We start from the raw sequence: 216308 nt of genomic DNA, 5'->3' as shown, positions 1-216308 counted from the left end.
GGCATCTGCTGTAACTATTACAGTGGATGCCAGGTCTGTAGTCGCACTGTGAAGGCTACACTGGTCTCACTATCTATGAGCGTGCACGCAGGGCCAGCGGCATCTCGCCGCTGGCTTTGCATATGTAACCCCGCCCACCAATGACGCAACAAAGCCGGAAGAAAGAAGAATTTACAGCAACTAAGACTGGTGAGTATGCGGCGTGGGAATACCCCTTTAAGGACAAGAAAACCCCTTTAAGAACAAAGGATGGGGCATACTGAAATTCAACATGCCTGATCCTTTATTCTACATATAGGCTTAGTTAGCCAGCATTTGATATATATTAGATGATTGGCCAGTTCCTCTAAATCTGTGTGTTTGGCCAACCCAGCTCTGTGTATGGACCACATAAAAAATTCACTTGAAAGGGCTGAGCTGCTCACGGATCATGTGACAAACAGTGATGTCACATGGTCTGCCTAATCAGCTTATTGGCAGGGTCCTGGTGTTGGACCACCACTGATCTACCTCATTGTAGCATTCTTTGCATATTAACAAAAATTGCAATATATTGGCAATGTTGACAGCAATTCACAAAGGGAAAGCACCACTTGATTTAGGTGATGACATGCAATGAACACACAATTCACAAGTTGTCGATGTCCAATGTTTTCGAGTATTAGGTGCCGTCTACTGTGGTCACTTACATCACAAAAAATATAGCGGGCAAAACAATTTGTCAAATCTTCACTTAACGTAACATGTCCGTAATATTAGCATCCTTTTTGTCTTCAACATGTTTGTTCTAACCAATGTCCCTCCGAATATTCTAGGTTATTTTTCTACATCATAAACCACAGACTCTTAAATAAATCTGTAATATCTTTCTTGCCTGCGATGTCTGCCATACATTCATTCCTGTTCATATGAAGAGATTCCTCTGGAGTTTTGTGGTTTCAGTGCATTCAAGAAAATATCTCCAATCTTCCCCCACCCTTTTCCATGTAAATAGACTATAAACAGGATGTTCTCATAATGTCCAGGGGCCACGGGTCAGTGAAGGTGAACGTCTGTACTTGTACATTGCTGCTTCTTTTGGAGTATACAATTTTGTGTAGAGGAGAATGTATTCATACAAGGGGTGGTGGATGAGTTATATATGAAAGGATGATCTCTGTATATGGTGGTGATGATGGACCTTCCTACTACCATGCAAAGTTTTGGGCCAAGTAGTTTAAAGAGGACCTTTCATGTCCTCGGGCACATGTGGTTTTATATACCACTAGAAAGCCAATAGGCTTTCCCGTTATGTGCTTGGGGCTGGAGATATCGGTGCCGTTACCGATGTTCACCCACTTTCAGGGCACTCCTGACAGTCTAGATGGGCTGTGAGAAACGCCCCCTGACAGTTCTTGTCCATAGCCCTGTACTGGCAGACAAGGCATTACTTACCACCCATTGATAATGCTGAGCTGTGAAGAACGCCCCCCCCCCCAGTACTAGTCTATGGATGAGTGCAGTCATGGGGGACGTTCCTCACAGCCCAGCTATACTGTCAGGAACGCCCTTCTGACAGTGGGCAGAGATCGGTAACGACAGCAGTATCTCCAGCCCAGGGTCACATATCTGGAAAGCCGACCGTGTGCAAAATTCTAGCGGTATGTTAAATCGCATGTGCCTGAAAACATTGAAGGTCCTCTTTAGTTTGGGGTTGGGAATCAATTGAAGATGATCCCACCCCTCACACCCCAAGAGGACAACCTGTTAAAGCATCTTCAATGGAAATGTGCAGTAAAGTGGAGGCTATGATTTTGAAAGATTACACTGATATGCAAGGTTTTGTTGTTTTGAAATGAATAGGTGTATCGGAATGGTTTTTTTGCCCAGATTCCAAAAATGACCTTCAAAATTCCGTATCACGTCAGGTTTTTTCACAATTGATGGAAATGTGAAAGTTAAAAAAACATAATTTTTTAATCACATTGATATATGACAACGTTTGTATCTTGTGAAAATCCTATCTGGAGGGACGGAATGATTGAGTAAGGGATAGATAAACATAAATACATACTCAAACAAGATATTAAGCACTATATACAAAAAAATTATTTTTGGTATATAGTGTATATAAAACTTAATGAAAGACAATTACACGTCATCTGACAGACTTTATTCAGAATATTGTAAATATATTTTTTTATGTAAAAAAAATAATGTAAAATATTCTGAATAAGGTCTGTCAGAAGACGCGAAATTGTCTTTTATTAAGTTTTATATATTATTATTTTTTGGTATATAGTGCTTAATATCTTGTTTGAGTCGATCAAGACTTTGTCGGCACTGTGTGAACTTTTGATTGTATAAGTTTCCGCAAAACGTGTTTGAATAAATACAACAATGGAAATGCAACTTATTTATCTGTATGACGTCATGATTTGCTGCACTAACAAAAGCGGAGAATGAGAGAATGTTATCTTGGCACGGCAGTATGACTCATACCTCACGCCATCACTCCCTCCTTTCCATTGGTCACGTGGCGCCATTCTGGGGAGATATAGTCAGTGCGAAGAGGGGACTGGTCGTGTTCGGTTGTTTCTTTGTGGTGTGTGCAATGGCTTCACGTGGTTGTGTTAGTCATCCTGATGTATTCTGCTACATACAGTCCTATGAAAAAGTTTGGGCACCCCTATTGATCTTAATCATTTTTAGTTCTAAATATTTTGGTGTTTGCAACAGCCATGTCAGTTTGATATATCTAATAACTGATGGACACAGTAATATTTCAGGATTGAAATGAGGTTTATTGTACTAACAGAAAATGCGCAATATGCATTAAACCAAAATTTGACCGGTGCAAAAGTATGGGCACCCTTATCATTTTATTGATTTGAATACTCCTAACTACTTTTTACTGACTTACTGAAGCACAAAATTGGTTTTGTAACCTCAGTGAGCTTTGAACTTCATAGCCAGGTGTATCCAATCATGAGAAAAGGTATTTAAGGTGGCCAATTGCAAGTTGTTCTACTATTTGAATCTCCTCTGAAGAGTGGCATCATGGGCTACTCAAAACAACTCTCAAATGATCTGAAAACAAAGATTGTTCAACATAGTTGTTCAGCGGAAGGATACAAAAAGCTGTCTCAGAGATTTAACCTGTCAGTTTCCACTGTGAGGAACATAGTAAGGAAATGGAAGACCACAGGGACAGTTCTTGTTAAGCCCAGAAGTGGCAGGCCAAGAAAAATATCAGAAAGGCAGAGAAGAAGAATGGTGAGAACAGTCAAGGACAATCCACAGACCACCTCCAAAGAGCTGCAGCATCATCTTGCTGCAGATGGTGTCACTGTGCATTGGTCAACAATACAGCGCACTTTGCACAAATAGAAGCTGTATGGGAGAGTGATGAGAAAGAAGCCGTTTCTGCACGTACGCCACAAATAGAGTTGCCTGAGGTATGAAAAAGCACATTTGGACAAGGCAGCTTCATTTTGGAAACAAAAATTTAGTTGTTTGGTTATAAAAAAAGGCGTTATGCATGGCGTCCAAAAAGAAACAGCATTCCAAGAAAAACACATGCTACCCACTGTAAAATTTGGTGGAGGTTCCATCATGCTTTGGGGCTGTGTGGCCAATGCCGGCATCGGGAATCTTGTTAAAGTTGAGGGTCGCATGGATTCCACTCAGTATCAGCAGATTCTTGAGAATAATGTTCAAGAATCAGTGACGAAGTTGAAGTTACGCCGGGGATGGATATTTCAGCAAGACAATGATCCAAAACACCGCTCCAAATCCTCAGGCATTCATGCAGAGGAACAATTACAATGTTCTGGAATGGCCATCCCAGTCCCCAGACCTGAATATCATTGAACATCTGTGGGATGATTTGAAGCGGGCTGTCCATGCTCGGCGACCATCTAACTTAACTGAACTTGAATTGTTTGTCCAAAATACCTTTATCCAGGATCCAGGAACTGATTAAAAGCTACAGGAAGCGACTAGAGGCTGTTATCTTTGCAAAAGGAGGATCTACTTAATATTAATGTCACTTTTCTGTTGAGGTGCCCATACTTTTGCACCGGTCAAATTTTGGTTTAATGCATATTGCGCATTTTCTGTTAGTACAATAAACCTCATTTCAATCCTGAAATATTACTGTGTCCATCAGTTATTAGATATATCAAACTGAAATGGCTGTTGCAAATACCAAAATATTTAGAACTAAAAATGTTTAAGATTAATAGGGGTGCCCAAACTTTTTCATAGGACTGTATGTGGCTGTTATACGACAGGAAAAAAACGAAGGCAAAATATTACGCCTTTCGTGAAAAATGCTTATTTCCAATACTTCGGGAATAAACTAGCAGATCCGGACAAAGTTTGGTCGCCTCACAAAGTGTACCGTGCATGTGTGGAGGGGTTGAGGAACTGGAAAAGTGGAAAAAGGGCATCAATGCCATTCGGTGTACCCATGGTGTGGCGTGAGCCAAAAAATCACAGTGACGACTGCTATTTCTGCACAGTGAAAATCGTGGGCCATACCAGAACCAGTAAGTGTAACATTATGTATCCCAATATCCCATCTGCCATAATACCAGTGCCCCATAGCGAATACATCCCTGTGCCATCCCCTTCCAATGTCAAGCCCTCAACAGACACCAATTCAGACGGTGATACAAGTGATGGGACGTACCAACCGGACAGTATGTTAGGTATGTTTGGTATGTTTGCTTTTAAATACGTATTTATGTTTATCTATTCCTTACACAATCATTCCATCCCTCCGGAGAACATTTTCACACTTTACAAACGTCATATAGCAATGTCATTAAAAAATGATGTTGTTTTCAATTTTCACATTTCCATCATTTTTGAAAAAACCTGATGTGATACGGAAATTTGAAGATCATTTTCAGAATCTGCGGAAAAAATCCATTCAGATACACCTGTTCATTTGAAAACAACAGAAAAAAGTTGAAAAATTGTGTATCAGTGTTATCGGATCAAAGTTCTTGTTATAGCTTATGAATTTGGCGTTCCGATTGGCACTGTTTCCACTATCATTCATGATGATTTGATGATGTCAACGGTAAATTCCTGGTCAATGCCACAGATGTTATAAATAGAAAAGATAGCGAGGAGTCGTACCTCTTGGAGAGGTAAAAAGAAGATAAATGATTGCTCACCTTGTTTGGTTGCGAGGTAGTCACAACAACCAAAATCGCATATGGGTAATAACCACCTGGAATGCTGTCTCCAGGACATCAGAATGCAAGAAGACCAGAAAGAAAGATTATGAATGATAATCTGTTTTCCCTTAGCCCAAACAGCAGCACAACTGGGGTATTCCTGCCCCTATGAGCTGTTAGGACAGGTGGAATTTTTAATTACCTAACAGCTTTTGACCTCTATAAGAGGCCGGAAGACCTGCTCCTCCCTTGTGTTAGTAACAAGTATGATATACAGAGCAATCTATGCCAAGAGCTACACACACATACACAAAATCTGTACAATAGCACCTCTTAGGGAGGGAGCCTTGTGCTGCTGTTTGGGCTAAGGGAAAACAGATTATCATTCATAATCTTTCTTTCCCCCTACGCCCAACAGCAGCACAACTGGGGATTTAGCAAGTATTATCTCCCCTAGGGCGGGACCTCCTGGCAGGCTGATGCCAAGACGGAGTGCCCAAATGCTGTAGCATCGGCCGCACGCCAGTCCAATCTGTAGTGTTTGGCAAAAGTCAGCTGTGAGCTCCAAGAGGCTGCAGCACATATCTGCTCTAGAGAGAGGAACCGTGTCTCTGCCCATGATGTCGCCACTTATCGGGTGGCATGGGCTCATAGGAAATCTGGAACAGGAAGATTCTGAGCCCGTAGGGAACAGCTGATAGCTTCTCTGATCCATCTAGACAGGGTTACCTTTGATGCTTTAGCGCCTCTATTGTGGCCAAACACATTAACCAGAAGATTCTCTGATCTTCAGAACGGTGCTGTACGATCCAGGTAGATACGTAGTGCTCTTACCAGATCCAGGGTGTGTAGCTTCTCCTCCTGCTCAGTGGCAGGGGAGGGAAAGAACCCCGGTAGGGTGATCACTTGATTGGTGTTCTGAAGTGTGGGTACCTTCGGCAAGAATCCTTAGCTGTACTCTGTCAGGAAAGAAAGTTATGAAAGGTTCAGAGGCTGCTAGAGCCTGCAATTCGCCAACCCTCTTGGCGGAGGTTATTGCCAACAGAAAGGTCACTTTAAATGACAGGTACTTCCAGTCCACTTCAGATAATGATTCGAAGGGGGGCGCACATAGCCCTTGTAGAACCGCGGCCAGGTCCCACCTGGGGACAGGGGGCCGTACCTGGGGGCGGAGCCTGGCAGCCCCCCTAAGGAACTGTTTGACAAGAGGATCTTGTGATAACCGTGTCTCCAGGAGAGCAGATAGAGCTGACACTTGAACCTTGAGGGTGGCAGGTGCTAGTCCTCTCTCTAAGCCGTTCTGTAAGAACTCTAGGACTGCATCTCTGTCTGGATCGCGGTGGCTGCCTGTACACCAATCTCTGAATATCCGGGCGATCCTTTGGTAGCTCTGATTGGTTGCCTCTGCTCTTGAATGGGCTAAGGTACTTAGCACTCCCTGGGACAATCCTCTGTCTGCGCGTATGGCGCGGTTAGCCTCCAGGCAGTGAGGTTGAATTTGTCTAGGCCCAGGCACGGCCGACTGTTCTCCAGCACATAAATTGACCAGGGAGCTTCACCAACTGATGTGCTTGCAACTGGAGCGACAAGCACTAACTGAAGCTCTAAGGGGACTTAAATAGGCCAGGGGGCGGGGTTTTGCCCGGCGCCCCGCCCAAGGGGTAGGGGCTACAATGGAGCCAGAATCTCATGAAAAAAAGGGGAGGGGAGAAGACAGGGGGAGGGGGATCTGACCCAGGTATGGTCCCCAGGACCGGGGGACCCCCCTCCCGAACTACCGTGCAATGCTCGTGTCTAGGGGTTGTTCTCTTCCCGTCCGCCGCGAGACCCGCGCACTGCACATGTGCGGCGGACCTTGTTAGACGGCGGACCGGAGGAACCTGAGAAAGGTTCCTAGGTCTAGCGTTCCTAGGAGAAAGCCCCGACCCGGCGCGCCAGCCGGACAGGAGCGTGCACGAGCCGGCAGGGTCCCCGCCGGGAGAAGGGGACCTCTGCTGAAAAAAGAGGATGTCCAGAAAAAGATCTTCTGCTGTCAGGTACCGGTGGGGGAGAGTAGTGGACCCCTATAGGAGGTCAGAACATCTGCTCCCCCCCTGACCACCTGTCCTGTCCCACAGGACAGAAAAAAACACAAGGGAGGAGCAGGTCTTCCGGCCTCTTATAGAGGTCAAAAGCTGTTAGGTAATTAAAAATTCCACCTGTCCTAACAGCTCATAGGGGCAGAAATACCCCAGTTGTGCTGCTGTTGGGCGTAGGGGGAAAGGACCAAGTCCAACCCAGATGGTGGAATGATGGAATGATCAGCGCTTACCCAGTAGTTATAAAAACGATGATTCCTTATTGTCAAAACACAACGCGTTTTGAGGCTTTTAGTGCCTCTTTTTCAAGTAGAAAATCAGACATAAACATAGCATGCTTATGGTTGCCAACTGGAGACACCTAGGCTTCAACAGTGAGACAATCCATGAGAAATGCCACGAGAAGTTGTAGGCAGATAAGTCGCTGCTTCACCACAATGCACCAGCTCACATGTCTTGTAAATCGTAAGTTGCTATAATCAAGCAAGTCCCAATATAGGCAGATTTCCATAGATAATAGTGAAAACTATGTTTTATTGCACCATACCTAAAACGCACTTGAGCTGAAGCATTGCTTTTTTGCATGGGGCAATAAACCCGTAATTTTCACTGTTATCTGCGGAGTGCTGCCTAATTTTTGCTCATATATATATATATATATATATATATATATATATATATATATATATACAGTATATATATTATATATATATATTTTTTTTTTGCTTTCCTTTTACCCTGCATCGCTATTGTTCATTGTTGGCTAAGTGACCCATTAAATGATTCTGGTGTATCCGGAGCTCACAACACAGCCCCAGACACATTGCAGACCTAGAACTGGCTCATGGATTTTTCATGTTAAGTGATAATGGGAAAACCAGAGCTCCCCGGCTTCCTGCTTGACTCATGTTCTGTGACTAGTTAGCATAGCTTGGCTGTATGGCCAGTCCTGCTTTGCAGCTTGTTTACATGAGAGTGACTTTATGTGCAGTAAATAATACCAGATTTTTTATTTTTTTGCTGTGACCTCGGAGTGAGGTGTCATAAATAAAACAATGCTCACTCTATGAAGCCGCTTCATCAGAATCCTGAAAAGCTGTACAGAAAAAGCCGGGAGCTAAATCACAATATACAAAGCAAATTGTTAACATATGAAAGGGCTTTTTGTCAATTCCAAATATATTAGAGATTTTTTTTTTTTTAAGGCAAGAATTATCTATAATTTAATCATTTCTCTCCATTCCAAAGATCTCTTTGTGCACCATATCACATATTGTTGTAAAGGAAACTGGAATTTTATGAAAAAATGTAAATCTTTATCCATAGAAGAATAAACTTATCATATTATCCAAAATAAATATACCGTAGCTTACACATAATATAAAATGTCATAAATCCTCTTTCAGGGCATATGGATGGAAAACCCCACGCTGGAACCCAATCTGTACACATCAGCCTAGAGCTAATAGACTTGTGCAGATTCCGGACAGCCATTTTGAATGGTCAGCATCTAATACTCCATGCTTTATACCACAGCTTTCACCCCAGCGATCAAGTAAAAGGGATTGTCTTCATGAGACCAACATTTTTTAATTTGTTAAAGGGAAGTGAAGCATACATTAGAAAACAGTTCCTATAACTTCCTATATAAGCTACAAATATAAAAAATACCACTATATAATGCCTAAATAATACCCTCATACACTATATGTGTAAATTTACCATATATTACCCAAACAGTTAGTGTCCAACTAATACCATCATCTTGTAACGTCTCTGCCTGTTCTGGTCACTGCACCACCCTCTGCTCACATGCTGCGGTGCAGGAGGTATGTGCAGTTTTATTCCTTGCTTAGAGTTGTTGATTGCACTGTGTGAACACGACTCTAGTTCTGTAATTGAATTTCCATTTCTATTTCATTCAGTGGTTAAGTTTAGCCTTGCACTGTGATTCACAACCTATCCACCTATCAGCTCCAGGGTAGGTTCTTCCTCCCTATTTATTCTTGGCTCAGATTCACATTGGTGCTTGCTATTGCCTTGTGCGTGCTGGCTTTTCTCTTGCTGTTTATTCTTGTACTCTAATTCTTGACCTCTGGCTTTCCCTATTGACTACTTTTTTGGATATCAATTTTGACACTGCATTGCTCGACTGTTACCGCACCCTTGGCTTGCTGACTTCCCTTTGTTGCTTGTCTTGTCCACGCCTATTACCTAGGATAGGACTGGCAAGCAGAAAGGGACAGGGGGGGGGGGGGGGTTCAGACCAGGGCTCACTGTCTCTTGTGCCCCTTCCTCCAGGGTTCATCTACAGTACTGGGGAACTGCTGTCTGGCACTTCCCTTACACATATACTACTATATCGTACGATATCCTTGTAATACCCTATACATGCCATATAGAGCAGTGCAGAGCTGGAGACAGTGCAAACTATGCAGCTGTGGTTGAATAACTGCACAGTTCTCTCTGTTGTTCGGCAGAGCTTTCAAATCACTGAATGTGATATCCGAGTAGAAACCGACAGTCTTCCGCATCTTTGTGTTCATTCTGATGGATCTGAATAAGACCTGCTCTAAAATAACACAATGGAAGCCCGGAAGACAGTCGGATAGTGCACACTGTCCTGTCCATAAAGCTCTAAAGAGAGTTCTTTACATCTTATTATAACTGATGGTGAAGTGAAATGTTTTTCTTAGAGGGGAAAGGAGGACTTTCTTGGCAGTCATGTGCCAACTGGCCCTGAAACCTAAAATAGCAATAGCATTATCGCAACTTCTGTATTTTGCTGTGGAGAAAAAAATTGCACTCAATGGCTTGTATCGGTAATAGGTAGATAATATGAGCTTAGGCGGTCAGAAAATGCTCCGGATTTATCACAATGGCTGATGCTGGATGTTACATCTGGCATATATTTAGATTGTCTAATCTAATTTTATAACACTTTGTGGTTGGTTTACTTTTAGCCTTGGCTCATTTTTGGCACTAGCCCTACTACTGGCATCATGGCTCCCATGACTGTGTGGTAAAGCCTGTAGTATGATAGCACATGACCACTGCGCCCACTTTTTTCCTTTAACACCATTTGTAAGTGTTTTTGCAAACAGACTGAGGGGACAATGGGAACGCCAGCACTGGATCGCTGGGGGAAGTGAGAGGTTAGTAGTCTTTTTTTTTTTTTTTTTTTACAAGTATTTTTTTTAAACAGCCCTGACCTGTCCTTTGGGGCTATGGATTCAATCATGTAGATGATGCAACGCAATGGGATACTTGTTACTATCTAGATACTAACATGCACTATTTGTGTATGAGTTTTGGAACTGCCTGCAAATTGGAATTTACGTAATATAGTAAGTTACGATCTTGTAAGAAAATAAGGATTTGCACAATGTGAACAGAATCGCTGAGCCCATTCCCTATCCCATTATTCTGAGTAGAACATATTTGACCTCCTGTAAATGAGTCATTGACCTATAGCCCTCAACCAATGAAGCTTCAGTGTAAAGTTTCTCTAGGTCTATTTTAAAGGTCTCATAAACTATTTATTACTGAGTAGCAGAAGAATGTCAGGGCTGTTGGGTTTTCACTCTTATAACTGGCTGACTACACATATTTCCCAGTGACAATCATAATATGAAGGGAAATAAAGAGCAATAGATACATTACACATAGGATACATGATGAAGTCAGGCCGTAAAAAAAAGTCAGTGGAAATCTTATTCTATCTTTACAGAATTGCTAAAGAGATTGATATTTCTAGGGTGGATTAAAGAAGGAACAAAAAATGTGGTTGTGGCCTCCACACCACATCTGGAACTCAGATTCAATTTATATGTCAGGCACATACACTGTCTACTAATAAGTATTTGGACACCCATGCACATGAAGATACCTATGGTTGTGATGAACGTCACGCCTTCCGCCATTAAATAGGAAACCGCATTGGCATTAGTTGCATGCAAGATGCCACGAAGTGCAGAGTTGTCCGATTTCGAGAGAGGAATGACTCATATAATGCTGTAGACAACCTCATATCTGTCTGTCTCCTCCTCTCTTCTCCATAGACTTGATTATAAATTAATCTGCTTTTGTACGGAGTACAGACTAAAATTACAAAAGAAATAAAAATAAAGATAAAAGGAATAAATACACGGGCACTTTTTTACCTGCACTATTGATTTATGAAAAATAAAAAGTTTACTTACACTTTAAAGCATTACAAATATTCTCTAGAGAAAATAATTGGGAGAAATAGTCAGAACTAGACTATAGGGAGGACATATGAGGTACATGTTCCAGCTCTACCACCACCCTAATGGGAATGTGTGACAACCTGTCTTATACACTGTCTACCAATAAGTATTTGGACCCTGTGGTAGAATAGAGAAACAACATTTATTCCTATACAATAGTTGGTAGAACCCAGCAGATGCTTCCTTACGAGCGGTATTGATACTTCCAGATGCCTGGTGAGACTCCTGGTGTATGTGAGCCATCGGTTGGGAGCGGTTTCTCTGACCAGCACTCGTCGGTCACTATCTCCCAGTTTCGGGGATCTGCCGACTCTGGGCACATCCTGACAATCACCGTTCACCTTCCACTACGTAAACACATAGGCCATTGTCGATTTTGGGTAATTCAGTTCGCTTGCTATGTCCCTTAAGGATCGACCATTTCTGTGATACCTGACAATTACCCCTTTCTCAAAATCGGATATCTCTGCACTTCGTGGCATCTTGCATGTGACTAATGCCAATGCACTAATGCCAATGCTGTTTCCTATTTAACGGCGGAAGGTATGACGTACATAACGACTGCAGATATCTTCATTTGCATGAGTGTCCAAATACTTATTGGTAGACAGTGTATACTGAGAGAGTACAGGAAACACACCTTTATATTACACAAGCATTGTGCTGTAACAGGGTTTCACGACTAGCACTCCTTATATTCCTACACTGTTTATATCTATTCAGATGAAGTATTTGCCACAGTGTAACCGATTCCAAGGTAGTTAGGTGTGTCATCACACCCTACAGAGATCCACACAGGACAAAAAGGCTCTTCAATGAAGGAGTGGAGAACGTGGATGTCTACGTATAAAGGTACGTGATCTTACTTTGGTGGTACTCTATCACTAAATGGCAAAAACCATTCCTCTAATTTTAGGAAAAGAAAAGTGGAATCCAAAAAGTGGAGATCCTCATAATACATAGTAAATAATTCTATATTATTCTGACTGTGGACTAAAAGCACAGTAATAGAAAACAAAAGAATCAGATGAAGTTTATGTGGACTCTCTGGATAGATTTCATCTGGCTCTTATGATTTACACACTAGACTTGTAATGCATTTCCAGTCGCCCACTCACCAGGCCTAAAGAAGTAATACATGGCTTTACAAGATGAGCTGCTAATCTCATTCTGTATCTAACATACGGCTTAAGTTTTGTAAAACGTATTTATCCTAAGCAAGCTAAAGATTCTCATAAAACAATCAATTATGGCAGCCATGGGATATCTGACATTCATAGATCATTGCTGCTTGCTGAAATTATTCCATTATGACAATTTCATTTGGATTTGCGGTCTATGCAGCTTCTAAATCATTTATTTCAAGTGCTCAGAATGCTAAGGTAAGGCTTCTTTATGGTATTCCTCATACATCCCATCAATATCTTATCCACAATGATACTTAACTGGAGTCTACCACCTAGCCCCAGGCATATTGACTTGTCACCGCCATGTCATACAACACATTACAGGGCGGCAACATGGTGGCTCAGTGGTTAGCACTGTAGCCTTGCAGCGCTGGAGTCCTGGATTCAAATCCTGCCAGAGACAACATCTGCAAGGAGTTTGTATGTTCTCCCCGTGTTTGAGTTGACTTCCTCCCATACTCCAAAGACATACGGATATGGAAAAAAAATTACTTTATTAGCCCTATATGGGGCTCACAATCTACAAAAAAAAAAGAACACATTACCTGCTGCTCAGATACGACGGGTGATGTCATAGCAGTGCAAAGATCAACTCTCACTGCACAGGAGATGGTAGGGGACTGAGTAAAAAGAGCAGTGCTCAATGGAGCTGAAGGCCTTTTGGGGGTCACTTTAAATGGTGGTGTCTCCTGTTTTATACAACCTAGAAAAATGGTCTCTGGTGAGAACTGAAGCTTAGATATAAGCTCCTCCTGACACAGTAGTGAATAGAAATAAAATGAGTTACACTTTAAGAAATGAATACCTAAGTAAAATAATTCTGGCTGAACCATATACGATACGTTGCAAAAGCTTTAAGCAGAGATGAAAACAATGCTTCAAAGTAAGAATGTTTACTTAAAAAAATAGAAGTGTTAGTAGATTTTTTGGGCAATTACCAAAATGAAGCAAAAAAAGAAAAATCAAATTCACTTTTTTATTTAGCGACAGCACCCCTTTCCTTCAAAACAGAATAAACTCTGGTACAGCTGAGAAATAGAGATGAGCAAACCGGCTTGGGAACATATCGGATTAGTCCTGAATTTTCCGAAAGTTTCATGTTCATCTTAAAATGAAACTTTTGGAAATTGTCACCCAGGCCCCAGAGTACTGTATAATAGGTGGAGGCCTAGGGAAGGTGTGAAAAAATAACTTTATACACCCTTTCCATCACTTCTTCATGTCACCTAGTGCTGTCTCTTGGCCTACTGGGCATTTCGGGATATCTTCATGTCATCTAGTGCTCTCTCTCGGCCTACTGGGCTTCTGGGGACATCTTCATGTCATCTAGTGTTCTCTCGCCCTACTGAGCATCTCAGGACATCTTCATGTCTTCTAGTGCTCTCTCTCTCGGTCCTACTGGGCATCTCGGGACATCTTCATGTTATCCAGCACACTCTCTTGGCCTACTGGGCATCTCGGGACATCTTCATGTCATCCAGCGCACTCTCTTGGCCTACTGGGCATCTTAGGACATTTTCTTGTCATCTAGTGCTCTCTCTCGGCCTACTGGGCATCTTGGGACATCTTCATGTCATCCAGCGCTCTCTCGTCCTACTGGGCATCTCGTGACAGTTGTGGTCCAATTACAGGCCTCTGCAGTGACCCCGAATGCATGATGTCACCCAGAAGGCCAAGAGGAGGCCCAAAAGAGTTAGGTAAAGGTGAGTATAAATGTTTGACATATTTTTGCTATTCCGCTGAAAAGAACCCAGAGTATAATAACTTCACTTCCAGTTACATGCAAACAAGTTCGGACCGAAATGAACTGGAATATCTCTTCATCGGAACTAGAGATGAGCGAGTAGTGTTCGATCGAGTAGGTGTTCGATCGAATACTACGGTATTCGAAATACTCGTACTCGATAGAACACTACTAGCTGTTCGAAGTTTAAGGTTCAATGCAGAACTAGCGTTGATTGGCAGAATGCTATACATTCTGCCAATCAACGCTGGTTCTTCTCTTACCTTTAGAAATCTTCTCCGTGCAGCGTCCCTGCTGCGTCTTCCGGCTGGAATTCACTCTGCCTAGGCATCCGGCCTAGGCAGAGCCGCCCTCGCATGCGCAGTCGGCTCTGCTCAGGTGTCGGGCCGGGCAGAGCCGACCGCGCATGCGCAGTCGGCTCTGCCTAGGCCCCGATGCCTAGGCAGAGTGAATTCCAGCCGGAAGACACCGCTGGGACACTGCGCTGGGAGAAGACTTCAAGGGCAATCCAGCCCGACCGTCACTCGTGGACTTGGTAAGTATAATGTTATCGAATTTTGCGTACCCCTGAAACGAGCATTTCCCACCATACACTATAATGGGGTTCGAAATCCGTTCGAACAGCCGAACAGTGTGTGGCTGTTCGAATCGGATTTTGAACCTCGGACATTTTAGTGTTCGCTCATCTCTAATTGGAACCTGAGCTGAAACGAATCTCCAGAGGTTTGTCCATCTCTTCTGAGGACCAGAAGAGAGCAGATAACTCACAAATACAACCAACTATGGAAAGGTCTCATTCACTACGTTCTACATCATGTATCAGAGAATACATTTTTGTTGGATTGCTTCTTTAAGTAAAATCTTGAACAAATACATTGTGCGGATGAATCTCTCCCACATGTAGATGGCTGTTCTCTGTGTGTGGACATGTCAATCAGAATGGTAATTTCCCCGGTATACAATGCTGAGGCAGCTGTGCCGTTCTGACAGCGCTTGTTTATTCTCTATGTAATTATAGATGAAGCGTGACTTGTACAATGTGATAACATTCCACGGACTGAACTCATATGCCTTCACGTCTCCCACAGGCCTCAGCCATGATGGATCTGAACTTACACAAACTCTTCTATTACAGGAAAATAAGTAGCTCTGAGTAGTGGAAATCATCCGTTTACCCTTCTAGACCGTGTCAAGTGTTAGTTGGGTTGTACATATATAATCAAGAAATTAGAATGAAGATATTTGTCCTACTGGATATAGACAGTTAGCGCTGATGCCTTGTAGTGCTGGAGTCCTAGTTCAGATCCAGACAAGGACAACATCTGCAAGGAGTTTGTATGTTCTCCCTGTACTTGCGTGGGTTTCCTCCCACACTACAAAGACAGGGAATGTAGATTGTGAGCCCTACTCTGGAAAGTGTTGCAGAATATGATGTCGCTATGTAAGTAAACACTTAAAGGGATCCTATCATTAAAACTCAATTTTTTTGTCCCTAACACATAGGGATAGCCTTAAGAAAGGTCATTCGTCTCCTACCTTTAGATGTTTTTTTCCTGGCCGTTGTTTGGTATAAATACAGATTTTTGTCAGTATGGAAATGAGTTCTCTCGCAGCACTGGGGGTGGGCCCTAGGTCTCAAACAGCACTGGGGGGCGTCCCTGTGAAGCATGGGATTTTTCAAAAAAACAATCGGACCTTGATTGATGAAAAGAATCCAAGGAGTTTATTTCAGGAAGTCCAGTTTTAACAAAAAAAAATAATTCTTCAGAAAATTTCCATAATGCATACAACAAACACCTTGTACCTCAGGCTGCTGTAGTCTCACAAACAATTCATCATGTGAACTTCACCAACACACCCCAGCTTTCTGGGAATTGGAATCATTTTATACCTTAGACATTTCCCATAATCCTCTGCAGTTTTCCCTATAAAACCCTGGAGTTGCTGCAGACTTGCCTCTTATAAGATCAGGGGAGACACACCCAGTGCAACTCCACTCATGCAGGTAAATATGCAAAAACACTTTATAAATCCATGTTAATGTGAACAGTTCCTTAGTGTTAGTATATGGTTCCCAGATGGTAAGACAAGAAATAGTAGGAAAATAGAGCATTAGGTGGCCAGCCTAATGAGGAAAGAAAGAAATAAGAAGCAGTAATAGAACATTCACACAGAGATATTACCAGATCTGGGGTCTTATGTACCACCACTAAGGTTACAAAGAAGAAATCACATGGAAACACAACACAAAATAGTTTACCTCTTCACATTCCTCCCCCCTTAAGAAGAAGCTTGTCCTTCTTCAGACAGCTTTCACTTCAGCACCATACCTGGACAAATGATCGGCATTTTGGTGCTTGGACCCTGACCGATGTTGTATCTCAAATTTAAATGGCTGTAATGCTAAATACCATCTAGTTATTCTGGCATTTTTGTCCTTCATGGTATGAATCCAAGTGAGGGGATGATGATCCGTCACTAAAGTAAACTCTCTTCCTAATAAATAATAGCGTAATGCCTCCAATGCCCACTTTATCGCCAGCCCTTCCTTCTCGATTGTAGAATACTTTTGTTCACGGGGAAAAAGTTTCCTACTTAAATAAAGAATAGGGTGTTCCTCACCATTAATCTCTTGACTCAGGACTGCCCCAAGTCCCACCTCAGATGCATCAGTCTGTACAATAAATGGTTTGTCATAGTTTGGACTTTGTAAGACTGGTTCTTTACACAAAATTTCTTTTATTTGTTCAAAAGCTAAATCACATTCTGTTGTCCATATCACGTCCTCTCTACTGTTCTTTTTAGTTAGGTCGGTTAAGGGAGCAACGATAGTAGCAAAGTTTGGAATAAAACGTCTATAATAGCCAACAAGACCTAAAAAGGATCTGACCTCTTTCTTTGTGGCTGGAATAGTCGCAGATTGAATGGCTTGTACTTTGGATATCTCTGGCCTTACTTTACCACTACCCACAATAAACCCAAGGTACTTTGTTTCTTGGAATCCCAAAGCACATTTACGTGGATTAATTGTAAATCCTGCTTTCCCAATTTCAGTTATCACCTTTTCCAAGTGATACAAGTGCTCTTCCCATGATTTGCTAAAGATTACCACATCATCTAAATAAGCAGCACTGTACTCCGTATGATCCTTCAAGAGTAAGTCCATGGCTCTTTGAAACGTGGCTGGAGCACCATGAAGACCAAATGGCATGTTTCTGAACTGATACAAACCATTAGGCATCACAAAGGCAGTTTTTTCTTTTGATTTCTCATCAAGTGGAATTTGCCAATAGCCCTTACATAAATCTAGGGTAGAAATATATTCTGCACACCCCAATCTATCTATGAGCTCATCAATACGTGGCATTGGGTAATTGTCAAAACTAGATATAGCATTAATTTTACGAAAATCTATGCAAAATCTTATTGTCCCATCTTTTTTCCCAACCATCACTACAGGTGATGACCAAGGACTTTTAGAGGGTTCAATAACGCCCAATTTAAGCATTTCCTGAACCTCATTTTCAGCCTTACCCTTTAATTTTTCAGGTATACGATAAGGTCTCTGTCTGATAGGTGGATGATCTCCAGTATTTATTGTATGAGAAACTAACGATACACGGCCAGGCTTACTTCCAAAAATATGTGAACTGGACCCTATAATCTTCCTCAAGTCACAATGTTGCTCTTTAGATAACTTTGGATTCCATGTTACCTCTGACCAGTGAGCACAATGTTTCAACAAATCATAAATTTCTTCAGACACATCTTGTGAAGACTCTGCTACAATAGTACACGTAGTGTTATCTTTAGGACCAACCTCTGGTTCAATCCAACGTTTTAATAAATTTACATGGTAAACCTTATTTTTTTGTTTTTTATCTGGGGTTTCAATTTCAAAGTCAACAGGACCTGTTTGTCTAACCACTTTATATGGCCCTTGCCATCTGGCCAACAACTTATTCTCACTGCTGGGAAGCAAGAGAAGAACCTTATCCCCAACTTTAATCGATTTATTTTTGGCATGTTGATCATACCATTTCTTTTGGTAAACTTTTGCCTTGTGGACATTATCATGAGCTACCTTAATCAATTTCATTAATCTCTCTCTCATTTCCAATACATGTTCCACCACATTTTTCTGATGACCATCTTTACCGTCCCATACCTCTTTAATAACATCCAAGAGTCCCCTGGGTCGTCTCCCATATAATAATTCAAAAGGGCTAAACCCTGTAGACTCTTGTGGAACCTCACGATAGGCAAATAACAGAAAGGGCAACCATTTGTCCCACAGTTTTGGATCATTATGTGCAAATTTCCTAAGCATGTTTTTCAAGGTTTGGTTATACCGTTCAGTCACCCCATCAGTTTGTGGATGATAAGGGGTAGTCCTGAGAGGCTGTATACCAAGAAGCTTATAAACTTCTAACAGAAAGGAAGATGTAAAGTTACTCCCCTGATCAGTAAGGATTTGCTTAGGTAATCCAACCCTGCTAAACACCTTCAAAATTTCCTCTGCAACTCTTTTAGCAGTAACTGTGCGCATAGGTATGGCTTCAGGATACTTGGTACAGTAATCAACAATTGTAAGAATGAAACGGTTACCTTTGGAACTTCTTTCTAGTGGACCGATAATATCCATACCCACAGTATTAAATGGTTCATCAATTATTGGTAAGGGTATAAGCTCTGCTTTGGGAGGAGCTGAAGCAGTGTACTGACATATTGGGCAACTACGACAGTAAGTAGTGATCTCATCATAAACTCCAGGCCAATAGAACCGATAGAGTACTCTGGCCAAAGTTCTTTTATAACCCAAATGTCCAGCAACAGGAATATCATGCGCTAATTTCAAAATTTCTGGTCTAAACTTTTTTGGCACAACTAACTGTTGCACTTGTTCTCCTGTTTTTGGGTGACTACACACTCTATATAAAATATTGTTTTCCACCAGATAATAGGGTGTAACAAGCTGCTTACCACTTTCTGCAACCACTTTACTGTTAGTTAAACCTTGTTCATACAAAGCATATAAGTCAATGTCCTGTTTTTGTTCAAATGTAATATCAGTGTCCCACAAGTCAGCATTTTTATACTTGCCATCCAGGGAAACTCTTCTCCTAGAGACATCCTGCTGTCCTGGAACTCTCAGAGGCTTTGATGATGGCGGCTCCATGATGTCCTCATGGAATGGGAAAATGTCCTCCAAAGTCTCACCTCTCTTGTGTGCCTTTGCTTTAGCTCTGGTAGTCACAGCAGACAGCTGGCTTTTCCCCATTAGCAAATCTTTGAATCCGGGTGTGGTTCTTCCAAGGATCACTGGTACTTGTAGTTCTGGAACAACAACTACTGGCATGGTAAAACATTTTTCATCCAACTGCAGGTCAATATTTGATGTGGAGTATTTTTTTGTATCTCCATGAACACAAGTAATTGGCACTTTGGGAGAGTCCATCTTCTGAGTTATTAGGTTCTCCTTTACCAAGCTTAATTTACTGCCAGAATCAAGCAAAGCATCCACGTTCTGTCCATTAACTTGGATTGGCAGCATGAAGTCACTGCTAGCAAAAAACAATCCAGACTTTGTGCCTTTAGAGCTTTTCCTGGGGCAAAATTTAGCTATGTGTCCCTTTTCTTGGCAAATATAGCACATTTTTTCACTGGTGACAGTTTTTAATGGACTTCTGGCTTCTTGACCTCTCCCTCCAGAGAAAGTTCTGAATGGTTTGGCTGGGCCAGTTGCAGACCTGCTTAAGTCTCTCTTTGCTAGGATAAAGTCCTCTGCCAAAGAAATAGCTTTGTCAGCATTTTTGGGCCGATGTTTTTTAACCCAAGCAAGAACATCAGCTGGAAGAATTTGTAGAAACTGTTCAAGTATGATCGCTTCACTAATCTGCTCAGTCGTCTTGTTGTCTGGTTTCATCCATTTCATGTATAAGTCTTGCAGGCGAGTAAAGACTTCCCTTGGACCATCAGTGTAGCTGTACTTGAGTTCTCTGAACCTCTGTCTATAGGTTTCCTCACTGATGTCATATCGCCTTAGAATAGTCTCTTTAACCAAGTCATAGTTATTTGCATCATTCATGTTCATGTGGCTATATGCCAGTTGGGCTTGTCCAGTAAGATATGACGCCAGTCTTACCACCCACTGTTCCTTAGGCCACTGACAGGTATGTGCAATTCTTTCAAATGTGGTTAAATATGCTTCAATATCATCTTCTGGAGAAAGTTTAGTCATGCGAGGGTCTTTCCAAGCAACAGGCGGTCTCAGGGTTTGAAACAGCTCCCTCCAGCGTTCATCCTGACGTCGCAATTCCTCGCAATTTCTCCTGGCTTCCTCCATTTGCCTTTTTTCTGCATTGATCTGCTGCACAGTTAACCATTTCATAAGGTCAGCAATGCTCTCTGGTAAAGTCTTTTCAGAAGGCTCAGCAACACTTGGAGTTAATGGAGCAGCTGTGGCTCCTTGCACTTCTGCATCCTCCTCTAGCAGTGCTCTCTGTCTGACACCTTGACTTTCCATATTCACCAGTTTCCTTGCAACAGTTCGCTTTGCAGACTTAGTTGGCGGCTTTGCATTAATACGCCAGGAACGTGTCTTGTACATAACTCCCTTGTTTCTTTAGGCTTGAGTACTTACAGCAATACTCCAAAAATCATCCCGTTTCTGACACCATATGTGAAGCATGGGATTTTTCAAAAAAACAATCGGACCTTGATTGATGAAAAGAATCCAAGGAGTTTATTTCAGGAAGTCCAGTTTTAACAAAAAAAAAAATAATTCTTCAGAAAATTTCCATAATGCATACAACAAACACCTTGTACCTCAGGCTGCTGTAGTCTCACAAACAATTCATCATGTGAACTTCACCAACACACCCCAGCTTTCTGGGAATTGGAATCATTTTATACCTTAGACATTTCCCATAATCCTCTGCAGTTTTCCCTATAAAACCCTGGAGTTGCTGCAGACTTGCCTCTTATAAGATCAGGGGAGACACACCCAGTGCAACTCCACTCATGCAGGTAAATATGCAAAAACACTTTATAAATCCATGTTAATGTGAACAGTTCCTTAGTGTTAGTATATGGTTCCCAGATGGTAAGACAAGAAATAGTAGGAAAATAGAGCATTAGGTGGCCAGCCTAATGAGGAAAGAAAGAAATAAGAAGCAGTAATAAAACATTCACACAGAGATATTACCAGATCTGGGGTCTTATGTACCACCACTAAGGTTACAAAGAAGAAATCACATGGAAACACAACACAAAATAGTTTACCTCTTCACAGTCCCCAATGCTGCGATTGATCTCTCCAGCTCCACCTCCATCTTCCTCAGGTACGGCCTCTTCATGTGTCTTCTTCTGGTGCTGGCTTCAAACTTCTAGGCCTCGGGCCTAGGGCAAAGCCGACTGCGCATGCCTGCTGGCCACAAGAAAATGGCTGCTTACATAGTATGTTCTGTCACCTCTCCTGGGCCTCCGATCATTATACTCTGGGTTTGTGTGGTCCATGGCATCACTTACTGATCCCGGCCTCTGCCAGGATCGGTAAGTAAATAGGGCCCGTTAACAACTGTAGTAACTTTAGTCGGTAACGGCCTATTAAGAAAAAAAAAACGCAGCGGTAGCAGCTTTCGCTGGGTCACTAATGTTCCGGGCTCTATGGCAGCAACTACCGCTGCGTGTATGGAGCTCTGTACACTGTATACAACTTGCTATTCATACAGCAGTGGTGACATCTGGAACTGAAGCTATGCTCTCATTTATTTGAATAGGAGCAAAGCTATTTCTGGCCATATACAGTCCTATGAAAAAGTTTGGGCACCCCTATTAATCTTAATCATTTTTTGTTCTAAATATTTTGGTGTTTGCAACAGCCATTTCAGTTTGATATATCTAATAACTGATGGACACAGTAATATTTCAGGATTGAAATGAGGTTTATTGTACTAACAGAAAATGTGCAATATGCATTAAACCAAAATTTGACCGGTGCAAAAGTATGGGCACCCTTATCATTTTATTGATTTGAATTCCCCTAACTACTTTTTACTGACTTACTGAAGCACAAAATTGGTTTTGTAACCTCAGTGAGCTTTGAACTTCATAGCCAGGTGTATCCAATCATAAGAAAAGGTATTTAAGGTGGCCAATTGCAAGTTGATCTCCTATTTGAATCTCCTCTGAAGAGTGGCATCATGGGCTACTCAAAACAACTCTCAAATGATCTGAAAACAAAGATTGTTCAACATAGTTGTTCAGGGGAAGGATACAAAAAGTTGTCTCAGAGATTTAACCTGTCAGTTTCCACTGTGAGGAACATAGTAAGGAAATGGAAGACCACAGGGACAGTTCTTGTTAAGCCCAGAAGTGGCAGGCCAAGAAAAATATCAGAAAGACAGAGAAGAAGAATGGTGAGAACAGTCAAGGACAATCCACAGACCACCTCCAAAGAGCTGCAGCATCATCTTGCTGCAGATGGTGTCACTGTGCATCGGTCAACTATACAGCGCACTTTGCACAAATAGAAGCTGTATGGGAGAGTGATGAGAAAGAAGCCGTTTCTGCACGTACGCCACAAATAGAGTTGCCTGAGGTATGAAAAAGCACATTTGGAGAAGCCAACTTCATTTTGGAAACAAAAATTGAGTTGTTTGGTTATAAAAAAAGGCGTTATGCATGGCGTCCAAAAAGAAACAGCATTCCAAGAAAAACACATGCTACCCACTGTAAAATTTGGTGGAGGTTCCATCATGCTTTGGGGCTGTGTGGCCAATGCCGGCATGGGGAATCTTGTTAAAGTTGAGGGTCGCATGGATTCCACTCAGTATCAGCAGATTCTTGAGAATAATGTTCAAGAATCAGTGACGAAGTTGAAGTTACGCCGGGGATGGATATTTCAGCAAGACAATGATCCAAAACACCGCTCCAAATCCTCAGGCATTCATGCAGAGGAACAATTACAATGTTCTGGAATGGCCATCCCAGTCCCCAGACCTGAATATCATTGAACATCTGTGGGATGATTTGAAGCGGGCTGTCCATGCTCGGCGACCATCTAACTTAACTGAACTTGAATTGTTTGTCCAAAATACCTTTATCCAGGATCCAGGAACTGATTAAAAGCTACAGGAAGCGACTAGAGGCTGTTATCTTTGCAAAAGGAGGATCTACTAAATATTAATGTCACTTTTCTGTTGAGGTGCCCATACTTTTGCACCGGTCAAATTTTGGTTTAATGCATATTGCACATTTTCTGTTAGTACAATAAACCTCATTTCAATCCTGAAATATTACTGTGTCCATCAGTTATTAGATATATCAAACTGAAATGGCTGTTGCAAACACCAAAATATTTAGAACTAAAAATGATTAAGATTAATAGGGGTGCCCAAACTTTTTCATAGGACTGTATGATTTCCGGCAGCGGAAACAGCTGATTGTTACAGTTTCCAAATGTTGTGCCCTGCCTGATGTGGTACCGATGTGGATCTGTCCTGGGAGTTTCAGGTGAGGTGCATAAATATAACAGTCATACTCACCTCTCTTGGACTCTATGGTGCAGGTCTCTATCTTCTTTGGGCCTCTTCTGGCCTCCTTAACAATATCGGTGGCCCAATCACAGATGTCTGCAGTTACGTCGGATGCGCTGATATCATGATGCTTGAATCTAAGCATCTTTATTTCGGCATGCCCTATGAGAATGATAGGACCTAATCATAAGATTTAGTGGCCCCCATGGCCACTGAAGTCATTCCATAGGTCAGAAGGTTTGAGTAGGACAGGTGACCCTAAAAACCCCAGGGTATAATAGCGATTTCTGTGATTTGAACCCAGGTAAACCTGAAATTTGCAGAAACATTTGTAGCAAACCCGGCTTGTTATGACCATGTTTGCTCATCCAATACTGCTTAGGAGTAGAGATGAGCGAACAGTAAAATGTTTGATATTCGATATTTGTTTCGAGTACCCCCTCAATATTCGACTACTCGAATCGAATATCGAACCCTATTGTAGTCTATGGGGGGAAAATGCTCGTTTCAGGGGTAGGCAACATATGATCAAATAGAACTTACCAAGTCCACGAGTGAGGGTTGGGCTGGATTCTCCGAGAAGTCTTCTCCGTGCAGCGTCCCCGCGGTGTCTTCTGGCTCTGAAGTCACTCTTGGGACGCTGCGGGGAGAAGACTTCTAAAGGGAGGAGAAGAACCAGCGTTGATTGGCCGACTGTATAGCATTCGACCAATCAACGCTGGTTCTGCATCGAATTTTTCCATTCGAATAGCAGCAGTAGTACTCGATCGAATACTACTCGCTCATCTCTACTTAGGAGTACCTGTTGCTAGATACTAAAAGCTTTTAACTGGATACCTTTTTTTTTTTTTTTTTTTTCTACAGCCAGTTCTTGACAATAAAAATAAAGTCCAATTTCAGTGGGTTTGGCCTATGATGTAATGTGTATGGGGTTCTGTTGACTGTCTGTGACAGCGGATATTGGGGGAGATAAGGATTGAGCCGCTGGATTTCTTACTTATCCTATCCTTTTGTTCTTAGGGAGTATAACCTCCACTACCATGGCCATCAAAATACATCAGGGGACTCCTCATGGTGTACAAAAGCAAAGCAAATTTTTATAGCCATTTAAAATTTCTTTACTGCAACTAAAATGAAGTAATCTTCCAAATACCCACATGTTGTGTATGCAGCTCCCATGCACATCTATGTGTCTCCATAGTTACAGACTACAGACAAACCCTGTGTGTAGTCAGGTCTTGGATTCCTCTCCTGCCTCTATTGTCTATGCAAAAGCAAGACTAACCGTACCACAAAGCCCATCTTCCCGAGGCCCCCCAACTAACATATATAAAGAAACACGCATACACAAATCTGGGATAAATTGTGGGGTCGGCCACAGCTTTATTAAATAAATGTGAACGTATAAGCAGAACCCTGCAACCCAGCGCCGCACCTCCCATGAGGCGACCTGAAGCGAGCGCTTCAGGCGGCGCTATGGCAGGGCCCCAGGGAGGGCGGCATTTTTTCTTACCTAAGCCATTCCAGGACAAGCTGTCCTGGACTGGCTTATCATGGAGCGGTGGATTGGGGAGGCCGCTGAAGCAGCGCTGCTCCGGCAGCCTCCCCTCACGCTCAGGCAGAGAGCAGGTCTTCTCCGTGCCTGCTCTCTGCCTGCGAACGGTGCTAAGCCCCGCCCCCTTCGATAAGCCCCACCCCCAATTCCGCCCCCTACTCCGGGGGGGGGGGGGCGGCTTTCTGTCGTTCGCTTCAGGCGGCGAGAGAGGCAGGTTCACTCCTGCTGCTACCCTATGATGATCTGTATGACACGTCAGCAGAATGCCCCGTCACCGCTTGCGGTGTGCATGTGTCAGATGTTCAACAGGTGATGATGTGTCTATCCTCTTTATCTCCCGATGAAAAGGGGGGAGGGACAAGGTTCTGCCGATATGCCAACTGTGACACCTAGGAACAATAAAATAGAAATAAATATCAACATTAACTCAAAAAACAAGTAACAAGAAAACACCCACAATCACAACAAAAACAATAAAAAAGAGAGAAGGGGTTGGGTGGGAGGGAACTTCTAATGAAGTCAGCGCTGACGGGAATCCAAGAGGAAGTCCCCGCCCAGCGTCTATATCTATATAGGCCCTGGAAGCCAACAGAGATGCCAGCTGCCGGGAGGGAGGCCCGCGCCCGTTAACACGGCCAGTCAGGAGCTGGCCGGCTCATGGTGCAAGGTGAAGAGATGGACTAGGAAACACAACCGGTGCATCAGACTGCTCTCAGGCTTTATACTCTGTAACCAAGGGGACACATAGGTCAGATATATTGGAGCATCAGAGCACGATTGCAGAAGTATACATACCCTTAATTATGAAATGCTATATATTACATCAGTAAACCAATCCAAGAAAGCAGCATGAGAACCTTAGAGTGTCAGTCAGGTGTGAACAGTCCTTCAGATATAAAAAGAAAATCCCTGTCTGTATAAGCCTCGGTGCAGGCGTAGCTGGAGGCACAATGGACTGTCAGATAAGCTAAATCCACAACCAGAGATTTAATTACATTCAATAGTTCTCTGCCAAGAGTTATTCCCAGACATCAGGAGAGGAGCAGGAAATCCCACAGCTGGTAAGGTATTTCCCATTGTTTGCTTTAAAGAGTCGCCATCCGCTTGCAATTAGAAATGATGTTTGCATGTGGTGAACACACCAAGCCCTTAGATATAGACAAGATCCTGAATGGTCCCTGCACGGACTAAGGGAGGACCCTGTACTGGATACAAATGGGGATAATGTCACTCCTTAGGGAGAGACCACCTTTTCAAGTGTGTGGAGACTTATACAGCCATAGTCGCTCCACTGCAAGGGAACATGGGAAGAATATGCAAATCTGTCTCCTAAAATGTAAACAGGGAGACAGTGCCTCTGTTATGCTGCCCTCTATTGGGAAGCACCCTGAACATCATGCCCGACTTTCCCAGAAGTCTTTACCGCATAATGCGGGGTTATAACCAAATTATGCAGTAAAGACTTCCACCGTGACGCTCCATCTCTAACTTTCACAGCTCATACAAAGTGCATTGGTCAGCAGAATCCATTTATTAGTATATCTCCAGGGTTCTTCTTAGGAATGTTTTTGTAGCATTGATGTTAATACCGTCTGTGACTTAGATTAGTCTCTAGCCACTTATTAATGTGATACTTGAGATATTTTATATAGGTTTCCTAAAGAGAAGGATGACTCAGTATATAAGTTATCTTTAGGGCATCTCCATAAAAACAGTCCATTGTTCAATAACAGTTCGTGTTTAACGTACATGGAATTTCCTGTGTCTCAACGACCATACTAAAATTGCATCGACATCATGTATTTCAGCTATTAGCTTATGGACCCTATGAGTATGTACTGGGAAAAACAAACATCTCGGGAAACAGAAGACGCCAGCGTCAAACAGGAGAACTTCACTTGGCTTTGTACAGCCAATATTATTATATCAAATGGGTTATCACATGCAAATGAGCAAAATAGAGTGAATATGCAGAAAATACAAATCTATCCCTGTGAGAATGGAATAAAGTCAAGTGTTCCAACTCTCTCCCCATGTCAGATGAATGAGGGTCGGGCATGTCAAATTTCAATGCACTCAATTATTTTGTTCTCAGGAATATAAATTGCTGGCAGCCATACGTTCCTCTCTCCCTATTGAGAACACATGCGGAGTTGGTCAAGCCAAGTGTGAGTGTGTATCGGTGGAATCAGTAAAGAACGGCAGCATTCACGGGGGCTATTCACAAGACTGTTATTTTATGGTCGGTTGTCTTGGGTGGAAAGTTTGCTTTTTTCATGGCTGTTTTGCACCTATTTTGTGTGAATCTAGCCTTAGTGTAGTTGCCGACAATTTGGTAGGACAGTCACTAATTTTCAGAACCAGTCCTGGCAAATTTGGCATATCCCGGCCAGGAAACTAAACTAGGTTGACCTGAAGAAAATGTAATACCACTTTAAAGGGATTGTCTGGGATTTATAAGTACATGCAGTCAAGAGGGGAGGGTTATAAAATAAAAATGTATTTATATTTACATGGATTCTTCCCTCCGTTCCTGGGCTGGGCTAGGTATAACCTCCGATGATCTGTATACAGAGCGGCCAGAGAGGTTTCGTTCATATCTGTGTTGGAGACTGCGTCGCAGATTTTGGCAAAAATCGGTGGAGAGAAAATTCCCGCATGGAGGGCTTTTAGTTCATGGGGGTCCGTGAGTAACCAGTATTTTAGAGCCTGGGCTCTCTGTCGTTTCTACGAAGGATGGAGAACATGGCACAAGTGTGAACCTAGCCTTAGTGCTTAGACTTTTTGTTGTATATGTATCTCTCTGACCTATGCTATGACCAAAGCTAACATAGGCTTGAGCATCTATGCATCAACTGTACTGTGCCTAACCAGATTTTATGGGATGTCCAAGTGATACTACTGGATACTACTGATCTAGTGGTAGGATTCATAGTTATTAGAGATGAGCGAGTAGTATTCGATCGAGTAGGTATTCGATAGAATACTATGGTATTCGAAATACTCGTACTCGTTCGGATACTACTTGCTATTCGCAGTAAAAATTTGATTCAGAACCAGTGTATAGCATTCAGCAAATCAATGCTGGTTCTACAGCAGGCTCGTCTTTTCTACTCGGGAGAGCTGGCAACTTGTGGTTATGCGGGAGCTGACTTTTTCTCATAGGAATTGACCAGCGTTGATTGGCTGAATGCTATACAGTGTACAACATTCGGTCAATCAACGCTGGTTCTGCCGGAGGCTCATCTGTGAGGAGGCGGAGTCTAAGATCGGACCACAGCAGTCTCCATTGTGGTCCGAGCTTAGACTCTGCCTCGTCTATGGGGTCCGTGTGCTTTAACTGCACAGTGCTCCTCCTAAACACTCTGCTCCTGCTACTCGTGGACTTGGTGACTCTCCTTTAGTCGAATAGTGGTTTCCCCTGAAACAAGCATTTTTTCCCATAGACTATAATGGGATTCGATATTCGATCGAGTAGTCGAATATTGAAGCTCTACTCGAAACGAATCTCGAATCTCGAATATTTCACTACTCGCTCATCTCTAATAGTTATACATCAGTTGGAAAGTCACAGATTGAACCCGTTCTTATTTATTGTTGATCTACCTGTCCTGTTTGGCTTATATTGTGTATGTTTCTGTACCATTATATGTGCTGTACAACAATATTACAGTATTACTACTTTTTATTTCTGTAAAAGGTCTATAATAACCTGGTAAAGCCAGAGCTGATGACTATATCTGAGGAGTTGGGAGGTTTATGACTCAATAAAGACCTGGAAGTGGCTCTGAGATGACTGATAGTTACAGTCTAGACCTTTATACACACTATTCATTATCTATATTGCATCACACACCCTGACGCCATGTTTCCGATATATTCATCCTACAATATAAATGATATACCCCTATCATATAATATATCAGTATATTATATACCTGTCATACTCTATACCTAACTTGTATTGCGATTTATTACTGTGGCTTTTTTGCCTTGACTTTTTTTATGGCTCCTCGGTTTGTAGGATTTATTGAGCCTATCTTGGATTGCTAGGGTTTTCCCAGAATCCTATACATTGGTCTGGATCTAAGAAATCAATTGTAGATCTCTTCTACTTTACATAACGTTTCTACAGTAAGTGCTCGTTCACATCTGCGCCTGGTCTCCGTTCTGCAGGTTTCCGTTTCCTGCACAAAACAGAGGTACGATATGGAAACCTGCAGGACTCTTTCTCACCCATTCATTTGAATGGGTTTGAAAGATGTCCGGCCTTGAGCGGCGGTGAGCGTTTTATGCTCTCCGCCGCAAAACCGTTTTTTTTTAAATTGGACACAGAGTCGGACATGCAGTACTCTGTGTCCGGTTTTAAAAAACCCGTTTATCGGCAGAGAGCATAAAACGCTCACCGCCGCTCACGGCCGGACCCGCTCTGACAGCTTTCCGTCTTCTGCCGGCAGAAGACGGAAAGCTGAGAATGGAGACCCGAACGCTGGTGTGAACCTAGCGTAAGTGACGTCTGCAAATGGCACAGAAAAAGATGGTTGGAGGAGTAAGTCTGTGGGGACTATAGGTTAGAACAATTCTGGACATCACCAATTTGACTAGCCGGGATGTCAGCTCACCCTATTTCGCATGGAGTCTTTGAAGCCTCCCCTCCTGGTCCTCCTATCATGGGGGTCTCCCAGGTTGACATCCCTGCACTAGGCCTGAGTAGACAATGAGGACTGGTTAGGAAGGATCTCCAGTATGATGAATTTCTGGCTCCCGAAAGACTATTATCTGTCCGTTCCTGCTATATCCATTCACTTTACTAATAGAGAGGCATTTTTACTATATCTATGCTATATTGTTTAACACTTCAAAGGATGGACCAAAACTGAAGATGCCAAAAATAATAAATTTGATGATAAAAGTAAGCGGATGACTGCAGGTTTCCCGTCACTCTTCCAGCATGTACCTGCCCCCTCTGTTTTCATTTCCCGCCTTACGTCTTTTCTTTCATACTTTGCTGACCTGCTCGTATCGTGAATGTTTTTCTGTTAGATCTTTGGAAATATCCATGTTTATGTGAAGGGAAGTACTGTATATACAGTCGACTTTGTAAATCATATATTTCTACATGGTTCCAAAGCATAGATGAAGGGATGTTCTGACCGTATACACTGTTCTTTTATGGTTCTGCTTTCAGCCATTGCTTGCCTTGTTATAAATGTAAGCAAAAATATAGTCTAGCCTGTAAAAAAATACATTATATATGGAGGATATTCTCTATTTGTTTTACTTTTCTTGGTAATCTCAGCCTCTTCTTCGTAAATGTCCTTCTTGTCATACATCACCACATCCTCATATCCCTAATCCTTCATACTAAGACTTTAAGCCTGTTGTATACTATGAATGTCCAGGATATTGAAGGCTTTATCATCTTTATTTGATATATAACCAGAGAAGGAGCAAGTAGAATTATATGAAAAATAATGTCAGTCCTAGCTCCTTACAATGAAGACAATGTAGACGGACAGGATTGTCCACAGCAATGATCTCAGACACCACTTGCTGTTAAAAATTGTTCCTTGAATAAGCCCTTTAACCCAAGCCTCAAAATGTGTCCATAGCCCATAGTTCAGACCCCAATAGTCAGACCTCAATTCATACCCTAATAGTCAGACGCATAATCCACCATTCGTATAAAGTGGAGGTCACCTGATTTCAGCCGCCAATTACTTTTTCAGATTTTTTTTTTATACCTCCGTTGTCGTAGTTCCTGTCCCACCTCCTCTGCGCAGTTATTGGTGCAAAAAAAGCGCCAGGGAAGGTGGGAGGGGATACGAATTTTTAGTGCGTTTGCCTCGTGGTATTCAATTGGAATCAAATACCTCGAACAGCCTGATATTCGATGGAATAGCTATTCAATCGAACAGTGTTCGCTCATCTCTAATACCTATGTCTTGAATTTGGAAAAAATAAATCATATTTGATTTATCACTAAAGAAGGGTTCGGTGAATGTGCATATGAAACTGGTGGGTTCGGTACCTCAAACAAGGTTAAGAACCACTGCCCTAGAACAAACGCTTTTAAGTATTCACAACTACTTTTTCCTGGCTCCTCATGGGCGGAGTGAGGAGAGTTGAGAAATATTTTCTATCACCTATTGAATTAATCCAACAGATAACAGCTGATTCAAACAAATGTCCCTGTTATTTGTGGACTGTATAATGGACAATATATTTGTTGGGATTTCCCTTTCAAAATTAGAGACAATCCTGGTAAATTCAGGACAGTTGGCAGCTATGTCTTTTTTTTCACCTCAGTCTACCCCACAGGTGTACATTTCTTAGTGCAGGGCCACCATACCACCTATAGGGTAGTAGGTTCCACCAACTCCTTTGACTCATCCTCTAGTCACAACTCTCACCTCACTTGTATATTATATATTCAGTACATATTCAGTATATATTCAGTACATTGCGGTCTGAACCTTCCTATCTGACATACCTGACCTATATTACAGCTGGAAAATTCCCAGGAATCAATTAAAACATAATTATTAACCATTAGTCACAAGATAAATGTCTAGACCTTTTTAAATTCTATCTTTGCATTTGCTGTGACTACTTTTAGAACATACTACACTGTCTGTACTCTAATCCTATTCAATATACATTATTAAACTGTATTTCTTCATATGTAAAGCATGTGCCCACGTCTTTTGGATAGTGATCCTTTTAATAGTAAGGAAAAAGAACCAAGCAGCAAACAGTGGCGAGACTACCACAGAAGCAGCCACAATGACTATTACAAGGCCCATGACACTAGGGGGGCCTGGCAGATTCAATCATATCACAGCCCACTGCTATAGGGCCCCAGGGATCAAAGGGGGACTGCATTATATATATATATATATATATATATATATATATATATATATATATATATAGGTACCTACTACCTACCGCATTATTCCAGCAAGTATAATACTCCCCCATTCCCACTCCTGCCCAGTCCTGCCTACACTTCAGCCCCTGATGCTATACAATATGCAGGTTTTGTATCTTGATATAGTATGCAGCAACACATCAGAGCCAAAGAAAGGGAAGGCCTGTGCAGGAGCGGGATTAGTGAATATTGGCCACTAACTGTTAAAATAATCTAGTAGGTAACAAGATAATGTGTCACTCTATGGGGGCTAGTAAAGTATTTGTCACTTATAGAGGAGAATAAAGGGAGCAGTTACTGTATGGGGGGTAATAAAAAGGGTAGTATAATGTGTGTGGGCCAATAAAGATGGCAGTAACTGTATGGGGGCGAAGAAGGATGGCAGTATACAGTTTGAGAACCAGTAAAGAGGACATTAAACTGTGTGGGGGCAGTAAGGTGGATAGTATACTGTATGGGGGCCATGGAGGTATGCTGTGTAAGGGCCAGTAAAGAGGGTGAGGGGGCATTATAATGTGTGTGGGCCAGTAAAGGGTGTGTTACACTGTGTGTTGGTGAGTAAAGGGGTTGAGGTGCATGTGATCGTGTGGGAGCCCTCTTTTTTGCATTTTCTGATATTGAGAGAGGTGGAAGGGTAGGTGAGTGTTAGAGGTACGCGGGAAAGCGGGGGCAGTCAACATTTTGCTATGAGGCCTAGTCTTTCCTAGTTATGTCCTTGGCTGCAAGTGTGTGACTACAGATGAAAATGGCGCCATGCAAAGTTAAAAGCTAAATCGTCTACAGCAACCCATTTGTCCTTATGGCGCTGGTGTCCAGTACTTGACACACGGTTGCCATATACTAATGGTATAGTATCAATCACTTTTAGGACCCGTTCACACACAGAGGGGTGGATTATTATGTGTAATCCATGCTCCCGCTCACTGAAAATAGAAGTGAGCTGCCCTCTCTCCAGGCGGAGTCCACGGCTCAGTGAGCTGCAGCATCCGTCTGGTGGCAGAAACCTCCGGAGTCAGCCCATTCATTTGAGCCGACTCGGGGGTGGGGGGGATGGGGGCAGGGGCGTGAAGGCGCAACCGCGACAGTCGTGGCAGGCGCATTTTGACCCAAAAGTGATGCGGCTCCTCGCGTCACTCTTGGTGCCAAAATCCGCCCCCCCCCGTGTGAACTTAGCCTTAGTATTAATAGTAGTAGTTTAAGGAAGAGTAAAACATTGCACACAACGTTTAGTAGTAAATCTCTGAAGCCCTTTGTTCTCGATGGTATGACAGATCCAGCCTGTAAAGCATGCCCATTCATGATCCTTCCGAGGACAGAACCTTCTATTACTCTCTGTTGACATTTTTCATTACATCTGATTAAAGAGAAAGCCTTGTTAAGCAATTGTGAGAATATGCAATTCAGCAAAACACAAGGGGCTTGCTCCATAGACACTCACACGGTTGGGACTTTTTGGCTGACCCCCTCTACTCACTGTAAAAGGTATTTAAGTTTCATAAATAATGGAAAATGTTAGGAGTAACCGGGTCACATATCCAAGATTACAGAAAATGCTGAAGAAAAAATATTGTTTATTACCCTGAAATATCCTGTTGCTTTTATAGAAAAATCTTGCACAGATGTTTGTGTTTTGTTTATGGAATATCCAGTTCTTGCTCAATTTCTCGACCGATAGAAGAATTTTTTTTTTTTCTGATATACAGTATATTCCTGTTATGTTTATAAAGTTTCTTGCAGAGACGTGACCCTGGGTGCACTACTAAAACTCCGGACTTGTTCAATTTATAATTTATATTATTATTATGTATTTATTCATTTATATAGCACCATTAATCCCATGATGTTGTATATTTGGGAAGGGGTTTACATACATAGTGCAAATAACAAGTATCACATGATACTACGAGCGCTCCCATTGAAGTGAATGGGAAGTGTTTAGAAGCGCTCGCGTGTACGGCTCGGAATGAGCCGAGCGCTTACGCCGAGTGAAGGGGCCCTTACAATGGGGTTCATCTGTTGCCTAATACATAGCAGAAATCTGAGTTTTAGCTCCCCATCGTATAAATGGAAGCCCAGACCTGGCCACAGTTCACACAGAGATTGATCAGCTCTTTGGTCTGAATTATAATACCTTTCATGAAAAGTTGAACTATGTGCAGGTACATGCTGTGCAGTCTTTTCTATGACTGTATAATCATGCTGTCCTATTAGTTTTTCTGCTGCTAATAGTCACATTATGGCTGAAGCATATTTTACATTTGTCTCCGAGACTGGACGTGACCAATAAGTCTACCACTCCCCTATCCATTATTACTGCCTGTTCATTTATGCATAATTCTGCCAAGAGTAACTGTACAATAGCAAACAAATAGCTGAAAAACCCAAATAACCATAATATAGGAGCCACTGAACCGCATATACAGGGCAAATACATGTAAGCAAGCAGCTAAAACGCAATAAAAAAAGCAATCTATGAGCAGTGAGTAAAGATGCTTGCTGTCTGTTACTAATATCTCACCTGTAACCACAAAAGCAGCCAGAAGTAGATACAAGTGCATAGAAGATTTTTCTTACATATTGAAATTTGCAATTTTTGAACATTTAACTTATGAAATCTGAGATCCCCAATATATGGCCAGCTTTAGGCCACGTATAATATATCCTCAATTAAACATGTCAAGTACAATTCTAGTCGTAATAGAGGCCCTGCACCAAATACCAGAGGATTAAGAATAAGGAAAGTCTCATTTGTTTGGCACTTGCTCCCCTTTGATCTTACATTACGTGTGATTTCATCAATTGTCCCTTAACCCAGCAAATTTGCCCCAATCCTAAACAAAGATGGTCCTTTGATGTGAGATTTCGCAGTCTGAAGAGATGACGGCAATTACGGCGTCCTCTGCTCTTTCATTTGCTTTTGCTGAGCCTAAAATCTTTTGTGTTTCTATAATAATATAGCGAGTTTATGGTACAAGTTGTGTCCTCTGTAATATACACCTTCTACTGGATCCCTATACAAGGAAAGGCGGATAGTATAAGATTGTGGTGAGGATCTGGAAGAGTCTGAGAGCTCACAAGTAGCACTGAAGCACAGTAAGACCTTCTTAAGGAGACCCCTGACCAGGTCTGAAAAGCACAATGACATCCACCATCTGATCGGCGCTGTCACCCTGACCATTTTGGTGTTTATCCAAATCTGTTCAGCCATTCCAAAGATATAAGCCCTACAAAGTAGAGTATAATAGCCAAGTGGGCGGTAACAATGCATGACATACAGCCCGCACACAGAGAAACCACAGTGTTACCGCCCACTTGACTAGTATATCCCAATTAGCAGCAACACTAACAGGGAATGGCTGAATGGAATCGGTCGATCATTTACCTGACCATTTGATTTGCTGGTCTGATTTTTAAGCAAGCATACAGGCGCTCACTTGTCAGTAACATATCTAGCATGTAAGCAGGGGATTCGCTACCTATCGTAATGGAAACAAATGGCCACAGACTGTAAATGTTCCTGCTAACTAGTGTTGAGCGACCACATAATTTTTAAAAGTTTTATAAAACAGCTGCAGACATTTTGATAAATCTGACGCCATTTAAGACTGGTGGTTCTTAACCGGGGTTCGAACCCTAGGCCCTATGCACGGTTCATTTTGTGTACCAGTAAAAAAAACATATACCTATGTCTTGAATTTGGAAAAAAATCATATTTGATTTATCACTAAAGAAGAGTTCGGTGAATGTGCATATGAAACTGGTGGGTTCGGTACCTCAAACAAGGTTAAGACTCTAGTTTAAACTCGCACCTTCTAATCCTTAGACACTATTAGTAAATCTGTCCCTTAGTACTGACCGTTGCCATATTGCACCCAATGTTTTACTTACTGAGCATCTCAATGTGCGCGGGTCAGTGATGTCACTTAGGGCTCATGGACACAGCCACTTATTCCAGCCTGCATGCAGCTGTCTTCTTGTCTATGGCTATGAATCCATCAGACATGTGATATATGTGATGACATTCAGCTACCTTCTGTCTTACAGAGGATTTTATACTCAGAGATATTGATGACTTATATAATGTCATATCACTTGGGGGTCTCATGGATTGAGGATTTGGACATCGGTGCCTGCCACTTTTTTTCTTACATATGCCTCCAGGATTTTGCAGAGGGTGGGGATCACTAAGGACCTCCCACCCCATAGTATAATGCTTTGGTTAGGGCCTGCACACCCTATATTTAGCCCTCAGTGACCACTACACATTATAATGTCCTTCCCATGGTATGATGTCTCCTTTTGGCTCCCACAAAGTGGTGTAAATGGAGGCTCCTGGACCCCAATGTAAAATCTGTAATTAGTCCCTCACTTTTCAAGTGCTATATTCAATATAAGTGTTTTGTTATGTTGTATACAAGACTTTGGGCTCCCTCAGGCTCCGCAGATCAAAACCATTACTCATTACTTTAAGGAATCTGTAGGTTATACCCACATATATCATTAACCCTGCACAATCCAGTGTAATCCAGAAAGAGTATTTCCTATGCAGATTCCTGCACACCTCCCAACTGTTCTGGATTTCGCGGGACATTCACGAATTTGGTGTCCTGTCCCGCAGTCCCGGTTGGCGGGAGGTATGTCCTGGGTTCAACTCAGATCTGCGTCCGGAGGGCAGAGATGGGGGTCATGAAGATGTGAGCAGAGATGGGGGACATGAAACTGGGGGCAGAGATGGGGGGGCATGAAGATGTGGGCAGAGATGGGGGACATGAAGATGTGGGCAGAGATGGGGGGACATGAAACTGGGGGCAGAGATGGGGGGACATGAAGATGTGGGCAGAGATGGGGGACATGAAACTGGGGGCAGAGATGGGAGGACATGAAGATGAGGACAGAGATGGGAGGACATGAAGATGAGGACAGAGATGGGAGGACATGAAGATGAGGACAGAGATGGGGGACATGAAACTGGGGGCAGAGATGGGGGGATATGAAACTGGCGCAGAGATGGGGGGACCTGAAGCTGTGGGCAGAGATGGGGGACATGAAACTGGGGGCAGATGGAAGGGTGACATGAAACTGGGGCAGAGATGGAGGGGACATAATTTACAGGTGACTGTAGGAGGATTATACTGTGTGGGGGCACATGAAAAATGAATGAGAATGGGCGGAGTCAACATAAAAGTGGGTGGAGCTAAACTTGCCACAGCATGCTGCGCACACCGCACATTTTCTACCTCTTTTGTTTCTTCTAAAGTTGGGAAGTATGGATTCCTGGGCAGCTTGTGTTAGGGGTGCAGGGGCAGAAGTGCCCTTGCACTTCACCAGTACCATACATGACAACTGGTAGGTGGTGGGCCCTGTTATACATTTTACACTAGGGTTCAGAAGTTGTGATTTTGGTTTATAAAACACTATTTTACTTGCATTGGATGTATCCTAGTGGTGAAACACCAGGTGGGTAAAACAAAGGCCTAAATATAAGAAGTAAGCTAAAAAAAAAAAAGTGAAAAAAGGACACTAATAGAGTATCAATATTGATTCTGGGCTAATAGATTGGGAAGTGATCTGATTACTTTTATATTTTATTATTATGTACTGTAGAGGGACGGCTCATAAAATGATAAATTATAATTGGTATCTTGCCTAAAAATATCTAATTGCATGCAGTTCCCCTGCTGAAGTTCCCACATTAATTTCCTTTGTTCGGGGGAATCGGCTGGTTTAAGATGGAAAACTATTGACACCTAGTGGCCAGAATTAGCAATTGCTAGATGTTATACAGTATGATCACTACAGATAAATGTACTTATTGTTCTTGTATCTTAAATGACAGCCATAGGACAGCGCAATTACATATGGAGTAAAACTTGATTTTCTCGACAACAATATTGCATTTTGATTCCCTGTGTCACTACCCACTCCTACAATAGCACACACGTGGTTTACACAGATTTTAGTTGTGGTAGATTCCCTATAATCTACTTTATAGATCTTGAACTTTGGGGATTCTACGTCGCTTTTTACAGTCACTGCAAGGTGGATGAGATTCTAGCGCATCCCATCCACACCTTATAAAAAAATACGCTCAACAGACACGCAGCGATTTCCAATTGGTCGGGGTCCTATCAGTCAGACCTCACTGATCAGCAAGTTACCAGCTATCTTGTGTATAGAGGGTAACAATCAGGGATAAACCTGTCTCTCCAGCGCCATCTATAGGACAGGCTAAGACTGCATAGGGGACGGCTTCCCAGTGGTCAGTTTTAGAACCTATTCATTTGAATGGATTTTTAAAGCAAACCACCAGTGTCCGTATGCAGCCTCTCCACTGAGAAACCGTTTTCTTTGGCCAGGCACAAAGTCGGACATGCAGGATATGCAGGACTTTGTGTCCAGCCAAACCCAGTCGGACTCGGGCACAAGTGTGAACGCCCCCTAATTTGATGGTCTGTCCTTACAGGGTGCCACAACTGCAACTTCTAGTCACAGAAAAGTTAAACACTGTTTAACACTTCGATTAACTTTAGGTTGCAAGCAACTCTATTTGCTAACATGCGTGAAGGAGTCACAAAGCGAAGTGGCCATGTTTGGTTGTTACCACCAAAGCCGCCATGTGGCCCTAGCCTTATACAGGGGTATTATTGGCAATGAACGCTCCTAGCATTGCTTGTTGCTAATAATAACCCTGTCTAATAGAGATGAGCGGACAGTAAAATATTCGATATTCGTTTCGAATAGTCACTCAATATTCGACTATTCGAACGAATATCGAACCCCATTATAGTCTATGGGGAAAAATGCTTTGTTTCAGGGGATCCCACCATTCGACTCAGGAGAGTCACCAAGTCCACTATGACACCCCAGGAAATGATGCCAACACCCTGGAAAGCAACTGGGACAGCAGGGGAAGCATGTCTGGGGGCATCTAACATGTCCAAGTCACTGTATTATGTCGGGATCACTGTCAGCTTGCGATATGCGGGAGCTGACTTTTTCCCATAGGAATGCATTGACCAGCGTTGATTGGCCGAATGCCATACAGTGTACAGCATTCGGCCAATCAACGCTGGTTCTGCCGGAGGCTCTTCTGTGAGGAGGCGGAGTCTAATATCGAACCAGAATGGAGACTGCTGTGGACCGATCTTATACTCCGCCTCCACTGACAGAACCAGCGTTGATTGGCCGAATGCTATACTCTGTACTCCGTGCGCCGAACTCGGATACTCTGGAGATGCAGCAGAGCTGAGCGCATGGCCAGCACTGCTACATCGGAGATGCAACAGAGCTGAGTGTGCGTTGAACCCCGCTGCACACTCAGCTCTGCTGCATCTCAGATGTAGCAGTGCTGAGTGTGTTGAACCCTGAATTACTACCTCTATCTTCGTCTGGAACAGCTTCTCTCCGAGTCTTCTTCCAGCGCTGAGTTCAAACTTCTACGCATGTGCAGTCGGTTCTGCCATTTTTTTGTGGCCGCTTACACAGTAAGCTGGTGTGGGTGGCAACAAGAAGATAGTCGCGGGCATGCGCAGTTGGCTCTGCCTGAGACCAGTGGAGATCTGACCCTCACTAATCAGGAGAATGCTGAATGGAGCGATGGTTGGCAGTATGCGCACTGCTCCTTTCATTTCAATGAGTGTGCTGGTGATAGCTGAATTACAGTACTATCTTTGGTACTCCCATTGAAATGAATGAAGCCACATGTGCTGCCTAGAATCATTGCTCCATTCAGTGATCCCCACTGACCTGCAAGTTATCCCCTATTCTATGTATAAGGGATAACTTGTTTTAGGGGGAAAACCCTTTTATCTGTTGCTGACTACTAGACATGAGCGAATGGCATTCGATTGAATTGATATTCGATCAAATGTCAGGCCATTCGAGGTGTTCGATTCCAATCGAACACCAGGTGGCAAATTCACTAAAATTCACTAAAATTTGTATGCCCTCCCACCTTCCCTGTTGCATTTTTTGCACCAATAACTGTGCAGGGGCAGTGGGACAGGAACTACGACAACAGAGGCAGTTAAACTATATGAATGTGAGACAGGGACAGATGTACAGGCAGGGTTAGCTAGGGATTACCTCTATTTAGGGGGGGGGATGTTACTCACCCAGCTGTTTGGGGATCTATCTTGTCGGGATCCCTGTCAGCTTGCGATATTCGCGAGCTGACTTTTTCCCATAGGAATGCATTGACCAGCGTTGATTGGCCGAATGCCCGTACACTGGCCAATCAACACTGGTCAATGCATTCCTATGGGAATAGTCAAGCTGAGTGTGCAGTATGGGACACTACTGTGGGAGATTAAGCAGAGCTGGGATTTTAAAGAGCCTATTCACTACACAGCATGTACCCCACGCTGTGTAGTGATTAACCCCCCTCCCTCCCTCCCTCCCGCTTACCTGCAGCTCCCTGTTCTTGGTCCGGTTCGGTCCATGGTCCGGGTTTCAGAGCGCCCTGCCCCCCTCTTCCCCGACTAGTATTATAGAGAAGACGGGGCTTAGGAGAGTGTTGGCGGGTACTGAGCGGGGAGACTTCTTCCGATACTACGCACTCAGCACGGCTATTCCGATAAGCTGAGTGTGTAGTGTCCGATACTACACACTAAGCTCGGCTATTCCGATAAGCTGAGCGCACAGCCCGATGTAGGTGAGTTGAGTGTGTAGGAGATGTAGATGTAAGAGAGCTGGCAGATATGCAGCAGACTAACAACTCAGCTCAGCTATTCCGGTGTAATTAAGCTGAGCGCACGGCTGGCACTGCTTCATTTCTCCATAGGTATGCATTGACCAGCATTGATTGGCCAGTCTACTGCAATCGGGCAATTAACACTGGTTCTGCCGAAGGAGGCAGAGTCTAAAATCAGACCAGAATGGAAACTGCTGTGGATGGCTATTAGACTCCACCTCCTCCAGCAGAACCAGCGTTGATTGGCCGAATGCTTGTAGACTGGCCAATCAACGCTGGTCAATGCTTTCCTATGGGAAAAAGTCCGCTCCGGCATATCGCAAGCTGACAGGGGATCCCGACATAATAAAGGTACTTGATGCCCCCAGACATGCTTCCCCTGCTGTCCCAGTTGCTTTCCAGGGTGTTGGCATCATTTCCTGGGGTGTCTTAGTGGACTTGGTGACTCTCCTGAGTTGAATGGTAGGATCCCCTGTAGCGAAGCATTTTCTCGCATAGACTATAATGGAGTTTGATATTCGTTTGAATAGTCGAATATTGAGCAGCTATTCGTAACGAATCTCGAACATTTTACTGTTCACTCATCTCTACTGACTACACCTGGCTGGCTTAGCTTAGGTACAGCTGACCAACACCAGCAGGCAGGGCCTAGTTAGCTGTCGTAGTGCTAGAGACATCTTTCCTACTCCATTCTCTTAGAGGTGCAAGCAGCATTCAGTTGCTCGGGCATTGGCGCAACAGTGACAGTAAAACCGGCTTAAAAAATCCATCTGTCTGTTGTATCATGGCATCCAGTGGCGTAACTACCACCATAGCAGCGGTAGCAGCTGCCACAGGGCCCGGGACATTAGGGGCCCGGTGACAGCTACTACCGCTGCTATCATTATTCTCGGAGGTCTTTTCGGACCCCCGAGTATAATGATCGGGGCCCCTGTTGGTGGAATACTTTCCACCAACAGGGGGCCCCGAAACTGCAGCAACGGCTGACACACAGGAGCTGCAGGTCTGGCTCCTGTCAGCGCTTCAGGATGATCCCCCTCTCTCCCCCCTCCCTTTCTCTGCTGTCCTCTGCCCACCAATGAGAGGAGGGGGCGGGGCTTATCCCTGCCGAGCTCCTGCCATCCTTCACTGGAGGAAGAAAGGAAGAAGGAAAGTGAAACTAAAGCTACACAGGTACGTACTGGGGTTACTTATTAATATCAGGCATATGGGGTGATTACTTGTGTTTTAGTAACTCCATGTGCCTCATAGTAATAGCAGTTAACCCCATCATCTCCCTCACATTAACCCCTGTGTGCCTCACCATAACAGTTACTGATATGTGAGACATATGGGGGTAATAGTAATGAAGATACTTTATTATTACCTCCATGTGTCTCACATATCAGTAACTCTTATGGTGAGGAACAGGGGTAATGTCAGGGAGATGATGGGGTTAACTGCTATTAATATGAAGCACATGGAGTTACTAAATTGTAATGCACATGACCAGATTTTTTATCCACAATTTGTCCTGGTATAGCGGTCAGCGGGTGACGTGACAGTATTTAGTCCTGTAGGGGCCACTATTGGGTATAATACTGTGTGCAGGAGCCACTATGGGACATAATACTGTGTGCAGGGGCCACTATGGGGTATAATACTGTGTGCAGGGGCCACTATTGGGTATAATACTGTGTGCAGGGGCCACTATAGGGGATAATACTGTGTGCAGGGGCCACTATGGGGTATAATACTGTGTGCAGGGGCCACTATTGGGTATAATACTGTGTGCAGGGGCCACTATTGGGTATAATACTGTGTGCAGGGGCCACTATGGGGTATAATACTGTGTGCAGAGGCCACTATGGAACATAATAGAGCGCGCAGGAATGCGTAGGAGGGACTCGGTCGAGATCTTCGGTGTCGGGGGGGCCCCATGTCAAAAGTTCGCCACGGGGCCCCGCCATTCCTAGTTACGCCACTGATGGCATCCATTGAAGATCTGGTGAGACCGATGCAGAGACTAACTGTGAAAGTCGTCGAGTTTGACAAGTGTATGGAATCCATACCAGTAGTCGTTACACAGACAACGAACCCTAAGGTGGGCCCACCGGAACCTTTTACCGGGGACCAGCAGGATTTTTTTCGTTAAGAGCATGCATGTAAATTGTATTTCAGGCCTCAGTCCTCTGGTGATGCATCACAACAGGTTGGCATTATCATGTCTCTGCTTAGGGGTTCCCCACAGACTTGGGCATTCTCGTTGCCAGCCTCTTCTCCTTGCCTACAGTCTTTGGAGGAATTTTTCAGGGCTCTTAGCCTTTTATATGAGGACCCTGATCAGGAGTCTACAGCAGAATCTATGCTGTTGGCTTTGCGTCAAGGAAAGATGGACGCTGAGACCTATTGTTCTGAATTCCGTAGGTGGTCAGCGGATACCACTTGGAATTCTTCAGCTCTAAAAAGTTTTTTTCTGACTGGTTTGAATGACAAAATTAAGGATCTTATGGTCGCTTTCCCCAAGCCTAAATCTCTCGAGGACGCCATGCTGTCGGCGATAAGGGCTGACAGGCGTCTTAGGGAGAGGCAGGCTGAGGATACTGACTGGCGTGTCAGAGCAACAGAACCTTCTCGCCCGGCTGAATTTTCTGATGAGCCCATGCAGCTGGGTGGTATGGTCAATCGCAGAGGGGAGCGAGAAAGGCGCCGTCAGACTGGTCGGTATTTTTATTGTGGAGAACTGGGCCACTTTATTGAGCATTGTGGTAGACGTCCTAATTGCAGACCTGGTGGGGATGTTAAAAAGAAAAAACTTCCCTCTCCCAATGATTCTTCTGTATCTAGTCCGGTTAGATTGGCGTTTATAAAGTCTTCTAGAGTTCTGTTTGATGGCAAATCTTCTCTGTGCAGTAACAGGGAAGAGATTGATGTCCTTATTGATTGTGGTTCCGCTCTGAACCTTATTGATGCTAAGTTTGTGCAAGACAGATCTTTGGCGTTAAGAGTTGCCTCACCCTATCCCAGTGTCTGCAATTGACAATTCTCCATTAGGTCTTAATGCCATTACCATTCGGTTGATGATTTCGATTTATGTTTAAAGCCTGATCATGCACCATAATGGTGCAAGCAGCATTCAGTGCAACAGTTACTCGGGCATTGGCGCAACCGTGACAGTATCCTTTTTTCCTCACTATATATGACCTCGTTTTCTTAACCCCCACACACTATATGGCCTCTTTTTTTGCCCCCCAGTATATGAACCCCCATTTTTATGGCTCTAAAACAGTATATGATCCCTTTTTTTAGCTGTCCCGCTAAGTATATGACTAGGGGGCCTCATAGTAGGTGCGCCCCATCTCCCACTATACTTTTATTAACAATTACAGATCTAAAATCTTCAGAGGCCACTGCGTTTGGCATTCTCTTCTGAACCCTGTTCTGTAAGAGGACCGTCTCTAGGGGTTTCTACTTCTTAATGGGGTATTCCCACGTCGCATACTCACCAATCTTCACTGCTGTAAAATCTTCTTTCTTCCTGGTTTCTTGCATCATTTGGTGGGCGGGGTATCACATGCAACCTGCCGTTTAGCCCCACCCCCAAATTAGTGTGTAGCTCCTCCCACCGCATAGCGTGATCCTATGGGATGGCTGAAGGGCCTGTGATGTCATCAAAGGTCCTTAAACACTATATGCACAATTTTGGACTATGAAGTACAGGCAGGAGCAACTCTATTCTGTGTTACATACAGAGACTGCCTGTCTCTGCCATAATGAACACAATTGAATTAGCTAGCCTGATAACTGGGAGAACAGAAGACGAGTTCAGAAATGAAAGCAGCTCCTCTCCCCTATCTGAGAGCAGGGACCTAGGTCACGTGGTGTAGACACAGGAATAGCTAGAAACACAGGCTCGCTCCCTGCACTTAGCCCCTCCTCCCTCCCCCCTGAGAGCAGCAGATACATCACTTGACTTTTGAGCAGATAAGTCAAGGGCTGTGTCAACAATAAATTGAATAAAGTAAGATAGTGGACAAACAAAGCAGCTTTGCTGAAGCAGTGTATTTAGGAAAAGTCTTACATCCACATTAACAAGCAGTATAGATAGGATCCTTGTGATGGGACAACCCCTTTAAATCCCCATTATTGTGCTGCTGGTAGGGAAGCATTAATTATGTTGTTAATCCAGGGGTGAACCATGGCTTTCTGCTGCCTGAGGCGGACGTCAGAAAGCCCCCCCCCCCAGGAGGGGGCGGGGTCGAGCGGAGCGAGCGTCTTTAGCAGGCAGAGGACCTGCTCTCTGCCTGAGTGTGAGGGGCGGTGACCCTAAGCCAGTCCAGGACAGCTTGTCCTGGACTGGCTTAGGTCAGCAAAAATGCCGCCCTCCCTGTGGCCCTGTGGCGGTCGCTTCAGGTTGCCTCATGGGAGGTGCGGCACTTTTTCTTTTAAACAGCAGCAGCAGCTTTCCTTACATACATCTTTATAATTGACACATGTCTCTCTTTACTAAATATAGGAAAGGGTTGGGTCTATTTATTTATTTAATAATTCCACCTGTCCTACCAGCACATTGCAGTACCCTATTATTGTGCTGCTGTTAGGATGAAGATAAAACAGATTAACAACATAATCAATAGAGATGAGCGAACAGTGAAATATTTGAGATTCGATATTCGTTTCGAGTAGAGCCTCAATATTCGACTACTCGATCAAATATCGAATCCCATTATAGTCTATGGGAAAAAAATGCTTGTTTCAGGGGAAACCACTATTCGACTAAAGGAGAGTCACCAAGTCCACGAGTAGCAGGAGGAGAGTGTTTAGGAGGAGCGCAGTGCAGTTAAAGCGCTCGGACCCCATTATAGTCTATGGGGTCCGTGTGCTTTAACTGCACAGCGCTTGCAGTTGCGCTAATAAAAAGTAAGTTCCCTCGTAACTGCAAGCTGCCAGCTCTCCTGACTAGCAAGGACGAGCCTGCGGCAAATCAACGCTGGTTCTGCAACAGTCTTGTCCTTGCTAGTCGAGAGAGCTGGCAGCTTGCTGTTACGAGGGAGCAGACTTTTCCTCATAGGAATGCATTGACCAGTGAATCGGCATCCAGTCACGGCATTCTGCTCCAGATTAGGCCCTAATGAATGGGCCTAGTTGTTTAGGGAGGTGTCGTGTAGCAGAATCCGTGGCAAGAAAGGCCAGGTTGCTTCTTTTTTATGCTAGCGGCACAAAACCACTAGCGGAAAAAAGAAGTGAACGGCTCCCATTGAACTCAATGGGAGGTGTTTTTTGAACCGAATTCTGAGGCGACAAAATCCGGTCCAATAAACTCTGTGTGAAACCAGCCTTAAGGAGAGGGAAAAAATGAAAAATAGACGTTTCCTTTCTTTTTTGTTCACATCTTCTGTGATATTAAAATGCCGAACAAAATATGCAAAAATAAAAACAACATAAAAAGAAAGCCCTATGTAATAAGAACATAATGATGTGTGTAGTTTGTATGGCAGGACTGGAGATACTCCTTGCAGCAGCTTACCAATACAATGGCATACAACAACAGAATGTAATGTAAGTATAGCCTTGGTTTTAACTAATGCGGCTCTGAATAGTGACACATGTCGGAATAACCTTGGTCTTTCATGGAAGTTAATTTGTATTTGCCTTCATACCAATGCACTGTAAAGTCTCCATATGTGAAGATAATGTGTGCATAAGTACATGCGCCTCATATTGGCAGGGAAGCTTATAGGGATTCTTCATTAAAATCCAGGGCCATTCCATTGTATTCCAGGCTAGTCACAGGACAGATAGGCTTTGTGCAGTCTCTTCAAGGGTTCGAGGTAGCGCCATATAGTTTCCGCTATTCTTCGCGAATTGAAGGTCACCTGCTATAAACAATATTCCGAGACTCATCAATAGCTTTCACTACACAATGAGATAACTTTGCTTACATGGACTAGAAATATAACTCAAGCCTGAAAAGTTGTAAAGAGTTTGAGATGAGCCCAGAAAATACGAGAGAGGGATCTGCGTCGCGTCAAGAAGAAATATTACACCGCTCAAATAGCTGTAAAGATGCCGATATGTTGAAATTGCTGTGTACTGGGCTGATGTCACAATACAAATATATATTTATATTGTGCGCTCTCAAGTTAATTTCAGATTTGCAAACTGTAAAAGATGGCGGCTCGACACATAAATCCTGCTTCCGTGTTCTGACATACAGTCGTGTCACTATTTGCAGACGCCTCGGCTTGTTTTACTAATCTTAAGATTTTGACCTGAGATTTATTTCGCTGGGAGATGGTTCACAAGATGTCTTGACAAGTGGCTGTCAGAACGGAGAATGGACAGCGGCCATTTGTTATTTTATTATACCTACCTCATATCACCCAACTTCATCATCCAGCTGAACGCACTGTATGCAAGCACAGACAAGGCGCGGAAGTAACGAGGGTTAACTTGACATTTTTACCATAACGGTTACTAGTAGCAGGATTAACCCTTTCCTACTCAGAGCATGCTATTACATTGTGCTGAGCACATAGTTAAAGGGATTCTACCATTAAAAACTTTTTTTTTTCGTTCACACGTCAGAACAGAAAAGAAAAGCTATTCTTCTCCTACCTTTAGATGTCTTCTTTGCCCCATCGTTCGGTTAAAATTCCATTTTCCGTCGGTATGCAAATGAGTTCTCTCGCAGCACTCACAGTCTGCTCTGCCATGGGGTCGCAGGCAGAGCCGAATGCACATGCCGGCGGCCATGTTTTTGTGGCCGCTTACGCCAGCATGTGCAGTACACTCTGTACTCCGTTGAACTGCAGGAGCGTACTGAGCATGCTCGTGTATGGCCGCCAGCATGTGCGTTCAGCTATGCCTGCGGCCCGATGGCAGAGCTGACTGCGCAGGCGTACAAGTATGACCCCAGTGCCGGAAGGACATGCATGAAGAGGACGTTCCAGAAAAAGATGGAGGCGGTGCTGGAGAGTTCCATTAATTGGACAATACAAATACCAAAAATGTAATCTGTGTGATACCCTAAAAACCATGGAGCCCATGACCACATTGTAAAGTAGGGTCAATTTACAGAAAATGTATGTTGTTGCGCGGTACTTGGCTACACATCTCACTACCAGTACATGTGAACCAATCCTTAGGCTAATACTATAAACAGCGTATATGGAAGAAAAAAGAAAGGGGGGCACTCACCCATTCAAAGAGTTTTTCTTTAAAAACTTATTTCTGTATTTGAAAATGAAAAAGTAAAACAAACCAGGAGGGAGGATTAACATGCAAGGCGTGGGCAGTAGCCGTTTCAAGCCGGCACGGGCACTTTCTCAAGCCAGGTATGCATCAAAGAACGAGTAGAATTACATATATATATATATATATATATATATATATATATATATATATATATATATATATAGTCCCAAAGTAACAAGGGTTAAGCATTAACACCGGGGTGGTGTTACGTAAAACGACAAAGACATTTTTGAACCTGAAAACTTCACAGTGAAACAAAGGATTCTTCTGAAACGTCTACTATCATATATTTTCAAACTGAATAAAGAGATATTTGATTTAAACATCTTAACTGTGTCTTTGTTTTACTATATAATAAGTTTTATATCAAAAAACAAATAGAGAGCGTTTAAAAGAGCAAAAACCTAAATGCGCATGTGCATACATAGGCGGACCAGAAAGAAAACCGGGTAGATTTGTTTCGGCCAATCAGAATACTGCCGACGCTTGCCTAAGCAAAAAGAGTAGAAGAGAGCACTAGAGATGAGCGAGCAGTAAAATGTTCGAGATTCGATATTCGTTTCGAATAGCCGCTCAATATTCGACTATTCGACCGAATATCGAACCCCATTATAGTCTATGGGAGAAAATGCTTCGCTACAGGGGATCCCACCATTCGACTCAGGAGAGTCACCAAGTCCACTAAGACACCCCAGGAAATTATGCCAACACCCTGGAAAGCAACTGGGACAGCAGGAGAAGCATGTCTGGGGGCATCAAGTATCTTTATTATGTCGGGATCCCCTGTTGGCTTGCGATATGCCGGAGCTGACTTTTTCCCATAGGAATGCATTGACCAGCGTTGATTGGCCAGTCTACGGGATTCGGCCAATCAACGCTGGTTCTGTCTGAGGAGGCGGAGTCTAAAATAGGTCCACAGCAGTTTCCATTCTGGTCCGATTTTAGACTCCGCCTCCTCAGGCAGAACCAGCGTTGATTGGCCGAATCCCGTAGACTGGCCAATCAATGCTGGTCAATGCATTTCTATAGCGAGATATAGCAGAGCTGGCCGTGTGGTTAGCCCGGGTACTCCGAACGGATGAAAGAACTCTGTACTACACCCAACCATCCCTCCAGCTACTCCTCCTGTACTAACACGACTAGCTCAGCTTGGCTATTCCTTAGTACTACTAACACGCTCAGCTCGGCTATTCCTTAGTGTAATAGTCCAGCTGAGCGTGTTAGTAGTACTAAGGAATAGCCCAGCTGAGCGTGTTCGTACTACTACTAACTAGTACTACATGTTAGTGAGAAAAAATATCATTTTAATGATAGAATTCCTTAAAAGGGATTCTACCATTAAAGCAACTTTTTTTCTAATTACCACGTCGGAATAGCCTTAAGAAAGGCTATTCGTCTCCTACCTTTAGATGTGGTCTCTGTCGCGCCGTTCCTTAGAAATACTGGTTCTTACCAGTATGCTAATGAGGTCTGGGCAGGAATGGGGGCGTCCTTCTTCTTCATCTGCCTCCTCCCCTTGATTGTCGTCTTCTTTCTTCGTCATGTCTGACGCCTGCGCAGTCGGCTGCAATTGCGCGCATGCGCAGTACGCTCCGCACATCTTCACCTAACAGAGTGTACTGTGCATGCTCAGTAAGGTCCGTACAGTCCTCCGACGCCTGGATGATTCGGAGGGCTGTACGGACCTTACTGAGGGTACCTCAGTGGGTTTCTGACATTGGGACTCACACCGATTGGCTGTTTCAGCTGCCTGAAGCTGGATACAAGGTATACATCTAATAGCAACTAGGCTCCTAGTCAAGTGAATCTGAGCAAAGCTGCAGTTCCCAGGAGCCATCAATTCTGTGTATGGACCCGCAACCTGTATACATCTTACGACTCCATACATTGTAATGGTGGCTCTGGAGAACTGCAGCTCCTGTTCACTTGAATAAGAGCCGAGCTGCCTCCAACCATATACGTCTATATACAGCTTCAGGCAGCTGAATCAGTTGATCGGAGTGAGACATTAGTAAGCATTATCTTCAGGTCCTGGTTCCTTGGGAAACCTGGATGATGGTGATCCCGGTGCAGATGTGAACCTAACCTTACTCTCGCTCCATATTCTGCTACTCAGAGTCTTCCCATTACTTTGCAGCACACATTATTCCTTGTAATCTGTGTGTTCTGGATTTCATAGCGTTAAACATTTCCCACTTGGGAGACTGATAAAACTGTTAGGTTAGATTTCCAAGCTGCAGCAACCATAGGAGTCCTACACCCCGACCAGCCATGGTGGCCATTGGGCACACAAATTTGCAAATTCATGTAACCAATTTGCAACCTTCTCTATGTCAGAAAACCACCAGAGGTTGCACATAGCAGCCTCTGCTTCTCCCCTATAAATCTAGGGAGAAAAATCCAATACTTCTTCTATTTCAGGTAAAATGAGTGCATGTACGTTTTTGCAAGCGCATCTTTTCTGCAGTGTTTTTGTCCGTAATGTTTGGAGGAGAACAAAATCTTATCCACTCCGCTAGGACTGTGAAACAGATCTTTTTTTTTTTCCTGCTGCATTTCAGCAACGTGTTAATAGTTAAACCAATATTTTTCCCACCACGGACCAGCTATTTATGTATAATGTGGCTTTGCTACGCACTAAAGTGTTTTTTCACACTTATAATCCATTTTGCAGTTTATATATAGATAAAGTCTGCATTTAAGGATATGTAAAGCTGTAAATACGTTTCATTACTTATCTCTGAAGCGACAATCCGATAACAGCTCATCACCAGGGATTTCAATAGATAGAACCTGCTGAGATCTATGGGTGGATTTACTCATAAAATGGGCCAGTTTTTAATGTTTTTTCATGTAGATTGTGAGCCCCATATAGGGATCACAATGTATTTTTTTCTTATTCTTTTCCTATCAGTATGTCTTTGTAGAATGGGAGGAAATCCACGCAAACACGGGGAGAAGATACAAACTCCTTGCAGATGTTGTTCCTGGCAGGATTCAAGCCCAGGACTCCAGCGCTGCAAGGCTGCAGTGCTATCCACTGAGCCACAGTGTTGCCCCTGTCCAGAAATTTTGGCACAAAAACGTGAGCATATGCACTACACCGCATGAATTAAAGGGCTTGTCCAGGGAGTTTTATTTTACTTACTTCCTCCGGGTTTTTTATGGTGGACCTATTTTTTTTTCCTGGTCATGTGATCAAAACAAGTACTTGAACCCTGGGTTGCAGCCTACTCCCTCCTCTCCTGTTTTTACAGATTTTTATCAGTCCTATGGGAGCTAGCAGACTATGATAATGTCAGATCCCATAGCACATGTAGCAGCGGGGAAGAGGAGCAACCAGAGAACTGGGTGCTGGTTCCAATCACGTGATCAGGCCCTAGGTCCTGCATGAAAGAATCCCAGAGCAAGTAGGTAAAATATCGACACTCCCTTTAATAAGTGTGGTGTAAGGCATATTGTTGGTGTATTGCACATTTTCATTACTAAGGCCCCTTCCCACGATGTTACGCGCCGCTCATTCTGACACGTAAACACATGTTAGAGTGAGCGCTTCAAAACAGATCCCATTGATTTCAATGGGTGCCGTCTTACGCACGCTACACGTTGAAATCAATGGGAGGCTTTTTAACCAATTGATTTCAATGTGTAGCGCGCGTAAGACGGCACCATTGAAGTCAATGGGATCTGTTTTGAAGCGCTCACTCTGACATGACATGTGTTTTTCAGGTCATTAACCTCAGCTGTGATGCTCTGTTTACAAGCTCATTACCCCTCCCTGTGAGAAGTTCAGCCAGCAAACGAAGCATCCCAGCATCAGGTGACCTTGGATGTGAGAGTGCTTTTCTTACACAGAGAGGCAGATAAATCAGGGGAAATGTAGTTCATCCGCATTTTCACTGCATGTAAATAACAGTGATACAAGGAGCAGCAAGTAAAATAAATCCAAACAAAGGGTGCACAAGGAAACAGGGAGTATTTAGCATGGTTGTGGATTTACAGTATTTGTAGATAATTTTTGGAAGCTGGATAACCTCTTTAAGTTATTTTAGATACTTTTCAGCAAACCCTTCTCCAAAAAATGTATCTTAAGGTATCAAACTGTGAGCCAAAAATTGTGCCCAAATTTTGTCTAGAGATGAATGTATCAATTACCTTTGAAAATTATTGGATCAGTACTGTAGACTGGGTGAATAAACTGTTGGATTTAATTCCAAGCGCCGCTGCCTCCCTGAATTTTTGCTGCACCCTTACAAGGTTGACCTTCAAAGGCTTGCACCTCCATCAGTCTGGCTTTGACTATGCCACTCCTTTTCTTATTTTGTTGGACCTCACAAATATACACATGGGCTAAGGTTTGTCATTAGTATGTTAGTTATACTGCTGTCACATGACATTAACGTTACAAAAGAGTTATGGTGAGTGCACGTCTTAAAGGGATTCTACCATTTAAACCCTTTTTTTGTCGTTGATACGTCAGAATAGCCTTAAGAAAGGCTATTCATCTCCTACCTTTATAAGTCGTCTCCAGCCCGCCGTTCGGTGAAAAATCCGGGTTTGCTTCGGTATGCAAATGAGTTCTTTTGCAGCACTGAGGGCGGGCCTCAGGGCTCAAATAGTACTGGGGGTGTCCCCAATGCTGCCAGAGAATTCTCCAGCGCCGTCTCCATCTTCTTCAGGATCGTCCTCTTCACCGTGTCTTCTTCCGGTGGTGTCTTCTAACTTCTAGGCCTCGGGCCTAGGGCAAGCTGACTGCGCATGCCCGCGGGCCACAAGAAAAATGGCCGCTTAAACAGTATTAGAAGCGGCCATTTTCTCATGTACAACTCTCCGTGCAGCCCCAGACTTCTTTCCCCCTCCCAAAAGTGAGTCATCGCTTACATCGTACTGTGTGGGGACAGAGAGAAGTCTGCTGCTGCAATGCTTCACAAATGTGAGTGAGTTCATTTTTTTGTAAACTGTAATATTTAATACATATATGTGTATATTTGTTTAACCCTTAAGTACTATCATGGTGTCTATCATACACCACTACCATACACATATTATTGATAAATAGGCAATATGATAGTAGTTAAGAGCTAAAGCATGTGTCTTGCATATTGTGTGAGTACTGTATGTTTGTATACAGATATGTATGAGTATATACAGTATGCTATAATAATGTGTGAGTGTATGTATATATGGGGGTATATACAGTCCTATGAAAAAGTTTGGGCACCCCTATTAATCTTAATCATTTTTAGTTCTAAATATTTTGGTGTTTGCAGCAGCCATTTCAGTTTGATATATCTAATAACTGATGGACACAGTAATATTTCAGGATTGAAATGAGGTTTATTGTACTAACAGAAAATGTGCAATATGCATTAAACCAAAATTTGACCGGTGCAAAAGTATGGGCACCTCAACAGAAAAGTGACATTAATATTTAGTAGATCTTCCTTTTGCAAATATAACAGCCTCTAGTCGCTTCCTGTAGCTTTTAATCAGTTCCTGGATCCTGGATAAAGGTATTTTGGACAAACAATTCAAGTTCAGTTAAGTTAGATGGTCGCCGAGCATGGACAGCCCGCTTCAAATCATCCCACAGATGTTCAATGATATTCAGGTCTGGGGACTGGGATGGCCATTCCAGAACATTGTAATTGTTCCTCTGCATGAATGCCTGAGGATTTGGAGCGGTGTTTTGGATCATTGTCTTGCTGAAATATCCATCCCCGGCGTAACTTCAACTTCGTCACTGATTCTTGAACATTATTCTCAAGAATCTGCTGATACTGAGTGGAATCCATGCGACCCTCAACTTTAACAAGATTCCCGATGCCGGCATTGGCCACACAGCCCCAAAGCATGATGGAACCTCCACCAAATTTTACAGTGGGTAGCATGTGTTTTTCTTGGAATGCTGTTTCTTTTTGGACGCCATGCATAACGCCTTTTTTTATAACCAAACAACTCAATTTTTGTTTCCAAAATGAAGCTGCCTTGTCCAAATGTGCTTTTTCATACCTCAGGCAACTCTATTTGTGGCGTACGTGCAGAAACGGCTTCTTTCTCATCACTCTCCCATACAGCTTCTATTTGTGCAAAGTGCGCTGTATAGTTGACCGATGCACAGTGACACCATCTGCAGCAAGATGATGCTGCAGCTCTTTGGAGGTGGTCTGTGGATTGTCCTTGACTGTTCTCACCATTCTTCTTCTCTGCCTTTCTGATATTTTTCTTGGCCTGCCACTTCTGGGCTTAACAAGAACTGTCCCTGTGGTCTTCCATTTCCTTACTATGTTCCTCACAGTGGAAACTGACAGGTTAAATCTCTGAGACAACGTTTTGTATCCTTCCCCTGAACAACTATGTTGAACAATCTTTGTTTTCAGATCATTTGAGAGCGGGCTGTCCATGTTCGGCGACCATCAAACTTAACTGAACTTGAATTGTTTTGTAGAAAGAAATGGTCCAAAATACCTTCATCCAGGATCCAGGAACTGATTAAAAGCTACAGGAAGCGACTAGAGGCTGTTATCTTTGCAAAAGGAGGATGTACTAAATATTAATGTCACTTTTCTGTTGAGGTGCCCATATTTTTGCACCGGTCAAATTTTGGTTTAATGCATATTGCGCATTTTCTGTTAGTACAATAAACCTCATTTCAATCCTGAAATATTACTGTGTCCATCAGTTATTAGATATATCAAACTGAAATGGCTGTTGCAAACACCAAAATATTTAGAACTAAAAATGATTAAGATTAATAGGGGTGCCCAAACTTTTTCATAGGACTGTATAGTATTCATACATTGATATATGCGTATATATTTGACTTATATATAGTATATGAATGTATATATGCTATTATATGCTATATATATATATACATGTGAGTATATATGAATGTATGTCTATGAGCCACAGCATGTCACTTATACCTACAGAAACATATACAGTGTCCCTATAGGTATAAGGGCTAGTTCACACGGGGCTAATGACCGCGCATTTTGGTCCTTATTTTGATATGGGAAGCTGCGTCAGAATAGGACTAAAATGCGCCTGCCGTGACTGTCGTAGCTTCCGACTGTCACAGCTTCCTGCTCCAGAGTGGGCCCAAATGAATGGGCCTAGTCCGGAGTGTGCTGTTGTGAGGCAGACGTCGAGGCTGAATCAGCCACGGAATCCGCCTGAAGAAAGGGCAGCTCGCTTCATTTTTCCGTGAACCGGAATATACCGCTCACGGAAAAAAGGAAGCTAGCAGTCTACATAGATCTCTATTGTGAGGTGGGCGGATTCTGAGGTGGTTTGGGCGTCAAAATCCGCCCCCTTCTTCCCCGTGTGAACAAGCCCTAATGGAAGCAGAAAGTCCTGACCGCCGACTGAGATGGAAGCTTAGACCTGCAGCTCCCGCTCTAAGACCTGGCTAAACACCTCTCTCGCGGATCTTTTTTAGCCTGAAATGATCAAAATAGGTAGGGGAACCGATAGTGCCCCTACCCAGCACCAGAAACCTGCTCAACTAGCGGACCAACACAAGCGACAGATGAAGAAAACCCCTCCGGGACTCCCGGCCTTTCCCTCCAAGATGGCGACGGCGAGTAGTGAGGGAGCGCGCTCCACGGACATAGATGCTTCCCGGATTGACCAGCTTTCGGAGGTATCTAAGACTTTTTTCAAAACTGCACTTTCTGAAGCAATAGCGCCTGTAATGGCTGAACTAGCCGAACTAAAGGCAAGTATGCTTAAAATTGGGAACAGGGTCGATGCCCTAGAAGAAGCTCAGAGGGAACACAAAGCTACACAAGATGGCTTCTCTAAAGATTTAGCACAGCATGCAGACCACCTTAACCGCACATATCTGATGCTGGAAGACCTTGAAAATAGGAATCGCAGACGTAATATACGAATTAAGGGGCTTCCAGAATCTTGTGGTTCAGACACTTTACGCCAGGTGGTTAACTCTATCTTTACCAACCTACTTGGAGAAGAGGAAGGAGGTGAAATTCAGATGGAACGTGTGCATCGGGCCTTACGGCCAAAACCCCCTGACTCAGACCCTCCTCGAGACGTCATATGCGGCCTCCTATCCTCCATAGACACTACCAAAATCCGCCAGAGATAAAGCAGGTTTAACCTATGAGGGAATAGATATCCAACTTTACCAAGATCTTGCCCCATCCACATTACAAAAACGCAGAACTCTGAAACCTCTACTTGATATCCTAAGGGCCAACCGCATACCTTACGCCTGGCTCTTTCCGTTCGGCCTATCGATCCAGAAGAATGGCCGTCGTATTCAAATACATACGCCACAAGACCTAGACGCAGCTTGGCATCTCCTGGACATTCCTCCCGTCCACATCCCTTCCTGGCTCCCAGTGACGGTAGATACCGACCCGACCTCACCGAACCCGCGGAATATCACACCAAAGAGACTTGCTCGATATAAATCTCCACGGAATAGGAGACCGATGAGACAACTTGAATATACCCCGAACTCTCACCGCGAGTATTAATGTCTTACAAATCTAAGTTTGTAATGTTATAGACTTTGCATTCTCTGATCACACTGCCCTTGGTGTCAGGGTGTGGGGGCTTATGGTTTATAGTCCTGCCCCCCCATCATGGCTCTGATGGTAAGAGATCTTACTCTACACCGCTAACAGGGCATGTATGCTTCATTAATGTTTTCTGCAATCCTCTTACTCCTCTGGAGATATGCCTCCATTTTGGTCTGATCTCACAATTTACTTTTCTCTATTACTTCTTTTTATTGATATAGTACGTTTTGTGTAGGCATTGTTTTTAGAATTGTGTATTCGAAGATCACACTGCCCTTGGTTATGCGTTTGGGAGGCTTGACTATTAGTTCCGCCTCCCTCGCCATTCCTGAAGGTAAGAGATCGGCTCCTATCCTAATCCCCCTCCCCTCCCTCCCCCCCTTCCCCCTTTTTCTTTAGGCCTACTAGACTATTTTTCTACGTTATTGACATGACCATTACCGTACTCTCAATGTAGCTTTGATCCAAATATTTCTTGTCCTATAAGACAGATACTTCTATTTAGCTACCAGAGGTGTTGGCTAGAGTCCAGACCCGATCAGGAACTCCTCCGTTACCCCAACTCTCTATTGGTTTTGTGGCTCCTCGTGGCATAGCAGGTTACTGCCACTGAGCCTTTAATAGTTTACTTGTTGTTTCTCTCATTGAGAATTTATCCCCACCTGGTTATCCCTAACCCTGATTTTACATCCTTCTCTTCCTACTAACTCATAAACTTCCTCCTACCCCTACCCCTATATCTTCTACCCCCCCACCCCCCCTCCCCAAGGTCGCATTATTCCATTCTTACCTTGCTATTAAGCTTTATATTAGATTCCCACCCCGATTACACGGTAAGCAGTTGAAATGTCCGATTTAATATGCACATCCTTTAATGTCAAAGGAATGAACACTCCTAACAAACGTCATCATATTCTACATCTACTACATAAGATGCGAACTGGAATAGCATTTATACAAGAAACCCACTTTAAGAGTTCTAAAATCCCTGTTCTCCCAGCTAAACAATTTGACCAATGGTATCACTCTACCAACCCTACTTCGAAATCAGGGGGAGTTTCAATTTTAATACATAAATCTATACCCTTCATTCTCCAGAAGCAATACCAGGATTCTACTGGGAGGGCTCTATTCGTAACTGGCACTATAGCTTCAGTTAAATATACATTAGCAAATCTATATGCTCCTAATAGAAACCAGGTCACTTGGATAATTGAAACACTACAACTCCTCAGATCGTTTGCTGAAGGTCTCATTGTCATTGGAGGTGATCTTAACATTGCTTTTAATCCCTTCCTAGACACTACTTCTTCTAACATCCCTCATTCACAGAAATCTCTTTCCAGACTTGCTTCGGAATTGAGAGAACTCGCTCTTATTGATACCTGGCGAACCCTGCACCCGAATTCGAAGGACTATTCCTTTTATTCAACAACTGGTAAGACTTTCCATAGATTGGACTATATTTTATGCTCCACCTCCCTTATTGACAACCTACAAGACGCCAAAATTGACGTAATATCAATTTCAGACCACGCACCAGTTACAACAGTGTTTAAGCTGAGACAATTGCCGGTGAAAGTTTGGAACTGGAGACTTAATGAATCCTTACTAGACTCAGACTCACATACCAAGTCTCTACAAACTCACCTTGAAGAATATTTCGAGATAAATCAGACTCCAGACATGTGCCCAACGATAGTGTGGGAAGCACATAAATCCTTTATTAGAGGACACTTAATAGCGCTAGGCACCAAAGTAAGAAGGGAGAGACAGAAACAGATAGACGAGCTTATAAAAAACATTGCCGATTTGGAAAGAACGCAAAAACGCTCACAAGCAGCTGAAACACAGACAGCACTTGTCTCTCTCAGACAAAAGCTAGTCACACTACTGGAGGCTAAGGCAGCGAAAAAATATTTGAGATATCAGCATCTATTATATGCCCATGGCAATAAGGGCAGCTGTTTAATGACCAACATGATCAAAAAGGCTAAAGCTAAATCTTATATCAATAGAATACAACTAGCATCTGGTACCACAGTTTCTGATACTAAAAGTATTGCTTCAGCCTTTGTTGACTACTACTCAAATCTTTACAACATCCCCCAAGATGCTGAAGGAGCCATTGACTGTGTCAAACAATTTCTGGACAAACTCTCCTTACCCACTGTCCCAAAAACGTTAGAAACGACTCTTGTCGCCCCAGTCAATCTATCCGAACTAAAAGAGATTATAAACAGCTTTCACCCAGGGAAGAGCCCAGGGCCAGACGGCCTTTCCTTACTCTATTACAGAAAATTTATTGATGTCCTTGCCCCGCAATTAGCAAGTATGTGTAATGCTTTACTAGAAGGAGCCCATTTACCTAGACAGGCGCTAGAGGCCCATATCTCTATCATCCCCAAAGAAGGGAAAAATCCGCTACAGTGCTCGAGTTACCGCCCAATATCTTTACTAAATGTTGACATAAAAATATGGGCTAAACTCTTGGCTAGACGAATTGGCCAAATAATTCCAACCCTTATACATCACGAACAATCTGGTTTCATCCCAGAACGTGAAGGGAGAGATAATACTGCCAAACTTCTACCTATCCTGGCTCATATTAAACGTACCAAACAAAAGTTGGTTTTCCTCGGCATCGACGCCAAAAAGGCGTTCGACCGCCTTAATTGGAACTTCCTGAGAGCAACTCTAGAAAAATTCCAATTCCCTACACACCTTATTCATGCAATATTTACCCTCTACTCCTCCCCACATGCCTCTATTAAAGTTAACGGCACATTTTCTCCCACCTTTAATATAAGTAATGGTACATGCCAGGGCTGTCCCCTCTCCCCATCCTTATTCGTACTAGCGCTTGAACCATTCCTCCAGGCGGTAAGAACCCACCCCCGAATTCATGGAGTAACCATCAATGACCAGACAATTCACGCCACGGCCTTCGCAGACGATATCCTCTTTACGCTGACCACCCCCAACGTCAGTCTACCAGAATTAATCTCCTTGATAGAAACCTATGGCAACTTGTCCAATTACAAAATTAATTATGATAAATCAGAGATTCTCCCAATAAACCTGAACAACAAGGACATCTCTCACCTGAAACAATCTACCCTTTTCGCCTGGGCCTCCACCTACATAAAATACCTTGGGATCCTTCTCACGAAAGACACGAACGATATTTATAACCTTAACTTCCCGCCCCTTTTAAAAAGCATAAAATCCCTCCTACTATCTTACACCTCCTTACCCATCTCATGGCTTGGGAGGAAAAACTTGATACTCTCTTATGTACTTCCCAAATTACTCTATAGAATGACAATGCTCCCTGTCTGCCTTCCCCCGCAATTCTTTAAGTCCATCCGTACTATATTCTCTAAATTCATCTGGAGAAATGGAAGACCTAGGATAGCATGGACCCAATTAACTCGACATAAGCAACTTGGAGGTATTGGCTTACCAGATCTCAAAAACTACTACAAAGCAATCCAACTTGCCTGGTGGATTAAGCTTACCTCAACCTACTCTAGACCTGGCAGGCTTATCCCACCACTGACGAAACTGGCACTTTGGTCACCTACATTGCCAGCTTTCCGACCTTTGTTACGTGACCCAATCCTCAAAGGATGTGCGACTTTATGGCAAGACATGCCGGAGGAACTAGCTCCTTTCCCCTCTCCCCTAATGCCAGCGAGTCTACCTCCCCATCTCATTAATCTCAAACACCCACCACCAAGATATATTTGGTCACCTCTAGATGGTCTAACACTGAGAGATATTTCTCTCCCAGACGCACCCAAACAACCTAAAGATATAATGGAACTTGCACCTGCTCTTGACTCTAACCCACTTCATCTACATCACCTTCAATTTTGTCTAACGAAATTTTGGAACTCAACTGTGGTCAGACGCCAACTCACTGACTTTGAAAAACACTGTTTAACTGTCAACACCAAGAAACTGTTCAGTACATCAGTTCTCAAGAAATTTATTATGCCTTTAGATGTAGAAAAAACTAAAGCTATAGCTGCCTGGGAAAAAGAACTACAATACTCTTTCACTGAACCAGACATCTCTAACATATTGAGATACAGTCACGGATTCTCTACTTGTATTAGGATACAAGAAAATCACTTCAAATTGGTATCTAGATGGTACCATACGCCAGACTGGCTCTTTGATAAAAACCTAGCAACCAATAATTTATGCTGGAGGTGCAAACAAGAAGCGGGCACTTACTCCCATATCTGGTGGTCATGCACATTGATAAGACCTCTCTGGACACACGTTGAAAAATGAATTCAGCAAATTTGTAATGCAGCCTTCAAACTGACTCCCGAGATTATATTTTTTGCAAAATCTACCTCATATTACAAGCCACAGAGGGATGTTCTGATTAACCACTTGATTGCTTCTGCAAAACTCTTAATTCCACAACACTGGCTGCAAACTTCACCTCCCTCCACCCAGGAATGGGAAAACAAAACGCACCAGATAAGTCGCTTCGAAGAACTGTTGAGTTGGTCTAGGAGAACCCACAGCCATTTTCTCAAAGTCTGGTCCCCCTGGATCGAATCATCTGATTCATCTGTATAACTTATGTATTGCGGATTTCCTCAACTGCAAAACCCCTCCACTCACAAAGCATACGACCTTTTCTAATTCCTTCCCGCTCACCCCTCCCCCCCTCTTTTTTTTTTCCATCCCCCCCCCCCTTTTCTCTTAACTTGTGTACTTATTGTATTGATTAAAGCTTTGTGTTATTTTAGAATGAGATTATCATATCCATAAGTAACGAAGCCACGGTGAGATGCTGTTATTTACAAGACGTTTTGTATTTCAAGAGATCATCTTGCAAACTTTGTAGATACTTCATACAATGTATCTTTTGCTCTTTCTGTATCTCTATTTGATAATTCATTGTATCCTGGATTACATGTTCATTTTTTCTTTTCACCATTTGTTACATTGTTACTGTACAAAAAACTCTAATAAAAAATGTTAAACAAAAAAAAAAAAAAAAAAGTCCACAGAGGAAACCTCTGTGGAGTTTCTGCAAAAAGTGCTGCAGGAAAAATTGATGTGTTGCCGCTGGGGTTTTTATTTTTGCTGCGGGACGCTGTGTTATGCCTTATCCTTATAGTGTGATGTACGGTATTTTGAGATGTTAAAGAGGAACTTTCATCTCCTGGGTCACATGCGGTTTAATACACCGCTAGAATTCAGTACATTATCGGCTTTCCCTCTCTGTGCCCCCGGTGAAGAGCCATCGGTGCCGGTACCTTAGCTCTTCACTGTCAGAAGGGAGTTTCTGACAGTCAGTCAGTAACGCCCTTCTTCACAGCAGCACCTATAGCGCTGTACTATGAGAGATTCTCAGCGCCATTGCTAGACAGTAAGTAACGCCCCCTCTCTAGCAGTACAGCGCAATAGACACTTCTGTGAAGAAGGACGTTCCTGACTGAGTGTCAGGAACGCCCTTCTGACAGTGAAGAGCTACAGTACCGGTACCAATAGCTCTTCACCGGGGGCACAGAACTGGAAAGCCGATATTGCGCTGAATTCAGCGCATTGTCGGCTTTCTAGCGGTGTATTAAACCGCATGTGCCCCATTTGGTGAAAGGTCCTCGTTAAGGATTAAGCGCAACAGGGAAATGCAGGTAAAAAACACTGCATTTATTTTACACCTCCCTCCCAGCACATGGATTGCTCCAATTCCTGGACAAATCTTTAAAGGGTTTATCCATCTTTGTAATATTTATGGTCTGTCCTTAGGATAGGCCATCAATATTACATCTGTGATGATACAACAGCCAGGACCAGCAGATCAGCTCTTCCAGGACAGTGTGGCTACAGGTAATGGTAACATTTCTAGGAGCCACACTGTTCACTTTCCATACAGTATGTAGCAGTAGGTTTAGATAGTGTGTTGTTGCACATCGTATGGCGGGTGAGCAGTATGGCTCCCGCCTTTAGCCGCCCTGTCTTGGTATCGCTGATCTGCGGGGGTCCTGATAGTGGGCCCCTAGAAACAATTTCACTGGTGGCCCTAGACACCCCAGTCCGACACTGTATGCAATAGTTAAAGGGGATTATAGGAAACTTAGGGATGGGTGCAAAGCATAAAAAGTCATACTCTCCTATTTCCTATGCTTTCCCTCTCAGATCGGGATTCTCTGGGCTGGTAGAGGAAGAGCTCACATGACTGCTGAGCCCAATCACTGACCTCATTGGGACCGATGATGTCACTTGTATACGTCATTGCTTCCTTCCGAATTGTGAGTCACTGCACCTGTCCAAGTGAGTCCTGGCATATTAGGGAAAGTGGATCAGAACTGTACAATGGAGTACTGGAGATAGGTGTGCATGACTTCTATGTTTGTTTTTCCTCACCCCAGCCAGAGTTTCCTCTAAAACAGTGATATATATATATATATATATATATATATATATATATATATATATTTATATTTAGGGTTTGTGTCCTTTGTAGGAGGATGGCAGGTCCATATCCCCCCCGCTGCGGTGTTGTGGCCGTACATTCTAATTTGTATGAGCATCTGACATATCTGTATCTGACATCTGACATTTCTGACAAAGTTAAGGATAACTAACACCCCATCCTTTTAGACGCAATCCGTCATTGATCATGGTGTCCCACGGATACTGCAAACAGTTCTATTCTCTGTGTGTTTGCTGATTAGTTCCCATTCAAGTTAATGGGAGGTGACCTGCAGTAACCATATCTGATCACTACACAAAGAACGGCGCTATCTGCTTCCTACTGCATTCTCTGTGTCTGCTGCTCAGTTCAGCAGATGGGGTACAGCGGGGTCAGATCCCCATTGATCTGATATTAATAACCTATACTTGGCATAGGTCATCAATATTTTTAGTCCTTTGACACCACAATAGAAATATTTAAACTGCAGGTTTGTTAGGTTAGAATAAAATAATTGATTGCAATCCCATGACTGAAATCCATTGCTATATCCAGCAGATGGCGCTGCTCACTCACAGCAAGTACTGCTCAACTCGCCGGCTGTATTGCGAGAGTTAAACCATCTATGTATAGAGCATGCGGTGAAGACTTTTTATTAAAGATGATGCGTCAATGCTAATACATGCCAGGGAAGAAGAGCACATTTTTATTTGAATGGAAGTGATCTTTTCTCTCCTTTAATGGTAAAATTAATTGTAGTGCAAGATGCTGAGACTTCTCTTTCACACCGGGCTGATGCCATTTTACGATGCTGTACTATCGGATCTGTCACTATCATTTTTAGAAAATATTATAGCGCCAAAGGTTTAAAAGTTAAAAGCTAATTATGTTCAAAGGGATATTGGCGGAATCACTTAAGCAGCTATTTACTAGAGCAGAATTTTCCTTGCTCGCTGAATATGTGGTAATTGTTAGTGACCTCCATCTACGCGGTATTGTAAATGGAGAGCGGTATTGAAGAACAGGAGCAGATAAGAAAATTATGAAAGAAGACTTACATGAAGAATACTGGATTAGTCTATTTAATGCATTGCTAGATATTAAAGAGGTCAAAAGTTATAGCCATGTTGGTGTACCTACCGTATAAACTGACCACTCAGCTGCTATGGGGCCCGTAGGTGAAGGGGGCCTTGCACTGATCTTCTCCTGCGCCCTGAAACTAACTCACTGCATTTGCCTGCAGTCACCACTAGAGGGAGCACAGTGTAAGGCTACGTTCAGTGTGAGGACTCCATTGCAGTGTCCACCAAAACTTGGTGGAGGAAAAAGTCCTGCTTGGAGGGGCTTTTTCTTCCACCAGTTCTGTCTAACAATCACCCCATTATACTCATTGGGGCCCGCAGTGTTCTATGTGTAACCTCTGTTATGGCTGTCCGCCTCTACTTTTTCAGGTCCCCTGACGGAACTGAACAACGGAGCAATAATGCTTGTGCAAATCTAACGTCGGGAGATTTTTTTTATAGTTTTCATGAAACTTTAGGGGCTTGTTTGACGCCAAATAGATTTTTCATACGGGTGACTTGTCCCCAGGTATCATTTGGGGGCCAGAAGCTTCTAGAGGACGGGGTGAGCGTGCAGCACATAGGAACATTGCTGCAGTTCAACCACAGCTTGACCTATTATGATTTGGAATCAGGAAAGAATTTCTCTCCAAATCTGGGGCAATTGGCACCTGCCTCATGGGCTTTTACCTTCCTAAATCAACATAGTAAAGTTATAGATTACATTTCACAGATCGTCTGCCCAGTATGAAGCACTTATAAGGATCTTCCACCTTTTGTGACTTGTCTGTTTTTGTAAATATATTCCCCTTCTTATAATTCCCCATATCATATCTGAAAAATCTTTTCTTAGAATTCTTCATCCTGTTCCTCTGTTATTCCTCCTAGAAATGTATGAATTCATTGACATTTGAGTATTAGCAATTGAGGGAGGCTTCTTGGCACACTCTAATATTGTCAATAGGGCCAAATTGTGGACTATGTAGGAAAAGCCAAAACCAAAAAATCCTGACCACTATATCATAAAACAATTTAATTTGATAAATCACATATAGAGACAGAGGGATAAATATTGGACATACTACATGATTAGTAACCGAGACAGAGTCAGACTGAGGTGTTCCCTTGACAAAGCTACTAGGCGAAACGTGCGTTGGATGGAGTGCTTGACCAGGTGAGATCGCTATGGTGGCTCGTCTATGTAAGATACATATTACTATGCATTAACTTGTTAGGGTTTACCACTTTTCCATTTTATACGAATTACATGGAGCTTTGGTACTTGGTGTCTACTGATCACTGAGTACAGATTTTCCCTAGCGACAGCTTGCTGCCAGGTGCGAAAGGAGTTTGAATAAAATGATCAATTTTATAGCAAAAATTCATAAAATCAACTGCAATACATATTTTTTTTAAACTTATTAAACAGTTAAGCAGACTATAATTCACTTTTCTTTAATAATAGACAAGCCTGGAGTGATTTGGAGATTAATTTTATTAACAGATGGTAGGGGACAAATCCTCTTTAAGGAGGGTTACGTGGTGTCACAAGACAAAAAGTCATGCAGCTAAGTATTCTCTAGGGCATAAGTGTTCCTCTATGATGTTGTATCGTGACATGCAGCATAATGTAGCTGCAATGCGACAGTCGCAGAAACTCCAAATCTGTTGGATTTTGGTTGCAAGACACATGCAACTTTTGCACATAGACTTCAATGGAATTTGCATGCGACATATTTACGACTGACAATCACAACTCCAAAAAGTCATGGTACAGTAAATCACCCTTGACAAAGCCTCGTATTAAGGCGAAACGTGCGTCGGGTGTTTGCGCTGGTTCTCTCCTCTTTGGTCTGGTAATGTAGAACATCCTAATGCATTTTTCTGCTTATATGGTCTTTTTCTGTTTATTTACTACCGTGTCTTGTGTAGCTAATATATCACTGCATGGTTTTATGCATGGCTGGAATCCTTTACTTTTGCCTAGTTGTTATCTACCACCTGCAATACATTGCCTTTTACCTTCTGTACTCAAATCCAGTATTGAACTCTATTTATGTTCCCCCCTTTTCTTTCTTTTTTTGTTCATTTTGTTATCCAATATGTGTTTTACATATTTAATAATAAATTATGGATTTTTTACCCTAGTGGAATTTTCTTTGCTATTTCTCATTTGGTAATTCCATAGTTTATATGATAATTGAATACATAGACACTATAATGTCAAAATGTGGTCCCCAGACAGTATAATGTCCTACCGTGGGCCCTGCACACACTATTATGTCCCATAGTGGCCCCTGCACACAGAATTATGCCCCATAGTGGCCCCTGCACACAGTATTAAGCTCCATAGCGGCTCCTGCACACACTATTATGTCCCATAGTGGCCCCTGCACACAGTATTATACCCCATAGTGGCCCCTGACACAGTATGATCTCCCATAGTGACCCCTGCACACAGTATTATGCCCCATAGTGACCCCTGCACACAGTATTATACCCCATAGTGGCCCCTGAATACAGTATTATGCCCCATAGTGGCCCCTGCACACAGTATTATGTCTCATTGTGGCCCCAATGGTGTTCATTGCAAATATTGAAACATGAAAACCAATGTTACTTACCTCTCCTGAGTTCCGTAATGGTCCTTTTCAATGACATCACAGACATGGGTTACGCCAGTGTAATTATGTGTTGCAACGCTGGCCTGACCCCTGTGACGTCACTACAGAGTCCGAAGACTTCATGGAGTCACGCTGGAGAGGTGAGAAACACTGGTTTATATGTTCCCTCTCCCTCCCTGAGCCTCCAATTATTATAGTGAAGGGACCCCCCGAGTATAATAATAGTAGTATTTGTTGGGGTTCACACAACAAATACCCTTGCTGCGGGCCTGCGGCCTAACTTACTGATCCCCGCTCCTGCTCACGGCCACCTCTGCTTTTGCTTCTTCCCCTTCAGGGGGGCCCAGGGACGTTATATATGAGACGCACGATACCCCCTGGAGGGCAGAAGTGGAAGTGGCTGTGAGCGGAAGCGGGGATCAGTTAGGGAGCGTTCACACTACCGTTGGTGTCTGACAGGTAGTGTCCGCTGCTAATGTCCGTTCTTGCACGGACATTAGGAGCGGACACTAGCTGTGTCCGTGACATTTTTCATTCATTTAAATGGAGATCGGGTGCGTTCTTTTGCACTCCGTGCCTGTCCTTAAGTGTCCGTTCCTAAAGATGTCCGACTTTTCGAACGGACAGAAAAACCTGACCTTACAAGTATGGAGTACAGTTCACAGGAATGATTATAGTCTATCACCTGCTTCTCTATACTGTGTATTGTGTTACTAGGTGTGAATACTGCTCTATGTATTACTGCAGATACTCAGCTGGCAGCCATCTTTATTATTGCATCGTCTTCTCTGACGCCAACTGTCAATATCACCTCTAATGTTTAACAACCAACTTTATAGGGAAACTAACAACACAATTCCCACTGCCAAAAGAGACATATTAGGCCTTATTTATCAAGACTAACAGGGAGACTGTCTTTCTTATATATAGCACAGTCAGATCTCGGCCCATAGGAGGGCCAGTCATGGCACACATTTCCATTGACCTAATCACACAGGCCGATGTAAACTGAATGGGGTGTGGAGCGATGACGAGCTATCATTCCTCCCACATTCAGTTGCATGGATTATCTGCAGCCTTGTCCTGAATACACCAAGTGATGTGCTGGTGATAATCTGTACGTTTTATCCTACCAACTAGCACTATTAGACAGGGTTATTATTGGCAACAAGCAATGCTAGGAGCATTCATTGCCAATAATACCCCTGTATAAGGCTAGGGCCACATGGCGGCTTTGGCTGTTACAACCAAACATGGCCACTTCGCTTTGCGACTCCTTCACACATGTTAGCAAATAGAGTAGCTTGCAACCTAAAGTTAAGCAAAAATTTAAACAATGTTCAACTTTTCTGTGACTAGAAGTCGCAGTTGTGGCACCCTGTAAGGACAGACCATCAATATTAGGGGCGTTCACACTTGTGCCCATGTACGCCATTTTTTTTTGGCTGGACACAAAGTCCTGCATATCCTGCATGTCCCACTTTGTGCCTGGCCAAAGAAAACGGTTTCTCAGCGGAGAGGCTGCATACGGACACGCGTAGGGTTTGTGCTATCAGGTTATTTAGATACATGTCCTGTGTGTATCTATCTGGCGTGGTTCACTGGCTGGCCTGTGGGGGTGCATGTAGGGTCCAATCCCTGTTGGCGTGGCACTAGGCCAGTAGCCTCAAGGTAGGGCTCTATATACGCCTCATTGTTGTGCAATAAGGCCACTTGATTTATTTTGGGTCCACTCCAGAAGATTTCGAGGCATACCATTTATGGTGAGGGAGTTGAGGTGTTAAGTGCATTGAGGGAGAGAGTGAGCCATCTGTGAGGAGGTATAGCTGGGCCCTGTCTTTTTTCTCCCTCTCCTCCCCTTTGTAATATACCCACACTAGCATATCTGATTGTATCATATGCTACGCAGTTCTTTTTGGGTGGGTGTGCATGTCCACAGGCAAGTGTGCATGCTAAGTTGCGGTCTGTTGCTAGCAGTATTTTGTCAGTGTGAATTGTAGGCAAAAGCCCCAATTTTTAGGTGTCAATACACCGGTTTTTATTAAGAGATTCTAATAAAAGCGATGTTTTATTTCTATTAGTTTCCATTTTGTGGCATTCTGTGAATTCAATATATCTCCCGCTAACTGGAACCGCGGGACAGGACCCAGAATCTGTGACTTTCCCGCTGAATCCAGGCGTTTGGGAGGTATGTAGTTAAGATGCTGTACCATGAGTATTTGGCTGAAGTACTGTACAATGAGTGTACTGAGCCATACCAAAGTGATCTGGGGGCCCACCTAGCTCAGGGGTCCAGTGGGGGATTCATTGAAAGCCTGTCTGACATGTGGCAGACCATACTAACCCTTGATAAACTGACCTGTGGTTACCCCTGCTACACTGACCTGTAGGCAGCACTTTCTCTTTTGCTGCAGGCAGATGTGACTTCCCGTTTCCTCCCAACTAGGCAATAGCAATCCGGTGCCATTTTTGTGTAGTTCTCATGGGATTTAGTTGAAAACCGCCGGAAGAAAGGAAGATGGAGGTGGAAGATCGCAAAAGAAGGAGGACATCTCACCGAGGAGAAACCAGAGGAGGGCGTCGACGATGGATGATGTGGAGGGGTGCATGAAATACCCATCGTGCATGGTAAGTATGATTTACATATATATTTTTTAGGTTAAACTTAACAACAGGCTGCTCTTTTATAAAATGATGAGTGGGGCCGGAATAGCTTTTTTAAAGGTTATTCAGCAATATGTCTATCTCATATTGCTGAAATTAGGTGATAGAGCCCCTTTAACGAAATAGCTTTGAGTGTGAAGAAGGGATGTCCTATAGTGGTCCCTGCACACAGTATTATGCCCCATACTGGCCCCTCCATATACTTTTGTGCCCCATAGTGGCCCCTGCACACACTATTATACCCCACAGTGGCCCCTGCACACACTATTATACCCCACAGTGACCCCTGCACATGCCATTATGCCCCATAGAGGCCCCTGAACACACTATTGTTCCCCATAGAGGACCACCCATGAACAATTATTATACTCTGGGGTCTTTCAGACTACAGAGTATAATAATCAGAGACCTGGGGAGGTGACAAACATAAAAAACACTGTTATTTAACTCTCCCAGTCTCCGGGGTACTCCCCAGTTTTTTCGGCTGTCTTCAATGTTGGCAAAGATGTCATGCGAGCCAGGCTGGCGTCACTACACAAAATGACTTAGGCCTGGCTCACGTGACGTCTGGGATGACACCAAATAGGCCAGAAGACTGGCAGAGCACAGGTGAGGTAAGTAACAGTGTTTTTTATATTCTCCCACCTCCCCTGGGCCTCCGGTGATTTTAATGATAGCAGTGTTTGTTGGGATTCGCAGGCCACGGCCTCATTTACCGATCAGGGATTGGTAAAGAAGTAGGGCCCGTTACCTTCTGGTAAAAAAACAAAATGCATCAGGGGCCCGCCATGCCCTGTGGCAGCCACAACCACCACTACCCCGTATTTACGCCACTGGCTCCAGCATGAGAACATAAAATATTAAAAAGAATGGCTTTACTAAAAAGTTTTTTCTCGGTAACTTGTACAGGAGTGACTGTAACTAGTTCCCAGTGTCATAGTAAGACAAATGTGTTTTTTGCTAAGTTAAGATTTCCTACACTTTACAGACTGTATTCTGCACCCTGTTATTTGTAGGGCTGTGTAGACATATTTTTAGATCATTACATGTAAATTGGATCCTCGACTTTGAAGATGTAAGGGAGTGGGATTGATTCGGGGAGGCTGTGTACTGCTAATTTAACACAAATATAAAAGTAAAAAAGATGAAAGTTTAGAGAGCAGCTTCAGCGGTGTCACAACATGGAAGGAAATAACATCGCTGCCGCTTCGCCCAGGAAGTCTCCTTATGGATTGGCATAAAGGACGCAAATTACAAGTCAATGCTTAGTATTAAATTGTAAGTTTTAATTTTGATTATAATTGAAAATTTGTTATTTTCCAAAATGCAGGTCACTTTTGAAGCAATAATGGAAATTACATACTGGAAATTGAATGCTATGGGGGAAAGTATGCCTGGCTCTGGTTGGAAATTATTAATGCCGTGTCCTATTGAAGGATGCTGGAAGGGATTAACCAGAGAAAGACAGAGGATGAAAGAGAGTGTGAAATAATTGTTACATCGCCGGCTTTGACCTGCACAGAGAAGCTGAATAAATAATAGCCTTCATTCATGGGATGCTTTGTAGCCATGATATTGTCATAGACTCTGATCATTTTATTTCTAGGTGTTTGTGTTTAATTGTCGACACTTCAGGTGGTGAACTTGTCATGTTAGGGTGACTTCCGATGCGGCCCTTGACTCCCGTGCCACATCTCATGTTCACGATGCATTCTAGATCTTGAGCGAGGCAAACTGGAATCATTCATTTTCATTTCTCTGTCTTCTATGACGAAGCCGTAGAGAAAAACTAAATATATCTGCCTTGATCTGATCTTGTGTTCTGCAAGATCAATTCCACATAACCTCGCCTGCCATAGTACCAAATAACAGTGCCCCATATTAGTGACCTTATAGGAAGGTACTGCTGGGCCAGTCTGAAGGCTTCTATACAAGGTATACAAAGAACCAATTGGCTGCAGATCTGGACGAGTTTCTTCTTCTTTCTTGCACACCCTATTTCATCAGATGGAATGATAAGGGGTATCTGTAGATGTATCCACCTTTAATAGATCTCTAGTGTGGTTAAAGGACAGGACAGGAACCTGGAGATGTTGTAATATGAAAAAAAAATTAAGTTGCCTTAACTTCCCCCCACTGTCCAGTCCAGAGGGTGCCGGGGCATCTGCTATTCAGAAGTCCTCACTGTACATGACCGCTAAGGCCAATCAGTGGCCTCAGTGGTCACCGCAAAGCAACCAGTGATGTCACTCACATACATCAGCAGTTGCTTTCTTGGGTTTTTCATGTGGATCCGCACATAAATGAGCTGTTCATGAGGGCTAATTAGACAGGTAGGAGGAGTCTATAAATGATAATGTTCCCTGTCTTGGGAAGAACCAGGCTGTGCTTCTGGAATCTAGAACTATATGAGTTGGTATGAGCTGCTGTGTTTGTGAAGATATTGGGTAGTAGGTCCAGGGTCTCATACCCATCATGTGGGTAGCCAGATGGCTTAGGATTTGTTTTGTACTGTAATCTCCATGTTGTTTGCTGTGAAACGAGAAGCTGGCTGCGGCCAGTTTTGAACGTAATCTACTGTGTTGGAGTAAGAATTGCCCATTAAAAAAAGAAAAAAAAAATCTTTCCCAAATCCAAATATGGCACTTAGATGAAATCGCTGGATCAAAATCCTAACCCAAAAAAATCTAGTTCCCATAACCTGTGATATTTTTGCTATGACAGGGCTGCCTGTAGTGAGCGAGGGACAGAAGGGGTTAAATGTTGTAGCCATTAGAGTACTGAGAGGGGGAGGGAGTTAGTGAGAGGGAGTATATAAGGGAAGAGCGGGAAAGACAGGGAGAGAGTGACAACCCCCACCTTCCCTCCCTTTAATTTTGGGTTTGTTTGGTTGAATATTTTGGGAATATTGTCACAGTAGCTGGGCGGGGGGGGGTCCTCAAAGTTGGCGGTGTATGGAAAATGGTTGGAAGGGGGGGGCCCGTGGGAGGGGTTGGACTCCCCATCAGGGCCGCCGATAGGCCAGTACTACTGCTACTGGCGTCAGGGGCCCGGCCAAATTTAAAAATGGGGGGGGCCCGGTTTTGGCCTGCCACCGTGTGCCGGCCCCCTGGCGCCCGCAGCAGTCATTGTATGTCCTGTTTCAACTCAGATCTGCGTCCAGAGGACGCAGATCTGAGTTGAACACATACGCGGCTGAAGCGAGGAGCTGACCTGTGTCAGCTCCTCGCTTCGCCGCTGCCACCTCTCTCACTGACACATATGCGGCTGAGCCGAACCCAGCTATGACATATGTGTCAGTGTCAGCGAGAGAGGCGGCAGCGGCGAAGCGAGGAGCTGACACAGGTCAGCTCGCTTCAGCCGCTGAAGCGAGGAGCTGACCTGTGTCAGCTCCTCACTTCGCCGCTGCTGCCGGCTACCCGGCAGTGTAGACGCGATGTGATGACGTCACATCGCGTCTACAACTGTGCGCCAGTAAGAGAGAGAGAGGCGCGCAGAGAGCAGCGGGGGAACGAAGGAGAAGGTAAGTGTAATGTGGAACATGAAACTGGGGCAGATGAAGGAGAGGACGGCATGACACTGGGGGCAGAGATGGAGGGACATGAAACTGGGGGCAGAGATGTGAGGACATGAATCTGGGGGCAGAGATGGGGGGACGTGAATCTGGGGGCAGAGATGGAGGGGACATGAATCTGGGGGCAGAGATGTGGAGACATGAATCTGGGGGCAGAGATGTGAGGACATGAATCTGTGGGCAGAAATGGAGGGGACATGGATCTGGGGGCAGAGATGGAGGGGACATTAATCTGGGGGCAGAGATGGGGGGACATGAATCTGGGGGCAGAGATGGAGGGACATGAATCTGGGGGCAGAGATGGGGGACATGAATCTGGGGGCAGAGATGGAGGGGACATGAATCTGGGGGCAGAGATGGAGGGACATGAAACTGGGGGCAGAGATGTGAGGACATGAATCTGGGGGAAGAGATGGGGGGACGTGAATCTGGGGGCAGAGATGGAGGGGACATGAATCTGGGGGCAGAGATGTGGAGACATGAATCTGGGGGCAGAGATGTGAGGACATGAATCTGTGGGCAGAAATGGAGGGGACATGGATCTGGGGGCAGAAATGGAGGGGACATTAATCTGGGGGCAGAGATGGGGGGACATTAATCTGGGGGCAGAGATGGGGGGACATGAATCTGGGGGCAGAGATGGGGGGACATGAATCTGGGGGCAGAAATGGAGGGGACATGAATCTGGGGGCAGAGATGGGGGGACATGAATCTGGGGGCAGAGATGGAGGGGACATGGATCTGGGGGCAGAGATGGAGGGGACATTAATCTGGGGGCAGAGATGGGGGGACATGAATCTGGGGGCAGAGATGGAGGGACATGAATCTGGGGGCAGAGATGGGGGACATGAATCTGGGGGCAGAGATGGAGGGGACATGAATCTGGGGGCAGAGATGGAGGGACATGAAACTGGGGGCAGAGATGTGAGGACATGAATCTGGGGGCAGAGATGTGAGGACATGAATCTGGGGGCAGAGATGGGGGGACGTGAATCTGGGGGCAGAGATGGAGGGGACATGAATCTGGGGGCAGAGATGTGGAGACATGAATCTGGGGGCAGAGATGTGAGGACATGAATCTGTGGGCAGAAATGGAGGGGACATGGATCTGGGGGCAGAGATGGAGGGGACATTAATCTGGGGGCAGAGATGGGGGGGACATGAATCTGGGGGCAGAGATGGAGGGGACATGAATCTGGGGGCAGAGATGGAGGGACATGAAACTGGGGGCAGAGATGTGAGGACATGAATCTGGGGGCAGAGATGTGAGGACATGAATCTGGGGGCAGAGATGGGGGGACGTGAATCTGGGGGCAGAGATGGAGGGGACATGAATCTGGGGGCAGAGATGTGGAGACATGAATCGGGGGCAGAGATGGAGGGGACATGGATCTGGGGGCAGAAATGGAGGGGACATGGATCTGGGGGCAGAGATGGAGGGGACATTAATCTGGGGGCAGAGATGGGGGGGACATGAATCTGGGGGCAGAGATGGAGGGACATGAATCTGGGGGCAGAGATGGGGGGACATGAATCTGGGGGCAGAAATGGAGGGGACATGAATCTGGGGGCAGAGATGGGGGGACATGAATCTGGGGGCAGAGATGGAGGGGACATTAATCTGGGGGCAGAGATGAGGGGACTTGAATCTGGGGGCAGAGATGGAGGGACATGAATCTGGGGGCAGAGATGGGGGGACATGAATCTGGGGGCAGAAATGGAGGGGACATGAATCTGGGGGCAGAGATGGAGGGGACATGAATCTGGGGGCAGAGATGGAGGGACATGAATCTGGGGGCAGAGATGTGGGGACATGAATCTGGGGGCAGAGATGGGGGACATGAATCTGGGGGCAGATGAAGGGTGTATATGAAGCTGGGGCAGAGACGGAGGGGGGACATATAATTTACGGGTGACTGTAGGAGGATTATACTGTGTGCGGGCAAATGGAAAATTAATGAGTGGGCAGAGTCAACATAACAGTGGGTGGGGCTAAATTTCCCATGGCGCGCAAAGCGCGCCGCACATTTTGTCCCTCTTTTGGTTCTTCAAAAGTTGAGAGGTATGGGTACAGGGGGCAATGGAAAGATGTTAGAAGGTGGACGGGGAGGATTGTTGGGACATCGGGTGTGCGGCACTGCGGAGAGGGAACTGGGGCAATAATATATAATATATAAGTTTTTAGCTGGAGAATAATAATGATGTAGGCTATGCTACTAGCATAGCAGCCTGTTTGGGGGTGGGATTTTCACTTTAAAGGAGTGTTCACATTGCGTTTTTGGCCTCCCTTGCTGGGATACGTTGGTAACCAGTCACAATCAGCTCCCCACTTATCCCTGCATGGAGAACTGCAGGCCCCCCTTTTTTTTAATGGCCAGTTCTTCGTGCAGGGATAAGTTGACAGCTGATTCTGACTGGTTACCAACGGATCCCGGCAAGGGAGGCCAAAAACGCAATGTGAATAAACCCTGAGGATTTATTAGGAGGGCTCTTATAAATGGTGTTGGCTCTCTATAGGCGCTGTTACACGTAACAGATTTTACCTGCAAATAGAATCTGATTAAGCCTTGTAAAGCTGCTAAATAAAGGGAAATTTAATACATAATTGGTATGACGCAAAATAGGGTAGTTTTAAAATGGGGAGGGGGGGGCAGACACTTAGGCTGTATGGGGCCCCAAAATTCCTGATGGCGGCCCTGCTCCCCATGGCCATTAGGAAATTTGGACAGATTTGGTATTTGGATGGAGGCTGAGCACCAGGGAGATATAACAGCTGGTGCCCTCAAGCTAGTGGAATGGCTGGGGTTTAATACTCAATTGTGCTATGGGATATGGTGTTGGTCATTGAGACCACAAGGTTTTAGGCTTCGAGGACCTTCTGCATCAGTTAGGTTTACCGGGTATACTGTTGAAGGGTAGACGCATGTGGCGTCTAAGGGAATTTTATATTGTTGGTTATTTTGAATATGTTGGCGCTTTAAAAAAGGTTATTTAATAATATTTATTTTATTAAAAACGGCTGATTTAATCCACTTTTGTGTCCTGTCTTCATTTGAAAGTGAATGACTGGACATTGCCCTTGTCACAAGCTTGTACCTGTTATCAACCAACTCCACATCCTGTGGCAGCGAGTTCCATAGTCTCTCTGCTCTTACTGTAAAGAAGCCTCACCTATGACTATGGTAAAATCTGTTTCCTCTCAATTTGTGACTCAAGGTCACTAAAAATATTATTCTAGCGATCCAGTGACATTAGGGTTGAATTAGAATTAGGCATCTTGGATTGTCCACCATTGGTGATCACATTTTCATTACCCTTTTGGGTAATCCTGGTTTCTTGGATGTTTGCATACCCGACAGGCTACAAACGTTGATCAAGTGCTACTCTGAAGACAACAGAGCATTCCTCTAAGCACTTATAGGAGTTGTACCTTATTACGACCCTGCAAAAGGGCCACTTACATTGTCCCCATAACAATCCTATCTCCAATAGAAAACCATGTCCATCTTAATTTCTCTCCTCCCTGTGACATTGTGTAATTTTTTTGCTGTGGGCACTCGTTGCAAATTCTATCAGTTGTGCCCAATAATAGCACAGAAGGATTCAGCTCTGTACGTCTTCTGTGACCCCTGAAGAGTAATAGATGGCACACATGCGGCTACTGATCTGCACACATAAATGAAAAATTGTATTAAAGATGAGCAGAGCGCGTAATATTCCTCAAAATGTTTTACTATCTTGTTTATTTGTAGAGAACCTCTGCAATAGGTTCCTATTTAATCAGGTATTTTATATTCCTTCAATGATTATTTATTAGTGAATGTACTTTCAGGTTCATGTAAATGCACCAACAACTGCATAAGATTGGGGATTTTATATTCCGAAAGGGTTAGAAAAAGCTGCAATGTAAATGCCATTCTGATTTCTGTGTAGGTGATTATACAGACTCGGCAATGCTCAGCGTTACAAGGTTATTTAGCCAGAAAAACAAAATGGACACTGGTCTAACAAATACCCATAGGTCCTCATGTTCTCATCGTCAGGAGATAGTGAGTCCACAAAGTGTAAAGGTTCTACTCATCATGTTTATCATTATCATTCACCTCCTGTGATGGTTGACTCCTGTGACATCACAACCATGGTAGTTATGCCTTTAAATAGAGAAGTACATGTAACATTTAGCCAGTAATGAGCTGTATCTTACTTCTAATACCCAGTGACTGAGGTTCCTTGGGCCCACCTGTTAGAATGATCCTGAGCGTCTACCTTGCAATAACATATACGAAATGGACCACACTATCTTCCGAATTTGGTAGTCTTCTGCTGGTCCATTATTATATTAGAGCATAGACCCCCTCAGATTATCCTTAGGGACACCAGTGGGGCAATCTGACACATGTAATACCCTCTATTTGTATTTGCCAAACGTGCGTCTTAACCCCTTAGAGCAGATCTGGGCAATGTGCGGCCCGTGGGCCACATCCGGCCCTCTGACTACTTCTATCCGGCCCGCATAGCTAGTGGAAGGTTTTTGAAGGACCTGTGATGATGTCATCACAGCCTATCACCAGGATAGGCTATGACTCGTTAGTGGGTGGAGCCACATGGGACTGTGTGCTTTCTGCAAGCTGCCGGCAGTGGAGGCAGCAGAGAAGAGACAGCATGTGTGAGCAAGAGGGGGGACTAGGGGCAGATGTAGGGGGGCAGTTAAACTGAATGCACATGGAGGGGGGGCATTAAACTAGGGGGCAGATGTTCAAGGACCTGTGATGATGTCATCACAGCCTATCACCAGGATAGGCTATGACTTGTTAGTGGGCGGAGCCACACGGGACTTTGTGCTTCCTGCAAGCTGGCGGTTATGGGGGCTGCTGGATGATAAAGAGAGAAGAGACAGCATGTGTGAGTAAGAGGGGGGGACTAGGGGCAGATGTAGGGGGCAGTTAAACTTAATAAACATGTAGGGGGGGCATTAAACTAGGGGGCAGCTGGAGGGTGACATTAAACTGGGGCAGCTGGAGGAGGATATTAAACCATGGGGGGTAGCTGGAGGGGGACATGTCTGCCTCTAGTTGCCACCAGTTTAATGTCACCCTCCAGCTGCCCCAGTTTAATGTCCCCTCTAGTTTCTGCTGGTTTATACTGGGGCACCAGGAGAGGGACTTAATACTGTGGGACATTTGGAGGGAAACGTTATAATGTGGGGGTGTTTAATGTTAGGGTGACTGTAGGAGGATTTTACTTTGTGGGGCACATGGAAAAATGATTGAGAATGGGCAGAGTCAGCAGAGAAGTGGGTGGAGCTAAATTTGCCGCATGGGAAAATTAATTGCCCACCCCTGCCTTAGAGACAGAGCCCAAAATTGCCTTAAGGACCAGGCTTCTTTTTTCAAATCTGACGTGTCACTTTAAATGGCAATAACTTTGAGACACTATAACTTACACAAGTGATTTTGAGACTGTTTTCTCGTAACACATTATACTTCATGATAATGGTAAACACTAATCAATATTTTTGTATTTATTTATAAAAAAATAGGAAATTTGATGGAAATTTGAAAAAAATTGCAAGTTTCAAAATGTGAAATGCTCTGCTTTTCAGGCAGATAGTCATACCACCCAAATACATGAATACATATTATCTCCCATATCTCTGCTTTATATCGGCATCATCTTTTGATTGTATTTTAATTTATTTTGGACGTTACAAGGCTTACAAGTGTAACAGAGATTTTCCAGATTTACAAGAAAATTCCCCAAACTAATTTTTTAGGGAAAACTTCAGTTCTGAAAGGAATTATAAAGGCCTGTATAATAGAAACCCCCATAAATCCCCCCATTTTCAAAACTTCACCCCTCACATTATTCAAAACAGCATTTGGGATGTTTTTTTTTAACCCTTTAAGCATTTCATAACAATAAAAATAATATGCAGGTGAAATTGGGGTTTGTAGTATTAACACGCTCAGCTTGGCTATTCCTTAGTACTACTAACATGCTCAGCTGGGCTATTACACTAAGGAATAGCCGAGCTGAGCGTGTTAGTAGTACTAAGGAATAGCCAAGCTGAGCTAGTCGTGTTAGTACAGGAGGAGCTAGCTGGAGGGATGGTTGGGTGTAGTGCAGAGCTCTTTCATCTGTCCAGAGTAGCCGGGCTAACCGCACGGCCAGCTCTGCTATATCTTGCTATAGAAATGCATTGACCAGCGTTGATTGGCCAGTCTACGGGGTTAGGAGAGTGTGGGCGGGTTAGGAGAGTGTGGGCGAGTACTGGGAGGGGAGACGTCACGTCTCCCCCGCCCTGTACCCGCCCACACTCTAAGCCACAAGCCCCGCCTACCTAGCGCTTTAAATGCTAACCTGGGAGGCGGGGCAGCAAGGCAAGAAGAAGGAGGGCACCGGAGCAGCCATCTCTAGAGGTAAGTAGCTGCTAGAGATGTTTAGTTTAGCCTCCCATTCGAATGAAAGGAAGCAGCCGGCGCGCAGGGGGTTAAGGCTGTGTGTCGGCTGCTTCCATTCATTCCTATGGAACTGCAGTAGAGCCTTCACACTGAATATACAGCGTATACTCAGTGTGAAGGCTAAGCAATGCATTGTGGGAAAAATCACCGATCTCGATCCCACATAAAAAGATTGTGTTCAGAATTCCGACGGCGATCGTGAAATTTTCTCGATCGCCGATCGGAATCCGATCTTTTCCGAACACGATCGCTCAACTCTACATGTGACCTTTATTCTGCGGGTCAGTACGGTTACGGCGATACCTCATTTATATTATTTTTTTATGCGATACTAATTCTGCAGAATAAAAACACATTTAGGGTGCATGCACACTACGTAACGCCGGGCGTGTATGAGAGCCGTACACGCCGGCATTACAGCAGACTGCCGAACACTTCCCATTCACTTCAATGGGAGCGCTCGTAAACGCCGCTGTTACGAGCGCTCCCATTGAAGTGAATGTGAAGTGTTCGGCAGCCCTGCTGTAACGCCGGCGTGTACGGCTCTCATACACGCCCGGCGTTACGTAGTGTGCATGCACCCTTAGGGACATAAATCAATGATTTTTTGCATCGCCATCTTCTGAGAGGAGTAACATTTTTTTTTCGGTTGACAGTGTTGGTTGAGGGCTTATTTTTTTGCGGGACAACCTGTTTATAATTTAACCTTTTTATTGGCACTGTTTTGGGGTATGTATGATTTTTTTGATCACTTTTTATAGCACATTTTGTAAGGTGAGATGGCGAAAAATCATTACTTCCAGCGGGTTTTTTCCGCCATTCACCATATACATTAAATATTTTTTCAGTTTTGTTGTATAGGTTGTTAACGCGACAATACCAAATATGTATTGTTTTTATTAATTTTTAGTTTTTTTTTATATAATTCATTTTCTATAGAAAAAAGGGAGGCTTTATAACTTTAGTCATTGTTTTAAAAACACAATTTTTTTTTCCACTTTTTAAAAAAACTTTTTCATATGTCCCTATGGGGCACTTGGATCAGTGATGATTTCATCACTAATTCTGTATTATGCAATGTGAGACACAGGGGGTGCCGGGGGGTTAGAAAACAGCGCAAAACCCTTTGTTTGCAAACAAATGGTTAAAACCTCCGATAGATAAAAGCACCGACCGGTGTTTATGGAAAAGGGTGATAGCTGTCGGTAACAGCTATCACCCGGTTCTGATTCTGCCCGCTCAGCAAACTGAGCGGACGGAATTGCCTTGGCGTAGTATTACTTCATGGTGCTCTAAGTACCTAGCGCCCATGAGGTAATAGTACGTTAAAGGTCGCTAGGGTTAAGCCCTATTCCACACATCCCTGAACATTCTGCAAATGTGGTCATTGTGGGACTAGGATCATGGTGGGCCCAGGTGTGGACTCATCTGATTTACTAAAAGTTACTTCAGTTTCCTGCCATGAGTTAGAATGGAAATCTACGTCACTTCCTACCTGGTGTAGATTTCCATTCTGGCAAAGAGTTATGAAGATGCCAAAGCCTCCTTGCAAATCTCTCAATCCGGGTGCCAGTCAGATCTGGTGTACAATAGTCCAGTCTTAATAAATTGGTCCCAGTTAGAGATGAGCGAACACTAAAATGTTCGAGGTTCGAAATTCGATTCGAACAGCCGCTCACTGTTCGAGTGTTCGAATGGGTTTCGAACCCCATTATAGTCTATGGGGAACATAAACTCGTTAAGGGGGAAACCCAAATTCGTGTCTGGAGGGTCACCAAGTCCACTATGACACCCCAGGAAATGATACCAACACCCTGGAATGACACTGGGACAGCAGGGGAAGCATGTCTGGGGGCATAAAAGTCACTTTATTTCATGGAAATCCCTGTCAGTTTGCGATTTTCGCAAGCTAACTTTTCCCCATAGAAATGCATTGGCCAGTGCTGATTGGCCAGAGTACGGAACTCGACCAATCAGCGCTGGCTCTGCTGGAGGAGGCGGAGTCTAAGATAGCTCCACACCAGTCTCCATTCAGGTCCGACCTTAGACTCCGCCTCCTCCGGCAGAGCCAGCGCTGATTGGCCGAAGGCTGGCCAATGCATTCCTATGCGAATGCAGACTTAGCAGTGCTGAGTCAGTTTTACTCAACTACACATCTGATGCACACTCGGCACTGCTACATCAGATGTAGCAATCTGATGTAGCAGAGCCGAGGGTGCACTAGAACCCCTGTGCAAACTCAGTTCACGCTAATAGAATGCATTGGCCAGCGCTGATTGGCCAGAGTACGGAATTCGGCCAATCAGCGCTGGCTCTGCTGGAGGAGGCGGAGTCTAAGATCGCTCCACACCAGTCTCCATTCAGGTCCGACCTTAGACTCCGCCTCCTCCGGCAGAGCCAGCGCTGATTGGCCGAAGGCTGGCCAATGCATTCCTATGCGAATGCAGACTTAGCAGTGCTGAGTCAGTTTTGCTCAACTACACATCTGATGCACACTCGGCACTGCTACATCAGATGTAGCAATCTGATGTAGCAGAGCCGAGGGTGCACTAGAACCCCTGTGCAAACTCAGTTCACGCTAATAGAATGCATTGGCCAGCGCTGATTGGCCAATGCATTCTATTAGCCCGATGAAGTAGAGCTGAATGTGTGTGCTAAGCACACACATTCAGCACTGCTTCATCAAGCCAATACAATACATTAGCCAGTGCTGATTGGCCAGAGTACGGAATTCGGCCAATCAGCGCTGGCCAATGCATTCTATTAGCCCGATGAAGTAGAGCTGAATGTGTGTGCTAAGCACACACATTCAGCACTGCTTCATCAAGCCAATACAATGCATTAGCCAGTGCTGATTGGCCAGAGTACGGAATTCGGCCAATCAGCGCTGGCTCTGCTGGAGGAGGCGGAGTCTAAGGTCGGACCTGAATGGAGACTGGTGTGGAGCGATCTTAGACTCCGCCTCCTCCAGCAGAGCCAGCGCTGATTGGCCGAATTCCGTACTCTGGCCAATCAGCACTGGCTAATGCATTGTATTGGCGTGATGAAGCAGTGCTGAATGTGTGTGCTTAGCACACACATTCAGCTCTACTTCATCGGGCTAATAGAATGCATTGGCCAGCGCTGATTGGCCGAATTCCGTACTCTGGCCAATCAGTGCTGGCCAATGCATTCTATTAGCTTGATGAAGCAGAGTGTGCACAAGGGTTCAAGCGCACCCTCGGCTCTGATGTAGCAGAGCCGAGGCTGCACAAGGGTTCAAGCGCACCCTCGGCTCTGATGTAGGAGAGCCGAGGGTGCACTTGAACCCTTGTGCAGCCTCGGCTCTGCTACATCAGAGCCGAGGGTGCGCTTGAACCCTTGTGCACACTCTGCTTCATCAAGCTAATAGAATGCATTGGCCAGCGCTGATTGGCCAATGTATTCTATTAGCCTGATGAAGTAGAGCTGAATGTGTGTGCTAAGCACACACATTCAGCTCTACTTCATCGGGCTAATAGAATGCATTGGCCAGCGCTGATTGGCCAGAGTACGGAACTCGACCAATCAGCGCTGGCTCTGCTGGAGGAGGCGGAGTCTAAGATCGCTCCACACCAGTCTCCATTCAGGTCCGACCTTAGACTCCGCCTCCTCCAGCAGAGCCAGCGCTGATTGGCCGAATTCCGTACTCTGGCCAATCAGCACTGGCTAATGCATTGTATTGGCGTGATGAAGCAGTGCTGAATGTGTGTGCTTAGCACACACATTCAGCTCTACTTCATCGGGCTAATAGAATGCATTGGCCAATCAGCGCTGGCCAATGCATTCTATTAGCGTGAACTGAGTTTGCACAGGGGTTCTAGTGCACCCTCGGCTCTGCTACATCAGATTGCTACATCTGATGTAGCAGTGCCGAGTGTGCATCAGATGTGTAGTTGAGCAAAACTGACTCAGCACTGCTAAGTCTCTGCATTCGCATAGGAATGCATTGGCCAGCCTTCGGCCAATCAGCGCTGGCTCTGCCGGAGGAGGCGGAGTCTAAGGTCGGACCTGAATGGAGACTGGTGTGGAGCGATCTTAGACTCCGCCTCCTCCAGCAGAGCCAGCGCTGATTGGTCGAGTTCCGTACTCTGGCCAATCAGCGCTGGCCAATGCATTCTATTAGCCCGATGAAGTAGAGCTGAATGTGTGTGCTTAGCACACACATTCAGCTCTACTTCATCAGGCTAATAGAATACATTGGCCAATCAGCGCTGGCCAATGCATTCTATTAGCTTGATGAAGCAGAGTGTGCACAAGGGTTCAAGCGCACCCTCGGCTCTGATGTAGCAGAGCTGAGGGTGCACAAGGGTTCAAGTGCACCCTCGGCTCTCCTACATCAGAGCCGAGGGTGCGCTTGAACCCTTGTGCAGCCTCGGCTCTGCTACATCAGAGCCGAGGGTGCGCTTGAACCCTTGTGCACACTCTGCTTCATCAAGCTAATAGAATGCATTGGCCAGCACTGATTGGCCAGAGTACGGAATTCGGCCAATCAGCGCTGGCCAATGCATCCCTATGGGAAAAAGTTTATCTCACAAAAATCACAATTACACACCCGATAGAGCCCCAAAAAGTTATTTTTAATAACATTCCCCCCTAAATAAAGGTTATCCCTAGCTATCCCTGCCTGTACAGCTATCCCTGTCTCATAGTCACAAAGTTCACATTCTCATATGACCCGGATTTGAAATCCACTATTCGTCTAAAATGGAGGTCACCTGATTTCGGCAGCCAATGACTTTTTTCAATTTTTTTCAATGCCCCCAGTGTCGTAGTTCCTGTCCCACCTCCCCTGCGCTGTTATTGGTGCAAAAAAGGCGCCAGGGAAGGTGGGAGGGGAATCGAATTTTGGCGCACTTTACCACGTGGTGTTCGATTCGATTCGAACATGGCGAACACCCTGATATCCGATCGAACATGTGTTCGATAGAACACTGTTCGCTCATCTCTAGTCCCAGTCTATCAGTGGGACTTCTAGTGTTTCTTTAAGATATATTATATCCTAATGTGGATTAATAGCACATGCAATGTATGGGGCCTACATCTGCCCAGTATTCCCCAAGAGCAATCCCCCGCCTATGACCGAGTAACAATACAATTCACTGTGGTCCAGTGGAGAAGCGATATCTGGATTTATGTGGATCTAGGTTTTACCTCCAGCTATGCATAAAGTTTGTTTCTTCTATAACAATTTGTCTTGAAGAGCAAAGTGTTATTAGTCTGACCGGCATTTTTCAGGCATAGACAGGCAGAATAAAATACTGTTCATTAATCACTATATCAATATAGTAAGTCACCACCATCCCATTATTTGCTGTATATAAATAAACAAAATGTGACATTTGGAAAGGAAACTACCAGAAAAGGGAAAATATCACAGCACACTATTATTATAATTTGCAGGATTTCATTACCCATCATTCAACTACAGACATTAATTCACATGTCAATAGAAAATCTGTGACACGGCCATCTGTCAATTTCCATGGTAGCAAGAACAGAGCGAAAAAGGCAAAATAAATGAGAGAACCAATCAAATAGTGCTTAGTAAAGAATGTCACCGGCTGGAAACGGATGGCAAAGGATTCTTTGTGAAAGTTAAATAAGATGGCAACCACATTGTCTTTGCTAACTTCTTGAAGTCATTGTAACTAGTAGACTTGAGGCGAAAGCTCCACGTTGCGGAAACGCAGCTTTTTTTGTTGCATTTTTTTGGGCCACAGCTAAGAATGGGTATGCAGCTTTTTATAGTCACTGTCTAGTGAATCCCATCCCCACACTTCGAATGGGTTTGCAAAGTGTCTGCCCATGAGAGCCTGTGAGTGTCTTCTGGTCTCCGCAGCTAAACCGTTTTTTTTAACCAGACACAAAGTCGGACATGCAGGACTTTGTGTCCGGTTAAAAAAAAAACCTGTTTCGCCACAGAGACCAGAAGATGCTCACAGGCGCACACTGACTGCCGGGTTTCCATCACCTGTCCAGCACAAGATGGAAACTAACAAAGTGGAGACCGGGCGAAGGTGTGAACCTGCCCTCAGTGGTTAAATGGGCTTTCCAAAAATGAAAGAATAATTTATCTGTCAGATCATGCAAAACATAATTTTTTATTGGAATAGTTTTTATAAAGCACTCCAGTTTCTAGATTTTGCAATCATTCTGGAACCAAGGTCTCAATGGTCTTCTATGATTGGGCCCTCTGGTAGTCTGGTGGGCCAATTTATTTTTGTATTTGACAGGTTGGTTGGAGGAAGGGAACCCTCACAGGTTATTTTGCAATTCACAGACCGTTAAGCGGTTGACCCAATCTTAAATGCTCTCCCCTAACCGCAGGATAGGACATGACCATCTGATCTACAAGAATGGGGGTCCCATTTCACCACCTAAATGGAGCAGCAACTTGTGTGTGCACACTTCAGCTTTATCCATTCTCAATGGGACTGTCGGAGATAGCGAGCACTGTCTTCGACTTGGTTCGGCAGTCCCATGGACAATAAAGAAGGTTGCAATGACTTTATTTGGACAGTGTAATGAGACTCCTGTTCTTGTGATCAGTGGGGGGGGGGTCTCTGCAGTCTGATAGTTATAGTCAATCCAATAGGCAAAAAAAAAAAAAAAAAAATCAGGAGAGAACAGAAAAGTCTCCCATTTTGCTGAATATGAGCAGTCGAGGGGACTAAGCAGTAAGAATAGAGCTACAGATGGGATGATGTGTGGTGTGATATCTGAAGAATAACAAGGGCTATGATATTTAGTGATTATGGAGGTGGCTTAACCTTCAATTTAAAGAAGATACCTATAGGAGAGGCTCAGCTATAAAAGAATAAAGCAGTCGAAATAGAATAAGCTGCTATAGCTTATATAAGATGAGATTGTGTTGAAGGTGATGCCGAAGAGATCATTGGGTTGTTTATCTCATAACAAAGAGATGACGTTGTGAAGGACAAGTTCAGTACAACATGAGGTTAAAGACTTGTGTTTCAATTTCAGTATTGGAGTAATGCCGTTGCAGAGTTAAATGTAATTTCCCTATGAAGAGTCCTCTAAGAATTGGCTCAACTTGTATGAAGACCAGGGTTCTGGCCACAACGGGGGTGCAGGATAGAATACTATGAGGCTATGGGTCCACCGGCACGGAAGGGCATTCAATAGTCTGCAGTGCAGTCCAAGACTCTGGGGCTTGTTCTTCCAAGGCTTTCCAGATTTCAGAGGTCTTACCTTTGACCTCCTTCTCCACTAAATTGCAAGGAGGCACTTTCTAAAACTCAATGTATATATTAAGATTATCAGTGTAGCTAGAAAAAAACCCCATAAAGAACACCCCACATAGTAAAAATTTCATTTTCAGATGATACATTCCCTCGAAGTGTCAATTTTAGTCTCTTGCAAAAAAAAAATAAAGAAAAAACACTCAGATGTGACGTCCTTCAACTTCTAACACCTACTGATGAAGTAGTCTTCTTACGTGAGTCCAGGTCACAATGTGAATCTCTCTAATTCCTATGGATCTTGAGTCAGATGAGAATCATCGGCTGTAGTTCCATGGAAGCTCCTAGATCTATAATAGAAACATCTAGATTGCTTCTCTTTATTATAAGGAGTTGGTAGACAATGAAAACATGAAGTCCATCCCGACCTTCTGACGCATTTTATCTCTCTCTACTTTGTTGGCCTTTATACCGAACTATTTACCTGTGTTGTCTCTAAAGTCATTGATGGGTATGGCGAAAAACGCATTTCGTGGCACTTGCAACAATCTATTTTTAAGGAAATTTTTCTCTGGTCTTCTCGATGAAGAGAATCAGCAGATGTCTTGAAGGAGAATCTCCTGCTATAGAAAACAAAATATATTAAAAGTCTAGGAAATCACATCATATTTTCTATACAAAATTTATAGCAAAAAATTTCCAATTTTGATATAAAGATTATTTTGAGTTACTCTGCTGAGAGATGTATATGTCATGTTTGGCCCTATTACACAGGCCATTGCAAACAACATGGGGAGGAATGGCTGTTGTTCCTTCCCCTAAGATTATGTTCACATGGCAGAATTTGACAAGGATTTGGGGGGGTTTGCGCCTCCGAATCCAGGACAGATTCTTTCCAAAATCTGCCTCCCATTGTTTTCAATGGGAGGAAGAGATCACAACAGGATGTGGAAAAGAGAAGTAGGAATTCCTCTTCATTTTTCGCTGTGTGAACATACCGTATATACTCGAGTATAAGCCGACCTGAATATAAGCCGAGGCCCCTAATTTTACCACAAAAACTGGGAAAACTTATTGACTCGAGTATAAGCCTATGGGGGGGGGGGGGGGGAATGCAGCAGCTACTGGAAAATTTCAAAAATTAAAATGGTCGGAGTTTTTGGGTGCAGTAGATGCTGGGTGCTGGGGAAGGGGAGGGGGTGTTTTGGTTGTTTGTCTGCCCCTTCCCTGAGCTTGAGGACTGTTTTTTCTTCCCCCACTTGGGGCTGAATCTGCAGTGCTCCTATTAACCCCTTCCCGACGGAACAGGAGCACTGCAGATCCCCTATATTCAGTAGAGCGGGCACTTTCAAACACAGGGATATCTAATGTGTTTGTGTTTCACAGTCATTTTCTACTTCTGTATGTATTCTAGGGAAAGGAGGGATTAAGAACTTTTATTTTTTTTTAATTTTTTTTTTTTTTTTGCACTTTTTATTTTATTTTATGGTAGATTCTATTCTATACATTGATATTGTGGCTGGTCATAGACCCCCCCCCCCCCCCACCACCCTCCTTAAAATAAAAAAAAAAAAAACTCGAGTACGCTCAATGTGGCACAGGCCTCGTTCTGCTTTGTGCTGCAAAAATTACAACAGTGCTGGATCCGGTGGAGGAACGTCTATTAAAACATCCTGCTAGAGTTGGTGATAGGTCTCCTTTAACACAATGGGGGAGTTGATCAAACCTGGTTCAGGGCAATCTAGCCAGTAACCCTTACCGAAAGCACTCCGGTCCTCAAGTGTGCACATGCACGGAGGACCTATTGGGACAATGAGGCTTGTCTATGTCTAGCGGTAGGGCTCAAATGCAAAACTATATTGTAATAATTGTAAAATTTGGTCTTTAACTGTTTTAAATCAAAATTTACAGATTTTTTAGTTCTCTGAAAACTCCTGTAAAATAATGTACTGTTCTTCCAAGTACCTTGGCAGGAAACTTGTTCCATGACGCTACTTTTCTTGAATAGCACAAAAGCTAAGCAACACTTTTGTGCTATGGATTGCTCAATACAAGTCATTACTTAGCAGAAAAGGCTGAGGATACATCGAGCAGCTTCTGATGGTGTCTTGCTGGGCAATGAGGGAGTTTAATAAATGCTTGGGTGGAAGAGATGAATCAATTGATGTAAGACCTATACACTATGCTATGATTCTATCTGTAAAGGATGATATAGAAGCAATTTTCTTTTTTGTTTCTGGCACCCTGAACTTGCACAGCAGGTTCCAGAGCAGATGTACTATAGTCCTGGAACAAGGCGGTAGAACAAGTGGGGTATTTCTATAGAGCACTCATTGAAATCATTCCTGCCTTCCTGTGAAGTTAATAACCTATCATTTTAAGGATCTGTCATCTGCTTATTCCTGGCTTTTCAGAGCACGGTAAATATTAGGAGTTGACCATCAATACTGTCATTTATTTGACATATTTGACTACCTCGTGAATCTGCTAAATCTGTGATGTTCTTTATGATATGTGCGGTATTTCTTTACTGTATCAAAATGTGAATTGACAGATGTGGCAAACTTTAACTTGACACATAACACATTAACTACATGGTAGCACAGAATTTTATTTTGACTCTTTCAATGGTTTTTATTGTATGGTGAGATAATAGAGTTTTTTGCAGATGGATTTTACCTTACACGACGACTCCCATTCATTTCCATGGGAGTCAGTAGCAGATTTTTTCTTCCCTCTAGCTCATTTTTTCAACTAGAAGAAAAAAAAAAGCAACATGACCTAACTTCAGGCGGATTCTGCCTTGAAAAACCCTTTGAACTCAATGGGAGGCAGAAAAAAAAACACAACTGGGTTTTTCAAAGTGGAGTTTCCAGGTCAATACAGTGTGCTGGAGCAAAAAAAAAAAAAAAGGTGTAAAAACAAAACAAAAAAATCATCAAAAACCATCATGTAAAGAAAAAAAAAAAAAAAAAAAAAAACATACACCCGGTGTCCGGTTTGCACAATCCAGCAGGTTTCCATCTTCTGCCCTGAGAAACTGGACAAGAGACAGAAACCCGGCAGTCAGTTTTCAAACCCATTCGCTTGAACAGAGAGAACATGGAATGAGGCGGCACGGGCGCTGTCGCCTGCTAGGCCTGGTGCGCTACTCACACACTCCGAAACCTCCACAAGGCTGTGCAGAAAAGGGAGTCCTGCAGAACTACCTGTTAGATGAGGTAGAGTCCTTGTTTTCTCCCCTGGCGCACTCCTTGTGGGAGAGGGGACCTGTTGATACTGAGCCGTAGTAGATGTTTACTTTTACTTTACTTTTGGTAGAGTTGGAAGGGACCTCAAGGGCCATCGGGTCCAACCCCCTGCGAGTGCAGGTTTTCCTAAATCATCCCAGCTATATGTTTATCCAGATTCCGCTTGAAGATTTCCATTGATGGAGCGCCCACCACCTCCCGTGGCAGCCTATTCCACTCTCTCACTACCCTCACTGTCAGAAAGTTTTTCCTAATGTCTAATCTGTATCTCTTTCCCTTTAGTTTCATCCCATTGCTTCTTGTACTTCCTTGTGCTAATGAGAATAGGGTAGATCCCTCTGCACTATGACTACCTTTCAGATATTTGTAGACTGCTATTAAATCTCCCCTCAGCCTTCTCTTCTGCAAACTAAACAATCCCAGTTCTTTTAGCCGCTCCTCATAGGACATGGTTTGCAGACCTTCCACCATTTTGGTTGCTCTTCTCTGGACTTGCTCCAATATATCGATGTCTTTCTTGAATTGAGGCGCCCAGAACTGTACACAGTATTCCAGGTGTGGTCTGACCAGGGAAGAGTACAGCGGAATAATGACCTCTCTTGATCTAGATTCAATGCTTGTCTTGAATCTAGATCAAGAGAGGTCATTATTCCGCTGTACTCTTCCCTGGTCAGACCACACCTGGAATACTGTGTACAGTTCTGGGCGCCTCAATTCAAGAAAGACATCGATGTTGTTCAGGAGATGCCCTGATGGTGATGCAGGTAACCACTCAGGAGTCCAGCGGTTGAAGGGTAAACCAAATAACTTTTATTGAACAACACCAACAGATGCTCACGCAGCTTTGCTAGATGGATACAGCATACAGTTCAATGCACAATGTCCCAGACTTAAGAGTTTAGCCAAGGCAATATAGACACCGTAGTACTTGACATACTTTTCTCCTCTCCGTCTCTCGTACTACTCCCTAAATCAGTTAAGGGATGAAGCAGGGCTAAGAGTCCTACTAGGGAAACCGGATACCTGGAAGGCAGGTCTGTATACCATACTCCTGTCAGGTACCTCTGTTACTCCTATTGGCACAGAAACACAGGTGTCTCTAGGGAACCCCCAAAGTTCTCTCACGCACCCCAGGGCAGCTTCCAGTTGTATCTTGGAACAAAATGTCTTCTTTATTGATGAGTCTGAGCTGAATTCTAGTACTGTTTCTCACAGCAGGATATATGCAAGATGACTGATGCTGGAACGCTGTTCTCTGCAACTAGATCAGCTCTAGGCTAGATCTGGACTGAACTTCTAGTCCTCTGGATCTCTGAACCTCTGGACTTCTAGCCCACTGGACTAACTTTGCTACAGCTACTGGAGACTAGAATCCCTTTCCTAGAACCCCGTCCAGTTTCCTGTGATTGGTCATGAGATAGTACGCATCATTCAAACAGCAAAATGATGCAAAGATAAGTGAAAATACACAAGAAATGGCACATGTTCAAGCATTTGACATCCAACATGGAGGACAAGACAAACAAGACAATCCCGGGGTACATGTAACAAACATAAAACATATAGCAGCATGCTGTGGATGCTGCAACTATATGATCTGTAGCTCTGTACTGATAGATGGGGTGTTCTTTACCACCCAGCCATGACAATAAGCTGCAAGGAAAGTCCCCCCACCCGACAGTACTCTATAGATTAGTACAGGGGAGCGTTCTCTCTAAGCTGAGTGTCATGGCTGGACGGTAAGGAATACCCCTCTGACATTACAGAGCTATGAATGAGTCCTATCAGGAGGGATGTTCTTCAGCCCAAAAAGACTGTCAGGAACGAAGTGATATCGGTAACTGCGCCGATATCTCTTGCCCCAGGCCTCATAATGGGAAAGAGCTCTGTCGGCTTTCTAGCGGTATATAAAACCGCAGGTGCAGGAGAACATGAAAGGTCTTTAAAGAGGACTTTTCACCAACTCCATTAACTACAACCCTTTCTACCCTTCATTAGGCACTGTTACACTGATTCCTGCCTGCTGTACTTTTTTCTGCAGCACCCGCCATTCCTGAGAAATCATTTCTGTTCGTTTTAGAAAAATCACACTATGCTGTCAAGTGCAGGGCAGTCTTGGATAGAGCAGAAAAACAGGGACCGCCCACCTGACAGATGGGAGTAAAATGAAAAAAAAAAAAAAAAAATTATTGCTCAGGAATGGTGGGGGCTAGAGAATAAAATTCCAACTGCTCTGGAATCAGTGAAGTGGCGCCTTCTGAAGGATGGAAAGAGTTGGAACTGGTAAAAGTGGTGAAGGGTCTTCTTTAAATAGACAATGTCCAATCATCCTTTATAAGAAGCACAGAAAAATAAGTATTAATATACTATGAAGTGTGCAGCAGTGTTATTTTGTCACTTTCTTGACACCTTTCCTTAATAACTTTCAGAAAATTCAGCAAACATATGAGGAGTGTTACATACAACACTGGTGTCTGCAGCGCTATAGATCTGGATTAAGGACCTTGTAAGTCTCTGAATAGCAAGGCTTCTAAGAGAGAAAATCTGCATAACCTTGTAAGTGTTGCGATATGCAAATATTTTTCTTCGCAGAGATACATCTGGAATGTGTGAGGAATCATTATCAAATATAATCTATAATGAAGAACGAGGCCTTAGGGTGCAGTCACATGTCGTGCAATTGTTGTAGCCGAAACATTTGCTGTTGAAATGTATTGCATGTCATGTATTCTAATACATTAAACCTATCTGCAATACATTTATGGCTTCTATGTATACTATGCGTCTATAGAGATATTTTCTGCACCTCTATAATTGTTGTCCTTAGGATAGCCAGAAATATCAGAGCTCTTGCTGGTAGGTGGGGGTCCTGGGTGTTTACTTTATCAATCTAAGGCCCCTTGCAGACGACTGTGTGCGAGTTCAGTGTGCTATACGGGTTTTTTTTCCGGATACCACACTGATTTATTCACTTCTGTCAGCCCACGTACATGACCCTATACACTGCTCAAAAAAATAAAGGAAACACTTAGGCCTAGTTCACACTGAGTTTTTTGGTCAGGGTTTTGAGGCCGTAAACACCTCAAAACCCGGACCAAAAAGACGGCTCCCATTGAAATCAATGGGAGCTGCGCAGGAGCTTTTTCCGGAGCCTGATCCGGAGGCGGGTGCGCAGCTGGAAGCCGGTGCCGTGCACCGGCTTTCAGTTCCGCAACACGTTTTATGGATCGGAACCTGAGGCAGCCTCCGCCTCAGGTTCCGATCCAAAAAACTCCGTGTGAACTAGGCCTTAAGCAGCACAATGTAACTCCAAGCAACACTGATTGACAAACAATTTCACATGCTGTCTTGCATATGGAATAGACAACAGATGGAAATTATTGACAATTATTGAGACTCACTCAATAAAGGAGGGGTCTGCAGTTGGGGATCACAGACCACATCTCAGTACCAATGCTTTCTGGCTGATGTTTTGGTCACTTTTGAATGTTGAATACGACTCTGTCGTATTCATCATATGCTTGAATATTTTTTTCATTCTGACTTTTGAATGTTGGTTGTGCTTTCACACTCGTGGTAGCATGACGCGTGCAAAAAGACACGTGGTATACGAAAAAGCCATTAAACTCAATGGCTAACTACATTTTACACGTGTATTTTTACACGTGTAACATGTACAGAATACACAGCGCGTAGACCGTGTGAAGAAGCCCTCAAGGTGAATCGAAAATACACTCTCTCAGATGTTATTTTGTTAGCTATCTCAATTGGTTTGCTACCTATCTAATGCTAGATTCACACTAGTGTTTGGGTTTCTGTCCATTGAACTGTTTGGGGACCCTATCCGCTTAAAAATCGGATACCTGCAGACAGCGCTGCACCTCCCATGAGGCGACCTGAAGCGACCGCTTCAGGCGGCGCTATGCCAGGGCCCCAGGGAGGGCGGCATTTTTGCTTATCTAAGCCAGTCCAGGACAAGCTGTCCTGAACTGGCTTAGCACCGAGCAGTGGTTTGGGGAGGCCACTGGCCACTGGCCACAGCAGCCTCCCCTCACGCTCAGGCAGAGAGCAGGTCCTCTCCGTGCCTGCTCTCTGCCTGCGAATGGCGCTAAGCCCCGCCCCCTTTGCTTCACCACGCGCCTGAAACCTGCGGACCCTATAAATTATAGTGGAGTGCACTGAGTTTCCGCCCAAAATCGGTGTACAGAAATGTTCTGCTTGCAGGACTTTTCTCTCCGTCTATTTTAAGGAGAATGGAGGTCCCCAAATGGTCATACAACGCTGTTTACTGCCTCAATTTACTGACACTGTATTTAATGCTGTGCATGAGGTCTACTAAAAAAAAAACCAAAGCCATGAATCACTATTGTGTGAATGTAGCTTTAGGCCTTACGCACATGGCCGCGCTATTTTCACGGACCTAATTTGTGTGTCTGTGCAAGTGCATGAACAATCATTATTTATATGGCAGTTTGCAGCTTTTATGTGCAAAAAGTGTTGAAAATAGCGCAATCGCCATTAATGCATCTAATCTGGCAGGCTCTGTTACACTGTCCATGGACTGGAGTGTATTTGCGGCTATTTTGCACTTTTTAAAAAAAGGTGCAAATCATAAATACAGCGTAAAAAGGATCTCCATTTTGAACACACCCCCTTTTATCACCAAAAAGCAAAAGTGGCTAGAGCAGCATAACAAGCACTAAAAAGACACATAAATGAAGCGTAGCACAGAAAAAGACCTCAAAAAGGTGCAATTTACGCCAAAAATGCACATGTAGCTTAATACATGAATACAATGTGTCGGCAAAACGGAGGTGTAAAGGATGCTGCAAAAACGGGTTCCGTTAACTTGTATTAAATTTAAAGTTGTCATGTGACGCCTATTAAAAAAACAGAAATTCCATGTCCATTAATCACTGCTGTGTGAATGTGGCCTTAGACTATATTCTTCATACTTCAGGTTTTCGGCAGGGCATAGTTTCTCGGTGAAAAGACACCGAGGTGTTTGGAATAGGAGAACGTCTTCCTTGGGGATCAACTAGCAGCTCTAATCTCTTCTATAATTTTTGGTCTACAGTCTCGGTGCTTGGTATTTTCGGAATGTGTCCCGCGCGACTCCCTGTTGTATTCACTTATTTTCTTTACGACCTAATTATTTAGTAGCAGATGTTTCACTTAATTATTGCCTTTGGAGCAAAGCGCTGCCCTGGACATGAAGTAACATGGCGTAACATAGTGAGGGAAATCTACTACATTGTGTATGAGGGTGCGTTACATTTACACATGAGGGGTTAATGCTTTTATGTATGACATTTTTTGCTCATTTTCTTTCTTTTTTTTTCACAGCAAAATGTATTAGGTAAAACAGCATTTTCCATACTGGAGAACATCCTTCATACATGGGGCTGGGTTTACTAAGGCTGGTTTCATACTCAGGTCCACTTTAACTATAGGGTCAAAGGTGCAACCACATTGGACCCTATAATTGTGGGGGCCCAATCGAGCAGGACAGTCTCACATTTCGGATACTATTTCGACCATCAGGCAGTGATGTCAACTTTATCTGTGTCCTTCAGACACAAATAGAGGTTCTGTCAGGAATAGTATATCTGTTGTTGTTGCTTTAATTTCCCCACTGTGGGACTATTAAAGGATTATCTTATATTATCTTATCTTATCTTATCTCTTTAAGGTTGTCCTTTCAACATAAGGAAGCTTCCTGTTAGGATTGGTTGTTGTTGCTTTAAGGTTGCCATGAAAATACAGGGAAGCTTCCTGAGCAGGCCTTTATAAACCATTCCCTCGTCAACCAGCTTTGCTGGCTAATTAGTTTGCAACTTCCTTCTTGGCTCCTGATGGACTACCATTCTGTTATCTCTGTCCCAGTGAGCAGTGTGTGGTTTTGGTGTTTGGTTTCTGGTTTTAGATTCAGCGAAAGTCCATCTCTTATTGTGAGGGGCTCTGGTGAAGGCGTCTGAGGCTGGTCTTGGCTGGCAGTAGTATATTACCTTTATGTATCATTTTCTACTGCTCGCAGTTGTCAGCCCACTTCTGCTCTCTTGAAGATGAGTACATTTCTTACCTTGCATCTGAATCCTAACGGGTTGAATACAATAGTGAAGTACAGTGCGGCGGTTTTGTAAATCACAGTGTGTCAACATATTTTTCCACAATGTGTGGATGGGATTTGCAGGTTATCAGGCAGGGTGACAACACGTATGAGACGATAGGGGCTAGTTCACACGGGGTTCTGCGTGCACATATTCCGTAGTGGCTGCCACAACTAGATGCCGGTGCAATGCAACGGCATTCCGCGATGGATTAGGCCCAAATGAATGGGCCAGAGCCTCGCACTGTGGATGCCATGGCTGATTGAGACATGGAATCCAGAATAGGGCTAGCAGAAAAAAGAAGCGACCAGCTTCTTCAATGGAAGCAGCAAATTTTGAGGCAGATTCTGCATCAAAATCCTCTGCCAACTTGCCCTTTGTGAACTAACCCAAACTGGACCACAATAAGGACATCATGGCTGGGTTTCTGGCAAGTTCCAGACCATAGAAAGTTTCTGCATTCATGGTTGTATGAAATGGCAACCGGCCAAGACCCCTTTAATATGTGATATCCACCTGACAAGTTCCCTTTAAACAGAACCTTCCCTTTGTGGAAAGTAAATGCATAAAGATATATTTGAAATGGGAAAAAGATCGTCTGTGATTGACAATAATATCAAGAGAGGCAGCGCCGACAGATGGAGTTTCGCTCACACAGGTAGAGATGCACAGATACAGATGTAAAGGCTCATATACACTCACAAGGGCATTCAGATACTGGCAGGCGACTGACGTTACATTGTCAATCATTTGCACACGAGGGTTTACAAGAGTCTTGTTATCTAAATGATTGACAATAAACAAATATGCAATAAGTGGAAAACACGACAAATCTTCCTTACCCTCTGCAAACCAGAATCCAGCATGTCACAGCCCAGGAAAGGAATAAAAGTGCCACCAAAATGATGGATGCTATGGACGCTCGTGGAAGTTTTCCAGAATCTGAAGACAGGAGAGTTGCGACAAAATATTGGTTTAATAGGAAAAAAAAATCTGAAAGAGTCAAAAATTAACTATGGAAACCATTTAGCATTCGTCTAATGAAACCTACAAATTATTGCCGCTCTTATGGTGACCCATAAATATTTTATTGAATAGTCTTGGCTTTTAATCATGATAAGTGTTTACAATAGAAACATCGCATGATGGTCCTAATGCATTACAATCTCGGCGTAATTGCGGCTGTAAAACATTTGTATCTAACAAAGTAGAATGCTGTGTTCTCCCAAAAGCGAAATAATGATGAAAATCTATTGTGACATTTATGTAGTCACCGCCGCAGCGCAATTATTCTAATAGTCACCTATTTACAAAGTGAAAGGAACATTTAATCCATGACCCGGGAAATCAAAAACAAATCTTGATATATTTTGGAGTAGAACAATGTTAACCAAGCGCGCAGAGGTAATAGACTAGTCATTAACAGCCACGAAAGGGAAAGTAATGGGAAAGTTGCAAACAAAACTTCTTTAGACATGCAAGTATTCACATCATTGTTCATGCACGGATGGATTTCACGTTAAAAATGATGAGGTTAAACAAACAGATTTGCAAGAAAATGAAGAACGTCTTGCAGTTATGTAGGGCCAGATGGTGCTAGGATCCCCTGATCATTTCTATTATATGGCACAGTGGCGTAACTAGGAATGGTGGGGCCCCCCCCAACACCGAAGACCTCGACCGACCCTCTCCTCCGCATTCCTGCGCGCTCTATGTCCTGCACACAGTATTATGTCCCTTAGTGGCCCCTGCACTACACACAGTATTAAGTCCCTTAGTGGCCCCTGCACACAGTATTATGTTCCTCAGTGGCCCCTGCACACAGTATTATGTTCCTCAGTGGCCCCTGCACACAGTATTATGTCCCTTAGTAGCCCCTGCACACAGTATTATGTTCCTCAGTGGCCCCTGCACACAGTATTATGTTCCTCAGTGGCCCCTGCACTCAGCATTATGTTCCACTGTGTACACCCATAAACAATTATTATACTCTGGGGTCTTTTCAGAGACCAGAGTATAATAATCAGGGGCCACACAGTGGCTCAGTGGTTAGCACTGCAGCCTTGCAGCGCTGGAGTTCTGGTGTTCAAATCCCGCCAAGTGCAAAAAAACATCTGCAAGGAGTTTGTATGTTCTCCCCGTGTTTGCATGGATTCCCATATTCCAAAGACATACTGATAGGGAAAAATGTACATTGTGAGCTCTATGTGGGGCTTACAATCTACATTTAAAAAACAAAACAAAAAAAAAACAAAAACAGAGTATAATAATCGGAGACCCGGGGGAATAAAAACATAAAAATCTACTGTTATTTATCTGTCCCCCGGCTCCTATGCTGTCTGCCTCCGTTGTCGTCCTTCTTCAATGACGTCGGGAAGCAGGCCGGGGTCATGGGATGTCAGACAACTAGGCCGAAGCCTGCCCAGAGCCTGGAGAGGTAAGTAACACAGTTTTTTATGTTTCTTACCTCTCCCGGGCCTCCAATCATTATACTTGGGGGTCTGCAAAGACCCCCGAGTATAATAATAGTCTTTGCGGGGCCCGCAGTGTCACTTACCGATCCTGGCCAAGCCAGGATCGGTAAGTAAATAGGGCCCGTTACCGGCTGGACTCCAGCCGGTAATGGCCTATTAAGAAAAAAGAAAAAACCGCAGTGGTAGCGGCTGTCACCGGGCCCCCTAATGTCCCGGGCCCTGTGGCAGCTGCCTCCGTGGTAGTTATGCCACTGTATGGCAGACCAGTCATAGAATACTGTGCCCAGTTATAGAGAGAATTATGCAGCTCTGCACAGCTGCGCAGTCCTTGCCATTCTGTCTCTACAGTAACTTGTATGATCAATAAAGGGTAGAACGAAGAGAAAAGAGGCAGGAAGTGTTATACAATGAACATGTCATATTCTGTTTCAGAGAGAGATAGAGAGAGAGCCTGGAATGTAAGTTATCCTTCACCTCAAACCCTAGACTGTCAACAAGGGGGTATTAAAGATGTCTTTCAAATTGATGACTTAGCCTTAGGATAGACCATCAATTGAAGATTGGTGGAGGTCCACTTAACAGGCCATGTAACCTGTTCACAACTCAAGTGAATGGGCTGAGTTGGGATATCAATCAAATGTGTAAGCTCTTGCGAGCAGGGCCCTCAGTCCCATTGTGTGAAATGACTTTCTTTGTAATGTATCTATCTGTCTGTATTTGAACCCTACAAATTGTACAGCGCTGCAGAATATGTTGGCGCTATATAAATAAAATTTATTATTATTATTATTATTAAATGTGTGCTGTTGTGCTTGATAAGTACTGTAGAAGGTGCAGCACTGACACAAATGTTGCATCAACTTCAAACAGCTGATCAGCCAGAGCCCAGCCATGGGGGTCCTTGTTTATCTTTAATTGATAACCTATCCTAAGGATAGGTCATCAGTTAATAAGTCTTGGAAAATCCCTTTAAGGATAAGGCCCCACGTTGTGGAAATGCAGCTTTTTTTTTTGTTGTTGCATATTTTGCTGCAGTTTTATAAGCCAAAGCCAGGAGTGGATTGAATAGGAGGTAGATCAATAAGATCTTCTTACATATGTCCCATTCCTTATGAAGCCATTCTTGGCTTTGGTGAAAAAAAAACAAAACACAACAAAATCTGCAATAAAAAAGCTGTATTTCCACAACGTGGGTCCTCAGCCTAAAGCAGTTGTTCAGGAATGCAAAAACGTAATTGCTTTTCTCAGGACATTATAGCTAGAGATGAGCGAACACTAAAATGTTCGAGGTTCGAAATTCGATTCGAACAGCCGCTCAATGTTCGTGTGTTCGAACGGGTTTCGAACCCCATTATAGTCTATGGGGAACAGATACTCGTTAAGGGGGAAACCCAAATCCGTGTCTGGAGGGTCACCAAGTCCACTATGACACCCCAGGAAATGATGCCAACACCTCTGGAATGACACTGGGACAGCAGGGGAAGCATGTCTGGGGGCATCTAACACACCAAAGACCCTCTATTACCCCAACATCACAGCCTAACAACTACACACTTTACACACTCAATACCACCTCTCTGACAGTAGGAAAACACCTTGAAACATGTGTATTTGGCACTTGCAGTGAGGAGAGCTTGTCACCAGCAGTGAATTTGGCCCTTGTAGTAAGTTGAGGTTGGCACCAACATTTGTTTTGAAAATCAGGGTGGATTGAGCCTCTAACCAGCAGAGTTTGGGCAAATTCATGGTGGAGGGAGCCTCTAAAAACCCCAGTTTGGACCAATTCATGGTGGAGGGAGCCTCTAACCAGCCCAGTTTGGGCAAATTCATGGTGGAGGGAGCCTCTAAAAAACCCAGTTTGGACCAATTCATGGTGGAGGGAGCCTCTAACCAGCCCAGTTTGGGCAAATTCATGGTGGAGGGAGCCTCTAACCAGCCCAGTTTGGACCAATTAATGGTGGAGGGAGCCTCTAACCAGCCCAGTTTGGACCAATTAATGGTGGAGGGAGCCTCTAACCACCCCAGTTTGGACCAATTCATGGTGGAGGGAGCCTCTAACCAGCCCAGTTTGGACCAATTCATGGTGGAGGGAGCCTCTAAAAAACCCAGTTTGGACCAATTCATGGTGGAGGGAGCCTCTAAACAGCCCAGTTTGGGCAAATTCATGGTGGAGGGAGCCTCTAAAAAACCCAGTTTGGACCAATTCATGGTGGAGGGAGCCTCTAACCAGCCCAGTTTGGACCAATTAATGGTGGAGGGAGCCTCTAAACAGCCAAGTTTGGACCAATTCATGGTGGAGGGAGCCTCTAAAAAACCCAGTTTGGACCAATTCATGGTGGAGGGAGCCTCTAAACAGCCCAGTTTGGGCAAATTCATGGTGGAGGGAGCCTCTAAAAAACCCAGTTTGGACCAATTCATGGTGGAGGGAGCCTCTAACCAGCCCAGTTTGGACCAATTAATGGTGGAGGGAGCCTCTAAACAGCCAAGTTTGGACCAATTCATGGTGGAGGGAGCCTCTAAAAACCCCAGTTTGGACCAATTCATGGTGGAGGGAGCCTCTAACCAGCCCAGTTTGGACCAATTAATGGTGGAGGGAGCCTCTAACCACCCCAGTTTGGACCAATTCATGGTGGAGGGAGCCTCTAAAAACCCCAGTTTGGACCAATTCATGGTGGAGGGAGCCTCTAACCAGCCCAGTTTGGGCAAATTCATGGTGGAGGGAGCCTCTAAACAGCCCAGTTTGGGCAAATTCATGGTGGAGGGAGCCTCTAACCAGCCCAGTTTGGACCAATTAATGGTGGAGGGAGCCTCTAACCAGCCCAGTTTGGACCAATTAATGGTGGAGGGAGCCTCTAACCACCCCAGTTTGGACCAATTCATGGTGGAGGGAGCCTCTAAAAACCCCAGTTTGGACCAATTCATGGTGGAGGGAGCCTCTAAAAACCCCAGTTTGGACCAATTCATGGTGGAGGGAGCCTCTAACCAGCCCAGTTTGGGCAAATTCATGGTGGAGGGAGCCTCTAAACAGCCCAGTTTGGGCAAATTCATGGTGGAGGGAGCCTCTAACCAGCCCAGTTTGGACCAATTAATGGTGGAGGGAGCCTCTAACCAGCCCAGTTTGGACCAATTAATGGTGGAGGGAGCCTCTAACCACCCCAGTTTGGACCAATTCATGGTGGAGGGAGCCTCTAAAAACCCCAGTTTGGACCAATTCATGGTGGAGGGAGCCTCTAACCAGCCCAGTTTGGGCAAATTCATGGTGGAGGGAGCCTCTAAACAGCCCAGTTTGGGCAAATTCATGGTGGAGGGAGCCTCTAACCAGCCCAGTTTGGACCAATTAATGGTGGAGGGAGCCTCTAACCAGCCCAGTTTGGACCAATTAATGGTGGAGGGAGCCTCTAACCACCCCAGTTTGGACCAATTCATGGTGGAGGGAGCCTCTAAAAACCCCAGTTTGGACCAATTCATGGTGGAGGGAGCCTCTAACCAGCCCAGTTTGGGCAAATTCATGGTGGAGGGAGCCTCTAAACAGCCCAGTTTGGGCAAATTCATGGTGGAGGGAGCCTCTAACCAGCCCAGTTTGGACCAATTAATGGTGGAGGGAGCCTCTAACCAGCCCAGTTTGGACCAATTAATGGTGGAGGGAGCCTCTAACCACCCCAGTTTGGACCAATTCATGGTGGAGGGAGCCTCTAAACAGCCAAGTTTGGACCAATTCATGGTGGAGGGAGCCTCTAAAAACCCCAGTTTGGACCAATTCATGGTGGAGGGAGCCTCTAACCAGCCCAGTTTGGGCAAATTCATGGTGGAGGGAGCCTCTAAACAGCCCAGTTTGGGCAAATTCATGGTGGAAGGAGCCTCTAACCAGCAGAGTTGTGGGAAAGCAGGGTGGAGGGAGCCTCTAACCAGCAGAGTTGGTGGAAATCAGGGTGGAGGGAGCCTCTAACCAGCAGAGTTGGGGGAAATCATGTTGGAGGGAGCCTAGTATTAGCAGAATTGTGCAACGCTTATGGTGGATGAGTATGAGGATGCGGAGGAATTGGAGAGGTTGAGTACAGACATGGAGTTTCATGTTGGGGTGCTTTACACAGGTGGGCACAAAAATGAAGGCTCTATCCAGTGGTGGTTCATTTTTATCAAAGTGAGCCGGTCGGCACTCTCAGCTGACAGACGGGTGCGCTTGTCAGTGATGATGCCACCGGCTGCACTGAACACCCTCTCAGATAGGACGCTGGCGGCAGGACAGGACAGCACCTCCAAGGCATATAGGGCAAGTTCAAGCCACAGGTCCAACTTCGACACCCAATACGTGTAGGGCGCAGAGGGGTCGGAGAGGACAGGGCTGTGGTCGGAAAGGTATTCCCGCAACATGCGCCTATACTTCTCACGCCTGGTGACACTAGGACCCTCCGTGGCGGCACTTTGGCGAGGGGGTGCCATCAAGGTGTCCCAGACCTTAGACAGTGTGCCCCTCGTTTGTGTGGACCGGTGAGAACTTGGTTGCCTACTGGAGGAACTGCCCTCCCTGCCGCCACTGTCACATGCTGGAAACATCTCCATCATATTCTGCACCAATTGCCTGTGGCAAGCATTGATGCGATTGGCCCTCCCCTCTACCGGAATAAAAGACGAGATGTTGTTTTTATACCGGGGGTCAAGGATAGCAAAGATCCAGTACTGGTTGTCCTCCATGATTTTGACAATACGCTTGTCGGTTGTAAAGCACCCCAACATGAACTCAGCCATGTCTGCCACAGTGTTAGTTGGCATGACTCCTCTGGCCCCACCGGAAAGTTCAATCTCCATTTCCTCCTCATCCTCCATGTCTACCCATCCGCGCTGCAACAATGGGACGATTCGAAGTTGCCCGGAAGCCTCCTGTATCACCATCACATCATCGGACAACTCTTCTTCCTCCTCCTCCTCCTCCTCCTCCTCCTCCATTAAACGCAGTGAAGCGGACAGATGTGTGGACCTACTCTCCAGCTGTGACGGATCGGATGCTATCCCTAACTCCTCTGTGTGATCTGAGTTATCCCTGATGTCAATCAGGGATTCTCTCAGAACACACAAGAGCGGGATTGTAAGGCTCACCATCGCATCCTCAGAGCTCACCCTCCTTGTGGACTCCTCAAAGACCCGTAGGATGTCACAAAGGTCTCTCATCCATGGCCACTCATGGATGTGAAACTGAGGCAGCTGACTTTGTGGCACCCTAGGGTTTTGTAGCTGGTATTCCATCAAAGGTCTCTGCTGCTCAACCACTCTATTCAACATCTGAAACGTTGAGTTCCAGCGTGTGGGGACGTCGCACAAAAGCCGGTGTTGTGGCACATGCAGGCGTTGCTGGAGAGATTTTAAGCTAGCAGCGGCTACTGTCGACTTGCGAAAGTGGGCGCACATGCGCCGCACTTTCACCAGTAGCTCTGGAACATTGGGGTAGCTCTTTAGGAAACGTTGCACCACTAGGTTGAAGACGTGGGCCAGGCATGGAACATGTTGGAGTCCGGCAAGCTCCAGAGCTGCTACCAGGTTCCGGCCGTTATCACAAACGACCATGCCTGGGCCCAGGTGCAGCGGCTCAAACCATATTGCCGTCTCATCGAGGAGGGCATCCCTCACCTCGGAGGCAGTGTGCTGTCTGTCCCCCAAGCTGATCAGCTTCAGCACAGCCTGCTGACGTCTACCAACGCCAGTGCTGCAACGTTTCCAACTCGTAGCTGGGGTCAATCTAACAGCGGAGGAGGAGGCGGTGGCGGAGGAGGAGGCGGAGGAGGAGGCGGTAGAGGAGGAGGAGGAGGGGGGTGTTCTTCTCGTGTCCCTGCCAGGAATGTTAGGCGGGGAGACGAGGTACACCGGGCCAGTTTGGGAAGCAGTCCCAGCCTCAACTACATTCACCCAGTGTGCCGTCAGTGAAATGTAGCGTCCCTGTCCGCATGCACTTGTCCACGCGTCGGTGGTCAAGTGGACCTTTGTGCAAAGCGCGGAACTAAGGGCCCGCCTGATGTTGAGTGACACGTGCTGGTGCAAGGCGGGGACGGCACACCGGGAGAAGTAGTGACGGCTAGGGACGGCATAGCGAGGTGCCGCAGTTGCCATCAGGTCCAGGAAGGCGGGAGTTTCAACAAGCCGGAACGCCAACATCTCCTGGGCCAGCAGTTTAGCGATGTTGGCGTTCAAGGCTTGCGCGTGTGGGTGGTTAGCAGTGTATTTCTGCCGCCGCTCCAATGTCTGAGAGATGGTGGGTTGTTGTAAAGAAACGCCTGATGGTGCCTTTGATGGTGCAGGAGAAGGAGATAAGACAGGACCAGGGGAGGATGAGGTAGAAGTCAACAAAGTGGCGGAGGCAGATGAAGTGGTGTCCTGGCTCGTCCTCTGGAGTGCATCGCCAGCACAGTCAGCAGTGGCAGTGGCAGAGGCAGAGGCAGAGGCAGTGGCAGTGGCGTGAACGGCAGGCGGCCTTTGTCCTGCCGTTGCTGCCTGCCACTGATTCCAGTGCTTGGATTCCAAATGACGGCGCATTGAAGTGGTGGACAGGTTGCTCTTCTCAGAGCCCCTAATCAATTTCGAGAGGCAAATTGTGCAGACAACACTATATCTGTCCTCGGCGCATTCCTTGAAAAAACTCCACACCTTCGAGAAACGTGCCCTCGAGGTGGGAGTTTTTCGGGGCTGGGTACGAACTGGAACATCTTGGGAGATTCCGGGTGTGGCCTGGCTTCGCCTAAGCTGCTGACCTCTGCCTCTGCCTCTAGCTACCCTTTTTGGTGCTGCACCTGCCTCAACATCCACACTACTTTCCCCGCTTGACATCCCCCCTGTCCAGGTCGGGTCAGTGTCCTCATCATCCACCACTTCCTCTTCCAACTCCTGTCTCATCTCCTCCTCCCGCACAATGCGCCAGTCAACTGGATGCCCTGACGGCAACTGCGTCACATCATCGTCGATGAGGGTGGGTTGCTGGTCATCCACCACCAAATCGAACGGAGATGGAGGAGACTCTAGTGTTTGAGCATCTGGACACAGATGCTCCTCTGTTAGGTTCGTGGAATCGTGACGTGGAGAGGCAGGTTGAGGGACAATGAAAGGAGCGGAGAACAGCTCTGGGGAGCAGGGACAGTTTGGGTTATTGTTCTGTAAAGCTTCGGAATTTTGGGAGGAAGGAAGACAAGACTGTTGGGTAATAGGAGGAGAGGAGGCAGAGTCTGACTGGCTGCTGGACAATGTGCTGTAAGCGTTCTCTGACAGCCATTGCAAGACCTGTTCCTGGTTCTCGGGCCTACTAAGGTTTGTACCCTGCAGTTTAGTTAATGTGGCAAGCAACCCTGGCACTGTGGAGTGGCGCAATGCTTGCTGCCCCACAGGAGTAGGCACGGGACGCCCTGTGGCTTCACTGCTACCTTGCTCCCCAGAACCATTCCCCCGACCTCGCCCACGGCCTCGTCCACGTCCCTTTCCGGGAGCCTTGCGCATTTTGAATTCCTAGTTAGAAATTGGCACTGTATACCAGTAGTAAAAATTGTGGGTGCACGTAACCCCAATATATTCTTTGAATTCCCAGTCAGACACTGGCACTATATGGCAGTAGCAAGAAATGAGGGTATTTGTATTCCCAATATACTCTTTGAATTCCCAGTCAGACAATGGCACTGTATACCAGTAGTAAAAATTGTGGGTGCACGTAACCCCAATATATTCTTTGAATTACCAGTCAGAAACTGGCACTATATGGCAGTAGCAAGAAATGAGGGTATTTATAACCCCAATATATTCTTTGAATTCCCAGTCAGACAATGGCACTGTATACCAGTAGTAAAAATTGTGGGTGCACGTAACCCCAATATATTCTTTGAATTCCCAGTCAGACACTGGCACTATATGGCAGTAGCAAGAAATGAGGGTATTTGTATTCCCAATATACTCTTTGAATTCCCAGTCAGACAATGGCACTGTATACCAGTAGTAAAAATTGTGGGTGCACGTAACCCCAATATATTCTTTGAATTACCAGTCAGAAACTGGCACTATATGGCAGTAGCAAGAAATGAGGGTATTTATAACCCCAATATATTCTTTGAATTCCCAGTCAGACAATGGCACTGTATACCAGTAGTAAAAATTGTGGGTGCACGTAACCCCAATATATTCTTTGAATTCCCAGTCAGACACTGGCACTATATGGCAGTAGCAAGAAATGAGGGTATTTGTATTCCCAATATATTCTTTGAATTCCCAGTCAGACAATGGCACTGTATACCAGTAGTAAAAATTGTGGGTGCACGTAACCCCAATATATTCTTTGAATTCCCAGTCAGAAACTGGCACTATATGGCAGTAGCAAGAAATGAGGGTATTTGTATTCCCAATATATTCTTTGAATTCCCAGTCAGACAATGGCACTGTATACCAGTAGTAAAAATTGTGGGTGCACGTAACCCCAATATATTCTTTGAATTACCAGTCAGAAACTGGCACTATATGGCAGTAGCAAGAAATGAGGGTATTTATAACCCCAATATATTCTTTGAATTCCCAGTCAGACAATGGCACTGTATACCAGTAGTAAAAATTGTGGGTGCACGTAACCCCAATATATTCTTTGAATTACCAGTCAGAAACTGGCACTATATGGCAGTAGCAAGAAATGAGGGTATTTGTATTCCCAATATACTCTTTGAATTCCCAGTCAGACAATGGCACTGTATACCAGTAGTAAAAATTGTGGGTGCACGTAACCCCAATATATTCTTTGAATTCCCAGTCAGAAACTGGCACTATATGGCAGTAGCAAGAAATGAGGGTATTTGTATTCCCAATATATTCTTTGAATTCCCAGTCAGACAATGGCACTGTATACCAGTAGTAAAAATTGTGGGTGCACGTAACCCCAATATATTCTTTGAATTACCAGTCAGAAACTGGCACTATATGGCAGTAGCAAGAAATGAGGGTATTTATAACCCCAATATATTCTTTGAATTCCCAGTCAGACAATGGCACTGTATACCAGTAGTAAAAATTGTGGGTGCACGTAACCCCAATATATTCTTTGAATTCCCAGTCAGACACTGGCACTATATGGCAGTAGCAAGAAATGAGGGTATTTGTATTCCCAATATATTCTTTGAATTCCCAGTCAGACAATGGCACTGTATACCAGTAGTAAAAATTGTGGGTGCACGTAACCCCAATATATTCTTTGAATTCCCAGTCAGAAACTGGCACTATATGGCAGTAGCAAGAAATGAGGGTATTTGTATTCCCAATATATTCTTTGAATTCCCAGTCAGACAATGGCACTGTATACCAGTAGTAAAAATTGTGGGTGCACGTAACCCCAATATATTCTTTGAATTCCCAGTCAGAAACTGGCACTATATGGCAGTAGCAAGAAATGAGGGTATTTGTATTCCCAATATATTCTTTGAATTCCCAGTCAGACAATGGCACTGTATACCAGTAGTAAAAATTGTGGGTGCACGTAACCCCAATATATTCTTTGAATTCCCAGTCAGACACTGGCACTATATGGCAGTAGCAAGAAATGAGGGTATTTGTATTCCCAATATATTCTTTGAATTCCCAGTCAGACAATGGCACTGTATACCAGTAGTAAAAATTGTGGGTGCACGTAACCCCAATATATTCTTTGAATTACCAGTCAGACACTGGCACTATATGGCAGTAGCAAGAAATGAGGGTATTTGTATTCCCAATATATTCTTTGAATTCCCAGTCAGACAATGGCACTGTATACCAGTAGTAAAAATTGTGGGTGCACGTAACCCCAATATATTCTTTGAATTCCCAGTCAGAAACTGGCACTATATGGCAGTAGCAAGAAATGAGGGTATTTGTATTCCCAATATATTCTTTGAATTCCCAGTCAGACAATGGCACTGTATACCAGTAGTAAAAATTGTGGGTGCACGTAACCCCAATATATTCTTTGAATTCCCAGTCAGAAACTGGCACTATATGGCAGTAGCAAGAAATGAGGGTATTTGTATTCCCAATATATTCTTTGAATTCCCAGTCAGACAATGGCACTGTATACCAGTAGTAAAAATTGTGGGTGCACGTAACCCCAATATATTCTTTGAATTACCAGTCAGAAACTGGCACTATATGGCAGTAGCAAGAAATGAGGGTATTTATAACCCCAATATATTCTTTGAATTCCCAGTCAGACAATGGCACTGTATACCAGTAGTAAAAATTGTGGGTGCACGTAACCCCAATATATTCTTTGAATTCCAAGTCAGAAACTGGCACTATATGGCAGTAGCAAGAAATGAGGGTATTTGTATTCCCAATATATTCTTTGAATTCCCAGTCAGACAATGGCACTGTATACCAGTAGTAAAAATTGTGGGTGCACGTAACCCCAATATATTCTTTGAATTACCAGTCAGAAACTGGCACTATATGGCAGTAGCAAGAAATGAGGGTATTTGTATTCCCAATATATTCTTTGAATTCCCAGTCAGACAATGGCACTGTATACCAGTAGTAAAAATTGTGGGTGTATATAGCCCCAATTCTATTGCTAGGGGACTTGCAGGGTATTTCTGGGGTGAAGGTGGGGGGGCACACCGTTGGAACGGGTATCGGGGTATATATCGGGTATACGGGAATACACTGACAGTGTATTCCATTCAGGATCCTGGGAAAGCTGGGTTGCGGCGATTGAGCCCGTCAGTGCCACGTTACACTGACAAGCTTCTCCCTGGAATTTAGCTCTTACAAGAGCTGTTGGTTGTCTTCTCCTTCCTATCCTAGCCTGTCCCTGCCTACCCAGAATCTAAGCCCTAGCTAGCTGGACGGAAACCTCCGTCCTCGGTGAATTGCAAGCTCAGAATGACGCGAAGCTGGGCGTCGCTGTTCTTTTAAATTAGAGGTCACATGTTTTCGGCAGCCAATGGGTTTTGCCTACTTTTTTCAACGTCACCGGTGTCGTAGTTCCTGTCCCACCTACCCTGCGCTGTTATTGGAGCAAAAAAGGCGCCAGGGAAGGTGGGAGGGGAATCGAGTAATGGCGCACTTTACCACGCGGTGTTCGATTCGATTCGAACATGCCGAACAGCCTAATATCCGATCGAACATGAGTTCGATAGAACACTGTTCGCTCATCTCTAATTATAGCATGTCCGTTGGTCACATGACCATACTGCAGCTATGTCCCATTGATTTTAATGGGATGGAGATGTGGTATTGCCATGTGACCAATGGACACAGTGTCACTTCCTGAGATGAAGAAAGCAGCCATGTTTTCAAGTCCTGCACAACCCCTTTAACACTTCAATTACACTTAACTACCCATGATGAAAATATAAACTCTTCCACCAATCTAAACTAAGAATCAGTCGTCACCACCTCCTACTGACACTTCTCAAAAGTGTAAGGTGCAGGTCCCGACACAGTGTAGAAAATCCAAAGAGGAAGGGGCGGATAGATGCTGCTGCTAGTGGTGGAGGGGGGTAGTGAATTCTGATGCTACTGCAAATTTAGGAGAGGTTTGAAGATGTAAAATGCTGCTGCCAGTAGGGAGTAGAGGAGAGGTAGGTAAGGGCACACTGTTACTGCCAATTTTTATAAGGCTGGAAAACGTGTTTAAATTTTCCACTGACCTAAACTATGAGGGCTGGTGAATTCTATCCTACACCACAATGCACCATTACGAAAACAGACATTTCCTCCTCTACCAGCACTAAGAACCGCTGAAAACTTTTGTTCTTATTATTTAGTGGCGTAAACTTGAATGTATGTATACAGTGCTTCCGAGAGTCCAAAGATGCTATCTTAATAAGCTTCATTGGGTACAATAACTGGCAGAATCTTGGTATTTGTGAAGATGGATAAAAACAATATAAAATATAAAAAACCACTGCTGAATGCTCTCCTGAAATTGGGAGCTTTTTGCTGTGGCTCACTCGTAGGTTTCTCTACAGTCCTCTAGAGTTGTCTAATGTTACATCCACTGTGCCGAAACTGTGATTTGGTTTAGGCTGGGTTCACACCTGAGGCAGAGTCTCTGTTGAATACTCAGTCTTCGTGGACGGAGGATATTTTTCCCACCACTTTTAGTTTGGAAATGGCGGGCACAGGATGGATGCCGGGCAGACTCCATTATAGTCAATGGGTCCGCCATTGACCGCTGTTGTAGCTGCCCATCTTTACATTGTTCTGGTTTCTTGACGGAGCCAAATGACTAGTGTGAATCTAGAGTCAGTTGTCAGTTAACTAGCGGTCATTTTACTTAGCATTACCTTTGCCTTAATGGCTAGTTCACACGTTGGGAGCCGCGTGGGTTTTGACACAGAGAGGGACGCGGTGAGCCACGTCTCTCTCTGGTCAAAACCCGCCTGCCACGACCATCGTGGTCGCGGCTTTCCCCTCCGTAGCTGGCTCAAATGAATGAGCCAACACAGGAGGGTGCTGCTGCTAGGCGGAAGCATACTGCGGCTTCCGCCTGAAGAAAGGACATGTTGCTTCTTTTCTCCACTAGCAGCAGCCCGCCGCTAGCGGAAAAAAGAAGCCCGGCAGTCTGCATAGACCACCATTGTAAAGGGGCGGTTTTTGAAGCGAAATCCGCTGTCAAAAACTTCCCCTTCGCTCACGTGTGAACTGACCCTAAAAGGATCTCCATCCAACAAATTAATAAAAATTCACCCAGAAGGAGCATCTACCCATGAGTTTTTGGTGTCTATTTTATGAGTAATATCTTTTACACTGAGCGGTAAATCTTACATTTATAAGAATGTGAGTCTTTTAGAAAAAGAATATCTTTAACATTTTTGACATGAATGAAGCAGAAGAAAACACAAAATGTGGATTCGCAAACTGTCGGTATTTAGTAGTGATCGGCCCTATGATACATACTGTAGAGTAAATGCTGAAGACAGAATTGATGGCTCTGGAGATCTCTATCTACTGCCACGAGCTCTACGTTCTAGCTCATTGTTATACTCGGCTTCCCATCTCATTGATGTTACTAAACTTTGATTTTGTCATTCAATTTCTAGTTGGCTAAAGGCTATCTCTTCCATTGATCGGCATAAGGCAGATATTATATGCGGAGCAGAGATAATACATTTCATTATTTTATCTTCTAACAATTCCCTTCCAAGATTCCCCACTTCTAATTTAATTCTGGGCGGAGGAATTAAATGCGGTGTGTAATTTATTAACTTACCACATTAACGGTAATTGGATTGCGGGAAATATCTGTTTACAAGGGTTGATATGAAGAGTACAAAGGACTGAATGCTACATATTTTCTTAACTACTTCATTCCCTGGTAGTTCTTCTACACACTGGGGCGTACGGAACAATACAATTGAGTAAATGCTTTGCTCAATTTATTTATTTTTTTCAGTAAAAATAAACTGCTGTAAAACTGTTATGGGTGTTTAGTAGAGGGGTGTTCAAATTCCCCCCCAACCCCTAAAGGCTTAAAATAACAAAATCTGCATACGCACAACTCCGTTCAGTCAGGCGTACAGCAATGTTTGTTCCCCGATCTTTGTTGATTGATGATGGAGATAGAAAGGCAGCACTCCACTGGATGGTGAAAAAAAGTAGTGTTTTTTTGTTTGGCTATTTTTGGTCTTCTGGCTACAGATCACAGATTTGCACCCAACATATACACAGTCCAGTCATATTAATGTGACCACCGCCTACTTTTGACGTCAACGTTAAATAACCAATGGCAGAAGGCACGTGTCATCAGCCATCTGGGTGCACTCATCATTGTGAAAGGCACGATGGCCCAACACAAGTACGCATCTACCCTTACGGACCATGTTCACCCCTACATGCGAAATGTTTTTCCTCAGGTTGATGGCATCTACCAGCAGGACAATGCGATGTGTCATAAAGTTCACAGTGTACGTGCGTGGTTCGAGGAGCACCAGGATGAGTTTACCGTATTCCCTTGGCATGCAAATTCCCCATATTTGAACCCAATCGGGAATCTGTGGGACCATCTCGATCGGGTTGTTCGCGCCATGGATGCTCAACCGTGTAACCTAGCGCAGCTGGCCACAGCACTGGAGTTGGCATGGCTCAACATCCCAGTGACATCATCACAACATCCCCTCTCTTCCTGCACTTCTCGCAGGGGTCCGCTCTGCCAAAGGTGGTTATTCTGGATTTTGACAGGTGGTCACATTAATGTGACTGGACTGTGTATATATTTAGATTGTGTTGCTACAGCATCCTGAAGTGCTACTATGTTTGGGGTTTGTTGTGCCTCTAGGTTATGTTGGCATGTCCCATGTTCTGTGTTTAATGTTATGTGTGACTGTTTACAGCTTTTCCCTGTTATTTTTCCCCCTTCACAGTTCAAAACTGATGCCTTGGTTCAGCCCTGGAAACTAAGCCCTGGGGATGTAGGAAGACTATAGTCTTCCCGACAACCGTTGAAGGTGAGTCTAGTGAGAACAGTCACCCTGCACATTTCATGCTGGGCTGTGCAGGAGGAATAACAGCACTGGAGCTCAACGGCCACCAGTACGGCCTCTAGGAGGACTATTTAACACCCAAGAATCATCCAGAGACAGTCCTGGCACAGTCCTGTGTGTCTCTATTGGAACAATTGCCAGCCATGCCAGGAGGAGCAACGGGGGATCCTTAGCGGAGCAACTTATTCGGGCCTAGCATCCAGTTAACCAGATTCCTGTCAGGACTCCTTGTCCCATAGCCTCCGCCACTACTACTCCCATCCTCTGGTCTCCTTCATTAGGTTGCGCATTACTTCTCCTATCTATCTATCTATCTATCTATCTATCTATCTATCTATCTATCTATCTATCCATCCATCCATCCATCTATTTTCCACTAAGGGCACTAATAAGCTGATAAGCCAGACGTCTTCTCCTAAACACTAATCCTTAATCACCACAATGCATATTTCTGGATGACACTCAAGAAACAGATGTACCATTTGGCAAATTGTTTTCTATAAACAGAGGTCTTAATTAAAACCTGAAGATGGAACGGTTGGCACTTGGTGAGGAAGTATTTCTTAGAGACCCTGCCGCATTTGAGAATAAGGAGATGATATTTTATTTTATGAGCTCGTTGACATTTATTCTTGGCACAATCCACTATGATTAACTAGAGACTACAGAAGCTACTTAAGTGAGTATTTTTAATGGAGAGCAGAGCCGCACTAGATCCCAGTGCAAGTAAATAATGAAGAGTCAGAATGTATTACCTACACAGGTCCTTTTATCTTCAGCAAGTTCATATGGATCCGTGCATAAACATTCATAGCTGCCCAATGTGTTCCTACATGTAGCTGAGGTATGACATGGGGGAGAAGGCAGATCCTGACATTCATCAATATCTAGAAGAAAAAAATACAATAATATTATAGTAAACAAAATAAATAATTCCTAATGTTATCTCACAACATGGAAAACATGGCCCCACTTGTCTTTCTTAGGCAGAGTATTGATTTAAGTTAATTGAAAGACAGCCATAAAATCATCTCATTATTCTTGAAGGAACTCTCCGGACAAAACGGGTTCACTGTATTATGTCTATGGCATGGCACAGAAATTAAAAAACACCAAAGGGATATTAAGTCATGCAAGGATTATGGTATAGAGATATTCAAGAACAGAGAGCTGGGCTGGGGAGATATTCCATGGAGAAGATCTTAGTGGCGACATCTTTTATCTTGATCAGTTGCCAGTGAAGACAATGTGAATGCAGGAACTTGTCAGAAACCCAGCCATGATGTCCCTATTGTGGTTGAGTTATCTTCTCATACATGTAGTGCCCCTCCTGATAACCAGCCATGATGTCCTTATTGTGGTTGAGTTATTTTCTCATACATGTAGTGCCCCTCCTGATAACCAGCCATGATGTCCTTATTGTGGTTGAGTTATTTTCTCATACATGTAGTGCCCCTCCTGATAACCAGCCATGATGTCCTTATTGTGGTTGAGTTATCTTCTCATACATGTAGTGTCCTCCTGATAACCAGCCATGATGTCCTTATTATGGTCAGAGTATTCTCTCATACATGTAGTGTCCTTCTGATAACCAGCCATGATGTCCTTATTGTTGTCGGGTTATCTTCTCATATATGTAGTGTCCTCCTGATTACCAGCCATGATGTCCTTATTGTGGTTGAGTTATCTTCTCATACATGTAGTGTCCTCCTGATAACCAGCCATGAGGTCCTTATTATGGTCAGAGTATTCTCTCATACATGTAGTGTCCTTCTGATAACCAGCCATGATGTCCTTATTGTGGTCGGGTTATCTTCTCATATATGTAGTGTCCTCCTGATAACCAGCCATGATGTCCTTATTGTGGTCGGGTTATCTTCTCATACATGTAGTATCCTCCTGATAACCAGCCATGATGTCCTTATTGTGGTCAGGTTATTCTCTCATACATGTAGTGTCCTTCTGATAACCAGCCATGATGTCCTTATTGTGGTCAGGTTATCTTCTCATACTTGTAGTATCCTCCTAATAACCATCCATGATGTCCTTATTGTGGTCGGGTTATTTGCTCATACATGTAGTGTCTTCCTGATAACCAGCCATGATGTCCTTATTGTGGTCGGGTTATCTTCTCATACATGTCATGTCCTCCTGATAACCAGCCATGATATCCTTATTGTGGTTGAGTTATTCTCTCATACATGTAGTGTCCCTGCCTGATAACCAGCCATGATGCCCTTATTGTGGTCGGGTTATTTGCTCATACATGTAGTTATCTCCTGATAACCAGCCATGATGTCCTTATTGTGGTCGGGTTATCTTCTCATACTTGTAGTGTCTTCGTAATAACCAGCCATGATGTCTTTATTGCGGTTGAGTTATTCTCTCATACATGTAGTGTCCCTGCCTGATAACCAGCCATGATGCCCTTATTGTGGTTGGGTTATCTTCTCATACATGTAGTGTCCTCCTGATAACCAGTAGGGTTGAGCGATCGTGTTTGGAAAAGATCGGATTCCGATCGGCGATCGAGAAATTTTCATGATCGCCATCGGAATTCCGAACACGATCTTTTTATGTGGGATCGAGATCGGTGATTTTTCCCACAATGCATTGCTTAGCCTTCACACTGAGTATACGCTGTATATTCAGTGTGAAGGCTTCGCTGCAGTTCCATAGGAATGAATGGAAGCAGCCGACACACAGCCTTAACCCCCTGCGCGCCGGCTGCCTCCATTCATTCGAATGGAAGGCTAAACTAAATCTCTAGCAGCTACTTACCTCTAGAGATGGCTGCTCCGGTGCCCTCCTTCTTCTTGCCTCGCTGCCCTGCTTCCCAGGTTAGTGTTTAAAGCGCTAGTTAGGCGGGGCTTGTGGCTTAGAGTGTGGGCGGGTACAAGGCGGGGAGACGTGACGTCTCCCCTCCCAGTACCCGCCCACACTCTCCTAACCCACCCACACTCTCCTAACCTGGCAGGGAGGGGGCAGCGAAGGAAGAAAAGCAGCGTGGAGCAGCAGCGAGGCGAAGAATGAAGGCACGCGGCACAGGACCAGCCATCTCTGGAGGTAAGTGGACACCAGGGGGTAGGATTGCTTTTAAAATCCGATCTCCGATAAAAAAAAAAATCCCATCGACTTCATTGGGATCAGAATTGGGATCGAGATCGGGTTCAAATGAAAAATGATCGGAAATCGGATTTTAAAATCGATCCTGAAAAGTCAAGATCGGCTCAACCCTAATAACCAGCCATGATGTCCTTATTGTGATCAGGTTATTCTCTCATACATGTAGTGTCCCTGCCTGATAACCTGTTTACAGTAAGGACATGACTGTCTTTCTGACATGTCCCAGACCATAGAAAGTTCCAATTTTCATGGTCTAATCATTAGCAACTTATCAAGACAAAGACGTCACCATTAAGGGTATGTTTATATGGCAGAATCTGGTGCTGATTTTAAAGTGGGTTCTGCCTGCAGCGCCATCTTGCTATGGATTCCGAAGCTGGTATCTCAATGTTTCTGAGGTGCCATACTAAAAAAAAAGAGTTAAAAACTGGCAACAGTAAATGCAGCTTGCTATATATATGCCTGAAGCCTCTCCTCTATATACAGTCATGGCCGTAAGTGTTGGCACCACTGAAATCTTTCCAGAAAGTGAAGTATTTTTCTTGGAAAATTATGGTGATTATACATATTTCGTTATGTACGCATTTGTTTCCTTTTGTGCAGGGGTCCTCAAACTTTTTAAACAGTGGGCCGGAGGCAGAGCAGGTTGCACAAACATCGGGAGCGGTGCCCTCCAATAGGTAAAGTGAAGTGCGCTCCATGGCCTGGCCCGAGCTCCCCAGGAGCTTCATTATAAATGCACGCTTGCCTGCGTTGTCGGCGGGGCCAGACAGAAGTGCTTGGCGGGCCGCATGTGGCCCGCGGGCCGCAGTTTGAGGTCCCCTGCTTTTGTGTATTGGAACAGCACAAAAAAACTGAAAAAAGGAAAATTGGACATAATTTCACACAAAACTCCAAAAATAGGCAACAATGTTGGCACCTTTATACACCAAGGAAATAAACATGTGTATAACAAAATATGTGTAATTGTAATCATTTTCTGGAATTTGCCAGGGATGCCAACACTTAAGGCCATGACTGTATATAGAAGAGAGCCTGTATTCTGTTCTATTCTCTGTATTAAAAGGATTGTCCAGGCAAAAATGGACAATCCTTTTAGCTTTGAAATCAGCCAATACGCCGGTGTTCTGGCACGACAAGGTCCTTCTACTGAACAAGTCTCTTCTGCAGTTCCGCTGAAGATGCTGACTGTCCTCAACATTCACATGATACACTGAGGCCAATCAGCAAATGGCATGTGATGTCACTACCTGAGAAATCACGGGTCTTCCTGATGCTGCTCATGTGACCGTTGAGGCCAATCAGTGGCTTCAGCAGAACTCCAGAAGAGACCCTTGAGAAGCCACCAGAGCACAAGAACCGGGATGCACCGAATGGACACTAGAGCAATGGGGACAGGTGAGTATGCATTTTCTAAAATTTTCCTCACTGCCCTTGGCTGATTTAAAAGTTAGGCACCGTTCACACGGAGTAATGCGCCGCTCATTTAGACACATATACACGTGTTAGAGCGTGGCGCTTCAAAACAGATCCCATTGATTTCAATGTGTTAATCACATAAGCCGGCACCCACTGAAATCAAAAGGATCTGTTTTGAAGCGCCACGCTCTAACACGTGTATATGTGTCTAAATGAGCGGTGCGTTACTCCGTGAGAACGGAGCCTTAAAGGGGTTGTCCAGTTTTGGTTGGACAACTGCTTTAAAGGTATACACACAACCCTGACACTTATTTTATTAGTATGCTTCACGTGTATAAATTATACAGCTGGAATCTACATTAACAACGCATGGCAATCCTTGATTTAAAAAACATACAAAAAAACTTGCAATTTTGCTGGACTGTTCTCCACCTTCCTGCACATACTTATTTTTAGTTCCATAATTCTAATGTTTTTACTTTCTGATTATAGATTTTTATTTTGATTTCTGTATATGATTATGGGGGCAGCCATCTTTCCTGTCCTGCATTTAGAGATATGCTTTACAGCAGCCACATGGATTATAAATGCAATAGTGTGGATCCAGTTAAAGAGCTTTCTAAACATACCCTGGGAGGTCATTGTACAGTAAAAGGGAATATAAAGTTGTTAGTAGGTGGCATGGTGGCTCAGTGGTTAGCACTGCTGTCTTGTAGCATTGGAGTCCTGGGTTCAAATCTGACATGGTCTCCCCATGTGTGTATGGGTTTCCTCCAAGTTTCTATGGGCTTCCTGTAAAAACACCTAGGTATTGGGGATGAGGGTCTGAATGGCAGCCTCTATCTCTGCAACACTCACTGACTTTTGAGTCCCTTGTGTGACAAAAATACGTCACAACCGCTTTCCATTTTCTATCTCCTGCTGTAAATGGTGGATAATGTGTCCGTAGGGAATAAAATCCTGCAGAGATCCAGCGCAGATAGTGAGGTGACTGAAGCTGGTGGAAAAAATATCCTACAGCACAGGAAGAATTAGGTGTAGTGGCCAGAGTGAAAATTGCAGGATTAAAAAAAAATATTATAATAATATGGAAAATAATTTTTAAATAAATCGCCAAAAATTCTTAAAAAATATGTTTAACATACAAAAAATAGGTGATAGGGTCACCGTGCTCCAAAAAGATTAGGTAACATATTTATTCAATTGAAAAAACTCCCGAGCAGCGCTGTCCGTGCAGTGATGTACAGTCACAGATCAGTACTTTGCACCTGTTATCCTCTGCATTTCAGATTTTATGTGGTACAAAAACTAGCAGTAAAGGAGCTGACTAGGGAGCTCATCACATAATTGAAATTGAAGGAAGCTGTCAGTGTGGCAGGCCAGGCCATAAAAACTCCTCCAGAAATCAATACTCACAAACTTCTGTTAACCTGTGCATTGCTGGACGGTAGTCAGAGCGCTAAGGACCCAGCACCTGCGGCTTTGCTAAAATCAAAGAAATAATTGTTTTTCTGCATATCGTTTATCTATTATTATTCAGATTTTTTTTGCAAACGGCCTTGACTATTATTGATGGGACTTGTATGCACATAAAATATGCACATAAAATAAGACAGTTAGAACCGGTATAAGGAGTGAATTCTGCCTTAAGATGATTTATAAGAAACCGCCCAGGAGTAAGTTAAATAAGTGCACTAGAGAAATATTCTGTACTTTATATACTCTCAAATCTCTTATGTTCCCATACTTACTCTCATGTACTATCATGTGGCCTGGGGCAAATCTCCTGGATCATTAATGAAATGAATGCGTCTAGTGTAGGTCATGGACGCCACATGGATATCATCCATGTACCATCAGGGCCGTTTTCTCACTGACCCAAACATGCATTAGCCTTATTCAGATCTTTGTGTGTTTTCATTTCTGGCAATGTGCATTTTCATCAGTTTTTTCTCCACTTGTTCCTGATTTTTTAATCTATTTTTCATGGCTATTTAATCGCCTCACAGCATATCATGTCACACTACAGGTTGGGTGTATTGGGCGAGCTCACGAGCTGTCTCCTCTTCATACACAGCGGGTACCAGCTGCATAGTACAGCAGACACCTGCCACTGACAATGGTCTCTGAAATGATCCCGACTAATAACCCTTTAGAGGCTTAGGTTAATTGTGATTGAAGCATTTAGACAATGACAGCGCCTGGGAAACCTTATATCATTGCCCCATAGGGGGCATATTCTATTGTTATGACAGTTGTGAGCCTATAGAAAGCCCATATACTTGCTGCACTGAATTTCTAATGATTCTGAGGTCAGGGGATAATCATACACATTAGGGAAAGTGTGTGCTACATAGGCGTACGGAGAATTACAAATCATTCCTGCTCCGCTAGGGATTCTGGGTAAAAAAAATATTCAAATCTATTCTCCAGGATGTAATTAGGAGAACAGTGCCTCTGTACGCCGCCCTCTAGGGACAGCCCCCTTAACATCATGCATGACTCAGTTAATAAGCCTACTGACATGATGCGGGGTTTATTGCTAACTTAGTATTTCTATTCCAAAAGGAACAGATTCGCAGCTATGGACAGCGCTGTTTTGGCCTTTTGGACCTCCTCAGCATAGCGCAGGGATACTACCGTATTTTTCGGACTATAAGACGCACTGGACTATAAGACGCACCCAGGTTTTAGAGGAGAAAAATAGGGAAAAAAAATTTTCAGGCAAAAAATGGTAAAATATTTAATATATGGGAGTTGTAGTTTTGGAACAGCTGCAAGGCCACATTGACAGGTGACCCTGCAGCTGTACGGGGATGTATAGGGCGTTTTTTTTGTGGGGCCAGGTGTACTTTTTAGATATACCATTTTGGGAAATGTTTATTGCTTAGATCACCTTTTATTTAATTCAGAGGCAAAACAGAGAGAAAAACCCGGCAGTTTAGCACTTTTGATTTTGACGTTCACTGTACATAAAAATATTAGTAGACCGGGCATTTTCAGACACAGGGATACCTAATGTGTATGTTTCACAGTAATGTTATACTTTTATATGTATTCTAGGGAAAGGAGGTGAACTTTTATTTATTTTATTTTTTATTATATTTTTTTTTTCAGTGTTTTTTTTTTTTTTTTACTATTTTAATATCCCCCGCCTAGGGGGCTTGAACCTGCAGTCATTTGATTGCAAGTCCCATAGACGGCAATACAAGTGTATTGCCGTCTATGGGAGATTCTATACATTACTATCGCGGAGGGTCATAGACCAGCCGCGATAGTAATATATATCTATGACAGGCCTGGGAGCCTTCATTAGGCTCCCGGCTGTCATCGGAACAGGTCGGCTCCTGTGGCCTCGCCGTGCAGGAGCCGGCCTGCATCACTAAAGGTATGGGGCAGGTGGGGGGGGCTAACTGACTGCCGGGACCTGTGGAGGAGGTGTGGATTTGCAGCATGGCCGTGCTACTGCCACCGCTGGTTTTCTTCAGCGGCAGTAGCGCGGCAATCTGCAGGCCGCGGCAATCTGCAGTCCCCGGCATCTGCTGTAATAGACCGGCGGATGCCGGGGAGTGTCTTAGCTGCCGGGGCCTGCAGTATTGTCACGCTCCTGCCGCTGAAGAAAACCAGCGGTGGCAGTAGCGTGGCCATGCTGCAAACCCACATTCAGACTATTCAGTCTTATAGTCCGAAAAATACGGTAATTTGGCAGAGTGAGAGACTATAGACCATGGTCAGGGGATAATCATACACATTAGGGAGAGTGTGTGCCTACATAGGCGTACGGAGACTTAAAAGTCATTCCTGCTCCCTGGTCAAATTAGTATCCCTGCGCCATGCTGAGGAAGTACAAAAGACCGTATCAGCGCTGTCCATAGGTGGGAATCTGTTCCTTTTGGAATAGAAATACTAATTTGGCAATAAACCCCGCATCATGTCAGTAGGCTTATTAACTGAGTCATGCATGATGTTAGGGTGCTGTCACTAGAGAGCAGCATACAGAGACACTGTTCTCCTAATTACATCCTGGAGAATAGATTTGTATATTTTTTACCCAGAATCCCTAGCGGAGCAGGAATGACTTGTAAGTCTCCGTACGCCTATGTAGGCACACACTCTCCCTAATGTGTATGATTATCCCCTGACCCTAACTACAAATATTCAAAGACTACAATTTGTGAACAAATTAATAAAGGGGATGTCTAAAGACTAGAGATGAGCGAGTAGTATTTGATCGAGTAGGTATTCGAATGAATACTACGGTATTCAAAATACTCGTGCTTGATTGAATACTACTCCTATTCGCAGTAAGGGAGCCTTCACACGGAGTTTACGCTCGCTCATTCTGAACGTAAAACTCGTTCAGAGTGAGCGGTGTAAAAAACAGATCCCATTGACTTGAATGGGTGCCAGCATACGCGCGCTCCCCAATGAAATCAATGGGAGGCTTTTTTACCTATTGCTTTCAATGTGATACGCGCGTATGCCAGCACCCATTGAAGTCAATGGAATCGAGCATTTTTTCCCATAGACTATAATGGGATTCAATATTCAATCGAGTAGTCGAATATTGAGGCTCTACTCGAAACGAATATCGAATCTCAAATATTTCACTACTTGCTCATCTCTACTAATTGCATTAAAAGTTTTTTAGTGGTTTCCACGTATAAATTAATACAACTTACTAATATATTATAATTCTGAAAACTTTACACATGGCCCAATAATATCATGTAATACATGGAAACGTAATTTTATACTTCGTATACCTTTGATGTAAACACTTGAGCAGTGAACTTTAGCTTGTGGTATTAATTTGTCATCTTTGTTGGTACCAGATCCGTATCTCAAGTTTCCTCTACTTAACATTCAGTTCACCTCTCATAGACTTTTATTGTAATGCTCTACATTAAATGGTACCTTTACAGAATGGGGGTTGGGTAGTTTTCCATTGATTTCCTTGACAGGACAATTTTTCATGTCCTTCTAAGCGATATCCAGAGTAACAAAAATAAATTAAGACCGTCGCCGAACAATATTCAAAGTCGCCATTCTCTATCTTCTTTGGAAGACCACAGGACGCACCTACAATAAGATATTAGCTGGTTAAATCCATTTCAAGCTTTATCTTAGTTTCCTTTCTCTGATCAAAGTCTTGCCTTAGGATAAAAATGAGAAACCATTTATATATTTCTAAACAGAATGGTAAATTTTGGGAAGACAATTGGAAAAAAAGACTAAGAACAAATCTCCTTTTTCTGCTTTATCTATAGCAGCTCTCTCGGTGATCTGTCTAAGCTGAATGCGGCGTCCTGTCTCTCCTTGTAATATATGCTGAGTGCAATAATAAATGTTGTAGAGGATACATTTGCTAGGGAACATAGGTCTCGCTATGGGGTTCAGAAACAGAGGCTCACCTGGGTTGATAATATAGCATCGCCTAGCATTCGTATTAGAGGAAGAAGTTAGTTTGTGTTAGATTTAGCTCTCTAAGTTAGTTAGTGGCTGATAGGGTTAACAGGTAGTCCCAAGTCACCAAAACCTGCTGATTATTGAACACGTCCGCTGCTAAACAGTGTAGAAACTTAGGTATCCATGGTGGAGATGTGCTCTGCATTTCCCCAATAGTGGTTGTAAAGGAGGACAAAGTCCCAAAGGTCGTCCCCCAGATCGCCACGTTAGAAAGGGTCAGAGGAAGGAGTGAAGAGTATAACCACTCTTTTCTGTGCGTAAATTGCCATACATGTCAAATCTGCTGCCGTGTACACTGTGCCGCCATGTTGCCTTATACCTGAATGATACTTCCCAAGTAATCTGAGCAGTCACGTATGCCTGTTTCAATTGCTACTCTGTCTTCTGTGCCTTCATTTTTCATAACTCATCATTTTCTTTTTGTTTTATTGGTTGGTTAAACAAAAGGCCACAATATGCTTTGGTACCACTGTGTAAAAAAATATGAAAATCTATTCTCCAGGATGTAATTAGGAGAACAGTGCACTCTGTACGCCGCCCTCTAGAGGGCAGCCTCCTTAACATCATGCATGACTCAGTTAAAAAGTCTATTTAATCATGATGTGGATTTAATTGCCAAATTAGTATTTCTATCCCAAAAGAAACAGATTCCTAGCTATAGACAGCGCTGTTTCAGCCTATTGGGCCTCCTCAGCATAGCGTAGAGATACTGATTTGGCAGAGTGAGAGACTATAGACCAGGGTCAGGGGATAATAGTACACATCAGGGAGAGTGTGTGCCTACATAGGCAGTACGGAGACTTACAAGTCATTCCTGCTCTGCTAGGGATTCTGGGTAAAAAAATATGCAAATCTATTCTCCAGGATGGAATTAGGAGAACAGTGCACTCTGTACACTGGCCTCTAGACGGCAGCATCCTTAACATCATGCATGACTCAGTTAAAAAGTCTATTTAATCATGATGTGGATCATCCTCATAATGATTAAATAGACTTTTTAACTGAGTCATGGGATAGAACTGTGGAAGAGGTTGTCTACAGTGGAGTGAAAGAATGGTGCCACATGAGAGATATGTCTGCCAGGTCACTATGTACAGTGGGTCACTTTCTAAAGCGTATTGTCAGCTTTTATGGTGAGCACTGGGAATTCCAATGAGGTAGTGAAAATAGATGGCTTATCATGGAGTCATGCTTGGAATCACTGGTACTGTACTTAAATCAATAAACAAATGCAATTCGGAATTCGAGTTGTTGTTACGATAAAGTCCCTGGAGCAAAAATTAAAAAAAACCCAGCAGGTTCTGACTGAACCTGTAGTAGAACTAAAAGTTTAAACCTATACAGAGCTAAGAGATAGGATTCCAGATACCCAAATAACTTCACCAGGGCCAGCCGCGAAGCCAGATGGACATTTGTCAAATTTGAGGTCCAAGTTACCACCACAGAAACCATTCAAGAAATAAAGACTTCACAATCAAAAACCAAAATCCCCATGTTGGGGATTCAGGGTGATCTTTTTTTAGTGCATTTATGAGACATCTTTAGTGGAGGCTGGTTGCCCTGTAAGCTTGTGATGTGGTCTGGGGGTGCAGTCATGTACTAGATTGGACTGTGGGAACTTGATAATTCAAGAGCTGTATTTTGGAAGCCTTTGAGAAAGTCAGGTTTCTAGGGTTTCTTCAGATTCCTTGCTGTCTATGTGAAATAGAAAGGGAGTGAGATGAAGAAGACCTTAAGTGTGGTCTGAGTTGTCATTGGGTGACACTACCTCCTGGATGTGATTGTAAAGAGATAACTAGATGTCAGAAGGTTTGGAATACAGGGAATTGTGAGCAGGAGCTGAACCATATGAAGTAGCATTTGCTTGATGGAAATTGATACTTAATATAAAGGAATATAGTAAAGTTATACATATTTCACATATTTGCAAATACTTTGTGGAGATCTTTTTCAATCAACCTCAAATCCTCACCATTGTTTTTTTTTACTTTCCTATAGGTATGGTCACTATTGTAGCTGCTATGTTTAGGCACGTTCTACTGTAGTGTAGCCAGGTTCTTGGAAGTGCACATTGCCAGGGCATTTGCACTAGGTCCTGGCTTGGTCACCTTTCAGAGCTCTATCAGGGTGGCTTTGACTTGCACTTATCTAAGTCCTGGTTGCCATTAGCAGGGGAGCTAGGACATATAACATGTATAAAACAGTAGTTATACAATTTATTGGCATTTTTAAAGAAATTAAGGAATTTTTTTGTGCGTTCCAAGTGTCAGGAATTGTTGGATCTTATGAAATTGACAGTAACCAACAAGCTTGTACATGTCATGTTTCAATATCAAAAGGCCCATAGCCTTTAATGCAAAATAAAATTTAACTTTTTTGGTATTTCACATTTCTCAAAGTCAGTATTTCCACATACTAGATGACTTTCAAGTGATAAGATCAAGTGATAAGACGTCTGTGATGTAGTTGATACAGTAAAGAGCAGCTGCAAAATCAAGATAAATAAGAACGTAGAAAGTTTCAGAAAACATTTTGCCAACTGATCACTCATGATTTTTGTCTCTAGGCCAAGTTTACAGAAGCTCACAGGGAAATAGACACTCTTGTTACATGCAGACCTTGTTCCGGATCATCCTTCCAGGCTTCTAGATTCATGCCAGGTATAATTGCACAAGATGTAAAACCTTCCGGATAATTTGCCATCAGGAAGCTATCATGAGGTGCGTGTGTTACTCCTGTATTATCACAGATTACACGAGATAGGGAATGCTTTTCAAGTTCAAGCTTTTGTTTTTCCGTGAACACATTTGGATTTTCATACCAAAACCTAAACATATTAAAAAATAGAAGACAGATCCCTTATATAATCAAAGATCGGAAATAGATTAAAAAAATGATACTATATTTGCAGAAAAACGCTATGTATTTCCTCTGCTATATCTGTACACATGTAATAAATTTTAACTTGACTCTTAAGGGGGCGTTCACACATGCGCCCAGTGTCCACCTTGTGCCTCTCCGCGAGTTTCTGTCCTCAGCCCCAAGAAACTTGACCGGGGACGGCTTCCCGGCGGTCAGCTTTAAAACCTATTCATCTGAATGGGTTTTTAAAGGTGACTGCTGGAGTCCGCCTCTCGTCCCCGATCTAGTTTTTTTGGGCTGAGGACGGAAACCCGTGGAGAGATACAGGGCAGACACAGTGTAGAGGGATGATATTGTAGGACATAATTGGCGCAAGATCAATACGTGCACCATTACCGCTGTTCTCTGCCTGAATCGCCACATTGTGCAAATATATTTATATATATATACATATTTATTAAAACTCACATCAGTTTTCTGAAATGAGTTATTATTAAAGGGGTTGTCCCATCTCAAGGATCCTATCTATACTGGTAGCTTATGTAAATTGAAGACTTTTCCTAAATATATTGCTTTACAAATGCTGCTTTGTTTGCCTGCTATGTGAACCTATTCCTCCCGTTGTTTACACAGTATTACCATAACTACAGACCTATAGGACAAATAACTTTACCTTGTTAGTGGCTTTTCCTGTGTGACATCATAATGCATCAACATTCAAGTTGACGATTCTTTAGCGATTTCCAAATCTTTATTTAAAATTTGTAACTAAATAAGCCTTTTCTTATTCAGACCTATGATATATGGTTCCATGGTAACAGGCTACAAACAAATGGTGTGTAGTCTGATTCTACAGGCTGATGAGTGTAATCTCCAACTAATCAGGTATACATTGCTCATAATTTATTGCAGTTTGGTATGTTACATCATATTGCATTTTCTGTATATTGTTATATCGTGTTCATAGATGTCATATACACCTGGCCAGCCATGGACAGTCATGATACTACAGATTTTGGTAGGTAAGTGTTCAGGGAGTCACACAGCACGCAGCGATTCTAGAGATCTGTCCCCAGGACCAAATACATGTATGTGATAGTTCAGTATCAGAATACTCAAATAGAACGGGCAGTTTCACGTTGAAGTCCCACAATATAAAAATGACTTTTCCGTATATAATACAAAGCAATGACTATAAACTGGAGACTAAAGACTTTCACTACTAGCCTCAATCTTCTCTGCATTTGTACATAAGAACTTTTGTGAGAGCAGCTATTCTGTATGAATGGATTCTGACATTTCAATGATATCTCTATTTTTAGCAGGTGCCTTAAGCCTGTTCATGTTTTAGTTTTGGATATTGTTGGATGTGCAAAATCTCCTCCATTTTTTTTTTTCAGCTATATACGTGTGTCCCAAGATATAGGTTGACTTGTGATAAATTCATCAATGTGCCCCAGTTCAGTCATTTTAACTCTGCGGGGAGACTTCTGTTAATCTTCAGCAGGCAGTCGCATTGTAGCCATCCTAGATATTGCTATACTGAAAAGGTACAGTACTGCTTGGACTATTAGTGAGCTCAACTGAGAGTAATGCATATATATATATACATATATATATATATATATATGTATATTGTGTGTGTTTGAACACACTAAGCTATAAAAAACATACTATATTATTTTAGAAATATTTAGGCTAAACTATGTGTTAAATTAATATATAATATATAGCATAAAAATGTGCATATGAATGTTCATTCACTTAATGGAGTTTTCCAGGAAAACTCCGTCAAGGCAGAAGTGGTGTTCCCTGGGCACTGCTTCAGCTTTGCAGACCGAGTGACTCTTTAGTCACATGTCCTGATCACAGCACAGTCACTTTCAAGCTGATAGATTGAACTGGGATGCCAAGTATAGCCGCTGTAGAAATGAATGGCACTGTGCTTGGTAAGTATAGATGAGGTTGCAGCGCTCACCCAGATACTGAAGCCTCCTCAAACAGATGATCAGCTGGGCGCTCGGATGATGCACCCATGCCGATCTTTAATTGATTACCTATTCTAAGGATAGGTCATTAATTATTTAGCCTGGAAAACTCCTTTAATGTGGTAATCCCATGTTATAACACTGTGATACTGTACTGTGTATATTACTAGGACATGGATTATTCCATGCAGAGCAGAGCTCTCATCCACCACCTGTACTTGTATCTTTGACATAGCTCTATTCATGTGAAGCAGGTAGTTGATCAAAGAGCAGATAATTGGTAGCACTACTGGGCATTGAAGATCTCGGAATAAGGTAACATTTAGGTTGAGGCCCCACGTTGTGGAAACAGTTTTTTATGTTGCAGATTTTGTTGCAGTTTTTTGAGCCAAAGCCAAGAATGGCTACAAAAGGAATGGGAACTATATAGGAAGTTCTTATACTTCTACCTTCTACTCATTCCTCTCCTGGCTTTGGCTAAAAAAAACACAACAAAATCTGCCTTTCCGACGTGGGGCCTCAGCCTAAAGGCAATTATCCAGGGCTGTGGCCTCTTCACTTCTTACCATGCACAGTGCCGTATGTTCTATAGTGGTGGATCTTAGTATTGCAGTTCAGCTCTTTTCACATAAATAGGGCTAAAATGCAATAATAGATGCAGACGATGGACAAGGCATCGGTGATGTAGCTTCTTCTGATAACCCAGCTACATCCCTGTGATGTGACCATACCAAAGGTATCACAGTCTAACACTATGAGCTCTAGGAGCCCAACTTTGGTCATACACCACAGTAACTCACTTTTCTTTTTCTTACTGAATATACAATTCTTAGAAAACAGAGAACAATTTACGTAATATATAAATATAGAATTATGTTACCGGTCTCCATCTCTCAGTACTCGAAACTGCCTTCCAATGAGACAAGCAAATAAAGGTCCTGTTCTTCCTCCTGGTAAGAGGTCTTCTACAAGACCACCAAGCCATACGTCAATGTTGTCAGGATGTCCATACAACTCAATGATCGTCCTTGTGATGTTCTCATCAGAAATAGCTATTCTCATGTCCAATGTTGAATTTAGTCTTGGTAGTCCACAAAACTCCCTCCAATCATTGTATCCTAAAAACAATCAGACCTATATAACCAATGAAATATAACTTAGATAACAAGTATTCGTCCACCGTTGCATCCATTTTTCATTGCTTCAATATATCTAACATACGAAGCTAAGCAAACTTTAATAGAATTGGATTCCCATTACCCAGAACGTTCCCATCCACTGACAACAAGTGAAAATTGTGAGGATTAGAAAGTATGATAGGTAGAAAATTCTACAAGTTATATTCATTGAACATCGCAAATTTCTTTTAATTCTGAACTTTTTGAAACCCATTATATTTGTCATTTAATTTATCTACTCCAAATAAAAAAATTTTAAAAAAAATGTGAATTTTAACATCAAAAATAAAATATCTGAACTGCGATGCCATTTGTACAATAAAGGTAAATGGTCAAAGTGGATCGTATTGAAGCAATGAATAGACATAACGTATGACGGCTCTTAAGAAAATGTACAAAAGTTCTTACAACATCCCTAACTGATCTGTACTTTAGAAAGAGCGTTTTCATCGACTAAAGAGAAAGCTGACCTGGTAAGCCGTGGTCACGACCTCGCTGCAAATTAAGAGACGCCAAATCCATTGAACCATTATTGGAAAGCACAAGCAGTTTTTCAGTTAACTCTTCATTCATAATATCTCGCTGGGTTTGTAGCTTTGCAGGTTTTCCAAGAAGACCTCTTATCAAGGGGTCGAGGCCTCCTAAAAAAAATTGTAGAGGTAGTAGTGGCGTGTTATGTTACAAGAGGATTAGGTATAATAGGTCTGAAGTCTGAATGAAGGTATGAAAATTAAAATAGTAGAAAAGGTGTTTATTGATTTCTGATATGGGACTGTTTATGGGACCTACCGACTCTTCTTGGTGGAAGATGTTGAGTGAGGCAAGGATTGGGCTTTTGGATCTCAGTATGCCCAATGTTTTTGTTCTTGGGGAAATAACCCTCTGGCAGTGACTTTTTTTTCCTGTCTTCATTCAGAAGACATACTGTACAGGATGATTTGCAAATGGCAGATTGTAATTAAAGTGGTGGTGGTCTTTTCAATGGGCATGGCGTTTATAGCTAAATATTTTTAGACCCCATATAATGATATAAGAACTCAGATTGTTATTGTACATTATGTATTCAATGAGAAATACTTCTGGGGCTTTTAATCTTCATGTTAAGAAGAATCTGTGGCTCAACTGCTAGGGTGCCTGCCCACCATATAGAAGCACCTGGGTTTGAGACCTGGGACCAGTGGTGTAACTACCGGGGTAGCAGCTGCCACAGGGCCTGGGACATTAGGGGCCCAGTGACAGCCGCTACTGCTGCGTTTTTTTTTCTTATTAGGCCAGCTGGTAATGGGCCCTAATTACTTACCGATCCTGGCAGGGGATGGGATCGGTAAGTGATGCCACGGGCCCAGGGGTGAGCCTGCTCTTTCCGCCGCCCGAGGCTAACTGCAGAAAGCCGCCCCCCCCCCCGCCGGGAGGAGGGGGCGGATCGGGGCGTGTCCGGGCGGATCAGGGGCGTTGCCAAGTGAAGGGGGCGGGGCTTAGCCCTGTTCACCGGCAGAGAGTAGGCCCGGAGACTGCCTGCTCTCTGCCTGAGCGTCAGGGGAGGCTGCTGGAGCAGTGCTGCTCCAGTGGCCTCCCCAAACCACCGCTCGGTGATAAGCCAGTCCAGGACAGCTTGTCCTGGACTGGCTTAGGTTAGCAAAAATGCCGCCCTCCCTGAGGCCCTGGCATAGTGCCGCCTGAAGCGCTCGCTTCAGGTCGCCTCATGGGAGGTGCGGCACTGCACGGGCCCCACAAACACTATTATTATACTCGGAGGTCTTTTCAGAACCCTGAGTATAATGATCCTTGGCCCGGGAGAGGTAAGTTAACATAAAAAAACCTGTGTTACTTACCTTTCCGTGCTCCGGGCAGGCTTCGGGCCTAGATGTGTGACGTCCCTGACGTCACATGACCGGGGCCTGCGTCCCAGGTCATGTGATGTCTGGACGTTATTGAAGATGGCCAGCACCACCAAGGAATGCAGTGGAGCCAGGGATAGGTATGTTTTTTTGTTTTTTTTTTATGCAGATAGGGCTCACAATGTACATTTTTCCCTATCAGTGTGTTTTTTCTTCCAAAAACCACATCTATCCATAGGTTGTGCCTGGTATTGTATCTCATATATATCAAAGTGCATAAGGCTGAGTCGCAGTGTCATACACTACCCTTGGACAAGTAGGATGCTGTTTTTGGAAGAAAGCAGCCGTGTCTTACTAATCTTATTTAACCTCTTTAAAGTATACATTCTGTTTTTCTATGCAAGTACCAGATTTATAAATGACTGTGGAATGAAAAGCTATTTGTGTGTAGAAGCTGTACAAGACAGATAGCTAAGTGACCAGATTTATTAAAAGCAGCAGATTTGCAGCGTTGCTTACAGAAGTATAATGCTTTCTTGATCGAAAACACTTAACTACGCTTGTCCCGAGTTTTCTTTGTGTATCGGATAAATTGCAGCCTTATCAGTTATTTAGAAGGAATAAACTATGTTATTTGGCCTATTTTGTTAACTTTTTTCTGCTTTGGGTGATGATGAAACAATCAGGAAGGTAGGTGAGGGCAAGGAGCTGGTCGAACATCTGCAGGCTCCACGAATCAGTGGTTGGGATGTAAAAAAGTAGATACTACTGTCCGCTGCTGTAGTCACCAGTAGCCTCCTTTTATAGCTGTCGTAGTCACAACTGACCGCCATCTGCAGTTGGTGTGGTTCCCATTGGCCGCCATCTACAGTTGGTGGTTAGCAGTGGCCTCCGTCTAAAGTTGGTGCAGTCACCATTGGCCACCATCTACAGTTGGTGCAGTCACCACTGGCCACCATCTACAGTTAGTGCAGTCACCACTGGTCCCCTTCTACATCTGTTGTAGGCACCACTGGCCTCCTTCTATAGCTGTCAGTCACCACTACTCTCCTTCTATAGCTGACATAGACACCGCTGGTCCCCTTCTGTAGCATCTTTCAGTATAAGACTGGGGTTCATAGGACCCACAAGTAGAATTCATTATGGGGGCTCATTGTACAAGTAAAGTAAGATATTACTTGCCTCCCATTTCATGTAGCCTGCTGACTTACTCTTGCCTTAGACTAGCGCCCCCTTAGCTCTGTTAGCAGGATGTTTGTTGATGGGGATGGTGCCCAGATAATAAGGAGATGGGACCCAGGGAGGAGGATGGAGGATGACCTGCCTCAATGTTTAGATGTTGGTGAAATATTTGAGACTCTTCTGAAAACTTCTAACGTCTACATGTCTACATCATTTTAGCCATTTCTAGACGTTGGTAGAATATTCTAGATGTCTGCTGGACAATAGTACTTATTGTAATTGCAACTTATAGTGTGATAGTGTATAGCGATATAGTGTGAGAGCAAGTGCAGCAACTGAGAAGGACTGAGAAATCTAGCGTGTAGTTAGATGCAGAGATGGCATCCAGAGGCTGTAAGCATTCTGCTGATTCGTTTTGCTACATATGTGGCGAATTCATTAAGACAAAAGCCAAGAAATATGAGAACATCAATGAGAACAATAGTCAGGATGTGTGAGGCCTATAAGCTATACTTCGGAGTACAGGTTGGGGACCAGGACAAACCCTGGGCACCTCACTAAAGTTTTGAAAACTGCAAAAGAACACTTGATGGATGGTTCCAAGGTGAAAGTTTGCTATTCCAAGAATTTGGCAAGAGCCTACCGACCACTCAACCAACTGCTACTTTTGCATGGTCAATCCTTCCAAACATCGAAGTGGCAAGAATACTCCCCCAGTGGAGTATATCCCATCATCAATTGCTCCAGTACCACACTGCACTGAGCCCCCCATACCTGCACCTCCTGAAAGAAATCAACCATCATCAGAAGAAAGCGGCACATCAGATTTTGAACACAAAGATGTAACTGATCCAGTCTATAGTGTCAGAAGGGGAGAAACGGAGAGATACTACCCCAATCCAAAGGATCTCAATGACTTGATACGAGATATAGGACTCACAAAGTCCAATGCTGAGCTACTGACATCGAGACTGAAGCAGTGGAACCTTCTGGACAAAAGTGTTCAAGTTGCAACCAGCAGAAATGTCATCGAACATTTTCTGGGTTCTTCAGCAATCGTGACGGTTTGTGCTACTGTCACAACCTCACTGGTTTATTCCTTGCAATTGGTATTGTCTTTAACCCACAAGAGTGGCGACTTTTTATAGATAGATCATCTAGAAGGCTGTACTGCTACATAATGGGAGCTAGTATCTGTCTATTCCTTTGGCTCACTCTGTACACTTAAAGGAGGACTACAACAATGGCAAGACTTTGTTGGAGATGCTGAAATATGCTACTCATTGTTGGGATGTTATTGGAGATTTTAAGATGGTAGCATTTCTTATGGGTTTACAGGGTGGCAACACAAAATATCCCCCCTACCTTTGCCTATGGGACAGCAGGGACAAGAATGCGCATTACTACTAGAGGGACTGGCCACAACGTACTGAGCTCTCTTTAGGAAAGAGCAATGTAACATGGGAGCTTATATGTAAAATGGAAGTTTAATATCTCGACTCTTATAGTACTGTATAATGACATTATTTTTCTATGACATTTTGTTATTTTATATGAAGCTAGACAGCTTTTGTTATTTTTATTAATATCAGACATTTTTGTTGTTTTCGTTGCCCTGGTCATAAAAACAAAGTTGATTAATAATAATTTGTATTTTCTGTAATGCCAATCTATGCACGGTTAGGAAATAACATTTACAAGGACAAAAAAGATTAGCTGATTGTAGTGGATAAATAATAAACCAAAATGCTCAGGGTGTCAGATGAGGTATATCATTGGACTTCTCAGGCCTGTTGATACTAGCCGTGGGCAGATGGGTGGCACACACAAGCAAAATGGAATTAGTCACAACTAGAGGTGAGAGAGTAGTATTCAATCGAGTAGGTATTTGATAGAATATTACGGTACTCATACTTGTTCGAATACTATCGCTATTCGCAGTAAAGATTTGATTCACAACCAGCGTTGATTGGCTGAATGCTATACAGTGCATAGCATTCAGCCAATGAACGCTGGTTCTGCAGCAGGCTTGTCTTTGCTAGTTGGGAGAGCTGGCAGCTTGCAGTTATGCGGGAGCTGACTTTTTCTCATACGAATGCATTGACCATACAATGTACAGCATTCGGCCAATCAATGCTCGTTCTGCCGGAGGCTCATCTGTGAAGAGGCGGTGTCTAAGATCGGACCACAGCAGTCTCCATTGTGGTCCGATCTTAGACTCCGCCTCCTCACAGACGAGCCTCCGGCAGAACCAGCGTTGATTGGCCGAATGCTGTACACTGTATAGCATTCGGCCTATCAACACTGTTCAATGCATTCCTATGAGAAAAAGTCAGCTCCCGCTTAGCAAGGATGAGCCTGCTGCAGAACCAGTGTTGATATGTTGAATGCTATACAGTGTATAGCATTCGGCCAATCAATGCTGGTTCTGCAGGACGAGTAAGGGCCGGTTCACATTAGCGCTTGCCTCCCGTCTGGAAGGAGTCCGCAGGAAGACCCCCCCCCCCTGAACGGGATATCAGCGCAACTGCAAGCGCTGTGCAGTTAAAGCGCACGGACCCCATAGGCTATAATGGGTCTGTGTGCTTTCTGCACACTGCCTGCACCAATCATTCCTGCGGGCAGTGCGCTGCAAGCACACAGACCTGTTATAGTCTATGGGGTCCGTGCGCTTTAACTGCACAGCGCTCCTCCTAAACACTCTCCTCCTGCTATTCGGTGACTCTCCTTTAGTCGGATAGTGGTTTCTCCTGAAACGAGCATTTTTTCCATAGACTATAATGGGTTTAGATATTCAATCGAGTAGTTGAATATTGAGGCTCTACTCGAAATGAATGTCGAATCTCGAATATTTCACTACTTGCTCATCTCTAGTCACAACCCCATATATGCACAAGGTGCCAAACAAAATGTGCAGATGTAAATACAAAAAGTTGCTGCAGCACACTCCTGGCACTTGTATGTATATCGCTGGCAGACGGGCGCTCCCGATTTGATCTGAATGTAAACTAATAATTTTCTGTATTTATAGAGATTAGGCATGATAGTAATACTCGCAGGTCTAGTAGACGGGTTACAACTTTTTATGCATTAGTCCACAGTTTCTTCTCTAAATGACTGTTTACACCACCGATATCCTATTCTGGTTGGCTGTACTTTTTTAAGTTTGTAAGTTTTTATTTCGTTATTTGTCTGATAAAACTGCTGTTCTTCAGTCTATTTTATGGAACTGTGCAGTGTTATGGTCAGAAAACATAACCAAATGTGTTAATGAAGTACAGCAATTAGTGGGAATGACATCTGCCGCAGCAATATCGTGGCTCACTGCACAGATATAATATATAGCCGCAGCTCATCAATGATTCATGTGTAGCTCAGAAGAAAAACATACATTAACTAATTAGTTCATGGCTAGTTAATGATAGAGATGGAAGCGGATAAAGACGCCATTCAGAGATACATACATCTCACTTACGAGGAGAGAGTAGGATCTCTATTTCTACTGTACTATGTAACCATGTACAACACATGGACAGGTGGGGGATGTTGAGAATGATTTGTTCTAACTGTTACATAAATTCTCTAAATCGGCGTTTCTCAGCCTGCTGTAGGCTGGTAGGAGACGAATAGCCTTCCTTAAGGCTATTCCGACGTGTTACTAAGAAAAAAAAATATGTTTCTATGATAGGATCCCTTTAATGAAGTGCCAGTACATAATTTTTGTGTTTTGAAAAAAAATGTTTAAAAAGGTATACATTTAAAAAAAATAAAACAATATATATATACATAAAATGTGGTATTGCCATGATCATACTGATCCACGGAGTATAGGTAGGCTGTCCTATTTATCACAAAATGAATACTTTAAAAAATATTTGACACCACTGATTTTTTTTCTAATACCTTTAGAATTTCATAGTAGGAAGGGGTTAAAGTTTAATACATCTGTAATTGAACAAAGTAGAAGAATGTAATGTTCAATAATAGAGATAATTACCTTCTTTTATTATCCTCCAGGGGCGAAAAAATACTTCATTAAGTAGAAGGTTTGGATACTGTGGGTGTTCTCGATAGAGAGAATCCAGTCTGTGTACAATTGGAGGAATAGTGGCATGGCCAAAGCGAAAAGCTGCTGTGGAAAATATATTCGAAATTGAAGGATTGATGTTTTCGTTGTATCCTTGGTACGTTCCAACATACTTCTGAAAAGCAGAAGGACCCAGGATTTTTGGAACGTAGTCTCGCATGGTGATGATCTAAATAGAAAAACGGAATAGTATATGCTTGAAATGTTTACAATTTGATTTCTTTTGCATGCTTTTCTACAAGTTCTCTATTCTTGTTTAAGTTTTGGGAATAAACTGAGGTACGATGACCACTTCAAATGGTAAAACATATTGAAATTAGACTTCATTATTATTATTATTTGTTAGTAGACCTTAAATGGGTTGTCCTATCATGACAACCTTTGTCCTTTCTCAGGCTTAGAAGAGGTGTAGACAATCTAGGGAGCAACCTCAAAAAAATTGTGGGTACAATTGTATTCAAGTGTTCTGTAGAAATTTGTATTCTCCATGTTTTTTGCCCCAAATTGTGACAAACCACGAGGGAACTGTGAACGGCAATGATCCATATAGAACCTTTATGGTTTACAGTACATGAACTTTTTATTGTAGGCATAAGAGCAAAAGAAGAAGATTGGGGCTAGACAGATAAAAATTAGGGTCAAATAAGTCTACAATATGGATAATTTCCTATATGGGCCCATGACAGCCATATAAAATGCATCTATTCCATAGATTCTGTAGATGGGCTGGGGTGATGGGGTTGGTGGTCAAAACTGCATTTATTTTATATTTCCCGTTTGCCTAGATCACATTAAAAAAAAGAATCAATACATGTAAATGCATTAGGTATGCCAGAACTACACAAATCTAAAGAATATTTATCTCATATGGAGAAAAAAGCAAAATTACCAAATTGCCTTTTCTCCCCATTTTGTCTTCTAAAATATTGAATAAATATTGGAAGACATATATAGGAACAAATAAATAAGTCATCAAAACACCAGAAATACCCCAAAACAATATCAATAAAAACTACCATATATACTCGAGTATAAGCCGAATTTTTCAGCACAGTTTTTGTACTGAAAAAGCCCCCCTCGGCTTATACTTGAGTCAGCCACAATATCAATGTATAGAATCTCCCATAAAATAGTGCAAAAAAAAATAAAATTTAAAAAATAAAGTTCTTAATTAGAGATGAGCGAACAGTGTTCTATCGAACACATGTTCGATCGGATATCAGGGTGTTCGCCATGTTCGAATCGAATCGAACACCACGTGGTAAAGTGCGCCAAAATTCGATTCCCCTCCCACCTTCCCTGGCGCCTTTTTTGCACCAATAACAGCGCAGGGGAGGTGGGACAGGAACTACGACACTGGGGGCATTGAAAAAAATTGGAAAAAGTCATTGGCTGCCGAAATCAGGTGACCTCCATTTTAGACGAATAGTGGATTTCAAATCCGGGTCATATGAGAATGTGAACTTTGTGACTATGAGACAGGGATAGCTGTACAGGCAGGGATAGCTAGGGATAACCTTTATTTAGGGGGGAATGTTATTAAAAATAACTTTTTGGGGCTCTATCGGGTGTGTAATTGTGATTTTTGTGAGATAAACTTTTTCCCATAGGGATGCATTGGCCAGCGCTGATTGGCCGAATTCCGTACTCTGGCCAATCAGCGCTGGCCAATGCATTCTATTAGCTTGATGAAGCAGAGTGTGCACAAGGGTTCAAGCGCACCCTCGGCTCTGATGTAGCAGAGCCGAGGCTGCACAAGGGTTCAAGCGCACCCTCGGCTCTGATGTAGGAGAGCCGAGGGTGCACTTGAACCCTTGTGCACCCTCAGCTCTGCTACATCAGAGCCGAGGGTGCGCTTGAACCCTTGTGCACACTCTGCTTCATCAAGCTAATAGAATGCATTGGCCAGCGCTGATTGGCCAATGTATTCTATTAGCCTGATGAAGTAGAGCTGAATGTGTGTGCTAAGCACACACATTCAGCTCTACTTCATCGGGCTAATAGAATGCATTGGCCAGCGCTGATTGGCCAGAGTACGGAACTCGACCAATCAGCGCTGGCTCTGCTGGAGGAGGCGGAGTCTAAGATCGCTCCACACCAGTCTCCATTCAGGTCCGACCTTAGACTCCGCCTCCTCCGGCAGAGCCAGCGCTGATTGGCCGAAGGCTGGCCAATGCATTCCTATGCGAATGCAGAGACTTAGCAGTGCTGAGTCAGTTTTGCTCAACTACACATCTGATGCACACTCGGCACTGCTACATCAGATGTAGCAATCTGATGTAGCAGAGCCGAGGGTGCACTAGAACCCCTGTGCAAACTCAGTTCACACTAATAGAATGCATTGGCCAGCGCTGATTGGCCAATGCATTCTATTAGCCCGATGAAGTAGAGCTGAATGTGTGTGCTAAGCACACACATTCAGCACTGCTTCATCAAGCCAATACAATGCATTAGCCAGTGCTGATTGGCCAGAGTACGGAATTCGGCCAATCAGCGCTGGCTCTGCTGGAGGAGGCGGAGTCTAAGGTCGGACCTGAATGGAGACTGGTGTGGAGCGATCTTAGACTCCGCCTCCTCCAGCAGAGCCAGCGCTGATTGGTCGAGTTCCGTACTCTGGCCAATCAGCGCTGGCCAATGCATTCTATTAGCCCGATGAAGTAGAGCTGAATGTGTGTGCTTAGCACACACATTCAGCTCTACTTCATCAGGCTAATAGAATACATTGGCCAATCAGCGCTGGCCAATGCATTCTATTAGCTTGATGAAGCAGAGTGTGCACAAGGGTTCAAGCGCACCCTCGGCTCTGATGTAGCAGAGCCGAGGCTGCACAAGGGTTCAAGTGCACCCTCGGCTCTCCTACATCAGAGCCGAGGGTGCGCTTGAACCCTTGTGCAGCCTCGGCTCTGCTACATCAGAGCCGAGGGTGCGCTTGAACCCTTGTGCACACTCTGCTTCATCAAGCTAATAGAATGCATTGGCCAGCACTGATTGGCCAGAGTACGGAATTCGGCCAATCAGCGCTGGCCAATGCATTCTATTAGCTTGATGAAGCAGAGTGTGCACAAGGGTTCAAGCGCACCCTCGGCTCTGATGTAGCAGAGCCGAGGCTGCACAAGGGTTCAAGTGCACCCTCGGCTCTCCTACATCAGAGCCGAGGGTGCGCTTGAACCCTTGTGCAGCCTCGGCTCTGCTACATCAGAGCCGAGGGTGCGCTTGAACCCTTGTGCACACTCTGCTTCATCAAGCTAATAGAATGCATTGGCCAGCACTGATTGGCCAGAGTACGGAATTCGGCCAATCAGCGCTGGCCAATGCATTCTATTAGCCCGATGAAGTAGAGCTGAATGTGTGTGCTAAGCACACACATTCAGCACTGCTTCATCACGCCAATACAATGCATTAGCCAGTGCTGATTGGCCAGAGTACGGAATTCGGCCAATCAGCGCTGGCTCTGCTGGAGGAGGCGGAGTCTAAGATCGCTCCACACCAGTCTCCATTCAGGTCCGACCTTAGACTCCGCCTCCTCCAGCAGAGCCAGCGCTGATTGGCCGAATTCCGTACTCTGGCCAATCAGCACTGGCTAATGCATTGTATTGGCTTGATGAAGCAGTGCTGAATGTGTGTGCTTAGCACACACATTCAGCTCTACTTCATCGGGCTAATAGAATGCATTGGCCAATCAGCGCTGGCCAATGCATTCTATTAGCGTGAACTGAGTTTGCACAGGGGTTCTAGTGCACCCTCGGCTCTGCTACATCAGATTGCTACATCTGATGTAGCAGTGCCGAGTGTGCATCAGATGTGTAGTTGAGCAAAACTGACTCAGCACTGCTAAGTCTGCATTCGCATAGGAATGCATTGGCCAGCCTTCGGCCAATCAGCGCTGGCTCTGCCGGAGGAGGCGGAGTCTAAGGTCGGACCTGAATGGAGACTGGTGTGGAGCGACCTTAGACTCCGCCTCCTCCAGCAGAGCCAGCGCTGATTGGCCGAATTCCGTACTCTGGCCAATCAGCACTGGCTAATGCATTGTATTGGCTTGATGAAGCAGTGCTGAATGTGTGTGCTTAGCACACACATTCAGCTCTACTTCATCGGGCTAATAGAATGCATTGGCCAGCGCTGATTGGCCGAATTCCGTACTCTGGCCAATCAGCACTGGCTAATGCATTGTATTGGCTTGATGAAGCAGTGTTGAATGTGTGTGCTTAGCACACACATTCAGCTCTACTTCATCGGGCTAATAGAATGCATTGGCCAATCAGCGCTGGCCAATGCATTCTATTAGCGTGAACTGAGTTTGCACAGGGGTTCTAGTGCACCCTCGGCTCTGCTACATCAGATTGCTACATCTGATGTAGCAGTGCCGAGTGTGCATCAGATGTGTAGTTGAGCAAAACTGACTCAGCACTGCTAAGTCTGCATTCGCATAGGAATGCATTGGCCAGCCTTCGGCCAATCAGCGCTGGCTCTGCCGGAGGAGGCGGAGTCTAAGGTCGGACCTGAATGGAGACTGGTGTGGAGCTATCTTAGACTCCGCCTCCTCCAGCAGAGCCAGCGCTGATTGGTCGAGTTCCGTACTCTGGCCAATCAGCACTGGCCAATGCATTTCTATGGGGAAAAGTTAGCTTGCGAAAATCGCAAACTGACAGGGATTTCCATGAAATAAAGTGACTTTTATGCCCCCAGACATGCTTCCCCTGCTGTCCCAGTGTCATTCCAGGGTGTTGGTATCATTTCCTGGGGTGTCATAGTGGACTTGGTGACCCTCCAGACACGAATTTGGGTTTCCCCCTTAACGAGTTTATGTTCCCCATAGACTATAATGGGGTTCGAAACCCATTCGAACACTCGAACAGTGAGCGGCTGTTCGAATCGAATTTCGAACCTCGAACATTTTAGTGTTCGCTCATCTCTAGTCTTGATCCCTCCTTTCCCTAGAATGCATACAAAAGTAGAAAATGACTGTGAAACACATACACATTAGGTATCCCTGTGTCTGAAAGTGCCCGGTCTACTGAATATAGGGGATCTGCAGTGCTCCTGTTCCATCAGGAAGGGGTTAATAGGAGCACTGCAGATCCCCTATATTCAGCCAGGCTGAATTCCAAGTGGGGGAAGAAAAAACAGTCCTCAAGCTCAGGGAAGGGGCAGATAGACAACCAAAACACCCCCTCCTCTTTTCCAGCACCCATCATCTACTGCACCCAAAAACTCCGACCATTTTAATTTTTGAAATTTACCAGTAGCTGCTGCATTCCCCCCCTCCCCTCGGCTTATACTCGAGGCAATAAGTTTTCCCAGTTTTTTGTGGTAAAATTAGGGGACTCGGCTTATATTCGGGTCGGCTTATACTCAAGTATATACGGTACTTTTTTTGAAAAGTTCCAGTTACTACAATATACACAAATCAAGCAGACCAATGGATGAGAAAAGAACTGCGCTTGCTCCAAATCCGTTGATTAAACACGTTCTTTCGTGTTTAATCAACGGATTTGGAGCAAGCGCAGTTCTTTTCTCATCCATTGGTCTGCTTGATTTGTGTCTATTTCACCTTTGGAAGGTGCCGGATGTTTATACTGCTGCTGAAAAGCTCCTGTTTTTAAATCTACCATCCAGTTTGAATAGAAGTCTTGGTGGTTTGCTCGGTGAAATTCCTTTAGTTACTACAATATAGCACGGCAAAGAAATTTTTCTTCTGAGTTTTTAATTTTTTTATGGTATTAAAACATGAAAAAAAATTGTGTAAATGTAATAAAACTATAATCATATTACCCTGCAGAATATACATTACATGTAATTTTTGCTACACATTGAACATGGTAAAAAGGAAACAAGTAAAAAAAAAAAGGCATAATTGCAGTTTTTTCCCATTCTAACCAAATAGGATTATTTTTCAGTTTCTAGGACATTGTACAGGATGTTAGATGGTGTAATTATAAAATACATTTTGTCCCACAAAAAATAAGCCCTCATACAGCTCTGTAAACGGAAAAGAAAAAAAAAATGCTTAAGGGAATGGAGGAGCAGAAAGTCCATGATGAAAGTGGCGGTGCTAGTCAAATACGGATCATATCCTCCATCAGATTACAGGAAGACCAAGACATCATTAAGCCATCAGTTTTAGCTCTGTGTTGTTTAGAGACTCGGAAATGATCATTTCAGCAACCAGTCACTTACAGGGTATCTGACTAGTCATGAAAAGATTAAATATCTCCAGGGTTTTACTGTGCTGTGTCTGTTCTATGACTGTATAAGCCTTCATACATGATGTCCTATCAGTGTTTTTGCTGCTAAAAGTCACATTATGGCTCCAGAACATTTTAGAGCGCATGTACAATACAGAGCAGTCTGGTTCCTCATCCATTACTAATACTACTGGTTTCTCTATATGTAATTCTGCAAAGTACATGTACAGGTAACAGTACAATAGCAAGGAAATAGCTACAAAAGCCCAAGTTCATACACAATATAATAGCCAGGAACACTGAACTGTAAATACAGTTATATTATAAACTGTGAGATTTTCTGGTTCAGTCTTTAGGACAGTGTAGTTTATACATGTGTTTCTGTACGCTGTGAGGAGAGTCAACCCCTCCCCTCTTCATTTACTGTGAGAGGAAAGAACTGTCCCCTCCACTCACTGTGAATGTGTTATCTAATATATCTATAGACAGACTTTGGCTAGCAACAGGGAGTGAACTGCAAATTATTGTCTTGTCTTTAGTCTGTTTATATAGAGCTGGGTTGGGCAATTAATTTTCCCATGGGGCCGCATAAGAATTTGAAACTATGCTAGAGGGCCGCGCCACTGCAAATTTAGCTCCACCCACTTCTAAGTTGACTCCGCCCATTCCCAATCATCTTTCCATGTGCCCCCACAAAGTATAATGCTCCTACAGTCACCCGTACATTATATGCCCCCACATTATAATGTTCCCTTCCAACTGCCCCATAGTATTAAGTCCCTCTCCTGGTGCCCCAGTTTAAACTGGGGGAAACTAGAGGGGACATGAAACTGGAGCAGCTGGAGGGGGACATTAAACAGTGGGGGTAGTTGCAGGGGGGCAATAAATTAATGACAGATGGAGCGGGACATGAAACTGGGGGCAACTAGAGGGGACATTAAAATCGAGCAGCTGGAAGCAGACATTAAACCGTAGGGGTAGATGGAGGGTGACATTAAACTGGGGGCAACTAGAGGGAGACAGGTCCCCCTCCAGCTACCTCCACAGTTTAATTCCTCCCCCCCCCCAGTTTAAGTGCCCCGTTCATCTACCCCCAGTTTCATGTCCCCCCCTCCATCTGCCATCTCTGCCCTAGTATAACATTCCCCTTCCATCTCTGCCCCTAGGTTACTGAGACACACACACACAGACAGACACAGACAGACACACACACATACAGACAGACACATATAAACACACATACACTCCACCCTGCATCTCACATTCCCTCTCTCAGTACCTTATGACACACTCCACATGTCTCCATCTTCTTGTCCTGCCAACACTAAGTCACGCCTCCATGGTCACGCCTCCCTAGACAAGCTATGCGGGCCGGTCTGAATCAGAGGGCCGGATATGGCCCGGGGGCTGTGCTTTGCCCAGGTCTAATTTAGAGAGTCTGATCTGAGGCCTGTATTGTTTAGGAGGTCTGTATTTTTTAGGCCTGGTCTTGACTTTCCATTTATTCTAGGGTGCTTATTTATTATAGATCTACATCCTGTGGTGTAGTATGAGGCCTTGTTTCACTATAGGCCTCTAATGTTCTTTGCCCTTGGACGGTACTCTGAAACTAAGCCAAATCTGCATATATAGTCTGGCCCTAAAACAATTTACTAAAATTTTCTAAAAAGTATAACCAACGTTGATGCAAATCCTTCTAAATCCCATCTAGTTATTACAATACTATCCATTACTAGTTACATATGTCTTTTCCATAGCTCCAATTACTACTGTGTTTTGCTTCTTCATCCCTTTTCCTCTGTTTTATGCCCATATTGCTGTTCCACACTTGCATACCAATCAGTCAGTTCTACATAGTCCGTCTGGAGCCTTAAGATGATGCGGTTTCCTTTGCTTTCCTTTAAGCGCCATCCTTCAGATAACAATAACTATGCTTGTAAGCAATCTTTACTGTTTCTTGTCAAAAATCTAGATTTGTGATGTTAGCAAGCTACTTATTAAGACAAGCACTGTAAAAACTTGCCAACCTTACACTTTTTTAGCTCTCTATTAGCCTTGATGACCCTATCTAAAGTACTCCCTCTCTGGCCAGCTGCTACTTCTGGAAATTGAAGACACAAAAATTGGTTCATAATAGAATTCCTGACCTTATATTTATTGCCAAACAACCACACTATGACTTAACATTTCCATGTTTCAGTGTTATTAACACTGCTAACATTTTTTATCTTTGGCACCGGGTTCCTGCAGAAACCGCTATAGCCTTTAATCTAATATCCAGGCCCCTTATCTGCTTTCCTTGTGCAGACGAATATCTAATGTGTGTTCCTGTCCGCGGCCTCGATCGATGGAACAGCGTGCAGATGTTTAATCAGATTTGCACCCGCTAAAATATATTTCTGGCAGCGAAAAAGAAATCTTTGTGAACGTATGATTTTGCCTCAAAACAATATAAGGTTATTGTTAGTACACTTGTAAGCAGCGCAGGTTGAATAGAAAGGACTTCAGAGCAGTAAAGCTGCCAGAAATGCCCAGGTACTTTTTCTTAGGTCATACCTGTTGTACAGTATTAGCAAACTGCTTAAAGTGTACAGTCTATAATCCACTTAAAAGCCTCTTAGGATATGCACCACATTGTGTAAATTCAAGGTTTTATTCTGGAATTATAATTGAGCTTTCTATACTGTTTAATAACTTTATTCATTTACGCTCTGCCCACTCAATTTATTCCAATGGTAGAGTTTAATTACTATAGCCCTTTACTTCCTCCTGGCTAAAAGAAGGATACATTGCAAGACAGATAAAGAATATGTACAGTATATAGCTAAAATAACTCAAATATTTTACCTAGACATGGAAATACAAACGGTGTGTCTATAGAGATTAATCGCTGGAATTATAATCCTGTGATGACAGCAGCATCAGCACATGAAGGGAAGGGCAGCACAGTGTTGCCTGGATTATACACTGTCTAGCAATAAGTATTGGGACACCGGTGGTAGAATAGAAAAACACATTTATTCCTATACAATAGTTGGTAGACCCCAGCAGATGCTTCCTTACGGATGGTACTGATCGACACAATACTCCCGGATACCTGGTGAAACTCCTGGTGTATGTGAGCCATCGGTTGGGTGCGGTTTCTCTGACCAGCACTCGTCAGTCTCTATCTCCCAGTTTCGGGGGTCTGATGATGCGGAGCACATTCTGACAATCACTGTTCACCTTCCACTTTCCACTTCGTAATCACATAGGCCACTGTCAATTTTGGATAAGTCAGTTTGCTTGCTATGTCCCTTAAGGATCGACCATTTCTGTGGTTCCCCACAATCACCCTTTTCTCGAAATCGGACAACTCTGCACTTCGTGGCATTTTACACGCGACTAATGGCAATGCACTAATGCCAATGCTGTTTCCTATTTAACGGCGGAAGGCGTGACGTACATCACGACCGCAGATATCTTCATTTGTCCAAATACTTATTGGTAGACAGTGTAGGCTAATCCAGAGATTAATTGCTAGAATTATAATTCGGTGATTACAGCAGCATCAGCACATTAAGGGAATGGCAGCAGTTTATTTTTTTTTGTAGATTGTTAGTCCCATATAGGCCTCACAATGTACATTTTTTCTTTGGAATTTGGGAGGAAATCCACGGAAACACAGTGAGCACATACAAACTCCTTGCAGATGTTGTCCTTGGCAGGATTCAAACCCAGGCCTCCAGCACTGCAAGGCTGCAGTGCTAACCACTGAGCGACCGTGTTGCCCCTATATATTTGTTAGTAAGCATTTTTTAGACATATTACAGGGCATTCTATTCTTATTAGCACATTTACTTCTCTCTGTATGAAGTTCTGCAAGTTCTCTTGGACAGTGATATACTTAAAGCAGAGTACCAATGGCTCTGGAATGGTGGGGACTAAAGAAACAAATTACAGATGCATCGGAATTGGAGTGTTACGTATTGAGAAATGCAAACTGTTAGGGTCCATTCACAATGAGTTTTTTAGGTAAGAATTTTGGCGTGGAAAAAATCCACTTCAGAAATTAGGAAATTGTCTTTTCCTCCAGCACAGTGTATGGACCTTGAAAAAAAAATCTCTAGTGTTTTTTCCATGCTGTTTTTGCCAATTCCACATGGATTTTACCCTTCCTATTGACTGTTTTAGTTTTTATAGGCGGAATCCGCCTGAAGGAAGCCTTTTTTTAACTTTCTGCTATCAGCAAAAAAAGCTAACGGAACGCATAGAACTCTATGGGGAGGCGTTTTTTCCATGTGGATTCTGACATGGATTCAGCGCCAAAATCCTCACTAAAAAACTGTATGAACGGACCCTTAGGGTCAGTGCACACAGAGTTTTTGGTGCTGATTTTGACGCTGAATCCGCCTCAAAATCAGCCTCCAAATAAAGCCTCACAATAGAGTTTTATTGGGAGGCTTTTTTTGTAGGCTGATTTTGAGATGGATTCAGCATCAAAATCAGCACCAAAAACTGTGTGCACTGACCCTTAGGGCTAGTTCACACGGGGACATGGACGCTGATTTTGACAGCGGATTTCGCGGCCAAATCAGCGTCCATACAATGTATCCCTATGTGAACTGCTTGCTTTTTTTTTTCTGCTAGCTCGCTAGCAGAAAAAGAAGCGACATGACCTATCTTTCGGGCGGAAGCCGCTCGCGATGAGCCGCGGCTTCCGCCCAGCCGCAGCGCCCTCCATGTCGGCTCATTCATTTGAGCCGACAGCGGAGGTGAAAGCCGCGACCGCGATGGTCGCGGCGGGGGCAGTTCACATAGTGTGGACATTGTATGGACGCTGATTTGGCCGCAAAATCTGCTGTCAAAATCAGCGTCCATGTCCCCGTGTGAACTAGCCCTTAGAGTTGGTGGAGGTGGTGAAAGGTCCTCTTTAAATGCAGGGGCCTGGTGTTCCAAGTAGCTTGGATTAAAGAGAATTAGGTTAGTGCCTGTTTTTGTCTGATTTAGAAGTCTAAGATCCCATTAAAAAGTGTGGCATGGGGCCCAGCACGCTCTAGTTATGCCCTTGAGAGTAATACTTGGCATTGACCCAGTAACAAAATTCCAAGTCTCCGTTGCCAGTTATATTATTGAACCACCTTGCGCCATATTTCAGCATTGCTACAAAGTTCTTGTAGCTCCAAACAATAGGGGCCATACACAGGGGGCCCGAGAACCACCAGACACTAATGTACAGTATAAATATCTCACGTTATGTTTGGAACTGAGACTACATCAAAGCCAAAGCTTCTCATTGGGTAATCTATACAGAAGATAGGAGTTTTCCTCTTCCGACCAGACTGTAAGGCTATATATTTTGAGTGTCATTGTTATTGGCAGAGGAGTTTGTTTTATCTAATGCTTATGATGAAGAAAAGTCTTATACTCAGACAAATATACTGTCTTGCAGCTTTCTTCATTATGTCCTCAAGCTTCCATACTTTATTCCCTTTCATATAATATTCTTTTCATTGGCAAAGCATACCAGAAAAAATGTTCTTCCTCATACAAAAGGGAAAAAAAAATCTCTTTCAGAATCTGAGAGCTTCGCTTACAAAATTTACAAGCACGGCATCCTGCTGAGCCTTTGTTTAAAAGGAAAATAATTCTAATATTTTATTTTAAATAGGAAGCCTTAAAACCTAATGCCGTCCTACAATGAGTCCTTTAATCTGGTACCAGATCGCCTCGCACAAGATTAATAATTCAGCAAACTCAATGCGGAGAACTGAGTCAGTAGTGACAGTGGTAGATTTCTTTATGGCTACACCCTTAGTCGTATTCAGCGCTGTATTAAACAGAATCTATCAGAAAAAGGTTATCCAAGAGCATTGTATGAAGGGGTGGAAAAGGAGCCTCTTAGAAGGGCATCGACTAGAATGGGGCCACAGTCAACCAGTAGCAAGATCATTAAAACATATGATTATTTGGTTTCATAATGCACAGAAAAAAATTCACAAAGTGATGTCACAATAGTGGGATAATGCACACAGTGATGTCACAATAGTAGAATAACGCACACAGTGATGTCATAATAGTGGAGCAATTTACACAAAGATGCCACACTTCAGGGATAATGCACGCAGTTATTGCAGAGTATAAGGATACTGCACACAGTGATGTCACAGTAAGAGGATAATACACACAGTGATGTCACAGTAAGAGGATAATACAAACAGTGATGTCACAGTAAGAGGATAATACACGCAGTGATGTCACAGTAAGAGGATAATACACGCAGTGATGTCACAGTAAGAGGATAATACACACAACGATGTCACAGTAAGAGGATAATAGACACAGTGATGTCACAGTAAGAGGATAATACACATAGTGATGTCACAGTACAGGGATAATACACACAGTGATGTCACAGTACAGAGATAATACACACAGTGATGTCACAGTACAGGGATAATACACACAGTGATGTCACAGTACAGGGATAATACACAGTGATGTCACAGTACAGGGATAATGCACATAGTGATGTCACAGTACAGAGATAATACACACAGTGATGTCAGAGTACAGAGATAATACACACAGTGATGTCACAGTACAGGGATAATACACACAGTGATGTCACAGTACAGGGACAATACACAGTGATGTCACAGTACAGGGATAATGCACATAGTGATGTCGCAGTACAGAGATAATACACACAGTGATGTCACAGTACAGAGATAATACACACAGTGATGTCACAGTACAGAGATAATACACACAGTGATGTCACAGTACAGAGATAATACACACAGTGATGTCACAGTACAGAGATAATACACACAGTGATGTCACAGTACAGAGATAATACACACAGTGATGTCACAGTACAGAGATAATACAAACAGTGATGTCACAGTACAGGGATAATACACACAGTGATGTCACAGTACAGGGATAATGCACACAGTGATGTCACAGTACAGAGATAATACACACAGTGATGTCACAGTACAGGGATAATACACACAGTGATGTCACAGTACAGGGATAATTCACACAGTGATGTTACAGTATGAGGATAAAACACAGTGGTGTCACATACCTCCCAACCGTCCCGATTTCCGCGGGACAGTCACGATTTGGGTGACATGTCCCGCGGTCCCGGTTGGAGGGAGGTATGTCCTGATTTCAACTCAGATCTGCGTCCAGAGGTCGCAGATCTGAGTTGAACACATATGCGGCTGAAGCAAGTAGCTGACACAGGTCAGCTCCTCGCTTCGCCGCTGCCCGCCTCTCTCCCTGCCACATGCGGCTGAAGCTGCTCGCGTGCTCGCTTCGCCGCTGCGTCTCTCTCTCGCTGACACATGCAGCTGAAGCGAGGAGCTGACCTGTGTTAGCTCCTCGCTTCGCCATTGCCGCCAGCTCCTGGCTTGTAGACGCGATGTACAAGCCAGGAGCCGGCGGCAGCGGCGAAGCGAGGAGCTGACACAAGTCAGCTCCTCGCTTCAGCCGCATGTGTCAGCGAGAGAGACGCAGCGGCGAAGCGAGCACGCGAGCAGCTTCAGCCGCATGTGTCAGGGAGAGAGGCAGGCAGCGGCGAAGCGAGGAGCTGACCTGTATCAGCTCCTTCCTTCAGCCGCATGTGTCAGCGAGAGAGGCGCGCAGAGAGCGGCGAGGGAGCGGAGGAGAAGGTAAGTTTAATGTGGAGGTGGAACGTGAATCTGGGGGCAGATGAAGGAGAGGACGGCATGACACTGGGGGCAGAGATGGAGAGGACGGCATGACACTGGGGGCAGAGATGTGGGGACATGAATCTGGGGGCAGAGATGGAGAGGACATGAATCTGGGGGCAGAGATGGAGGGACATGAATCTGGGGGCAGAGATGGGGGACATGAATCTGGGGGCAGAGATGGAGGGACAGGAATCTGGGGGCAGAGATGTGGGACATGAATCTGGGGGCAGAGATGTGGGGACATGTATCTGGGGGCAGATATGGAGGGACATGAATCTGGGGGCAGAGATGGAGTGGACATGAAACTGGGGGCAGAGATGTGGGGACATGAATCTGGGGGCAGAGATGGAGGGACATGAATCTGGGGGCAGAGATGGAGTGGACATGAAACTGGGGGCAGAGATGTGGGGACATGAATCTGGGGGCAGAGATGGGGGACATGAATCTGGGGGCAGAGATGGCGAGGACATGAATCTGGGGGCAGAGATGGAGGGACATGAATCTGGGGGCAGAGATGTGGGGACATGAATCTGGGGGCAGAGATGGAGGGACATGAATCTGGGGGCAGAGATGGAGTGGACATGAAACTGGGGGCAGAGATGTGGGGACATGAATCTAGGGGCAGAGATGGGGGGACATGAATCTGGGGGCAGAGATGGGGGACATGAATCTGGGGGCAGAGATGGAGAGGACATGAAACTGGGGGCAGAGATGTGGGGACATGAATCTGGGGGCAGAGATGGGGGACATGAATCGGGGGGCAGAGATGGAGGGACATGAATCTGGGGCAGATATGGAGGGACAGGAATCTGGGGGCAGAGATGTGGGGACATGAATCTGGGGGCAGAGATGGGGGACATGAATCTGGGGGCAGAGATGTGGGGACATGAATCTGGGGGCAGAGATGGGGGACATGAATCTGGGGGCAGAGATGGAGAGGACATGAAACTGGGGGCAGAGATGTGGGGACATGAATCTGGGGGCAGAGATGGAGGGACATGAATCTGGGGGCAGAGATGGAGTGGACATGAAACTGGGGGCAGAGATGTGGGGACATGAATCTGGGGGCAGAGATGGGGGACATGAATCTGGGGGCAGAGATGGCGAGGACATGAATCTGGGGGCAGAGATGGAGGGACATGAATCTGGGGGCAGAGATGTGGGGACATGAATCTGGGGGCAGAGATGGAGGGACATGAATCTGGGGGCAGAGATGGAGTGGACATGAAACTGGGGGCAGAGATGTGGGGACATGAATCTAGGGGCAGAGATGGGGGACATGAATCTGGGGGCAGAGATGGGGGACATGAATCTGGGGGCAGAGATGGAGAGGACATGAAACTGGGGGCAGAGATGTGGGGACATGAATCTGGGGGCAGAGATGGGGGACATGAATCGGGGGGCAGAGATGGAGGGACATGAATCTGGGGCAGAGATGGAGGGACAGGAATCTGGGGGCAGAGATGTGGGGACATGAATCTGGGGGCAGAGATGGGGGACATGAATCTGGGGGCAGAGATGTGGGGACATGAATCTGGGGGCAGAGATGGGGGACATGAATCTGGGGGCAGAGATGGAGAGGACATGAATCTGGGGGCAGAGATGGAGAGGACATGAATCTGGGGGCAGAGATGGAGGGACATGAATCTGGGGGCAGAGATGGGGGACATGAATCTGGGGGCAGAGATGGAGAGGACATGAATCTGGGGGCAGAGATGGAGAGGACATGAATCTGGGGGCAGAGATGGAGGGACATGAATCTGGGGGCAGAGATGGAAGAGGGACATGAAACTGGGGGCAGATGAAGGGTGTATATGAAACTGGGGGAGAGATAGAGGGGGGACATATAATTTACGGGTGACTGTAGGAGGATTATACTGTGTGCGGGCACATGAAAAATTAACGAGTGGGCGGAGTCAACACAAAAGTGGGCGGGGCTAAATTTGCCGCGGCGCGTTACGCGCGCCACACATTTTGTCCCTCTTTCAGTTCTTCAAAAGTTGGGAGGTATGGTGTCACAGTAAGATGATAATACACACAGTGATGTCACAGTAAGAGGATAAAACACAGTGATGTCACAATACAGGGATAATACACACAGTGATGTCACAGTACAGAGATAATACACACAGTGATGTCACAGAAAGAAGATAAAAGACAGTGATGTCACAGTAAGAGGATATTACACAAAAAATGGCCGTGGCTAAAGGGGTTAACCAACCTAGGTTAAATGTTTCCACATCACATCACATGAGACCTTATACTATTAATTCTACCTAAGCAGGTATCTTGAATCCCTAAACTAGCTCACCAATTTTCTTTGAGGCCCAGACCCAAAACTTTCTTTGAACCCTTCAGTATAAATGGAGGTGTCCAAATCTGAACAACTCGTCCTTGAATGCAATAGGCAGAGCTGAAGTAAAACCCTCAGTACCAAATACGTAAAAATCTTTATCATTGCATAAAAAAGCTAGACTATGGCAGTAAGTAACATAGATTTCCGTGTCGCAGCTTTGCGGCGCTCCAGGTACACTAGAGGTAATCAGAAAGTAACATTTCTCTTTTTATCTGTGGGAGTCGTGTTAATGAAATGTATCACCTGCTGATTCTACATCGCTTTTATGCAAGGAAAGTAATTTTATCAAAACATACATTAAGAATTTCACATTTAATGCAAAAACAGCATTATTGTAACATAAATAATGTACCGGACATGATCAAAATGAGGATTATTTTATGTGGAAAAAAGGTTGGGTAAGGGGTGACCTGTAAACTTTGACAGAGATTGCCCCATGATCAATTTATACTCAGAACTGTATCTATAACATGAGAACACCTTCCTCATCTAGAGATAAGAAGGTTTCTTCGCCAACACAGAAGGGGGTTCTTTACTGTAAGAGCTGTGAGACTATGACACTCCTTGACAGATGAAATCAGATTGCAAATAGGCTAAAAAATAGAAGTGATTGTTACTAGAGATGAGCGAACAGTGAAATGTTCAAAGTTCGATTCGAGTAGCTGCTCGGTACTCGACTGTTCGATCGAACATCGAACCCCATTATAGTCTATGGGGAATAAATACTCGTTTAGGAGGAAACTACTATTCGACTCAGGAGGGTCACCAAGTCCACGATGACACTCCAGGAAATGATGCCAACACCCTGGAATGCAACTGGGACAGAGGGGGAAGCATGCCTGGGGGCATCTAACATGCCCAAGTCACTGTATTATGTCAGGATCCCTGTCAGCTTGCGATATGCGGGAGCTGACTTTTTCCCATAGGAATGCATTGACCAGCGTTGATTGGCCGAATGCCATACAGAGTACAGCATTCGACCAATCAACACTGGTTCTGTCGGAGGCTTGTCTGTGAGGAGGCGGAGTCTAAAATCAGACCAGAATGGAGACTGCTGTGCACCGATCTTAGACTCCGCCTCCTCCAGCAGAACCAGCGTTGATTGGCCAAATTCTGTTTTCTGTATGGCATTCGGCCAATCAACGCTGGTCAATGCATTCCTATGCCGAAATGTAGCAGTTCTGGCTGTGCACTCAGCTCGACTACACTGGAGATGCAGTCGAGCTGAGCGCACGGCCAGCACTGCTACACCGGAGATGTGAACCCTGCTGCACACTCAGCTCTGCTGCATCAGAAATGCGCTGAACGCTGCTGCACACTCAGCTTTGCCACATCAGAGATGTAACAGAGCTGAGTGTGCGCTGAACCCTGCTGCACACTCAGTTCTGCTGCATCAGAGATGCACTGAACCCTGCTGCACACTCAGATGTGCTGCATCAGAGATGCGCTGGACCCTTCTGCACACTCAGCTCTGCTGCATCAGAGATGTAGCAGAGCTGAGTGTGCGCTGATCCCTGCTGCACACTCAGCTTTGCTGCATCTCAGCAGGGCTGAGTGTGCAGCAGGGTTCAGCGCACACTCAGCTCTGCTTCATCTCCGGTGTAGAAGTGCTGAGCGCACAGCCAGCACTGCTACATCTCGGCATAGGAATGCATTGACCAGTGTTGATTGGACGAATGCCATACAGAGTACAGCATTCGGACAATCAACGCTGGTTCTGCCGGAAGAGGCGGAGTCTAAGATTGGTCCACAGCAGTCTCCATTCTGGTCCGATCTTAGACTCCGCCTCCTCACAGACGAGTCTCCGGCAGAACCAGCATTGATTGGCCGAATGTTGTACTCTGTATGGCATCCGGCCAATCAACGCTGGTCAATGCATTCCTATTGGAAAAAGTCAGCTCGCGCATATCGCAAGCTGACAGGGATCCTGACTAGATAGAGCCCCAAAGAGCTGTGTGAGTAACATTCCCACCTAAATAAAGGTAATCCCTAGCTAACCCTGCCTGTAGATCTGTCCTGTCTCAGTCACATAGTTCACATTCTCATATGAACCGGATATTAAATCCACTATTCGTATAAATTGGAGGTCACCTGAATTAGCCAGCCAATTACTTTTTCCGACTTTTTTTCGATGCCTCCGTTGTTGTAGTTCCTGTCCCACCTCCCCTGCGCAGTTATTGGTGCAAAAAAAGCACCAGGGAAGGTGGGAGGGGAATCGAATTTTTAGAGAGTTTGCCACCTGGTGTTGACTTGAACAGCCTGATATCTGATCGACCATGTACTTGATTGCTGTTCGCTCATCTCTAATTGTTACATTGGGCAATATAGGAAAAAGTAGGTGAATCCGGCAGATCGTAGAAAACAATTGCTGAACTGATCAACAACTATGGTCACTATGTACTGCATGTCACTCTGCTACATCTAAAACCGGTGTTCCTAGCACATAGTCTTCCAAGGGTTAGTGATAAATAGGTGAGAATAAAGAAATGGACCATTACTGGGTCTGCTCCAGATGGAAGACTTCATCCCATCAAATAATCCCTTTATTGTATTATTACAGATCTCACATGTAACGCGTTTCTGCATGATCACACCTTCCTCAGTCAATGAGATCCTCTCTGATGAGGTTATCACATGTCACATATAGAATCTGTAATACTCCAATAAACTATTATTTTATTACAACTATCCGATGAATTAAAGTCTTCCATTTGGAGCCCTCTCACTAATGGTCCTCTTCTCTTTTCTCTTCTTGATAGGAAGTCGTCATAGTGAGCTCAATAAGAGCTTGGAGAGGCCTTGGAAGCTTCTCTGAAGTCTAACAATATTACCCATTATAGATACTCCATTGCTGACAATGGCTTGTTGAATTATCTTTATGGATCTATATTTCTATACATATTGAAGCTATTTATCTTTCATTTTTAAGAACTTCCCTGGGGACTGCCTTAAGGGGTTCCGCACTTCCCGTATTGTCTGACATGAATGCAGAGACAGATATATGTTATAGAATATTATAGTCTGAAAGAAGTCATGGAGTACAGCCTTCTTTGATATACGTAATAAGTCATTTTCTATTGTTCTAGTTTCTCACACAGCGGCAATCATGTTAATGGCCGCATAGTAAAACTGTATTATTGACGACAAAACTGTGGCGTGACCATTTAACAATCTACGTGAAAACCTTGGCCACAGCATGTGGGAATGGTTCTAGCAGTATGAGGCTGCGCCTGCACCGCAATGTGGAAATCCACCCTTATATTTAATCAAGTCATCAACTTGTGGTTGTCTCTCAGGTTTTAGCAGCGTGGCTCACAGCATTGTATGTATTACAATGGCATAACTAGGAATGGTGGGACCCTGTGGCGAAATTTTGACCCCAGAGTATAATAATCAGAGACCCAGGGAAGATAACATAAAAACCAATGTTACTTACCTGTCCTCTCCGTACCTCTTACTTACCTCTCCTGGGCTCCCCCACTCCTCGATGATGTTGGCCATCTTCAATGATGGACTAGACGTTACTTGAGCCGGGGCTTGCGTCACGATGCATAAGGACGCAAGCCCCGGGTCCACGTGATGTCTGGGATGTCACACAAGTAGGCCCAAAGGAGAGGTAAGTAACAGTGTTTTTTATGTTTTCATTCACCTCCCTTGGGCCTCCGATCATTACACTCAGGGGTCTGAAAAGACCCTCCACCCGAGTATAATGATAGTGTTTGTGGGGTTCACACTGCATTATCTACACTCATTTCTAAAGTTTGTACCGTAAATAAGTGATATGTAAACAACACTGTCTCAGTATTGGTGACCTGCGAGGGTCCTAGGTGTCAGACCCTCACAGATCTAATATTGATAGCCTATCCTACGATAGCCTATCAATGTTAGAAACCAGATAACCCCTTTAATAAATATTCTTAGGGTTGTTCACACAGTTTTTGGAAAATACTGGATTTTTTTGTGCCAGTTTTTGAGACAATATTACAGCTAAAGCCTAAATTATAAAGGACGGACATAATTCTCCTTCCTGACGGATCCACCACTGGCTTAGGCTCAAACACCTGCAACAAAAGCTGCAGTGGATTTTTCCAACTAACACTATTTATGAAGTTTTTATGAAACTGGAGCAGGTGCACTGAAGGCCCGAGATGTAGTGAAGTAGAGATGCGGCAAAAGTCATAGACTCCAGTCAGAGAAATAGTATCAGAAGAACTCTAGCTGGAAATTGCCTCAAAGGGTAAGTAAGACAGGAGCTATGTCACTTAAAGGGGCACTTTCACCATCTCCACCAACTACAACTCCTTGCATCCTTCAATAGCTGCAGCTCCAATGATCCTGGCACATTTGCAACTTTTTGCCTAGTCCCTAACATGTCCAAGCAACCATTTCTGTTAATTTCAACATAATTATGCTCTCTGACACCAGATGGGTTGTACCAGACTACCTGCTCCAGCCCAGGACCACCCACCTGACCTTAGAGAGCATAACAATGCTGACATTAAAATTCATTGATCGCTCAGGAATGTTGGGGGAGGGGTGAAGAAAAAATCCAGTTGCACCAGAATCCATGAAGGGACGCACACCTATTGAAGCTCACAATGAGTTGGCTATAGAGCTGGTGTAGGTGGTAAAAGGTCCTCTTGAAAAATGATTTCCAGTAGCAGACAACCTATTTGACTAAATGTGGCAAAGATATCTATTTTTTTTTTATGTAGATTGTGAGCCCCATACAGGGATCACAATGTACTTTTTTTTTTAGTTTTTCCTATCAGTATGTCTTTGTAAAATGGGAGGAAATCCATGCAAACATGGGGAGAACTTACAAAGTCCTTGAAGATGTTGTTCCAGGCAGGATTTAAACCCAGGACTCCAGCATTCTAAGACTGCAGTGCTAACCACTGAGCCACCACGTTGCCCCCATGTGGCAAATATCATAATCCTACCCACTGCAACATCATCAGGATTCCAGTAACAATGGCTGCTTTGTATTTCTGGTCCTGTTCTTATGGGCAAAGTGGGCAGAGAAATGTCGTGTCTGCAAGGGAATTATCATCACCTGACATGTCAGTGCCCTTTTTTTTAGGAAAATTCTGTGGCATGCTCAAGCTGCCCTGTGTATGTAGCCACCCAGTGGTTGTGATGGGAGTTGCAGCAGGAGCATAATTAAAGGGGCTATCCAGATCTAACCTTGATGGATAGGCCATCAAGATTGGATCTGCAGGCACCCTATACCTGGGACCCCCATAGATCACCGATACCCAGGCAGTGCGGCTCTTGGTATTGTTTACATACCATAAGCCACATTGCACACTCCCCTTCAAACTGTAGGTATTCCCCACTGAAATCTATACAGTTTATACAGAACCCAGATAGCCCCTTTAAAGGTCCTGGTGCTAAAGCTCAGCTTGGGCTCCCCTGTGCAACTTCTCTTCACAACTGTCTGCTACGTCCCATCTGAATATTATAGCAGCATTTCCATTTACTTCCCTGTCTGGGCCAAGACCATAGTCTGTGCACACGAGCTTCTCATTCCCATTCCATGTTGGTGTCCCCTACATAATAATCTCTTCCCCTTTTGTGTCACAGTCTCCCCCAAAAAATCCTTTACTATATACTGCTGCCTAACTACCATTTTGCCACTAAAGGGTTATTTTCCTCCTTTCTGAGATAGAAAGCCTATATACGAGTCTCGTATCATAAATCTTCATGTGTCTCACTCCAGGGCGCCAGAGGGCAGGGGTAATACATTTACAATGCACAGTCTGGTGGTGTTCAATTGAAATGGAGAGGATCCAAAAAGTTTAATCATATTTAGTATAGGGAGACTAACCTGTGGGGCTCCCTGACTTCTAGGCCTAGTAACTGCTGTGACTACTATGACCCATACAGTTACATCACTGAATTGCAGCCTGAGGGCGGGTTTACACCTGCACCCGGTATCCAATTTGCGCAATCGGGCAGGTTTCCGTCTTCTGCCTCGAGAAACTGGACAGGAGACGGAAACCTGGCGGTCAGTTTTCAAACTAAGTCATTTGAATGGGCTTGTAAAATGACCGCTTGTGAGTGTCTTCTGCCTGAAACCATTTTTTTTTTTAACAGACAAAGTCCTGCATGTCCGACTTTGTGCTCGGCTAAAAAAAACGTTTTGCCGTGGACAGGCAGAAGACACACATGGGCTGTCACTTTGCAAACCCTTTCAAGTGAAGGGGTTTGAAAACTGATTGCCAGGTTTCCGTCTCCTGTCCAGTTTCTCGGGGCAGAAGACGAAAACCCACCGGATTGAGTAAAGCGGAGACCAGGCGCAGATGTGAACCCGCCCTGACAAGCATTTTCCTAGCATGTTCTGATAATGTATAGAATTTGTATTGGAAGAAATTAGAGATGAGCGAACACTAAAATGTTCGAGGTTCGAAATTCGATTCGAACAGCCGCTCACTGTTCGAGTGTTCGAATGGGTTTCGAACCCCATTATAGTCTATGGGGAACATAAACTCGTTAAGGGGGAAACCCAAATTCGTGTCTGGAGGGTCACCAAGTCCACTATGACACCCCAGGAAATGATACCAACACCCTGGAATGACACTGGGACAGCAGGGGAAGCATGTCTGGGGGCATAAAAGTCACTTTATTTCATGGAAATCCCTGTCAGTTTGCGATTTTCGCAAGCTAACTTTTCCCCATAGAAATGCATTGGCCAGTGCTGATTGGCCAGAGTACGGAACTCGACCAATCAGCGCTGGCTCTGCTGGAGGAGGCGGAGTCTAAGATAGCTCCACACCAGTCTCCATTCAGGTCCGACCTTAGACTCCGCCTCCTCCGGCAGAGCCAGCGCTGATTGGCCGAAGGCTGGCCAATGCATTCCTATGCGAATGCAGACTTAGCAGTGCTGAGTCAGTTTTGCTCAACTACACATCTGATGCACACTCGGCACTGCTACATCAGATGTAGCAATCTGATGTAGCAGAGCCGAGGGTGCACTAGAACCCCTGTGCAAACTCAGTTCACGCTAATAGAATGCATTGGCCAGCGCTGATTGGCCAATGCATTCTATTAGCCCGATGAAGTAGAGCTGAATGTGTGTGCTAAGCACACACATTCAGCACTGCTTCATCAAGCCAATACAATGCATTAGCCAGTGCTGATTGGCCAGAGTACGGAATTCGGCCAATCAGCGCTGGCCAATGCATTCTATTAGCCCGATGAAGTAGAGCTGAATGTGTGTGCTAAGCACACACATTCAGCACTGCTTCATCAAGCCAATACAATGCATTAGCCAGTGCTGATTGGCCAGAGTACGGAATTCGGCCAATCAGCGCTGGCTCTGCTGGAGGAGGCGGAGTCTAAGGTCGCTCCACACCAGTCTCCATTCAGGTCCGACCTTAGACTCCGCCTCCTCCGGCAGAGCCAGCGCTGATTGGCCGAAGGCTGGCCAATGCATTCCTATGCGAATGCAGACTTAGCAGTGCTGAGTCAGTTTTGCTCAACTACACATCTGATGCACACTCGGCACTGCTACATCAGATGTAGCAATCTGATGTAGCAGAGCCGAGGGTGCACTAGAACCCCTGTGCAAACTCAGTTCACGCTAATAGAATGCATTGGCCAGCGCTGATTGGCCAATGCATTCTATTAGCCCGATGAAGTAGAGCTGAATGTGTGTGCTAAGCACACACATTCAGCACTGCTTCATCAAGCCAATACAATGCATTAGCCAGTGCTGATTGGCCAGAGTACGGAATTCGGCCAATCAGCGCTGGCTCTGCTGGAGGAGGCGGAGTCTAAGGTCGCTCCACACCAGTCTCCATTCAGGTCCGACCTTAGACTCCGCCTCCTCCGGCAGAGCCAGCGCTGATTGGCCGAAGGCTGGCCAATGCATTCCTATGCGAATGCAGACTTAGCAGTGCTGAGTCAGTTTTGCTCAACTACACATCTGATGCACACTCGGCACTGCTACATCAGATGTAGCAATCTGATGTAGCAGAGCCGAGGGTGCACTAGAACCCCTGTGCAAACTCAGTTCACGCTAATAGAATGCATTGGCCAGCGCTGATTGGCCAATGCATTCTATTAGCCCGATGAAGTAGAGCTGAATGTGTGTGCTAAGCACACACATTCAGCACTGCTTCATCAAGCCAATACAATGCATTAGCCAGTGCTGATTGGCCAGAGTACGGAATTCGGCCAATCAGCGCTGGCTCTGCTGGAGGAGGCGGAGTCTAAGGTCGCTCCACACCAGTCTCCATTCAGGTCCGACCTTAGACTCCGCCTCCTCCGGCAGAGCCAGCGCTGATTGGCCGAAGGCTGGCCAATGCATTCCTATGCGAATGCAGACTTAGCAGTGCTGAGTCAGTTTTGCTCAACTACACATCTGATGCACACTCGGCACTGCTACATCAGATGTAGCAATCTGATGTAGCAGAGCCGAGGGTGCACTAGAACCCCTGTGCAAACTCAGTTCACGCTAATAGAATGCATTGGCCAGCGCTGATTGGCCAATGCATTCTATTAGCCCGATGAAGTAGAGCTGAATGTGTGTGCTAAGCACACACATTCAGCACTGCTTCATCAAGCCAATACAATGCATTAGCCAGTGCTGATTGGCCAGAGTACGGAATTCGGCCAATCAGCGCTGGCTCTGCTGGAGGAGGCGGAGTCTAAGGTCGCTCCACACCAGTCTCCATTCAGGTCCGACCTTAGACTCCGCCTCCTCCGGCAGAGCCAGCGCTGATTGGCCGAAGGCTGGCCAATGCATTCCTATGCGAATGCAGACTTAGCAGTGCTGAGTCAGTTTTGCTCAACTACACATCTGATGCACACTCGGCACTGCTACATCAGATGTAGCAATCTGATGTAGCAGAGCCGAGGGTGCACTAGAACCCCTGTGCAAACTCAGTTCACGCTAATAGAATGCATTGGCCAGCGCTGATTGGCCAATGCATTCTATTAGCCCGATGAAGTAGAGCTGAATGTGTGTGCTAAGCACACACATTCAGCACTGCTTCATCAAGCCAATACAATGCATTAGCCAGTGCTGATTGGCCAGAGTACGGAATTCGGCCAATCAGCGCTGGCCAATGCATTCTATTAGCCCGATGAAGTAGAGCTGAATGTGTGTGCTAAGCACACACATTCAGCTCTACTTCATCGGGCTAATAGAATGCATTGGCCAGCGCTGATTGGCCAGAGTACGGAACTCGACCAATCAGCGCTGGCTCTGCTGGAGGAGGCGGAGTCTAAGGTCGGACCTGAATGGAGACTGGTGTGGAGCGATCTTAGACTCCGCCTCCTCCAGCAGAGCCAGCGCTGATTGGCCGAATTCCGTACTCTGGCCAATCAGCACTGGCTAATGCATTGTATTGGCGTGATGAAGCAGTGCTGAATGTGTGTGCTTAGCACACACATTCAGCTCTACTTCATCGGGCTAATAGAATGCATTGGCCAGCGCTGATTGGCCGAATTCCGTACTCTGGCCAATCAGTGCTGGCCAATGCATTCTATTAGCTTGATGAAGCAGAGTGTGCACAAGGGTTCAAGCGCACCCTCGGCTCTGATGTAGGAGAGCCGAGGGTGCACTTGAACCCTTGTGCACCCTCAGCTCTGCTACATCAGAGCCGAGGGTGCGCTTGAACCCTTGTGCACACTCTGCTTCATCAAGCTAATAGAATGCATTGGCCAGCGCTGATTGGCCAATGTATTCTATTAGCCTGATGAAGTAGAGCTGAATGTGTGTGCTAAGCACACACATTCAGCTCTACTTCATCGGGCTAATAGAATGCATTGGCCAGCGCTGATTGGCCAGAGTACGGAACTCGACCAATCAGCGCTGGCTCTGCTGGAGGAGGCGGAGTCTAAGATCGCTCCACACCAGTCTCCATTCAGGTCCGACCTTAGACTCCGCCTCCTCCAGCAGAGCCAGCGCTTATTGGCCGAATTCCGTACTCTGGCCAATCAGCACTGGCTAATGCATTGTATTGGCTTGATGAAGCAGTGCTGAATGTGTGTGCTTAGCACACACATTCAGCTCTACTTCATCGGGCTAATAGAATGCATTGGCCAATCAGCGCTGGCCAATGCATTCTATTAGCGTGAACTGAGTTTGCACAGGGGTTCTAGTGCACCCTCGGCTCTGCTACATCAGATTGCTACATCTGATGTAGCAGTGCCGAGTGTGCATCAGATGTGTAGTTGAGCAAAACTGACTCAGCACTGCTAAGTCTCTGCATTCGCATAGGAATGCATTGGCCAGCCTTCGGCCAATCAGCGCTGGCTCTGCCGGAGGAGGCGGAGTCTAAGGTCGGACCTGAATGGAGACTGGTGTGGAGCGATCTTAGACTCCGCCTCCTCCAGCAGAGCCAGCGCTGATTGGTCGAGTTCCGTACTCTGGCCAATCAGCGCTGGCCAATGCATTCTATTAGCCCGATGAAGTAGAGCTGAATGTGTGTGCTTAGCACACACATTCAGCTCTACTTCATCAGGCTAATAGAATACATTGGCCAATCAGCGCTGGCCAATGCATTCTATTAGCTTGATGAAGCAGAGTGTGCACAAGGGTTCAAGCGCACCCTCGGCTCTGATGTAGCAGAGCTGAGGGTGCACAAGGGTTCAAGTGCACCCTCGGCTCTCCTACATCAGAGCCGAGGGTGCGCTTGAACCCTTGTGCAGCCTCGGCTCTGCTACATCAGAGCCGAGGGTGCGCTTGAACCCTTGTGCACACTCTGCTTCATCAAGCTAATAGAATGCATTGGCCAGCACTGATTGGCCAGAGTACGGAATTCGGCCAATCAGCGCTGGCCAATGCATCCCTATGGGAAAAAGTTTATCTCACAAAAATCACAATTACACACCCGATAGAGCCCCAAAAAGTTATTTTTAATAACATTCCCCCCTAAATAAAGGTTATCCCTAGCTATCCCTGCCTGTACAGCTATCCCTGTCTCATAGTCACAAAGTTCACATTCTCATATGACCCGGATTTGAAATCCACTATTCGTCTAAAATGGAGGTCACCTGATTTCGGCAGCCAATGACTTTTTCCAATTTTTTTCAATGCCCCCAGTGTCGTAGTTCCTGTCCCACCTCCCCTGCGCTGTTATTGGTGCAAAAAAGGCGCCAGGGAAGGTGGGAGGGGAATCGAATTTTGGCGCACTTTACCACGTGGTGTTCGATTCGATTCGAACATGGCGAACACCCTGATATCCGATCGAACATGTGTTCGATAGAACACTGTTCGCTCATCTCTAGAAGAAATGTGTAGAAAATCTGGTGAACCTTCATGTAATGGAATGATAAAGAATATCCCTTAAAATAGACATATAAGATGAAGTATACGCAAACCTGATGAAGGGCTCCAACAATCTTCCGAGTTTCTTGGTATGTTGTTTCAGAACTCCAGTGGGGGTTGAGTTTCTTCAACGCTTTGGCCATACGGTTATGTTCTCTCACCCACAATATATGTATTGCCGCTAGGGTTATGACCTCATTTGACCTGGATTCTCCAGCAAAGAAACATTCGATTCTGTCATCATTGGCTGCATTAGTATCTTGTATACAGGGTGATGGCGTGTCATCTACAAAAGGCATGTACTCTCGTCCGTGATCAGAATATAGAGCATTCACTTTTAGAAGACCTTCCTCACTGGAACGATTCCTCAGTTTATTTTCAACAGCTGCTGTGCTGCCATAGACTGCGGATGCATCAATAAATGATGTCAAACCATTTATTTGTTCTCTTGGGCTAGTAATAGAGGGAAATCCAAACAGTGCACTCTGATCTCCAGTGCCACAGGCTGCTATAGAGCGATAAAATGGTATACAGCCACTTTGGGATAAGGAGTCGTTTGTAGATATCTGCGAAAAAATAAAACAGGGGAACATGAAACGTGTGTTACGATGCAATTTACATACATGTATGTTTGACAGAAATGCCTTTAGTTAAATATTAATTAAGAATATTGACACAAATAAAAAAAATGTATATATATATATATATATATATATATATATATATATATATATACAGTCCTATGAAAAAGTTTGGGCACCCCTATTAATCTTAATCATTTTTAGTTCTAAATATTTTGGTATTTGCAACAGCCATTTCAGTTTGATATATCTAATAACTGATGGACACAGTAATATTTCAGGATTGAAATGAGGTTTATTGTACTAACAGAAAATGTGCAATATGCATTAAACCAAAATTTGACCGGTGCAAAAGTATGGGCACCTCAACAGAAAAGTGACATTAATATTTAGTAGATCCTCCTTTTGCAAAGATAACAGCCTCTAGTCGCTTCCTGTAGCTTTTAATCAGTTCCTGGATCCTGGATAAAGGTATTTTGGACAAACAATTCAAGTTCAGTTAAGTTAGATGGTCGCCGAGCATGGACAGCCCGCTTCAAATCATCCCACAGATGTTCAATGATATTCAGGTCTGGGGACTGGGATGGCCATTCCAGAACATTGTAATTGTTCCTCTGCATGAATGCCTGAGGATTTGGAGCGGTGTTTTGGATCATTGTCTTGCTGAAATATCCATCCCCGGCGTAACTTCAACTTCGTCACTGATTCTTGAACATTATTCTCAAGAATCTGCTGATACTGAGTGGAATCCATGCGACCCTCAACTTTAACAAGATTCCCAATGCCGGCATTGGCCACACAGCCCCAAAGCATGATGGAACCTCCACCAAATTTTACAGTGGGTAGCATGTGTTTTTCTTGGAATGCTGTTTCTTTTTGGACGCCATGCATAACGCCTTTTTTTTTATAACCAAACAACTCAATTTTTGTTTCCAAAATGAAGCTGCCTTGTCCAAATGTGCTTTTTCATACCTCAGGCAACTCTATTTGTGGCGTACGTGCAGAAACGGCTTCTTTCTCATCACTCTCCCATACAGCTTCTATTTGTGCAAAGTGCGCTGTATAGTTGACCGATGCACAGTGACACCATCTGCAGCAAGATGATGCTGCAGCTCTTTGGAGGTGGTCTGTGGATTGTCCTTGACTGTTTTCACCATTCTTCTTCTCTGCCTTTCTGATATTTTTCTTGGCCTGCCACTTCTGGGCTTAACAAGAACTGTCCCTGTGGTCTTCCATTTCCTTACTATGTTCCTCACAGTGGAAACTGACAGGTTAAATCTCTGAGACAACTTTTTGTATGCTTCCCCTGAACAACTATGTTGAATAATCTTTGTTTTCAGATCATTTGAGAGTTGTTTTGAGTAGCCCATGATGCCACTCTTCAGAGGAGATTCAAATAGGAGATCAACTTGCAATTGGCCACCTTAAATACCTTTTCTTATGATTGGATACATCTGGTTATGAAGGTCAAATGAGGTTACAAAACTGAGGTTACAAAACCAATTTTGTGCTTCAGTAAGTCAGTAAAAAGTAGTTAGGGGAATTCAAATCAATAAAATGATAAGGGTGCCCATACTTTCGCACCGGTCAAATTTTGGTTTAATGCATATTGCATATTTTCTGTTAGTACAATAAACCTCATTTCAATCCTGAAATATTACTGTGTCCATCAGTTATTAGATATATCAAACTGAAATGGCTGTTGCAAACACCAAAATATTTAGAACAAAAAATGATTAAGATTAATAGGGGTGCCCAAACTTTTTCATAGGACTGTATGTATACTGCATGAAAAATGGTACAGTGCAATGCAAGTAAATGGGGTTTAATAAGGGTTTGTCCATGTTGGAGGGCATGTCTAGTCCATGTACTATACAGTGCACAGAGCCAGAAACAGATGGTATTGCTAGGTTCACAGTAGCATTCAACTCTCCATCGTTCGGGTCTGCATGGGGACCTGAAAGACGAAGAGTACGTCTCCTCAAAAAGTAGTTACCTATGGATCCATGCGGAGCACATAGTCTGTAATCAGTATAAAACCAACAGAGAGAAAATTTCTCCAGGCAACACTTTTCTCTCTTCCTAAGAAGCAAAATCCATTAAATCCAATGATTGCTAGGATTCATAAAGAACATCATATATGCTATTTCTTTGCAGACTATCTACAACAACAGTTTCTTGAGCGGCGGCCATATTTAAATACCTGACATGATGGAATGGGGTTAATGGATTGTAATCACGTACATTTGCAAAAAAAAAAAAAAAGAGCATAAAATTAGAGCGTAATGAGATATACATGACATTTACACATCAAAGGGGTTCTCTGATTAAGACGACCCATTCGCGTTATTTGTAACTTGAGCACAACGTGTTCCCCTTGTGGACACCCCAGTGGTCATCTGTAATCTATTGGTAAACCTGGCAGTAAGTGTTAAATTTCCCTGCAGCATCATCTCAGAGTAAATGAATCATTACATTGCATTCTTGGCATGGGTTATGTGTAATGCAAGACAAGGTATATCCTCCAATGTGAGATACATTTTTGGATCCATTCTCCACTCTGGTCAAATGATGATGCTCTAGAATAGGTGACCGCTTTTAAACAAAAAAAATCGGTACATATTCTCTAAGAATCTCTGTGCAAATGGGTTTAAAGACACACAGAAGAATAACAACCTTTCTTAGACCCTCTGCCATCACCATCACATACCGGTTATAGTGCTGGCCATTATCTATGGGGATGTCGAACCATTTAGTCTACCCTCAGGCTCTGAGACCCCTGTACAACCCCTGGCCCCTAGTTACACACCCAATGGCAAAAGAATTGAATACCTTTCATAATGCATACAGATTCCATATATAGTTACATAGTTGATGAGGTTGGATAAAGACATGAGTCCATCAAGTTCAACCTATAACCCTACAATCCCTACAGTGTTGATCCAGGGGAAGGCAAAAAACCCCATGAGGCTCATGCCAATTGCCCCATTTTAGGGGAAAAAATTCTTTCCCAACTCCAAATCTGGCAGTCAGTATAAAAGCCCTGGATCAACAGAAAGCTACCACTATTATCGGTGACTAGATCAAGGGCCCAACTAAATCTTCAGCACCCGGAGCTCTAGTTAAAGGGGTTATCCAGTACTAGTAAACATGGCCACTTTATTTCACGAAGTGACATCACATCCATTGGACACATGGTCATGCTGAAGTTCAGTCCCATCTAATCCTGGATAACCCAGGATTAAGAACATACCTTTACATTAGTTATAGAGGTTTTCTGGTCTGTGAACCATATCCTCAATATGAGATCTGTAGAAGTCCGACACAGACCTGACGTTCAACTGTTCCAAAGCACCGGAGGCTTCCTATAACAGTTGATCGGTACAGAGTCCAAATGTCAAACCTCCACTCATCCGATGCCGATGACCCAATCTGACAATAGGTCATGGGCATCAAAACACTCCACAGACCAGAAAACCCCTTTAAGTGCTATAATATTTTGTCTGTACTCTTTTCTGTTTCCATTAAGTAATATTTCTATGCAGAACAGAATATCTTTAACAAGAGGGAAAGTTTTCTGTGACATTTATGACAAGTTCATTAAATTTGGATGGAAATGTAATGTGGGCCTTGATGTTGGGTGGTGGTTTTAAAGAAGCGTTTTAAATAGTCGGGAGGAACATAAAACTCAGTAATGATGATAACATCATCTCCATAGACCCCTTATTCACTCATCTCATTAACGTACTAAAGTGCCGAATCCCTGGGAGACTGGAGGTAAACTATCCTACCATCTGTTAGAGAATGGTATCCAGAAAGACAGAGGATCCAAGTTTCACAGGAAACATCTAATAATATAATAGTTACAGATCTGTTCCCTGGTGATAGACTGTAAAAATCTCCTCCATGTCTGTGAAATGATCTTGTAATTTCCAAGTTATTTGTGAAGTCTTTGCTTCCATATTGCTGTAAAGCTGCCATTTAATGCAAGCGGAGCTTATTTATCTGCATAATATATGAGCAAAACGCCAACATGAGTATTACAGATATTACAGTAATTTGGTGGATAATTAGTAATTATCATCTCGTCTTTAAGTTATTAATAAAACAGCTAGTGATAGAATGTATATGTTATTATATGGAAACAATTCAAGTGTTTCATGGTAATCCTGAGTACTATCAAACCAGCCATATAAGATAAGGAGTCTCATTGACATCTATCATCGGTATATCATATTGCTTTCTATGAGAGAACCATGGCAGGACTGCATTTTCTTAATTTTATATGAGCAAAGGGAAGGATATTATAACATCTGAGCAATATTATGCTTTTCTGTTTGCCAGAAGAACTCTATTTGATTATCTTCACTACTGTAGATGGAGCCGATGTGTCACCATTTATAGCCACTTACAGCGTACAGATGTGTTCACCATTACTTTAATTCAGATTTAAAGAGGCACTCCAGTAAAAAAAAATGGCTCCCATTTGAAAATGAGCATGTGTGTATTGTAATATTGTTAAATAACAGCTTTATTGTAAAGTTATATGCTCCCATCTGGAGCACTAAGCTTCTCTTTACTCTTCTAATACGCAGTGTTTCTTGTATAAACAGGAGGTCAAACTCACAATGCAAGTCTATGAGACTCTGTTCACGCTACCGCTGCTGTCCGCCCCAGGGTTCCGTCCTAAACCCCAGGGAAATTGGACAGAGGACGGCTTGCCGGTGGTCAGCTTTAAAACCCATTCATTTGAAGGGGTTTATAAAGCTAACCCCCAGTGTCCATATGCAGCCTCTCTGCCTGGAAACCTTTCTTCTTCTATGGATACAAAGTTGTATATGCAGGAGTTTGTGTCCGTGCAAAGAAAAACAGTTTCCAGGTGGAGAGGCTGCATACGGACATTGGTGGTTAGTAGAGATGAGCGAACAGTAAAATGTTCGAGGTTCAATATTCGATTCAAGTAGCCCCTCAATATTCGACTACTCGAATCGAATATCGAACCCCATTATAGTCTATGGGGGGAAAATGCTCGTTTCAGGGGTAGGCAACATTCGATCAAATTACACTTACCAAGTCCACGAGTGAGGGTCCAGCTGGATCCTACGAGAAGTCTTCTCCGTGCAGTGTCCCCGCGGCGTCTTCCGGCTCTGAATTCACTCTGCCAGGCATCTGGCCTGGGCAGAGCTGACTGCTCATGTCCGCACTACTAGTGGGCATGCGCAGTCAGCTCTGCCCAGGCCCGATGCCTGGCAGAGTGAATTCAGAGCCGGAAGACGCCGCGGGGAAGCTGCACGGAGAAGACTTCTAAATGTAGGAGAAGAACCAGCGTTGATTGGCCGACTGTATAGCATTCGGCCAATCAATGCTGGTTCTGCAGCGAACGTTTCCATTTGAATAGCGAGTTGTCGAGTATTTCGAATACCATAGTATTCTATCGAATACCTACTCAATCGAGTACTACTCGCTCATCTGTAGTGGTTAGCTTTATAAACCCCTTCAAATGAATGGGTTTTAAAGCTGACCACCGGGAAGCCGTCCCCTGTCCAGTTTCCCTGGGGTTTAGGATGGTTAGGACGGGAACCCCTGGGCAGACAGCGGTGGTAGTGTGAACGCCCCCTTATACACCTGCATTTTTAAATAGAGGGGACAAAGGTTTTTTTTTTATATATATATATTTTAACTGGAGAGCTTCATTATAAACTTCAGTTTTTCATGTGACCAACTCAATACAATATTACAGAGTGTTAGCTAAACCCCCAATTTACAAAACAACCTTTGGGAGAACACACATATACAGTCCTATGAAAAAGTTTGGGCACCCCTATTAATGTTAATCATTTTTAGTTCTAAATATTTTGCTATTTGCTACAACCCCTTTTCAGCAGATATTTCAGCAAGACAATGATCCAAAACACTGCTCCAAATCAACTCAGGCATTCATGCAGAGGAACAATTACAATGTTCTGGAATGGCCATCCCAGTCCCCAGACCTGAATATCATTGAACATCTGTGGGATGATTTGAAGCGGGCTGTCCATGCTCGGCGACCATCAAACTGAACTGAACGCGAATTGTTTGTCCAAAATACCTTCATCCAGGATCCAGGAACTGATTAAAAGCTACAGGAAGCAACTAGAGGCTGTTATCTTTGCAAAAGGAGGATGTACTAAATATTAATGTCACTTTTCTGTTGAGGTGCCCATATTTTTGCACCGGTCAAATTTTGGTTTAATGCATATTGCACATTTTCTGTTAGTACAATAAACCTCATTTCAATCCTGAAATATTACTGTGTCCATCAGTTATTAGATATATCAAACTGAAATGGCTGTTGCAAACACCAAAATATTTAGAACTAAAAATGATTAAGATTAATAGGGGTGCCCAAACTTTTTCATAGGACTGTAAGATATGCATTTTGTGACAGAGTATCATAAAATTATATTGTTTTGAAAGGCTGATCATCTTGTGACACACATATTAGAAGATGAGAAGGCAAGATAATTGTATATCTACGTATTACACCAAATATGGAAACAACATCAATTCTAAATTCCTATGTCCAGAGAATTAACTTGAAGTTCTGGATCTTAATTGTAACAGGGACCACTTCTCCTATATGTCTTTAGTCAAAAAAGGGGGCTACGGGTCCCCTAAACATAAGACTCCTGGTACAGCTGATCTTCTACATCCCCTATAGCTACATCATTTTTTTTTATTTGCCATGAATTTTTACAATTTCAGCTAACTGTGAGGCCAAAATCATTTCCCCTGTGTTCAGGATCCAGTCCTGGTTTTGGCTTACAAATCGTGTAATGATGCAAAATGCTGACTAAAATACTTGGATGTAAAAGTGTCCTTACTGTGAACAGATTATGCGCCTGACTGAATCCGCCTGTAGCTGTGAGCTCCCAGTTGGGTTTCCAGGACAGAAGCATTTTTTATAAAATCTTAGGAGCTTTACTTGCATTCCAAGATTTCCTTCAAGATTAGATTAATATTGTCACTATTCCGCATAAGTCATACACAACCACTTTTTAGAACACATAATATTGCTAAGAAGAATTTGATAGACTGTCACGTGGCAAATATCTGTGAAATGAAAAAAAAAATCTGAATTTTTATGTTCAATGTAATTCTCAATGTGAAATGTAGAAAACAGGGCACTCACCCGCCACGGGATACATAAAACATTCGTTTTTATTTCATCCTCTTTAAAAAAAAAAGGTCAAACCTTGACCATCGGGGTACAGAAGACGGAATGATGCAAAGAAACAAACAGCGACGATCGTTTCGTGCTTAGTGCACTTCGTCAGGCTTCTTTCAACTGCTAGCAACATCATTGATTTATCCAGATGGAACAGGTCAACACGCCTACTTTTGACCTTACTACAGCCAAGTTCAGATAATTACATTCATCAGTTAAAAACAAGTTAAAATACACAATCGATGTAATGTTGATAACATGTAATACATCATACATTATTAGCCTCAGTTTGTGACATTTTTCTCTATAGAGCGTAATTCTTTTATTAAATGTGCACCAATTGGCGCTACCCCTAATTCACCTTCCGCCACCAGCACATCTATATAACGGATCTATAAAAGGGAACTACATTGCTATTCCTATACTGAAACTATAACATTTGTCATGATCCCTGATTATCAATCTATTAGAGACGGACCCAAACAGGAACTACATACATAAACTACCTTTATCCTCGTTCCTGTGCTATGGGGCAGGGAAAAAAAACCTAGCCTACTCCAAACTCCTCCCCTTCATTCTTTTAAATAATATAGGACTAAACAACGTTATTCCGTTTAGGTCTATAGCAGTCTCTTGTTGTCTACACCTAATTCCCTATACCACAGGATTATAAACGCCTATTGAAAAAAGAAGCTGAGTAAATTTGTCTAGCTACGTATATCAATCTATGGAAAACTATAACGGATCGTACCAGATATCGCTAGATATAAACAGCGATTTATCTTGCACTCCTTACTAGCGGAAGTAGCTGAAGTAAGGACTTTTTTCCTATATTGCACATTATAAGACGTGTCAAAGCTCTTCTAGGGGATAACATAAGAAAAACAAACAGGACGAAGCAGACACATATTGTTCATGTGAAAATTACAAAAAAACGCTCATATCAACCCTCTCATTGAGACCAAGTGGTCCCATTGCTCCCGTGCACAGAATGATCTTAGCCTCTTCCTGTAATAACTTTCTACCTCTATCGCCTCCTCTGGGCAGGGGTTCTATATGGCGTAACCCACAGAAAGACAGACAATCAGCTCTCCCTCCGTGGGCCTCCCTAACATGTTCTATCAGTCGTGGCGATCCTTTGCCACTGCTGATAGACCGAACATGTTCCCTAAACCTATGATACATCGGTCTAATAGTTTTGCCCACATAGAACTTCCTACATGGGCATGTGATCACATAGACCACAAAGGACGTTTTACACGTAATGAACTGTCTAATATTAAATTCAATGCCTCCTATATTCATAAATTTCGCTTGACTGTTAAACTGACAGTAAGAACAGTTTTTGCAACGGAAGTTGCCTTGCGGTTTTATCCCAGTTAGCCACATATTTTTTTGTGATGTAAAGTTGCTAGATACAACACTATCTCGAATTGTTCGACATTTTTTAAAAGTTATTAATGGTCGATTAATTGCTGTCTTCGCCAATATAGGGTCATTTTCTGACAAGTGCCAGTTTCTATGAATCGCGCTTTTAATTTGGTTGGCCAGTGGGCTAAACTTAACCCCTTAAGGACCAGGCCATTTTTTGGTTTCGCATTTTCGTTTTTCCCTCCTCACATTTCAAGAGCCATAACTTTTTCATTTTTCAGTTCACAGAGTCACATGATGGCTTATTGTTTGCGGGACAAATTGTACTTTGTAATGACATCATTCAATATGCTGTGCAATGTACTGGGAAGCTGGAAAAAAATTCAGAATGAGGTGCAATTGGAGAAAAAATGCATTTGCGCCATTTTCTTATGGGTTTAATTTTTACAGCGTTCACTGTTTGGTACAAATGACATGTGACCTGTGTTCTACGTGTCAGTACGAACGCGGTGATACCAAATTTATATAGTATTTGAAATGTTTTGATACTTTTAAAAAAAATGATAAACTTTGCAAAATAGAAAAAATTTTTTGTGTCATCATGTTCTAACACCTGTAACTTTTTCATATTTCCATGTATGGAGCTGGTTGTGGTGTCTTTTTATGCGGGACAAGATGACGTTTCTATTAATACCATTTGGGGAAAGATCTGATGGTTTGATCACTTTTTATTCAATTTTTTATAGGAGGCAAAGTGTTGAAAAAAACGCTTTTTGGCTGTTTTTATTTTTTTTGCCGCTACGCCGTTCGCAGTACGGGATAAATGTTTTAATATTCTAATAGTTCGGGCATTTTGGAGCGCGGGGATACCTAATATGTTTATGTTTAATGTTCTTTAATTACTTTTATAGCTAATCTAGGGAAAGGGGGGTGATTTGAACTTTTATATTTTTTTTATTTTTTTTAATACTTTTAAAAACTTTTTTTTTTCTTCTGTTACATTTATGATCAGACCCCTTAGGTACCTTGAAACCTAGGGGGTCTGATCGCTCATACTATTCACTGCAATACTACAGTACTGCAGTGAATAGCAGAATCGCAGCACTTCTATTAGACGATGCCTCTGGCATCGTCTAATAGATCTAGTGCAGAGACAAGCCTGGAAGCCTTCAATAGGCTTCCGGCTGTCATAGCAACTGATCACCGCCCTCATGTGACGTTCAGGAGGGCGGCGATCGGCGAAACATGGCGGCGCCCATGCCGCCGGCGCCGTTTACACACTGTAGTGAGCTACACGTGTGAGCTCGCTCCATACATCCCCATGCGACCCATGACGTACAGTTACGTCAAGGGTCGCTAAGGGGTTAAAGGAAAACACAAACCTGTTTGGTGCGCTTTTCTTTTTCACATGAAACAGTTTTTCTCGATCAATATTGCTGGCTCTATCGATTATTCTTTTAGGGTATCCTCTTTCTCTTAGTCTTTTCTTTAAATCTTGTGCTTGTAATTCAAACTGTTGGAACTGGCTATTAACCCTTCTTAGCCTAATAAACTGGCCGTATGGTACGGCCTCTTTGACATGTTCAGGGTGGAAGCTTTTATAATGTAATAGTGAGTTGGTTGCTGTTAACTTTCGGTGTACCCGAGTGTTAACCTCTCCTTCCTCAATATTAAGCTGGACATCTAGAAACTCTAAAGCTGAGCCCCCAATATTGTATGTAAATTTCATATTGAATGTATTATCATTAAGATAATCCACAAATTGAACAAATTCCTCGTCTGAACCAGACCAAATGATGAATACGTCGTCCACATAACGCAAATACATTTTTATATATCTGGCAAAACTATTACATGTCGAAAACACTTTTTTTTCCTCAAATACCGCCAGATATATATTTGCGTATGTACACGATACGGGCGTGCCCATTGCCGTTCCTGTTTCCTGGCTGAACCATTGATTATCGAATATAAAACAATTATTGTTCAAGATCAATCCCAGACCATCTCTTACCATCTCTATTCGATCTGGATCCTCACCCGCGGATTCTAATACACTTACAACCGCTTCGATCCCTTTCTGATGAGGGATCCGCGAATAAAGACTTTCAACATCTATTGACATTAATTTATCATTTTTTTCCCAAACAACGTTTTTCATTAAATTGAGAAAGTCTTTAGTATCTTGCACATAAGCAGGAATATTTTTCAAGATTGGTCTAAGCATCCAATCGATGAACTGGGACACTGGTTCGATTGCTGAGCCAATACTGGCCACAATCGGGCGGCCAGGTGGATCTATAAGCGATTTATGAACCTTTGGTACAAAGTACCAGCATGGTCGAACTGGATATTCGATAATCAGTTTCTCAGCCGTTTTTTTAGGTACCACGCCCTTCTGTACGTATTTACGCAAGAAGGCCACAACTTTTTTCTTTATTCTTTCAGTAGGATTATTAGGCAGTTTATCGTATGTACTTAGATCTGACAATTGACGGGAAGCCTCTCTCATATAATATTCTTTACTCATGATTACTATATTCCCGCCTTTATCGGCTTTTTTACAAACTAGGTGGTCCTGTTTTTTAAGCCATGCCAGTGCTTCCCTTTCCTCTTTTGTTAAATTCGGGGGATTTTTTTCGTAGATTAAAGATTTTACATCTTTCATCACCTGTGTGTGGAACATATCTAAGCTACTCCCAGGGACGATCGGAGGATCAAAGCGTGATGTCACTCCTCCTCTAAAATGATCGCTAGTGTCAACTGTGACGCTGTTACTCTCCTCATTTTGCAACATGTCTAGATCTATCATGACACTCTTTTCTTGTTCTGACCATTCGCTCGAGAAAAAACCTAATGGACCAATTTCAAATTTTTCTATAGTATGTACTTGTTCACTCTCAGCAGTATTTTTATTATTGCTGTAAAACTTCATCAGATTCATTTTTCTGATAGCCCTATAAAGATCGACTTCAAAGTCGACCGGATCAAACGTCTCAGTTATGCCAAAGTTCAGTCCTTTTTGCAGTACTGCTATACAATTCTTATCCAGTATTTCATTGGTTAAATTGATCACTGCCGGTGTCTGGCTGGTGTTTATCTCCTCCATGACACCTGTTTCCGCTTGGTCCCGATGCGTCTTTCTTCTTCCTCCTCGTCTGATAGACTTTTTCCTAAAAAAACTTTTTTCTCAGTATTGGACATAACTTTCTTGGACACTGATGGTATTTCAGATGCTGACAATGGTTCATCAGAGGTGCTTGACTCAGTCTCCGTTGTCCAATAGTCCTTCTGTCGATGAAATCGTCCTTTTTTATAATTGCTATTATGTTTTTGAAATTTATTATTATTTTTTTGTCTGTTTTTTTGTCCTTTAAACCTATTATTGCCACTGCCTGTTTTTTCGTGCCAGTTGAATATACGGCCCAATTCACTGAACTTTGGCATAACTGAGACGTTTGATCCGATCGACTTTGAAGTCGATCTTTACAGGGCTATCAGAAAAATGAATCTGATGAAGTTTTACAGCAATAATAAAAATACTGCTGAGAGTGAACAAGTACATACTATAGAAAAATTTGAAATTGGCCCATTAGGTTTTTTCTCGAGCGAATGGTCAGAACAAGAAAAGAGTGTCATGATAGATCTAGACATGTTGCAAAATGAGGAGAGTAACAGCGTCACAGTTGACACTAGCGATCATTTTAGAGGAGGAGTGACATCACGCTTTGATCCTCCGATCGTCCCTGGGAGTAGCTTAGATATGTTCCACACACAGGTGATGAAAGATGTAAAATCTTTAATCTACGAAAAAAATCCCCCGAATTTAACAAAAGAGGAAAGGGAAGCACTGGCATGGCTAAAAAAACAGGACCACCTAGTTTGTAAAAAAGCCGATAAAGGCGGGAATATAGTAATCATGAGTAAAGAATATTATATGAGAGAGGCTTCCCGTCAATTGTCAGATCTAAGTACATACGATAAACTGCCTAATAATCCTACTGAAAGAATAAAGAAAAAAGTTGTGGCCTTCTTGCGTAAATACGTACAGAAGGGCGTGGTACCTAAAAAAACGGCTGAGAAACTGATTATCGAATATCCAGTTCGACCATGCTGGTACTTTGTACCAAAGGTTCATAAATCGCTTATAGATCCACCTGGCCGCCCGATTGTGGCCAGTATTGGCTCAGCAATCGAACCAGTGTCCCAGTTCATCGATTGGATGCTTAGACCAATCTTGAAAAATATTCCTGCTTATGTGCAAGATACTAAAGACTTTCTCAATTTAATTAAAAACGTTGTTTGGGAAAAAAATGATAAATTAATGTCAATAGACGTTGAAAGTTTATTCGCGGATCCCTCATCAGAAAGGGATCGAAGCAGTTGTAAGTGTATTAGAATCCGCGGGTGAGGATCCAGATCGAATAGAGATGGTAAGAGATGGTCTGGGATTGATCTTGAACAATAATTGTTTTATATTCGATAATCAATGGTTCAGCCAGGAAACAGGAACGGCAATGGGCATGCCCGTATCGTGTACATACGCAAATATATATCTGGCGGTATTTGAGGAAAAAAAAGTGTTTTCGACATGTAATAGTTTTGCCAGATATATAAAAATGTATTTGCGTTATGTGGACGACGTGTTCATCATTTGGTCTGGTTCAGACGAGGAATTTGTTCAATTTGTGGATTATCTTAATGATAATACATTCAATATGAAATTTACATACAATATTGGGGGCTCAGCTTTAGAGTTTCTAGATGTCCAGCTTAATATTGAGGAAGGAGAGGTTAGCACTCGGGTACACCGAAAGTTAACAGCAACCAACTCACTATTACATTATAAAAGCTTCCACCCTGAACATGTCAAAGAGGCCGTACCATACGGCCAGTTTATTAGGCTAAGAAGGGTTAATAGCCAGTTCCAACAGTTTGAATTACAAGCACAAGATTTAAAGAAAAGACTAAGAGAAAGAGGATACCCTAAAAGAATAATCGATAAAGCCTATCATAGAGCCAGCAATATTGATCGAGAAAAACTGTTTCATGTGAAAAAGAAAAGCGCACCAAACAGGTTTGTGTTTTCCTTTAAGTTTAGCCCACTGGCCAACCAAATTAAAAGCGCGATTCATAGAAACTGGCACTTGTTAGAAAATGACCCTATATTGGCGAAGACAGCAATTAATCGACCATTAATAACTTTTAAAAAATGTCGAACAATTCGAGATAGTGTTGTATCTAGCAACTTTACATCACAAAAAAATACGTGGCTAACCGGGTTAAAACCGCAAGGCAACTTCCGTTGCAAAAACTGTTCTTACTGTCAGTTTAACAGTCAAGCGAAATTTATGAATATAGGAGGCATTGAATTTAATATTAGACAGTTCATTACGTGTAAAACGTCCTTTGTGGTCTATGTGATCACATGCCCATGTAGGAAGTTCTATGTGGGCAAAACTATTAGACCGATGTATCATAGGTTTAGGGAACATGTTCGGTCTATCAGCAGTGGCAAAGGATCGCCACGACTGATAGAACATGTTAGGGAGGCCCACGGAGGGAGAGCTGATTGTCTGTCTTTCTGTGGGTTACGCCATATAGAACCCCTGCCCAGAGGAGGCGATAGAGGTAGAAAGTTATTACAGGAAGAGGCTAAGATCATTCTGCGCACGGGAGCAATGGGACCACTTGGTCTCAATGAGAGGGTTGATATGAGCGTTTTTTTGTAATTTTCACATGAACAATATGTGTCTGCTTCGTCCTGTTTGTTTTTCTTATGTTATCCCCTAGAAGAGCTTTGAAACGTCTTATAATGTGCAATATAGGAAAAAAGTCCTTACTTCAGCTACTTCCGCTAGTAAGGAGTGCAAGATAAATCGCTGTTTATATCTAGCGATATCTGGTACGATCCGTTATAGTTTTCCATAGATTGATATACGTAGCTAGACAAATTTACTCAGCTTCTTTTTTCAATAGGCGTTTATAATCCTGTGGTATAGGGAATTAGGTGTAGACAACAAGAGACTGCTATAGACCTAAACGGAATAACGTTGTTTAGTCCTATATTATTTAAAAGAATGAAGGGGAGGAGTTTGGAGTAGGCTAGGTTTTTTTTCCCTGCCCCATAGCACAGGAACGAGGATAAAGGTAGTTTATGTATGTAGTTCCTGTTTGGGTCCGTCTCTAATAGATTGATAATCAGGGATCATGACAAATGTTATAGTTTCAGTATAGGAATAGCAATGTAGTTCCCTTTTATAGATCCGTTATATAGATGTGCTGGTGGCGGAAGGTGAATTAGGGGTAGCGCCAATTGGTGCACATTTAATAAAAGAATTACGCTCTATAGAGAAAAATGTCACAAACTGAGGCTAATAATGTATGATGTATTACATGTTATCAACATTACATCGATTGTGTATTTTAACTTGTTTTTAACTGATGAATGTAATTATCTGAACTTGGGTGTAGTAAGGTCAAAAGTAGGCGTGTTGACCTGTTCCATCTGGATAAATCAATGATGTTGCTAGCAGTTGAAAGAAGCCTGACGAAGTGCACTAAGCACGAAACGATCGTCGCTGTTTGTTTCTTTGCATCATTCCGTCTTCTGTACCCCGATGGTCAAGGTTTGACCTTTTTTTTTTAAAGAGGATGAAATAAAAACGAATGTTTTATGTATCCCGTGGCGGGTGAGTGCCCTGTTTTCTACATTTCACATATGTCACTGCCTGTCTAGGTTTTTTCACAGTGAGCACCACCCCGGGATTTAATTTATTCCATGGTTTTTTGGCTGTTACAGCTGGAAGATTTGCCAATACTGACACAAGATTGTGAATATGAGCGCTGTTGCAGTAGTGCCGCTGACTACTTTGTTCTTTGTAATTCTCAATGTAATAGAACCAAAGACGTGGAATAATTTATTTTTGTACGTTTTCTATGTTTACTGTTCCTTTTGTTGATATTTTAAGTCTGGGTCTCGTAGCTACTGTAATACCCCATTTAGTTCACTGCCTGGATCCCTCTGGGGAGGAATAAAGAAGCACATTATTTTAAGATAGACACTTAATGAGTCATGATCTTCTTGACATCTTCTATTCATCTGTGATGGAGACCCCACACCCTTTTACCTAATTTATCAACCAAATCTAATTTTCTAAATTAGCAGTTACAGAGGTCTGTACGTAGTTAATTACCCGCTGTCTTCACAAAAGCCTGAAAAAGGAAATCAGTTTTTAAGACTGACATTTAAGTATTGGGAAGAAAGAAAAAATAAAACGTGATTTCTCTAATATTTGAAAATTTCCATTTATTCCCTTTTTTTAAAATTTTGTACACCAACAGAATTTTGAATTAATATTTGACTTAATATTTCCAAATTTATTCCAGATCATAGAGATTATTTTATTCATTTTATTTTTTTAAATCAAAATCATGTTTTAAATGAAAAATAAAATATCTTTGGCTTTTAATATTATATTTAGCAAATATTTCTCTCCCCCACATACTGCTGTGTGGTGACTAGAGATAAGCAAATCAGTTTGTAGTAAATCTAATTTATCACAAATTTGCCAAAAATTTCGGATTGGGATTCAATCTGCGTGAATCAGGAAAATGGCTGCAAGCTGGCTTTACTTTTTTTTTGTACGATTTCCAGGCTTGGAAGGGGCTTAAAATAAAAAGAAATACTCACCTATCCTAGACCTGCCTCAGCTGTTGTCTTTCTTTTGGCCCTCTTCTGTGCTGTCCGGTATCTTAATGATATCACTTGGCTCATACATTACCAGTTAGGCCCTGGAAACTTTTTTGATTCATCTTGGATTTTGGAGGTTTTTTTTTTTTCAATGGCTTCCATCAGACGACAGAAACGGAGAGAAGAGAGATCAGATTACCTAGTGCAGAAGTCGCCAATGATCAGACTGATACCAGGCCATGGAATCCTTGGTACTAGGCTGGCCAGTTATTGTGGACCTGTGTAGCTTGCACCACTTACCTGGTTACTAATGCAGCTCTTGGGACCTGTTCTTGCACACAGGATGTATGCACTTTCTATTTGGCTCCCCAAGCCTTTTCTATGGTGGTGCTGGAACTCCAAACAAGGCGAGCTGAGTTACTACCAAAGAGCTCAATTATTGTCTCATCTGACCAATCTGGATGATTCTGAAAGTGATTGGGAAAAGGTTCTGTGGTCAGATGAGACAAAAATTGAGCTCTATGGCATTAACTCAACTCGTAGTGTTTGGAGGAAGAGAAATGCTGCCTATGACCCAAAGAACACCCTCCCCACTGTCAAGCATGGAGGTGGAAACATTATGTTTTGGGGGTGTTTCTCTGCTAAGTGTACAGGACTACTTCACCACATCAGTGAGAGAATGGATGGAGCCATGTACCGTAAAATCCTAAGTGACAACCTCCTTCCCTCCACCATGACATTAAAAATGGGTCGTGGCTGGGTCTTCCAGCAGGATAATGACCCAAAACATACAGACAAGACAACAAAGGAGTGGCTCAGAAAGAAGCACATCAAGGTCATGGTGTGGCCTAGCCAGTCTCCAGACCTTAATCAAATAGAAAACTTATGGAGGGAGCTGAAGCTCTGAGTTGCCAAGCGACAACCTCAAAATCTTAAAGATTTAGAGATGATCTGCAAAGGGGAGTGGACCAAAATTCCTCTTGACATGTGCGCAAACCTCATCCTCAACTACAAAAAAACGTCTGACTGCTGTGCACGCCAACAAGGGTTTTACCACCAAGTATTAAAGGGATTCTACCACTAAAACACTTTTTTTTCTAGTTACCACGTCGGAATAGCCTTTAAAAAGGCTATTCGTCTCTTACCTGTGGAAGTGCTCTCCGCCGCGCCGTTCGTTCAAAATACCGGTTTGTACCGGTATGCTAATTAGTTCTCTCGCAGCGATGGGGGCGTCCCCATTGCAGCTCGAAAACCGACCGCAGCGCCGCCTCTCTGGTCTTCTGTATCCTCCCCTTGCCTCTTCAGCGTCTGTCGGACGCCTGCGCAGTATGCTCTCTGTTCGGCGAAGCTTGCCGAACGTACTGCGCATGCGCGAAAGTGCGGCGCCCGCACTATGGCTGGGACCGCAATTTCGCGCATGCGCAGTACGTTCCGCAATCTTCGCCGAACAGAGCGTACTGCGCAGGCGTCCGACAGTACGCTGAAGAAGCAAGGGGAGGACACCGAAGACCAGAGAGGTGGCGCTGCGGTCGGTTTTCGAGCTGCAATGGGGACGCCCCCATCGCTGCTCCTGAGATGGGGACGCCCCCATCGCTGCGAGAGAACTAATTAGCATACCGGTACAAACCGGTATTTTGAACGAACGGCGCGGCGGAGAGCACTTCCACAGGTAAGAGACGAATAGCCTTTTTAAAGGCTATTCCGACGTGGTAACTAGAAAAAAATGTGTTTTAGTGGTAGAATCCCTTTAAGTCTTGTTTGCCAAACTGATCAAACACTTACCGTATACACTCGAGCATAAGCCAAATTTTTAAGAACAGTTTTTGTGCTGAAAAAGCCCCCCTCGCCTTATACTCGAGTCAAGTTTTGTTTTTTTGTTTTTTTTGGGGGGGTCTAAATAGTGAAAAAAAAGAAGCTTTAAAAAATATAATAAAAAAATAACTAAATAAAAGTTCTAAATGCCTCCTTTCCCTAGAATACATATAAAAGTAGAAAATGACTGTGAAACCCATACACATTAGGTATCCCTGTGTCTGAAAGTGCCCGATCTACTGAATATAGGGGATCTGCAGTGTTCCTGTTCCGTCAGGAAGGAGTTAATAGGAGCACTGCAGATCCACTATATTCAGCCAGGCTGAATTCCATGTGGGGGGAAAAAAACCCAGTCCTCAAGCTCGGGGAAGGGGCAAACAGACAACCAAAACACCCCTTCCCCTTCCCCAGCACCCAGCAGCTACTGCACCCAAAAACCATTTTAATTTTTGAAATTTTCAGGAGCTGCTAAATCCCCCCCCCCCCCCTCTAGGCTTATACTCGAGTCAATAAGTTTTCACAGTTTTTTGGTGGTTAAATTAGGGGGGACGGCTTATACTCGGTTTGGCTTATACTCCAGTACATACAGTATTTCTTTCTGTAAAATGCAAATAAATTGTAGAAATTTTATACTGTTTTATACTGTCAATCCTGGATTTTATTTTTGATATTCAATCTCTCGCTGTTAAAAATTAAACTACCCTTAAAATTATAGACCGTTCATGTCTTTGTCAGTGGGTAAACTTACAAAATCTGCAAAGAATCAAATACTTATTCCCTTCACTGTATTTTGTGGCTCTGGCTACCATATTTCAAATGACTGTACACTAAGACTTGAGGCAAGACTGTGCTTGTCTTATTTCCCCGTCTGCACTGACTAGGAGTGACCTAGGGAAGAAGCTGGGTAGATCCAATGTTTATTTCTGCAGTGTTTGTGTCCATTTCAATGCATTGGAAATAGCAGCAACTATTGCATATTTATGTAGTTCTACATTACGTCCAGGCATCTTTCTTTGTCCACTTCTCGCATTATCAGTACAACATTCAGGCATTCCGGCTAACAAGCTATTGCGTAACCGCGCTGCTTCCCTACAATATATATTCCTGCAGGTTGATAATATAATGAACCTCACTTTTATTCTGTAAATCGTTAAAATCTAAAACTCTGCCCAAAGTGAAGCCTGTATAGAATTATATTCATTTGACAACTGCACTGTTGTGCTGAACCGCCAGCAAATGATTTTTTTTTTCCAATGTAGGATATTCCGAGCTCTATGCATTGAAAGCCTAAGAAAATATAAATGCAAATTTATGGCTGAAGCTCGTGAACAATATCTGAGAAGTAACCCCTTATTATCATACCCTTCTGACAAACTCACAGAAAACATGTAAATAGTAGAGACTTCTGAAGGGTGAATTTATGCAACTATAGTTGTCAGCTCTAAGTAGTTTAGATATTGTGAGAAGGTGACAGGCAGAGTGCTGGAGTCATGGTATATCTCCCCCAGATTTCTGACAAATGTGTGGTCCAGTGCGGGTCTTGAGTAGGTCTCAGACTGGTGTGAGTCCTGGGCTCATTACTGGGCAATAAACAGCTGCAGAGCCTTCAGGGCAGATCCTGGGAGGAGAAGAAGTGCCTGGGTTTGTCCTAACACTGTGAGTCGGTATTGTGCTCTTTTTGTTGATTTGTGTGGCTGGTAGTAAGCCCCACATACAGTAGGAATTGGTTAGTTAGTGCTCAGACGAGCAGGGTTTTGTTTCACATTCTTTTGCCTGAAGTTAAGTCTGTATTGCATTTTGCTCATTTTGTGCTTAAAAAGAAGGTTTATTTTTGTTTTTTTCTAAATAAATCTGTTTGCTATAAAATTTAGTGTCCCGGTCTTGACTGTTTGGGTCCACTCCATTGATGCTACCAAACTACCTTCCCCATAATATTTATAAGAAAAATTTATCTTTGTAATGTATTAGTGGATATGAAATGTAAAGATTGAGGGTCCTCAGTAGTTGATACCTTTTTTAATGGCTATTATGTTATACAGCCTGATGAAGGAACCTTATAGCAGTTCCAAAATCTTGCAATATGTCATCATTTTTTGTTAGCCATTAAAAAAGGTATCAACTACTGAGAACTCTCAATCTTTACATGATATTAATGGCATAATCGAAAGTCCCCGCGATGAGACCTGCACCATTCTGTTATTTTTGGCATATTCTTTGTATATGCCACAAATTTCCACAATCGAAATACCTCTTTGTTCAATTTTACCAAAAATATGTTTTTGATACTGTTTTTGCACTGCGCAAGACGAAAAGAATCATTCAATTGGACAATAGAAGAAAACCATGACACTCCAATACAATGCCAATGGGAGAAAAGGACATTGTGGCTAACGTTTCAGTCTGTTTGGACCTTGGTCATGGTCTGATCTCTATGAGCATCGATTCCCCAGTACTGACATACTATTCAGACATCAGCCCATGATCAAGGTCTAGGTAGATGTTGGCCGCAATTTCCTTTTCTCACACGTGATAAATACAGTCTGCATTGTATTGCAGATCAATGGAATTCTTTTATTGATATATCGTTGAGTCACATCCTTGTACAGAGGACCTATAACCAAGCTACAAGTCCTGGCCATTTTCTTTACACACCCAACTAGATAAGTCACTTTCTCACTCAAGTTTTAGGCCATTCATACTACTGAATCAGACTGCCACAGGACTCTTGGAGAGACGTAACTCAGCCATAGTTGGTCCCATCACCTTTGTTATTAGGAGATGGGAGACTATGTAGTAGTCCCTTCTCCAGAGGAAAAGGCAGCAGTAACGTGCACCTAGATGTAATCTCAGCACCCATTTTGTGTATAGAAGAATACATCCAGTAGTCTGTTTATACCCAGTTTATTATATAAACACCTAGGTTGGTTGACATACTGTACACTGCTAGTGTTGGTTCGAATGGTATTCAAAACAAAGTTTCGAATACCTCGCTCTCATAGGAATGAATGGGAATGGGTGAACAACAAGGAGTTAAGCGCCAGCAGCTGGCGCCGGCCACGCACCGGCCGATCCCATTCATTCAACTGCAGTTTTGAATACTATTCGCTCATCTCTATACACTGACTATCTATATGTAGTATACTGAGTGTACCATGCCATACACCATTGGTGTGTGTGGGTGAGTACTGAGGACACTGGGTTAGAGACCTATTCTGGTTCAGGGGCCCACCAAAGGATTCACCATCTCAACTTGGGCAAGTCTGACCCTGGGAGTCATTAAGTTACATCCCTTACTATATACTCCTATAACCCACAAAGGCACCACTTACATAACCAAGTTCTTATTAGAGATGAGCGAACACTAAAATGTTCGAGGTTCGAAATCCGATTCGAACAGCCGCTCACTGTTCGAGTGTTCGAACGGGTTTCGAACCCCATTATAGTCTATGGGGAACATATACTCGTTAAGGGGGAAACCCAAATCCGTCTCAGGATGGTCACCAAGTCCACTATGACACCCCAGGAAATGATACCAACACCCTGGAATGACACTGGGACAGCAGGGGAAGCATGTCTGGGGGCATAAAAGTCACTTTATTTCATGGAAATCCCTGTCAGCTTGCGATTTTCGCAAGCTAACTTTTTCGCATAGGAATGCATTGGACAGCGCTGATTGGCCAGAGTACGGAATTCAACCAATCAGCGCTGGCTCTGCTGGAGGAGGCGGAGTCTAAGATCGCTCCACACCAGTCTCCATTCAGGTCCGACCTTAGACTCTGCCTCCTCCGGCAGAGCCAGCGCTGATTGGCCGAAGGCTGGCCAATGCATTCCTATGGGTATGCAGAGACTCAGCAGTGTTGAGCCAGTTCTGCTCAACTACACCGTGTGCCGCTCAGCCCTGCTGTGCGAGCTCGGCACACACTCAGCTGTGCATCACCGCTGGCGTTGGCCAGCATTGATTGGCCAGTATACAGAATCAGTATACAGAATCAGCAGAACCCTTGTGCACCCTCGGCTCTGCTACATCTGAGCCGAGGGTGCGCTAGAACCCTTGTGCACACTCGGCTCTGCTACATCAGAGCCGAGGGTGCACTAGAACCCTTGTGCACACTCGGCTCTGCTACATCAGAGCCGAGGGTGCACTAGAACCCTTGTGCACTCTCGGCTCTGCTACATCAGATGTAGCAGAGCCGAGGGTGTGCTAGAACCCTTGTGCACACTCGGCTCTGCTACATCAGATGTAGTAGAGCCGAGGGTGCGCTAGAACTCTTGTGCACACTCGGCTCTGCTACATCAGATGTACTAGAGCCGAGGGTGCACTAGAACCCTTGTGCACACTCGGCTCTGCTACATCAGATGTAGCAGAGCCAAGGGTGCACTAGAACCCTTGTGCACACTCGGCTCTGCTACATCAGATGTAGCAGAGCCAAGGGTGCACTAGAACCCTTGTGCACACTCGACTCTGCTACATCAAAGCCGAGGGTGCACTAGAACCCTTGTGCACACTCGGCTCTGCTACATCAGATGTAGCAGAGCCGAGGGTGTTCTAGAACCCTTGTGCACACTCGGCTCTGCTACATCAGAGCCGAGGGTGCACTGGAACCCTTGTGCACACTCAGCTCACGTTAATAGAATGCATTGGCCAGCGCTGATTGGCCAATGCATTCTATTAGCCTGATGAAGCAGAGCTGAATGTGTGTGCTTAGCTCAACTACTCCACCGGCGTAGTTGAGCTATGCACACACATTCAGCTCTACTTCATCATGCTAATAGGCCAGTGCTGATTGGCCAGAGTATGGAATTCGACCAATCAATTTTTTTTGGAGTTTGCCACGTGATGTTCGATTCGAATCGAACACATCGAACAGCCTGATATCCGATCGAACATGTGTTCGATAGAACACTGTTCGCTCATCTCTAGTTCTTATCCTTTATTATACATATAACTATCAAAGGTTTTAATAAAAAGCATATACAGAATTACACATGACCGGGACAATTAATATCAACAGCTAGACCAGACCTGGGTTAATAAATAAGTCAGTTATACATAATATAAAAATTCATGGCCAATTCATAAATATTTCATCATTCAATATACAAAACACTTATCCATACATTCACATAGTGAATAAGTAACAAAGGAATCCCGCTGCAGTATCAATAAATCATACATAGTAATATCATCGAGTGCCCCATGTAACAACTACCAAAGCAGATCCACATATTAGCATAATAGGGTTTTTACAATATACTTCTGTAGTCTACCACTGTGACCCTGGCCTGTCCCTACACAGCACTCTGTTTCTTTAGAAAATTTCCCTTATTAGTTTACTTTCCTCTGTCAGCGTGTTGTTGGCGTCGATGATACCTGTGTATTTTCAGCAAATTGCAGCCGTTCATGATCCGCCTGCTCCGGTGATTCAGCAACTCTCAAGCTGACCTGCCGCTGAACTTGTTCCTCGCACCATGCCTGTGATTTTTTGGCATCTCAGCCAGTCACTGGGAAGCCATATAATGAGCATGTTGTTGGCATCGATGATCCGCCTGCTCTAGCGTTTCGGCAGCTCTCAAGCTGGCCTGCCGCTGAACTCATTCCTTGCACCGTGCCTGTTATTGTTCCGGCATCTCAGCAGCTCTCTGGGACTCCATATAATGAGTGTGTTGTTGGCATTGATGATCTGCCTGCTCTGGTGTTTCAGCTCCTCCTGAGCTCTACTTCAGGAGAACTCTGTTGACTTCTGGCTACCTTCATATCTCTCGTTGTTTTAGAATTTTGCTGCAAATTAGATTTTCTTTTCCGCTTTTGCACGCATGCACAGTATGCTCCTGTAGTTCTACAGGAATTACAGGAGCGTACTGTGCATGCGTGCAAGAGTGGAGCGTGACCCCAGACGGAAGAAGACGCAGTTGCAGAAGAAGAAGGAGGCGTCACTGAAAAGAGTTCTCTGGGGCCTGCCCCAATGCTACGAGAGAACTCATTTGTATATTGTTAAAAACCGGTATTTCTACCGAATGGCGGGCCGTAGGCGACTGATCAAGGTAGGAGACGAATAGCCTTTCTTAAGGCTATTCCGACGTGGTAATTAGAAAAAAAAATTAATGGTAGAATCCCTTTAAAGCGGTTTTCCCATGTCAATGTCTCAGCACTGCAGCAGATCAGATAATATGCAAATGCTTGTACACAATGGACTCATGTATGTGTTTACATAGATAAATAACAAACTGGGCTTTATCAGCAATCTCTAATTAGCTGAGAGAGTCCTGCTGCCAAGAGCATTTTATGTATATGAAGCCATGTGATTTCCTGGGATAAAAAGCATCCTATGTGTTCATTGAGGTTACAAACTATGTGCCAAATTCCATCCAAATCTGTTCAGACGTTTTTGTGTGATTGAGTAACAAACACACAAACATCCAAACTTTCACATTTATAATATTAGTAGGATGAGGATGTAGCTGTCTATACCTGCATACAGTATATGGGACAAAAAAAATAAGACTTTGACTTTGACTATAACACTAATGAAGAACCTTTGTGTAGTCAGCTCCAACATGGGACTCTCTATAATCTTGTAGCATGTCCAGGTTAGACAGGTTAGACATCATTGTTGGACAGTACTTTTATCTTGCATACACAATACTGTGTAAATGTTTTTTCTGTAAAGTGAGTAGTTCATAGTTTATTTTGTCATATAAAATCTAAATCCCATCCCATCTAAATCCCATCCGCTGTGTGTCCTATGTGTGGTGCTTGACCTGAGGTATCATCATGGCTACAGGTATTACAGGCATTTAACTCTATGAGTGATTATTTTGTTCAGGTACCATACTCCACATTGGAGGTCCTATATACTGTGTTTGTATCTCCCCTGCTGGATTTGGGTTGTGTTTATACTGCTTGATGACATGTTGTGGTGTATTATACACATATATTTTCACCGGTCAGCCTGCAGTATTTATATTATGTGACATTGTATTTATCATCCTATAGTGTCTGCCCTATTTTGAGGCATTCATCATCTCTTTATTATAGTCCCTTTTTTCAGCATTTTTGGGTTTGAATATATTATAATATAGGTATCTGCACATTCCACCTTGAGATTCAGTATTTATACACTGTGCCTACCTGGTTTAGCATTCACACTAGGGTTGTCCTAGTATTGTGTTTAGTACCATCCAATTCTGCTGCTATTTATTTATCATTTTTAGAGATGAGCGAACAGTGTTCTATCGAACACATGTTCGATCGGATATCAGGGTGTTCGCCATGTTCGAATCGAATCGACCACCACGTGGTAAAGTGCGCCAAAATTCGATTCCCCTCCCACCTTCCCTGGCGCCTTTTTTGCACCAATAACAGCGCAGGGGAGGTGGGACAGGAACTACGACACCGGGGGCATTGAAAAAAATTGGAAAAGTCATTGGCTGCCGAAATCAGGTGACCTCCATTTTAGACGAATAGTGGATTTCAAATCCGGGTCATATGAGAATGTGAACTTTGTGACTATGAGACAGGGATAGCTGTACAGGCAGGGATAGCTAGGGATAACCTTTATTTAGGGGGGAATGTTATTAAAAATAACTTTTTGGGGCTCTATCGGGTGTGTAATTGTGATTTTTGTGAGATAAACTTTTTCCCATAGGGATGCATTGGCCAGCGCTGATTGGCCGAATTCCGTACTCTGGCCAATCAGTGCTGGCCAATGCATTCTATTAGCTTGATGAAGCAGAGTGTGCACAAGGGTTCAAGCGCACCCTCGGCTCTGATGTAGCAGAGCCGAGGCTGCACAAGGGTTCAAGCGCACCCTCGGCTCTGATGTAGGAGAGCCGAGGGTGCACTTGAACCCTTGTGCACCCTCGGCTCTGCTACATCAGAGCCGAGGGTGCGCTTGAACCCTTGTGCACACTCTGCTTCATCAAGCTAATAGAATGCATTGGCCAGCGCTGATTGGCCAATGTATTCTATTAGCCTGATGAAGTAGAGCTGAATGTGTGTGCTAAGCACACACATTCAGCTCTACTTCATCGGGCTATTAGAATGCATTGGCCAGCGCTGATTGGCCAGAGTACGGAACTCGACCAATCAGCGCTGGCTCTGCTGGAGGAGGCGGAGTCTAAGATCGCTCCACACCAGTCTCCATTCAGGTCCGACCTTAGACTCCGCCTCCTCCGGCAGAGCCAGCGCTGATTGGCCGAAGGCTGGCCAATGCATTCCTATGCGAATGCAGAGACTTAGCAGTGCTGAGTCAGTTTTGCTCAACTACACATCTGATGCACACTCGGCACTGCTACATCAGATGTAGCAATCTGATGTAGCAGAGCCGAGGGTGCACTAGAACCCCTGTGCAAACTCAGTTCACGCTAATAGAATGCATTGGCCAGCGCTGATTGGCCAATGCATTCTATTAGCCCGATGAAGTAGAGCTGAATGTGTGTGCTAAGCACACACATTCAGCACTGCTTCATCACGCCAATACAATGCATTAGCCAGTGCTGATTGGCCAGAGTACGGAATTCGGCCAATCAGCGCTGGCTCTGCTGGAGGAGGCGGAGTCTAAGATCGCTCCACACCAGTCTCCATTCAGGTCCGACCTTAGACTCTGCCTCCTCCAGCAGAGCCAGCGCTGATTGGCCGAATTCCGTACTCTGGCCAATCAGCACTGGCTAATGCATTGTATTGGCGTGATGAAGCAGTGCTGAATGTGTGTGCTTAGCACACACATTCAGCTCTACTTCATCGGGCTAATAGAATGCATTGGCCAGCGCTGATTGGCCGAATTCCGTACTCTGGCCAATCAGCACTGGCTAATGCATTGTATTGGCGTGATGAAGCAGTGCTGAATGTGTGTGCTTAGCACACACATTCAGCTCTACTTCATCGGGCTAATAGAATGCATTGGCCAGCACTGATTGGCCGAATTCCGTACTCTGGCCAATCAGCGCTGGCTCTGCTGGAGGAGGCGGAGTCTAAGATCGCTCCACACCAGTCTCCATTCAGGTCCGACCTTAGACTCCGCCTCCTCCAGCAGAGCCAGCGCTGATTGGCCGAATTCCGTACTCTGGCCAATCAGCACTGGCTAATGCATTGTATTGGCGTGATGAAGCAGTGCTGAATGTGTGTGCTTAGCACACACATTCAGCTCTACTTCATCGGGCTAATAGAATGCATTGGCCAGCGCTGATTGGCCAGAGTACGGAATTCGGCCAATCAGCGCTGGCTCTGCTGGAGGAGGCGGAGTCTAAGGTCAGACCTGAATGGAGACTGGTGTGGAGCGATCTTAGACTCCGCCTCCTCCAGCAGAGCCAGCGCTGATTGGTCGAGTTCCGTACTCTGGCCAATCAGCACTGGCCAATGCATTTCTATGGGGAAAAGTTAGCTTGCGAAAATCGCAAACTGACAGGGATTTCCATGAAATAAAGTGACTTTTATGCCCCCAGACATGCTTCCCCTGCTGTCCCAGTGTCATTCCAGGGTGTTGGTATCATTTCCTGGGGTGTCATAGTGGACTTGGTGACCCTCCAGACACGAATTTGGGTTTCCCCCTTAACGAGTTTATGTTCCCCATAGACTATAATGGGGTTCGAAACCCATTCGAACACTTGAACAGTGAGCGGCTGTTCGAATCGAATTTCGAACCTCGAACATTTTAGTGTTCGCTCATCTCTAATCATTTTATGATATGTTGCAATAAAGATTTTTCAGTATTTTATTATATTGATATTGTGATTATTTATGCCTTCTGGGTGGCTCAGTTTTTGTGTGATTTGGATTGTTTTTTGCCCAGAGTTTTGTTTACTTTGAGGAGTTGGTTTATATAGACATCATTGTTGGACAGTACTTTTATCTTGCATACACAATACTGTGTAAATGTTTTTTCTGTAAAGTGAGTAGTTCATAGTTTATTTTGTCATATAAAATCTAAATCCCATCAATATTTGGTGTGACCTTTGCCCTTTGCTTTCCATCATTTCCTCTAGATACACTTGCAGATAGTTTTTGAAGAAACTTAGCTGGGAGGTTGTTTCCGCCATCTTGGAGAACTAAGCACAGATCTATGGATGTAGGCTTGCTGCAATCCTTCTGCCTCTTCATGTGATCCCAGACAGACTGGATGATGTTGAGATCAGGGCTCTGCGGCCGCCATATCATCACTTCCAGGACGCCTCCTCCAATGGTGGTGACATAAAATATATTGATGGGGTTTAGATTTCTCTTTTCTTCATTCACTTAATTTTGTTAATTGCTAAAATAAACTATTAAGACTTCTATTTCTTCAATCCTTCTTTGCAGAATCCCACACCCACATCTGCCTAAAACTTTTGCCCACCTACAGTATAACTAATTTATGACTAAACTTCTATATAGACAAATCTCAACTGAAACAACTGGTCAGGAATCTCCATACACATTCTCTCCCCTTCCATGTACGCTTTATAGTCTTCTATAGCATTGTCATACTATATATTACAGTGTTACATATGCTAATAGCACTTACCTTTATAGGGAAACACACCTTGGGGTTCCTGTTGGCACAGTGACAGTCTGAACCCCACATATTCTTCACTATATTAATACTTTGTGGAGTAAAAGCCATGTCATGATCTATGTATTGCCCCCATTCAATTATAATATGGGAGTAGACGGTGTCTTCTTGTACAGCTTTATTTGGTGCATGAATTATTTTATTTGTAACTTCTCGTACCTGTAAAATGAAATATAAAGTGAGTACTGGCTTCAATAAATGATACAGATTGGGCAGAGCCAAGCAGAGCATTGCAATGTGTTATATGTGATGTTACATAGAATTGAAGGTAAGTCCGATAATTGTACCAAAGTCTTTCCTGCACTAGTTCTATTGCTAATTCAGTCGTGCTACATGTATCCTTAAAGAGTACCTTTCTTGTCCTCTGACATTGGCGGTTTTATATAGCGCTGGAAAGCTGACTGAAATAAGTGCGCTGTCTCCTTTGCCGGTATGCACCCCAGTGCTATAGACATCGGTTCCGTCAGTTTTGGTACCTATATCCCTGCTCGTCATCACTGGACTATGAGGAAGGACCTCCTTACCGTACTCCATAGCCTTATACTGTCAGGGGGAGTGTTCCTCTAAGCCCAGGAATGAGTTGAGCTGTAAGGTCCGACCTTCTGGGATATCAGTGTCAACTGATATCTCTGGCCCCGGAGTGCTTATTAACAAATCTGAATTCAGCATGATATCAGCTTTCTAGCAGTATATAATACTTCTAATGTCTGAGAACATGAAAGGTCCTCTTTAAGGACAATGATACATGAAGGGTAGTCAGCTCTTGTCTTCACATTGCCACAGCTAATGGGAACTGGACGGAAGGGGAGCCCATTCATCTTATCTGAACTGGCATCAATCTTTGTCTATGGGATTACCATCTTGGCAAATCACTGTCCAAATCGGAATGAGTGATCACAAGTCACAACCGATAGGGGGCACTTACAGGAACAGCTGAGAAATAATGCTCTACAATGTTAATGTAACTCTGATAGAAGAGAAAGGGAGGTATGGAAATAGTATAGCACAGCTAAGTACATAGCATATCATTACAGAAATAGCATAGCTACCTGTACAAGTGTTCCCTATGGGAGCCATGGGTACAGCACAGAATAGTATTTATTGGCTGTTCCCTTAACCTTTTTACCATCTTGAAAAAGTTTAGATCCTTACATTAATCAATAATTGCTGCTCCAATGATTCTGGCACAGTTGGAATTTTTCCTCTAGCTCCCACTGTTCCTGAGCAATCAGTGCAGTTAGTTTTGGTGTCTGATTTGCTCTGTACTGTCAGGAGGGTGATGTCAGGCAGGCACAGACATGAGGTGTGATTGAGCTCTGACATTAGCTGCCTCTGATTGGAGCTCTGGATCACACCCCCTGCCTGACACCGCCCTTCTGACATTACAGTATAACTAGCACATCAGGGACCAAAACTAACTGTGCTTGTTGCTCAGGAACAGTGGGGGCTAGAGAAAAAGTTCCAACTGTGCTGGAATCAGTGTAGCTGTACCTATTTACAGATGCTAAGAACAGGAATTGGCGGGGTTGATGAAAGGTAAGAGCAGTTATTCTCACCTTGGCAGTCACCATGAAGTTTTTAATGGGCTTATTACACCTTGATCAATATGTATACTAAGAACCTCATGTTCATTTATGTAGATTTTACAGAGAAGCAGAGATCAATGTATATTATTTGAATGTGCGGGCCATGTCTTTTTATAAGATGTTGGTTTGTTGGAATTTATTAATACTATTATTTATAATGTTTCAAGTATTATTAAAACAAATTCAGTTTTATTTAAAAAGGCTTTAGAGAGCGGCACAATCACAGCGGGAGTCATGCACAAAAATAACAGATTGCATTTACATTACAAAGCCTGCAACATTGTGAATTCACTTGTCTTGAAAGGTTCTTACTGGAGGCAAAGAAAAATTGTTGTAGAGGAAATCTGTATTCCATCCCTTTGGCTCACTTATTCCATCTTCATACTGTGATGGTAGCCACCTTAATAAAAGAGTGTTTGAGGCTCCCCAGGACGGGTTATGTCTAAACGAAATAAATATATAGAAATATATCATGAAAATATGAAACTTTGTAATAATATAAAAAATCCTTTCAATGAAATGTTTCATATAAGGCTAGGCTCACATCGGCTTATTGTAAGTTCATTGTTCTGATCTGTCGTAAATAGACTCGAAATCTAATAGAATGGAACACATTGGGGCTGATTTACCATGGCTTAGCCCTCGTTCACATCTGCTTTTGTATTCCGTCCAGGAGTGCCCGCATGGAGACCCCCCGAGTGGACTACAAACGCAATTGCAAGCGCTGTGCTGTAAAAGCACACGGACCACATAGACTATAATGGGGTCTGTGTGCTTGCCGCGCACTGTCCGCATGAATCATGCAGACAGGAAAGTAGATGGTGAACTACTTTCCTGTCTGCACGGTGCCTGTGGAGACCTAGCGGTAAGCACATGGACCCCATTATAGTCTGTGGGGTCCATGTGCTTTTACTACACCAGCGTTTGCATTTGCATTTGGGATTCCGTTTGGGGGGGGGGGGTCCCCATGCGGACTCCCCTGGACGGAATTCAAACACTGATGTGAATGAGGGCTTACATCAGAAGACTGGAGTACAAGTGATGTAGAAAGTCACAATTTTTGTAAATTTTTGTACAAAATTGCAATATTTTTTTCAGTTTTGAACCATGCATGCCATTTTCCTCACAATAGGTGTAGTGAGGTGTCATGGGGTGGGTCAATGTAGCCTGTCAAATATCATCACTTATGCCAGTTTCCATTCTTGTTGGTGTAGAGTGGGTTTAGGTAAATGGACCTTGGACGATGAGCCTAATTTAGGAAGCGTGCACCTTGTCGTAAAATAGGTACGAACTCCAGAGGGGCAGCGATTATGGGGACAATGCTGTTTGTGATAAATCAGCCCCATTCTCTCTGTGTCTGATTCTTCCATCTTGTTTTCAGATGAACATAAAGACCTTCAGGTGCCACTCCATTATCCATTATTATATAATTTTTCAGTCAGTTGATCTGATCCTATAATGAATCAGAACAGTGGACTTAAAATTAGTAGATATGAACTTAGCCTAATAATATCAACAATAACAAAACAACCAAGAACAATAGAAAATTGTACAGTATTAGGGTTATTATGCCAGAAATGTAATCACCAAAAATGTTGGCTAGGGATAGAGGGTGATACGGTGGCTCATTGGTTAGCACTGCAGCCTTGCAGTGCTGGAGTCCTGGGCTTGAATCCTGCCAGGAACAACCTTGCAGCGCCAGAGTCCTGGGTTTGAATCCTGCCAGGAACAACATCTGCAAGGAGTTTGTATGTTCTCCCCGTGTTTGCATGGATTTCCTCCCATACAAAAGTCATACAGATAGGAAAAAAATGTACATTGTGATCCCTATATGGGTCTCACAATCTACATTATAAAATAAATATTGGATAGGGGTACCCCTTATCACCCCTAATTTTTGACTCAGCAAAGGGGACGTGGTTTAATGTTATAAGATCTCACCCAGATATCACAGGTTTTCAGATGGGCCGAGCACAACATAAAATATGGCCTTATGCAGACAATGGACTTTCCATCACAAGTTCAGAATAATCCCTCCAACCTATACAAAGAGTCTTTTCTGACTTCTCGACAGTCTACTACTATAAAGTCAATGCCTGTAAATCCCAAATCCGAGGCTTAAACATAAATCTAATATTCACACTAAGCATACAGTCAGCTTTGCAGTAAACATGGTAAAAAGACAGTACAAAATAGTGAGGAATTATTCTCCGGCATACTCATAAACTCATGCTTGGATTTAATTCTGAGCTACGAATAATACAAGTCTCTGCCATACTCACACTTATTGTTACCCTGAGCTAAGTGAATAAACAAACGTAAAGGGGTTATGAAGGAAAAGTCATGTTTACCAATGCATTCCTTACACTAGATAAGCTTACTTTCTAGTATATATATGGAGGATCCCAGAAGCCGCGGCGATTAGATTGGCAGATGCTGGACTTCTCTGTGCTACTCTGTCCTACATCAATGACTGTACTCTGGCCGCAGTCTATAAAGTAGAGTTGGTCATATTACCGAGAGTCGGAGCATCAGCAGGGGAGGTAGAGGAACTAGACTGAGGCCTCCATTACCGCACTCCAAAAACAAGTTTCATCCTTACAAGACAATGGACATGGAGATTATGGGACTTCCTGACCTGAAGGACTACCATTCAGTAGCGCTGGAAAAGATGAAATATTGGTGGTGTAACAAGGAGAATAAACCAAAAACTGGCTTTTAAGCTTGAAAACATCTGAAAGTCTGATTTTTTTTCTCAACCTAATATTTGAGACACTTCAGTCAGGGAATTACCATTTAGATTCCCTCCCATGCCTAAATCTGGATATATGGATATCTAGTGGCATCCCCAATACTAAACAGCAAACAAAGTATCTTTTAATAACCTTACCACACAATACAATTTATCCTATTGGTATTCACCTTGGGAATACCTTGGGACTTACGCTAGGTTCACACCTGTCTTCAGGTTTCTGTTCTTCTGTTCCGCTTGGGGACTTGGAAAACAAAAACCTAATCTGCTTAAAAAGCGGTTACCCATGGAAATCTGCAGGCCCCATAGACTATAATGTGTCTGTCGCGTTTCCGCCTGAAAAATGTGGAGAGAAAAGCATTGCTTGAAGAATTTTTCCCTCTGCATTTTTTAAGCAGATTTGGGGGGAAAGAATCGCCAATGGAGATCGGGAGCAGGTGTGATCCTAGCCTTAGAAAACCATTCCAGCAAATCTATGGTCACTCACAATGCTTTGATCTATAGTTACTTTAAGGACTATGACTCCCTTTAAGCCAGTTGCCGAATGGGACTTACCCAGGTCCCCATCCTTAGCTCAATGCCTCATACATTTGGATGGCATGACAACCATAGCTATGTGTGCCACCCTGGTTGTGACGCCAATGGCCCAACTCTGTACTTTATAACTGTTGATGTGATCCCAGAAAGGGCCAAATATTTAATTTATTAATTCTATAAAAGCTTCATGTGTATATATGTGTATATGAATTGAAAAATTGTTAAAGATATTGACGTACCCCTAGCACGATCCGCCATTCATAGTAGTCACTGTGCCGCAGCTAACAGAGGGAATGAATTCAGAAGCACAGCTCAGTTCTCAGTGTAATGACCGAGCCAAGTTTCTGCGGCTCATCTCCCATTTACTCGAATGAGAATAAAAGTTTTTAAAATTAGAGTTTGAGATTTAAATGCGGCTTCGGCTGAGCTGTTTCCTTCAGTGTAAAAGAAAAACTTCTCTTGTTCGCGGCTGGTCAGGGCTGGTGAGGGCTGGCATGGGTTAATCTCTGTATGTCTGGATTCCCTGGTTTTGAGAAGGGTTTTTTCGCTGAGATTCTGCGCCACCCTCTGGTGTGCTATTTAAAGAGGACCTTTCAGGAGTTGGGGCACAGGCAGTTTTATACACCGCTAGAAATCCGGCAGTGTGCTGAACTGAGTGCACTGTTGGCTTTCATGTTCTGTGCCCCGGGTGAAGAGCTATCAGTGCCGGTACTGTAGCTCTTCACTGTTAGTCAGGAACGCCCTTCCTCACAGCAGTGCCTATAGCACTGTACTGTGAGAGTGGTGAGGAAAGCCTACCTCCTCTCTTGACAGGACTCGTCCATAGACTAGTACTGGGGGAAGCGTTCCCTCCCGCTCTCACAGTACAGCGCTATAGGTGCTGCTGTGAAGAAGGGCATTCCTGACTGACTGACTGTCAGGAATGCCCTTCTGATGGTGAAGAGCTACGGTACCGGCACCAATAGCTCTTCACCTGGGGCACAGAACGTGAAAGCCAACAGTGCGGTGAATTCAGTGCACTGTCGGCTTTCTAGCGGTATATAAAACCGCATGTGCCCTAACTTAGTCCTCTTTAAGCTGGTTCTGGCAGCTCTCCAGTGCTGACTATTAAGTTGATCTCCATATCCTGATAGTAAGCATTCCCTTGTCAGATTTCCTGTCTTCCTGATCATTTTGTCTTGATCTTTCATCTTGCCATTGCCTCCTGATTCTGTACTCTTTCTGTTCCTGTTAATGACCTCAGTTTGCCTCTAGACCTCTGTTCCTGAACGCCTCTTTGTACTCCTCTACTGTTCCTGTTACCGACTCGGCCTGCCTGACATTCCACTTGGATTTCCCTCTGTACTGTGTTGCGCTCTTGCTGATGACCTGGACCGTATGACTACGATTTACTCTCTGCTGCCACCTGCTGCAGCCTTCTGGATTCCTGGACCACATCGCAACCTGAAACGTCTGCTGGTAAGAGTCTCAGTGATTTGCTGTGACTTATGGTGCGCTGTGTGTTTGGAGTTTCCTGACCCGTACCGCTCTGCTCAGCATTACCGCCAAGTTTATCCCCACCTGGTGAACACCATTGTGGGGTTGGAGTTGGTGCGGCCCAGGGGATGTTGAGCACACGGCGTTGTGTTAACCATTTTAATCAGTATATATATTACTGGTTCTTACTCTGGCTCTGAACTGCATCTGCTGTCCTATCAACTCTTATATATTCATGTACGGTACTTATTTGAAGTGTTTCTTGCCACTCCTCCCCCATTCCTCTTCTGTCCTAGCTTACTTGGATCAGCGTCAAGGCTGCTGTGATCACAGGACTTCGTTAACTAGCAAAATTCCATTTATAGACACACAAATGACAAATAATTCAATGTGTAATATAGTGTAATGTAGTGTAATATATGCAAGTTATTTTATATCTATCTATTTGCTTTTCTATCTATCTATCTATCTATCTATCTATCTATCTATCTATCTATCTACTTTTCTATCTGTTCATGCTGCTGACATCAGCGGGAAGAAAGTAAGAGGTTTTAGTAATTCAAGTTTCCTCCAACTTTGCCCTATATTAAATGAATGGAGTGTGCAGCCTGAAATTGAATAAAACTACCAAACAGCACAGCACCCTCGTATTTAATTCTAGATTAAATTAAATTGAATTTACACACTTAGGTGCATATCCTAAGTGGATCACCGGAGGTACACTTTAACTAGCAAAGCTCATATATGCCGTAGCTTGGAATACATTAGCTTTCCCAAAATGCTGATGTTAAGACCAGGCTTTTATCTACATTTGTCATCTTTTAGCAGCACTTTCATAAAGGAAATTTAGGGTGATTATTCACTATACCTATCAGTGATTGAATTAAACAGTGTCATAAGATGTGTATATTGTAGCGCATTATATGGCATATAAAGGAACAGCTAAGCAGTAGTTAAAAATAGGAAGATATTGAAGAAAAAAACTACGAGTGATTTCTCCTTGTTTTAGTATACAGCGTATGTCATCATTGCCTTCCATATGAGGTCAAAGCGGGTTAAGCTGATCTCAACATAACTTTGTATTGATCTCTATAAAGCCTTTGGTGATGCTTACTGGATGCTAAACAGGAGCGAGAGAAAGTTTCATTCATGTTCTCTCTGATGTACATGAACGTAGCTAAGGGTTCCTTAAGGTAATCAGAATCGGTTTTCTTTAGACTTAAAGGGTCTGTTCTCCTATGCATTACTTTGCTTAGCACATTTACTGAAGCATCAGTAGAAATCCGCTTGCCCTATTTCTTGCCTTGGGAGATCGCTATGCTGTAACCTCAATGGATTCTGTAAACCAAGGCTTCTCTGGCCTCATCAGTTAATCTGCTGTCACAAGAAATACTGCCACATGGTGCAAAACAATAGCTACTGTTCTGTGCACATAATACCCTCACCAGTGGCAACCAGGTAGCACAGTACAGCATATATAATACCTCTTCTAACACCAAATACCACATTTCAGCATAAAACCTCCCCAGAAGCACCAAATACCGGTATCCAGCAGAAAACATGTTGCAGAAGAGCCAAACAACACAATGCGGAAAAAATACTTTTCCAAAAGTGCCAAACACCACAGTGCAGCAGTGCAGTGAATCCCTAAACTAAACTCACTCCCTTGCCTAACTTCTAATTGACTTTATTTATTTTTAATCTATATTTATCTATATACCTGGGACCGTCATGTGACCGCCCCAGGCATATTTTCTGATGATCTGGTGGCGTTCCGTTTCCGCATTTCCAGAAACTATGCATCGCCAATACTCCCCGGTCCCCATCATACTTACGTATCCTCGGTCTTTCGTCTTCAATCCTCTGGCATGAGGCGTCATCTCCTCCACTATTGCTAGTGCCTGCGCAATAGAGCTTTATTGTACACTCGCTGGCAGAAGTGAAGAGCGCATATCATGCATTTGCAAGAAGTCCACAGAAGAAGATGCCGGCGACACTGAAGAAACTGATCTCCAGGACACAGAAGACAGGTAAGTATGATTGGGGGATATATTATGGCTGAGTTAGGTAGGTAGGTGGATAGGGCTAGTAGTCTGTGGGCTAGCTAGGGAAACAGGGAGGAGTGGGCCAAACCAGGAATACAACATAAGCCACTGGATCAGGTAGGAGAATAATCCAGGAATAAAGCTGAAGTTAAGGTCAAGGTCAGAAGGAGGAGTAAAAAATAGAATCAAAATACATTGTTTCTATGTATAGGATAGAGTAAAATATAACTTCAGATAATGGGAATTGGTCAGAGTTCCCTTCAAATATGGCATGAGAAGAGATATGATTTAATCCAGGAGTGTCGGTTGCTTTGGCCACTTGGTGCTGTCCATTGTGCTTCAGAGGATAACCAAAGCCAGATCCAACAGGGCCATGGCAGAGTCAGGGAAGGACATTGCTGGAATGGGGTGCAAAGCAGCAATATCTTTATGTATATTGTGAGCCCTATATAGGACAGTGACTGTCAATGTCTGTAAAGCGCTGCGGAATATGATGGCGCTATATAAGTAAGCATAATAAATAAATATCTTTGTATATTTAGCCAGCTGGTAGATCTTACTTACAAGCTTACCTCTTTAGTAAGAAACCCCAGAAGAGAAAAATGAATAATTTGCAACCCTGACTCATTATCTATATTTCTCTCTTATGGAATCCATAACATGATTTCCTATGTATCTTCAGTCTTACATCTTTTATGGGGACATCATTACCTCCAGACATCTCTATGTCCCACTACATAGACTATGGTGTTAATTGCCCCTGGTCTTTCATAATGCACAGTATATATTTTTACTTACTGAATACCCTATATAGGAAAAAAGCTATACCTTTTTATACAGTGATGTGCAAAAGTTTTAGGCAGTTATGAAACGTGCAGCAGAGTAAGAAAGATTTCAAAAATACAAGCACTAATAGTTTAGTTTTGTCCATTAACACAATGAAGTGAATGAGCATAAGACAAATGTAAATGAAATCAATATTTGGTGTGAAATTGGTTATGTGGCCGCCTCAGAGCTCTGAGCTCAACATCATCCAGTCTGTCTGGGATTACATGAAGATACAGACTGATTGGAGCAAACCTACATCCACAGAAGATCTGTGCTTAGTTGTCCACGATGCTTGAAACAACCTCCCTGCTGAGTTCCTTCACAAACTGTCTGCAACTATACCTAGAAGAACTGATGGAAGGCAAGGGGCAAAGGTCACACTAAATATTGATGAAATTTAGATTTCTTGTTTCTTTATTCATTTAATTTTGTTAATCGACAAAAATAAACCATCAACACTTATGGTACATTTTTTAAAAATAATCTTACTTTGCAGCATTTTTCCACCTTTGCCTAAAACTTTTGCACAGTACTCTATCTTTATTTCTATCTTTATTATAGTTAAAGTTCTATCCTTATGCTAGATCTTCAATTAAAGATTGGCAGAGGTCTGGATCCTGGACTCTTGGCTGATCAGATGTTTAAGGAGGCGGCATCTTTCTCATGAATGCCGCAACCACTTTAGTACTTACCAAGCACAGCACCATAAATGTGTGCAATGGCTGTGCATAGTATTCACTTGAATGAGACTGAGCTGCAGTAAGGCTATGCAACTAAGATGTCGCATGGTCTGTGAAGTTGAAGTGCTGCTCAGGAAGCGCTGTTCCACTTCAAACAGCCAGTTGTTGCACCCCCATGCATAGTTAATTGATGAGTTATCCTAAAACCCCCTGCACAAAATCAAGATCCCTTTAAGCATCTGACATGGGGCTGACTTTGTAGCAGAATGCACTTGGATGATACTTGGCATGACAGAACAGGATGGATTCTTCTTACCAGTGGTGTAACTAAAGTCTTGTGGGCCCCGGTACAATCTTTTGTCCGGGCCCCCAACCTCATCCCTACAGTGATTTCTTAATAGTAAGGGTTATGGATATTAAGGAGTTTAATCCACCTTAGTGTGGTTAGGGTAATCTGTGGTCTCCTTGGTTTATGGGCCAGATGGAAGCTGCAATCTCAATACTGATACCAGTGCTTATGGGCCCCCCTGAGGCTTCTGGGCCCCCTTGCGACTGCACCTTCTGTACCCACTCAAGTTACACCCCTGCTCCTTACCCCCTTTAATCCCTCTTTACCTCCCTGCCCACGTGTAAAAAGACATTGACATTACGACTCAATACTCCTTTTTGCAATTATATTGCATTTACTTTTTGTACATTAAATTGTTATATCTTGTACATCTTTGATTTGTGTCAATAAATTAAGAATTTATAAAAAAAATAAAAAAGAATGGAGTGGATCCGAAGCCCCCATAAACATAAATGCAACACTGAATGTACTCAGCTGACACTTGGCAAGACAGAAGAGGATGGATCCGAAGACTCCATAGACATAAAAGCAAAATGGAATGCGCTAAGATGACACTTGGAAGTGAATTCCACTGCAGACTCAGCCCCGCATCAGAAGTACTTTTGGTCATATGGATGAGGCCTAAACATAGGTCATCCATTTTTAAAGTCTCAGAAAAAAACAACCAATGCAGATGTTGTGTGTGTAAGGCAATAGGCTGTTCACTATGCCCCATGAAGCTGCAAGCATTTCTCAGGCAGAGAGTTCAATGCACTCCAAGATAATTATAAACCACTAGAATTACTGGGAACATCTTGAAACAATGAGCCAAGTATATAGGCAGAGGGAGAGAAGGATATTTTAAGGGGATTGCTAGAGGAGCAATTCCCCAGTAGCTGCTGGTGAACTCTGGGGGAAGGGGCTTGATAAGACAGTGATCCCTAAGCTGAACCCCCATCCCTGTCCCTGCCTACTTGCCTGAACTGTCCTAGGTGACAGACGACAAGTGGGCGGGAAAACCCTTCCTCTATATAGGTGATGACACAGAATGCAGACAAGACAAACAAGAACAAAAGGGAGGTCAGCTAGCCAAGGGGTCGGTAACAGTCAAGCAATGTAGTACAGAATCAGAATCCAAGAGAATAATCAAAGATAAGGCCAGAGGTCAGGAATATGAATACAGTTAACAAACAGCAAGAGAGAATAGACAGTATGTACAAGACAATAGCAAGCACCAACGTGAATGTGAGCAAACAATACATGGAAAACAGTACAGTAAATAAATACTCGGAAAATGGTAAATTTTATATTTTAAGAGAAAATATTTAGTAAACAATCTGTAGTTAACGTCATGTCATTAAGCTCCGATGTTCCGGATCGCCTGCTGATAAAATGATGCGTAGCAAATTCCCACCTGCTAAGAACCTACAATGAAGCCCTTTCACTCTATGCAGTTGTTTCCAAAAGTTCTAAGAAGTCGAATATGAACTGACGCTGAACACTGGTCTCCAGGGAGTCTGTACTTAGTTATTGTGTTAAAGCACTTAACCACTGGGCTGCTGTTTTAATGAGCTTGCCACTTACAGGTACATTCTCTATAACAGTCCTTCATTTTTTTAGCTAAATAAGTTATAATTCTGAAGAAATACCGAACAATCTAATTTATAAATATCCATTATTTATTCGCAAACAAAAGAACCAAGAAGAATCTTATTAGAAGAAATATAAGCTATAAAATAAATGCTCCAAAAATGACCTAAATCCCCGATATTGTGTACTTGCCGCTTTGATTGATCATGTTTATATTAGGGGAAAAAAAGAGATGTTTAAAAACAGATTAAAATGATGAATTCCTCATGTTTTAATTATTTACAGAAGGATTTGGTCAATTAAATTTATTCTAATTCTTTAAACATTTACAAATTAATCTGGGTAATGTTTTCCAAATTTGTTAGCCCCATATTAAAAAATGAGCTTATTGTTTAGAAATGTCATTATGGGATGCTGAGTAATGCCTTTCATTTCATTAGCAGCAGAGTGCATAAATAATAACCGAGATACTGTGCACGGTAATATTACTTCGGCTAATTACCCCAGACATAATATTACGCTAAAGTTTTCGGAGAGTTTTGGAGTAAGATCCGGCTTTGAAGTGACACAGTGTGGCCATATATTAGCATCCATGTTATGGCCTCCAAGTACTGACCTCATGTAATTCTATGAACCCAGATCGTAATAGAAATCTACTTACAGCTTCGTAGAACCGCAGGAGGATGTCTAAGCTATAATACACTGCTCAAAAAAATACAGGGAGCACTCAAATAACACATCCTAGATCTGAATAAATGAAATATTCTCATTGAATACTTTGTTCTGTACAAAGTTGAATGTGATGACATCAAAATCACACAAAAATCATCAATGGAAATCAAATTAGTAACCAATGGTGGCCTGGATTTGGAGTCACCTCCAACATTAAAGTGGAAAACCACACTACAGCCTGATGCAACTTTAATGTAATGTCCTTAAATGTCCTTAAATGTCCTACTCAATGAGGCTCAGTAGTGTGTGTGGCCTCCACGTGTCTGTATGACCTCCCTACAACGCCTGGGCATGCTCCTGATGAGGTTGCAGATGGTCTCCTGAGGGATCTCCTCCCAGACCTGGACTAAAGCATCTGCCAACTCCTGAACAGTCTGTGGTGCAACATGACATTGGTGGATGGAGCGAGACATGATGTCCCAGATGTGCTCAATCAGATTTAGGGCTGGGGAATGGGTGGACCAGTCTATAACTTCAATGAGGTCACATGAGGTCTTGCATTGTCCTGCATTTGGAGGAACCCAGGGTCAACCGCACCAGTATATGGTCTCATAAGGGTTCTGAGGATCTCATCTCAGTACGCGGTCATCACTGAGACATGTGATTGGACATCAGTGGTCACATGCAACACGCAGACCCCAGAAGGACAGAAGAGGCCAAAGAGTAAGCATCAGACATTGTGAGGTTCCCCAGAAGGAGTGAGGAAAGGCGAGTATAACTGTTAGTTATTTTTCAACACCAACCCTCGGCCTCCACCTATTATACTCTGGGGTCTGAACAGAATTGGTTTTGTGAAAAATTTCATAGGTTAACTATATATAAACCAGATGGAGATCAGTTAAGTCTGGCTACACCTGTATATTCTCCAGTGACGTTATCCTGCCCCTAATAATCTCTATCACATTATATTATATCAGACAGCGTGATACAAAAATACAGTAAGAAGTGCAAATTCCATTCCCATTTACAAAAGCAAAACTATAGGTAAAATCTGGATGGCAAAAAATACATCCATAGTGATATATATCATTAAAGGGGTTTTCTGATCTTAGGATTTCAGCTTCCCTCCAGATATTTCAATGAGTCCTGACCCCCTTCGCTATATTGTATGTTATGGTGCCCCACTGATGTGAGATGCATTGTGTTTTTTTCTATGACTCTCATAATGTTTTCCATATTTCTAGTTGACATGCCCAATGCTGCCACTGCTGAGATACATTGCTGTGGATAGAAATAATGACTTGCCGGCTTGGAGATTACTTGAGACTCCTTAGGTGGATGGTGTACTGGTTCTCATTAAGGAGACTTGGCTGTGTATCGAGGCTTATTGACAGCGCTCAGTCGTAAAAATGTATGCAAATTATGGAATTGCAAATATTGTCGAAAATACAAATATTATGCAAACTTGTGCATTACAAGGCAGCTTTAAGGAAATTCTGAGCATTAAATAAATAGCAATATTGAAGAAAAAAATTCTCAAAAAATTGACCAGTTGCTGGCATTAAGGACTGGACATTGGAAATACCACCACCAGGGCTAAATTGGTATATACTGTGTGCCGAAGCTGAGTAAAGACTGAATGTGCTCCATAATAGTAAGATACAGCAGGTGGTACCTGGAAAGCCTGACCCTGCTATAATGGTAATATGAATATTATATGCCATCTTATTTTCTGATGCCAGGAGGTCTCCAGACTGAAATGTAATTGACATATCATATCTGCCTTCATTTCCACAAATCACGGTAACATAACATTTTCTGGAGTAGCGGCTTTCACTCTCTCACAAGACATTACTAAATGTAAATTTATTTTATTTTTATTATTCTAGGCAAACCATAGCTTTAGGGAAAAGGAAAGGTTAATAGAACATTTAACTTTAGAGACACTAAACTAAAGCAGCACTAACAATATACATATACTGTTTATCTGGCGGCCACCATATCCATCAGATTTGCTGCTAATCTGAACCTTAAAAGAGTTTTTTCCCATGGCTGAGCTGAGAATAGCATTGCTGCAGTCATCTGTTCTACACCATACAGGGAAATAGGAGTTACAGAAACAGTATAGCTCACTAGGCTGTGGTATCTCTGTATAGGTAGCTTACATTCTCTTCTATGGGAGTTATGGAAACAGCATAGCACACATCACAGAGCTCAGCTTAATATAACCCTATATGTCACAGAGGTCAGCTTCTCTCCTCTATCATATAACCCTATATATCACACAGCTCAGCTTCTCTCCTCTATCATATAACCCTATATATCACACAGCTCAGCTTCTCTCTCTATCATATAACCCTATATATCACAGAGCTCAGCTTCTCTCCTCTATCATATAACCCTATATATCACACAGCTCAGCTTCTCTCCTCTATCATATAACCCTATATATCACAGAGCTCAACTTCTCTCCTCTATCATATAACCCTATATATCACACAGCTCAGCTTCTCTCCTATATCATATAACCTTACATATCACAGAGCTCAGCTTCTCTCCTCTATCATATAACCCTATATATCACACAGCTCAGCTTCTCTCTTCTATTATATAATCCTATATATCTCAGAGGTCAGCCTCTCTCCTCTATCATATAACCCTATATATCACAGAGCTCAGCTTCTCTCCTCTATCATATAACCCTATATATCACACAGCTCAGCTTCTCTCTTCTATTATATAATCCTATATATCTCAGAGGTCAGCTTCTCTCCTCTATCATATAACCCTATATATCACAGAGCTCAGCTTCTCTCCTCTATCATATAACCCTATATATCACTGAGATTAGTTCTTCTCCTCTGTCATACAACCCTATATATCACAGAGCTCAACTTCTCTCCTCTATCATATAACCTATATATCCCAGAGCTCACCTTCTCTCCTCTATCATATAACCCTATATATCACAGAGCTCAGCTTCTCTCTCTCTATCATATAACCCTATATATCACAGAGCTCAGCTTATCTCCTCTATCATATAACCCTATATATCACAGAGCTCAGCTTCTCTCCTCTATTATATAACCTATATAACACAGAGCTCAGCTTCTCTCCTCTATCATATAACTCTATATATCACACAGCTCAGCTTCTCTCCTCTATCATGTAACCCTATATATCACAGAGCTCAGCTTCTCTCCTCTATCATATAACCCTATATATCACAGAGCTCAGCTTCTCTCCTCTATCATATGACCCTATATATCACAGAGCTCAGCCTCTCTCCTATATCATATAACCCTATATATCACAGAGCTCAGCTTCTCTCCTATATCATATAACCCTATATATCACAGAGCTCAGCTTCTCTCCTCTATCATATAACCCTATATATCACAGAGCTCAGCTTCTCTCCTCTATCATATAACCCTATATATGACAGAGCTCAGCTTCACTCTCTCTATCATATAACCCTATGTATCACAGAGCTCAGCTTCTCTCCTCTATTACATAAACCTTTTTATTACATAGCTCAGCATCTCTTCCTCTGTTATATAACTCTATATATCACACAGCTCAGCTTCTCTCCTCTATCATGTAACCCTATATATCACAGAGCTCAGCTTCTCTCCTTCTATCATATAACTCTATATATCACAGAGCTCAGCTTCTCTCCTCTATCATATAACCCTATATATCACAGAGCTCAGCTTCTCTCCTCTATCATATACCCTATATATCACAGAGCTCAGCTTCTCTCCTATATCATATAACCCTATATATCACAGAGCTCAGCTTCTCTCCTATATCATATAACCCTATATATCACAGAGCTCAGCTTCTCTCCTCTATCATATCCTGCTCTCAGACAGGGTAACAGGAATAACCTGACATATACAATTGAATGTCTCATATAAATATAAAGAAATATAAATTACAACATAGGCACCCTATGACTATGTTTTACATGCAGTGGGAGTCTTTCTTCAGTTATCCTATTGATAGACATGGCTGCCACTCACCTGTTGTTGCAGGCTCCTGTGATTAATCTGTACTTCAAATCCTGGCAAGTATTTGTACAAGATGGCGGATTGTATGAGGCAACACAACCGGTCGTATTGGCAACAATATTGATAATGTGATGAAATAATTCTAAAAAATAAATGGATTCCGTTATTAAACTAAATTACAGTATTATTTGTATAAGCACATTGTGGTACTATATGGGATGTCATTATATTTTTAACATTTTGGAGAAGAAAAGGAACGACGTGAACCGCAAATCCCAGTATTATGCATTGATCTATTAGTCTGCAAATACTACAAAAATTAACACTAGGTTCACACTGTAACCACCAGCACTGCAGCGTTGGAGTCCTAGGTTTGAATCCCACCAAGGACAAAATCTGCAAGGAGTTTGTATGTTCTCCCCGTGTTTGCGTGGGTTTCCTCCCACACACTGAAGACATACTGATAGGGACTGTAGATTGTGAGCTCTATATGGGACAGTGACAATGTCTGTAAAGCGCTGCGGAATATGATGGCGCCATACAAGTAAGCATCATAAATTAAAAAAAGGGTCAGTCACTGAACAGCATCGCATGGGGATAGGTAATTTTTTGTTTGTTTGTTTCACACCCACTCCATCCACCCCTGAGTTTGCTCAAAATCCTGAACAGCCCCTTTAAATTTTCTTGAAATACTTCTTGTAAACTACAAATGAGCTCTTCAGGCTGCCTTCTGATAAAGCAAAAACATGTATCTAGAAGTGATTTTATGTTTCCATACAGTCTCTAGGGTTATTTAGTGGGTGAACAAACAAAGTTTACTCTGTGTTTACATTGAGTTAAAGAGGGCCTTTCACCTCCTGGGGCACATGCGATGTAATATACTGCTAGAAAGCCAACAGTGCGCTGAATTCAGTGCACTATCAGCTTTCCCATTCTGTGCTCCCAGTGAAGAGCTATCGGTCCCGGTACTGTAGCTCTTCAAAGTCAGAAGGGCGTTCCTGACAGTCAGTCAGGTACGTCCTTCTTCACGGCAGCGTCTATAGCTCTTTACTTTGAGAGCGGTGTGGAACGCTTCCCTCTCCTCCCGATAGTACCTGCCCATAGAAGAGTACTAGTGGGGCGTTCCTCACCACTCAGCGTCATGGCTGACTAACAACGCCCCTTCTCACAGTACAGCGTTATAGACGCTGCTGTGAGCTAGGGTGTTCCTGACTGACTGTCAGAAACTCCCTGAAGACAGTGAAGAGCTACGGTACCAGCACCAATAGCTCTTCACCGGGGGCACAGAATGGGAAAGTTCATAGTGTGCTGAATTCAGTGCACTGTTGACTTTATAGTGTTGTATTACACTGCATGTGCCCCAAGTGATGAAAGGTCCTCTTTAAAAGGGTTTGATCAGTGTGAGAAGGAGACAGTTCTGGAGTCCAGATATATCAGCCCCAGGTTTCAGACGTATGTGTGGTCCAGGGCAGATCTGGTGTAGGCCTCAGTCCAGGTGTAGATCCTGTAACCCTGAGTTTGGTGAGATAATACTGCTCCTGTTTTGTTCGAGTGGCTGGAAGTAAGCCACATGTATAGTTAGGATATCTGTTCTGTTTAGTTACTTGCTCAGACGAGCAGATATTTATTTTGTTTCCGCCTGAAGTTAAGGTTTATTTATGTTCCTGTTTTTTTTTTTTTTTTTTTTTTCTCTAAATAATCCAGTTTGCTGCACATTTTGGGCTAGTTCACATGAAGTTTTTTGGCAGTGGATTTTGACGCAGAATCCATCCAAAATCCGTCTGTCAAAATGTCTCCTTTTGACTTCAATGGGATCCGCTCGCTAGTAGTGGAAAAAAAAGCGAGTTGCCCTATCTTGCCACAGATTCCGCGGCACAAGACTCCCTCCCGATTAGGCCCATTAAGTTGGGACTAATCCGGAGCGGAATGCTGTGACGGGATGCCAGTGCACTGCATTGGAATTCCGTCATGGATAGACGCAGTATGTTCACATGCGGAATCCATTTGCCACTGTGTGAACATACCCTTTGTGTCCCTGTTCTGTCTGTGTGTGCCTGCACCGCTGCTTCTACCGAGCTAACTTCCCCAGGAATACAATGTATCCCCTATTCATAGCATAAGGGTTACAATGTAGAACCATGACCCCAGGGATCCCAAGAATGGGCATCCCTTGCACCCCATCTGAAAAGAGAGACGCAAGGTCAGGCTACAGCTCCATACATTTCTATGGATCATTGTGACAGTGAATAGGGAATAAGCTGGATTTAATCTCTTTAATGGCGACAGAGGCCTTTTCAGATATTTTAACTTGAGCCTCCTATTTTAAGAGCTTTTCTTTCTGATCAAAAGCATAATAGATGTCGCTTAGAGCAAACAATGTAAGATTGTATGTATTGTGTTGTATGGGGGATTGTAGGTGTTTAGGCATTACATTGTTAGCACACAGTGGCGGGTTATTTAATTATGCATACGGTAAATATTTTCTATAGTGTTATTGAACAAATCCATTAACGTTGCAGAAAAATATGTTGTGTGAAATAATTGACTTTGTTAAGTGCACAGAAATGAGAACATTCCCACCTGTCATTTGCCATAGAAATATCGTCGATTCATTTATTTATATTTTTGATTAAAAATAAAAGCATAAAGATTCCCGACCTGAGCTTCGCTATTACATAGTCTGTTTATATCCCAACTTCACACATCGCTACTTACAGTATTGTGTCACAGGAAGCTGGTAAACCGGGGCTCTAAATTAGATCATATTTTTCATTACAAAGAAATAATGGAAATAATTACCATTGGGCTGAATAGACGTTTTGTCTGTATTATTCTTCAGAGCGCACATCGCCACATTCAATTCTTCTCCACTTCTCATATTCATTTTCTTCCCTTGTTCTGCGGCAGCCATGTCTCTATCGTTTTGGTCTGAATTTCTGCAAAAGAAGAAATTACAGTTTGATTCAGTCTAATCATTATTTCGATTAACCCTTTCCCGTCGCACCTATATTTCATTTTTCTTTTTTTTTTTTTCGAAGGGCTTATTTTTTGCAGGACCGATTCTACTTTATAGTGATGGCATTTAATATTCGGACTGGGAAGCTAAAACAAGATTCAGAATGTTTTTGTTTTTTTTTGGGGGGGGGGATGCATTTGTGCCAATTTCATATGAGTTTTTATTTTTACATTTGACATGTTACCTACATTCTGAGCGTTGTCGTAATTACAGTGATACCAAATTTATACAGCATTTTTGTGTTATTTGAACACCTTAAAGCGATCCCATCATTAAAGTGCAATGTTTTCTGACTAACACGTAGGCATAGCCTTAAGAAAGGGTATTCTTCTACTACCTTTAGATGTCTTCTCTGTGCCGCCATTTTGTGGAAATCACGGTTTTCTTCAGTATGCAAATGAGTACTTTTGCAGCACTGGGGGCGTCCCCAATGCTGCGAGAGAAATCTCCTGCGACGCCTCTATCTTCTTCTGGAACGCCCTCTCCCTGCGTCTTCTTCCGTCCTGGGTTTCAATCTTCTAGGCATGCGCAGTTGGCTCTGCCATTGGGCCTCAGGCTGAGCTGACTGCGCATGCCGGCGGCCACAAGAAAATGGCCACTTGCACAGTAAGCTGGTGTAAGAGGCCATTTTCTTGTGGCCATGGGCATGTGCAGTTGGCATTGCCTGAGGCCCAATGGTAGAACTGACTGTACATGCCTAGAAGATTGAAACCAAGGATGGAAGAGGATGCAGGGAGAGGGCGTTCCAGAAGAAGATAGAGGTGGCACTGGACATTTCTCTCGCAGAATTGGGGACACCTCCAGTGCTGTTTGAGCGCTGTGGACCGCCCCCAGTGCTGAGAGAGAACTCATTTGCATACCAAAGAAAAACAGGATTTCTACCAAATGGTGGTGCGGAGAAGACATCTAAAGGTAGGTGAAGAAAAGCCTATGAGTTAGTCAGAAAAAAAAAGGTATCCAATGATAGAGTCCCTTTAACAGTAAGCAATAACTAACTAACGTAATATCTCTGAATTCTATGTATATATAGAGGGAATAGATAAAATACACAATGTAACAAATTGTTACTTTAAGTGTTATCCTTCTCTATTCATATACGTACTGTGAGCTGTCTTAGTTTAGCAACAGTCAAATCGTAAAATTTTATAGAAACTCTTATATAGTGATTTTTGTAGCATTTACAGATGTCATCTTAGCGGACAATTAGCGCAGTTCCTAGCCCAGAATAGATGCTTTTGGTTGGTTTAGATTGTCAATAAAATTGTAGAGACTGAAAAGAAATTGCAGCAGTAACAGAGACTGAAAAGTGGCCGATATAATGGCTTTGTATAGCATGTAAGCACAAGCAGGAAGAATAATGGCTATGACGGATAAGCTAATGTATGGTTAATTACCAACTATATAATGTATAGAGAAACCATTTGTATACTGCCAGTGATCAGACTACAATTATTAGCCGCCAACTGAGTCTTCTATTAAAAAGAGATATTTTAGCGAGTTAATAATGCATGTCTTATTATGATGACATAATTATGAAAGTAATGGGCAGCAAGATATATTTCCTACCGTGGAGATCAATGTAAGGCCATGCGAAAACATAATTGAAATCAACTTTATATGGTAGTCATTTGCATGAGCAATGTTTTTTCCCAGCGTCTGACGGCTCATATGTGCAGCATATGTATATTGTAGTGTATTATGTGGGAACAAATGTTAGCGTTTCTTTTTTCACGTTACCTTTTTATCCTGTTCTGACCTGTTTCATTGGAAATAAATTTCAGGTTTTCGTTTGTAACTAAAAAAAATTAAATGAAATAAAAAATAAAATAAAAAAATGAATATAAATAAATAATAATTTTATACAATGTGAATAGTTGGAAGCAGCTGTGCTCCTATTCCAGTGAGTGGAAACAAAACTACACTGCACTGTACATGACCAGAAGCTATATACAGTATATGGAGAACGGGGGTAGACCTTATTCCAGCTGTATACCTTGTGTGTAGCTTCTGGCTGCCCAAGTCTGGATGTCAGACCCTGACCAATCTGATACTGATGACCTATCCTGTGGATTAGAGATGAGCGAGTAGAATTCGATCGAATACCTCCCCTGCATAGTTATTGGTGTAATCGGTTGAAAACCATGTGGTAAACGCAGTAAAAATGTGATGCCCCTCCCACCGTCTCTGGCGCTTTTTTACACCAATAACTACTCGCTCATCTCTACTGTGGATCACTCAGTATCCATAACTGTAGGGTCTTGACAACCCCTTTAACATTCTACAGATGCATCTTTCTTTACCTTTCCCTAAGTTGTGCAGCACAAGATTACAAGTTTTTTTTTTTTTTTTCTTTGTTCTTTTTAAAAAACATGATTTTGCCATACTCTATATATAACCATGTACATACAACCATATATTGTGAATTGCTGCCTGTCTTGGATTTGTTTCATGAGAAATTGGAGTTCCTTCCCAAATTTGTGCGAAGCTTTTCTATAGATCACATCAACAGTCTCACCTTTGCCACCAATGTCACATCTTTGCTGAGATGATGTTTTTCATCTTTCAGTGATACATTTTAACTATACGGTAGTTGCAGAGAGTAGAATACTTCTCAGAATAGACAGATTTAGCTATGTCTGCATATAACATGTGTATAATATATCTGCATATAACATGTCTAGAATATGTCTGCATATAACATGTCTATAATATGTCTGTATATAACATGTCTATAATATGTCTGCATATAACATGTCTATAATATGTCTGCATATAACACGTCTATAATATGTCTGCATATAACATGTCTATAATATATCTGCATATAACATGTCTATAATATATCTGCATATAACATGTCTATAATATGCCTGCATATAACACGTCTATAATATGTCTGCATATAACATGTCTATAATATATCTGCATATAACATGTCTGTAAAAGAAAAAATATATATCCTTGTACCGTGTTAGCCAGTGGATATGAAATGAAAGAAATTTTCTGAGAGAAGTCCTCAGTAGTTGATACCTTTTTTAATGGCTAACTCAAAAAGTTTTTTGATGACATATTTCGAGCTTTCGGGACTATAGAGGTCCCTTCATCAGGATGGTATAACACAATGTCTGAAGGTAGGCATATATATACAGAGAAATGGAGTGTTAGATGCAAAATAGATGGAAAACAGAACATAAACTGTTTAAAAAAAAAACAAAAAAAAAACACATATATATCAGTTCACAGGAAAGTTCCCTGGGTTTATGGCTTCTTTGATCAGTGATGTGGTGTCTAGTGGTTATAAAAGGCCATAAAACCCTGGGCCCTGTTTAAACCTTGTTGGAGAGTGCGAAAGGTCTTCATAAGTTTAAATTCCCATATGAGGCGATCTCTTCTGTCTCTGAAATTCCCCCTTAGTACCAGGATCTTCATATCCTGGGTCATATTATGATTTTGATTACAGAAGTGTTTTGGCACCGGGAGGTCCATTCTTTGCTCTCTAATTGTATGTCTGTGTGAGTTCATCCTCATCCTAAGTGACTGTCCTGTCTCACCTACATACAGGCCCTCAGGACACTTAGTACACAATATCAAATACACTACATTA

General features: G+C 43.4%; 1 protein-coding gene across 1 annotated transcript; it reads right to left on the bottom strand.

The window, feature by feature from the left end:
• Positions 1 to 86902: 86902 nt before the first annotated feature.
• Positions 86903 to 214498, bottom strand: TPO (thyroid peroxidase). Its single transcript, XM_075269599.1, has 15 exons — positions 214442 to 214498; positions 212488 to 212624; positions 209701 to 209830; positions 195080 to 195209; positions 193134 to 193340; positions 164024 to 164536; positions 136353 to 136611; positions 129806 to 129976; positions 129038 to 129275; positions 125926 to 126134; positions 122756 to 122920; positions 114049 to 114180; positions 97197 to 97296; positions 87478 to 87616; positions 86903 to 87043 (listed from the first exon to the last, which is right to left on the bottom strand). The coding sequence occupies exons 2-15, from the start codon at positions 212597 to 212599 to the stop codon at positions 86903 to 86905; spliced, it is 2646 nt and encodes an 881-aa protein (XP_075125700.1). The 5' UTR covers positions 212600 to 212624; positions 214442 to 214498.
• Between the last annotated feature and the right edge of the window lie 1810 nt (positions 214499 to 216308).

Source organism: Leptodactylus fuscus, chromosome 3 (genome assembly GCF_031893055.1).
Source record: "Leptodactylus fuscus isolate aLepFus1 chromosome 3, aLepFus1.hap2, whole genome shotgun sequence".
Classification (NCBI taxonomy): domain Eukaryota; kingdom Metazoa; phylum Chordata; class Amphibia; order Anura; family Leptodactylidae; genus Leptodactylus; species Leptodactylus fuscus.
Note: the sequence above shows the minus strand (reverse complement) of the source record. Positions and strands in the feature narration are given on the sequence as shown.

Excerpts from the sequence above, each read along its gene's own strand:
- TPO (XM_075269599.1), bottom strand. The coding sequence starts at position 212,599 with ATGGCTGCCGCAGAACAAGGGAAGAAAATGAATATGAGAAGTGGAGAA. Across the intron at positions 136,612-164,023 it reads TTGTTGGAGCCCTTCATCAG|ATCATCACCATGCGAGACTA; the intron begins GTTTGCGTATAC and ends TTTTCTATTTAG. Across the intron at positions 129,977-136,352 it reads CTGGAGGATAATAAAAGAAG|GAGGCCTCGACCCCTTGATA; the intron begins GTAATTATCTCT and ends AATTTTTTTTAG.